General features: G+C 30.5%; 18 protein-coding genes, 2 long non-coding RNA genes and 1 pseudogene across 38 annotated transcripts; 11 read left to right on the forward strand and 10 right to left on the reverse strand.

The window, feature by feature from the left end:
- Window positions 1–13,055: 13,055 nt before the first annotated feature.
- On the reverse strand, window positions 13,056–13,950 carry LOC114401769 (protein ENHANCED DISEASE RESISTANCE 2-like). Its single transcript, XM_028364352.1, has 3 exons — window positions 13,864–13,950; window positions 13,610–13,711; window positions 13,056–13,455 (listed from the first exon to the last, which is right to left on the reverse strand). Exons 1-3 carry the CDS (start codon window positions 13,894–13,896, stop codon window positions 13,363–13,365), a joined length of 228 nt encoding a protein of 75 aa, XP_028220153.1. The 5' UTR covers window positions 13,897–13,950; the 3' UTR covers window positions 13,056–13,362.
- A 3,691-nt stretch (window positions 13,951–17,641) lies between these two features.
- LOC114403346 (dolichyl-diphosphooligosaccharide--protein glycosyltransferase subunit 1B-like) lies at window positions 17,642–24,207 on the reverse strand. 3 transcript variants are annotated; one of them, XM_028366253.1, is made up of 9 exons: window positions 24,060–24,207; window positions 23,475–23,519; window positions 22,243–22,874; window positions 21,445–21,592; window positions 20,577–20,756; window positions 20,401–20,469; window positions 19,307–19,396; window positions 18,039–18,187; window positions 17,642–17,934 (listed from the first exon to the last, which is right to left on the reverse strand). In XM_028366253.1, exons 1-8 carry the CDS (start codon window positions 24,162–24,164, stop codon window positions 18,065–18,067), a joined length of 1,392 nt encoding a protein of 463 aa, XP_028222054.1. In that variant the 5' UTR covers window positions 24,165–24,207; the 3' UTR covers window positions 17,642–17,934; window positions 18,039–18,064. The 3 variants fall into 3 exon arrangements, with proteins under 3 accessions (XP_028222054.1, XP_028222056.1, XP_028222055.1); XM_028366255.1 differs by having other exon boundaries at window positions 17,642–17,954; XM_028366254.1 differs by having other exon boundaries at window positions 18,018–18,187.
- A 5,792-nt stretch (window positions 24,208–29,999) lies between these two features.
- Window positions 30,000–33,767, forward strand: LOC114401514 (BTB/POZ domain-containing protein At5g03250-like). Its single transcript, XM_028364034.1, has 4 exons — window positions 30,000–30,083; window positions 30,924–30,993; window positions 31,186–32,400; window positions 32,887–33,767. The coding sequence occupies exons 1-4, from the start codon at window positions 30,025–30,027 to the stop codon at window positions 33,394–33,396; spliced, it is 1,854 nt and encodes a 617-aa protein (XP_028219835.1). The 5' UTR covers window positions 30,000–30,024; the 3' UTR covers window positions 33,397–33,767.
- Window positions 33,768–34,127: 360 nt separating this feature from the next.
- LOC114402601 lies at window positions 34,128–35,953 on the forward strand. 5 transcript variants are annotated; one of them, XM_028365245.1, is made up of 4 exons: window positions 34,128–34,282; window positions 34,716–34,993; window positions 35,229–35,355; window positions 35,433–35,953. In XM_028365245.1, exons 2-4 carry the CDS (start codon window positions 34,833–34,835, stop codon window positions 35,508–35,510), a joined length of 366 nt encoding a protein of 121 aa, XP_028221046.1. In that variant the 5' UTR covers window positions 34,128–34,282; window positions 34,716–34,832; the 3' UTR covers window positions 35,511–35,953. The 5 variants fall into 5 exon arrangements, with proteins under 5 accessions (XP_028221046.1, XP_028221045.1, XP_028221048.1 ...); XM_028365244.1 differs by having other exon boundaries at window positions 34,785–34,993; XM_028365247.1 differs by lacking the exon at window positions 34,128–34,282 and adding an exon at window positions 34,314–34,597 and having other exon boundaries at window positions 34,785–34,993.
- A 1,999-nt stretch (window positions 35,954–37,952) lies between these two features.
- Window positions 37,953–42,879, reverse strand: LOC114403048 (E3 ubiquitin-protein ligase WAV3-like). Its single transcript, XM_028365758.1, has 2 exons — window positions 42,018–42,879; window positions 37,953–40,356 (listed from the first exon to the last, which is right to left on the reverse strand). The coding sequence occupies exons 1-2, from the start codon at window positions 42,246–42,248 to the stop codon at window positions 38,392–38,394; spliced, it is 2,196 nt and encodes a 731-aa protein (XP_028221559.1). The 5' UTR covers window positions 42,249–42,879; the 3' UTR covers window positions 37,953–38,391.
- Window positions 42,880–52,935: 10,056 nt separating this feature from the next.
- On the reverse strand, window positions 52,936–58,374 carry LOC114401691 (synaptotagmin-3-like). Of its 3 annotated transcripts, none has more exons than XM_028364265.1 (12): window positions 58,040–58,372; window positions 57,753–57,851; window positions 57,585–57,635; window positions 57,373–57,496; window positions 56,520–56,638; window positions 56,319–56,420; window positions 56,144–56,218; window positions 55,654–55,730; window positions 55,028–55,277; window positions 54,034–54,405; window positions 53,601–53,729; window positions 52,936–53,313 (listed from the first exon to the last, which is right to left on the reverse strand). In XM_028364265.1, the coding sequence occupies exons 1-12, from the start codon at window positions 58,148–58,150 to the stop codon at window positions 53,185–53,187; spliced, it is 1,638 nt and encodes a 545-aa protein (XP_028220066.1). In that variant the 5' UTR covers window positions 58,151–58,372; the 3' UTR covers window positions 52,936–53,184. The 3 variants fall into 3 exon arrangements, with proteins under 3 accessions (XP_028220066.1, XP_028220068.1, XP_028220067.1); XM_028364266.1 differs by lacking the exon at window positions 52,936–53,313 and adding an exon at window positions 53,321–53,512 and having other exon boundaries at window positions 58,040–58,374; XM_028364267.1 differs by lacking the exons at window positions 56,520–56,638; window positions 57,373–57,496; window positions 57,585–57,635; window positions 57,753–57,851; window positions 58,040–58,372 and adding an exon at window positions 56,488–56,502.
- A 9,449-nt stretch (window positions 58,375–67,823) lies between these two features.
- Window positions 67,824–72,051, forward strand: LOC114402155 (annotated as a pseudogene).
- A 6,494-nt stretch (window positions 72,052–78,545) lies between these two features.
- On the forward strand, window positions 78,546–84,599 carry LOC114402244 (phenylalanine ammonia-lyase 2). The gene is made up of 2 exons (XM_028364747.1): window positions 78,546–79,264; window positions 82,706–84,599. The coding sequence occupies exons 1-2, from the start codon at window positions 78,861–78,863 to the stop codon at window positions 84,453–84,455; spliced, it is 2,154 nt and encodes a 717-aa protein (XP_028220548.1). The 5' UTR covers window positions 78,546–78,860; the 3' UTR covers window positions 84,456–84,599.
- A 12,464-nt stretch (window positions 84,600–97,063) lies between these two features.
- On the forward strand, window positions 97,064–106,937 carry LOC114402277 (probable lysine-specific demethylase ELF6). 2 transcript variants are annotated; one of them, XM_028364789.1, is made up of 8 exons: window positions 97,064–97,169; window positions 97,289–98,579; window positions 98,818–98,896; window positions 99,050–99,117; window positions 100,224–100,374; window positions 101,256–101,794; window positions 102,459–102,650; window positions 103,929–106,937. In XM_028364789.1, exons 2-8 carry the CDS (start codon window positions 97,421–97,423, stop codon window positions 106,355–106,357), a joined length of 4,617 nt encoding a protein of 1,538 aa, XP_028220590.1. In that variant the 5' UTR covers window positions 97,064–97,169; window positions 97,289–97,420; the 3' UTR covers window positions 106,358–106,937. The 2 variants fall into 2 exon arrangements, with proteins under 2 accessions (XP_028220590.1, XP_028220589.1); XM_028364788.1 differs by having other exon boundaries at window positions 97,075–98,579.
- Window positions 106,938–109,687: 2,750 nt separating this feature from the next.
- Window positions 109,688–111,493, forward strand: LOC114403558 (lysM domain receptor-like kinase 3). The gene has a single exon (XM_028366578.1). The coding sequence runs from the start codon at window positions 110,017–110,019 to the stop codon at window positions 111,283–111,285; it is 1,269 nt and encodes a 422-aa protein (XP_028222379.1). The 5' UTR covers window positions 109,688–110,016; the 3' UTR covers window positions 111,286–111,493.
- A 1,240-nt stretch (window positions 111,494–112,733) lies between these two features.
- LOC114403560 (DNL-type zinc finger protein-like) lies at window positions 112,734–115,353 on the forward strand. The gene is made up of 2 exons (XM_028366580.1): window positions 112,734–113,415; window positions 114,647–115,353. The coding sequence occupies exons 1-2, from the start codon at window positions 113,343–113,345 to the stop codon at window positions 115,141–115,143; spliced, it is 570 nt and encodes a 189-aa protein (XP_028222381.1). The 5' UTR covers window positions 112,734–113,342; the 3' UTR covers window positions 115,144–115,353.
- Window positions 115,354–117,687: 2,334 nt separating this feature from the next.
- Window positions 117,688–123,468, forward strand: LOC114403559 (ATPase ARSA1-like). The gene is made up of 12 exons (XM_028366579.1): window positions 117,688–117,944; window positions 118,639–118,850; window positions 118,941–119,003; window positions 119,157–119,267; window positions 119,895–119,969; window positions 120,067–120,135; window positions 120,220–120,285; window positions 121,260–121,334; window positions 121,414–121,512; window positions 122,374–122,508; window positions 122,712–122,879; window positions 123,083–123,468. The coding sequence occupies exons 1-11, from the start codon at window positions 117,776–117,778 to the stop codon at window positions 122,847–122,849; spliced, it is 1,212 nt and encodes a 403-aa protein (XP_028222380.1). The 5' UTR covers window positions 117,688–117,775; the 3' UTR covers window positions 122,850–122,879; window positions 123,083–123,468.
- Window positions 123,469–123,687: 219 nt separating this feature from the next.
- On the reverse strand, window positions 123,688–135,426 carry LOC114403557 (ABC transporter G family member 28-like). 3 transcript variants are annotated; one of them, XM_028366575.1, is made up of 14 exons: window positions 135,028–135,422; window positions 134,455–134,531; window positions 133,619–133,891; window positions 133,151–133,214; window positions 132,909–133,055; window positions 132,486–132,520; window positions 132,289–132,362; window positions 131,112–132,040; window positions 130,650–130,946; window positions 129,786–130,277; window positions 129,180–129,328; window positions 128,793–129,082; window positions 128,561–128,694; window positions 123,688–124,247 (listed from the first exon to the last, which is right to left on the reverse strand). In XM_028366575.1, exons 1-14 carry the CDS (start codon window positions 135,255–135,257, stop codon window positions 124,091–124,093), a joined length of 3,348 nt encoding a protein of 1,115 aa, XP_028222376.1. In that variant the 5' UTR covers window positions 135,258–135,422; the 3' UTR covers window positions 123,688–124,090. The 3 variants fall into 3 exon arrangements, with proteins under 3 accessions (XP_028222376.1, XP_028222378.1, XP_028222377.1); XM_028366576.1 differs by lacking the exons at window positions 123,688–124,247; window positions 128,561–128,694 and having other exon boundaries at window positions 128,958–129,082; window positions 129,184–129,328; window positions 135,028–135,426; XM_028366577.1 differs by lacking the exons at window positions 133,151–133,214; window positions 134,455–134,531; window positions 135,028–135,422 and having other exon boundaries at window positions 133,619–133,727.
- A 2,745-nt stretch (window positions 135,427–138,171) lies between these two features.
- On the forward strand, window positions 138,172–144,740 carry LOC114403868 (OTU domain-containing protein DDB_G0284757-like). Of its 3 annotated transcripts, none has more exons than XM_028367072.1 (11): window positions 138,174–138,332; window positions 139,015–139,340; window positions 139,448–139,689; window positions 140,822–140,895; window positions 141,667–141,721; window positions 141,912–141,986; window positions 142,075–142,148; window positions 142,247–142,295; window positions 143,253–143,337; window positions 143,663–143,719; window positions 144,422–144,740. In XM_028367072.1, exons 2-11 carry the CDS (start codon window positions 139,019–139,021, stop codon window positions 144,475–144,477), a joined length of 1,089 nt encoding a protein of 362 aa, XP_028222873.1. In that variant the 5' UTR covers window positions 138,174–138,332; window positions 139,015–139,018; the 3' UTR covers window positions 144,478–144,740. The 3 variants fall into 3 exon arrangements, with proteins under 3 accessions (XP_028222875.1, XP_028222873.1, XP_028222872.1); XM_028367071.1 differs by having other exon boundaries at window positions 138,175–138,332; window positions 138,941–139,340; XM_028367074.1 differs by lacking the exon at window positions 142,075–142,148 and having other exon boundaries at window positions 138,172–138,332; window positions 138,941–139,340; window positions 141,912–142,039.
- A 1,702-nt stretch (window positions 144,741–146,442) lies between these two features.
- LOC114402355 (pumilio homolog 4-like) lies at window positions 146,443–154,223 on the reverse strand. Of its 2 annotated transcripts, none has more exons than XM_028364890.1 (12): window positions 154,074–154,223; window positions 153,813–153,881; window positions 152,818–153,507; window positions 150,683–151,406; window positions 149,979–150,561; window positions 149,757–149,898; window positions 149,545–149,652; window positions 148,775–148,987; window positions 148,562–148,672; window positions 147,748–147,942; window positions 147,263–147,437; window positions 146,443–146,884 (listed from the first exon to the last, which is right to left on the reverse strand). In XM_028364890.1, exons 3-12 carry the CDS (start codon window positions 153,487–153,489, stop codon window positions 146,859–146,861), a joined length of 2,949 nt encoding a protein of 982 aa, XP_028220691.1. In that variant the 5' UTR covers window positions 153,490–153,507; window positions 153,813–153,881; window positions 154,074–154,223; the 3' UTR covers window positions 146,443–146,858. The 2 variants fall into 2 exon arrangements, with proteins under 2 accessions (XP_028220691.1, XP_028220690.1); XM_028364889.1 differs by having other exon boundaries at window positions 150,683–151,409.
- Window positions 154,224–159,939: 5,716 nt separating this feature from the next.
- LOC114402156 lies at window positions 159,940–160,901 on the forward strand. The gene is made up of 3 exons (XM_028364666.1): window positions 159,940–159,999; window positions 160,235–160,390; window positions 160,491–160,901. The coding sequence occupies exons 1-3, from the start codon at window positions 159,940–159,942 to the stop codon at window positions 160,899–160,901; spliced, it is 627 nt and encodes a 208-aa protein (XP_028220467.1).
- A 3,378-nt stretch (window positions 160,902–164,279) lies between these two features.
- On the reverse strand, window positions 164,280–171,640 carry LOC114403194 (amino acid transporter AVT1C-like). 2 transcript variants are annotated; one of them, XM_028365990.1, is made up of 13 exons: window positions 171,471–171,640; window positions 170,806–171,021; window positions 170,117–170,427; window positions 168,409–168,623; window positions 168,009–168,032; window positions 167,613–167,793; window positions 167,047–167,263; window positions 166,615–166,750; window positions 166,172–166,191; window positions 165,486–165,631; window positions 165,226–165,269; window positions 165,074–165,136; window positions 164,280–164,678 (listed from the first exon to the last, which is right to left on the reverse strand). In XM_028365990.1, exons 2-13 carry the CDS (start codon window positions 170,982–170,984, stop codon window positions 164,580–164,582), a joined length of 1,635 nt encoding a protein of 544 aa, XP_028221791.1. In that variant the 5' UTR covers window positions 170,985–171,021; window positions 171,471–171,640; the 3' UTR covers window positions 164,280–164,579. The 2 variants fall into 2 exon arrangements, with proteins under 2 accessions (XP_028221791.1, XP_028221790.1); XM_028365989.1 differs by having other exon boundaries at window positions 170,806–171,034.
- Window positions 171,641–175,693: 4,053 nt separating this feature from the next.
- LOC114402075 lies at window positions 175,694–177,666 on the reverse strand. Its single transcript, XR_003664387.1, has 2 exons — window positions 177,411–177,666; window positions 175,694–176,053 (listed from the first exon to the last, which is right to left on the reverse strand). It is a non-coding gene; the product is annotated as an uncharacterized LOC114402075 (long non-coding RNA).
- Window positions 177,667–187,617: 9,951 nt separating this feature from the next.
- On the reverse strand, window positions 187,618–192,164 carry LOC114401785 (probable protein S-acyltransferase 15). 2 transcript variants are annotated; one of them, XM_028364374.1, is made up of 7 exons: window positions 191,812–192,164; window positions 191,096–191,188; window positions 190,880–190,981; window positions 190,731–190,802; window positions 188,531–188,629; window positions 188,350–188,445; window positions 187,618–188,257 (listed from the first exon to the last, which is right to left on the reverse strand). In XM_028364374.1, exons 1-7 carry the CDS (start codon window positions 192,058–192,060, stop codon window positions 188,162–188,164), a joined length of 807 nt encoding a protein of 268 aa, XP_028220175.1. In that variant the 5' UTR covers window positions 192,061–192,164; the 3' UTR covers window positions 187,618–188,161. The 2 variants fall into 2 exon arrangements, with proteins under 2 accessions (XP_028220175.1, XP_028220176.1); XM_028364375.1 differs by lacking the exon at window positions 190,880–190,981.
- A 7,638-nt stretch (window positions 192,165–199,802) lies between these two features.
- On the reverse strand, window positions 199,803–201,958 carry LOC114401474. Its single transcript, XR_003664282.1, has 2 exons — window positions 200,948–201,958; window positions 199,803–200,041 (listed from the first exon to the last, which is right to left on the reverse strand). It is a non-coding gene; the product is annotated as an uncharacterized LOC114401474 (long non-coding RNA).
- Window positions 201,959–237,680: 35,722 nt separating this feature from the next.
- LOC114403693 (ras-related protein RABF1-like) lies at window positions 237,681–244,068 on the forward strand. Of its 3 annotated transcripts, XM_028366806.1 has the most exons (10): window positions 237,681–237,972; window positions 238,234–238,310; window positions 241,010–241,093; window positions 241,236–241,330; window positions 241,442–241,547; window positions 241,951–242,040; window positions 242,130–242,216; window positions 242,779–242,928; window positions 242,987–243,086; window positions 243,612–244,068. In XM_028366806.1, exons 1-8 carry the CDS (start codon window positions 237,948–237,950, stop codon window positions 242,830–242,832), a joined length of 618 nt encoding a protein of 205 aa, XP_028222607.1. In that variant the 5' UTR covers window positions 237,681–237,947; the 3' UTR covers window positions 242,833–242,928; window positions 242,987–243,086; window positions 243,612–244,068. The 3 variants fall into 3 exon arrangements, with proteins under 3 accessions (XP_028222607.1, XP_028222606.1, XP_028222608.1); XM_028366805.1 differs by lacking the exon at window positions 242,987–243,086; XM_028366807.1 differs by lacking the exons at window positions 242,779–242,928; window positions 242,987–243,086 and having other exon boundaries at window positions 237,683–237,972.
- Window positions 244,069–248,063: the final 3,995 nt, after the last annotated feature.

The raw sequence follows: 248,063 nt of genomic DNA on the forward strand, positions 1-248,063 counted from the left end.
TTGAGTAGAAAGTATAAATGTAAAAGTTTGAGGTAGAAAATAAATTTAATGACATAACTATATTTACTTAATTCTAAAAATACAAAGAAAACTTAACTAACTAAAAAAAAAAAAAGACAAAGCCATGCATAAACTAAAGAAACAAATATCCAATTAAATATAAAATAAATACACAAATATATCGTCAGCTACAGGAAGAGTCGGAAAGTGAAGTTGCACCGACGCTTTTGTCACTCAGTTGCAAGAAGTCACTAATTAAAGTCACTTGCATAACTAAATGCGAATGTAACGGATTTAAATGAACGACGTGATTGAACGTCCAGTCGCATGATCTGTCAGTCCTCAAAATCAAGGTTAAATGGGTTTATACATATATATTTGATTTTTTTTACAAAATACCTACAATTTTTTTATGAAAAATAATTATATTTAAATTGAGCAAGATGATTATCAGCATTAACGTTCTCATTTTTAGTATTAAAATACAATTAATATCACTAATTAAATCAGAAAAATCTCACAACAATCAATTAAATTGATGATAGTATACATATAAATGGAAATAATATAGTAATCAAGTTGCTTCCTTGATAAAAAAGAAAAATCCTTAAATAAATTCTGTGTGTCGGTACAAGGAGCAAAACGCTCTTGTACTTTTTCCAATTGAGGATGGCACATGGGTATGTATCCTTATTTTGTGAGCATGCATGATGTATAAACAAAGATTTGCCAAATTAGTATCCCTAAACAGAAAATTTAAGTATTTATATGACCACGTTAATTTTATTGATCATGATAATTATAACAAATAAACAGTAAAAGAATATTAATAATTATTAGTTAGACAATTTATATATTTAATATCTCTAATTACTCCATTAAACACAGACTCATTTCATGTAAGTTAAAAGGGTTATTGACAAGCATGTTGTTGGGGTTGGTTCAGTAGTAAAAGTTTGAATAATTTGTATAAAATCTTATATTCAAAATTTGTTGTCATCCTAGAAAAGTTTATTGAAATCAATTGTCAACCTAAATTCTTCAAGGTTACATGTACACGATCACAATCTTGATTCTATAATTAAATTATAGAATGTGTAATATTAGCCTTGTTATTTTCTTAAAAATCAACTATATATAACTATTATTTCAAAAAAGTCACTACAAATATAAACAAGCGAGTCCTATCAAACTTATTAATGAAGTTACAAGTTATTGAGTTAACGATGCTAGTATTATATCATCAGTTAACGATGCTAGTATTATATCATCAGTTAACATTATTATTTGACACTAAAATAAAAAATAATAATACTATAGAAATATCATGGTTAACGTTATTATTTGACACTAAAATAAAAAATAATAATACTATAGAAATATCATGTGCAATTTTCAAAAAAATTAACACTAGATAAGTAGAGGAGAAAGATACTCACTTTTATACATGGAAAAAAAATAAGAAATTTTTATAGGATTACACAATATAGGAGTATCGAGTTTATCAAGTTAAAAACTTTTAGAGATACACGTTTGATTTACTCTAATTATTATAAAGATTAATAAATATATTGTACGAGATAATTTGTTATTAGCATATTATAGTATATAAATTATTTACTCTTTAAAATACTTACCTTAAAAATCAAGTAAATTTTTTTAATTAATTGATAATGTATATTTTTTTACAATAAAAGAACATTCATACTAAAGTCTATGATACCATTCATATTTTAGGAGATTGAATGACAAAGCTAGCGAATGAACAAGTAACAAAAGAAGCGATATAACCTTTGTACCTTGCCATGTTAGCGTGGGTCCCGCGTTGCATGTTGGATGGTTCGGTCCACACGTTGATCAACGTGGCGAATATGGAATACCCCAATTACCGTGGATTCCACCCACTGAATTCCAGCTACTTCAGCAACAGCACGCCACGTGGGGACTTCCCTCACGTGACCTTGCCATCGCCATTTTTGCCCATTGCTTCTCGCCCCTGTATCGAATCGGGTGCTGCCACGTGTTATTTCTGACTTTTTTTTTTACGTCAAAGCAAGTACCATGTACCTATCTATCTCTTTGTTATTCATTATTTTTACATTTTTATTTCGGAAGGATGATGAGTGAGTATTAAGATATTTTCCGTTGTTACAGTTTTGAAAGGGTGTATTTGGGTGCAACATGTGGTGGTGGGTCCATTGCTAGAGCCGTACCTAAACATGGTCCGGGACAAAATGTGATCTCTCATGAACTTTTGTGGGCCATGTCTGCCCCCACAAACCAGTCCTTAATTTAGGATTAGGACAACCATTATTACTTTAATAATTATGTTTAATGTTAGCAAACACATAACGTATGAAATGAAACATTGATTTATTATCTAATAAATATGATTGAGTTGATAATACATATTAAATTTGTAAGAAAAGAATTGAATATAATTTTCATGTAATATATCTTTGATCTTTCATCATAGGCTGAATATTTTAAATATAATTAAGCTACAAACAAAGTCTTAAAAAAAATTGAATTACAAACAAATGATTAGAGTCACATGTAGGGATGGAAATGAGCCAAGTCAAGCCAAACTTTATTAGGTTTGAGCTCGGCTTGAGTTGAATACGTAAGGCTTGAGCTTGGCTCATTACCTGTCATAAACTTTTTTTTTTTTAATATTCGGCTCAACTTACGTCTGGCTTGGCCCATGAGCCTATTTAAAAGCTTGCTTAAAGACGTCTTTGATTAATTAATTATTTTAATACCTAGTGAAATACTAACTAAAAAAAGAAACTTATAAAATTTCGTATAAGTAATGTACAAATCCAAAAATAATTGATAAACAAAATCATATTGAATTCAAGTCGTTAAAGCACAAAGTATATCAAAAGAAAAGAAAAAGAGCATAATATTAAAAAATGTATGGATTAGAGATGATTTATACTAATATAGCCAAACAAAAATTATTATTAGTTAAATTAGCAATTTTTAATCCAATTTTTTGAATATATAATTATATTAAATATTTTTAAAAAAAAATATATCTACAATAATTTCATTTTAGTCTACTCAAGCCATATCTTATATACTATTGATCGAGGCCGTACCCGAATCAAATAAACATTAAAAACGCATTATCTATGAAGTGATCCTAGGTCGTCTCCCAACAAGCAATGGTCAACCAAACGTTCATAACAGATAGTAATAAAATTGTAAATTAAACAGCAAGCAAATTTGAATTAGAAAATAACAAAATTAAAACATGTTTCCCCTTGATTTACAAGCAAGTCTCTTATCCTAGGTTACGAGAATTTATCCTTAATCAGTTCAACCACTTAATCCAACCCTAAATTAAATTACTAAGCAAAAATTAACATAAGACTACCATTACGTGATTAAACAACGCATACACCAATTAATCATGAACGAAACTGATCATTAAGCATGAACGTAAATTAAGTGCAGAGACAACTAATCAAGCACTAAACATGCATGGATTAATAGCAACAAATACAAAGTAATCGGTGAAGAGAAAAAACTGATCAGTATTCAATAGTAGTAACAAAAACTCAAAGACAGCTGTGCTTGATCCTCAAGAGAAAACAATGCTGGAGACTTAGCCTTCCATTAATCAATAGAAATGAAACTGTAGATTAAAGCCGAAACGAAATTGCAGAAAACAAATTTTATTCTACGTGAATAGTGTGCATGAACAGTAATAAAAATGAAATTCTAAAATCCTAGAATTATTCTCCTCTCCGAAAAAAAACTCCCTAAACTAAAATCTTGGTGTTGTTATATAGGTCCTCAGCCCCAAAGCTCACAAATTTATTTTAAGTCCAAGCCCATAAACGAAATAAAATAAAATTTGGACAAGATAAGATAAGATTGGATAAAATAAAATCTGGACGAAATAAAATTTAGATGGAATAAAATCTAGATAAAATAAAATCTAGATAGTTAAACAAGCCGGCTTGTCAAACTTAACACGTTTTTTTTTATAGTTTGAACTTAGCCTTTTTATCTAAAAAAAACTTTTTAAAAAGCTTGAGTTTGACCTTTATAGTAAACAAGTCGAGCCGAACCAAACTTTATATAGGACGAGCCAAAGGTCCTCGACAAGCCGCTCCGTTCATTTCCACCCCTAATCACATATATGATTTAAAAGATGAAAACTTATAAGAATATATACTTAAAATTTTAATGAAAAGTCAAAGGTTTATATAAAAAAATTGAACTATTATCAAGAAGTGATAATAAGGATTACATTAGTTTTTTATTTGAAAAATCTTGATCAATGTTTTAATTTTCTCCATCAAATATTGTTGCATTTTTAATCAGTGGACTCCGACAATGAGTTCACCTCTTGAAGTGATAAGGAAATGAATGCATTACATGCGATTTTATTCTGAAACATATTTATTTTGAAATGACAGAAAAAATTGCTTCATTTGGTCAAAAATTAATACTGGTATAGTTAAATAAGGATTTCGGAAGCTGCTTGATTGCAAGAAAAAAGCAAAAAATGATAAGAATGTCTGATTCATTAAGGGTTGGGCAGGTCACGAGCAGAATGCAGTGAGCTGTAAACTTAAATAAACACGACGATGGTGAAACAACGAGGTGAAAGAGCATGATTCAGAGTGTGTGTTGACTATTGATAATTAATTATTAATTTAATGTTAAATGATTGGACTTGAGCCACGTTTTCTGCAGTATGTGTACAAAGTATTTCAGAATCAGTGGTTTGGATCCCAAAACACATTCTTAGTTAGTTCCATCTTGATTAATTTATTCTTAGCCCTTTTGATCTGAATAAATTTTCTAACCGAGTGGACAATGATTAGTTGTCACCTCGTGTTCCCTATCCAAAGTTATATCTTTACTGTACATAGGTTTTTTTAACCTTAATATAGTATTTTTTTTATATAACATAATTATTCAACGTTAACCCAAAAAATAATTAATTATAGTGAAATTAAAGTAGTTTTTTTTTTCATATAAACTTTAGGTGCAATAATTTAAAAGAAAAAAATTAATGGAAGATAGCAAGAAAAAATAAATGTACTTGATTTGATTAAAGAAATCAGAAGGGAAGGGAAGATTTGAACTATTTAGTTTATAAGAAGTAACACGACAACACTCATATACAATTTTTTACTTTAAAATAAATATTGGAAATATCTTTGTTAATGGATCATGTGTAAATTACATATGTAGGATAGAGGCATTACATGTATAGGTAAAATATCTTATTTTATATATATATATATATATATATATATATATATATATATATATATATATATATATATATATATATATAAAATTTATTGAGTCCTTTCCTAGCCAATATGAGACTAACCACTATCATTGTTCATCAATGAGACATATATTAGTTAGTCAACCTTATCATTCAGAAGACTATCAATATAGGAATCTCTCCTTTGTATATATTTCTTACTTAGGACTAACCAGTTAGGTTCTAGTACCACATGCTGAGAATAAAAGAGAAGTAAGAAAATTGGGAGCATTTCATCGACGAGACATAAGTTATGGGCAACACATTTAACTCACTTTCTTAGATGAATTATGATAAAGTTATCAAAAATTGAACTTTTAGTAGGATATCTTACCTTGTCAGCCATTTTTTTTAATTTCTAAATTAGATAAGAAAATAATAACAAAAATAGTGTGAAAAAAATTGAATTATTTTTCATTTTGGCCTAAAGTGGTAATGTGTTTAAGACCCAATATTTTAAGTTAGTAGAAGATTTTCTTTAATATATTTTTTTATAATTTATATTTCCTTTTTTAATTGTTTCCTTTTTCTTTTTATTTTTTGTATGGTCAACTTACCAAACACTCTTTAACAGAGTTGTATTTTTCAACCTATACATCGAAATAATGGACCAACCAACCTTCTAAGGATAATTTTTCCAATATGATAAAGATTAAAAAAAAAATAGACTTCCACAAATCTATAACACTAGGAGTGCAATGTTCAGAGATGTAGTGGACGTGGTGAGTGAGAAGCAGTACTATCAGAACAAGACCGGTCATTGACTTAATTAAGGTGATAGATTAAAAGAATATTAGTTTGATTAATGGGTCATTGGTTCAACAACATAAACCAATAAATATATGAATTTTATACTGAAATTTTGTATATATTATATTTGTCACAAAATCAACATAAGTGAATCACTTGGTTTAATGGCATTATTTTTTAGGGATAATTATATTTTTTATTCCTAAATTATTTGCATTTTTTATTTTTAGTTTCTAAAGTAAACAACTGTATTAACGTTATTAAAATTTAATGATTATAATGAATAACTATTAAATACTATCAGATTTTAAGAATCAAGAAAAGAGTAAACTATCCCTGAAAGCATTGGTCCTCAAACCAATATTTTATCTTATTTTAAACTCTTATAAATAGTAACGTTAGGTAAACATTTGTTATATATCATTATTGTGATAAAATCACTAATGACTTGTGAGGTGTGTTTTTATTTTTTTACATATTATCACTGTAGTTATTGTTATTATTATCAATGTATTAAAACTATTAATATATATTATTAAAAAAGACATTGGAGTAAATTTCATCTATTTTATGTTACCTTTTTAGTCAGTAATAACAAGTAATTTATTGAATGTATTTTTTTTTATTAAATTTGATTATTTGAGAAGTAAGACTGTAGGAGCAATTGATTTACCTATTAATAAAGATACCTTATATATTGTTTACACTGTTGAAGTGTGTCATGAAGCGTGACTCTAGTACTTATTGCTGAGTCGTTACTGGTTGGCAAAGCCTTTTAGCAAATATGGGTTGTAAGTCACGTGCGTGCATGATCTGGTGCTTGCCATCCACAGAATAAGAAATGCCACACTGGTGGTCCCCACATAATCATAAAGTGTTTCACTTTAAACAGTACACCCTGCTCCGCACCGCAGGGTTGTATTCCCTGCAAGGCACGTGCCACGTCACCGGAAATTAAATTTTGGAAGGCAAAAAATATCCATCGATAGTGAAAGCACGTCGAAAGGAACAAAGTGCACCGCTTCAAATATTATTATTATGATTATTATTGTTAGACCATAACAATAAAATTATTAAAAAGCATATAAAATGGGAAGTAGAAGAAAAATGAAAAATAAAATTGACCGGGAATAAATCTGGCGCGTCGGTGCCGACAGTTAAGGCGCCGACAGGTTAACCGGGAAAAAGAGGTTGATTACCGGTTAAGGAAGGGAAGCGCAGCTGAATCCCATGCATTTCCCGTCGGTGCGTACTATTTTGACTTTCCTCCACATCCTTCTTTCCAAACGTTTTTCGTTTTACTATGTTACTGCACATTTTTTTAATAATAATAATATATCCTTCTTCTGTAGCCTTTAATCATCCTTTGAGAAGATGAGATTTGCACATATTTAATTTTTTCCTACGATAACGTCTTGAGGCTAATTAAAAAACTATATGTATCCTTTGATATGTTTTAAGTTAAGGTTCATACATATGAAGTCTCTTCATGCCACAATGTTTGAAAATGAGAGACTATATATCATTTAGTTTTTACTTGGTTGATCTTTTTAAGGTTCATTAACTCGAATGTAAGCGACCCAACCCTAAATATAATGTTATTATATTACCTATATTAGATCTAAAAGGCCAAACAGATTGCACACTTTTATATTCTTAATAGACAACCTCAAACCCTAAGAAATCTATTATGGAATTAATAATGATAGTAGTAATAATAATATGTTAACGAGAAAGTTCACTTCGCATCTTGCTATTCAGTACGGGGTGAGGTAAAATTACGTGAATCTTATGTGCTAACTTGAATAAAAAACTTGTATATATTATACCACGAAATCCATTGTTGTGTTTAATATTTCTTTAAGCTATACGTAAACTTAGAATTTGTTTTAATAAACTTGCAGTACACAATCCTTTAAACTTAATTAAATAAATTTACTTAACGTGTATAGTTATTTTTCTCTAATAAAAGTATTAAATAAAAAAGATAGGTATACAAAATATTACAAAAATACCAAAAATAAATTTACTCCAATCTTTGCTAAAATAACTCACACCAATATACCTTGTGACTGATTAGAAGAAGTGGAGAACAAAGATATTTATTATAAGACCACCAATAATAACTAATATTTAAAAATCAAACAATGTCTATATTCTTCCTTCTATAATACCCAAAGCAGAAGACAGTATTGCAACGGTCAGATTTTGTCATTATATTATATAACGTATAACTATTTTTTTTCTCTTCCTGAGACGAGTATACAAGGTCCCTCTTTTTAGCATTTTTTTAATCTTTTATTATTGTTATTAAAGCTCTGCAGACACAAATTTTCTTTGTTCTTAAGACACATGAGGTGTGCTGGACCGCAAAAGAAAAATAAATGAATCACGTGATGATGTCACGTGGGTATAAATTTATATTTGTGAAAAAGTTATATTAATTAGAAAATACCTAAGCATTTCAATCACCGAATTAAACGCCGAGAATAGGGAAATGAAAGCGACGGTTACATGTGAGCTGAGGACTAAGAAGGTCTTTTCCACAATTCTTTTAGTTTTAAACCAAAGTTTCAACTTTAAATTAAGTGTGTCCTTCAATAGACAAGGAAGATTTATGAGCTATAGCAAGATATAACATCTTTGAATGCGGACATGTGCCACGTGGGTGCCACAATTAGATGACACAACGTGGGGACAAAGTTGCTGATTTTAAATTTGTATGTGTAGGGAAATTATGTTGTTGCCCTTGTATATAAATTATAATGATTTTGTAGGTGTATTACAGAAGGGCATTTTGGAGAAGGAAAATTGAAGGCTTTAGGGGTGCTTCCCATTCAAGGGAGCACATCAACACAACGTGGAAAAAAAAAACAGTGTTATAGAGTGTGGCAACCCACTCCTTATAAAGGCATTGGGGGACACAACTCCAAGGGTCTCAAAACAGTGTATTTATCAATCACAATCCCATTATAAAAAAGTTATATATAAAACAGGGAGAGAAGGATAAACGTATACACAAGTTTTGGTTGGACCTTTTTAATGATTAAGTATTAACTATTTTTTAAAAAGTATTAATTTCATTTTGAGTTGTGACTTGTTTTCATTTTTTATTTTATTTTTGTTTTACTTGTTTTTATCCGGTGACTAGTTTTTGGTGAGAGGGTTGCATAGTAATGTTTGTGGGCCAACCCAAGTTCTACTACGAGAGGCAGCTTTGTCCCAAAGCCCAAACAATGTTTGGAGTTGATGTAGAAAATTAATTAAGAAGCAACTAGGCCCACCACCATAACCACAAAAATAACAAAAAGGCACCAAAGAAGCAAAGCAATAAAAATGATGCATAAATCAACATCAATGGAACTATTTCACTGGTATGACCGACAATTTTTTTATTTTTAAAAGAAAAATTGTTTCGCAAATTGTTCTAGAGTCATGCGTTTCTAGTTTCAACTATAGTGATATACCCAGACAATGTTTAATGTCTCCATACTCTTAAAAGAAAAAATGTACAGTAATATAGTAGTCTCATAAAAGGAGTCTCATTTGGATTAAATTCAAGCTTCATTTGGATTCTGACATTCTATTGTTCCGCTAAAAGGAGTCTCATAAAAGCCATTAATATGAAATTATATTCATAAGTACCCTCCTACATATTTTGTGGAAGAAAAACAAGATGAAAACAATGTTTTACACTGGTAGCACCATTCTTTATCGCAAAATTTCACATGCAGCTTTAAGCAGTTTGATAATGGCAATGTTACGAAGATAACATTTACCCTGCACCGAAAGAACTAAATATATTGTTTCCTTTTCCTATGTCATTTCCCACTTATTTGAATAATTATAATTCGTCAAAAAATGTGGCAACCTATTTGCCGTTTAAAAGAATTTGTTGTAGTTAAGTTATTATTATTCGATTAAAGAGACATGAAAAAAGAGGATCAACAATTTCAATCCCCACTTATAAATGAAAGCAGGGAAGGTGAATGTGCAAAAAAATGCATACTATGAGGAGCAATTATGCAAACAGTATCCTGCACTATCAGATACTACTTGGGAAACTTTGGCATCTATTTGCCAGTCATCATCCATGCTCGTGTTAGTAATAATTGCACAGAAAAAGTACAGTGGTAGTGACTGGTGAGGCCACTGTACCATGTTATTTGTCTTGATTCTTGAGAGCAGTGGTGATCAAAAGCCAGGCCTAGTAGTATAGGTTTGCCCAAACCCAAAACTCATCTCAATTTCATTTTCTTACACACAAAATTTAAATTTTTGGGCAATACATTTATTTAACAGTAACTTTGTGAGCTGTGGAATGATTTTTTTCGTATTCATGGTAAAAAACAATTTCAGTTATTCTTAAATTGTAATTAGCATAGCGTATAAATAATTAAAGTATCTTGTCTTATTTTGTTTTATAATTTTTTTGGTCCCTTGTTGTTTTAATTTTTTATGAACTCAATACATTTTTTTAAACTGACTACTTTATAACAACCAGGCCAGGTCAAGACCAAGAGCATGCTTGTGAATCCCTTTCAAATGGTTGGCACACATTCCAAAATCCCTTTTTGTGAGAAGTAACATTATCTTACTTTTAAGTGAACATACGTTTCACGGATAGTGAACGGGAAACAAACACGCTACTGATAGATAGTCTAATACCCAAGTCCAGCCCATGTTTTGAAAATCAGCTTAAATTTTTTGCAGTGACTAATTAAACTTAGGGCCTACCTTTGAAACCCATGCACTTAAATATCAAAACATAAGTTCAGTCAATTCTCTCCTGATGCTATTTACATTATCTTTTTTATTCTTTGCACTGCTTGCCTATTTTTTTTTTATATTTTTTATTTATAAAAATACTCTTTTATAGAAACTAGTTTTCACAAGATCTGGGAAAAGAAAAAAAAATCAAAATGGCTCGAGACAACTTTGAACAGAACGAAAAGGAGAGAAAAAAGAGATGAAAGGGAATGGTGCATGAGGAGAGGGTGGGAGGAGGACAGGTAAAGGTGAGATGGGGGGTGGGGAAGGGGAGGGTGAAGGTGGGGTAGTTTGGATATTTTTAAAAAGTAAAAAAAATTGGTATTATTATTGGCACATATTGGGAGAAAACCCAACTGTGAGATGGGTGTTAATATTGGCACCTCCCGTATCTCAAAGGACACCCCAACTTAACAAAAATAAAACCTGAAATTACTAATCTACCCAAACCCCCATCCCTCCTCCCACCTTTCTGATTTTAAAAAATCCCCCCTTTAATCAATCATACACAACCTTTCCCCAATTCTCTTTAGCCCACCCCTTTCCTTTCCCTCATCAAGACACTAGGCACTAGGCATTCCCTCACTAGAGATGGTAGGTACCTACCCACCCGAGACATGATGTGACATCGAAAACAATCCCTACAACACATTAGTTTTCTCATTTGGTATGTTGGATGAAATTATATTTCCGTTGTGATTGCACAACAAAAATACCTTTCCATTAGAACATGATGCATCACGAAAACATATTTTTGTTATACATAAGATTTTGTATTGACAAGAGCAATAGGCAGCTACAATGACCTGTCCACAACCTCCTAGCATCAACCAAGATGGATCGACTAGATCATGGTAAGCTTATGTCAACCAAAGCGATCAACTAGTTGTAATGACTAGACCATCACCTATTTGACTCAACCATGACAAAAATTATAAACAAAGTCTCATGATTGTCATTAGTTTGTTTCACTATTTGTATTTTGTATAATTTTATGTTATGTTAAACTTATTTTGTACATAGATTGATTTGCATCTCTCTACCGGTGTAACATGTTGTGACATTCATAGTGGTGATGGCCACTTGTATACTTTTCTTTTTCGTGGATAAGTAAGTCAAAACAAAACATGATTGATGCATGGAGTATCGTTTCGATTGGTCGTGTTCCTATTTCGGATTTAGCCTTATCAAGAAAGCATCGCCTCGGTGTGGAAAGTGGCCTCACGTATTTCTTTTGTGGACTCTTGGTATGAATCGTGAAGTTGAAGATATGCATGGATAGGCATTGTCGTTGGAACAAGTTTCACATTGATTCTCACTGTCAGTGCAATTCAAACTATTTTTGCCGCACAACTAAAGAAGGAACAAGAGCAAACACAAAGCCAAGATATTGAAACGGCTTTACCTTCAACCTCTCCTCCTCCATCATCAGGCTAGGCAGCATGGGCAATCCCGAGTTCTTGTTTAGTATGGAGTTTTAGTGTATATAACTTCATATGGCCTTGCCCATTGGTGCTTATTGCATTGCCTTGCAACTCTTTTTTTTTTTTTTTTATCAGTAACAATCAAAATATAGGAATAAAAAATTGGTACTATGACACTTATAATAATTTAACATCATGTCCAACCAATTGAGTTGGATTAAACCTTTTGAATAAAAATTTATCGCTTGACTAATTTATACAATATTTTTTTCTTCAATATTAGAACTCTAATTTCTTTTCAATGTATTATATATATATATATATATATATATATATATATATATAATATTTTAATATAGTAATTTTTTATATTACTAATACTAAAAATATTTATTATTCTCTTTAGTTTTGATTTTAATTTAAAAATATCCATGCTACATCATTTTAGGGTTTTGTGTGGCGCCAGAAAAGTTGTTACCTAATTAACAATATTTGACTAATTTGCACATAATAAATAACAGATACATAAATTCCAAAAAAAAATAAAATTAACAATAAGTTAATTAGAGATGTCTGACAATAGATGTTGATAATGTAATTCAATTTTTTTTTTTTTGAACCGGTGATAAAAAAGTTGTCCCTTTAATTTGGTGTATATTATTTAGATCCATATATAGATAAACGTGTTAATTGTGTTTATGTGATATCATTTTTTTTTACATTTTTTTATAGCAATACATTAAAAACGTAATATATATAGTTGATGAAGCAAGAACTAAAAGACACGAGCTGAAGGCAGAGGTAGGGCAAGACTCTAATTTAAATTGGGGTCATGTATTTTTTTTTGTTTTTTTAACTTCTGATTTGCATATTATATTAATTCGTGGCACGAACCGGGCCAAGGAATCAGTTTTGTGCAACATATGTTTACTTTAGAGAGGAAAAAAAGGAGCAACTGCTTTGCAAATTGACCAACCCCAGTAGAAAAATCATAGGAAAACTCCTACTTCCAACATGAAGAATGCAGGGCAGCAACTTTTACAACATCCTTAACTTTTGCTGGTGTAGTAGGACTATCAGCTTCTGCTCCTCAAAGACTTAACAGGTAAAAAAAAAAATTTATGAATTCACCAGAAATGCTTTGGAGGCATCCATATGATTTAGTCTACATGTTCCAAGGAGAACTTCTGGGAGCTCATCTTGTGTGTTACCCTGCACACACATTCTCACATATGTCATTCTAGTAACACAAACCAAAATTGTTAGCAATTTTATGTCAATGACCTTGGTCTTGGTTTAGTAGGTTAAATACACATTTTATTTTTATTTATACTCTCACAAAACCATATTGATCATTTAATTTTACCTGTACCAAAAATGCCATTTCTACCACCAAATTGTTCAGGTATCCAAGAACTAGGCTAGCCACCCCTCTTGCCACGGTTGAAGATCCAACGTCGATATCAATCTAATAATGCAAACATAATTTAAATGTTAGCTTATAAAACAAGAGAAATGAGCTGAAAATAATAAGGAAAATTTTGTGTGAATCAGTAATATGAAAAGAAATTACACAAGCAAAACTTACAACAAAATCACTAGTGAATTTGGCCATGTTACCTCTAGATAGTTCTTCCCACGGATATAAAGCATTTCTAGCGCTTGCCCCACTAAACATGCTTTCTTTCCAACACTTTGCTTGACTATCCATGACCCCTGAGGGAAACAAGTCGCGTGGCGAGGTCCCAGGGTCAGTGTGGGTTCTGATGTCATGTTATATTTCATCTTAAATCAATTGACATTAAGTGAAGTTGTCCAACAGATATATAAGCTGCACTCCAAGAATTGAGACAACCGATGTGAGACTTGGGTCCTTGGAGTGCATATATCTGTTGGGCAACTTCACTTAATGCCAATTGATTTTAAGATGAAATCTAACATGGTATCAGAGCGGACTCTGACCCTGGACCTCGCCTTCGCTTCCGCTGCGACGAGCACCAACCATTTGTGGTTCACATACTAAGTCCAATAAGTGCTGGGCGTGAAGGGGGTGTATTGAGAAATACCAAAGTCTCAAATCGGCTGCCTCAATCCTTGGAGTGTAGCTTATATACCTGTTGGGCAACTTCACTTAATGCTAATTGATTTTAAGATGAAATTTATCAATACCCATTTTCAGAAATCGTTAGAAACCATTCAAAAAAGGAAAAAAAAAAATAAGAGGCTCTGCAGAATGCAAATGAAGAGAGTCCCGGAACCTTGATGGTGATCCTCTGACCCCGAAAAAGGGAATCAGAGAATCGAAAGTTCAACAATAACTACTTTCTGTTGTACTTCACATGCGACAACGTGAACTTACCATGTTGCCCTTCGCATTTTGCCTCCAAAACTAAATATATGCCACTTTTTTTTCTTCTTTCATTTAGGCAAAATAGATTTCCTGTTTTAAAATACTATTGTTTTTATCATATCCTTTCTTCGTTTTATGGATCAACTATTGTTCCGTTATATATTAATATGAGCTATTTATGACTATTATAGTATTATAGGAGTTCGATTTTGTTAGCTTATGCTGTATGGAAATTTTGTTATTTGAGGAGTCTGGTTTTTAATATGATATTATGAAAAAATTTAAACGACAAGATTTTGACATAATTTCTTTTAAGTTTAATAATTATGCATTAATTAATTAATATTGATATAATTTTTAAAGTTTTTTTTACCATAATATTAGTATGAAATAATTTGTTGAGTTTGTTAAAAACTTTGAACGTAGAAGATAAATATTTTTTCTCTCAATACAATTTATTTCATTTTCATTCTCAAGATTTAATTCCTGTATTGAAAACAAAAATCATTACTATGTAAATAATTATTGGTATATGATTTTTAAAGTTTTTGTTATTATTGTAAAAAAAAAATTATCATGATAATTTATGGATTATATGATACAATAAAATTAATAAAATTATTTTACATTGGTAGTAGTTAATAAATAGCTCTATTTCTCTTAATAGATAGTATTATTCTAAATTTAAGTTATATAAAAATAAGCCTTTATTTTGTGTAATACATAAACTAAAATACTAGTTATTATAAAAATCAATAAATTTACTATACCTAAAAATTTATATTCAATGGAAACCTTTATTATGCAGATTGATTTTTATACTGTATTGAATTTTATAATAACTAATATTTTAAACTGTATTCATATCAAAATTGAAGTTTCAGCTCAATAATATTATTGATATTTAATGGAAACATTTATTAAGCAGATTGTTATCGTAGGACTCTAATTTTGATTATAAAGTAATACTAAAACTTCTTATAAAATTATATCTAAGTTTTTTCCATAAATTTTCTACTTTAAAAATATTAGTAATATATGTAATATATGGGTTAGAGTTAGCGCAAATGTACATAAAAAAGATTATGACTATTACAAGAGAATATTTATCAATGTTTACTAGTGAAGCTGACTTTAGATGTGTAGTGCTTGGACCAACAAAAAATGAATTTAATAAAAAAGATTAGTTTCTCATAATATAATGAATCAAGATTTAAATTTTCATTGAAAAATGTATTTATATTTAGTGTCATATCATGTTTCTGTCTCAAACATGTTAACCTTTAAAGAATGATTCATCTGAAGAAAAAATAATTGTATTGTGCTTTGATTAATACTAAATTAATTCTTATCTAAACTGAATTAGAAATATAATGGTTCTTAAAATATTCAACTATTTTACACTTTTGCTTTTTTTTATGAATATGTAAAATATTCAATATAGTTATGAACATATCAATATAATATGACATGATAGATAATTATGTTTCTTAAACATATAATTATAGATTTAAATCCTGACTCATGTATAAAAAATATATACAATAAGATGTCAACATCTTAATGGAATTTTAGTACTCAAAGGATTTGTCCTTAATTTTTGATCAAGAGATATCTTGTTCATCTAGAACATTCAAACATAGTTTGATAGAATAATAACATAATTGTTGCAAAAGTATCCATGTCAATTATTTTTACTCTAAAATTTCACTGTTGTTTTGTTAATGGACTCTTATTGTAAATGGCTAAAAAAACGTGAGAAAATTGAAAAAGAAAACATTATTTTGATGGACAGAGGAGGGCAGGAAGGTAAATGAAATGTTATGGGTGGTGCTAGTTCGAATAAATGCTTAAATACGAAGAAGATAACAGCTTCGTTGTCGAGCCAATGATTTGGTAGTTAGGATGAAATACAAAATCAACAAACATGACTTGCGGGGAATGATTGTCTTGCATTAATCGTGGGACGAGAAAATAGGGTTTCTTCAAAGTCAGTTCGTCTCTAGGTTATATATATAAGCAAGTGTATATTTGCTTTTAAAATCAAACATTTATAGCACAGACATGAATTTAATAAATGAAAATCATAGTTTTTTTTCACCAAGAAAATCATAAAGTTAAAAACTTAAAATTCACTTTTATTACTTATTAAAAAATATATCATTAGGAATTTAGGATTAATGTTGTCTACAAGATGTAATCACAAACACATAATAGCATCAGATTAAAAAACCAATTTTAATCTATATATGGATCTAAAGATGGAAAAAAAAACTATGATTTTTCATCACAAGACAATATAACGCAAACACATATATAAATTAGGAGATAAATATTAAATGAGAAATAAAATCTACCAAAACCAATCATAGAGAGTGTTAAAGAAAATGTCTCTAATACTTCTCTTAGCAAAACCTCTGTTAATAAATTCTGTTTATTGGTTCGGGTGAAGGAATGCTTAAGAAGTGATGGAGTACTATTAGTGTTTGTTTAATTATGCAGCAAACACACCAGTACTTAAGTTATGAATTTCATGGAAAGATTAGGGGAGAGGACTCACTGGGGTAGTTTAGGAAAAAATATAAAAAACAATTGGAAAGAGGAGTGCGTAAGTAATAATGAGAGTGGAAATAGTAAATGCCAAAAAAGAAATACAAAATTTGAGAAGCATTTCTAAAAAACTTAACACATCTTAACTAAGCCATTTCCGACACTATAGCACATGGTGCATATGAGGGGAGAAAAGGAAGCACACGTATTAACGTGTTAATTCCAACTAGGATGCCAAGTAGTTCGGGCAAAGTTCCAGTCTGAGTGGTGTTTCTCACTTTAATTTCACATTCGACAAGGACACTATTATTTATTTATTTATAGGAATATTTTACTAAGTATATCATAAATTTACAAATTACAATAATGTAGCAATACATTTTAACTTTTAGGTTCCTCTCACAAAACGCTATTCATTTAAGTGCGGATTACCTTTTTAACGAAATGTTTGAATACGTTTTTTTTTTTTTTTTTTAAATTTCATTTAAAGTTTGTATATTGATTGCTAAGTATCACATAAATATTTCTAATAGCTAGTAAGATCTTACAAGTTTGTTCCCATTACGTGCCTTTAGGATGTTGGTCTTTAACTAACATATCCTATGTTTCTTAAATAGAAGGAATGGTTCAAAGTTAGTTTGGATGAATGGCACAAGATCAAATTGCCTGGGAAAAATTGTACAAACAAGTATATCTATAACTGCAATTAGTCCTCTTAACTCCACACAAAATTGCCACAATGCAATATGACCTTCCAAAATAAGGAACCCTTGGATCTGCTCAGTCACTGCCTGTTAAACAAGTCAAAACACTTTAAATAGAAGAGAATGTTTCAATCATAAAAAATGGTTGAAAGAGGGGATTTAACACATACCTTTTAAAAAAAAACGCATACCTTTCAAGAAACTAGCTAGGTGTTCATCACTTGCGTATGGAAAGATCAATGTGAAGATATGCCACGGAAGCCACAAAAAACAAGAAAAATGCAGATACCAGCATCAATGGCTCAGCAAGCATGAATATGGGGTTAAACCTGTAGTATACCTATCAAAAATTGAAACACATGGTAAGACATAGTGAACAGAAGATTATTTATAGAAAGAAAACAAAAGAAAATCACAGACCTAGACTACACATGAAGTCATGAAACTTCAAAGTAAATTTTAGGTGTAGTCTCCAACCAAGGTTTGTCAAGTTGCGCAGAAATTTATTGGAAAATAAGTCTCCATGATTTCATAACATATTATGAAATATGTTATGAATTTCATTATTATAGTTGCAGTTGCAGATAGCATAGCCATGGCTTAAGTGTTTTACATTACCTTTTCAGCTTCTATGAAGGTTTAAACAAAATGAGAGAGAGTTTTATCCAAACCTTGTTCCGGATGTCAGAACTAGAAATACATAGTTCAAACTTCATCTAACATGTATCATAATCAGACATGTGACAATTGGAATTGCTGTAGGTTTAAAGACATGCTAATAAACAATGAAGACTAAGGATAAAGACAAGCAAAAAGGGAGCATGAGACAGGAGGTCTAGGAAGTACAAGAGTATATGAAATAGTGATTGAGAGCATGGAAAAATTGTTACTTGTTTGGTTGTCTTAGAAAAGATGGCAGAGAAAACTTTATTTAAAATTATTTGAGAAATCCATGAAAAACATTTTTTCTTGGTTTTTACAACCAAAAAAAATAATGAGCAGAGAAAAGAGCACCTAAGAAGAATTTTACCAGACATCATTTGTAATCTTTAAGCCCAAAATCATGAGCAACCCAAGGCATAACATTGCCAAAAAGGATAAATAAACAGCTTCATGTCAAACACAACTTTCATATGCTATTAGACCTCCATTCATTAGCATATACCTGACATTGTTTAAAGGTCTCATTTATAGGACTGTCATTACTAGGAATTAATTCTTCCAAATAAAGGATAAAGGATATTCTAAATGCCCCTAGTATAATTTCTTTGGTCATTAACATGGTGTTGATAATTTTTGTTGCATCATCACATTAAATTAAATGCAGCATTAATCCTTGATTAAGGGGTTGCAACAAACAAATTTCTTGCTCTTAGAAGTTAGAACATGTGAAATGCCCACATTCCAAATCAATTTTAGAAATTTTTATTTATTTGTTCACATTGGGCTTAGGAAATACCTGGAAAGGAGTATTATGCTCAGGAACTGCATTTCTTTTTTCTAGAACCACCACAGTTCTGCCGACAACATCAAGGTATGAATACTTGATCTGCAAAGTTCAAATTTAAAACCATTTTAGCTGCAGGGAATCAAATGCTTTATGCTAAAAGTACAACAAGTGAAATTCTTCAAGAGCAGAATCAAACTCTAACTAGAGAAGAAAAATGAAACATCTTGGAGAAATTGAAGTTAAATTGTATATAATTAGACAATAATTTCTTTTCAATAAATGATTATAAATTGAACTATTTCTTTAACATATTGATACCCCCTCCCCCTTTATCCTTTTCTCAATAAGTTCTAGGTAATGTTTCTCAGTTATTCTGATATTTAAAGAAAATTTCAATTGAACTTAAAAGAGAAGACTCTGAATAATTTATAATATGCATGATGTATGTTATAATACAAATCACTGTACTACTAAAGTTGAGTACCAGATTAGTAAAAATGAGTACAAGCTCCACTCAATAAGACTTCAAAATTAATAGGAGTCCCAAGTCCTAAAATCTTAACCCTCCCTCTCAAGCTTAAAGCTTGCAACAAATAAACACATTTATAGATTACCAGATAAGATTGCATTAAAATAGAGATTGCTTAAAGCCAGGTCCCACTTTGGCATGTAGTATGAGATTTTCACAATATATATATATATATATATATATATATATATATAGGTCCACGGAAGGCCAAATCACCATGTAATTATTCAAGACCATACAGTAAACCAACATATATATAATATAAAGCAGAGGCCAATATCCATATATTCATACATTATATCCTCAAATCATCATGTGATTGAAATGCCCTATTCGGAAGAGGGTTTTTTATTTTTCCGTCTGTCTTCCAATTCTGTGAGTCAAACTTTTCACTATGCAAATGGTTATGTATACATACATGGAGAATTTGAGCATATTATAGTCAGTGATCCCTTGTAATAAGATAGAGAAATGCAGCAGATGAGTTACAAAAGTTTAATGCAGATGAAGCTTTGACTGCAGTTGAAACTAAACCAGTGTTGCACAAACAGCATTATCTTTAAGAGCACATTACCTCTAGATGTTGCTTCACTTCAAAAGGAATCTCAACAGTGGGATCTTTGGATCCCTCTGGCAGCACAACCTGAAATTTAATGGTTCAACAAGAAGGGTAAATTAAACCTCCACTATTGCATACAGAAGCAGTTGAAACAATGGAGCACAATTTTCAGTTAATAATAACAAACCCACTTTTACAATCAACTTGTCAACCACTGTCTCAACAAGAGGGCAACCAAAAGTAAAATTGAGGTATCTTCTGCCATCTGGAGACTCAAAAAGAAAGTCTTGCAATGGTAGCCCATAACCAATGACAAAGGTTGATTTCCAGCCTCCAAATAGAGGATACCGAGGTTCAATTTCAAGTTCTGACTGCAATCAATAAACATGTAAATAAGTCTGAACCAGAAAACATGACATTTTAAAACAAAAACTATCTTTGTCATTCAACACTAAACTCCTTTGTGATCTCACAAACAAAATAACTGGTATAACTTTTGTTCTTCATTAACATAGAAGCATACCATGTAGAAACTATAATTAATCATCACTTCCATTCATAGTTTCATACTTTTGTTTCTATCTACTCATTATGATGTCAATGCTACCAAGTACTTGTAAGGACTTAAGCACAAGAGGAAAGCCCAACCAAAAAGACTGGTACATTAGGTGGGAGAGCCTCATGGCTTAAGTACCACATTGAGCTTACTCAATGTGGGAATCCTAACAGTGCTCCAGTAAAACATAACCATAGGCCAAATAATGAAGACAATGATGCTCCTTATGTTGACAAGAATGACATTACTTTAAAGCATGAAAAGCACAACGCCTCATTTATGATGAACACAACCATGTGATCACCTATTGAAACAGCTGTAGACTTGCTTTCTAGTTCTTCCTTCAACCCAAGTGTTAAGTCTCCCAAAAGAACGGGAGAAAAAGAAAAGAACTGGTGCATATGATATTAAAGAAAGAAAAATATACAAGTGAAAAATGACAATGTCAAGTGGGAGGTTGTAGAAAAGGAATGTATTTATTAAGACCCAATAACATGTATTACCTTCCAAGAATCTGTACGTAGATGTGACGACGAAATATTTCCTATTCCATCCCTGTAGTATACTGAGTGAACCCTAGGGGGTAGTTTCGCTAAAAGATGTTTAAATGAAGAGACACCAGTACCACCTGGTTTAGTTTGATATTCAACCCTGCCAATGGAAAACTCCAGTTATACATACAAAATAAAAATAATATATGAAGGGGGAAATGTCAGAATAAATTCAGAAGAATTTAAATATTACACATAAACCAAAGGATACTATTAGTTAATGTTTCATCAATTAAATCCAGCTGATCAATTGGTAAAGTATATGTTAAAACTGAGGCCATTTCAATCTCTTGGAAATCCTAATACAGGAGTAATGACTACAGTATGGGTTTGTGCAATCTAGAGAAACATAGAATAAGTAATATAGGGTGCCTATGAAGCAAGTGTCAATCTATCTTCTCTTGGCTGGGTGTGATAAAAATCTTAAAACGATCATTTTTCTGCAGTTAACTACTTCAATAAAAATGATTCATTGATGCTGCCATCAAATGTCGCAATAAAAACATGAAGGAAAAAGACAAATTACAATACACATACGAATAATAAGCATACAATAACTAAATAAAAATATTAGAAAAAAGGTCATGCCAAACTTCTAAAATAATAACTATTTCAACATGTTGGAGCATTTTGACATGTAAGTGATTTTTCTATTCCTTTTAAACTTTAATAGTTACATATGATATTTCCCAAAGAACTAAATGAGGATCTGAAGCATCAAGTAAAATAAAAAGGAGATAACAAATATACCTTGAAAAAACACCTTTATGTCGAGCACCAGCATGGACCAAGCTATATCGCTCAGTGACTTGAACGCTTCCCCAGTGAGATATTTCAATTTCCCGTTCTAGCTCCTCAACAACAGCAAAGGCATTGTTATTTTCAAAATGAATAAGTACAGGAGAATATGAATACGGGGGATGATTTTCATATGGCCCGTATTTCAACTCTGTACCAGCACGTTTAGTGGGGTCCATCACTGTGAATGATTCTACCCGAGTGCTTGGAGTCTTAATAAAAGTTGTCTGTTGCTTGACATGATAGGGAGACAATAATATTGCACTATCACGGAAATAAACCAACTGTGACTCTGATTGACTTATTTCTACTGGGAAAGGTTCCAGAGAATGTGTCAATATGTAAAGCACCTCTAGTGTTGTGGTTTCACCTTTACTTAATGGAGTTAACAAAGTTATAGAGAAAAACTTAGTTCCATTTGGTCCATCAGGTAGCTCGGCAGATTTGACATCTAGAGGAACATAAGTTTTCTTCTTCCTCTTCCCAGAAGTTGCAGCAGCTCTGACTATTGCTAGATGTTCTACTTCAGTGGGTGAAAAGGCAATATGTACTTCTGAAGTAGGAGATGTCCCCAAATTTTCAACCTGAAAGGACAGCTCTTTGAAATATAAGATCTGCAAATTTCGTAAATGATGCTATAATAGCACAATCCATTGGAAAGAAATAAAAACAAATAATTTCAAGACAAATTTGGCACTAACAAACTGATTTGTTGTCTAAGAATTGAAAACAAATCATGAACTTCAATAGACTCATGGAATGGTCAGCAGCAGAGCTGAGGGGGAAAGTGGGGATGCCATAACCCCCCCAAGTTTTTATTATTTTCATGCATTCACTCAGATATTCATTATTTAGTTGGTGGCTATCATAAAAAGAATAGATTTCCACATAGCTATTTAATTTAAGGTCCTTCCCCTTTCATTTTATGCATACCAAATGTGAATTAAGTGTTTGCAGAAGGTACCTCTAATCAAATTGGGCAAAAGTAAAACTGAGCAGCCCAGTAACTTAATCAAATACCACTGAGCATAACCACTCCATCTAGACATACTGCACTTAAGTTAGATCCTTACTCACAGGCTCACAGCTGAATATGGAACACAATTTACAGATATGCAAAGTAGCAACCATGACAAACACAAGACAGAGTTATTATCAAAAGTGTAATAGTATGGAGAGGTTACCTTCAACGTCAAGTACACCTTAATAATGTGAGAAGTCAAGTCAATCTGCAAGGATCATTAGCATATTAGTCATGCAATGTATAAAAAAGAGCATTTGAAAGATAGAAAAATATGATGAAAGATATACAATATTTCCTCAACACCAAAAAAAAAAATCACATGGACATATCAACAATTGTTGTGGGGGAAAAAAAAAACTCATCCTAACTTAATTTACCAAAAATCGTATTCAGAAAGAGCACAAATTAGTCCACTTGTACCCTCCAACAAATCATACAACTTTTTTTTTTAACTAAAAACAAACAAACAAACAAAATAGAATAATGAGTCTTCAAATTCCCAAAACTCTAAAAAAATACAAGAGTGGCACCGAAAGAAAAAGCAGACACATAAAGGGAAGGACAAAGAACCCAGGTGACACAGTTGACACAAGAATTGCCCATTTACACGAATCTATGATATACCCATGTGGCGAGTTCAAATTTTTTAGGCAGTGATCAGCACCCCCAAAACAATTCCCTCCATTTTGGCACAGATCTTGAGCGAAAACAAACGAGAATCTTAGTGCAAAAAGAGAAAACCTACCCTGCGTTCAGCATTGGCGATCTGAAGGTGTTGGGAAGGAGAGGAGTTGACAATTGAGAGAAGGGAGAGAAAGAGGAAAAGGGTTAGCAGAGGTTGAGGAACCATTGCAGTTGACAGAAGCAGGGGAGACTCAGACACTCTAGTCTACACTTTCGGTTTTATTAATAACTCTCAATACACGACGCTCGAATCTCATTTTGGGTCAAAAAAACACAGTTAAGGCCCTTACTACTTTCACCCCCATCCCCACTTTTTTATTTTAATTACTCGTTATACTCTTTTTTTCTTAAAGGGATACACCACTTTGGAACCTCCTTTTTCTCTTCAAGAAATGTCTTTCTGAAATATTATATGCATATTCCATATATGTAGTTCTAGAAATACATAATATGCATATGTTATTCTAAAAAAACATTCTGGTAGTAAAAAAACATACCCTAACCAACTCACTCAAGAGACTCCACAACCTGCAATCGTTGACATAGTAAAACTAGATTAGGAAAGGAATGCTTAATTGAATGCACTTGAAGGAGAGAAGTCATTGTCAAAAGTTTTGCTTGCATTTGAAGTGTATAATAGTCTTAATAGATGAAATTAATGATGAATGGACCTTGAACATAACATGTAGGAAAATGCACAATGTTACATATAATATACACAATATTATATAATGAAGATGAGGTTCAAAATTAGATTTTAAAGAACAATAAAGATAAGATGAAAATGAGATTCTATATAGGATTTAAAGGATAACAATGATAAAATAAAAATAAAACTACCAAACATGGAGTGTAAGATAAGGGTTTAAAAGGGTAAATTTGATGCAAAGAATATAACATGTGGTAACCTTGTGTGTTTTCTCTCATGTGACACTGTATTTCAAGGTATTTCATTGCAAATTTCATCTACTACATACCTTAATTGCAAAGTAAAGCTTTTAACAATGGCTTTTCTCCTTTAAGTGCATTCTAATAATCATTCATTTTCTAATCTAGGTTTACAACATAAAAAATTACAGACACTCTTAAGTAATTTGGTTAAGGTATATTTTATTATTATCAAAAATATCTTTTTGGAGTAACATATACTTATTATGGAAATGTATTTTCGGGACTATGTATCGTAGTTCTGGAAATATATTTCCATAATAGATATATATTAATCAAAAAATACATTTCCAAAAGAAAAACAAGGAGGTTCCAAGGAGTGTGTAACCCTTTAAAGAAAAAATGTATAATGGATAATTAAAATATAAAAAGGAGCAATGGGGGTATACTTAGAGAAAATGGAGGTGAAAATAATAAATACATCCTTCTTTAAGATTTAGGTCGATCCAACCCAACGAGTGAAATCATTTCACTTTATCATTTCTAAATGGCTTAAATAGGGGGCTCGCGATTCTTTTATTTTTTTTTCTTTGTAAGATATTAATTTTTTTTAATTTTTTTAAAATTTGTATTTTTTTTATTTTTAATTCCTGTAATCGCAAACTTACGTGAACTATAAATGAAAAAATTAAAATCTTAAAAAAACTAAAATTGAAAAAACATAACTAGTAGAACTAATAATAAACAAAAAGATAAAACCATTTAAATTAATAGCCACTTAAAATCTTAGACTCATGATAATCAACCATTTAAATTATTTTCATAAATAAATAAGCTTAATTTCATTGTGATCCTATTTTTCTATTTTAATAACTTATTTTTTAAATCATCTTACATACATTTTTGCACTAAAATAATGATTTAATTAAGGAAAGCAAAACAGACCCCACACATTTTCTAGGTTAATTCTGGAAAAACATATCACTAGAAAGCACCACTAATTAAAATGACAACGTAATTGAGCATGAACTCACTTTGATAATTAAAAACCACAGGAGAAATTTTTATTAAGGAAAGCAAACACATGAAGCACAATAAAACACTGATTAAAATGATATCATAAACAACAACAAAAGATTGAGAATAAACTCACTTTGATAATCTTTCACCACGAGAATGAGGCCTTCCAGGTTTTATATTTCCGTGAGCAGGGCAATTTTTTTAAAATAATATTTTTAAGTCTTAAATTTTACATAAATATTTATAATTATGATTTTATAAAATATATGCAATAAAATTTGTTGACATCGAAAATAATAATAAATTAGTATAGATGTTAACAATAAATTTTAACAAGAACATCCTATTAATTATCAATTGTGTTATAAAATTTATTGAACTAAAATGATTTTGTTTTTCTTTGGGATTGTTAGAAAGTAAGAAAAAAAATAATGTTGTGTTGTGGCATACCCATTGCTGAAAGAACAAATTTTAATGAACTTCTTGGTGTACTGAAAAATAGAAGCATATTGAAGCCTAAAAAACAATGACAAGGATAACAAAGATGAAGAAAAAAAGTTATAAGAAGAATAATGATAAAACAAAATAATATATTTTTTAGTATGTATCAAACTTTAAGTTGTCAAATCTCTTATATAATCTTGGCAGATTTGTCTCATTTGCAAATGTAATAATAAATAGTATTTAATCATTAAATAATTACAATGAAATTAATATAGAAGAGAAACAAATAAAGTCATTTGATTACAAATGCAATTATTTATATATTTTAAAATAACAACAAATAATTATAAAAGAAAAAAAATTAGAAAAGGAAATAGCTTAAATATCTAAACAGAGGATGTGCAATTATCTTCCTAATAGAGATTATAAAAAAGAAATAAAATATTTATTTAAAATAATAAATATCAATATCTTCACGAGATAAGTATTATAAATAAAATAAAATATTTTATCAAAAGATATAAATAAGAATAAATATATCTTAGCAGCTAAAATTTCAAATATAAACAATCACCTTTTTTTATAGATATAAAAATTCATCTTAATTAATTATTTTAATTTTAAAATATAATATACATTAAGAAATGAAGTTGCAAAAAATTTAGGACAGCACCTGTCCGTGAGCCCCTTATGCAGTTCGATTAAGGTTTTAAAAATTATTTTAACAACGTTGCCTACGAACAAAACCTACACTTGCAGCCAAAATTTGTTGAGGTTGTCCTTCAATGCCTTGAAACAAAACTTCAATAATAATAATAGAAATAAATTTCTATGCGATGTGAAACCCTGAAACATAGGTTTTCAGTTTTTGATTTCTCCTCGAAATGGGAAGCACATCATGGACTGCACCTTTTCCCATCTTCTCTATCGCTTTGCTCTCAACGCTCCTCTGTTGTAAAGAGTATTAAACAACCTGTTTAATTTCTTTTGTTCTTTGTCTTATTTATCTTATCTGTAATAAATTAAGTTATACATTAATTGTTTTCGGTTTTACTGTATTTTAAAGCTTAATTACCTTAGGTCATGTTATATTGCAATTAATGACAAATTATATATTGAAACTAACTTTTTTTATAGACTTATTTTAAATTTCTATATAGAAAAAAAAAACTATGTAATAAGAGGAGAGACCAAAAGGAAAAAAATGTTAAATTATTTTATAATTATCTTAACTTAGTTAGTTTAGACATTCAATTTATTTAAATGTAAATTAAAATAATAAAATTATCGCTTGTTTTTTATTCTTAATATTATTAATGAATGTTCATTTTATTTTTTTAGCCACGTTGATTTTTATCTTTAAATTTATAAAAAAATGTTAAAATGACTATTATTAAAAAAATTTAAAGAAAAAAGTGCTTCTGTTTTATATTTGGTAAACAGTGTTATTTGGCACGAAGGGACAATAACTAATCATACCATGTGAGTCCATGTAAAATTCTATCTTTACATTATCCTCCATTTTTATTTTTTTACCTTTGATCCAATAATATTTATTTGTACTGTGCATATGAAAACATGTACGTACCAAAAACTATTTCTCTTTATTCAGTCCCCTTATGATTAGGTTGTAGATTTTGTACGCAGTTTTGGAAATTAGTAAAAAATTACACACATAGGTAGTGTGAAAAACAATTTTAGTAGTATTAACAGTAGGTCCCATGAGAGTTGTTTGGACTTTTTATCTTTATGACGGTCTTGACGCTCCTCTGTAGATGTGAATGCGAGATGGATAATTTGGATTGATCATAGACTTAGAAACTTGCCCCGACTTCTACCGTCATCCAAGTCATGGAGTTATTTTCTAGGGACTGGACGCATGATAACTACTTTTTATTTATTATTATAAAAACCATACTTCTAATATATGTGTATATATATATATATATATATATATATATATTACATTTAGTTATTCTAATAAATACATTGTATTTGATAATTATAACATTTAATTGCATTGTATAGGTTAATATATACGATAAAATGTGTTTTATGGTAATATTTGTTTTTTATCCTGCATTTCTTTTGTTGATTTTTGTTCTCTGATTTTTATTTTTTTTAAATTTTGGCAAAATATTATTTTTGGTTTTCTTAGTTGTCTTTAATTTCGATTTTAGTCTCCCTTTAAATTCATTCATGAATTTAGTCCCCTAATTATATCAAATCCTGTAAATGTGATTTTCCAAATCCAAATTTAAACGGTCACAATACAAAGAAACGTTGAGAGTCATATATCACGTTTTGATTGAACATGAAAAGGTGCGTTTAAGGACCCACTCTTTTTGTTCATCGTCCAATCAAAACTTAACACGCTATAATCATTTCTTTGTGACAGTCAATGTTCGGGACCACATTTATAAGAATTGACATAACTAAGAGGATAAATTTAAAGGAAGATTAAAATCAAAATTAAAAATAAGAGATAAAAAATATAATTTTGCCTTAAATTTTTATTATCACTTATTAATGACCTAACATATATTAAATCTCATGTCATTTTAAAATGATCATTGACGCGACATGTTTCTATGTGGTGATATGCATCATTTTTAAAATTTATGAGGATTAAAATCAATAAAAAAAATTGAAAGACAAAAGATATTACTATATTTAAGTAAATAAAAATATATTTAAGTTTTAATTATATATTAGGTTTAGCAAGTATGATACTTAAGAGCGTTGTTATTCAGTACAAATAACATACGCACAAAACGCATGAATTGTATATGTAATATGTGGTTTAATACCAAATTTAAAAAAATAATAATAATAAAAAGCTAATAAAAATGTAAAGTAGATAGACTTTAACGGAAATCAAGGTTCAAACCTATTCGTACGTAATAGTATTTTCCAATATTTAATACCGCCAACATGTATGTAGTCAATTTATCTTATAGATCAATCTATCTATATATAGATGAATAGTAAATAATTGTTTTTTTTATAGAATAATTAATTAAGTTTGTGTATCAATTTTAATTCATTTTCGTTAGTTAATGTCATACCAGAGCAGCTTCAGCGTTTTGTTGTAGATGATAACCTTCAATTAATTAAGTTTATGCATCAATTGTAATTCATTTTCGTGAGTTATATGATAACAAGTACTTGCAAAATAGAAATATTTTTATATGTGAACATAATTTAATCATAATGAGCGTTTAGAAACGAATCAAAATTAAAAAATTAAACTCATTATGTTATGTGATTCCGTGAATACATACATGATGATTATTTTTTTAAGAAACATATATGAAATTTTAGTACATAGATATTGTTTTCAACCCATATATAGTGTGTTATTTTATTTACTATCGATCGAAAAGTAAATTATTGTAACAGTTTCATAGATAATCACTCTGCACACTACACATTGCCATAACAGCTGGAACCTATTCTTCTTCCTAGATTTCTCACCTTTGGACCTGGAATCACTCTACATACTACACATTGGCATAACGGAGTGTCTCAGTGAGAGAAAAACGTGGAAAAAATCTCTAGACCCAAAACAGAAACAAAGAAAGAAAAAAAAAGAAGAAGAATAGCAATCCAAGTAGCTTTTAATTTTCTTTGTCACTTTGAAGGAACATTTTGATGTCAATTAAGTGCCACACATGGCTAGCATGAAGCTGGGATCCAAATCTGAAATGTTTTACCTCTATGGCCAAAGTTGGTCAGTTGTTTTTCACTGCTTTCTTATTGTTCAATTATATCTTTATGATCTAATCAGTAATCTTGGTCCTTTCACGTTGTGTCACTGTTATAACATGTTCTCTTCATCCTTTACAAGCTTTGAAATATTAGTTAACGTTAATCGGAGACATGTTTCTCTCTTGTCTATTTGGTGGCTGATGAATGCATGCATGGTAGTGAATGTGTTTTCACTGTTACAAAGTAGATCAGTTGTATAACCAACAAGATAAAACTCTTTTCAAGTTAGATCCTGCCCTTAAATACGTAACAGTAAGTAATTGTTTGTTGTTATTGAAACGAAGTGGTGTCACACGATCAATATTTTGAAATGGTTTTATGTTGGAAGCTGGGATTGTTAGGTAATTTCCATGTGATTTAGAATCAGGAGGTATTTGTTTGTCATTACTTTTAACAATGGATTTTTTATTTTTTATTTATTAATGGAAGGGACATAAGCCTAATGAAAAGAAGAGATCACGTTGGAAAATTAAACATAAATAAAGGGTATTATTGTTTTTAACGACATATTTCTCTTATTCAGAATGATACATTAATCCAATACACATTGCAAATTATCTACACTTCAAGATGGATGACAATGAGTTATAATGTGAATTGGAGAGTTTTCTTAGTATTGGTTATATGGTTAGCATCAACTAGTTCCTTGGTCTAGTGATTGATAAATTTGAAGCCGAATTCTGAACCCAGTTGCATCAACAGTATCTATCTATTCTATACATAATTCACTATCTTTTTTTATCAGTGATATCTTGTGATGGTTTATTATTAACCTATTTGGCTGTCAAATGCTCATCTCTAGGTTGTGCTCAACTGGACTTCCAAGTGATGTCATTATTGAAATTGGTGACACATCTTTCCATCTCCACAAGGTGTGCTTTCGTAGTTTCTGTTATTGATGTCTAATAATAACATCTCTAGATACCATGCTTTTTTAAGATACCATTTAATGCATAACAAATCAAAAGGAGTAGCTCAGTGTTATGCTTCGTCCTCCATATATTTGCTTGTTATCATTACCTGCCACATTGCATGATTTAACCCCTTTCTTGCTGTGTTACCAGTTTCCACTGATATCAAGAAGCAAAGTGCTAGAAAGTATGATGAAAGAAACATCAAGTGAACATGAGAAGTCTGTTTTGGAACTTCATGACCTACCAGGAGGAGCCAAGGCCTTTTTTCTTGTTGCTAAGTTCTGTTATGGTATTAAAATGGAGTTGACTGCGTCAAATGTAGTTGGTCTCAGATGTGCAGCTGAGCACCTGCAAATGACTGAGAACTATGGAGAAGGGAACCTGATCATGCAAACAGAACATTTCCTTAATCATGTGTTTAGTTACTGGACAGACACTCTTAAGGCTCTTAAAACATGTGAAGAGGTTTTGCCTTTTGCTGAAGAGCTTCACATCACTTCACGAAGCATACATTCTTTGGTGTTGAAAGTTGCAGATCAAAGTTTGGTTAGTTTTCCTGTCTCCTCATCTCAAAGTGTTTCTCAGAGTTCAGAGGATGCAGAAGTGTGGAATGGAATAAGCCTAACACCAAAGACCTCAGGTGAAGATTGGTGGTTTGAGGATGTTTCTTCTCTCAGTTTGCCATTGTATAAAAGGTTCGTGCAAGGTGCTAGTGCAAGACAAATGAAGCCTAAGAGAATTGCTGAATCCCTTGTTTACTATGCAAAAAAGCATATCCCCTTATTGGGAAGTCAAGCAACTTCTCAGAATGGAAACTCGTCTTCTTTTAAGTCAACTATTTCCACCCCTTCTGAAGCAGATCAAAGGAATCTTATTGAGGAAATAGTGGAGTTGCTGCCAAATGAAAAGGGCATAGCACCAACCAAGTTTTTGCTGGGGTGTCTGAGGGCAGCAATGGCCTTATATGCTAGTTCATCTTGCTGTGCAAACTTGGAGAAAAGAATTGGTGCTCAATTAGATGAAGCAGACCTGGAAGATCTTTTGATTCCAAATATTGGATACTCAATGGAGACTCTTCATGATATTGACTGTGTTCACAGGATGCTTGATCATTTCATGATTGTAGAGCATGATGTTATTGATTCTACATCAAACGATATAGAGGAAGAAGGACGCATAATTGGAGGTTCTCAACCTCAGAGTCCAATGGCAAAAGTGGCTAACCTGATAGATTCCTATTTAGCTGAAGTGGCACCTGATGTAAATGTGAAGTTACCAAAATTTCAATCACTTGCTGCTGTAATTCCTGATTATGCTAGGACCCTGGACGATGGCGTATACCGTGCCATTGATATATATCTCAAGGTACAAAAATAAATCTATATCTTTCTTTCCATGTCTTGTAAATGATAATATGATCTTGGCTCATGATGTTCCTAATGGTTGGTGATAAGATCCCTGGAAATGGAGCTTGTTGCATGATAACAAAACTTCACCACTCACAGTAACTGTGTTACATAATTGGTATATAATTGTGATACTAGTTTTTCTTGTTAATAACTTCAAAGAGTAAATAGTCAGTACACATTGACAGGTGTTACATTATCATGAAATTATAATTGATATATATGGTAAACTTGTTAACTTCTACAATAATTACCTTAAAACTTATATTTATCACAAATTTTGATTGGTTGATAGTGCAATTTTTATTACACTCACGGTGCATAAAATTAAACTCTTCACTGATAATTTTACATGAACAAGAATACTAGAGGCTTTAGAAGTTTATCCTGAAAATAGTATAATGTCATATGTTGTCGAAAGATACTAATGGATTCTCAATTTCAGAGTCATCAATGGCTGACAGACTCAGAGAAGGAACAAATCTGCAGGCTCATGAATTGCCAGAAGCTGTCATTGGAAGCCAGCACACATGCAGCTCAAAATGAGAGGTTACCACTTCGTGTTGTGGTCCAAGTGTTGTTCTTTGAACAACTGAAGCTTCGCACGTCTGTTGCCGGCTGGTTCTTTGCTTCTGACAGTGTTGAGAACTCACAAAACCTGAGTGCAAATCTTGCTCTAATAAGAAACGATGGCAACACACCACCCAACCCAGTTTTGGCCTTTGATAACATGAAAGAGAGAGTGGCTGAACTTGAGAAGGAGTGCTTGAGCATGAAGCAAGATTTGGAAAAAATGATCAAGTCTAAGGGAAGTTGGAACATGCTCCTTAAGAAATTGGGTTGCAAGCTTGTGCCTAAACCCTCTAATCTCAAGGTCTCCAAGCCATGCAGGAAGTCCAAAATATCACCAGCATCCACAACTCCAATGGAAGAAAAGGCCATGGAAGTGAACTAAAAGACTTGAAGTTGAACATTCTGCTAATCTTTTCTTTATCTTTTTAAAGTTTTAAGATCTCCTAGTTGCCTCTTTTCTCTAAGTAATAATGTAACTAGTAATGAACAATTGCTTGCTTAGACATTAGAATTTTGGAACAGTTTCTTTCTCCTTTGGCAAGGCCATTCTAGTCAGCATAAATGGCTATTGCCATTCTAGCCACTCAATCATTTTGTGATTTCACCACAAGCATAGCAAGTGCGGTAGCCATGGAGGGAGAAAAAGGGAAAGTAACTTAAAAAAAAGAAAAGAGTAATAAGTCTAGACCATTGATTTTAATTTGTTAGGACCTTACAACTTGCAAAGCCCTCATGTAATTCATTGTTCTTAAACGTTTTTTCAGCCTTTATTTAGCGATTCTTTAAAAAAAATGATCATTTTGTTTAGTATCGATTATTTTTCTTTGATTCACATTTTTTAACATGAAAGATGTTGTTACAAATATCATTCATCCTTGCATTTGTTAGGAAAATCAGTTTATAATTTTTTATTAAGTTTTATAAAAGAAAATAATTTTTATAATATACTACTATATTTCAACATAAATAATATAAATATAGATATAATATCATGTTATATAAGATACTATTATTTAAGTCAAAATAATAATTAAAAAACTATATATTAAATTTTAAACAAGATTAAAACGAGTCAAAATATAATCCGAATCCATCTGTAAAATAAATCAAGTGTTTAGTAATTTGTAAATCTGAAACCTGTCAGAAGCTAGGAGTGGAGCAGTACTCGAACAAAACATTGTTCCTTCCTCCCCACCTACCTATCAAAATTACAAGAGAGAGAAAATAATTGGTGTTAGAGAAGTAGTTGAGTTGTAATTGGTGAAGAGGTAAGTTTTATTGTTATGAGTATGTATGCTCTATGTTGTTCATGTTACATTCAACTTCGTATATTGTTTTGCCTCCCACAACTAAAATCATTCCCTACAAAATCCAAATCAATCCAACCAATGGGTTTTGGGCACCAAACCATCAATTCATTCCCTCCCACACTAAATCAAATACTAGAATTATCTAACAATATATATATATATATATATCATTCCCAAAACTAAATGGCCCAATCTTGAGAGCCCAAATGTTAGATAACAACAACCCGAGATTGTTGGAGTGAAAGAAGCATGCAGTTTGTAATCGCATCGTAGGTTTGTCTCTCTGTGTGATTGGTTTGGTATGTTAACTTATTACGAGGCGGTGTGTACCTTGAACGTTACATGTTTGATAGAATGCCAACTTTTTTCTTTTTTCTTTTTTTATCTGCAGTTTGATAGAATGCCAATACCAGTGGCATGACATTAATGAATTGGTAATTGGTTGGGTTTGATCCATCAGGTCACTGAGCTGAGGTTTGAAGCTAACGTTCCAATTCTGTGGTCAATTATGACTACAGTCCAGAGTAAGGGGGCAGCAATGGGAACTGCCACAACTGAGAAAGCATTCAAAAGATGGGGCAGGAGAAACCCATTTGTGAGATATGGCCTTCCTATGATCTCCCTCACAGTCCTTGGCTCAATAGGCCTTTCCCAACTCTTGCAAGGCAGGTTAGTTACTGCCCTATAACTTTTATGTTCAAGAAAATAGTCCAGTGTTTGGGTTCAGTATTTTATACTGACATTCAATTATAAATAGTCATGTATGATAAATTTATTAACTTTTACAATAATTAATTTATTGTAACCTGATTGAACAGAAACTAAACTCTGTATTCTTTTTCCAATGTTTATTCTGTTTTATTCCATCCTCATTCTAAAATATAATGCAACTGTGTCTGCTCAGCAAGGATATTGCAAAGGTGAAAGATGATCGGGAGTGGGAAATAATTGAAACAAGAAAAGCGTTATCTAGGACAGGACCAGTGAATGCATACAATCCAAAAAAGATTTCCTTGGAGGATGAGCTAATGGTCTGTTTTCCCTTTCATTCACAATATAATGTGGTCTGGATTATCCATGGTTTAATTTCTATTTGTTGTTTGCATAGGCTTTGCAACAAAAGGTGGACATTAACAACTATGAGTACAAGAAAATTCCTAAACCAAAAGAGGGCAATCGAGACTAGACTAGAGTTGTGGACTTGAAACAAGTTTTGTCGGAATTTCTCATGTACCATGCTCAAAATCAACTTTTAAGGAGTCAAGAGTCAGTTACCATCTTGAAAGTGAAGTTGTTATTTCCCTGCATCTTTAGTGTTTTGAATTCTTGATTATGACATTATGGAAAAGGAAGTTGAGATAATTTTGAAATTTTGCGTATCAAGGATTTTTAAGTACGGTGCAGGGAACAGCAAAAAGTATTTGCTTGGTTCTGCTTAAATAAGGGTGAAAAAGTGTAAATGTTTCCTGTCATGTTTTAGTTTGTCTTTTTTTACCTATCTTGCAGCGATGCACATTGGATGTTTTAACGATAATGCTAATGGAGTCACTTTGCCGTCAAAACACTCAACACATGTAAAATTGCTCGTAGCATTATTGGAAACGGTAATAGAAATAGCTATTTTGTTTACATGTGTAGGCCCAAAAAATCTGTACCGAAAGTATACATCTCCTAAAATTACTGTGTAAGGACATGCTTACTTGTTTGTAAGCTAAGTACGAAGGTGGAGTATTGGACATTATCATCCTAATGTTGGACACCATATCTCTTCAATGGCCTAGAAATAGAATCCAAGAAATAGCTCTACTGGCAAACATGAAAATGTTGACTTTCTTTAGCCAACACGGCCAATAAAGTCTCAATTAGAGTAGCCAATTACCTCTAACTTCTGTGTTCATTTATATATAAGCATTTAGTTTTTGGTCATTTGAAGGTTCTTCATTACTTTTATTGTAGCTCTTCAATAATTCATACTTGAATTGCTCTAATATCTGCCTAGCATCAACAGAAAATTGAATGTCAAGTCTTGTGTAAACTTGAGCATACATTAGCCTTCCCAAACCAAAAACATATTGAATGTTATGCATTTGTTCCCGCTCAAAGCTCATTCTTGGGACATTAGTTCAAATGAAATTGATCACCCTTCCTACAATAGGTGCTACTCTTGGGGAATAATATTTCATGTGCAATATTAGAATTGAATTGGGTTGAAACCAAAATATTAGGATACTCCATCCAGCAGGCCCAAGAGACTAGTTCTGAATTTCTTATAGCCCAAAATTCTGCAAAATCTAGTAGTAGTGATTTGAAAAAAAAAATGCATGAAGCTAGCAACTAACTTAAGAAGCGAGATCCCTTACTGCAGAATACCTTGGTATGTGTCAAGTTCAAACCCTATACTTGAGATTAAAAAAAAGGTTTTAGTGGGGTCGTTAATACCCTAATACCTATATATGGACCTAATAAACTTGGGTTGTAAATATTTGGTTTGAAACTAAAGTTAGTCAGTCATGACTTAAAACAAGTGAGCATTTGTTTACAGTGCTTTAAGAGGAGAACAGGATCAGAATTCAGAAATGAGTAAAATAGAATGATGGACCACACTACTACTAATTATAAACATGTTCATGTACAGCAGGGAGGAGTTCACTAGATTTGTCGTTTCAGACCTGGTTACACGTGACTTGTATCAGTGCAATACATGTGACTTACATAATTTCCCTATTATAAGCAAACAACGACCTAGAGTGCTGCGCAACAAAAAAACAAAATTCTGTAGGACCACTCCAGACTTCATAGCACTGCTTCTAAGTTCTAAAAAAGTGAGTAATGTAAACGGGGTTACTCTACTTCATACATATTCTTCACACTGCGAGTATGTGCGTGTTACGTCAATCAACCTCCTATATTCCTTCTACGTTTAGTGAGATTTTCCAATTACAAAGCTTCCAATGGATTTTCAAACACACCCTTGTAACATTGCATACAATATCAGTTTAGGTTTTTTTGCTGTTGAATAAATATTAGTTTACGTTTATTCTAATAGTGTGAACTCGGGTAAATGGTGGCTCTACCCACTCCAAAAATAGTCTTTTAAGGTCCTTACAAATAAATTAAGAAATCATTAATTGATGTATACCTATAAAACATTCTCATTTAATTCTCTCGTTTCATTTAGTTAGTTGAGATAATTTTAAATACGGCTGAAAAAAAAATTGACCACGTCTCGAAATTTTAAAACAAAGACAGTATAATTATGAAATGGAAGGAGAAAATAACTTTAGTGGGTTAGGCTTGCATACATTTTTAGGAATGAAAGTATCGTAAAAGGGAGAAGCATAAACCTGCGAAAAAAAACTCAATAAGTGGATCTTGGAAAGTTGGAAGCATTGAGTTTTTAAACAAAATTTAACTAGCTGCATATATAATCCTGCAAAGTTTATAATACATCCAGCCATTGCTCTACTACCATTGCTCTGGCATGTCATAGTTTGGTAGAAACTAGAAAGCCTTGATATTCACAAGCATTTTACTGTGCCACAATGTGCCATATTCCATATTTCCCTATGCATTTGCATGCCTAGAGATGGAGATATGCAAAAGACAAATTACTGAAAAGAACAAGTTCTGAAATAATTGAAAACATATATATATTACTGATGAGATAATCCCAACCAATCATTTGCGCAGCTACAAACTTTATACCCAGGTGTCCCAGAAAAAAAACAAAGGCATTCTTCTGTATGTACACCACCCCCCCAAAAAAACGGCATAATTAGAGGAAAGAAAAGTGAAGCCAAAAGAAAAACCTTAAACCCCACAAAATAGAAGAAACATAATGTGGTAAATTCCTATCTACTGCCCTCCATTGGTTTTAAGTAACCCTCCACCCTTTCCTCGACTTCTTATTCATTTTTACACATTAAACATCAAAATCAAAGCTCAAAGAAATCTTCTGTTTATGACTCCCGTTTACTACCACCCTCCCCCACATATTTTATAAGCCAAAAAGGCAAATCAGTGGAAGGGCTTAATTTTTAGATGGTTTTCACAAAATCTCTGTTGGATCACCTTGGGCATGGTTGTGGTCTGTATGACACCAGTGGCTGGAGAAGCCTCTGCCCTGATGGACTACCTAGTAACATGGCCTGAGATCGAGTAAGCATCTCAGCCATCGATGGTGTTTGATATGCCTGAACAAGACTTGACCTATCAGTGGAATCACCTCTTGCTGTTGCTCTTTGCCATGAGTGTGAACTCAATCCAGAAAGAATATATGCTCTCCCAGATGCTTCATACACATGCCTACTTGCCATCCGCTCTTGCATTTCCTTGAGTTCAGCATCCAATGCAACACAAAGGCGGTCATGAGATTTGGCCGAAACAGTCTCTGAAAGCATCTTTCTACAGTTCTCAAGGATAAGTACTGCTCCACTTAGGTCTCCCTGTTCAGCTGCACTGCACGCCTGGGCCATTGCCTCAGCCGCTTGGAGCCTGCTGCGCTGTCTGTCCACTTCAAGTGACATTACAACCTGCCCCACATTTTCAGTCCGCTCAATCTTAACTTCCTCACTTTCCAATGTTGTTGTTTCCTGAGTAAAGGGATCCTTGTACACACATTTGACCTTTATCAATGATGTTTCATTACCGGATGTAGCTGGGACATTAACTGAAACTAGAAAATCCCTCTCTTCATCAGCATACAGGTCTCCAACATCAATCAATCCTTTGCATCCATCGGCCATCAAATGGCTAGGGTAACTTCCTGCTTTGAGTGAGACAAGATTGAGATTTGGGTGTGTGCACTCAATTCCCACTTGCAGCTCCTGAACAACAACACTCAGAAGTCCTCCAATGCATTGTGCAAACGCATCCTGTAATACAGCTTCAGTCTCAATGAAAGAAAATGTGCCACCAGAAGTCTCTGAAATTGAGTGCATTAGTGAAGCATCATGATCGGCACCGAATCCAAAAGCATGCACAGGAATTTGAAATCCTGAATTATCACCACCACTGATAGAAGTGGGCAGAAGAAACTGGTAATTTGGTTGGGGTTGGCTGGTTCCAGAGCCATTGACAGTGTAATTATCTTGACCATCGGACAACAGTATAATACTGGCAACTGGATTCTTTTCCTTTCGATCTTCCATTATCTTGGCACATTTTCTCAGCCCTTCCGCGATATTGGTACCACCATTTGCAACCAAAGAATTAACAGCTTGTAATGCCTTCTGCCGCCCAGAATCAGTCATTCTGCACAAGGGAAAGAGGCGGCGAGCTGTGGAAGAAAAAGCAATAACAGAGAGCCGGTCATTAGAACCTAGGTTCTGTATGACAAATCCCATAGCTCTTTTTAGTAGTGCAAGCTTAGTTCCAGCCATGCTACCACTGACATCAAGCACTGTGACCAAGTCGACAGGGGCACGTGGAGTCTGAGAAATCTGCGCCAAGTTAGTCTGGTTTCTACTAAGGTTTTGTCTTTTTGCTGCAGCTGCTGTGGCGGCAGCAGTAGCTTTGAGATGAACCAAAACCGTGAAGTTAGAATAAGTCTTGGATCCTGGAGCAGCAGATACTTCCGGGAACGTTTTAATCTCCATTGCTCCAGCAGCATCAGTATCTTCAGTACTCTTATTACAAGTGCTTCTCTCAGAAAATGCATGTTGATGATTTAAGGATTCATCATCGTCAAATATGCCTGGCTCAGAAGCCTGATAAAGTGGCACAACATGCCTCCTATTCAAATCTCGGTGAGGATGAGGTAGAGGTAGAGGCACACGGTGGACCACTGCCATCAAAGCATCATTTTGGGGCCAATTTACTGGACTAGGTGAAACTCTTCCCTGGATAGGATCCAAACTGGGACCTGACAAGGGTATTTCTTTCCACTTTGCTCTGCACACTGGACATATTTGGTTTCCATGTTTCACATTTGAAGCAATGCACTGGAAATGGAATGAATGTGAACATTCTGCAGTGAATATAGCATGGCCAGATCCTTGCTTCATTTTGGTTAAGCATATTGAGCAGGTTTGCTGAATGTTTGAAAATAAAAGCTTGTAAGAACATATATAATATTATGTAAATTATTTCACAGATGTTCAACGCTTCATGCAAATAAAGAAAATTCATGAACAGTAACACAAGGTAAATAAACAGTAGTCGTATCAAATATTACTTCTAGTTCCAATAAAGAAAAAAGTCAAACAAATATATAAAAAAAGCAGGAATATTTGAATTCCAGCACTTATATTTGATTATTTGCTGTCAAATAAGTCATACAAGTACTTACTCTTCTCATAACTGTCATGTTACGTAGCACCACTATAAAGCAACAATCAGATTTGATATACAAAAGAAAATAAATCAAATTCAACTGCAATTTCATTTTCCAACTAAGTATTATTTTTTGAATATTATCAAGAAGTTAATTAATAATACTGTTGAACCAATCTATCATGAAAACACAGAGGGGTAATGCAATGATACATTGACTTAAAACATCCCTTTCCCATTCTCATGTTTCTTTTTCAATTCTAGCATTTTTCCAAAACAAGGCTTAACTATCATTCATAAGATCTCCAATAAGCAATAGGCTTTTCAAATACCGAGATTAGAGGGATGGTGAAAAATCTAATCACCTTGTCTAGTCAGGCAAATCTGAATAACACTGAAAGGGACTAAGGCATCCTTTACACTGGCCAAAAAAGTACTATTCCAATTACATAAAATTGAATATTCAGCAAATCAGTTCTACCACAGTCATCAAAAACTGCTATTATGACTTTAGACTAAATGGACAAGCCAACTCTTTATCATATCATGATTGTTTTTAGAAAATAAAAATATTTAAAAAAAAATGCTTGGCCAATAGAAAGAAAAAGAAGGAAAAATCTTATCCACAAGAAGGAGCATTGAAGTGGGCAGGAAACAGTAATATCAGCTCAAGGCATATCAAAAGCACAATTGTTGTCACAAACTTCAAATTCACATATGTCACTCGCATACACTATTGGAACAAGTCAAGAAAGCACAGCTCCATACCCATGTCGCAGCACAATAGAAAAAAGACTAAAGAAACCAAATCAATACAAGGAACCTAACTACCAAAATGGCATTTTGGTCCCTTAAAAAACATACCACCCTTGCAACTTAGTCTCTGATAAAAACACCATGTACAATTCAATAAACCAATCAAAACCCATTTCGCATTATTCCCCGACGAATTCAAATAACTTCACAACTAAATCACACACCAACCATAAATCAGGGACTGGATTACAAACGAACTATATTCTCAAGCACAAAAAAAAAGGCTAGTTCATTCACAATTAAACTCTCGTAAATGAAAAAAATATAATAATAATATCATAAAACAGTACATTAAAATAACAAAATCCGCCATAAACAAATCATTCCTCCCTCACAAAAAAAAAAAAAAAAAATCCTAACAACCGTAAAATAATTTCATTTCTTTTTATGTTAACAAAGTTTAACCCGGAACCATTTTCTAAGCACGGTAAAAAAAATTCCTATTTTGCAAATACAACTTTCAGATTCAGTCTTTCTAGACTCTAGTCCATTTAATTTCTACAATCAACCAAGCAAAATATAACATATCAAAACATTTTAAAAAAAACACATACACACACGGAGAGAGAGAGGAACAAGTTGAAAATGAATGAGAGACACAAACCTTGGATGATTTGCTGCTACTTTTGGAGAGTTTCAAACCGTGAAAAGAGGAAACCGGTGTGGTTGGGCGGGAAGAGCTGGTGCTCCAGTTGGCCGGAGAGAGGAGAGTGGCGTCGGAGAGGCGCTCGGAAACCACCGTGTGCGGCGGCGAATCGTCGTCTAAGGTTCTGGGAACGAACATGCAGAGGTTGAGACCGAGCGCCACCTTGGCTTTCTTCCACTTGCTTCCCATATTTTGGTGTCTCTTAACTCTAACGGCGAAAATGCTGCAAGCAACCCAGAAAAGGGAAAAAGCTCCACCCCCAGATCTCAAATGGCGAAAAGCTTCGAGCTTTGGCTTAGAGATAGAGAGAAAAGAAATGGGGTTTTATGAAAAGCAGAAAACGCAGCACGAAAACCGAGGTCGGTGAATAAATATATAATGCGTTGAGAAGAGGAGGGAAATGAAAGGCACTAGTAACATGGTTTGAGAGAGAAGAGAAGAGAAGAGGGAAATGTTTGGTTTGGTCTGGTCGTTGTTATTGAGGTTGTTGTCGGTTTGACGTTGTTTTTGTTGGCGGCCATGGACTGTGTGGTGGTGATGAATGAGTGAGACTGAGGAGCATTTTGACCTGTGCAGTGTGTGTATGTTTTTGAGGCTCCTTTATCCAAAAGATTAAAGACAGGGTAAAAGCCATGAAATGAAATCATTTTCAAACAAACTTATTATTAAAAAAAAAAAAGCACGTTTTGGTTGAATGGGGAAAAGTTGGTGCCACTGCTTCTTGCTTTGCTTTATTATCAATCATATCATGATGGGTTTTCTTTCCTTTATTGTTTATTGCCCCTTCCTTTCCACTCTCATTTCTGATTCCGCTGCTGCTAACACACACCATCTTTACCCTAACCACGTCTACATGGGGCATTCTCGCATGATATTAATAGAAATGTTGGCTAGTTTTTATAGCATTCTAGATTAAATGTTTGGAGTATTAGACAAAACAGCATTACGACATATAATTAATAGGAGATAATGATGCATATTTAATAAGAAAGTGTGGAAAATTGTTTTCTTATCAAAAGTACTTAATCTTTTCTGTTATTAAAATGTTAGAATTAAATAAAGTGCGTACATTTTATGACAGACTCGTTATGATTGACTTTTGGTTCGAATATCGATTCCGTCAGGTTAATAAATTGCTGGTTCAATTAATACAATCATTATTCCTAAAAACATAATACTTCATGTGTGACGATATAATTGCTGAATAAGAGAAAAAAAAATTAAAAAATAATTATCATTTTATTTTTTTAATATAATATTAATTTTTTATTTATATTTTTTATAATATTAATGCTAAACAATAAAATTTATAATTAAATTAATTATAATATAAAATTATTTTTTCATTTATCTATTATTTTTTGTCTTCATAAAATAACCTACTACTAATATGGAACAAAGGTGTAAATCATTATTCAAAAATAAAAAACAAGTTAAATCAATTACTAATATGGAACAAAGGTGTAAATCATTATTCAAAAATAAAAAACAAGTTAAATCAATTACTAATATATTAATATTATCTTAAATTATTGCTTATGATTTAAAACATATGATATTTTAAAGGAATTTTTTTTTTCAAATTATATGTCATTTTATAAAATTAATGTCTATTATATATTTTTTAAAACTATCCTTAGTTAATGTTTAATAAGAATATTACATAAAAAGAATAAAAGAGTCATTAATTATAGAAATAAAAGATATATTAAAAAAATATTTAATGTTTTCTTATAATTAAACAAATTAATTACATAGTTATGAAAAATTTTAAATGTTATATAATCTGAAACGGATGGAGTCATTATTAATATAAGTATTTAGGTTTAAATTCTATTACAAGACTAATTGCTTCTATGGTTTAAATTAACTATTATTGAGTTCAATTTTTATGATTTTGAATAATCGATCTGTCTCTTGTAAAAAAAATACTTGTGCAACATTTATATAACAAAATTGTGTGAAGTGAGAAATTTAAGTTATATTTGCCTCTATTTAAAAACACAGTAAGATTATTCTATATTTGAATTTAAATTAACAAAAGAATATTTTTCTTATTTTATATATTTATTTATTTATCTCAAATTTATTTTTCCCCTGTTTTTTTCTTTCTTGCCATCACACCCTTCATGTCTTTGAGAAGCAACAAGAAATAATTTATCCATTATTAAGACTTGTTGTTTTTATAGTAGATATGGTTTGAGGATGCTACTCCAAACACACTAAAATAATCTCTTATTTTACGTCAAATTAAATTATTTTCTCTTTTTTTATCATTTAAAATGATATTCTCTACTTATAAATCGTAATATATATTTGGAAATAATTTGACAGCGCAAATGTTCACCTCAAGAGAAAAATGCATAAACAAAGACAGATAGCTCCAGACAAGACATGATTTTTTTAAGAATTAATATCTTATAGCATGTTTGGATCTGTTTCTCATCTCATCTACGTTGCTCTTCAAACATGTATCAAATTAATATAAGAAAATGACGCAAAGGTAACTTTAAATTGCTTCTATTTGATCCATGTGTAGAGACAAATGATGTGTTATCAAACACACATTAACTCTTTCTATTGCTAATTGAGTTTAAATTTTTAAAAGATGGCATCCTCTTGTATTTCTTTATATCTTTATGTTTAATTGTGAAAATATATAATTTATTTTTAAAAACAATTTCAATTTAACTTACTCAAAATATTTTTATTAGCTTAAAAATATGACCTTATATACTATATTTAATTAAATCCCACAGTTTGTAATTATATTATAAAATTTTCTGCAATATACAAAAATTACATAATAAATTAAAATATAACTCAAAAATCTAAATAAACATGTCATTCATAAAACAAAAAATATGGCAGGAATGTTAATAATAAAATAATAAAACTTTTAAAACTAACAAATAGTTATTTACGTACATGAAATATTTGATGGAAAAAAAAAAGAGACATTGAAATTGATTGTGTTTAATTTAACGAATTACAGAGCAGTTGTCCCAACAAAACATTAAAACTAGCTATTGACGTGAAGCACACATATTCCTACAGAAATATAAATGAGTAGGGTTTTTTTAATGAGTAAAACACGAAGTAATTTTTTTAGGCACATAATTTAATGCATGCCTAATACAGTGGTATACACTCAATCAAACGCCATAAGTCTCCCTAATTGCATCTCTCAAATCTAATCTTATACAGTGACATTAGTCATAAGGCTAGCCATAATCAAACCTAATTGATGAAAACAACCATTCAATTATTGCAATCTCAGTCAAATCCCCCTTTAAGCCCCTTTACTTTTTTATTTTTTTTTAAAGGGTAAGTGGGTAACTATCCATTAGCAGTAGTAATTCATAATTTTCTTTTGATAAATACTTAAAAATTGATTAAAGAATTTAAAGTAAAAATATTTTTATTAAAAAATAAAATTACGATATTTATTATTTTATTTATATTTTTATTATTTACACAATAAATACTTTTCATTTTTAATTCCTTAATACTATCTTTTTCTTTTTCCTAATCTCTCTCTCTTCCCCCTCACCAATAATGAAGTGCCTAAATAAAATAAATTATATGATCAAGTTGGTTAGTGGAGGAAGTGGCAACATGCCATAACATAATATGAATGTCAAAAGTATATATTTGCCTTGATTGGGTGTGTCTATAATATATATGACTTGGTTCCATGAACTGGCATGACCCTCCTATTTGGTCAACCTCCTAAATCATATTTACCATTGATTGATTCAACTTGATATTAAAAAGCAAAAAAAGTAGTACTAATTTCATTAACCAAAATAATTATAATAAGAAAAGGTAAAATAAAAGGATGAAAGAAACAAAAAAAAAAGGGGGGAGTAAAAGAAATTTAAAAAAATCGAACGCATGTGATGAGATCTATTGGCAGGCACTAATGTCAACAGGGTTGACATGGGTACCACAAAACGACTGCTTTGATGATGTGCACGTGTGACATAGTTATCATCACCTCATGTGAGAGGGTAAAAAAATAAAAGCATGGGAATTCATATTTTCAATGATAAAGAAAATGCCACCTTGAGACTCATGGTAAATATGATTTAGGAGGTTGACCAAAAACTATGATGGTAATCGAACCAAATGTTTGGCGTGCAAATTCCATAATTACCCAATACATATGGAGCACAGTTTTGAGTTTTATATTATCTAAAGTACCCTAATTATGTTTCGTGTTAGCAAGAAACTAATTGACATGTAAAAATGGTTTTATCAAAAAACACGTTAGGGAAAGGTCCACTTCTTTTCCTTGAAATGTGTTTGGCCATTTTGGGATTCTTTGTTGCTACAGTATTAGCCTGTTACGTTTTAAATGATATACTATTAAATTTTCTGGATTTAGTCTAAATTACTGATATACCAAATTAGTCTTCAAAATTTTGAGTACCGGTCAAAATAATTTTTAAAATTATAAAAATGTCATGATTGTCTCTGGAACTATCAAGTATAAATTATTTTAATATGTATGTGTTGTTATAATTTAAAAATTAAAATGATCCTTTAGTAATTTTAAATAATATTTATAGTATTAAAAACTAAATTAATAAACTTCCGTAATTATAGGAACTAAATTTCTGTAGTATTCAATAAAAATAATACTTCCTGCAGACCTAAAACCATTTATAGTTTATCATATATATGTGTGTAACCGACAAACTTAAAATATAAGAATGTAAAACTAAAGTAAAACTGAATATTATATTTTATATCAGCCATATAAAATGATGTGCAATACTTACTCTAATCGGGTTTTGAAGGATCTTTATGGATTCCATTGGTTTTATCTTAATTCTTAACATTATAAAGACGAATTATAAGGTGTAGTATTTTTCCATTGACAAAAAAAAAGTTGTAGTATTTTTCTTCCCCTCATTTTTGCTGCCGCCGTAGTACTAGTCTTTCACAATTGGTGAGTTTGGTATATTAATTGGTTCTAGTTGGGTACAAGTATTTATTTTTATATTAAAAACCGTCAACTAAAATATAACCGACACCCAGTCAATGAGAAATTTAAAAGAAATATTTTTTTTTCATGTCAATGACGTTTTATGTACATGTGGATATGTATTTACTAGAACGGTTAATCTACATGTAATTTAATTATATTAAGGTTTTATACAGTGATTTAACAAGTGTTACTACTTAAATTAAATTTATCATTTCTAGTGAGTTTCATTTTAAAGAGTAAAGAAAGAAATTGTAGTTATTAATTAAAAATTATGTTTAAAATTAAACAATTATATATTTTTTTCATATTCAGCCAATGATATATTTTTTACTTTATTTTTAATTTAGAGTAATCAAATGCACGTAATTTAATTATCTTAATCATATATATGAATTTTTAAACTCATTTAGTGGTATGGTATATTACTTACTATATATTATATTATACAAATATTTTTATTTTTAAGAGCATCAAAGTTGTTTGTAAAAAAAAAAGAGCATCAAAGTTAAGACTCTAATGAAAATTCATATAATTGATTTAGTCATCAATGATATTGAATATTGCAATTCAGTCTTTAAGCTGCACATCTTATAGGAAGTTAAGTTAAGAATATTACAGTAACAAATAAGAATCGATTTGCAAAATTTAATTTAAATTTATCCGTGTAATGTATTAGTCTCTTAGTTATTAGTAATGCATTGTTATGCATATTTTTCACAAATAAGATCACTAAATGTTTATTCTAAGATATTAAATATTCCTATTTTTGTAATATTATTTTTCAACCTTATAATAACAATTTCGAAGTAAACTTATTATTTAGAAAAAGATATACTTTTCGATTCTTTTTTAACGCATCATTGAGTCATATGCGATAGGGATGTTGAAAGTTGAATCAATCGGTTTGTATACCGTGAAACCGAAAAAAAAATATAAAATCACTTAAATAAAAAATTGTAAAAACAAAAAATAAAAAACCGTATATTTTTTTATTTGATTCGATTTTTTAATTTTGTTATAAAAAATTGACCAAATTCATATTATAATTAAATTAATTTTTAGTAAAGTAATTAATAATAAGTATTAAATAATTTCTTATTTTTTCATAATTAAGATGTATATTTTATTTTTATATGTTAAAAATAATATATTATTATTAAAAAATAATATTATATATCAAGTGATGCATAAATTATCATTGTATAACAAAAAAAATGATAAGATTATTTTATATTAATGTTAAATAACAGTAAAATAATAATTTCAATTATGTTAAACAAAATTTAATAATGAAGTCATGTATAAAGTTCTCCTTGAACATTGTAAAGCATTTGTCGTGCTCCATATTTTTCTAAAATTATGAAAATCAAGATAATCTCGGTCAATGTACCACACCGGCCTCAAAATTGGCAATGAATGGTCAAAATCTAGAACCTTGGAATTTCAGCATAAAAAAATTGGATTTATTAGAAGAATTTTATGCATATTTGCCATGTTTAAAGAGCAATATAAAAATCTGTGTGTTTTTCTAGAAAAAAAAAACACTTATGAAAAAATCAAGATGTTATGGTTTGATATCTTCATCGCTGATCTTCCCAGACCATTTGACTTGACTCCTTCATTTTGTATTAACAAAATGCAAGCTGTAAGTGTACCTTATTTTTTGTGTGACACATCATAAGATCAACCTCTACTAATATTAGTGGATTTGATACAATCAGAAAATAGGAGAAAAGTCAAAATACCTATAATTCAGAAAGAAAATAGGTGAATTAAAATTTATAGGAGAAAAGTAAACTGAGGTTAATGCAACATGTAATCTAAAAGAGTTGACTTTAATTAAGACAAAGGGTTTACAACTTTCAAATGTTAAATATCACCGTTGCAATGAGTTCATGTTGATCCATGACGAAACCTAATTTAAAATGAGTGGAAAGTTGGGGAGAATATATGCTTTTGTGGATTGTTGCAATATTGGATTTGTGTCCACCATTAGAAAATAGATGTGTTTGAAATTTGGTGCATGCATATGATGTCTACATGGCATATTTATGAAATAGTGGATTTGTTTGAAATACTACTAATCGGAATGCTTTTGAAAAAATATGGAACAATTTCGTTTCCCATTTGACATATATGTAATTGGTCTATTGGTGGAATCAAAAAAGGATTTTAATTCCACTACTTTGTAGTGTATTGGTCTTCCAACGAATTGAAGAATCTCTAAGGCCACGATAATCAACTTTTCATGCGGCAAGCTAAGCAAAAAATTAAAGAGAGCATCAATCCATATATGAAATGGAAATAGGAAGAGCAAAATGATACTACAAAGCTAGCTTTGAGTAGTGTTGCCTATTCGCTCTTACTTTACTCTCTCAAAAGACCATCTTTTATAGTTAAAAGAAAAAAAAAACCTAATCTTTCTAGTATGCAAAAAGTTATTCCTCTCCCTCACAATAGACCATCAATAAGGAACAAAGATAATGACTACATTTCAATTCACTCTCCCTCCTTTTGAGGGCACACATGCCTCACACACCTTGAGAGGGAGACCGTATGCTTGTGTGGATGAGAGATAGAAAGAGAAAATGAGTTTGTGCCATCAGAGCTTCTTCCTAGCAATGAGTGGAGAACCATTAAGAGAGAATCCTCATGAAACCCTTTGCGAGGAGGGGATAGGATTCCCTTTACTACCTCTAAATTTGCCAGACTTTATGGGTAAGTCAACGAGAAAACTAAACCTTTTTTTAGTGTATTAGACAACCTCTCCTCTCATGGTGCTTCCCACTTTTGTGTTTATTCATGACACTAGTAGGATACTATACTTACATCTTAATTTCTAATTCATCACTCAAACAAATTTAGAAGCAATTAATTAATTTTATTTGAAAACTATCGAAGTTACATTGATCTGAATAAAACTAAACCAAAATCATGTAAGTCTTAAGTTCAAATTTTATAGAAAAAAATGTAATTAAGAGTAGTTAGTTAAATTTTTTAATAGAAATTGATTATCGATAAATTTGTTATGTATTTTATAATAAAAAAAAAACTGAAATTAAAACTAACAAAGCATAACATTCCTAGCCTTAAAATATTTTTTTGAAAGAAGGAGTTCCCATCTGCTCATGGCTTATCCTCAATGAAAGCATGTTTAAGATAACTTAGTTTATTAATTATGTGTACAAAGAACAACAATTTTCTTGCCTCTGATTCGAGATGGTAGTGATAATGAAAGAACATCTGCACATATAAAGCTCAAGCACTACACGTTCTTTTTCATTTTTTCCATAAAGTTGATATATTGTTACAAAATTCTTATTATTGCTATTGTTGTTACTTGTATGCAAATCTTCGAAGATATTAACAGTAATAGATATTAAAAGGACTTGCAACCACGCAGATCCACCAAAGAGAACAACCAACCAACAGTGGTTTAATTTTTGTTAATTATGATGTTACATGTATTGATAATCAACAAGGTCAAACCTAATCCATACATTCTATGGGTCCACATGTTCAAAATCATTGTCTGAGTTGTGCAAATGCAAGTCATTTTCTCATCTTCCTTTTATTTTAATTGATATACTTTAGTGTGTGCTGGCTAGCTTGCTTGTTTCTCTCTCCATAGCTGTACCTGAAACACATCAAATACCTGACAAACATGCAAAGAAGGTTCATGTAAATCTTTGGCAGAGAAGTCTCATTGGGTTCTTTTGATTCTCATGTTGGCATTACCCTAGAATGAATTAATTTTCATGCACTATTCATGCATTTCTTTTGTTCTCTACTCTGCCATATAGATAACATCTTGAGGAGCTTTTTAATTGATTGATATCATCTAACCCCCAATAATCCCTCAGAAAAATTGGGGAAGAAAATTAACATGGGTCGGTGTAACTGGTTGGACAACCAAAAAACCTTTTCAATCATAGCCTTTGACAAAGAAAAGGGAGGAAATAGGATACACAGTTTTCTATACTCTATTGCTTATAAAATCCCCCCCCCCCCCCCCCCCAAAAAAAAAAAAAAGAAAAAGTCTATTGCATATAGAACTTTTCAGAAAATTTGTAAATTAAAAATAAACACAGCATAAAGTCTTTTCAATTTATAAGAGGATTCCAGAAATCCTTTTTTGGGGTCAACAATTTATTTCTGTTTTTTTTTTTTTTTGCAAAGAAAGAGAAAGAAAAACTAATAAAGAAAAGAAGAAAAATTAGTGTATTCTTTTGGTCCTTAGAGAAAAGAAGCTCCAGTCCCCATTAAGTGGTGACATGTAGGCCATTGTTGAGTCCAGTTATGCAGTGATACATCTCAAGGCCCAACTTTGATCTTCATTTTTGTCTAGCCCAAAAGTGAGAAGAAGTGACCCTATTGGTGGAATTTTTTGGAAAATTTCAACAAACTCTATAAAGTCTTGGTTTTGACTCTATAATCTTAGCCCATGTGTTTTCTCTGGCTAAACTAATTGGTCTTCCCATACCAAAAGTGTTTTTCCAAGGTTAAGCTCAGATTGGACTGGACTAATGGATAGCCGTTAGTTTGCTTGAAATACATATTAAGTATATTTAGTTTAGAAAAGAAAGTAAAGGAATGAGAGTGAGAGGAAAGAAAAGAAGAGAAAGGAAGAAGAGTAAAATGTGACATGATTTTTAAGTTATATGGTATAGAAAAAAAATGAAATGAAAGATAGCTTTTTTCTTCTCTTGTTTGGTTGTGTAGAAAATAGAAGGAAAGAAAAAGTATATATATAATGATAGAAAAAGTATCCCTAATAATAAAATATACATAAATAAATAAGGATAAATTAATATTTTCAATACACAAACCTTTCTTTCCTCTCTCCAAAATGGAGATATTAAAAATCAATGAATGTGCATTGAGAAGCATGATACCTTTACCTTTCTCAAAGTTTAAACTTTAAAGAAACTAGGTATATATTGCTAAAAAAAATTATCTAGGTACAAGAAAAGAGAAGTATTAGGTTTATTTTCATAATTTTTTTAATTACAAATATATCATTTTTTTTACTTAATTTTTTGTTTTTAAAAGTTTATATTAACATTTGCCCTAAAAAAAGTTTTATATAAACAGTAAAAATGCTTTTTTGCAGTAAAAAAAAAGTAAAAATGCTTTTTTAATTTTCAATTTTATACAAATTTAAAACAAAATAAAAATATTTTCTCAAACCAAATGAATTATCAATGGAATGGTAAAATTTCTAAAATTCTTTTGAAAAACTGTCTAACAAACATCCTAAAGTATTAAGTAAATTTTATCAAACAAATTTATCATATTAAAAATACGAATGATATTTTTATTTTGTTTTTAGGAAGGAACGAAACAAAAGACAAAACAAGCAAACAAACTTAAAAGAAAAAGTGCTGCATATAAATCCCGTCACGAGAAGTCCACCGAGATTGCTTAGACAGATGCGCGTGAGACAGTGGGAGGCCAATCTAGCCATGCTTCCGCAACCAACCAAATTTGGTTCACGGACATATGCGTGTAATACTATGTTTTGATGTTTATGATTTATTTTTTTATATATAAAAATTTAAGGGAGGAGATGGTGTCCAAAACCCCAATTCGACAAAAGAAAAAAAAAATCGTTTTTCAGTTCAAAGAACGCTTCCAGAATTACTTATATTTATTTCATTTTAAAAGAACATGTGATACTTTTATGATGATTCGTACATGAGAATATTTTTTGTTAATTCATTAATTATATGTTATTAAAATAAAATATTACATATTACATTTAAATAAGATTTTTTAAAATTTAGTTTGTAAAAAGTAATTTTTTTTCCATAAATCAAAACCTAAATAAAATACTCTTTAAATGAATTTTAAATAACATTCTTATTTCTTAAAAGAATATTATACTTAATAGACATGCTCTGGTTCAATTTCATAACAAATATTTAATGCTGTTACTTTACATGTATTAGCGTGGTAGACTTTTATAAAAAATTGAATTGTATATACACATCTGTGCCCAAAATGTTGCTCGAAAAGAAAAAATTTCTTATGGATGTCTCAATGGTGTGGTTTGCCTCTTCTATTTAACAGTATTGAATTTAAACCCGGCTACTGGAAAAAGACCTTATAACACACTAGTTTGGTTTCTTAAACCACCTTCCATCTTATCTCAACATGCATCACCCCATTCCTTGAATTTATTAGATGGTACTTATCATTAATGTGACCATTGTGCACCACATCTCTTAGGTTAATCTCCACATGCCCCAATGATTTCTGCATATCATAGAAAATCTAATGAATATTAATATCATATTGGAATTATGAAAACAAGCTATTAAACGATAATTAATAGATTGATGATTACATGGGTTGAGCTAAGTAATTGAATTTATCACAAATTAAAAATAGTATTTCTAAAACTTTGGTTTTTATCATGTTGAATGATGTTGTGTGATCATGTAGCCGGCTTCTCCTGTTGGAATAAGGTTTGTTGTAAAATTTGAACAAATTTATTTAGAGGAAAAAGTTACTTGTAATGAATGAGAAAAATAAAACGGCACCTTTGGCAGAAAACTAAAGTTCTTCCTCTTGCTCATAACCTCAATATGTATCTTCTCATGTTGAGGAGGCTCCTCCAGCATGAATTGGAATTCTTCATTCCAACGCGGGTGACGAGTTTTCTTCATCATCTGCATAAATTTGAATTCTGGAATAAATTCTTTCAACTAGACATAAAAACTTGCCTGAATCAATTGTGCATACAAATGGTAACATGAAACATATTTTTTAACGTCTTCAGTTTTCACTGTAAAGCTACACATTCACCAATTCACCAGCATATCCAACACTAGCTAATGGTAATACATCATATGCACATCTAGGCCTAAATGCAATTGTGATAACCAGGCATCCGAGTCACATCTATGTAACATAATTTGCAAGTGATAGACAGCTAAAAAATGTTGTAAATATATCCTGAAGGGGAATGTTTACCTTTGTCCTTTTCTTTTCACCTCTAAAGGTCAGAACTGCAAATGGGTTGTTGTGATGGTCCCCCTCAACCTCTTCAGCCTCTTGGATCACAATTGAAAGCAAACCAGCTCCTTCTTGGACCTCATCATCAGATACGATATCAATTCCACTTTCCTTCCTGCTATATCCTTCTGAAGGTCCACCAAACTTGCTACTATCTTCTTTGAAAGGAACAAAAGTCAAGTCCACCACAATTTTACCTCTAGGCTTCTTACTTGGAGTTTCATTGAGATTTGTGTCCTTGAGTAAATCAAGTGTAAATTCTTTATTCTCATACGCCTTTAACACTTTAAGAGGGACTAACTGCATTCCCAGCTTGTCATGTCCGCCAACCTGTTAAGTTACAATTAAAAATAACAGCTAAAAATGGCAAACTCACACCAATATCTTTTGACCAAGTAAAGTGGTTGATTTCTTCCTGATGTAATTGCATACCATAGATGAATCAAGTGGACAGAGATGAAAAATAAGATTGAAGAAAGATAGACTGTTACTGTATCAGTATCATCAAAGCCAACAAACTTTATAAATAGTCAATTAAACGCGGCTTGCACATAAATTGAAAATGCAGTTGTTCCTTGAAAGTTGAAAGTAACTGAGGCTTTCTAGTAATAAAACAAATTCACATCCCGCAAAAATAGAAAAAGTAATCATTTGAAAAGATTTTATGGTTACTGTCACTCTCAGAGATAAGTGCTGCCAATTAGTTATAATTGTTTGTGTGCACATAATTAACTTCAAAATCATTTTTCTATTTTCTTGATGAAACTTTAAAAGAAATGGGCATTTAGACTACATAGGTTGACCGTAAAATTTTCAAAGGAAAAATGATGAACTTCCTTTCAAACATGACTACCTTAAGAGCTTAGTCAATGATAACTATTATAGCTAGGATTTTTATGTTAAGTTTTTCTGTCAAAATTGAACAAGTAACTAGAAAAAAGATGAGGAAAACCTTGTCCCAGTCATAAACTTGTAATTGGAGAACTTGAGATTGAGGATCCTTTACAACAAGCTTGAACTTCTCATTCCACTCAGGATTCAAATTCTTTCTCTTGACAGTGGTTTTTTTTGCTGGAAGTTTGTCTCCTGTCAAGCTTAGTTTAACATAAGGATCAGAAGTTCCCAGCAAATCCATCTTTAAAAGCTTTTGTGCACGAACCACATTCACATGTAATATCCCCACAGGCTTCTTTATTGCCACCCTATAAAAGATGTGAACAAAGCATCAGGAATCATTCTTCATAGAGCAAACATTGTTATTGAAAACTTAAACTTTGCCGATTCACAGTAAATTTTTAACAATAGTCAAGTCATGTTTTAAATAATAACATAGTTCTAGTAAGATATGGGTTGCAGCTTTGTGCAATTCCTTCAACTGTAGACCACTGAAAAATAACATGGCATTATTTTTATAAGCATTTTAAAACATGTTATTATACTTCAGCTTTAGAAAAGGAGCAGGAAGCATTTTTCATTTATATATATTTTTTAAAAAGGCAGGATAAAATTTTATAAGCTTATAGATCAGAAAAATGAATATTGGGTACATAGAACTCTTGTCATTTCATACAAACTTACGATGATTCATCAAGAATAGGAATTTCCAGGGTTTGAGGCCAGAGATAGAGGTTTGCAACTTGTTTTTTTATTGTTTCCTGTAAGCAACTATATTTGTTAGTCCTTCAATGCTAATTAAATAATGAAATGCCTTGGAAGTTGAAACTTGAAAGTGCAGGGAAGAAAAATATGATGGCAAGAAAGTAACCAAAAAAAAATCTTTATGAATTTGTGTAAGGGATGTAAATAATCCAACAGTCCATTAACTAACTGAAGATTAAATTAAATGTCCATCGGAGCAATGGATTATGCACAAACTAAAGTGACCAGTTCCAAGAATTACCCTCTATAGTGATTAACCCAATACCATAATGTGAAAGGAAAAATACAAGTAGGATATTTTGATTTACAAGTTTACTACCACAAAAATTCTAATCCAAAATAGAATTTTTTTAAAAAAAATCAAGAAGTATAAACAAAATAGAAACCAACAACAAAAAAAAGGCAGCACCTGTACAAATCTATAGAGACCAGGTATTGACATGATGTCCCCTCCTAATACGTTCATCCCAAAATCCACATGAGGCTGGCACAGTTAATTATGACATAAGAAAGGATTTCTTCTGACTTATAATATTCTAAAAGGAAATAAATGAAATTGAGCTTGAGTCCATTATTTCCTTTACCTTCTCCATCAAAGATACCACAATATTTGCAAAACATGGAAATGTTGGCACCAAAGGTCTTAAAGTAACTCGTGGTGCTGCAAATATTTGTAAGTCTACCAACTGCAAAGGATCGAAATGAATCCCAGAAGAAAAGCTTCATCTTGAAAGATCTTAAATGAACATTTACCATTTAGGATTGTGCCTCAAGGCTTATCTGACCTGAACGGTGATCTTCAAAGAGGCCACATACACCGACAACACTATTTCTGGATTGCCAGCCCATTTGATAACTTGTTCCATGACCAATTCCTTTCCATTTGTTTCTAAAACTTTAATACCTGCAGAATTACCAGGTAGACAGTAAAAAAAAATCAGATATAATATTAACCTCAATACCTCATAACCTATCAGATTATAAAGACTCCAATGTTGGGCAAACTTTATAATAAAAATAGACCTTTGATGAGGATGGATGAAAAAACACGTCTGTAAAATGCTGTATAGCTCACCAGGAATTATTCAAGAAAACTTTATTTTCTGAAGTGCATTTGTACTTCAACGTTCAAACTTCCAAATGATTCATCCTTAATCATTCATTTTATGCAAAAGACTTGTGGCAGATGCCAGTGAAATTACAATGGAGATATCAAATATTTATGGTCTGGCTTATTGGAGCCAAGAGTATAATTCCCTTTGCCTTTCCTAGTACTATCACCCAAGAATTTCACTAAATTCATGTTCATTGTAGAACCCCAAATGCAAAAGACAACTATAGTTATCTATACATCTCCAGGACTCCCAAGTCTCAACACAACCTTCTCTGCTTCTCGTTCATGTCCAAAAATAGGCAAACCATGACATTAATGTCAAACTGTAAAGTTTGGATACCCATTTGTTTAAATGGATTCACTAAAACTGTCCTGGGTGAAAACCATCTTAACTAATCATATTCTAATCTAAAATTTCAATTAGAATAGTGAAATTTCATAAAAGACAAACATTTGGTATTACTGGGCAGAAACCTGGATAAAATATTTGCACAAAAAATAAGATGATCTGGGAAAATACTTACCACAGACAGTAGGAGGAAGAGTACCAAGGCTTAACTTATCAAACTCAATCGCTTTGATCTGATACTTGCCAATGTATTCGGAAAATATTGGTTGAGCCCTGCTTCTAATAATCTTACAAATTGCCTGTACATCAAATCGAAACACCAGTGACAATCATCCAACAAGAGCACAAAACAAAAACACCCATATGGATTAACTGAAATTACAATACCGTATCTAAGAAAGGCCACGTATCCAATAAAAACTTGTTCAACCAATCAACCTGAAAAACATGCAAAATCAATATCACAGTAACATCATCATCATCCTCATCATCATCTTAAACCTTAAACATCAAAACAAAACGTTTACAAATTGTATCACAATTCACAAAACTAACTCGTTCATAATCAGGCGTCTTCACCCAGAGAGGAATCTCGGGCAGAAGTTCCTGCAAAGCATTTGGGCCTAATTCACTTATAGGCCTAACAACAGGGTCCTGCGACAACATTGAAGAGAAAGAACAAAAAATCAAATTTTGACGATCGCCCAGAATTCAAAATGAAAAAGGAGTGTTAGCCCCCAACACCAGCAGTCCCCAGAAAGTGATCAGAGGACATGCATGTGGCAGTGCTGAGATTTGGAATAAAACAGAACGAACATCCAAATGAGTGTTGTTATGTTAACCTTGACATGTTTGGTTTCTGAGTAGACAAAGAGAAAGAACCCCACAAAGAGGCCAAGAGGTATTCCAACGGCGAAACCAAGAATCCCCAAGAAACTGCTCACCAACCCCATTTGTTCGTTCTGGTTAGAGAAAGAAGAAGAAGAAGAAGTGAATAATGATGAAAAAAGAGCAGAGAAAAGGGGAAATATTTTACATCCCAAGAAAATGGTTGGTCAGTTTCGGAAGATGGCGAGAAAAACTAAAAGGGTTGCGTTGTGTGTGAGAGTTACGAATGAAAGAGCCAAAAACAGAGACACCACAGCACCCTCTGTTTTCACTTCAACAATGAACACACACACACACACAAAAAAAAAAAAACAAAAAACAAAAAAACTTTTTTGCCTCACTCTCCTATTTCCAAATGTTGTACCATTTATTGCCAGTTGCCATTCTACAATTTTTCTTATTTCAAACTATATTAATATGAATTATTGTTATTGTTATTATAAAATATGTTTTAAGTCTCTTGATTTTTGGTCAAAATTGATTTTATCTTTCTATAAAACACATAATAACTAAAATTATATCATAAAATATAGATATTAAAATCAACTTTGACTGAAATTAAGGAAGTTAACACATAATAATAATAATATTGAAAAAGGTACACTCCATGTCTCTCCATTTACAATTATGATGAAAGTGTTTTTTTTTTAAGGAAATGAAGGTTAAATATAGAGAAAATGAGAATCTGTAATCATTTAAACTTTATATGAAGTTATAGAAGTGATTCCATTATATATATACAGTTAAAATATAATAGTAGTGTAGTTTATACTTTTACTTATCATTTATTTTTTATCTTTTTCATCGAAAATGATTGTAAAAACTTGTATTTGTTTTACTTCTTTCTATCCAAAACTTATCATTTATTTATTAAAATTTGATTTTTTTTTAAATCATGTAAGTTTATGAAGTCCTTTTAAATTTTATACATTCCTTTTAAAACTTATAAAGTCACTAAAATCAAAACCACAAAATCCTAATTATAAAAGTTTTTCAAAGAAAAATCTTTAAAATTATTACATTTCTACAAAGTATTTTAAAACCTATTAAAAAATACCAAAAAAAGTATTTTAAAATTAGAATTCAATACACCCCTAAATAATCTAAAAAAATGTAGAGAGGAAAACTGTGATATTTATTACCATAACAGAAAAAAAAGGTTATGCACACTATCATCCAAAATAAAATAAAAATATTTCAATAAATAATTTTTTGTATCAATTAAATTTTAATTACTTAAAATTTTAATATTAAAAACGTCTGTTAACAACTCATCATCTACTGGAGATAATTGTTTTTTTAGCTCTAGTAAAATTCCTTTAAAAAAAAGCTCTAGTAAAATTGAAAAGCATTAATATTCTTTAAACCTACGAAAAAGCAAGATACTTTTTTTCCCCTCATAAATCGATTTAAATACTTGTTGTCATTATTTGATTTATATCAATAAAAAATAAATAATGGAAATACAGATAGATGGATAATGATTTTTTTTTTCATTATAAAAAGAAGTTTCATCGATTATATTAAGCTAATTATTCTGAAAGTGGTTGCTCATTGATTTTGCTCCATTTGTTTCCAAGTTTGTAGTTTGCACCACGTTAACGTGTATACCCCTTGATGCTACCAAATATATTTGAAAAAAGAAGGAAAGAAAGTTATACATTGGATGCGTCGTGTGGTCCAACATGGCTTTTAATTTCTGCCGTTTTCCTTAGTAATTGAAGATCTAACATCTTTTTTTACTGCTTGAAGATCTAACTATAACAAGAAGATTTTAATATTTTTTTATAATACAAACACTTTAATTTTTATGCACTAAGAATGCAAAAATAATTATTTATAAAAAAATAAGTGTCAATTTTTATATTACTAAAACTATAGTTATAATTAATTTTTAAAATCTAACTCTTTATTGAAGTTACCATTTTACTTTCAAAGTAGCTAGATTCAATTACAAAAATGAGCTGCGTACCAAATAAAAATCACATATACCTGGAAGTTTATAATGAGCTGCAACTCCTCGTTTGTTTGGGCCTTTTGGCATTTAGTTTGAATAAAAATAAAATAGAAAAAATATTCTTACTATATTTTATTATTTTTATAACCAAGAGCATTTTATAAAAAAAAATTAAATTAAATAACTCTTTTTTTAAAAAAAATTATATGTATTCTAATATTTTTATGAGAATATATATCTTAATATAACTAACATTCTAACTCCTAAAATGTACTTTATATAGAATACGGATATAGATAATTCAATTTTAAAATAAATTTACTTTATTGAATTCTTTCAATAAAATAAAACAATGTAAAATGATATTTTATTTTATTTAAGTTTAAAATAATAAGATTTGCTATATATTATAATACATTCAAAATTAATTTAAATTTTAAGATTGTAATATATTTATAATAGTAAATAATATAATTTAATTTAAAATTTAAAATAATAGTAATTAATTAATTTAATTTAATTCAAATTTTAAATTAGTGACATACTTATAATAAAAATAATGATGATGATTTAAATTTGAATAAACATAAAATCTTGAGAAAAAAAATCAATCTCCCTCTTATGAATCTAATATTTACAAAAGAAAATTATATTTTATGGGTGATATAAGATGTCACTCCATATTTATTTCCTTCAAATAATAAAATTAATGTAAATTTTATATTTATTTTATTTTAAATATAATTTTAAATCAATTATAGTCCATAACAACCCTATAATTGAAATATTTAGATTTTACATTTATTTTATCTTTTTGAATTTTATATAATAGGTTAAGAATGTGTAAATCAATATAGTATATTTTTTGTTGATCAAAAGTAAAAATGTGAAAAATATTCAATTACATAATATAATAATTATTGTTAAAAAAAATTTACGTTAACACAACTAATAAAAAGTTGTTTATGGCGTTTTTTTTAATTTGAACAAGTGAAATTCAAGTTAATCCACACTATATTTTATTATTATGAAATATACACAATTTAATTAATTTTTCAATAAAATAATTTAAATCATTAATTTATTCTATACTTTTACTAAATATTATATATTATGACTAAAAAGTTTTAAATTCATGTGTGTATATGAAATAATTTAAATATTTATTCACATACGTACTAATAGGAGTATAAGCGATACTAATATGAGTATAAGCGATCCAGGTTACATTGAGTTTTGCCTATTTATTAATCCAATCAAATTTAAATTAATTAGATTGGATTAAATTTATCATTTTTATTTTTCCAACTCAATCCAACTATAATTGGATTGAGTTGATTATTGGACTCAGTCATTAAAAAGATGTCACTTCTTTTAAGTCTTGAGAAAAAATAAAAAATAAAAATAATCAAACTCAAAAATTGTAAGGATGTTTTTTTTACAAAATAATAAGGGTGTTTTAAAAATTGGTATTCATAAAATATTGTACTATTTATATGATAAATAGAATATATATATATATATATATATATATATATATATATATTCACAATATCATTTATTCATTAAATAATATTATTACCTTAAAATAAATAGAAAAAAAGATAAATTATAAAAAATATATTATCTTAAGATAAACAATGTATTATCTTGAGAATGAGATACATTTAAATTTTGTGTTTCTATATTAATAATTTAATTATATATGGATTCCGTTAGATTTTGGTCGGATAAAAATTCTAAACCTGTCATTAGATCTATTTTTAACAGGCTTATTGAACTAAAAATAATCCAATCTAATAATCAAATTTAACCTACACAAATCTAATTGAGTTTGATTGAATTGGACCGAATCACAAATTAGTTTCGATCTCATTACATCCTATATATTAAATTACATTTATTAAAATTGAAACTAAATAAAATATATTAAAAATTTAAATAATATAAAAGTTGCTCATATAAATTATAAAATGTGAATTTAATATGATTTAAGATACGAAAACTAACCTAGTTGCATTTAAAAATCACTATGCAACGAGAAGGGAAAAATATAAAAAAAAATGAGTTAATTGACGAAATGAAGAGAATAAGAATCTCAATTAAAGTAATTATTTAAATTTATTTATGATTCAAATTATTTTGAATACTCATTTTAATTATGTTTGATGATTTAATACTGATTGCCTAACACTAACTAATAACCCATTCTCATGGCTCTCTCATCCGAATGGAGCGTGGATTACAGAAGCTTGACGCAGTTTGTAACTGGGCCAATATGGACATCTCAATTAATGAATATATTAAATAAGCATTATCCTTGAAAAAGGAAAAAAGAAAATACTCACAGTACATAAGTTTCACTTTCTCTAATCGTTTGCCGTAATAATTTAATGGATTATCCTTATTTTATTTAATTTTATTTCAGGAACATCAATTAGAGATGCAGATGCTTCCGTTAAGATAAAAATATAGATGACATGGTGGATTATGGAACTTCTAACATCATCTGACTTTTTGGTATAACGTGATAAACTTTTATTTGAGATTAAACTTAAATAATCTTTGTGTTAGTTAATTCACATATTTAGTATTCTTATTGAACAAATAATATAAGCACAATTTTATTTTTTATTTTACCAACGATATCATATACCGTATGAATTAACATTAATGACTGGTTGTTAGTTAGATGTTTAAAAGTCTGATGTTGGCGTCAGCCATTGTAGAGAAAAAACAAACAGAAAGTGATATAGGTGAGTTAAGCCTAGATAAAGAGTGGGGAAGGGCCAGTAATTATTAATTAATAACTACGAATATATGGCTAAAATAACTTCGCTTAGTGTCCTTCAAACATTGATTAAAAAACTAAAACAAAAAAATATTTATTGTAAAAATCACATTGAAAGCGTAAAAAAAAAATCATATGTAATACAATTTTACATATTCTAATAAAAAATATTTTTTTAATTTCTTAATCAATATCTTATACTAATTAACATTTGCTTTTATTAATAAACCATATGTAACAACTACAATTTTTCACAAAAGATTGTTAAAGCCACTGATAACTTTCAAGGAGGCTAGGCCTATTTATAAGTTTTACCATCCACTTTTCATTATTCAAACAAAAAGTGAAAGCTTACGTTCGTGCATGAAATTTATAGCCTTCCATATACGTGGAGCTAGCTTCTCTGCATTGATTCATCCCAAAATTCACAACAAGAAAAATAGGATGCAACAACGACTTTTGGTGATTATCTCCTTGCTATTAGTTTATTGATTTAGTTCTTGTTCCTTATCATCTCCAGCATCACGGTTACATGTCTCACACGTTTTCTGAGTTTTTTTTTTTTCAATAGGCAAAAAAGATATATATAAGTCTCTCTTAAAGTTTTGCGATGATGATATTTTGTGTGTTTGGATTGAATGTGGGTTGAACTTACCATGATTTTTTTGAAACAGCAAATAATTTCTTTTGTGATGAATTTATCATGATTTTGTACTACCAAACCAAACACACTAATTGTCAAGGATTAAAATGTGTAATTAAGTCAATAAAAGTAAAGAAGTAAGAGATAAAGAGGTAATGTTTCTTGTTTGTATTTTCAAGTATATACAAGAGCTTTTAGCCTTGTAGGTGGTTTCCAAAAGCTGTAGACCTTAATTTGTACAAATTATGACAACTTATGGCATAATTCTTTAGCTGCGTTTTGTTAACAAATTGGCTACAATCAAGCAATTTCATTTCCTTATGGTGACATCAAACAAATCGTGGCGGGAACGCACGTGTGATCTTGACCAAAAAGTAAGAATATGGTTTTATTCTTCCTTTTTTGGTGCATCATGGAAATCCTAAGAATCAAACAAAGCCATAGAATTCTACAATTAGTTGTAAAGAGTGAGTTACCAACTAAGAATAGTACTTATTAATTCAAAATAAAAATATTTTATTAAAAAAATTGTAGTTGGCATTTTGTTTTGAAAGAATATGCCCCGAAACAGCTGTTTGATACGGAAGTTATAGATTTGATTGACATGCTAGGGAATTTGGGATATATATTATTTATAGTAGAATATAACCAATTAAAGGTAGGCCCCAGGAGTTTTTGAGAAAGAAATTTCTTGAAATGTACAATTTGCATTTCTTTCCATGGCAAATACTTGTTTTTGAGCTCCGTTAATGATGAATTGGTAGCGTACATGAACAAGCATCTATTGGCTTAGTGGTCTTCATTAACAAAGACACAAAATACATAAAAAGGAAAAACAAACAATATGCTTATTTTTTCGTAAAATAAAATACTTGAGGTGATTTCCTTAATATATAGTTAAGATCTTATATGGGATGTGTTAAAATTCTCGATGCCCTTGTTTGTTTCCTTTTGTATTAGAGAATAAATTTTACACGCATGTTATTCTTGTGCATTAAAGAACATGAATGAAAAATGAAGAAAATAATAAAACGACAGTGATAAGTTGAGAGAAAATATGTTAATGATGACATAATTAAAGAAAAAGAAAAAAAATAAGTGGACAGAGAACATCATTAGAATGATTTGTTATGTGTTTTTCAATTAAAACAATAATAAAATGACAGGTATGTGTTAAAATTGTTAAATAATCTTTATAAATGTATTAAAATATGCTATTATCTTCTTTAATTTACTTTCGTGCCACATAGATAACATAAAAGATATATGACATAATATCTAATAAATCATTTTTTAATTAAAACCTAAAAACATTCAAGATTAAAATATTTAAAACCAATTTTAGATGAATCTCCAACACATTTCTTTCACATTTATGAGTAGAAATTTTAAATGTGAAGTTTACAAAATTGAACATTTGTGGATGATCCAAATAATGATATCATAACAAATGATTTAATAGATCATAGAATAATTATATTTCAAGTAAAAGAAACTTTCAAATTTCCATAAGGTGAATGTTCTAGTTGTTTGTTTGTTGGTAGGCTTAATGGTTGTCTAGCAAGTGACAAATAGCCACCTACAAACACTTCGATACCCATACAATGAAGACTAAATATTTTGAGTGTGAAATTTGGATTAAAAATCTACATGTGGCATGATAATGACCAAATATAAGTGATTTGATAGGTTCAATTATAATTATTATGATATAATTTTATACCATATAAAATTTGAGATTAAACCTAATTTAAATCTAAAAATTAGTTCATATATTAAGAATTATCTTATAATTATATACATTATTTTTATCATATTATTAATAATTACGAGATTTCCATCATGTATATTCATTTTTTTTCAAAGATCAAATTGAACTGGTATTTGAATTTCTTTGATGAGATAGACTTAACGAGAGTTTAATTTCTAAATTATTTGTAATAATTTATCATGTACGCCAAATATTGTATAAACATTATGTCACGTGTCCTCATTTTAGGAAAGTATATATGAGTGCCATAAGCTAAAGGTACCATTTAGAAAAAACAAGCTTAAACTCTTTATATATTATATTGACTAGATTAATGTTTAGTAAATTGGTGTTGGTGTATAATCTGACTTATCATCTTTGGTAGATTTTTTTTTTCTAATCACAAGACTTAAACTCAAAGTTTTATTTAAAAAATCAAATCCAAAATTATTCAAAATAACGACTTATTGATTTATTACTTATAATTGCTTTAATCACTTGAGGTTGGCCAACTACTCACCTTCTCAAAGTGAATGATGACATTATGTTATATAACCTGGTCTTAACTTTTAATAAAATCCAAGTGTACTGTGTATCTTTCGTGGTATTTGATTTATTTTCTACTTTTATTAACTATAATATCATTTTTTTCATAACTTCTTCCACAAAATCCTAGAAAAGGAAAAATAACATAAAATGATATTTTGTTTATCATTATTAATCGAGATATATTTCTAAAAACAATAACAAAAAATAATCAAAATGCATACTTGTCTATAGTTAAATGCCTAACATGGCTTGAACATGCTTTCTAAGGGTTGATGATTGGTAAATGTAATGCATAGATCGTGTTTTTATATTAGAATGCGTGAAAGTTTTGTATAGTGATTTATAATTTTAGTCAGATGAGGAGGCAATTGAATTTTCTTCTCTTAAGTCTTGACATCTTTAAAGCATCAAGGCATGTTACGTTTGACTTGTTTGAGATTTGATTAGAAGTTGACATTGTTGCAATTTGCAAACCATGGTTAATGAACTGATACAGAACCAAATGGATCATCTTTATTCTCAAAAACACGTTTAGCCATTTTAGGTGATAAAATAAACCAATATTGCGCGTTTTCTTCTCCAGAGCAAATGGATTTAATTTGTCCCTTTTATATTGCAAGTTTTTGGGACCAACATTAAAAAAAAACGAAAAAAAATCAACTGAAAAATTAAAATAGAAAGGTATAGGTTATACTTTTTTCCCCTGATAAAAAAGAATAATATTTTTTGGTGTGTTTGGTAAAATACGAAAAAGATGTTCCACTCCAGCTCGTATCTGGCATATATATTACATGTTGTTGGACCAAATCCGAAACAAGGATGCTGATGTTTGGGCCGAAAGTTCAATCACTTCATTAAAAAAAAAGGGTGTTGCTAGGTGCACCCATAAGTATTGTAGGTGCACCCAGCTTTTTTTATTAATGTTCAAAATGTCCTGACTTGTAAGTACAAAATATAGCATAATGATGTAATTCATCCGTATGATTTATATGGATGAACTACATTCATAACCTTCAATTTGTACTTACGGATGTAGTTCATTTATATAAAACATACGGATGTAGTTCATCTGTATAAAACATATGGATGAACTTGATCCATATGTTTTATATAGATGAAGTTCATCTATATAAACCATACGGATTAAGTTCATTCGTATTAATTTTTTGATTTTTTTTAATTCCTTAAAATTTTATTTTTTTAATTATTAATATGTTAAATTACTCATTTGTGTATTATAATTTTTTTACTATTATAAAATTTAATATATATATATATATATATATATATATATATATATATATGTGTGTGTGTGTGTGTGTGTGTATATATATATATATATTAAATTTTGTAATAGTAAATATTTTTTATTTATAAAAAATGTACGAATTAAATAATTTGCATGATTTATATCAAAATTAATTATCACAAAATTTATTATTTAAATTTACATGTGCATTAAATATACATTAGAAATTTTAGTGTTATGGATAGTAACATTATTTATTTTATAACGTAATTGGCTCATTAATTTTGATATAAAGCATACAAATTATTTAATTCGTATATTTTTTTTAAAATAAAAAATATTTACTATTACAAAATTTAATAATAATAAAAAAAATTAATGCACAAATGAGTAATTTAACATATTAATAATTTTTTAAAAAATAAAACTTTAAGGAATTAAAAAAAACCAAAAAACCAATATAATATATTTAAATTTACATACACATTAAATATACATTAGAAATTTAGAGTTATGAATAGTAACATTATTTATTTTGTAATGTAATTGGTTCATTAACTCAGTTGGTTAGAGTGTTGTGCTAATAACCTAAAAGTCACAAGTTTGAGTCTTGCTTGGGCCACTATTTTTGAATTAATTCGCAACAATATTTTTCAAAAAAAAAAGTAAGACACTTACGGAAGAGGCGTAAGATCGGAACTTTTACGGAAGAAGTTCTTCCGTAGGATCTTACGGAAGAGGCTTCTTCGGTAAGATCTTACCGAAAAAGCATGAAGGGTAAAATTGGAAGAAAGGGGAAATGCTGGATGCACCAGCAATGCTGCTGGGTGCACCTAGCAACACCCTAAATGAGGTGGGCCACGCTAAACTGGGCTGGCTTGCCAATATCTTAACATTTAATGCATATCAGTATTAGTATAAATTATTAATGAGTGTTTTTTTTCCTTGAAAAGAGTAGTTGGTTTAAGTAATATTTTAGAATCAAGAAGATGAATTTTATTTTTCCAAAAGAGGTCCTAAACAAAAAAAAAAGATTTAAAATTTTTTCAATTTTTGAACGCATATTCTTAAAATTACTAGACTTAAAACACCCTGCACATGTTTAAAAATACTAGAAAATAGATTATATTCTCATAATATAAATAACTTTGAATTATTATTTAATAACAAATAAAATTATTATATATAATAAATTCATTAACTTTTACAATAAAATTAAAATATCATTTTAGTCTTTTATACTTTTTATTATATTCCATTTAATACCTTATTTTTTTAAAAGTTTAATGTAGTCTTTTATGTTCTCAAAGTGAGTTAAAATGATCCTTTTAAAATATTTATCCTTTTTTTAAAAAAAAATTGTGACATAATTTTTAATTATTTTTTACTAATTCAAGATATAAAATTTATCTTATTAAATTCAGTGACATGAAAACTATGAATTCCAAACATTGTTCAAAATAAAATGGGTCATAAATACGATAGAATTGCATGAAAAAGAGTTTCACGAGCAACCAAAAAGAATGATATTAGATTTTTAATTTTTTTATTATTTATTAGATTCACTTTTATGTGATTTTCATCTTTTTTTTAGGACACTTTTGGTTTGAACATGACATATAGTTTTTCGTTTGTGTGAGCCTAATAGGACAACTTTTGCACCTTAAATTAGGCATTTCAAAATAAATAAAAAAATCATCATTAATTCAAAAGGATCACTTTTATTCACTCTAAAATAACATAAAATTCTGTATTAAATTTTTTAAAAGATAAAAGATTAAATTGAATATAATATAATAAAATATAAAACACTAAAATTATATTTTAATTTTACAATAATTATTTTAAAAATCTTACCAATAATATTCATACGTGGTTCACAATGTAAGAATTTTTACGAATAACCATTAAACTAAAAAAAAAATAGGAAACTTATTGAAAACTTCATATTATCATATAGCTTTGCATTTGTATGTTTTATTCCTCAGCCCTTGAAATGTTTTTTTAAGGTAGAAACGTTAGAAATAGACTGCCACCTTAAACTCTCAAGTGATTTAATTCGATTAACAACTCCTATTAATTAATACTACTTGCAACCTCTAGGGAATTCGTAACCTGATAAATATAATGTGGACTTTTATCTACATATATGTTTCTATGTACATTTTAATGCTAACTAAGGACTTCACTTGTCCCATTAACTCCTCCCCAAACCAATCAATTTAAAGGCTCATTGAATGTTTGAAAACAAACTTGCAAATACAAGTAGTTGGAAATCGAAATCACAATTTCATCAAGAGAAACAATCAACACCCCACACCAAATTAATAAACATAAATTCTTTCAACTCTCTTTGTTTGATTAACTTCTGTTGGGAAAACTCGGACTTTTTTACTTCGTGAAATTAAGATAAACACTTAGTAATTAAAGGTAATAATGAGAGTACATGATTATAATTCTTCAATATGAAGATTCTTCTACTTTACAAAAGAATAGTAGGGTTAGAAGGATGTATTTACAAAATTGACTCACTCTACGGTTTCCGACTTAATTGGGGAATAATAGAAAACCGACAAGATGTACTTTCTTTTCCTCGAGGACATCTCGAATCCAATGATACCTTATGTCAATATGGAGGGGAGTAAACACCGAATAGATTTACATTGGTGGACTAAGAGATATCACATAAGAGAACTTGACACCACACTTTAATCCAAAACCTTAAGACTCAGGTTTATGGGTCTTCCTCACTTATATGGTGCTCCACTTTTCTACTTTTGTCCAATGTGAAATTTCACCTCACACTTGAAACCCAACAATCCCCCTCTCAAGTGTGAGTCTCTTCCACATGGTAGTCTCCCCCTCGACTGGAAGTCATCCACGAGTATAGCCATTAGAGCCCACATGCTCGAGCTACTTGTGGTACTTGCACCGTCACTTCATCTGCGAGACACGCTGCCTAGACTCACCGCCAGAAAGACTTTCGATACAAGGGATCCCCAAGGCTAAGATACAAGGACAACTCGGATGGATGACATCTTTACCACGAGAGAGAATATTTCTTTAAAGTCAATTTTGTAAACACATTCGTGGATCATAGCAACGACCTTCTGATCTAGTAACTCCCACTGAGCGTCACTCTTACCTTCTACCTTGTCTTTGTAGATGATGGGCTCATGCAAATCCTTGCAGTATAGATGATCTTCCATAATTGTTGGAATCCCTCCTTAATTGGAGAGGTTCTAGAAAATTCTAAAGCTTTCTAGAAAAGTGTAGAATTTTCTAGAACGTCCTGGAGAACTCTAGAGTAGTGTAGAACTCTCTAGAAGCTTGTGGAAGAATGTGGAAACCTCTAGAATATTCTAGAGATGTGTGGAACCTTATGAAAAAGTATGGAAAGATATGAAATGGGGTAGAAGAGTGTAGAGACTTCTAGAGTGTGTGGAGCATTCTAGAGAATTAATCTCCACCCTAAGATACAAGTAATCTCCACCATTCATTGTGGAGGTGGAGTAGTATAAATAAGGGTAGGAGCCTTCATTCCTAACTGATCCCAAAATAAGAGTGAATTCACTTCTTGGAGTGAGAAAGCTAGAAAGTTAGAGAGTCTATTTGAGAGAGAAGATAAATAGCTTTGGAAGTCTTTATCCTCAAGCTTGAGTGAGTCAATTTTGTAAACACATCCTTGTAACCCTACCATTCTTTTGTATAGTGGAAGAATCTCCATATTGAAGAATTATAATTGTGTGCTCCCATTATTACCTTTAATTATTAAGTGTCTATTTTAACTTCACGAAACGGAAAAGTCTGAGTTTTCCCAACAGCTTCAACTCCTATTTGCCAATGGTTATGTTTTACCCCAACAAGGAAGGGTTTCGAGAACCCTCTCATATCTGTGCTCAATTGAAGCAATCACTGTTTGAGACACTAACCATTTGCTACCCTGTAGCAGGCAGAAGAGAAGACCACACCTTCATCACTTGTAATGATGAGGGTGCACTTTACTTGGAAGCCAAGGTGAACCTTAACTTGATTGAGTTCCTCACACCACCAAAGCTAGAATTTCTAAACAAATTGTTCCCATGTGAGCCTAATAAGATGCATTCACATAGAGAAACCTTGCCCCAAGTACTTGTACAAGTGAACATGTTTAATTGTGGTGGAATAGCTATAGGCACATGCAATCTCCATACTCTTCTTGATGCTATATGCCGCGGCTCTAGGGAGGAAGTAGCATTTCCTGATTTAAGTTCTGCTTCCTCTTTTTTTCCACCATTGAATCATTTGAGTTTGCATGACCATGTTGATCAAAATAATGAGGATTCAAGTGCACAAAAAATGTGCACCACTAGAAGGTTTGTGTTTGGTGTTGAATCGATCAACACTCTAAGAGCTGAAGCAAAAGATGGTGATTATGATGAAAGTTCAAAGCCTCTCTTACTAGATATGAAGCACTGGCTGCATTCATTTGGAAACACATGACACTTGCATGCAAGATGGAGTCAGATAGCACAAGACCAGCAGTTGCTATCCATATTGTGGACATGAGAAAGAGGATTGGTGAACCTTTCTCTAGATACACCATTGGCAACATTTTGTGGCCAATGATGGTGTTTTGTGAAAAAGTCAATGCAGACACTAGTGTTAGATATTTGGTTAGCATTGCCAGAGAGAAATTTGGAAAGCTTTCAAGGGAATTGTTTTTAATAGTGAAAAGTGATCCTAATATCCTAGGGAGCACTCAGTGTATGGATCTGCCTCAAGGTATAGAAACAAGAAGTCCAATTCCAATGACAAGTTGGTGTGGTTTGAATTTCAGTGGGCTAGATTTTGGTTTTGGGAAGCCTCTGTGGGTTGGTGTTAGAGGAGGGGATCAGGAAACTCTCCCTAATGTAGCTGTTATCATGGAAACAGATGAAGGCATGGAAGCTTGGTTGACAATGGAAATGTAGCATATTGCTAACTTGGAAAGAGACAATGAGTTTCTCATATTAGCTTTGCCTAATCCTAGTGTTTCAAACGTCTAGTTTTGACATCTGCAAATGAATTAACTTTTCAAATAGAAACATTTGAAATACGTGTCTGCACAAAAGAATGATAAAATGTTTGTTGATCTCCACAATGGTTGAAGTAATCACTTATAAAGCCACTGTTAAAGACAAAGACATCTTGGGGATAAAATGAAAAACAAGTGGATGTCATTTTTGTCTGGCCCAAACTAATTAATAGGTATTGAATTAGAGGGAAAATACTAGCTTGTTAGACAGAAAAGCTAGGTAACAGCTTTTATAGCAAACCAACTAGGTGCACAGTGCACTGCAGAGCTAATAAATTTAATGGAATCCTGAAATAAACTAGTTCCACATATAATCAGTGTCAGGAAGCTGAGCAAAGATTCAAAGATAATTTTTGCTTTCTACTTAGCTATTAGTTTCTTCAAGTAGTCAGCTGTAATTTTTAAATTTCTATTTTGTATTTTCACAGCCATCTATAACCATACTGCAGTCATGTACCTATACCTACTAATACTGATCAATTATTAGTTCAGTTCATTATTTTTCTATCGTACATGAGTGATAGAAAAAATAAGTATTGTGTCAGTAATACTAATTATGTTTGAATTAACAATACTGATTACCTTTTACATTACTAGTATCATCCAAGTTTTATAGTGTTGATCTTACAAACAAATATCAATTGAACTTGGACTAGAGTACTCTATATGACATGAAAATGCACATAATAGAAACTGCATGGAATTGCAGCTAGAGTCACTACTACTGCGTGCAGTTGTCGGTCCACATCACATAATTGAAGATAGAAGTGGCTAGCATGACAGTATGGTAGTGAATACTTTGTAAAAAGGGGAGGTAAGGCAATATATTTGATGATAAACAAAGTTAGATTTGAGTTTCTTTTTCAGTAAGAATTTTATTTAAAACATCATCATATATATACAAAAGAGATGTATATGGTGTTTCTTATATGTTGGTGAGTGCAACAAAAAGGAATATAAATTAATTCAAGGTTATTCAAAACTTAATCTATAACATTCAGCTTAAATTACAATAAAATGAGAGAAATCTAAATATATGAGACGGTATAATTAAAAATAACTTAAAAAAATTAATTGATATTATCTATATCAACAAGATATATTTATTTTTCGATAACCAATCACATAAAAATTCTATAGTTAAACGTACTTAACTTGAAATAATTATGAGATATAAATGATTTTCTAGAAAGTTTTTCATAAAATCAATTCCAAAAATTCAAGATCAATTAAATTGAAAATATGTGGTGTAGCATATGTGTCGACAACAGGAGTGGTGACATTCACTGTGGCGAGAGTAATGAAAAAGGCCTGGTCAAATGTGGCTAGAGTACGTGTTTTTAAAATAAAAAAATCATAAAAATATTTTTATATGGAGTTAAAATCATTTCAAGTAAATTTTAGTCAAACACATTTTGATTAGGTAAATTTTTTTCTTTTCTAATTTTCGAATAATATATCTATTAGTCTATTGCTATTAAATATTATTAATATTATATGTGATATAAATAATGGTTTTATTTTATTTGATTTTTTTTGTTTGATTTAATTAGATATCAAACATGTAATTTTAAGTATTTTACTTTTAGTATATGACGAATATAATATTTTGAAAAATAAATAAAGAAAATTACTGTTTCTTTTATTCTAAAATAAGTGTTATTTTAGATTTTGTTACACAATTAAAAATAAATTGATAAATAGATGAAAAGAAATAATAATTTTATAAAATTAATCACATTAAATAGGTAAAAGAGAGCACTATTAATATTATATTTAAAAACTAAATTAGCACTTATAAAAAATAATAAATATTAAATTAAAAAAAATTAAAATAACACTTATTATAAATTTTTTTTTCAAACGCAAAAACGTAGGGAGCAGTATTTTAGTCATAAAGGGGGTCACTCCACAACTTCCTAGCTACCAACTACAACAAAAACAACTTTTATTAAAATGGGGGTTGGTGGGGTTTTCCGGTACCGTTGTAATCACTGTATAGTGGATCAGGTTTGAAAATAATACGTACGGTAATTATTCTTCAATTTATGATAATCTGGTTTATTGTCATTCGACCGCTATGATTGATTCTGCATGAAAATCTAGTTGTCGGAAATTAATGTAGGCGATAACCAATTATTTCTTGCTTAACCATATCTTAGTGTTATTAAGTATCAATTTTCAAACAAAATTTATGAACAACAATGAAAATTAAAGACTTCAAGAATTGTGCTCATCTTCATTAAAAGAAAATAGTGTCATGCTTTGTTTTTTTTTTTTCTTCCTAAAAATAAATACGAGTAGATAATACTAGTAGAGGTCTCTGTTCTAGCTCTGTTTACAAAAAAATATGGAACCACAACTACAATTATTTTGATAATAGTAGATCAAACATAAGGATTAAGGGTTAGGTGGCATTGCAATTATTGAAGTTATATAAGTTGCCCGTGTATCAAAAATCAATTGATAGTGATTTAGCTGAAATTAATTTTTTTAAAAAAAATAGGTGTTAAAGGAGGCTGACGCCAGAGCAAACCCAAAATAAATTCCATTATTCATGTGGGGCCATATATATAGGACTACTAAATGATCAAAATTGCAGTTAGAAGGGTTAGTCCGGGACTAGGGAGCAGAGTTTATGTTTTAACTAATTAAGAAACCTGGGAATAATTTGCCGCTGAAATTGTTATGCTATTGTGTGGTTTATCTTTTTCGTACTAAATTTACATTTTTCTTTTGTAAGGAAAATTTATTAGAAACAAGCACATGGAATGTTCTGACTTCAAACACAAGTACACAAAAAACATGGCAAAGTGATTAAGAGCTTGAATTGCGGCAATAGAAAGCCTAATGCAGCTTCAGCACAGAAGTAACAAAAAGATTTGCTTTTGCAAAGAAGGCTAGCCTCTTTTGAACTAAACCAATTTGTAAAGTATACCTTTATCATATTCACTACATAAACATAACACCACATAGGCTACGAGAGAATGCCAAAGATAAGACGCGCCTTATATATATTACTTCTCTCTCAACACATTTGTATGTTGAATAAAATAAGCAAAACCATCATTGTGAATTGAAGAACCATGTTAAAAAAACTGTACTCCTTATGTCCCAGAATAATTGTTTTGGGTAACACAGTTACACAGACCCCAAGAAAAATAACAAATAAATAAAAAATAATAATTTTATAAAATTAATTTTATATTATCATTAATTTAGTTATTTATAAATTTTGTTCTCAATCATTAATATTATAAGAAATATAAATGAAAAAAATAATTAATGTTACATTGGAAAGTTAAAATGATCTCCTGAATTTCTGTATAAGCAAAAAAAAAATCTTATTTATTGAACTTAAATATAATTAAATCTAAAAATCTTGTCTTATTTAATACTATTATTTTTAAAACGTTATTCATTTAATTAATTCTATTTTTTATTTTTAATGATTTTAGTTATTTATAATAACAAGTTACAATGAAGAACATTTTAAAAATAATTTTATTTTTTTATTTGAGATTAATAAAATTAAATGACTTTCTTAATTAATATGAAATTAATTATTTTTATTTATATACTAGTCCAGAAAAAGTATTTATTTTGAGATATTTTTTTACATAATAATTATAATGGAATGGAGGAATTAGAGTGTATTCTAGTTAAATTCTTCAATTAATGCAAAAACATCTTTTTCATATATAATGATTGATGCAATCTGAGGGAACAGAGTGACCTTGTTTAGGATTTATTTTTAAAATTTGTATTATTATTCCATTATATTTTTTCAAATTAAAAGATTAAGAATATTATATATATATATATATATATATATATTATTTGAGATAACAACTCACTGTTAAACGATAATAGAAAATTAATTGATTAACTACATAAAATTAAACCAACTTCTGTAATCCTTTTATACTCAAAAAGATATTTGTTAATATTCATACCAGTATTATTTAACATTTGAAATCTGTTGAACGTAAAATTAAATTATGTTAATTAGGAAAACTTTCTAAGTCAAGTTAGCCTTTTTCATATTGTCAGAAGCCTAAAGAAAAAGAAGTTAACGCGGTTGATATAGTTAGAGGGGAAAATGAAGTTGGAAGTTGGGGGAAAAGCTAATATATAGATGAAACAACCGTCCATGACATTATATCCCTCTGCTATCTCGTCAAACCAACATGGACTACCAACGTCTACTCCTCAAACCTCAACAACACTCAATTTTAACTTAGGTTTATTAAATGCTTCATTTAATCTTTCTCTTAACTAAACCCAATGCTTTACTACAAAATACTACTACGTACTAACAAGAAAAACAAATGCAAGCTATTGAAACTTTAACATATACACATCTGGTCATCCCAATAAAAACTATAGTAAAAACAAAAAGGAATGGATTATCTATCTTTGTATTAGTGAATTTTCATGTCTTTAATTACATTGTCAATTTTGCAATTTTTTTGGAAGAAGTAGTAGTTGCTAATCATTTTCGCTATCATCAGTTCGTCACAACAAATACTAAACAATTAATTATATATTGTAAATTTTATCACGCATTTATTTTAATAGAGAATATTTTTATTAACTATATTTTAAATACATAATGGATTGCACGCACTTTAATTAATTAACAAGGTTTTGCTTGTCAAATAAGTTTTCCCTAGAAAAAACTAAGAAACTCCAGAAAAACACCAAGACACTTAAGAGAGCGAGAAAAGTTAATTAAAATGGCAGGTGAAGAAATTGGAAATGGATTCGGTGATTTTGAGGAGAGAAAAATAATTCACCATGACTTTGTCTTTGTCTTTTTCATTAAGTTATACTGACTGACACTTTTTTTTATTCGTAAAAATTGACTTATTTAAATTGTTCTCCACTAATTATTATTGTTGTTATTATTATATTACATCTTATATTATAACCACTCTTAGTTATGTAGTGCCAATTAACGGTTGAAAAAACCATCTATCTATTATGCTTATTTAGTTTATTGGCTATCAAACTTTTGATGGTGAATTATTTATTTATTGTGTGCAAGACACATGCATGTAATTCAGATATATATGATATTAGTGATAATTATGTTATAGTTTTTGAAATACTGTCGAACTTGCAAACTATTGATAATTATAAAAGATAAATGAAGTAGTAATAATTATAGATTGATATCTTTAGTTTTAATTAACGAATGCCAAAATTAATAAAAATACGCATTAATACCATTAAAACTCATTATGCATCTCTCTATACTTAATAATAAATATTCATTTAATTCTTAAAAATGGGCATTTAAAACCTACTTTCTATTAAATATCACACTAATTAATTATTAAATAAAAATAATAATTAAAAAGAAATTGTCTAAAATATCATATTTTAAGTAAAAAAAAAGTGTGCCAAAGTTTTCTTAATTTATATTAAAAAAGATTGGCAGCATTTGGTGAATATGCACTTGAAAAATTGAACTATATAAATAAGAAGTAAGAGAAGTAAATGCGTGTTTGATTCTATTTTTATGTCATTGTAGAACCAACATCATGTCACAACCCAACTTTTTTGTAACTTCATATTTCTTCACCTTCTATGCAGGAAACAATATAAGCTAAATTGCAGTCATACAACCATACATCACATTGAAAAATTCACTATTCATATTTGATTGATGTGATTAAGTGCAAAAGTTATTAATAAATAATGTGACTGCGAAAATTTGATATATATGGTTTTAATCCTATTTCAATAAAAAAAACGTTAAAAAATGATTAAAAATATATTATTCTAAACAAATCTTATATATATATATATATATATATATATATATATATATATAATACTATAAATTTTTATATACACTGACAATAATAAATCTCTCAAGTCTCACAAGATATTTTTTTCTGCGTTAATGATAACTCCACAGGTGTTCCACGAGAAGTTATAAACTATGTATTCTTCATAACTTGTGCATAAATGAATAAATTTAACATGATTTTATTACTATATGTGCATATTGAACGTGTGTCCAATCAAACACACTCAATATAATTAACACTAGTAGATGTTGTGCACTAAGCAGAATGTGATGGATGGAGGGCATTTTGGTACTTGAACATGATATGTCCTAATAAAATGCCTCTACAGAAACATCCTTTGAAAGCGTGCGTGTCTTGTGTCCACCAACCCCTCTCTTTCTTTCTTCTCCTCGTGCCCTTGCCCTACCCTTCTTCACCTCACTTACCTGTCCTTTTCCTAAATATTGACGAGTAAACTAAAACCACCACGCTCAATAACTTGGACACAGCACGGCCTCCACCACACTTCACCCACATCCACGTGCCACTATCTCAGCCCTCCATTCCCATCACAATCCAACGCCCACCTTACGTTCTCAACTAACCCATCGGCTTACCCACCTACACTCAATGTCACCTACCCTTCTATATATACCCCCCATTTTTTCTCTCTTTCCTCAGGAAAATTTTTCTTTCCCCACACCCCCACAAAAAGAAAATTTTCCATATACCATTCTTATGCAATCCCACCCTCCAATCCCACATTTGTGCATTTGTTCCATTCCAATTTCTAACTTCCCATGTACAATATCCACCTAGCATAGCTATAACATACACATCATTTATCACCCAACAACATCATTCACATATCTATACACAAGATCGAGAGAGAGAGAGAGAAGCAAAAAAAACAACAACCTTAATTTGAATTTTCCTATATCCTATAATATTTTTCTCTCCGACCAGGCCTTTTTTGAGGATGGAATATTCAAAGGAAATTCATAGCAATGGCAATGCAAATGGTTCATTGAATCTTTGCAATGGTAGCACGGACCCACTTAACTGGGGCATGGCTGCGGAAGCTTTGAAAGGTAGCCACCTTGATGAGGTGAAGCGAATGGTGGAGGACTACCGTAACCCCGTGGTGAAGTTGGGTGGCAAGAGCCTCACCGTGTCTCAGGTGGCGGCGGTTGCCACCCGGCACCACGGCGGAGTTACGGTGGAGCTGGCCAAGGAGACCCGCCACGGTGTCAAGGCCAGCAGTGACTGGGTCATGGATAGCATGGTTAAGGGCACTGATAGTTACGGAGTCACCACAGGGTTCGGTGCAACCTCACATAGAAGAACCAAACAAGGTGCTGCCCTCCAAAACGAACTCATCAGGTGATATATAATTATTTCATTTTTATTAAACTTTAATTGTCATGCATCTTAGTTACTATAATTTTTATAGTATCAACTAATCGTGTTACTCATAGTCTTGTTGGAACACCAAGATTATTTGTTAGCAATCATATATTTCATGGTATTCCTCCTTGTTTCTATTCTATATTTTACCTGAAATAAAATAAGTTTATTTTTGTAAAAAGAAAAATTAATCAAAGATCATCGTTAGTATAATTTATAAAATAATTCTTATAAATATCAATATATTTATTATACATATAATAATATATTTATTATACATATAATATCAATATATTTATTCTTATAATCTGTATTTATTTCGTTAATTGATTGATTAATTGGATATAAGTTATGTTGGTGGATCTGGTGTTTTATATCTACATATAACTGAATATTTTTAATTTTTAGGGGTACTTGGGGGTAGGTGGGTTACCAGTGATAAGCTGCATGCAATTAGGTAGAGAGTCGTGTCATGATGGATATAAGTTATGTGGATTGATTAATTCGTGTCCTTTTGTAGATTTGACACAGGTGAGTCTTCTTTTCTACTTTCGTTTAGGTTCGTGTATGGTTCTACTTTCGTTTAGGTTCATCTATTTATTTATCCTTTAGATATTTTTTTGTTCGTGTGATCTAATATTTTTTGGGGTTAGTGTTTATAATATATATATATATATATATATATATATATATAATGTTTTAGATAATATTTTTAAATAACATTTTGAATAGTAAAAATATATTTTAAACAATAAAAGTTATTATCTAAAACATTTAAAGATGATAAATTAGAAAAACATATTTTACTAATATTAAAATGATTTTTTTTATAGAAACGAAAAGGAAAAACATTAAATTACATGATGAAAAATATATTTAAACCTTTATTTATTATTAGATTCCAAAATGAGGTGAAAAAATAAATAAAATTGAAATAAAAAGAAAAAAATAACTAAATAATTATAACTTTTAATCAAGAAATACTTCTATGTGGTAAAGTCTGGATATAATAAGTTACTAACTGCCGCTTATGGAAGCGGTTATTGATGTTTTGTTTTGTAACCTCTTGTTTTAACGTATAAAATAATTGTTAGGCATGGAAAAATAGGGGGAAAGGGTAAAAAAAATCTCCTATGATATTTTTTTTATTATTATTATAGAAAACTCCTTTTTTTAGAAGAATTATAGAAAACTCCTATTATGCTATGAAATACTTAAACGATTGAAAAAACCTATGGAAAAAAAAATAAACATAAAAACTGTTGAAAGTTTTACATGTGTTGGTCACAAAAAGTCAACAAATGCTTAGCTTATGATTTTGTAGATTTTTCTTTATGCAAACATATATTTTAAATTTATCTGAATAAATTTATAAACAAGGATATCCCTCGCTCTATAATTGAAGCTAGCTAATTTTTGTAGCTTTTCTCTTACTTTTAAATAAATGAAGTGTGTATTTGTTTTATTTGGTGTGCAGATACGAACTTATTTTGGAAGCAGTTTTTCTAAATGATAAAATATTTAAGATACTTATCTCTATCCATAAAAGTATTTTAAATTTATTTGAATTAGTGTGGGACAATACGTTACCCAAAAGTTAAGATTTAGTACTTGAGGGTGGGGGATTTTTTCTAAAAAAAAAACAAAAATATTTAGTGCTTTTAATTGAATAATAATAATTATTTTATTCCTAAAATAATCAAAATAAAAAATGACCTTATTATAATTTTAATAGAAAAAAGTATGGGAAATACTTTATTCAAAAAAGTAGTATAGACTTTTACTTTATTTCTTATTTTCAAGAATTTGTATAAGAAATAATGGAAGTAAATTTTTACAATATTTAAAAATAAAAAGATATTTATATTTCTTAGAAAAAAATACCAATTGAAAAATAAAAATAAGAACAGTACCCGTTCTCTACGAATTATTGGTCACCCTTGCAAGTTGCATTTCTTTTGGTGTTTCTTATTGTGCAACAATGACTCGAGCATCCAGTGAGTGGTCCACTCCATTCCATTCCACGGTGTGTTTAATTAAAGATTATTTTGTAAGTTGGCGAGTGATATAAAGGAAAACCTTTTCCCTTTAAATAAAAATCTATAAAAAAGTATTATGCTTACAGCAATATTTATCTTAAACGAACATGCTGTTAAGTGAAGAAGGAAGTCATTACTTATCTAAATGTTAAATATTATTTATTATTATTATTATCATCATCTTCTAAATGTATGAAAAAAAAGACATAATGATCTAATATGAAAAAGAAAATAAGACAATTTTAAGAGGACACTTGTCCAATAACTGGAACATAAACAAAATTTTCCAGTCACACAACGAAGAGATGACTTGTCATTTCTGAATTTTGCTTTTGTTGTTTTGTCTTTGAGTTGATATCGTGCCGTTAAAGTCAAATCGTGGTCACGAAATTTGTAATTGAGGAAAATACTATATAAAAAATTACTAAAGAAATAAAAAAAAGTCATGTGACAGTAGAAGTGTTACTGTATTAGATTGCATGTGAAGTTGTGTGAAAAGTATGTGATGTTGTGACAGCGTAAATAAATATAAAGATATATCTATAAACTTACAGGTATAAAAATGTTGTATTCATGAGTGGCCAAAAATTCGACGCTGATACTGTTCGAACGACAGACCATTAATTAGTAACCGATATTGCGGTTCTTCCATTAGGCCAGTCTACATGGAAGCACCAGAACCACTGATGCCACTACCTCACTTCCATATTTAATGTTATATTACTATTTTTTCATTCATTCTTTATTTATTCATTAATGCTATATTGCTTTGAGAAAAGGAAATGAAGGATATACGACTTTAATGCATGTTTAAACTAATATATATATATATATAAACTGTTTTATTTTAAATAAAACAAAATACTGATTTGTTAAAAAGATGATCAGATCAAATATGCATAATAAAAGATAAAAAAGATATAGATAATTATCGCCATTGTACCATGTACAAAATTATATATTTTTCATTTAAAACCAATTTCCTATATACAAAAAAGAAAAGCGAATGCTGAATGTGAATGTGCCTAATTAAGGAGTGGAGGAAATTAATAGAAATAAAAAAAAAATTATGACTGAATTGTTATATTAAATGGTTATGACTGATTATTGTTATATTATTGATTGTTAATTAGAGATTGGTTGGTGGCTTTACATGATTGGGATGGGATATTATTTTAATGTACTTGTACTTCTATTCAACACAGTTGTTTGACTTAGTATGAATTATATACTTGGAAGACCACCCTTATTGATTATTCGATTCAGTCAGTATGTTTCTTAGTTGTTTGTAATTTTATTATTATTCATTATATACAATTCTTGTTATTTTAATTTAGTGTTGACACTCACAATTTAGAAACTACTTTGTGTTTAACAGATTTTTGAATGCTGGCATTTTTGGTAATGGCACAGAATCTTGTCACACCTTACCTCACTCAGCTACAAGGGCAGCCATGTTGGTTAGGATTAATACCTTGCTTCAAGGATATTCAGGCATTAGATTTGAAATCATGGAGGCCATTTCTAAGTTTTTGAACCATAACATAACCCCATGTCTTCCTCTTCGTGGCACAATCACTGCATCAGGTGACTTGGTTCCTTTATCATATGTTGCTGGCCTCTTAATTGGAAGGCCAAACTCCAAGTCTATTGGACCTAATGGACAAGTTCTTAATGCTAAAGAGGCCTTTCAACTAGCAGGAATTGATGGTGGTTTCTTTGAGTTGCAACCTAAAGAGGGTTTGGCACTAGTAAATGGCACTGCAGTAGGATCTGGCTTGGCTTCCGTGGTCCTTTTTGAGGCAAACTTACTTGTCATTCTTTCTGAAGTCTTGTCTGCAATTTTTGCTGAAGTTATGCAAGGAAAACCAGAGTTCACCGACCACTTGACTCATAAATTGAAGCACCACCCTGGCCAAATTGAGGCTGCAGCTATCATGGAACATATATTAGATGGAAGCTCATATTGTAAGGCAGCACGGAAGTTACATGAGATTGATCCACTTCAAAAGCCTAAACAAGATAGGTATGCTCTTAGAACATCACCTCAATGGCTTGGACCACAAATTGAAGTAATTAGGCATGCAACAAAGATGATTGAAAGGGAGATAAACTCTGTAAATGATAACCCCTTGATTGATGTTTCAAGGAATAAGGCACTACATGGGGGGAATTTCCAAGGTACCCCAATTGGTGTTTCAATGGATAACACCCGTTTAGCCATTGCATCAATTGGGAAACTTATGTTTGCCCAATTCTCTGAACTTGTAAATGACTTCTACAACAATGGTTTGCCTTCAAATCTAACAGCTAGTCGCAATCCGAGCTTAGATTATGGATTCAAAGGTGCTGAAATTGCAATGGCATCCTATTGTTCAGAACTTCAATACCTTGCCAATCCTGTCACCAATCATGTCCAAAGCGCTGAGCAACATAACCAAGATGTGAACTCTTTAGGCTTAATTTCTTCAAGAAAGACAGCTGAAGCAATAGATATATTAAAGCTTATGTCATCCACTTTCTTAGTTGCTTTGTGCCAAGCCATTGATTTGAGGCATTTGGAGGAAAACTTGAAGAACACTGTTAGGAATACCGTTAGTCAAGTGGCCAAAAGAGTTCTCACAGTTGGCATCAATGGTGAGTTACATCCTTCTAGGTTCTGTGAGAAAGACTTGCTTAAAATTGTTGATCGTGAGTATGTCTATGCTTACATTGATGACCCCTGTAGTGCAACATACCCTCTGATGCAAAAATTGAGATTAGTCCTAGTTGATCATGCATTGCAAAATGGTGACAAAGAGGTGAATTCAAGTACCTCAATTTTCCAAAAGATTGGTGCCTTTGAGGAAGAGCTCAATGCCCTTTTGCCAAAAGAGGTGGAAAGTGCTAGGATTGAAGTTGAGAATGGAAATCCTGCCATTCCTAACCGAATTAAGGAATGCAGATCTTACCCATTATATAAGTTTGTTAGAGAAAATTTGGGTACAACTTTGCTAACAGGAGAGAAAGTCAAGTCACCTGGTGAGGAATTTGATAAGGTATTTACTGCATTGTGTGAAGGGAAGTTAATTGATCCTTTGTTGGACTGTCTAAAAGAGTGGAAGGGTGCTCCTCTACCAATATGCTGAGAGGCTGCTACCTTTTTTCGTAAGAAAACCAAAATTTACTTTTCATTTTCCTATGATGTATGTTTTTATAAAGCTATTGGTCATGTATTTGAAACTGTTATAGGAATTTGTATTTCAATTTAATATATGTTCTTTATCTGTAAACAACAAGAGATGCATGACCATGAAATCATAAACAAAACTAAAAATATACAAAGTTTAAAGTCAAAACATAAGACAAAAAATACTTCCTTCATAGGAATGATGTTTCTTTCAATGAGGCTGAGGTGATGGCAGATCAAATGATGGACAAATCACACAATTTAAATATGATCCTGGTGTTGGTCAAAAAAGAAAGGTGGAGAGTTTTTCCCCTTGAGTTTAAGGTGGATAATGGAACCTATGTTATGTCTGAAAAAAAATATATAGAGACTCAAAGGAAAAAAAGGGCCGTGATTACTACAAAACAGACCGTGACTAGCTGAGGAATTGTAGGCAGTTTAAGTGGAAAATTTGTAACCTTTGGTGCTTCTGTGTGGGAGGAACATGAGCTAGTCTTTACTGGTGTGTGATGAGTTTTTTGCTTAAGGAAGTGGTGGCATTTGGGGTACTGATAATGTACTTTGTTTTAGATTTTGCTCTGGTTTTATTGGAGTTAGGGAAGGTGAAGTAATGAGGATAAACACAGTCAGGTACAGAGATTTATGGTTGTGATATTTTGTCGAGTGGCAGATGTTAGAAATAGTGTAATTTTTATTAAATAAATATAGTTGTTAATTATTTAAAAATAATATTTTTAATGATTTTAAAGATATGAATTTTAATTATATGATATTATTAAAGATTTGAATTGATTAACTTTTTTCATCATAAATGAATACTCTTATTTACTATAATTAAAATTGTTGCCATTGTTGTTTAAAGAAGAATGAATATTATTTTGGAGTAGTTACATTCTTTTATATTTTATTAATTTTCTTTATTTTTAATAGAAATAGTAAATGAAAAGAAATTGATTAATAATTATCTTTTAATATATACATATATATATATATATATAATTTTTTTAAAAAAATAGTGATTTTTCATTAATGTTAGATTACATTTTGATTTGATGACTCAAAAATATTAAAATAAAAATTACATAATTGAATTAGATTAACATTATTATATATATATATATATATATATATATATATATATATATATATATTGGTTACAAGTGATCCATGTCAATCACTTTATATTTTTTAATAAATTACTCATTTAGTTTTTATAGTTACATTTTAATTATCTTTTAATCTTTATAGTTTAAAAGTGATCTTTTTAGTCTTTATCATTTGTATTTTAATTCTCTTTTAGTCTCTATAATTTGAAAGTAATCTTTTTAGTTTATATAATTTATATTTTAATTACTTTTTAGTCCTTACTAAAAAAATATAAAAACAATGAATTATAAATTAGTTATAAATTATCAACTATTTTTTTATTATAAATTATCTTACAATAAATTAGTTACAAATTACTTGTTAATATTTTTATAGTTAATTATAATTGATAATACTGCTCATATTTTGATGGTAAGAACTAAAAGAAAATTAAAATATAACATATAGAGACTAAAAAGAATACTTTCAAACTATAGGAACTAGAAGAGAATTAAAATACAAATTATAAGGACTAAAAAAAATCACTTTCAAACTATAGGGACTAAAAGAGAATTAAAACGCAAACTATAAGGACTAAAAAAATTACTTTTAAATTATAGGGACTAAAAATGTACGAATCATAAAACTATATGGATCAAATGAGTAATTAAACCTTATTTTTTTACGATTGTTTTTTAGTATCATGTACCAAAATAGTTTGTAATATAATATTTAAGTTGAATTTTATTAATATTAAATAAAACTTGTTAACATGTAGTTTATATGTAAAAAATTAAATGAAAAGCTACTATAAAGTATAATAAATAACAATATATGTAAGTTAATTATTCATATGTGAATAAGGTATTTACTGCATTTTGTGAAGGGAATTGAAGTTTATTGATCCTATGTTGGACTGTCTAAAGGAGTTGAATGGTGTTCCTCTGCCAATATGGTAAAATGGTGCTACCTTTTTTCTTAAGAAAAAGAAAACTTACTTTTCAGTTTTCTGTGATGTGTGTTTTTGTAAAGCTATTGGACATGTATTTGAAACTGTTATAGGAATTTGTATTTCAATTTAATGTACGTTCTTTATCTGTAAACAACTAGTAAGATTTATTAATCGATCTTGATTAACCAGAGATGAGTGACTACAAAATCATAAAAAAAACTAAAAATACAAAGTCAAAGTACTGACAAAAACTACTTCCTTCATAGGAATGATGTTTCTTTCAATGAGGCAAGCAGCTTTGTGGCTCTGTGGGGGGAGTTATATAATTGTGGTCTTTCATTTTCCATGTAACTGTTTCAGAACTGAGTCGCACACCGTGCTAAGTTTAATTAGTGCTTATTAATAATAATGCTTCTTTTGCTGATAAAAATAAAATAAAATAACCCTAGCCAAATCAAATATTATTCTCCTTAATACTCTATTCTCAAATCAAAAGCATGATTGATTTACCAACTTAATGTGAAGAATGTTTTATTGCATGGAAAACTCAAAGAGACTTTATATATGCATCAACCCATGAGTTTTACTAATCCGAATCATCCTAATCATGTATGCTTATTGAAGAAATCTCTATATGACCTCAAACAGGCCCTTTGGGCTTGGTACAAGAGGTTCACTGATTTATGTTTTTAATCATGAGTTTTCTCAAAGTATTTCTAATCATTTTCTCTTCATTTATCGACAAGGTACACCTATAACTTACATTCTTTTGTATGTGGATGATATTATCTTCACAACTTCCTCTTATGTTATTCACAAGTCTATCATATCCCTTCTTAGCTTGGAATTTGCTATGTAGGACCTAGGATCGTTGAGTTATTTCTTGGGTATAGTTGTGACTCGTCATGCAAGTGGTCTATTCTTATCTCAACGGAAGTATGCATCAGAGATCATTGAATGGGCTGACATGGCATCTTGTAAGTTATCTTCTACTCCGGTTGACACGAAACCAAAGTTCAATGCTAATTCCAGCACATCATATGTCGATCCATTTCATTATCGAAGCCTTGTCGGGCCTTTTCAATATCTCTCACCTTCACCAGACCCGAAATTGCTTATGTTGTACAATAGATGTGTTTATTCATGTATGACCCGAGTTTGTGGATATAAGACCTTGTGATTGATCAGAGTCTTGCACATTATATCGATTGACATGTGAGGACAGTGCCTGTATTCTATCTTTCAAATTGGGTGACCGTGAACGATAATATTTGGGGCAAATTTGACAATGATACAAGTGAGATTCTTCTTAAAGCATGAAGGTTGATGTTGGCCACAATTGTTTTTCACGTTTCAATTGCTAGTTGCCAACTAGTAAAAATTAGAAATTAAAGCTTAAAATAATTACAATCAAGTTCTAGCCAGAATTTCATTTTCAGAGATGTACTTTTCAGCCTGAGAATATATTGGAACAGTACAAGCATGCATGAGTCTGTTGTTTCCAACCAGTTTTTCCACTTACAGCATCTGGGAGACTGGGACTTCCTTTTTGGTAGAACCGAATTTCTGGGCAAAGTCTCTTCGCATGTCCTCGGCCCACCTATTTGGATCTCCTTCGGCCCATCCTAATTTCTATTCACACCTCCTCTGCTTTTAAAAAAATATTTTTAAAAATATATTTTCTCTGAAAACATGATTCTGTTACATAAAATATATAATGGAAATGTATTTCTGTTAAGTAAGAGGGGATGAAAAAATACACAATGGAAATACATTTTTATTGTGCATCTCTTCTTATACAATGAAAATATGATTTCATATTTTTTATAAAATAAAATTTTTAAAGCTTGTAGAGGTATGAATAGAAAAAGTGGGGTAAGAATAGCAATTCCCTAGTATACCCATCAAAAGGGGAGTAGGAAACTTAATTTCATACTTGTGCTTGTTTTCCTGATCAACACGTACGTTCATTCAAAAGTGTTACTTCTCACAAAATGGTGCCTAGAAACATGAGTCAACCACATGAAACGGGTTCACAAACATGCCATTAATTAGCCAGCGATGTTGGACTGTAAATCTGTAATATTAAACAATGGTTTGGCAAAAGATATTCCACATAGTGATCTATTAGCACTTCATTTTGACCTTGAGGTTGTGTTTGGTACATAGGAGAAAACTAAAGTAGATGGAAATAAGAATAAGGGGATAGAAATATGTAAGAAATAAAGTGATGATTAAAAGTATTTGGCTAAAAAGAGATAGAGAAGAGATGAAAAACAATGCAAGTAGGTTCTATTATTTTAAAATTTATTTTCTTCAGAACAAACAAGCATCGTTTATTTTCATATTCATAAAATTAACTCCATTCACTATATCAAATACAACTTAACTAATGTTATGAGTTAAGCTTAAACCCACATCCTAAAAATCTAAGATGGTATGAGAGTATATCCAATATTATTCAAAAAATGGTCACCTATCATTCTTATGTGAAGGGATGTATTGGAAAAAATTCAAGTTCCATATTGGCTAAAGAAAATCCATATAAAAGTACATAAATAAGGGATAACTCTCACTCTTTGAGTTAATTTTTAAAGTTGAGTTAAACCTAAACTTACATTTTAAAAATCTAAGATCATCTCACCATCATGTTTACATGTTCGCACTTTTTGTTGTTTATCATTCAATGTAGGTTTTTGATGCTGATAGTATACATTTGGATTAAAATTTGAATTAAAAGTTTATTGTAAACTTAAAGTTTGATAAAATTGAGTTTATTATAACATGATTTCTATTTAGATATTTTTTATTTAAAAATATGTTGATAAAATAAAATTTGTTTGGATAATATAATCAAAAGTAGTTTTACTTTTTTGTTTTGTAAATATACAAATCAAAAAGTACTTTATTACTTTAAAAGCATGAATTTTGCTGCTTTTGATTTAAATTTGGGCTTTCCGTGAACCTAAGTTGCAGAATTAATTTTCAAAGTATCCAACCATAATATCAAACTTAGCTTGGGATTCCAAAAGTATGTTTGAGGTACCCAAGTATCCAAACACACCCTAAATTACAAGATATAGAGAGCAATGAGCTATTGTGTTTTATTAGACGTATGTAGTCAATTTCTCTACTAAGGCTCTTCACGTGGCCTTGTCAAAATCAATTAATAAAACAAGACTAAAAGTTATTTTACACGGAACTAAACAAAAAAATTGAGATTAATTTCCCCCCCAAAAAACACAGGGATATACAAATTATTGAAATTAAATCAACGATTAAGTTAAGCATTAATTTCCAAGCATAAAACCCATGAAGGATAGAAATTATCCCAGATTTTTGGAAGAGTTTATTTAGACTTATAAAAGTAAGTCGCAACCTTTCTATAAATTCTCTTTTACTTATGAATAAATTTTTATTTGATAAAAAAATATTATATAAATAACTATTTATATAAACTCACTCTAAATATATTATGAGCTTAAATACTTTTTTCACGCTTATAATTTAATATTTTTTCATTTTCGTCCTTGTAATTCTTTTTTTCGTTTTAGTTTTTATAAAATGTTTTATTTTTCATCTTTAAAATATTTTAGATGATATTTTAAACAATAAAAAAATACTTTAAACAATAAAAAAGTGTTATCTAAAATATTTTAAAGATAAAAAATAAAATAAATATATTTTATTATAATTAAAACGAAAAAAATACAAAGAACCAAAATGAAAAAAAAAACAAAATTTCATGAGAAAAAAAAACTAAGCCAATATTATAATATATACTACTATAATATACTAATAGACCAAAACTATAAAGTAGGATATGCCAAATCTACCTAATACTTGAATATTTCTCTTTCAATTATGTTTGATGCATGCACAATGTGGAATCACGGCACAACATGTACAAATTAAACCTACCAGGAAAGCCACGTCTTCCAACAGCTATCATATTAATTTCTCTATATGACTCAGGTCTCAGAATGGAAAATTGATACTAGAAACAGTTGAAGAGCCTCTGATCCTGGACAAGATCACCAGCAATATTCTGAAGAATGTGAAGGAAAATGTTCTCATTGCAAGGGATATGGAGTTTAGAATAATTGGTGAATCCAAACACATTCTCTGCATGGTCCAACAAGGCTTGGAAGAGTGGATGGTTGAGTATACCTACTTTGATGACAAATCTCTTGCAATCCTCACCAACATAGACAACTAGGTGACCTTTTGGGACATCTTTGGGCACGTATGAGTGTGAGTTCTCATGCGGGGAACAATAATATCTAAGCAATATGGGAAAAATAACCCCTTACCTTTCTAATGAATTTAGAAAATTCCCTTAACCAGCATTTGAGAAGTCTGACCTTCATCTCCATCTTATATTGAATTTGAATTGACTGAGAGAGACACAAAACTAGAAGCAGAAGTGTGGTTTGTATATGTAGATGTTGCAAGAGGGAGAAGAGAGAGAGTTATTATTCTACGCTTAATATTTTAATGGCCCAAAAGAATCACAATAGGTATGGTTTTTGGATCGTGGCTCAAATATTTTAATTTAGTACGAGTGGAGTTTTGCATGCATTAATTGTACGAAATAGGACCTTTTGTTGTTTATGGTATGGTTCATAAGTGGTTAATGTAGGGAAGTACCCCACGTAGCGTTGCTGGGAGGGTGGGAGTGACAGGAAAAAGGCACGCATATTTGAAGGATAAAAGTGTTGGTTAATTGGAAGAAGCACAGTGGTGAGAATAATTAATAACAAAGTATCAAGTTGTGATTCCCTTTCGGACAGATATGGGAAGGGAATAAAGTGTAACAGTTTCCTTTTCCCTTGACAAACTAATTATTGGATGCACAATTACAAAATTCTCTCCTTTTCAGAAATTTTCATAACAGCCAATGATATAATGTGAAGTTGTTTTAACTTAATTAGGCTCGAGTTTCCTAGCTTCATGATGAGATACATAAAATAGTTAGAAGAGTAGTTTTACCTTTATAGCTCAAAATAATCTTATATATGGAAATATAAGATTCACCTAATATTTGAAAAGAGGGCTAGCTCAATGATAAAGAGAAAAAGAAAAAAAGAAAAAGGAAATTACCACTTTGTATCTTTCTACTAACATTTATAATAAAATTAATAAATTAATATTTTCTAATAAAAAAATTAATCTTATTTAAATAAAATTATCTCCCATGCAGATCTAACTACATATGTCCTAACAACAACAAAAATCATAAGAGAGTCTTTAGGATCATATCATAATGCATTCATTTCAAATTATTTGTAACTTTCAAATTTTAGTTAATTATTAGAGTGTTTTAATTTTAAAAATTATTTTCTAATAATAATGAAAAGTATACTAATGTTTTTTAATATATATTGAATAGAGATACTTTATAATGAAGAGGACAGTCTATAATTAGCCAACTTGTTAGATATGGTACGTATTTGTTATATATCTTGAAGACTGATCATAAATTTGTTTGAGGAAGATATTTCACACATGCAGACATCATGGATTCATGAATGCAATGATCTTTTGGATTGGTGGACACACGAATCCAAATAAAACAGCCGACAGATATATGTTTCGTAATTATCATGAAACAAAGAGATCCTCAATGGGACACACACTATTCTCTAAGAGCCAACGGATTTGGGGTATATATTGATCGGTTTTATGCTAATTATTTTTGGCTAATTAACTAGCTACGTACGTTCCAATTCGACACCCAAAGTACCGATCGAGCATATATATTGTTGGAGGTTGGGAAGTCTCTATCACATGCTAATATAAGATATCTGGCAGTTTTGGAAGGGTCTTGCAGCAGGTCATGACCAGATAATATTCTTTTGCATTATCTTTTAGCAGTTTCAGAATATATTACTCAAGATTTTCCTACAATTTTGTTTGAATTTAATAAATAAATAAAATTAACGCTAATGAATGGAATTTTTTGCTTTTTATAGCCTTTTAGTATTTTAGTAAGTATTGTTTTTGTTTACTCACACTTAGAGATTAATTGAGTAGTTGATGATACTATTTGCAATTTGGATCTATGTAATAATCTTTAAGGTAAGCATTTGCTAGCATTTTCAGCATGTTATTGAAGGCCTGTCCAATAATATTAAGAGCGTCTTTTCATTCTATTACTTTTTGTAAGAAAAAAAATATTGATATTCGTTTGAGATTTTTTTCTCACTTGTATTAATTTTCTATATAAAATGATTTTACTAAAAGATGATATAGTCAAATTGTAATAGGAAGGCTTTTTCCTATTGTTTTAAATAAATATTCGAACTGTGCTTTTTGTAAGACATTAATATCTATCGTCAATGGTGTTAGCAAATAAACAAAAGTATCATAATTAAAGCGTTAATACGTCATTTGTCATCACATGTATCTAAAACAAAACATGACGAGAATATTGATCTGAGTAGATATGTTCGAACTCAGAACAACCAGCAATCCGATATCTTATACAAATTTCTGTTTACCTTAGTTTCGACTATTTAACATTTTCTTAAAAACGGAAATAAATGACAGTACATGTGTAAACAAAAAATTCAACAATAGTTTTTACCATTTCTTGTACTAGTCATTGGATAATACTGCGATTTCACACTTCAGTATCATTTCACACTCTCTGAATCCGAAGAGTGAAATTACGATATTATTAATTATGGGGTGTTTTCTTCTTTTATAGTAGTAATGTTCATAGATTTTTCTTTTTTAAGAATTGATGTTATAAAATTTCTATTTGAAATATAACGGGCAGTGTTTACTGCATCAATCTTAAAAACTTAGTAAAAGTTGTTTCATTAAGTATAGTTCATGTGAGCTCTTATAAAGATCTATTTTTTTCTTTTTACTATTATATGTCGTTAAAGAGATTAAGAGCTAAAATATTATGCTCAATACCAACTTTTTTTTTATAAAAAAATGATTTTCAAATTCTCCACATAATCACTTCTAATGGATGTAATTTTAAATTTTCCATTTTGAATCATTTTATCAGGTTTACGAAATGCATTAAACTAATGTATCAATTTTATGAGGAATGAATAATGTTCAGGATACATAAAAAAAAAGGTCATGGTATATCTATAGATGACATATTTTCCTTTTGGTGAAAGAATTTGTATTCGTCACCAGTTATGTGTTTTGAGCATCCATTTACCCGTCTTTATTTTATTTTTTTTACTTTGAGACCCACTTGCATCACAAATTTAATTTACTTTAGGTAATTTTTTTTTAAAAAAGATGTTCTAATTTTATATAAATTTTAATGTTCTGATAATAGGTAAGTTTTAATTAAAAATTCTAAAAATAAAAATAAATTATAAATGTGCATATAATATAATATTTGTATATAAGTGTCAAATATATAATGGTAAATACATATAAATATCAATTATAATCAACTAATAAAACGTACCTAAGTATTACAACATTGTTTAAATTAAATAATGATTCGTGCAAAATAAAAATTAAGGCGTAAAAGTAGTGTGAATGTTTTAAAAATAATTGAGATATATTTTTCTCTCTTTTATCTGGCCATCATATTATATATATATATATATATATATATATATATATATATCTTTTGAGGTACAGAAGATTTTTTTTTATTGAGGTATCCTATATTAAAGAAGATTTTATTCGAATTATGTATGAACATTAGGAATAAATAAGTTATTTTTCTGAATTGTGTAGGGTTATTATGGAGAAATAATTGATTAAGTTGAAAAAATTTACATAATTAATTCACATGTTTGGTGATGATTTCTCATATTTTTGTTGTAAGTAAAACCCTAATTTTAGTGCTTATGATACTTACCTCATTTTGTCTAATCTTCTTAGTTAACTCAATTTACATTAACTTTACAAGAAAAAAAGTATCGTGTAAGTATTTATTTCAATCATACATGATATTAATTTAAAAACAATCAAGGTTGATTTATTTTCTTTATAATTATTATAATAAGTGGTATTAATTTTAATATCTTTTCGTTAGATAAAATTTAAAGTGAAGAAGATGGATCCTCAATTTAAGATAGAGAAAACCTCCTAATTCAAAAAATATTTATTGAAGAAACTTGAATTTATCTCATTCAAAAAGACAAATAAAAAGTCTAATTTATAATCTGTTCAATGAAAAATTATCTTACCCTACTTGAGAATTATTTACTATTTTTTATTTTAAATTGAGTGAGTCATTGATTTTTTTGAGGAAAGTTTTTCTTGTAGGGAAGAAGTTTTTTGAAAACATTTTATACATTAAAAACTGAGAAATATTATGCTGACAATAACTTTTATTAAGTTAAATGAAACTATGTTGATATTCACAAAAATAATCTCAAAAAATTATTTTTTTTTTCAGAAAATGATAAATTGGTTTAAATATTTTTAGGAATTGAATTGAGTTTTTACTACCACAACGATCTGAATAATAATAATAATTTATTCTAAAAATAATAATATTATTATTATTATTTTGGAAAATGAGACTTTTACTTATTTTACCCTATCAATTAGACATTTTTTCTTCTTTCTTTAAATTTTTTGTTGACACATAATGTTTGAACTAGTCCTAGAAAAATTATCTGGAATATATTTGATAAAGTATTTCAGTTAATTTTTAATTTTTTTACTACTTAAAAAATTTATTTAATTGTTCAGTAAATAATTTTTTAATAACTTTTAGCACTTTTTAAAATGGTACTTCAAGTAGTATTTTTTTAAATGGTAACTTCTAATTTTTAGTATTTTATTTTTTTTATCCTCAATATATTTATCTAATTTTCTTATTAATTTTTTAAATAAATCATGATTTTATTATTTTTGTCATTTTCTACTTTTTTAACTACTTCAATGACTAGTTTACGAAATATTTATAATTCAATAAATTAGTTTTTCAACTAGTTTTATCAAACATAACCCTTATTGAATTATAATTATTTGGTAAAATTATCTATTAAAATAACTAAAAAATATAAAATTACATAAAGGATAAAAATAATAAAATTTTGTCCTAAATAGAAAAGATTAAAAACAAAATTTAATAAATGTTCATGGATAAAAAGGGAATAAATATAAAAAACTAGAAGATAAAATTTTAAAAAAGCTACTTCAAGTAGCGTATCAAAAAACACTAGAAATTATTAAAAAAAATTATTTATTTAAACAAATTTTCTAACTAGTACAAAAAGTTATAAGTTAGTTGAAATATCTGGTCAAACACACTTATAGTGTATGTGGCTGTTCTCTAAAAGACAAGCTTAGTAAAACTAGTTGTTCAAGTAGATGATAAGTGTAAAATGACAAAAAATAATAAAATCATAATTTATTTTAAAAGAGTAATCAAGAAGTTTGATAAATAAATTAAGGATAAAAATAAAAGAAAATTAAAAAGCTAAAGATTATGCTCTACAAGATATTTCATGTAGGTTGTAGTTTTTTTTTAACTAAATGAAAAACTTGTTTGCCTATTCAATAAACATGTTTTTTTAGTAGCTTCTAATTTTTTTTAAACGTTTCTTGAAATATCATTTTTAAAATGGTAGCTTATAACTTATAATTTATTATTTTTTCTTCCTTTTTATCTTTAATATATTTTATCAAATTTCTTGATTATTTTATTTAAATAAATCATAATTTTATTATTTTTTTCATTTTATATATTTTTAGCTACTCCAATAATTAGTTTCATTAAATACTTATAATTTAATTACTAGTTTTCCTCTTGGAGCTAACTTTTCAGCTTCTAGTTAACTCTTTAGCTATTTTTGTCAAAACAGTCATAAACTATTTTTTTTTAAAAAATGTTACTTTAAAAACTACTAAATAATTATTAAAAAAAACTTATTTACCAAATGATTAAACAAATTTTTTAAATAATAAAAAATTAAAAATTAACTGAAATGTCATTTTAAATATAATTTAAGATTAATTTTCTTCTAAGTGAAAACACTTAAAAGTGAATTAGCCCTTCTCCACCAAGTTTTCTCCAACACACAGGTTAAACTATTTGTCTAAAAATTTCGAACTCACTATGACTTAGACTTCACTTGTTGGTCTTTATTTTTTCTTTTCTTTCAAAAATACATTTTTTATACACTATTCTTACAACTAATAACAATCTTCTTTACCAAAATACCCTGTTTTATTTTTTTCTTCTATAAATTAAATTTAAGTTTTTTTAATCTGTAAAAGAAAATAGTTTTTTTATAAAATATGTCAATAACTAAAGATAATCTTATATTATAATTTAATCTGTTCATTACAAATTTAAAAATATACTATTTATATATCCAAAACAATTGTTTTATAAAAAAATATTTATCTCATAAATGTATAAACTAAAATAATGAATAATTAGTAATTATTAATTAGTAATTAGTAATTAATAATAAATGATTAATAATATTAATATGATTGCTGAGTACCTGCGGTGCAAATTAGCTGAGTGAGCTACGAAAGGACTAACATGAGCGAATAGACAATGTCACTCACAAGTCACAACATAAACCAAAACCACTGTTCTCTTTCTCTCCCCAAAAATTATACGGTGGGTTTGAACTTTGAACTGTGAAGGGCGAAATCATGCACAGTGCCTTGCAGTTACAGGTTCTCCAATTCACTTCTTCCTTCAATTTTCACTTTGCATTTCGCTATTTTGCTCAATTCATGACCATAAGTTTTTCCAATTGCTTCAATTTTATACCAAATCTCTTACCCATTTTTAGGGTTTTTGAGAATCTCAATGGACACTACCGCTGCACGTGATTGAGCAGAAGAATTAGCCTCCTGCTCCAACTTGCATTGCCGTTTGAAATCTTCAATCTTCCTTTTTCCTTTTTATTTTTTACTTTCATGTAATGGGTAGTGTTGAAATCCCCAATTGGCTGAAAGGGTTGCCCCTGGCTCCGGAATTTCGCCCTACAGACACTGAATTTGCTGACCCAATTGCTTATATTTCGAAGATTGAGAAGGAAGCTGCCAACTTTGGGATTTGTAAGATTATACCACCGTTGCCCAAACCTTCAAAAAAATATGTTTTTTCCAATCTGAATAGGTCACTCTTGAAGTGCCCTGATTTGGGTCCAGATAATAGTTCATTAGGTGTTTGTAATTCATTGAAAACCGGTTATGGGGATGGTAGTAGTGACGGGGTGTCGCGAGCCGTGTTTACTACAAGGCATCAAGAACTGGGGCGGAGTCAGAATGTGAAAAAAGCCAAAGGGACAGTTCAGAATCCACTGTCAGGTGTTCATAAGCAAGTATGGCAAAGTGGGGAGGTTTATACTCTGGAACAGTTTGAGTCTAAATCGAAGTCTTTTGCGAAAAGTGTGCTAGGTTCAGTGAAGGATGTTTCTCCTCTGGTTATAGAGTCTCTGTTTTGGAAGGCAACTTTAGAGAAGCCTATATATGTGGAGTATGCCAATGACGTTCCTGGGTCTGCTTTTGAAGAGTCCAAGGGCCAATTTCATTATAGTCATAGAAGGCAAAGGAAAAAGACTTATTATAAGAGTAGGTTAGATAGCTCTGATTGTAAACAAACTGAAATGGGTTGCGTAAGAGATACCCAAACTGATGAGACTAAGGTTGCTTCTGTCCAAAGTCATGCAGGCACTTGTTTACAGATGAACAAATCAGCTACTATTGTGTCAACATTTTCATCAAATGATGATTCACAATCTTCTAAGGAAAAGAGTTCAGATGCCAGCAATGAAGTGCAAGGCACTGCTGGTTGGAAGCTTTCAAACAGTCCTTGGAACTTGCAAGTTATTGCACGCTCATCTGGCTCACTGACACGTTTTATGCCGGATGATATTCCTGGCGTCACGTCACCTATGGTATACATTGGTATGCTTTTCAGTTGGTTTGCTTGGCATGTAGAGGATCACGAGCTTCACAGCATGAATTTTCTTCACACTGGCTCATCAAAGACCTGGTATGCTGTTCCTGGTGATTATGCCTTTGCTTTTGAGGAAGTCATTCGCACTGAGGGTTATAGTGGTAACATTGATCACTTAGGTATGTGAATGCTTTGACTATTACCTGATTATGTTTGATCTATATATTTGGCATGGCATATTAAGAAAAGTGTGTAGTGATTCATAGTGTCAAATTTTCTTATATTTGCTAGTCAATGGGTCATCTTATTGACTCATTTCTTTTTCCTTTTAGTTGATCCATTTTATTCTTAAGGTGGTTGACTGCTATAACTTCCACAGTGCATTTGTAACTCAAGTACAGTTTCTTTTCTTGCCAGCTGCTTTGAAACTTTTAGGTGAGAAAACAACTCTTTTATCACCTGAGGTAATTGTTGCATCTGGGATTCCTTGTTTCAGGTCAGTTGATTAACATATTTTGATATTCTTTTATGTTATGAATATCTCATGATGTTAAATTATTTGCTTAAGGTTGTTGCTGGCATTTCTGCCGAATCTCCTATTCTCTTTCTTGAACTTCAAACTTATGTATGCGCTGTCTTTCCTTTCTAGGTTAACTCAGCACCCTGGTGAATTTGTTGTAACTTTTCCAAGAGCTTATCATGTAGGATTCAGCCATGGTAATTGTTTTGAAGTTTATGTACATTCCTAATATTAGCGGAAAACTGGTGTTGTAGGTGTTTAGTCTATGATTGATGGATTGATTGTACACGTCTTTCTGCAATTTGTGCTATAGAGATCTGTTTGACATGTGATACATGAAGAATTTACATGCATATTGAAGACTACAATTAAAAATGCCAGTGTTTCATAAAATGTTTTATCGGTTGAATTTTAGAATCTCAATATATACCCTGGTGCTTGATAAGTAGAATAATGAATATGATGAGCAATGAATTATGATTGGTTGGTGATTATAAAATTAATTAGTTAAAGCTGGTGTGTGCCCAATATTTTTTGATGAGCAATGAATTCTGATATTTTTCACTACAGGGACAAGTGAAACATATCAGACATCTTCTACATATGCTTTTATGGTTAACTATGAACTATGATACTGGTACAATACAGGGATATTACATTTCTTTAAAATTAGGATACAATATGACAAGATATGGGATGGCAGATAAAACATTAAAATCTTCTCAAAAGCCACCCCATATTATGTGACTAAAGATAAAACATGGTACTCTGTTGCTTCTTTTGGATATCCCACTTTTTTTTGGCTAAATAGTGCTACCTTCTTATAACTATCTACTGCTAATATATATAATTAATATAGTATTTTAAAGAATCTAATTTGATGAGATAAACTTAAGAAACTGTGTAGGATATCTGGAGAGAAAGATAGAAGAGGATACTGAAAAAAGTGCAGTTTTTGTGCTCAAAGTTGGGCATTCGGAGGGTTTATGGCTTATTCACTGTAACAAAATTGTTTGCTTGTTCTGTTTCTCGTTAGTCTTTACTCTTTATAATTCTCCACTGGATTTATTTTCTCCACTTCTTTTCTTGGCTTGGAACTTATTACGAGGAACCATTGGAACCACATAGTGGTTAATTTTAAATTTTAATCATGGCTTCGATAGTAAAAGAAAAACCTCTTATCTGCCCATGGGATCTTAGAAACACTCTACTTTTTTTATCCACCCTATACTGTCTTGGTAGGTCTCTTTCTCTTAAATTGCCAACTTAATCTTTATTTTATATATCATTTGGGGAAATCAAGGTTTTAACTGTGGGGAAGCTGCTAACTTTGGAACCCCACAATGGCTTAGAGTAGCTAAGGAAGCTGCAGTGCGCAGAGCTGCAATGAACTATCTTCCCATGCTTTCCCATCAGCAACTGCTTTACTTACTGAGCATGTCTTTTATTTCAAGGTAAGCTAAGCTTCCATCACTGCTTATATACATAGATACTATACTTCTGTATGGAGACTATATTGTCATTTCAATCAATAATTACCTCTTGTTTCCTTTCAATTATATCTCACTTACCCATAAAAGCTGGTGATGATTAGTTTTAACTTATAACTATTTGTGATTGCCATCGGTGTTTTTTAATTAATTATTGCACTACTAGTTTAATGACATGAATGGATGGTAATATTATAAGTCCTTTGCTGTTACCATAACCGTATCCAAATTTCAAAATAGAGATGTTTGAGGCTTTATCAGCTTATGGGCCTGTTTGTCACAGCTTTTCTTGTAAAAGAATAACTTTTTTTTTAATTATAATTTTAGTTTTTCATTCATTTGTTTCAATTTATTAAAATAATCAAAAGTTGAAAAGAGTCTAAAATTTGATTAAAATCAAAGGCTCTTTTGAACAGCTTCTCATAATAAAATCAGTTTTTTTAAGTGATTTTTATGATTGTAAACAAACACAAATTAGCTTTTTTTGTGGAACTCTAAAAAATAGTCACTAGATTATTTTATATCAGAATCATTTTTTTAATAATCTGTAACAGACTGGCCCTATGTTTAACGTTAATATAAAACACAATTTTGAGAGATATTTTAGATTAAAAGTGTAATATATATTTGGTTCAGTTTGATCTTGAAGTGGAATCTTTCTGTTGTCTTTTAGGTTGTATATAGATGTAGATATAGATCCATCTCCATTTCTTGTTTTTCTATCACATAGATTGTTCTAACATTCATAGGCATTATTGCAATTTGCAACATGCATTTTGATTTTATCTAGGTTTCAAATGTGTTACATATTTTTTATTCCTCCTGATGATATGTTCATTTGATAGAGTGCCAAGAACACTATTACCTGGCGTGCATAGTTCTCGTCTAAGAGACCGTCAGAAAGAAGAGAGGGAGTTTTTAGTAAAACAGGCTTTTATAGAAGACATGCTGCAGGAAAACAAGCTGCTATCCATTCTTCTTGGAAAGGAAGCAACTAAAAAAGCTGTTTTATGGAATGCTGATTTGCTGCCTGATTCCAGCAAAGATTTTCAGTTGCCTGATTTAACTTCTACTACTGGAACCTCTATGGCAGATATGTCAAATATTATTTCTGCAGAAAAGAGTAGTCATTATCTTCTTGATGAAATGAGTTTGTATATGGAGAATTTGACCAATTTAGATCTTGGTGGTGATGATCTTCCATGTCACTTCCAAACTGATTCAGGAGCATTGGCTTGTGTTGGTTGTGGAATCCTTGGTTTTCCATTTATGACTGTGATACAACCAACCAAGAAATTGATAATGGAACTTCTTCCTGATAATCATCATCTAGTTCAAGTTTCCTCTCTGGACTCTACTGCTTGCGTTAATAGTTCCATCTCAAGTAATGCCTTCATACTTTTTCATATTGTCTATATTTATATTTATTCTTTATCACATTTTCATTTGTAGGTTTTTATGCCTTTTTTGTGTTTAGTGGTAAAATTGAACTTGCCAACTACTATGGATGTGGGTAGGTAGAAAAGTTATAACTTCTAGAGTTATTATGATGCTGCTGCTGGTATCTAAATTCAGATCTTGTAAATTCCTGGATCTGAACAGAATATTAATACTATTGAGGAAATCAATTGTGTCGTGGATCTCTTACAGCTTGCTAGACACCTTATTTCTATCATTCCTGCACTTTTTCTTTAGTGGTATTTGATGTGGCTATAATTTTGATATATTGAATTGGTTCTTCTATGTAATAAGGAACCAAAATACCAAATTACTTTAACCAAAATATTTTTTTATCCTCTTGCATTTGCTGGAAATTCGGCATACTCCTTATCTCATGATTAGGTGAAAATTAATGGAAAATGATTATATCAACTATGTACCATTTTGGTTTGCATTTTCCTTTTTTATTTATGATATTACGGAAGCTGACATGATGACCAAAACATATTTGATAAAAATGTAGGTTGAACTTTTTGAGGTAGTCCTTTACTTTGCCAATCAGATGACACTTAATGTTGAAATGAGTTACTATGTGATCTGTTCTTCAGGGGATCTTTCTGTTTCTGAACTCTCATCAGTAAAGGAGTTGCCAGATCAATCATTAAACAAGTGCAATAAATGTTGGAACACCTCCAGTAAGTTTTTGAGGCCTCGGATTTTCTGCCTGGAGCATGCTGTTCAAATATCTGAGATGTTGCAGAGCAAAGGTGGAGCCAATGTGCTTATAATATGCCATTCAGGTTAGTTTGCAGATTGAAAATATGTTTGCATTATCATTCTGTAAAAGTTGGGTAAAATCAAATATCTAATTTTGCAAGAGATGTATGACTTTCTGTTTTCTGCCGCTTTCAACTTCAATTTAGTAAGGAAAACTTGTGGCTCTTGGATATAACAATCTGACCTAAGTTTCAGCTATATAGGGTTTGTTGAAGTATCTTGGAATATCTTACATCTTGGATGATATTTTAGAAGTGGTTTCCATATTTCATGATTTGCTTTCTAATTTAATTAGGATATAATTCTGGTATTATAACATAAATGAAGGCTAATGTTTTTTTTTATTGTATCACATCTTAGCACATCAAATTAATATAGATTAGTTGGTCCCAATTTTCTCATTTTCTTCTTTCCCTAGCTAAACCCTAAACATGAGTAAACCCTCGAATTATTCCTCAAAATTATATGACTTAGGCATTTTAGTCCCTGAGGTTTTACAACCCTCTGTTAATCTCTGAATTTACAAAAATGATACCATTCTCCATAACCTGTCTCATCACTTTATTGCTGTCGAGTTCCTAAAATCTGGAACTCTTTTCTTTGGTATATTCTGTTTTTCAATTGCCGGCTTTCACCATTTTGTTGGCCATAACAAATTTTGGTCTCCCTATCCCTCTTTGATTTGTGTTTAATTTCTCATTGCTCCACCCACCCCACTGCTCTGGTATAGCATTTTTGGGGGCGACTGGACCGCTGCCGCTATCCACTATTGACTGCTATAAGAAAGACATTGAAGGAAGTTGTTAAGAGAATTCTCATGGTGAATAATAATATCTTTGAAGATTTAGTCTTTAATTGAGCTGAATGTTCTGTGATCCATGTAGCTTACCTCACATAGTGGGATTAGACTTTTGTTGTTGATGTTGTTTCCTTGTTTTATTAGGATTAGGATTACAAGTATAAATGATCTTATTTATTATAAATAACAGTTTGTTATATTTTCTGATAAAAAAATATAAATAAGAAATAATGCTGTTATTTTGTATCACATTGAATCAATGTCAAGTTCAGATTATTCATTCTCAAGTGTCTCCTCTCCATTCCCTGCATAAACAATATACTTTCTGCAGGGTCTAATAGAGATGGAATCCATGTGGACAAGTCAGCTGTTGATCAATATATAGTTTGTGTTGCAATCCATGTTTATATCAATTTGCTATCAGTTATAGGAATGCAAGCATAAATCTGTATTTCAATTATTTAATATATTTATTTTCTTATACTTTTCTGCATTTTTGTAGACTATCAGAAAATAAAGGCACATGCCAGGGCAGTTGCAGAAGAGATACATAGTGCTTTTGATTATAATGAGGTTCCATTAGATACTGCATCCCCAGAAAATTTGACTCTTATAGATCTGGCAATTGATGGTGAAGAACATGATGAATGTGAAGACTGGACATCTAAACTAGGCATTAACCTACGAAATTGTGTCCATGCAAGAAATAACTCTCCATCTAAACAAGTTCCTTGGATACTAGGGACACTGTTATATGATCAATGTCTTGCTTCAAAATCTTTAGCTTTAAATTGGCAGTCACGGAGATCTCGATCAAAAAGGTCAAGTTGTTTAGCTCAGACTAAACCATGTGACAACATTGAGAGAAAGGAGGATCAGTTGTATGGAAGAATAGATGATTTCCCTGCTGAAAAGAAGCTACTTCAATATTCAAGAAGGAAGTTCAAGTCAAAGCAAAGGTGCTTCCCTGTTGCAAGCATGGTCTGTGAATTCCAAGAGAAGTCCAAAAATTTGTCAGCTACTTTGAGTGGGGATCATAATAATTGTGTTTCTAAAACTGAGCTTGAAACTGAGAATTTCAGGATTGATTGTTCATTGTTGTGTGTCTCTGCTTCTGCTGAAATGTCTCCAATGCATCCTGAAATCCAGATTGCTGAAGTGCCTGCTAGCACGAGATTAAATGATGCTAAGTCACAACCTTCCAATTCCATTCCTGATCGTACTTTAATGATTGAAGAAGTTGGAGCAGAGATTGAGAAGCAAAACATGCAGGAATCAGATGTAGACAGAAATAATGATTTAACACTCCGTCATTCTAAGATGCATTGCAATTCCAGTGTCTCAGAAATATGTGGCAAGGAGGGCCAAGATTGTCTGGACAAAAAATGTTCTAGCTCACTTACAAACACAACAGATAGACATATTGAAATGATTAGAAATTCTGAAATTACAGAAGCAGTTATCATTGATAGCAAGTGTGATAGCTTAACTTTGAATGGTGAAGGGCATCAAGAATATCAGTCTACCTGCAAAAGCAACAATGTGGAAGCGGCTTTATCACCTGCTTCATTGGTAAATCATTCTACACTGGCATCTGTGGTTGGAAGTTTCGAAAGTCCAAATAATAATTATACTGCAGAAAAAATTAGCAGTCTTATTTTCCTAGAAAAGGCAACTGAGGAAGAAATTGATTCTTTAAGTGAAAGGGACAAGGAACCTCTAATTGATGACAGACAAATTAGTGAACATACTCCAAAAGAAGTTTGTGAAGTTCGAAGAGAGCTTTATGCTTCTGCAGACTTGCATAGTACCGTAGTCTTGGATAGTGAGATGCAACATGAAACTCAGGGTGGAAAAGATAGCAGAAAGGAAATAAATCAGTCCACTCATGTTTCAGCAATTACAAGAGGGGAATATGCTGAAGGGTTGAATGATGAAGTGATTCCAAAGTCTGTGGAGCAGTGTCAGTTTGAAAATATGAATAAAATTACCATGGAACCTGTTTCTAGCTATGTTGCAAAAGGTGAAAATAAATGTGTAACTTCATCAGAATTAGGAGGTTCTGAAGTATTAGTGGAAACTTATCCTAAAGAAGACTCTTGTATTCAATTGATTTCAGATAAAGAAAAAGAAACGGAAATCCAGTCAGTGAGTAGAATTGATGAGGAATTTTGCTCTGGCACTGATACATCAATAGATGACTCTTCATCAATCCAGGAATGTTCTAAAATTGAGCAAGAGAGCTGTGTTACAGAAAACATAAATGGAATCAAAACCAATTTGTCACAAGATAATAGGGAGCTGGAAAGCTGCGAGTTCAGTACAGCAGTTCCCAGATCAAATGCTGGGAAGAATAGAAAGAGAAAAGTGAAACATACAACGAAGAACAAATCCAATTGTGACAACTTTATTAGAAGTCCGTGTGAGGGGCTGAGGCCAAGAGCTGGGAAGATTGCGGCTGACAAAAGTGGGGTGGAAATCAACCAAGTTGACAAGGAAAATCAGGTGGCTAAAAGGGCAAGGAGATCTTCTGAAGCTTTGGTTCCTCGCAAAAATAAAAAGGATGATGTTAAAAAGCCCCATAAGTGTGACCTTGATGGTTGCCGAATGAGTTTCAAGACTAAAGCTGAGTTACAATTGCATAAACGAAACCTTTGCCCACATGAGGGGTGTGGTAAGAAGTTCAGCTCCCACAAATATGCTTTACTTCACCAGCGTGTTCATAATGATGATAGGCCCCTTAAGTGCCCATGGAAAGGTTGTTCCATGTCATTCAAGTGGGCTTGGGCAAGGACAGAGCATATGCGCGTACATACTGGGGAGAAGCCTTATCACTGCAAGGTCGAGGGATGTGGCCTTTCTTTCAGGTTTGTATCAGATTTTAGCAGGCACAGACGGAAAACAGGGCACCATGTGAAACCTCCTGCTTGAGATGATATAATATTCATTTAACTTTTTATTCTTGCAACATGTGCATATTTGCAGTTAGATTGGTAAAAGTGAGGCATAGAGTCATGTCTGACCATAAGCATTCTGGTTAGTTGTAAAGTTAGGATAGAGTGGTTGTTTTGTAGGTTCTCAATATCCAATTCATTCGAAGGCAGTTAGAGTTGGTAACTTCAGAGAGTTTTGATCTTTTTCTCTTACTAGAATTCAGATCTAGCAACAGCCTCTAAAGTGGGGAAAACTCTCCTTAAGGAAGCTGCATCATGTTGGTTGGTCATGCCTATGATAGCTTTTGTTGATTGCCTGTACTTATGGTTCTTTTGAAGCAGTTGATAGGACCTTGATCTTTCAGGATATATAATTGTTCATTATGGCTGTATATCACTTTGGATTAACATTTTTTGTTGTTAAGGGGGACAAGGAAGTTGAGAGTAAAAACAAGGTATGTGCTCTCAATAATTCTATGTACTTTACCCTCTTGACTAGTAAATTCAGTGGTTAAACATTCGGTTGACTCTGCATATTTTAACTGGTTGTCTACCCTTTTCCGGTGTTTTTTTTTCAAGGTAGTTTGATTTGATTTGTTTTCCAATTTTATCCTATGCAATTTTCACCAAAATGTGTCAATTAATAAAATCCACTCCTATCGGTATATATGTAAATTGCTTAGCTAGATATTTTTTCTTGGGTCAGAATTTTTAACTAAATAAGTTAGCATATTGTTTGATTCTTGGATAGATGAGTTTTTATCATTTTATCCCATTCAACCTTTAATGGTTACTTTGGCAAAAATTCTGATTAATTTTTCTGGCTGCGTATATTTATGAATATGCAAATTAGGACTTGTGTTATTGTATCATTAAATTGTTAATAAAAATGATCAATTTATTCCTACTTTTAATTCGTGTACTGCAATCTTTTTTCATTTAAATTGTGAATATATTCATGTCAAATTTTTACTTACAAAGTTGACGGAAGATAAATAATTATGTAGACAGATGGTTAGACAACCAACGAGTAACATGTATTGGCACGGTCCAAATAGGTTGGTGGGCATAAACAAAGAGAAAGGCTTATGAGTTGTTATTTATTTTTACATTTTGGAGTTGCCTCTCTCATCTGCTAAATGCTAAACCAATGGGGTTGTCATTGTTTGGATTTATGAAAATTAGATCAAATATATTTTAAAATTATTTGTATTGGATTTCGAAATCATATCACTTTTTTTTTCTCTAAAATCATCTTGGTTTCGGTCGAACTAGTTTTTGGAAATACCAGTTTTTTGTTAAAAATCGGTCTTCAAGTGTTCAAAAGTGATTAAGCCTTTGTTTGGTTTCACGTCAGGATAGTGATTACACGCATACAAGATGAATCAGAAGCCGAAAACATAGGCTTAACCGTTAACTTTGGTTTTGACACGATTTTGATGCGTGTTTGGTTCTACGTGACATGGAATCCAACACACACTTAAAGTTAAACTAGTTTTAAATCAAAGCTACATTTAAACCTAAAATTTTCAGAATTTAGTTTCAAGACAAATGTTAAATTGGCTCAAAGCCGTTTTTCGATTTTATTATTTTAATTTTTTAAATATGCTTGGTTGGGATTAAAATTTGGTTTAAATTAACTAGATTTTTTGCAGTCCTCTAATCTAGTATTATTTTTCATATAAATAAAATTTGGAATTGTACCTAAGACATTTTCTTAATCCCATGTTTGGATAGAACATTTTAGCAATTCAACAAAATTTGAATTATTTTCAATTGAAATTATTTTATTTTTTAAATATTTTGTTGAGATAAATTAATTCAAATTTCTTGTATTTTCATTTCTTTGTTTGGATAGAATAATTTAATTTCTACCTAATACAAAATTTTTATTTTTAAATATTTATTTGAAAATTTAAAGTTATTAAATGATCATGATTACTTAAAAAGGCGTGTATTTTATTCTTCTTTTTAATCTTGATTATTAAAATAAAATCTAATGATATATATTTATAATCCCATTTTTTTATAATATTGGTGTGTATATATATATATATATATATATAACATAAGGAAAAACAAAAGCTTAAATCTTCATTCCACAAGTCAAATATGGAGAAAGAATTTAACTATGACAATATTAGTAAAGATGGCTTTGATGATAAAATAGTTTTTACCTCTATCATAATACTATCTTGATCCTAAATTTGAATTTAGGTAATATAACAGGATTTTATTATCAAGACTGCTGTTTTAAAAGTAATTGTGTACTAAGCACCAATTACTTTTTAGTTGTGTTTTGGAATATCTGAGTAACAGAATTTGCCTGGCTAGGATTACATGCACTTGTCCCTCTAACTACGTATCTAGTATGGAGTACATGCACCAACATCAAAGTTCCAACTAAATGAAAGAAAGACTCAGCAAAAAGCTACTGACTTGTACGTCGTTTGGAACCACAAAGCAAAATTCAAAGCTAAAAACATAAGTTCACTCACTGCATCTCTGTACATTGGATGAATTATGCATTGGAACTTCTAACTTCTTAATTCAAAAACATGGCTTCCCAGACCTACACATTCAAAACAGATAGAAAAAGGAAATTTAAACTAACAAATTTCCACACCATTAAACAACCTTAGCAGGACATAGCATGAGTTGGAGATACAGCAAACCACGAACTCCGAATCTAGTATCTGTTTCCTTTTGGCCTCTTAAGCTAATACATCAAACAAGATTTAGCAGCAGAATAACCAAAAAAATCTGAAACAACGCTCTAATGCCACATTTGCTGACATAAGAAATGTAATTATCAGAACCAAAGCACAACAGTGTCGATGTCTATCTAGTTTCTGAGTAGTTCAGGGGACAAAAAATAGAAAACAAATTGCATTTGATGATTTACACACACACAATTTGCTTTCAACAACCCTTCTTGAAAACTGTCAAAATTGTCATCCATACAAGAACCGATCAACCTCACTACAAAAAGTCCTCATAAACAATTTGCTGTCAATAACCCTTCTTGAATTCTTTGGTAAACTGTAAAAATTGTAGCAAGACCTAAAATAAAAACAAAACAGACGACATACACTGACATGTATACACTTTCAGTTTTGATCACTTATCCAATAATGGCAGTACATTTTGATATGGCAAATTGTATTTTTGTTCTTGTCACTATTGTCAAAATTCGGTTTTGATCCCTTACACTATTTATTTATCTTTGACTTGGTTTTTTAAAATGTCAAAGTGTTACTAATTAATTTAGAGAAACTTTTACAACTTCGAAAGTAAGAAATTCCACGTTTAACTAAATTTTTCAGTGTCTAGTGTGTGGGAGCAAATGCCCCTGAAGGCTGCAGTAGTCACTTAAACAAACCCAAGCACGCAACTGTTTTATTTTGGTTCCTAAGTGGAAAATGTTGAAATTGAAGGTGAGAACTAGTAAGAGGTATATGAGTAGCAGCCACACGTGAGAGACACATTTGAATTCATAGCTGCTATATTCTATTTCCCTGACCAAACAGCACGCAAAGGAAATAAATACGCCGCCCAAGAATACAACATCGAATGAAGCAGACAGGAGTGTTTGAATGAAATTGTTCTTCGGATGCTCAGAATAGCAAGAGAGAGCCAGAATCTCTCGCTGCTTCGATGTGCAAATCCAAAAAGAGCACAAGCGTGATCCAACCCAGAACCCGAACAAACACAAAAAGGACAAATTCCCCTCGTCCTCACCGAACACGAACCCCAACATCGTCTTCCTCGAACTACGAAACCTCCACGAGCGATGTTCCAATCACAGAATCAAGAAGCTACGTATTCGAAAACAACAACAACTCCAACACCAACTACGACTTCGAGTGGTCCAAAACCTCTTCAATTTCAAGCCGCGCTTCTCTATCAAGTCTCAGAGACACGCTCCCTGAAAACCCTAACATCTACCACTTCTCCGAGATCGCCGCCGCAACCGCCAATTTCTCTTCCCCGCGCCTCTCTTCTTCCTCCTGGCGCTGCGTAATTCGCCAACGCGACGTCGTCGTTTCGCGCCGCAACTTCCGCCAACAAATTGATCTTCCGGAGCTCAGTCGCCGCCTCGCGCTCATCTGCCGGAGCCACCACAGCAGCCTCGTGAAACTCCTCGGCGCGTCGGTCTCCGGCGCCGTCATCTTCCTCGTCTACGAGTTCGTCCCCGGCGCCAGCCTCGCCGACTGCCTCCGCAACCGCCGGAACCCTAGCTTCACCGATCTCAAGACGTGGATCTCTCGGATGCAGATCGCATCCGACGTGGCGCACGGTCTCGATTACATCCACAATTTCTCCGGCTCCGGTTCGGATTCCGAAGCCGGATTCGTTCACAATCATATCAAGATTTCGAGCATTGTAATCACGGAGGAGAATCTGCGCGCGAAAATCTGCCACTTCGGCGCGTCAGACCTCTGCGGCGAGGCCGTCGCCGGCGAAGGCGAGCCTTCCGGCGGCCGGATGGTGAGGATCGAGGGGAGGAGGGGCTACATGGCGCCGGAGTTTCAGATCAGCGGCCTCGCGACGAAGAAGACCGACGTGTACGCCTTCGGAGTGGTTGTTTTGGAGCTGCTGAGCGGGGAAGAGGCGTTGAAGTTCGAATTCAACGACGACGGAGGTTATCGGAGGATTAGCGTGGTGGAGACGGCGAAGATTGCGGCGGAGGTGAACGGCGGCGTGAGGAAGTGGGCGGATAAGAGGCTGAGGGATTCGTTTCCCGTGAAAGTTGCGGAGAGAATGCTTCGGGTCGGGTTGGAGTGTGTTTGCGATGACCCGAATGAGAGACCCGACATGGGTCGGGTCTCGAATGAGGTGTCGAAGCTGTATTTGGAATCGAAGGAGTGGGATGAAAAAATGGGAACCGATATTGACTTGTCGGTGTCGTTGGCCCCACGGTGACGTTTTTTTGGGTTTGAGAGATTTTTATTTCCATTCTTTTTAACACTATGAATTTTGATTGTAAATAAAGAAAGAGAAAAACTGATTGTGTAATTTCATACTTGTATATGATACGATTACGGATTGTGTAAAATGTTGTTGATAGGTTTGAAGCACTCAAATCAACCAATTCTGGCTTGAATGGAATGAAAGGATACTGCGTTGTGTAGAATTTCGAGTTGGATATGTTTGGAACAAAATAAACATATTTAATTACACAAATTTAGTTGAGCAAGCATCAAGTATATTTGACTGCAACATAGGGCGGTTCACAATTTTTTATGAGCATGTAAGGATGTCGTCATCATGTTTCAGTCAATATGAGTTATCAGTTGTCGTTGGGATTTTCATATCTTTCCAATCAAGATCAGTTATCATTAGTAATTTGATTGTTGTTTTCAGCTGACATTGGTTTGTTCTAGGATAACAAGTCATCCTTTCCTTATCATTTTGAGTAGTGCTAGAAGCAATCATCTCATCTATAATGAAATGTCAATATATTAATAGAGTAAATACAATTATTAACATTCTAACATTAAGAATTTCTCTTTTATGTGATTGTACTTGATCTTGCTTATATTTTTAAGCACTTGCGATTCTTCTTCTTTTTTTTTTTTTTATCAGTACGTGAAATTCTACTACATTCACAAATACAAAAAATATTTTTTTTTAAAAATTATTTACAAAATCGGTAAACATTTTTATATAATTATATTATTAAATAAGAATTGATTTTAATAGTGTTAAAACTCTATTTACATTTCTTCCCCAAAGATCAGAGTCAAAGCCACATACTATGGGCTGAAGCAAAAACTCTAGAGGGCAATTGCTTTATGCACCCCATTTTTCTTTGGTGCACCACCAAAATTTGTAATGTCCTTCTTTCCTTGCTCACTCTCTATTTCTCTCCATTTTCCTCTTCACCGCATTGCACCTTCTCACTACTGTCACTAACCCTTTCCCTCATGCCTTTGCATCATCGACAAAGCCTCCTCCCTTCGGATTCAAGATTCAAAGTTATGGTTTTGTAATTTTGGATTGAGTAATCCAAAACTGGATCACTCAATCTAGAATTATGAAATCATAACTATGAATCCCAAATCCAAAGGGTGAGGAGGGTGTGTTAGGGAAGCATAGGTGAGAGGGAAGGGATTAGTGGCTGTAGCAAGAAGGCGGGATGAGATCAAGAGGAAGATGGAGAGAAGAGAGTGAGCAAGGGAAGAGAGAAAAATGGTAAAATGGGTTTATATTAATTTTTTGGTGTGCATAAAGCAATTTGTGTTCTAGAGAACGAAAACACAAAACCCAAAATTAGTATCATAGAAAGGGAACTACTATTGGCCCCTACCTTTTATTGCTACTCCGTACAAATATGAGAAAACCCCCTTACCCCTCAGTGCAAACCTTCCTCTTTTCCTTTTCCCCTTCCCCTATGCCACCAACCCTCCTCCCCCTTCCTCTTTGCCGCACCCCCAATCCTTCTCCCCTTTCCCTGCACTTCACCTCGAACCCTCCTTCCCCTTCCCCGTTGCGACCCCCTCTACCACAGTCTAGCCACCACCACGTCATCGCAAAGCCACCTTTGCAACTTCGTTTGTGCCACTGCCACCTTTGCAACTCCGCCTGCGCCACCACAAAGCCACCTCTATAACTATGTCCGCCCCACACTCCACTGTTGTTGAAACAATACAAAGGAATCATACTTCTATTGTTATTTTTTTAACCCCTTTAATATAATGAAAATACGATTACATTGTACAACTATTCAACATAATCGTGTTTTTGTTATGTATTTTTTATTCAAACTCCCATCACATAAAGGAAACACAATTTCATTATATAGGTGTACAATGGAATCATGTTTCCGTGAAAAGGATATTTTCAAAACAAAAAAAAAAAAGGCATCAACCCCTTGGTAGGCACCAATAGCAATGACAATGAGAAAAATAGTAACTCCCTCCTAGAAAAGAAGAAAAGCCCAAAAACTCATAAAGGAGAAGGTCTGAGGCTTGGGAGCTATGGCGGCAAGGATGTTGCAGAAGCGACTCATTTCAATCTTCTCAAGACAAACTCATCACCCCATTACTCAAGGCATGTCCTTACCTTCATTATTTGCCGATTTCTCCGCAAAAGTTTGTTGTGTTTTGTTTAAGTTTTAGTTCCTCTCAATACTAGCTTCTTCACCAAACTACCCCTTTTTTTATTCATGAATTAAACCCTTTATCCAATCTTATCATTTTGCCTCAAATTTTAATTGAATGCAAATGGTAACAGTTACTAACTGTTTTCTAGTTTCTACTTTACGGAATTGCCTCGGATTTTATAGCGTGTTTACCTTTTTCTCTCTTTGTTAATTTCTTTTGGCAATTATTTTATTGGTAGAGGTTCTCATAACTGGTTCTGAAAAGTGCTGGGCTTGTCAAACTTTGATTGTTATAGTTTTCTTTGTCATGATTTAGCACTTTTGAGTGCATTAAAATTGTCTTTTTCATTTTTTTTTTGTTTAACATGAATCTTATTAAAAACCTGTTTGCATAAATTAAGCAATTAGGATGTTCAGGAAGATATCTCAATAGCAATAAAAGACATGTAAAGCAGCACAAAGTTGAAGATGTCAATATGGTGTCAAAAGCGAAAAAAATGCTATTGATGAAGGATAGTTTTTCTTTCCTTTCAAAAAGCATATTTTGTAATATCTGGCTGAACTGGTTGTTGTACTAGTTCTCCAGCGAGCTACTCTCTACGAATTATAAGTCCTTTTGAACAAAAGCCATTCCATAGGGTGGGCAACACTCTTTAACATAAAGAGTCAATGTTGAGAATTGAAACATCACATGTTGGATAACAAATAGCTAGCTGTTGTGCATGCTTGCTCTGTTATAATACCTGTAAATTAATACACAATCCTTGAATTAACTTTCTGGTTCATTGATGGATTTGGTTCAAAACTCTGGACTAAGGCAATGAAAATTTATGCTGAAGAACTTCTAGATTTTATAAACAGATTTTCTCACTCGCATCTCCTATATTGTGAAGCAGGCAGTGTTTTCAGAATAACAGGAAAGATTAGATATTGTTAAGTGTTAACTTGAGTTGAACTTGCTCTAAGCAATCTGATGTCTTCCACTTTATCCATTTTCTGGGAAAATATGTTTGTGCTTAATATTTGTGAGTTAAAGCCATTTTTTATCATTCAGTCAGCTAATAACTTAAGTTTATGCAACAAAAAAATGAAGAGATTTCTTGTTCTCTCTTTCTCTCTGTGCATTCCCTTGTGTGTGAAACTTTCTCTTATTAATATATAAATTTTGTTTATTGGCAGAATCTTCTTGGTATTCTCCTACCAGTGCAATATTAAACAGATATGGATTCCATCAAAGGAGGGTCACGACACATACAAATCCAATCAAACCTGTTTGTGAAGATGTAGAGAATAATGAAGCAGACACCTTAAAATCAAGTCCAAACCCAGATGAAGTTGCTACATCTATTAGTGTTAATGAGACCTCTTCTATAAAGTTTTCTGCCAAGTCCAGTTTGAAGACATCCTCAAGGCATGATCTTGCTATGGTTTTCACCTGCAAGGTCTGTGAAACAAGATCCATTAAGACGGTTTGTCGCGAATCATATGAGAAAGGTGTGGTGGTGGCAAGATGTGGGGGGTGTAATAACCTTCACCTGATTGCAGATCACCTTGGGTGGTTTGGTGAACCAGGAAGCATTGAGGACTTCCTGGCTTCTCGTGGAGAAGAAGTGAAAAGAGGTTCAGTTGACACACTGAACCTTACATTGGAAGATTTAGCAGGAAGGAAACCTTGAAAGGTACAATTTGACCCAGTATATGTTCTGCATTAGGGTGTCTCTGAGAGTTTGGAAGTGCAAGGGAGGTAACAATTAACAATAGTTGGTTTTGTAAACTCGGCTGTTCTGTCTATGATTATGCTAATAATAATAAAAAGCCACATATTCAATGCACTGTTTTCTTTATCCATTATTTTTGGTGCCTGCCAAAGGAATGTTTTTAGACCATGATACACCTTCATGTGCAAGACTTATTAGCCGAGAAAGGAATTTATGAAAACAACATATTATTTGAGTAGAACTGAGATCTCAGTAGGAATTAGTTATTTCCTTTGATGCTTAAATGCTTAAAACTAGTACTTCGTTTCAAAAGTTATATCCTCGTCTCTAAAAGTTGAATTTATATACTCCATGCCGATTTCATCTAGCTTTTGGTAGTTGGTTTCGAGAAAAAAACTTGCGAGGCCAAAACTCAGAGATCTATGGAAACCGAGACACATGAAAGAAAATGTTCAAGTAACGGAAGCATGATTTTGGATTAGATTCATGGTGGGAAAAGCCACAAATAGTTGCTTCTACTTTTTTACAGTATCACAATGATTTTGTGGAGTAAAACTGATTCTTGTGTGTCATCCAAACACACTAGGATACTAAATCAAATAATTGACATTTTACCAACAACTTTCACCATAGACAGTGAATGGTTAAGTATATATGCAAAAGACTTTATTAAGAGAAATAAATCTTATTTCAGTAATATCTACCAGGGTTTTAAATATCATGGTGTAGCATTGCGGAGGGACCCCAGCCCGCGCTATAGGGCTGCCATAGCGAAGCAGTTTAGTGTAGCTGTCACAGAGACACTAGGGCTTTTTGCCAGGACTATTTTTTGGATTTTAATTTCCAAAAATAAAATCTATAAATGTAATAGTGAAAGTCATAAAGATGAATTGGATTTTGAAGATGATGATGGTTGATGATTGATAATTCCTATTCAGGAAACTTGTATTTAACATTTGCTTGTATGTTTTGTTCAAGATACCTATGAGTTGTTTTTTGTTGTTAATTATGAATTTCATTATTTTTGAGAATTTATATGTATATAGTATACATTATAAAAACTATTTAAAAAAAAAAGAAATCAAAATAGCATGTATCTTGCTATCCATTATCTAGCTATAGCATTTTTGGAGTCAACCATTACGCGCCGCTATCCGGAATTTAAAACATTAATATCTACATGGTGTAACCTTACTACATAGAAGGCGTAGCAATCCACACGATATTAACTCGTCCAACGACGAGTTTGTGAATGTTGATCTCCACGCACACTTGAGCAAATTTACCATGATCAGCAAGTTAGGTGCTTGTATCCACCTTAATGTGTTCACCAATAACAAATGTTAGTCCCAATTGAAAACTTTTATTGTAGAACACCATATTTAATCTTGAAAAATGAACCCAAATCAAAGTACTGCCAGTCATATATGCTTTTGTAATGAATTTCGGTGTCCACATTTTCACTAACACATAGTGATTAAAAAAAAAAATCATTCAAGGGCTACCACTCATCACTTTCCATCTATATTTCAAAGAATTGAAGTTAAACATGGAGTATCCATCACCAATGTCACGGAGTTAAAATATTGTAGAAGTTTTCACAATGATTTTAACTTCGATTAGTGCCTTTGACCAAGACTCAAATAGCTCTTTGAAATACGGATCATTCACATTAAAGGCTTAGAAGTAAAGAGATCTTTCTTCTCTTCAAGAGCCAACAATCATATGCCAATAACATTGTTTTAAAAAAAAAATACTCCACTTGCTCCTTGGTCACCGGAAAAACCCACTTATGGATTCAAGTATTTATTAATAGTGTGTTTAGAATGATGATGAGATGAGTCAAAATTAATTTCAATTTCACAATAAATGAATACAAAGTAATACATTATTACTTTTAAAAAAATTACATTTATTTTACTTAATTTTAAGATAGTTACTATGATTTGAAAGGTATCCAAACACAAAGTCTTTAAGAGATTTCTATCAATCATATCAAAAATATAAATTTTCATTAACATAAAAATAATATTTACTAAAATGCATTTTACATTAAAAATATGGATTTTATGAAAGTATAATAGGAAAAAACAGTATAAGTACATATTAAAAGTGCAATTTAGTTTAACTCAATTTTAGTAATAAAAATTGAAAATCAAAACAAACTGAATAAAAATGTGATTTTTTCAATTTTTTTTCTTTGAATAGTTTTTCATTTCATTTCATTTTTAACCCATTTTTGTCAAAAAAATAAAAAATGTATGCTTATACTTTTTTTTATTGGCTTAAATAAATAACATTCCGATTCTTGTTGTCAATGAACTGTGATCGTTATTATGTAATCTTTTTAAGACAATTATTATTTGATAGTAGCAAGGATTAAAATAAAAACATTTAAATAATTAAAATAAAAACAAAAAATTTAAACTACTAAATTTTTTTTAAAAAAAGATTTTTTAAACCTTGTTTATTTATTATGATTTATTGTTTATGGGGGAAAAGAAAAACCTTGCAGCGGTGAAGAGTGAAAGAGACAGAGATAGAGTAAACCAAAACGAAAGGCAAAGTGAGTAGCAGGAGGAGTACGGAAATGGCATGTGGCTCTGTTCTTTCATCTTTTCTTCACATAACGAACTCCATGGCCATCAAGGGTGTCCTCTCCTTCGCACCAAATCCTCCTCTGCTTCTTCGTCTCCCCAAAGCTGTCACCTTTCTTTCCTTTTCTGCTTCCACTAAATCCCCCACTAAGTCTTTTCAAGGTTTCAAACTTTTCTATTTTGTTTTGAGATTTTTTTTGTATTTTCTCTTTTGGGTTTTTGTAATTCCAGTTATCTGTTCTGTTTCATCTGTTCATATTGGTGGAATTGCCACTTGCTGTTGTTGTTGTGTTACATTGAATGAGCCTAACCCAGTAATGTTATTTTTTTTTTGTGTGTGTGTGCCATTTTCGTAAATTGATATTTTATCCCTTTTGTTGGTCTAGTTAATGAGTGTGGATATTGGTGTGTTTGAGTGAAGAAGAGAAGGTAACAAGTTAATGGAAATTGATGAAGAGATATATAATGGGAAAATAAATGTTTTAGTGATGTTTCTGATCATCTTTTTGTGCAGGATTCTCATTTCTCTTTATTTTTAATTAAATGGTTAAGTTCAGTATCATTTTACAATTACATGACTAGTTTATAGTCCACCATAAAAGGGGTCTAACTGTGTACTATTACAGTATGAATGATGATACTGTTTAGCTGTCCCATTGCTTCTTTGGAAATACAAATCATAGTTTTGTATTAAATTTGAGATTGCATGATGCTTAGTGCTAGGCTGCTAGCCTTAAAGTAAGATCCTCAAAAAGAGATGCTTTTCTTAGGCAATTTGTGCTTTTGACTTTTGAGACATCTATTGAGTATTTAATAACACATTTTTTTATGGTTATTGCCTTTTTTTAATTGTCAGTGAGATCAATTGCTGGTACTACAGAAGCTGCATCGGGGTTTGATGAGATGGTTTCTGGGACTAAGAGGAAGTATTACATGCTAGGTGGGAAAGGGGGAGTAGGGAAGACAAGCTGTGCTGCTTCACTTGCTGTTAAATTTGCCAATAATGGACACCCTACTCTCGTGGTTTCCACCGATCCAGCGCATTCTTTGAGTGATTCTTTTGCTCAGGTTAACTACATGTGTAGCCTTATAGTTCTGATGATGCTTGCATGTTGGATTATGCTCTGTGTAACACAAGCTTTGCAAATTGTACTATAGGATTTGACAGGGGGTGCATTGGTGCCAGTAGAAGGACCTGATTATCCTCTTTTTGCTCTTGAAGTAAGTTGGCATTTCTGTATAATAAATTGGCTGATATTTAGCATCCTGTTTACTTGATGACATGATTGGCATTTTTTGAGATTATGTGTGTACCATTTAATATAATACCTCTCTCCACTTATTTAAGTTTGTAGTTCCTTACTTCATTTACAGATAAACCCTGAGAAGTCTAGGGAAGAGTTTCGAAATGCCGCCCAGAAAAATGGTGGAACTGGAGTCAAAGACTTCATGGATGGCATGGGTCTTGGAATGATTGCAGACCAGGTAAAGATTTATTGAGATGTCATCAATCATCATCGTTTCTTGTTATGTATATCTTCCAAGAGGATATTTTATGCTGTGAATTTTGACAAGGTGATGAATTTCCTTTAAAGCAAGTTTTCTATCAGAACTACAATTCTATATGCTATCAACCTGCCATGATATTCGCACCAACACATCTTCTTTGATAGCCAGATTAACCTAGAAGAACTGATTAAGTTGGACTTTAAGCACTAAAGCATGAAAGGAAAAGAGAAAAAGTTTGTTACACACAGAGGGTTAGGATCTGATAGCATTGTAAATCAAAATCAATCTGAATATCATTGATAACTTTTGTTAGATTGATTATGTAACAAACTCCGCTGCTGGATTGAAAGAATGCATCATGCTCATGAAGTTTCACGTCAACCAAGTTTTTTTCTACTCCACAAATTCATGTTGAAACTAATATATAATATTCTGTTCAAATAAATTAAATTTTTTACCACTCAATTGCATGCTTTTAGGCTTTTAGCTGTTTAAACTTTATGAAATTTTGTTATGTAAGATTTAGGGTTTAGTGTAATTAGTTCTGCTTTGTTGTAAGCTTGCTTCTCTAAGATGAGTTGTTACATGTTTTGGTTGCAATAGTTGGGAGAACTAAAACTGGGAGAATTACTGGATTCTCCTCCTCCTGGACTGGATGAAGCTATTGCGATCTCCAAGGCAGGCATTTTATGTACTGTGATTAATTATTTCATTGCTAATTATTCATGTAATAATCCATTTTTTGCTTTCCTAACAATTAAAAGCCTCTTGTCAGGTTATGCAATTTCTTGAATCACAGGAATATAGCATGTTTACTCGAATAGTATTTGATACAGCACCTACGGTGAGCAAAAAGCTGATAGTTATATATTTCACATCACCTTTGTTTTATAACATTATCATAGGATTTACACATGTTCCCAAACAGGGTCACACATTACGATTATTGTCCTTACCCGATTTCTTGGATGCATCCATTGGAAAGATACTGAAGGTAAGACTTCTAATTTTAATAGTAAGATCCCCCCACCCACACACACAAAAAAAATTCTTGAAACCCTAGTGTAATATAGCAGAGTAATGGAGCAGATAGGTCCTGGACTGCTATGGGATTCAAATAGCAGAGTGGTTTTGAAGAGTAGCCATTGCAGCCACAATAGTGGCTTTTCGAGCACTATAGCCTTCTAAAACCCATTTTTTACCCGTGAAATATTGTTTTTTGGATTTTTTGTGGGGTAAAATATTCCATGAAAAAGTCACCTCTGTTTTGACCTTTGTTCCTTCACACTTCATAGGACAATTTTGTTTCCTGGGATCCATTCTTTCTTCTTCCTATAGACTTTCCAATTCACTTTCTGCTAACTCTTATCTAATTTGTTTTTTTTTTCCTATAAAATTTCACCATCATCTTTCATTTTTGGACTTCATTACATTGTTCTTATTGTTCCTAGATTGGTGGTTATTGCATGTAAACTGTGACTTACTAATTATAATGAATTTCTTTTACTGTGGGTATTTTGTTGAGTATTTTAGTATAAACTATTTATTTTGTGTTGTAACACTTAAAATAGTGATGATCCCACTTCCTGCTATCTCGCTATAGCGATTTCAGAGTTGGCTGCTATCTGAGATTGATAACTAGTGATGAAACTTGTCTATTGAGTATTGGCAATTCTATCTTCCCTCTGCCAATGCCATATGCAAACATTATGTAAAAATGCCTGATTCATGGTGAGATTTTATTAAAAGTTCAGTGACAGTTTACCAAAGTGCTTATTCATACAGTGTCTCACATGTACTTAATCATATTTAATCTTCCTTCCGCTAGTGAACAGTCAGGAAAGCATAAGAGCACTTCCAGACTATCTCTTCCCCCCATTCCCCACTCCCAAATACTTTTTTTCCAAGTTCCAAGCTCGGAATGATCCTTATAAGTTATAGTCACTGATACCAATTATTCTGCTGCAGCTAAGACAAAAAATAGCTTCTGCTACATCAGCAATTAAATCCGTGTTTGGGCAAGAAGAAACCCGACAGAATGCTGTAAGATTTATGCCTGGAGTTAGTATTGCGTTTAGTTTCATCTTAATTGTTCACCATTTATTATATCTTTATTGTGTAGGCTGACAAATTGGAGAAACTCAGAGAGAGGATGATAAAAGTGCGCGAACTCTTTCGTGATACTGATTCGACCGAATTTGTCATTGTTACAATCCCCACGGTATGACTTATAACTGGTGCATATAATGATATAATGGTGAATTGACTTATAATTTAGTATCACCAACCCTACCGAGAAGAATTGAAGGATTTTGGCTTTAAGGTTTAAAAGCAATCAAGTATGGTGGAGGACTTGGAATGAGCTAAAATTGTTTGGTAGCTACTAGCTAGTAAGAAAAGGGAATGGTCATTTCATAGGGAATGCCATTTCCCTCCAATTTGAGGGAACTATCCTTCTATTCCATGAATGGTTTATTTAATTCCCATCAACATGTCTTTCGATGAAATTGTGTCCCACCCAGATTGTTCATTGCCTTTGCCTCCCACCATGTGTGATGTCCACTGACACTGCAGGGGGGTGGGGTTAAGTTATTTAAAGAATTGAAATTCTGAAGTGGAAGATTTGTATGCTGGAGAAAAGCTCCGGAGTTTGAAGTACAAAAAGAATAAGACTTTGAGGGGAATCAAAATTTTATAAATAACAAAGGTGATAAAGGAAATCATGCTAAATTATAGGGGGTTGGTCTTTTCCTTTTGACAAGTAAAGAAGCAAGAAGAGTGAAAAAAAGAAAGAAAGAAGTGTACTGAGCTGGGCATCTATAGCTACTCTTTTGCTCAGTGATTTCCTGTGTTAATGGAAGTGAAGCTAATCTTATTGCCTGATCTACTTTTGCTTTAAGAATCAACTACCACTTTTAATTAAAAAAGAAAAGAATACACTAAATCAGTTTGACTTTTGACAACAAAATATCATCATTTGATTAATGTAGCTAACCTCATCTAATGGGAAAAGGCTTTTGTTGTTGATGTAGTTTAAATACGTATTTGTTAATCATTTATATTTGTGTCTTTACTCCCTCAGGTGATGGCAATTAGTGAGTCATCTAGATTGAGTGCTTCCCTGAAGAAGGAAAATGTTCCTGTGAAGAGACTTATTGTCAACCAGATCCTTCCACCATCTACATCTGATTGCAAGTTTTGTGCTATGAAAAGAAAGGTACTTTAATTGGTTTCTCTTTTATTTTTGCATGGATTGTATCTGAGTGGTTAACTATAATGTAATTCATTTTGAACTGATAGCTGAGCATACCAAACAAGAACTTGAAGGACAAGGGGGAGAAAAACTCATGTCTTGCATGTGCTGTTCATTTTTATTTAAAGAGCTAAAACTTACAACAATACTATGAACAAACTTTTCAGGATCAAATGCGTGCTCTTGATATAGTTCAGAACGATCCAGAACTCTCCAGCTTATTGATGATCCAGGCACCACTCATAGATGTTGAGATAAGAGGTGTTCCAGCTCTCAAATTTCTGGGTGACATTATTTGGAAATGATTTACACACAGTTACTCAAGCAATGATTAGGTAATATGTTCTTTTAAGTGTATCATTGACAGTGCAAATTTAAGTATGATTGCTCTTTTAAACTTTACTATATTACTGTTTTTAAGTTTTTAAGTCTTTGGATGGTAAGTTAAAATTATAGTCATAGTATTTTTAGAGTCCGATCATATATGTTTTATAGTTATGCTGAAATTAGAATTTCTTCTTTTCTTTAATATTGTTAGGTTAAATTTAGTAATTTGCTGAAGTTGGTAGTTGAAACCATAGACACATGGCATGACATCAAGGCTCATCAGATTTTATATGATGAATTTGTGGAGCACTTGAGATGTTCAGATTCCGGTACTGACAGTTCTTAAAGAGATACTGGCTTCCAATATTCACACGCTAGAGTTTCAAAACACCAGACAACTTTTTTGATTTTTCACATTATAAATATTGTTATTGTAAATTTATTTCTCCAGTACTTGTATCTGACTATTTTTTTAGTTCTAATCCCCTTATTTTGACCTTTTTTGTTGAGGGCTATAATGGTCTTTATGTTTTGAAGTGTTGACTGAGATATTGTCGATGCACACATGAAACATACAAGAAAAGTTACATTTCAAATGTTGATTATCAATTTATCATCAACAAATATATTTGAGTAGAAGTCGAGTTTGAATGATCTAAATAACTCAATATTGAGGAGAAACGTTCGGAAGACCAAAACAATAACGCTGAAGAACTAATAAAAGGCACGTAAGCTAATTGTGACCAAAATCAGATAATATAAAAGGATACGAATGGCTCAAACGCCATCCAAACCTAATAAAAGGCGCGTAAGCTATATTAATATTAATCAGCAAAAAAAAAAAACTATATTTAAATATTAAAATAATACAATCATTCCGATGTCTCATGCTGCAGTACTTTTAGACTTCTTTCTTGGTTCTACACTTCTACTCGTCAACTAAGTACTAAAATTAATAGCAATGAAAATTAAACTTACTAGAGTTAAAAAAAAAAAAAAAAACACAACCACTAAATATGGCCATGCAACAATGACATGACTAATTGATCACATGCATAAAAGCCAATAACCAATATCAGCCCCAAAAAAAATTATCAGACATTTATCAAATCATGAGAATCCTAATGTAATTTCTATTCAGTTTTGGTCATGCTGGCCTCTCCAATTTGTACAACTCAGATTTGTTAGACGTAAAATTTGGTAGCCTGAAGTTTGGCCTTTACTTCTTTCGGAAGGTGACCATACAGAAAAATGCTATAGCCCGGGCAATTACACCCATAAGAATGAGTATGGATATGCACAAACTCCAATCATGAAGATTGTAGCCACTTTTCAAAAGTGAACCACAACGAGTTATGAGCCACACTCCCTGATACCTGCAGTATAAAAGAAATGAACAGCATGTTCAATATCCATGTCCAAATGCATAACAATTAACCAATACCTATCTATCATTATTTTCTTCTTGTTTTTCTTTTATATTTTGTATGCTTTACATAAATGTTGATCATTTTGTACAGATGTATGAATACTTCATAACCTTATTTGATGCAAACCGTAGTCCGTGCTGGTCAACAATTATTTATTTGCTGAAATTAGGGCCATAAAACTACACCTGCCTAGTACCCTTCTACTGGAAATTCGGAAGGAGTGCTATACTAAAATTAGTGAATAGGAATTGTGCATTTACGTTATATTTTCTAATCAGTAAAATTCATCCCACAATAAATCAAGTTTATATCAAGGTATGATGGTTCAAAATTTTCAGAGAATTTGCCATTTGCAAGTGAAATGAGTCCTTTCATAACTCTAATATCAACCTTCTGCGACATGACATATATAATGAAGTCCACTACCACTAGTTACTACTCTGCTGAAATTTCTAGAGGGAATTGTTAAGGATTGAACTCTTGACAAAATACCCCATCAAATGGCTACTTAAGCCGAAAGCTACAGCCGTAAGGGAAAATGGTAAGATGCGATCTGAATAGCCAAATTATCAACACTCCAAAAGAGGGAGTGAAAACCTTGTATCATAGCCAAACCCTTGATTAGCATCACCTGGATTGGAAGAAGTTGCGATATGTGATGGAGTTTTAAACTTGTAGGATTAGGAAACTCATAAAAGGTAGCTTAATTCTAATCAAGACCAATTCTGATCTCAAGTAAAACAAAACTAAAAGCCAGATCCATAACAACAACAACAACAACAACAACAACGCCTTATCCCACTAGGTGGGGTCGGCTACATGGATCAACTTCTGCCATAATGTTCTATCAAGTATCATACTTCTATCCAAACCATTAATTTCGAGATCCTTTTTTATAACCTCTCTTATAGTCTTTTTGGGTCTTCCTCTGCCTCGAATTGTTTGTCTTCTCTCCATCTGGTCTACTCTCCTCACTACAGAGTCTGCCGGTCTTCTCTCTACATGCCCAAACCACCTAAGTCTATTTTCCATCATCTTCTCTACAATAGGCGCTACTCCCACCCTCTCTCTAATAGCTTCGTTTCTAATTTTATCCTGTCGAGTCTTACCACACATCCACCGCAACATCCTCATCTCCGCTACACCTACTTTATTCTCATGTTGGCTCTTGACCGCCCAACATTCTGTTCCGTACAAAATCGCCGGTCTTACCGCAGTCCGATAAAACTTTCCCTTTAGCTTGATCGGTACCTTTGCATCACATAACACCCCCGATGCTTTTCTCCATTTCATCCATCCTGCTTGAATGCGATGATTCACATCCCCTTCAATTTCCCCATCATCCTGTATTACAGACCCAAGATATTTAAACCGTGTGACTTGAGGGATAATATGGTCTCCTATTTTCACCTCTGAGTTAGAAACCCTCCTTCTTTTGTTGAACTTACATTCCATATACTCCGATTTGCTTCTGCTTAGGCGAAAGCCATGTGTTTCTAGAGCTCGTCTCCAAGTTTCCAACCTCTCATTCAACTCCTCCCTCGACTTTCCAAGGAGGACTATGTCATCTGCAAAAAGCATGCATCTCGGCGCTATCTCTTGGATTTGTTCCGTGAGGACATCCAGAATTAAGGTAAAAAGGTAGGGGCTAAGGGTTGACCCTTGATGTAAACCAATTGTGATGGGAAAATCGTCTGACTCTCCACCCTGTGTCCTAACACTAGTCGATACCCTATCATACATATCTTGGATAGCTCGAATATATGCAACCCTAACCCCTTTCTTCTCTAGAGCTTTCCACAAAATCTCTCTAGGCACTCTATCATACGCTTTCTCCAAGTCAATAAAAATCAAGTGCAAGTCTTGTTGGGCCATGCGATATTGCTCCATCACCCGCCGTAATAAATAAATCGCTTCCATGGTCGACCTTCCCGGCATGAAACCAAATTGATTCTCAGTAACTTGAGTCTCCTTTCTTAATCTCCGTTCGATCACTCTTTCCCATAATTTCATGGTATGACTCATGAGCTTGATTCCCCTATAATTTGCACAATTTTGTATATCCCCCTTGTTCTTATAGATTGGCACTAACGTGCTTCTCCTCCATTCCTCCGGCATGCGTTTTGACCTCATAATTTCGTTAAAGAGTTCGGTGAGCCACTCAAGACCTCTATCTCCAAGAGTTTTCCACACTTCAATAGGTATGTTGTCTGGCCCCACCGCCTTACCATTACTCATTCTTTTCAACGCTTCCTTTACTTCCTGTTTCTGAATCCGACGATAGTACTTATAGTTCCGGTCCTCTTCTCTTGTGTCTAGACTGCTAGAGTCATATCCATATCCATCATTAAATAAGTTGTGGAAATACGCCTTCCACCTTTCCTTGATATCTTTTTCATGCACTAAGACTTTGCCTTCTTCATCTTTAACACACTTTACTTGATCCAAATCTCTAGTCTTCCTCTCTCTACCCTTAGCAAGCCTATATATAGATCTTTCTCCGTCCCTGGTTCCTAGAGCTTGGTATAGTCCGTCAAAAGCTTGGGCTCTTGCCTCACTCACCGCCTTTTTGGTTTCATTTCTAGCTATCTTATACTTATCCCAAGTTTCAGAATTTCTACACCTAGACCACTCCTTGAAACACTCCTTTTTTACTCTAACTTTGCTCTGAACATTTTCATTCCACCACCACGATTCTTTACCCCTAGGTCCAAAACCTCTAGATTCACCCAACGTCTCTTTAGCCACTTTAATAATCTCTTGGGACATCTTGTTCAACATATCATTTGCACTTCCTTGTGATTGTCCACACCAACCCTCCCATATCTTTTGTTGAAAGATTCCTTGTTTCTCACCCTTCAAGTGCCACCATTTGATCCTTGGTGCTACCAGAGGACTTCTTCTTTTTGCCCTATCTCTAATTCTTACATCCATAACCAAAACTCTATGTTGGGTAGTCAAGCTCTCTCCCGGGATAACTTTACAGTTCAAGCAATACTTCCTATCAGACTTCCTGATAAGGAAGAAATCTATCTGAGAACATGTCCCTCCACTTTTGTAAGTGATAAGATGTTCCTCTCTTTTCTTAAACCATGTATTGGCTATAGAAAGATCCAAAGCCTCCGAAAACTCCAAGATGGATTTACCCTCCCCATTCATCTCCCCTAGGCCAAAACCCCCATGCACCCCCTCAAAACCTCTAGCCACGCTACCTACATGTCCATTGAGATCCCCTCCTAGGAAAACTTTCTCTCCTTGGGGTATATCCTGAAGTACCCCTTCTAGATCCTCCCAAAATTTTACCTTAAAGTGTTCTGCTAACCCAACCTGAGGTGCGTACCCACTAATAACATTAAAGGTGTCCTGTCCCACTACCAATTTTAAGACTATGATACGATCTCCTACTCTTCTTACATCCACGACATCCTTCTTCCACTCCTTGTCCACAATAATCCCTACCCCATTTCTTGATCTGATTTTTCCCGTATACCACAGCTTAAATCCCGAGTTGTCTAATTCTTTCGCTTTTTCACCTGTCCACTTAGTTTCTTGTAGGCACATAAAATTGATCTTCCTCCTCACCATAACATCCACTATTTCCATAGATTTTCCAGTAAGTGTGCCTATATTCCATGTACCAAAGCGAATCCTCCTGTCATGAACTAGCTTCTTTACCCACACCCGTTCACGAAAATGTGGGAACCCTTGCTTACTTTTCACTACATCCGGGCGGCGATGCAGTGACCCTTGCTCTTTTGACACTGTACTCGAGCCATACAGCGCGTTGCTTCCGGGCAACGACCTAACATTCACATTATTACGTAATTGATCCATGTCATAGAGATTCGACAAAGTTTAACGTTGGCTGTCGAAAGCCTAACACAACCCTCTCCTTTTATCCGGGCTTGGGACCGGCTAAGAATAGCAAAGCTACCCTAGGCAGGATTCAGATCCATAACAACAAAAGGACCATAAATAAATTGTCTGATAAGTAGTGATTAAAGGTTGGGTACACTTAGGATTCTAAATGCTTAGTTCCACTTTGAAGACTGACATGAGCTATAGGGAAAGGAGTAATTTATCTAGCGCTAATACCTCTTGCAAACACAACCCAAAATAAAAAGCAAAAACCTTTTTCTTGCTATATGCAATTATGCATTAATAACAGCATCAAATTCCAATACAACCAAACATATCAAAGTAGTTTTTTCTTCAAGCTATTTAGTAATTTAATATATCAATCATCCCAAACAGTTTACCTTTCAGCATTTGCAACAACTAATGCTTGTAAAGCCCACTTAGAGTAGCATAAATTAGCTATATTCTTCAACACTTTACTATCTTTTGGTTGTGTTGCAATGAGAGTCAAAACAACTGGCAGAAGTACTGACCACTACAAAAAAACAAAATAGAGGAGAAATATAAACCCAATGATGAGTAAATTTGAATTGTGGGTTGGTAAAAGTTTTATCGTCAGCTTCTTATACTAACCAGCTGGGCTGCGCCAGGTTCAAAAAATATGGACAATGCATAGGCTATGCCAGTGACACAGTATACAAGACAAAGCAGCACAACATAATTATCTGCAAAAGTTGATATCGGATTGGTGAAGAAATAGAACATAGAAAGATACACCACAGGCTTGATCAGTGTATTGAAAAGATCAATTGTGTCTTTGGAGAGGAAATAAGCCAAGCTGCTCATGCCAGAATCACTCTCCCTCCAGTAGTGTAATTTATCCAGAGAAAATGATCTCAAGGCCGCTATTTTGCACAGAAGAGCTGAAATTAACAATAATAGATAAGAATAAAGCATTGCTCACATGAATGCTAGGTAGTAGATACGTTGTTTAATGATATTTATATTTATATGACTTACATACAGCAATCACCGTATAGGTGTACCCAGCTGCACCAAATGTTTGGTCACCTGATTTGGTAAGTGATCCTAAGCAGGCTCCAGCAAGTAACAAAATAAGATAATCAATGGCTTGGATCCTAGCTTCTCGTAGTCGCTGCTTCCCAACCCTGGAATAACATTATCATGGAGTAGGTACAACAACTAACAAAAGAAAATGCAGACGACAGATTGAACAGACATGTGCTTTATTAAAGTTTGTAAGCTACTCTTTCTCCTATAAAAAATCACAGCACTAAATGGAGCATGAGAAGAGAAAAAATGATGACATTTTAGCAAATATTCTGTAGCACAATTAGCAGGGGTAAGTTCCACTTTGGTGAAGCAACAAGTGTAAGGGAATTGACAATCATATGATCAGGCAAAAAGGTTTTATTTGTATTTTTGCTTCTTCATATTTCCCTTATAACACATGGAACCTTGGACTATGGTTAAGTCATTAAAGAAATGTAATTATTGAATCTCCAGCATTAACAAAATCCAGTTTGTGTCATGCTTTCAAAACAGTGAGAACATAAACATGCAATGAGGAAAAATGAGACTTCCAAAGGTCATTAGATGGTTTACCGTATAAGAAAGTACTTATATTGCTTGAAAACACCAGGAGTTTTCCGGTTAGATAAATCCTTGGATTTAAAAAAATTGAGTCTTATCTTCTCCCTCTTCAGTTCCACATTGTTTCTCATATCTTGCCATAATTCTCCGGCAAAGGTTTTACCGACATGACCAGATCCATTGGGATCTATTTCATTAGCTGAATTTACACTCTGGGACATATCAAATTGAACTGCATTCTGCCTCATATCAAGAGGAATTGGATATCCATTATGAAGCATCCATCTAACTGGCAGCTCTTTATAACTGAGTCCTGAGCTTCCACCAGGTGTTGTTATGCCCTCCAAAATGTCAATGAAGTAATCAGGAGGATTAATCCGCTCCGGAATATTGATCCCCAGACCTGAAAAGTATTCTTCAACTTTCTTGGCAGATCCATGATAGACAGTAAGACCACCTTTTCCCAGAAGTATCAGGTCATCAAACATCTTGAACAAAGCATAGCTGAAGCAGAAAGTTACAATCATTAATAAATCAAAGGAAAACTAATTTTACTGTTAAAAAATCCCAATTAAAAGTGTTATAATTCAAGTTATGATTACAAATCTGTCTATATCTAAAGAAAAAAATGTATATAGGAGATTGGAATATAAAACATCCAAGTTCTGATAGAGGTAGCCATATAATACGTAAATCAGTATCCAGTACGGGTACAATATGGATACATCAATTTTGAAGTATTTGTGCATTAAAGCCCATGAAACATATTATGAACAAAATAAAATTCTAGTACAGTAAATGGTGGCTGGAAAGAAAAAACAAAGACCAATGAGGCAAGCAATATTCCAATGATGCAGACATGGGATTAAAGTTTACCTGGGTTGGTGAACCACCATGCAAATGTTCACTCCCTCAAGAGCTTCGCGTCTTAGTGCTCTTAGAAGGAGCTGAGATGATGCACTGTCCAAGCCAGATGTGGGTTCATCCAAGATCAAGAGCGAAGGTTCCATAACCATTTCCAATCCAACATTTACACGCTTCCTTTGGCCTCCAGAGATCCCTCTTTTTTCCACAGTTCCAACCAAGGCATTGCGCACAGATTGAAGCCCCAAGAATTCTATAACTCTTTCAACAACCAGAACTTTTTCTGGTTTTGACAAGTCAGCAGATAGCCTTTGACAAAAGTTCATTTGAATTAGCACATACAAACACACAAAAACTGTCATAAACAATATCTTATGTACAAGTATTAGAAGACAACCAAGGTTAATAAGACAAAATAAAACTGATAATATTTTAGAATATATTGCAATTAAAATGTCCAACAATTTGATATACCTGCACTGTGCACTGAACCAGAGATTCTCTTCCACTGTTAGGTTTCCATGAACTACATCATCTTGTGGCACAAAGCCAGTAATTTTCTTAAAGGAGTGGATTGATTCATTCCTTCCATTTATAAAAATTGAACCAGTGACTGAGCATCCCAATGCCTTTCCGGCTAGAGCTGAAAGAAATGTTGTCTTGCCAGCCCCTGATGGACCCATGACAGCAGTGATGCGGCCAGGTTTAATTTTCCCAGTAACATATCTCAATATGTGTTTGTTTTGAGCTTTCAATGTAAGAGTCAGATCCTTGAAAGAAATCTCCATTAAAGGCCTTTTCCTTTTTTCAGTGTTTGTAGCCATTTTAATTACCCCCGAGAAGGTAAGCTTCTTGTTTTCTTGTTGCTCAGCCTTCTCTTTTTCAAGTTGAGAATATGCATACTTAAAAATTTGGCTATGAGTATGTGGTTGTTTTCCCTTTGGCGCATTTGCTCTAACACCTGTATCTCTGGTTTCTATTTCTGTATGAAGGTGGTCATTAATATCTGGATCATTTTCAATTTCATGTATTATCTGCATAAGACCATTAGGTTCTTTTCCCTTTTCCTTTGGCGCCAGAGATGAACTTGCAACCATGCTTGAAGTTGTAGGTCCTGAATGTGACAACAATTCAATATCTGCTTCAGAAGTTGCTTGATTCAAAATTTTAACTTTTTCCAGATTTGCCACATCCTTCTTGAAGGTGCGTGATAGCTGAGCTTGCAGCCCCATTGCACCCTTCTTAGTGGCATCTTTTGCAAATTGCCATCTTTGGCGTGCATTTGCAGTCTTCCTTGCACTTCTAGCTGCTGCTTCTCTAGATTTGGCCACTCTTCTTTCCCTAGTAGTTAGAACTTGGTCAGAACAATTGTAAATAATGAGTAGCAAAGTACTCAAAGCAGCCTGCATAAGCAGTTAAAGAGTGTTAACTTCTACCAACATGGTATCTGTGTGTGTGAAAATATGTCAATTATGTTTCTCTATGTGACATGGTACAAAGAATTGACCATGATTCATAAACAGACGCTGATATTAATACCCAAAATAACTGATAAATTCCCATAACAATGAAATTCCAATCAGTGCAACTATATCCCATTGTTTCAATTCCATGCCCTAACAAACATTCAGGTTCAGAAATAACCACTCACAATGAGCATAATTCCATATGCATGCATATTTTGGGTTGCTGTGTTTGAATTACATGAACTCAACTTGAAGCATCCTACAAGATAATCAGTAAATGGTCATTTGTACTCTGCATATATACAGCCAGAAATTGATTAGTAAATATGAGACCTAAACAGAGATCTACTGCTGCATGAATTCACAATTCATGATATCTTACTTTTCTCAGATGTGGAGCCCATCCTGCAGTAATGCCTGAAATTTCAAGAGAAAATGTTAAGAAACTTCCTAATAATGAAACAATCTAACAAGTATACTAAGAAAGTAACTAAATTGATCATCTTTTGGCTGACTAGGTAAAAGTCTCACTGCAACTATGTAAGGCCATTTCCTCTAAAAGCTTTAAACTTCATATTACTTTCTGAATATTTTAAATCTTATTATTAATGCTCCTATTCAAATGAAGAAAGTATTGAATGCATTACATGTTGCCAAGACATAAAATACATCTATTTTTTTATTCAATACTTTGTTTATTAAGTATGAGGGGACTATTTTTAGGAGGATATAGCAAAACTCTTACTTCTAGGATCCAAATTTGGTAGTTTATAATGAGTAATCAAGTTTTGGAGCAAAATAATACCCACTACTGCAAGGAATTCTTTTTGTTGTTGTTGGGCAGTATGATCCAGCTGAGCAAAATATCTCACTACTGCTACTAACATCAGCCCAAACATTTGCTCCACCACAGGTATGGTTTGGCTGCATTGGAGGCAGCTGATAAAGATATCTACAGACATATATTTGTCCATTAATTTCATAACAGCATGCAGGCAACAACTCAAGGGAAAATTAACAAATCATTGGACCAGAATTAGAACTCACGGTTCACAAATGCCAGTTGTTTTATTCAGTGTAGCAAGAGGGCAATAAGAACCTAAAGGGCATGCTTCAAGAACAATATTTCAAATGCCCAAAAAAGACAGAATAGAAGCATCAGAGACAGTTATTAGAATACATGTAGGCAATCACTAGTGTTATTACAGTTGATGTTATTATGTTTCGCTAATATAGACTTTTTATCACAGAAACTGCACATGATACGCATACATAGTTGCAAACACTCACTCACCCACACACACACACTAGCACAAGATATACTTCCAGAGATATGAATTACACAAACAATTGTAAACCCTTGAATATCTATACAGAACTTCATTTACAATTAAAAAATATCAAACAACTTGAAGATACTTAAAAATTGAATAAAAATATATTATCCTATAGAAGCTATTTGCAGTAATCTGTAATGAAGAAAGAATTTTGAAGATTCCCATTCATTATACTTACGTATCATGCATGTAATCCCATGAGGACAAAAGAAGCCTTCACAACATGCTTGACAATTCGAAGTTCTTGCAGGTATCTCCTTTGAATTTTTAAGGTCAACCTTCTGGCTTGAGGGAACACTACAGGCCCATCCTGGCTCACAACCAGAGACCCATGACGTTAAATTGCAGTTCTTGTTAGGCTTTAAATAATTGGCACTTACAGATTTTCCCAACAAACTATTTAAGAAAAACCTCACTTCTGCTGCTGTACACAAACGTTTTGCAATATCTCCTGTTAAATCATCAGAATCCAAAGGATAAGAAGAGTTGTCTCATTAGACAAACAGATTTCCGGTATATAACAGAAATTCAAATGTAGCTGTTTCCCTCATCCATTCACCTTAGTTGTAGCAAGAAACACTTTTTTTCTTTTTTCCCTAGTCCTCGTTTTTATTTTTGAAATGAAAAATAGTGGTCTAAATAGGAGAATACAAACAAGCCACTAATATAAAAGATGGTGTGAAGAATAATGAAGGACCTTCTGTTAAATGTGAACAATATAGTTCCAGCATAAACATATTCATGAATTCAATGTTTGTCTTGTACTAACATCCCTACTCCAGTTCAAAATAAAGTGTACTATTTACCCCTTTCAAATTACATCCATTTTAGTTATAATGCATCCATAATTTTCATCCGCAAAGGCCAATTAGCATGTAGTATGTTTCAAAAATTTCTGTTTCCTTAGATCTATCAACATGCTCATTCAGATTTTCTAGCTAAATCATGAACGTGTGATGGGTTGGCTGCTCAGAAAATGAAAGAAGTGATAAAAAAAAGGGAGTATCTTCTTACCTCTAGTCTTCTTAATGCAAGACGCCAAGAAGCCCAAATCAGATGAAAAATTAAATGCTTGATTCCAATCAGCATCCCTGCAATTTGAATGTGAAATAAGTACTATCTTCCATTGATATCCATTATCACGAAATTCATCTCTCTCTATTCTTTTCCAACCCTCGTTATAAATAAAATTATAAATAAACATTAAACAGTTCAAGCAGAATAACTTCTATAATTCACTTCAACACCAACTGCATTTCTCACTAACAACATGTCCATCAACATCAAATATAAACTCGATGAAATGAGTTTTCAGTTTTGAGCTTTCCTCTAGTAAACCAATTTATATGCATACATTTAAAAACATTGATTCTAAACCAACATGACAATGGCCATCCTGCATCCAAATGCCAACAATCACTATAACTGAACTTATTGATCTACCTGTTCATCTTTAAATTAAACTGTCTAATGTCTATGCATTCCCACACCCCAGCTCAGAAGGTTACCAAAATGACCAAACTGATGCAAAAAAAAAAAAAAAAAAAGTATATAATAAAATAATAAATTGTTAAAAAAGAAACTCACGGATCTTTGATACAAAAAGTGGACTCTTTGCTTATTTCCTGACTGAGTATTGATGTCAAATTGGAGATTTGACTATAGACAAGCTGAGTAACGAGGGGAAGAACAGCAGGGCTATCGATTTGGTCATAGTCATTCACTTCTTGGCACGGCAACTGCATCATCCCAAGGAACAAGCTCAACACCACAATGGGCACCCTCAAATGCATTGACTTAATGCTCCACCTACACATGTTGTGATGTTTAAGTTGGAGTAACCACAAACGTTGAAAATGAATGCAACACAGGTTTTTGAGACTCTAAAACAAAAGGGTTTTGAGCTTCTGCTTCAGAGAATGGCATGATGGGAACATAGCACTAGAAAAGAGAAAAATGAGAAGTGAAGTAGAAGTGTGGGGCCCGCCAAAAGGGGCAGTCGTGACACCACGTTCGAACGAGTTACGTGTAAACTGTTGAGTGCATCGACAAGACAACTACTAGTACTATTTTGTTGTACAAAAATAGAAGGACATTCCGTTAATTTAGCCACAAGTCTTGGTTAACAAACATGTTAAAATTTCAAACTACAAAGGAATCTAGTATTACTTCTCATGACTCGTGATGATACATATTTAGACACGCGTTAACTTTTTTAATGCTTAAATAATTTTACTTTCAAGAAAAGGTAAATTAGTTAAACCTATTCATATGAATTTTCTCTTTTGAAGTGACTAATTTCACTCTCCTTGAATGTATCTTTTGTATCTTCTTATGTTTTTTATATCAACTAAATGATTTAATTAGTTGTAATAGAATATCAAAAATAATATATACATATATATATATATATATATATATTATTTTATTTTCAAAATTTAAATGTATTCTTATATATATTTGATATATGATCTTATGTTTTCGATATCAACTAATAATTTAAGTTAACTTCTTATCTGTTTTAAAATCTTTAATTCTAACTTCTAAGTTCCAACTCTGTCGAAAAAAAAATTATAAGTTCAAACTTTAATTTGATTTTAAAAAATTATCAATAATTAATAATTATAATATACCATAATATAAATTATTTATTATAAGTATAAAATATAACTTATATGTTAAAAATATTTATTTATTATAAATTTAGTTGTAGAAAATAAACATTTATTCTCTTCAATGCATAGACTAAAATATTAGTAGTATAATTATTTTTCATTTTTAAAACTCAAACTTAAGATATTAGTCAAAGAAAATTAAACATATACTGCTTAATCACTAATTAATATCTTATGAAAAACAATTAATTAAATTATTTGACAAATATTAGATATTAATAAAATTAATAAATATTCCACATTAATATAATAGATAAAAAATAACTTTTGTAAGGTGATAATTTCTTTTAATAGTCAATTATGTTTTTAATCATTAAATTTTTTCAAATTTTTATTTTTAACCCTTAAAAAAATTGATCGACTTTAGTCCTTAATATTTACTTTGGTTTTCTTTTTTTTTTACCCTTTCTATTTAAAATTTCCGTTATGTGTATAGATGATAGTTAACTTTTAATTAATTTTCTTAGTAAATGTAGAATCAATGAAAACGGAAGGAATAAGATATGATGTGACACACAGAACACAGATGGGGAATGAATGAATGGAATGTGTGCGGAATTTCAAAAAAAGACTGACAGCTGTAAAGGGCGGCGCCGTTTATCCCCGTGGGATCGGCCCACTGCTATTGGTCGACATAGGATAATTTTTAGTTTCTTACTATTACTAATTTACTATCAAATTATAAATCCAAACTCAGAAAATAAAAACAAATATAAATCCAAATTCCATTGCCGTCCTCATATATATAACTAAAACAATGATTAATCGTTTTCACTTTTCACTTTCAGTCACATGTATTATTAAACTAATTAGTAGTATTTTGATGATTCATTAATATTTATTTTATAAAAATAATATATTAATAAAATAAAATAATTTTACATTATCATCAAATAATAAATTAATATTTATAATAATTTTTTAAATTTATAATAATATTATTAAAAATCATACTCACAATAATTTGTGATTAAATAATAATATAAAAAAATTATGCTATCAATATATGATCATTAATTTTTTTATTTTATATAAATAAAACTTATGATAAATAAATATTTTTCAAATATAATTATTTTATACTTTTAATAAAACATTTAAATTGTGATATTAAACTAATTTTAATTGTTGATATTTTTTAAAGTATTAAAATTTCATTTAAAAATAAAAGAAGATAAATTGAAAAGAATAATCAATTTAAAAATCAAGTACGTGGATAAAAGTAAAGTAAAATGGTAGTTTTATATAGTTGACAGAGAATTTTTTTTTCTTGTTGCAAGTACAACAAGAAAATGCTTTAGACAAATAATTTCTAGTGATTTTGAATCACCAAGAAATATAATAAAATCAACATCCCATTATTATTTAATAAACCAAAATAATATTCAAAATAATAAATAAACAAAATGAGACTTTTAAAACATAAATAAAAAATAGAAAACATAATTGAAGAAAATAATATTTTAGCCTTAATTAGACTTCTCTTACAAAAAAAAAAGCATTCTCGATAGTTTTTCTATTCTCTTGGTGGCTTGACACACTACCTATATGGTTAGTTAAAAACTCATTGTGTTTTAATTTTTTTTTGAAAATTACAACTAAAAATCACCATAAATGAGCCTAAAAATTTCTCTTTCAATATTCTCAAATTGCTTTTCCTTTTTTTTTTTCTCTATTTACGACTTTACTAATTGTTTATCCCTTTCAATCTTTATTATTTTTCATTTTTATCTATAAATTAAATTTTAAAATATTTTAAAGAAAATATCAATAATTAAAAATAACTTTATATTACAATTTAAATTTTCTATTATAAAACTAGAACTAAAATTTATATATTTAAATATATTTATTCATTACAAATTTTAATAGTAATATGATTTATATATTTAAAAACCATTTATTGGTTTTAAGTTTTAATTATATAATAATAAATATTTATCATGCCTATCTAATTAATTGATGGTAAAAACTAATAGTTATATTAAAATTAACTTAATTTTAATATAAATAATAGAGATATTACTTGCCACCCTTGCAGGGTAAAAGTAACGGAGTTTTTGTTGCTTGGTTACTCTGATATTCTGCATTTTCTCGTTTAGTTTTCTTCAGCATTCAACAAACTTCTTCACCCTCTCTATCTTCCAATCCTTTTTTTCATTCCCTACTATTCCCTATCATCTTTCTTTGTGTTCTCATCTTTTTCCTTTTCCCAAGGTTCGTTGTTTCTTCTTCTTCTTCTTCTTCTTGCTGTTTTTTCCTTCTAATTCTCACTTCTCTTTCTTCAATTTTTCCCCTTTTGGGTGATCGGGGATTTTTGTGCCTGGATATGGGTTTAGGGTTTTTTCTTTAATGATCATTGGTGTGCATGTTTCAAGTTTGATGTATTGGCAGTGGAAATCAAGGGTTCTTTTTGTGTTATTGGATGCAAAAGTTTCAACTTTTAGCCTTTGTGATTTTATGTTAAGCAATCATTGTAATGGGCCTAATGGTGGATGATATCCCAATTTTTTTTTGTCTTGTGGGTTCATGGGTTCGATTGAGTATTTTCTTGAGTATGTGGACAACTGGGTTGATACGAAGCCTATGATCTAATAAGATATTTTTGTGGTGAATTTGATGAATGATGGCTTTATACTTTTCAATATTTCCATGATGAATAGTGTTTCATTAGTTAGACAAAAAGAGCATCATTTAATCATATTAATTTTTTAACTCCTTGTATAAAATTCATTGTTTTTAACAAACTATGTTATGCAACACACAACAAACTATGAAAGCATTTCATCCTATATAGTTTGACTATCAATTTTGTCCATTTTCAGCAATTGTACTCTTTAGGGGCATACACGTAAAGCAGTTGGTTTCTGGAGTAGTTAGAGTTACATGTGTTTTGCAGGCACATGGCAACACATGAAATGGATCCCGATGTTGTTCGCTGGGGTCTTCATCTCCTAGATGTCTGCACACTTTCTCACCATGGTTCCCCTAGTATTGTAACTCAATATGATCCTGATTTAAGTCGAGTTGAATATGTTACCGAAGGCTTTTGTCAGCATGAGTACGTGGATAATGATGAGGCTGTTGCACGAGCATATCAAGAAGAATTATCGCAACTTGATTCCATGGGAGCTTCTGGGATATCCAATTTTGAGAATGAAGGAATGCAAGGATCTGTCTATACACAAGATTGGCCTCAATCCTCAAATGGAAATTATAACTTTGGTACGTAGTTGCAGTTCTGTATTAGTTTTTTGTTTTGTTTTGTTTATTTTACTTTTTATGTAATGGATTTTTTAAACTAGTCATGATAAATTTTCAACAACATGTAGGCAATGAGTCTTGCCAGAACTCTGTAGATGAGTCCTATAATATGAAAGAAGTGGAGAATTATGGTCCAACTCCAAGTGAAAGAGAAAATGGCATGCATGAAAATGATGTTTATGGTTCGTCTTCTGGATCAGTAGAGGTACCTGTTATTAGTGATGACTTCTGGGATTCATTGGAAATATCGGATGAATCTTCTCTTGACGGTGAAGTTGGCAAAAGATTAAACCAGATGGTTCCCATTCCTGTAAGTGTACCTTTAGTGCAGCCACTTGATTTTGTTTTAAAGTCATCATGTTTCACCTTTACTATAATTTTTTATTGTATTAGTTGCCATTTGATTTGTGTATTCTTTTGGATGATTTCTGGTAAATTTCATGGATAGAATTTTTGTATGTGTAAAATTTAAATGATGATCTTTTAACTCATTAAGACTTGTAGAGAAAAAAAATTCTTGATAGAAATATAGGAACCAGATTGGTGCTAATTAATGCTCAGATCACGAGAAACAAAGTTCAATGTAGAGTAATTCTGTGCCACACTATACAGTGTAATATAAAACTTGATGCTAGAGCTTTATAATTGCAATTTATATAAACAAGACCAGAGTAATCAATCATGTGCTATCACGCCACAATAGTGGGGTGGCAGACCAGAGTGCCCCCTCCCTCCTGAGGCACTTGTTGCATAGCTCCTGGATGTTGTGGCCGTCGTTGCAGAAAATCACTGCAATTTGCAGCTTTGCAGCTGCTCCTCTGTTTGCACCATCACTGGACAGGCTATGCGACCTGTGCCATCATCGGACAGCCTTTTGTTCTGCGACTTTTCTAGAACTTCCAGTGAGGCAAATTGGTTGGGTGAAGAGGAGAGGGACTGCTGATGGGGGAAAGAGGCTAGGTTTTTCTTTCTTGGGTGAGGGGGTGACTACTGATGGAAGATACTAGAAAGAGGCTAAGTTTTTTTAGTTTATTGGGTGAGAAGGGGTGTTGGGCATGCACCTCAAATTGGGTCACTTTCCACCCCAGACAGTCCTACAATTGGGCCTGCACTTCATATATTATACTATTATAATGTTATAATACCATAAGGTACTCTAATATTTAAAAAATATTAATACATAATTATATATAGCATTTAATGATATATAAATATATAAAAATAAAAATGTACTAATTAAATAAAATTACTATAATAGTTAAGAATAGTGGCTATCCCACTACCCACTATCTCACTTTTTTGTGGGTGGCAGCTCTGTGCCGCTATCCGCTATTGACTTCTGTGTACAAGACTGAAGTTTGATAGGTTATCAATATTACAGTTTAAATATGGATTTCTAATTTAAGTAACAATTCATGCACTTCTCTTGTTCATGTTTGCAGCATGTTCCTAAAACCAATGAAAAAATACCATCTGATGATGAAGAAATATCAGATCATCAAAGGCTTCTAGACAGGTCTTCATTTATTTCATGTTTTATATTTGTTGGATTGAGTAGTTTTCCAGATAGAAGCAGTATAATTCTGCACTACTGGAAGAGAATAAAAAACTGTCTTAATTTCTCCCCCTAAACAGTCAATATTTTGCTGGGGGAACAAAAAAGTATTTCTTTAATAAGTAAAAGTGAGGTAAGGATAATTCATCCCCAAGAGTTGAAAATAAAAAGTAACGGAGAAGCAGAAAACTAGGAATATAGCAATGTTTCTGAATCCCTCTGCATAGATGGTTGCTCCCTTAAAACATCGGGCGGAGCTTCTCTTGAGAAGAGTAGACTGAACACTGAACAGCCATCAAATCACCCCATGTGTCTGAGTAGTGTCACACCTGGTTTCTGAATAACTTGGTGCCTTTATGATGAAGCTTCTGAATAACTTGGTTTTAGCTTCCAAAGCAATATTTTTGGAGACAAAATTTTCCAGACCTAAACCCCTATTTGCATTTGATGGTCTGCAACACAAATCTCAACCAACAAGATCTCTTTTCAGATCCCCTACCGCTGACCATGGGAATTCCTTCATTCTATTTTCTATCCTTTGATCCAATTTTTTGCAATAAGAAAGAGTTAGAGGGGGGAATATTGAACAAGCAAGATTGAATTAGTCAAATACAAGAAAAAATGTCTCTTTTTTATTTTTCCTTGCATTTAAATTATAACACAATGTATGTCTTATCTTTGTCTTTTTGTTATTGAGCATTCATCTAAATTTAAGAATATTGTCTTTCTTAGATTGCAGTTATATGATCTGATTGAATGCAAGGTTCAAGGAGATGGTAACTGCCAGGTTAGTTATTTTCAAAGTGTAGTGTAGTAGTTGTTGGATTTTGTAGAAAATTTATTTATGATTCAGTGGAAATTTGACGAATTTGCAGTTATATAACTAAATATTGTCAGTGAATCACCAAAAATTTGATGATCATTAAATAGTACTCTTCAACAGAAAACTGTGCCTTATTGGTGTCATATTATTTCAGTTCCGTTCATTATCAGATCAACTCTATCGTTCTCCGGACCACCACAAATTTGTGCGGCAGCAAATTGTTCAACAGGTTCGTTGGTGTACATCATATTTCCTGTTGAGTGGACTGCCTTATGTTCATTGGTAATGATACATTGCTTTTTGCTGTCTTTTGTCAGCTCAAATCTTACCCCGATCTATATGCTGGTTATGTTCCCATGGCTTATATTGACTATTTGAAAAACATGAGCAAGTATGTGCACATCTCTCATTATGCTATGTTATTTCTGATCTTGTGGTGTTATTGTAGTCCTTTGTGTTCACTGATAGCTTTTTGTGTGGATGTACCAGGAGTGGCGAATGGGGTGATCATGTCACGTTGCAGGCTGCTGCAGATTGGGTATGAGGAAATAAATGGGTTTCATTCTATATTTTGCCTTGTATATAATACTTTTCTTTTTTTATTGGCTATGTTTCCTAGTGCCTTTGCAAATGTAATTGAGATTTCAAAGTGGAAAATATTTATCTATTGATTCCCATGGATGCTTATTCTCTTGATTTGCATCTGAAGAATGTTTTCGATCTTTTAGAGACTGTTTTAAGTTACTTAAATTATTTATCTGGATCTTAAATTGATCACGTAATAGTTAAAAGAAATTCCAGTGGGTTTTTAGGCATTTTTTTCTTTGAAAGTGCAAATGTTTTGTAAGATCTCCTGTTACTCAATCACTAATTTATCCAATATTTATATTAGATTTATAGTAAAAACAAACTTACCCCAATGCCCGAAGGCTCCTCGCTATTCAATGGTATGGGGGTGTCATTGTATGCAGCCTTGCCTTTACCCAAATGTATATGCAAAGAGGCTGTTTCCGGATTCAAACTTTACCGTTGTGTCAGGGCTCGCCCTCAAATGATTAGAATTATAATCTTTATATTGAATAAAAATTGGTTTTGGGCTTTAAAAAACTGCCATAGGCTGCTAACATCAAATAGGTTAGGAGCTAGGAGAGCTTTGCCCCCTTAAATGAGTCCCACCCAGCTTCACTGAAATGAGTCGAGGTACAAGGTGGCTTATGGATACCAAAGGTCTTGGACTAAAAAAAAAGAGGTTAGGGGTGGTGATATGACATTTACTAACAAAATTTGTTAATGTAAAATTTTCAATTGTTGTTTGGAGTTATATTACCTCCCTTCCGTAGCAATTATGGATAAATTGAGTATCCCAAGGATAGAATTTTAACAGTGTATCTTACGTTTGAAGTGGTGAATAAAATCTGATAACATTGCATTTTTGTTGATGTAAAATCCTCATTTATTTTTGTGACTGATATGGTCATTTCTCATGTTCTTTCAGTATGGTGTCAAAATTTTTGTTATTACGTCTTTTAAGGACACATGTTACATCGAGATTCTTCCACAGATACAGAAGTCTGGAAGAGGTAAGACTGTATTAGTACTTGTTAAGTTGCTTATATATGTGTGCATGTGTGCGCATGTGAATCATGTTTTGGATTTTTAAATGAATAATTTGGCAACTAATTCTTGGAGAACTAATGTCGTGATTCATATAACTTTGGAAAAACTATTTGGTGGTTACTTATAATTTTATCATTTAGAAAGATCAAAATACAAAATAATTGTATACCAGAAGATATTGGTGTGGCTCATGTGAAGTTTGGTGTGATAGTTTCGGAAAACCTAGTTTTGTATTTTAAGTTCTGTTTCAGTAACATGCTAAGTTTGTGGCTCATGTGATCTCTGCAGTGATATTTCTGAGCTTTTGGGCAGAAGTTCATTACAACTCAATTTATCCGGAAGGAGGTAACATCTTTATCTTTTATAAGCTCTTAAACTGTTGACGGTTACTATTAATGTAATTCCCACATCCAGTTTTGATAATGCTCCATTAAATCTCTTCTACTATGTCCTCTGAAAGGTTCAAAGTATTCCTCACATTACCATTTACTATTTATTATGCCATGAATCCTGTTTACCAAACTGGTAGACATGTAACTAAAGATCTCTCTAGCTAACAATTGGAATACAAAATTTTTCCTCTCTTGTGGATACACTACTGGATTTTCAACAGTGAAGCATGTGATATGAGTTCACTGAGTTGCAGTTGGCTAACGAACCATATATGTTCATGCATTTGAATTCATTCATTTACTGGTCATTGTTACAGCTTTATGTAATATTGCAATACCTGTGGAATTTTGTGTTAGACTCACTAGGGGACTCTAAAATATCTCCTCAATATTTTATTACTGAGTTGGCTTCTTTGAACCATCCTTGATCCTTGGAAAGATAAAAGGAAGGCCAGAATCATATTAAGAAAAAAGGGTGAGAGAAAATAACTTTTAATTATTTTTAATTGAAGAAATATTTTAAAGGCTGTTTCCTCATTTGTTTTCAAATCACCATGGAATATAAAACGCTAGTTTTGCCTTTTGAATGTTGTTGGTTGAAATTTAAGTTCCAATGTATCTTCATTTGATTGTTTCACATGTCATTCATATTCAGAACTGCCGTCATCTCATACAAAGAAAAAGAAGAAATGGTGGAATTTCGGTGGCTAGGTTCAGTGTCAGTCATATGGGATGGAACTAATCACTCATCAGTCCCTGATTATGATCGATCCATCGGCTTTGTGATTATTGAGCCTTTAATGTTTGAGTGTTGCTAACACTAACTCTGCCTCCATTATTTTGTATATATTAACATTTTCTTTTTCTGTATAGTATTCTTTTGTATATATTATTTTATTTATCCTATTTTTTACCTGCCTAATTTTCGGTGTTTCTTTTTCCTCTTGTTGAAAAGGGGGTCTAGGCAGATTTAAGAATGAATGGCAAATGTTTATTATCTTTTTCTATATCTTCCTACTGATTTTTTTAACATTTTTTCTTAATTGTTTATAGAAAGAAAATATTAAATGTCTTTGAACTTTTTAAGGCATTAAATATTTTTTTAAGCTTTCAAGATTCCTCTATTGGCACTTACCATATGTCTGAGCTGGTAAGAACGCCATGGTAAAAAAAAATATTGGTTAAAACAAAACCGGTATGTAAAATAAATAAATAAAAAAAAGTCTGTATAACAGTGACTAAAACCACCATTCTATTGTAGCCAGGTCTCAATCAAATGTAATTTGATATTATTTGATTTTTTTTTAATGTTCAGCATATGACCATAACCTAGAAAGTTTACTCCTAAATGAAAATGAGAAGCTAAAAAAATATTTCAGCCCAATTAGAACATAATTGACTTAAATATGCGATATTATTTTTTTTTCCGTTTGGCATGTAATCATTTAATGGAAAAAAATAATAGTATGGACTAACATAAAGTATTTTTTTTAGAAGAACATAAGGTATTTTAAAAATTAGGAACCACTAAAAAATATTAATGAGGAATTCAAACCAAAAAATATATTATAATCATTTTATGTAATTTAATATTGTTTGTTAATTTATTACTTAGTATTATATTACATTATGATAGATCATAGAAGGTTTATGTTAGTATGTCGTTTAATAATCTTTGATAGTGTTATTTGGAGGAGTGAGAGCTGTTAGGATGTAGGTTGGCTTCTAGGCTTAGTGGTCCCGATAGTTAACTCATAAATTTGTTTGTCAGTTAAGTTAGAAATATAGGTGGTCTTGCACAATCAACAATACAAAAGGAACATTAAAAAGGTTAAGTAAAATGACTAGTAGTTTTGTTGAGAACTTTTGCGAACTAAACTTAAGAAATAATAAGATAGAGTCGTAAGACAATCATCTCAAAATACACCTTCAACCTCTAAGTAAAAAGAAAAAAAAAAGACAAAGCACTTCTATTAGGTTGCAAATAACTAAAATTGAAAATGCTTTATAAATTGGTCAATACCCGTCACTAAAAAATGTTAAGTATGATTTTTTATGTATAATAGTCGCACTGGCTAGAACTAAATTCATCTAATATAATAAGTAGTTCAATATCCCAAGGGAGAAAAAAGGCAAAAAAGCAAGGAATCATATATTTTAAAAAAATATTTTTATTTACTTTCTATTTTTAATTACAAAACATCACAAATTTTTCTATAATATTTTTAAAAACAAAATAAAATCACATTTATAATTTTTTTTAAAAGGAGATATCTTCTCAAACCAAGTAGTTTTAGTATCTATTTATGATGCAGAGAATAAAACTCTTAAAGCATTAGAAAATATTTTTTTTTTTAATACCGTTTTATTGAACTTGAAATTATTTACAAGCTAAATCCAAATAGTAGCTAGTAGTCTTGCCGAATGAACTTTTAGATATTTCTTGAATGGGTAATCCTAATGGGTAAAATTGTTTTAGCATGGGTGATATATTACGTTTTTTCTCAAGTTGCATGCATGTTAAATCTGAACATGAATAAACACTCATGCAAACACAATACTTATCTTTGGGGGTAATAATTTAACTTAGATTTCTCTTCTAAGCGTGAAACAACTCAATTTCTAGCATAAGAAAAGTGCACCTAGGTTATGTCATGGAAATCAAAGACAAAGATCAACGCAAGAAATTTGCAGCATATTATTTACATAGATGAAATAGAAGTTTAGAGCCTGATCTAATAATGACTCTGGTTACTGCAATAAGTCATTTACCATTATTTTCTTTACAGACAATGGACCTCATATACATGCACAAAAAATACACATTGCCGTCTATTGTTGACATCCTAAGTTAACTCTCCGTATGGAGATTTCTGTCAAGTTGTAGTAACGAAATCAAGCAAAGTAAGAAAAGTAATTTATTCTAATGGCCAAGCTGACCGCATTTATCTCCAATGCTTTATATAAAGTAAAGCTTGCAGGGGAAACTTGGTGATATAAACATTCATGTTAGCTGTACAAAAGGAAAAGTTGGGACAGTAGGAGGACTTCTTGTCTCCAAGACCTTCATTGGATGCCTGAGGATGTATGAATTAGACCAACAACCCTATGCGCTTTTCTGCAAATGAGGGGTTTATGAGAAATCAAGGTACTCCATAAACAATTTATAAAGGGTATGTTTGATCCCCTTTTCACTTTTTGGTTTTAAAAACTGTTTTCTAAAACAATTTTACACTAATCAAAATCTATTAATATTTGAAAATAATGTCAAAAGCAAGTGTTTTAAAAACCAAAAAAACAGAAACAGCTAGAAGATGTTTTCTAATAGTCTATTTCTATTTTTCTCTTGTTCATTCTTTTCTTCAATTCAACACTTTGTTTTGTTCCTTGCAATACTTTCCACCAGCTGTCTGAACAGCCTTGTTTAGTTGTATTTTGAAAACTAAACAGTTTTTGAAATAGAAATCAAACACCCCCAAGTCTTTGCATTTCTCACCTCCAGTGGTTATGAGCTTCTCCACACGAGAAACTATATGTTTGCCATAAGTATACCGCTTCAGTGCATTTAAGTGAACCTTGATGCGAGAAAGGATCAGCTCAAGACTTCGATCATCACAAGTCTCAAGAACCTTTTGCACAACATAATTTCCAAAAGGGTCCTTCATCATAGCCTGCAAATTGATGTTATGCCATCATTCACTAAGAGCCTCTGATTTGATAAATATACACAACAACTTGATACTTGAACTTCTATAAAAAAATAAATGGAATCCTTGAATAGTTTTCTCTTCCTAAAAGCTTCTTTTGTAGCATTGCAAACAAAACATTAGAAAGGAAAGTGAACACACATGAACAGATTTTTGAATGATTGCACAGTAATAAAAGTTACAAATTAACCTCCCTCGGCTAATACTAAATTATATAACATGACCAGCCTTGGAAAAGCTGAAGCTTTGAACAAGAGATGAAAAGGAGCCATACCTGTAAGGGTTCATTCTCATCAGAAGTACCAAGCATTTCATTCACCAAAATCTGACGTTCTTCAGGACTACCAAAAGCCAAACACTTCTCGATAACATTTGAAGCAAACTTTTGCTGGCTCATCTTAACAATCTGCCCGGCAAGCTTGCTGATAATAGCAGTCCGTTCATGTGGTTTACCATGCTCCACAATATGCTACCAAAGAAAAGTATGGTATAGAAGTAACAAAGGAATTAGTAAACAACAATTAACATAAAATAGATATTATGATACAGCCCGCATAATCAAAACAGCATAAATAATAAACAACTGACATTTATTTATTTTTTTAAAAGAGGAAAAAAAGGTTTATGTATCACAAGTGAAAACAAACAAAACATAAAGCAAGCCATCTCCATATTCAATATATTAATTGGTGCTAAAACTTTAGCACAAGAGGATGAAGCCCAACACCTTTAATCCAATTATCAACAGTGGATGAAATAGTAATATTTGTTCTATATCACTTGATAATGAAACCTACATATATTAACTACAGAAAATATAAAACTGGAATAACAGTTGCCAGTGACAGAACAAATGTCTATTTATTAGCTTACTCAACATTTACTTAGACCAAGACAGAAGTAGAAAATGATGTTTGTCAAAATACAAACACAAGCTCGGTACTTTTCTAAAATGGGAAACACAACCAAAGTCACAAAACTATAATGCATATTACAACAGAAGTGCCAAAGCATAAAATGTGCATCTCTAATGTCGATGTGCATTTCCTATCCCATATGAAAATGTTCACATACTGAAAGATACACACCTGAATAACATAATTTCCATATTGATCCTGTGCTAAAGTGCCGACAGATTGCATGATTTCATCCATGATAATTTGTTGTGTATTTAGATCATCACAATGCTCTAGAACCCTCTGTTAGCATCCATGTAAATTGTTAATCGTTAAATAAAATGCTAAAAGAAAAAAAGTGTAACACAGCCTCAAAAGAAGATGCACCATGTCGAATAGTCTAACCTGGATAACTCTGCACCCATAAGGATGAGTAGAAAGTAAAACAACTTGCCCATAAAAGGATGAAACAATAAACTGAATTTTATCTTGAGGTACACACTCTATACACTTCTGAATAACATGGTTTCCATTTTGATCACGTACACATTTCATTATTGCACCATTGAGCTCAGACACCAGTTGACCCTGCTGATCCGCATCAACCACCTCCAAGGCCTGTCAATAAAGTTAGCTAAGATTTGATATAATGCATTAATTTCAGCTTATCTAAAAGCAAATAATGGAGAGAATAAATACGCAGGAGGGAGCCCAGTTCCTTAAAGCTTGACCTTGTAACAATACATGTTTATCAATGTCACCATAAACCAAATAAGAACTAAATTAACATTGTTTTTTAATTCTTATATAGACCTAATTACCTAAAGATGATAAAACCTTATAAGTTTGATGAGATACCACTGAATAATATGAAATAACAAACTGACAAATTTCAGCACCGCAGAAATTGTAAGGTAATACACAAGAACATCTCAAGTGCTTCATTATTTACTTGATATTAAAATAAACATTCATTAGTTTGAAAAAGAACTGAGCCAAAATTACAGATTTGCATAACAGAAGTCACCTGTCCCTATAAACACAGGACTAAAGTTTGACAAGGGAAAAAGGGGATCATCTTATGGAAAAATTGAGGAAATGGGATTCTAAGAGTCAGGCATAAATTAATGTTCATATATGGTGAATAATAGGATAACATAAAGCTTGAAAGGCACCTTTTGAATCACTCTGCAACCATACATTTGCAGACTAAGAGGTAAAACATGACCTGTAAGTTGGCTGGCTAATTCCTTTCTTTGACTTTCTGTACCATGCTCAAAAAACTGCAATAGAGCATGTCAAGCATGAATTTCTTAAATCAATAACCCAATAAAAAAGAGCATATTTATGACAGTACTCAGTATTCAGTTGTACAAGCTAATTATACTTTTTGTATAACATAATTTCCAAAAACATCAGTCATCAAGGCACGAGCATGAGGAATGATCTCAGGAAATATCTTGGTCTTCTCTTCTACTGATGCTGTTTCTAATTTCTGCTGAATAAAGCGGCTACCATACTGATCAGTACTGCATTATGGCACAGATTATCAATTCAGATCTCCAGAACCATATCACTAGAAAAAACATTGGAGGTGCAAGATTGATACCTGAATTGAACCACATGATCAATGATATCTGGAAGTTCAAAAGGCCTGGTTTTCTTGTTCTTGAACTCATCTAGTAAGGATGAAGCAAATCTTCCCTCTATATTATTGCCAATATCAGCATGCCATGAGCCACCAGAACCTCCCACTGAACTTCTCATCATAGAATTTAAGCGTGATATACGTTCATTCTCAAAGAGTGGATTTCCAGATCCAAGAGAAGGAAGTGTGGAATTTGCAATCTGCTTTCCAGAATATGGCATGCCAAGACCATATGGCTGACTCCCATAGAAGCCATTAGTAAGCCCAGATTTGCTCAGAAGTGGGAGCTCATACTGTTGCTTTTGTTGAGTAAGAAGTGTCTCAAGATATGCTTTCCTAAGTCCCTCCAAATCTCCATGTGAAGCATCAGGGAAATTTCTCATTTGAAGAGGATAGCCAGAACTACTCATCCCTTGCATCGAGTAATCAGAACTTTGCTGCAAGCATTGGATCAAGTGTGGGTTCAGAGTTGAGGAATGAAGTTCAGGACCAACATGATTTCCTTGTGCATCTAAACTTTGTCCATCTCTGCGAAGCCTCAAAGCTGGAATCCAAAAACTGAATTGTTAGACTAATCTAATAAGGCCAAACTCCACTGAGCATAAACAAATTGATTTAATATTCACACAAACATGCAGAGGAGTCAGAGAGAGAGAGAGAGAGACCTGTCTCAAGATTATTATTGTAAACAGAATTCAATTTTGAGTTTACAAGATATGCACTAGGAACATGGCCAGTGAAGTCTGCATTTGGAAAACTTGATGCATTTCCAGTAGAATGCAATTTTGAGCGAAGATTAGCAGAAGAAGCAGTTTTTTTCAGTAGATTGACATGCTCATTTGAACTAAAGGTGTTAAGGTTTGTTGCAATATCATTACGTCTGGGCAAATTAACATTGCTTTGTGTGCTTAATAGAACATCAGCATGATTGTCAACTTCCATTTGCAGCTTAGATTTCAAAAGACTATCTTGCTCTGCATGTCTAGCACCTGACAAATTTAACCCAGCTAAAGAAGACACCACATCAGTAAGATCAGTCATATTGGAAGAGTGGCCATGCTGGGTGCCCAAGCCCATACCGATATTCTCAACAGAGAAAACTTTATTACCCATTTGGGAAGCTGCAGATGCAACAGGTCTCCCAATAACCTGTGCTTCAGGGGTTTTCACCCTTGACGGAGAAGTACCTACAGCGGGTGCAAAACTATGAGAAAGATTTAGACTGTGGTTCTGAAGTCCAACCAAACCAGGGGTAGAAGCTGAAGAACGCAAGCCCTCAAAGGATTCACGATCAACAATGCCAGTTGAACCCATAATATCACCAAATGCATTGTGACTCGCTGGACGTGACATGGTGCTAGACAATGGAGCAGGTTGCTCAAGTCCTTCCTGCTAAATGCTAACTTCAGTTATAACTATAACAGAGGGCCAATGGTAAAACAGGATAAAAAAATAGTAGGGCATGCTCTATCAGTTTATTTGCTCAAATTATAAATGTGAAAAGTATTTTTCATTTTACTGGATAGTTATGGTTAACAATAGAAATTGAATGATAAGGATGAAATTATGATCACAAAAGAAGTTAACAACACTAAGTCAACCCCAAATCAATATAAAAGGACATTTTAGAATAAGGATGGATGTGTTAAGACCAAACACATACTTAACCTGGAAAGCCAGGAAAATATTAATATAGATAATTATGGACACTCTGCCACAGGAAACACCAAAATTCTAGATGCCCACCAAGTACGTCAAACTTATTATCTAACATTTGACCAATATTTAATCAGATGTTTACAAAAAACCATTTAGAGTTACAAAGTATTTTAGGCATGTAGAACTGAGACTTTAAATCTCATTTAAAGATGAGTTTAATCCTTATACATTGACAGTGTAAAACTGTTTTACACTATCATCCAATCACAAATCACCGTTTGAATTACTTTAAGATGATTATTTAAAAAGTCAACAAACTTATCATACATAGTGGGTTGCGATTGGATGAATGTGTAAAAAATTTTACACTGTCAGTGCATAACCCCTTTTCTCTTTAAAGATATTGTCTGCATAAGTCATAACAATCAAATTTCTTGCATGTAAAAAAAATCAATTTTCTTGTGATTGCCACATTTATATTTATTTAAATGGGTGCAGCTTTTAAAAGTCATGGATGACAAGTGCCCCATCTATGCGATGATAGAACACTCCGTATCATAGTTTATGCTAGGTCAATTTGGAGTAGCTCAACGCAATTTGAAATAGTTACTATGATATGCACCATTGTTTTTTATATCCTTTTGTCTATTAGTATACTGCATATATGAATATGATAAATGGAAACAAACTAGGGCCTCCAGATTCAACAACACAGACATCTCCGGTATGTTCTGGAATGTTGAACAGAATTTAGCCAAAACTGTCAGATCAAAGCACCTATATTTAATGACATACGCCCAAGCTTCTTTAACCATCATAACATGCCAACAACTAGTAACTAGTAAACGTTAGACAATTCCATAGAATGATAAAACCGATAACGAAATCAATTTTTACCATCTAACTCTGTCAAGATGACGTTGTAACAAAAAATGACACCTCACAGTTAATAGCACACAGAAAATATTTCATCTAGAATTAAAAATTACTATACATGCAACAACAGCAATAATAGCCTTATCCCACCAAGAGAAGTAGGCTACGTGGATCGTACAATGCCATTGAGCTCGGTTAAAAACCAAATTCTCAACAATATTATTCACCATGTGATCTTTTTAATAATTTTCTCCAAATTAATTACCTGAAGAATGTCATTGAAACCAGTTCTCCTCCCACCAAGACCAGCTCCTGACATTCTTGTCAAACCATCCATATGTCTGTCAAGCATCTGACTTGAACCCTGCCTAGAGACATTCCATCCACTGGATTTCCTCAGTTCCATCAAATCATTCTCTGCCTGTTGCACAGAAAATCCTGGCTGCATTGAAAATAGAGATGAACTATCACCATTTGTGGCCACGTTCTTCCTCCAGTCCCCAAATCCCTCAATTGAAGAAGACCCACCACCATGAAACCTTTGTGCAACACGCCAGTCTTCTTTCGACAACAACGGTGGAGGCAACCTAGGATTTATACTCTCATGTGAGTAATAATAGGAAAGATACGCAGGATGCGATCGGATGTCATCTTCAGTCAAAAGTCCATTGTTATTACTCCTATCATTGATCGATCCAAAATCAGAGTTCCTTAGGCTCCCAAAAGCACTAAACGATCCCTCCACTGTCGGAGGCGCACTTCCACTCCTACTAATATTGAAATCCCTCTCTCGATTGATAAACTGCTGATTACGCTGCTCTTGCAGTATCTTCTCCAGCTCACTCTGCAAGGTGTCTTCAATAGTCCCATTTGCCAAAGGCTGCATACCCTCATCTAATGTTTGCAAATCTATCTTACTCCCACCGCCCATCTGCATATCCAAACTAGAAGTCACCTGCAAATGCCAGCAAAAAAATGTTTCATCAAAGTTGAACCAAAAAACAAACATCAAAAGAAGAAGAAAAAAAGACATCCACTTCCTTGATGCTAAATCATGGGAAACAAAACAAAACAAAACACAAAAATAAAACAGCAGTCACGGTTCCTTCTCTTTCACTATATCCTCTAAAAGGTAAACTCAAACCCAAAACATCATCAAACACAACCCCTACTATATTTTCTCTCTTCCTTTTTACACACAATTAAGACATAACACAAATCAATGAAGAAATTTCATTTACAAGGGAAAACCAATCATACCTAAGACTCCACAAGCTCAAAGGCAACCTTCACACATCAACACAAACGAAACCCGCAATCCGATCCTCTCTGCAAGCAAAATTGAGAAACCCATTATCGAGAAAAGACACGACAACCACTTCCGACAATTCACGTGCAAATCAACACGTCAATTTTCCACATTTCGACAAAAAAATCACTACGAGAAAAAAAAAGATTTTCTTTGAAGGCAAAAAAAAAAAAGAAAGCTGCAGAGATTAATGAAAAGGAAATAAAAGTTACCACGTTCTGAATGGAGTTGTGAGGATGATGAAGCTGAAAAAGAAAAATGCTTTGTTTTCTGCTCCAATCCGAAAAACAAGAATTTTAAAAAGGGATTATTTACTGAGAGATGGGGTGGGCCTTGGGCCGTTTTGATCACATTGGCTTTTTCTTTATTTTCCGTTATACATATATATTGTTAATTTGTTAGTGATCGTAAATTTGTTTGCTTTATTTTTATTATTTTTGCCCTTTGAATTTCACGAAAAAATAATAAAAGGATATTTTAGTATTTTAGGATTATTTTTTTTAAGTAAAGACAGTGGCCAGTGCAATTTGATGAGAATGGGATGCAATTTGATTTTAAGGTTATAGTCTATTGCAAGTTTTAGAGGGAACTCAATGGATATTAATAAGCAATTGACCTAATAATAAAACGCCACTACCATTAATTGTACCCCAAGACTTTTGAGGGAGAAAAAGCTTTATCAGCTATGATAATTCTATCCAATTTAGCATGGATGCGTCAACTCCTTAATATAGTGTTTTAAGAGGAGCCGTTATTACTATTATTTTTTGATAGAAAAAAAAGATTATGTGTTGTAAAACTTAGGGGAAGGTAAGCGTAAGCCCGTCCTCCACTCTTGCTTCAACTTAATATATTAGTCTGTCCTCGTTTTGTGGATTCTATGGGTCAAATGGATTGATGCGTGGGATCTAATATTTTTTTAAAGAAAAAATTATAATTTTAAAATAAATATATTTTTTTAAAAAAATAGTCAATTACACTCAATTATATGTATATATATATATAACATCTTAATAAATCTCTAATAAATACTTAATTACAAAAATTTTAATACGACCAGATAAATTTTGGATTGGACTTTTAAGATTAATTACAAAAGTCTTAATTCTGCAAGTTTGTGGATCAACTCCCAGATCTCGCGGTCTAAACCCGCACCGCCCACGAATTATGCAGAGTGGGTCTAAAATCCTTTATAGTCATGAATTTTTTTTAAAAATTGGTTTATGACTCACTTGAACCGCGGATCCGGAGGTGAGTCCATGGACCTAAACCCATTTATCCACCCCCAATAAAACTGTTTATATGATTATATTAACTTTGTTAAATTTGTTAGTTTTTTTTTTAAATTAACTTAAAATTTATATTACCATATATTTGTGATGATCAAATGATAATGTAAAACTATTTTTTAAAACTATAAATACATAACCACAAATTCATTTTTTGATATACTTATTTTGACACTTTTTATTATAAATTAAAATTTACTAAAAATCAGAAAATAACATGTGAGATTCACTAGATAAATAGTAAACTTGTAATGTTTTCTTATTCTTAATAAATTTTACCTAATAACAAAAAATATGTTTAAAATAATATGGTAAAAACTTTGTTATTCTTTGGAGGCATGTTATTGATTGAAATTTATTTATTTTTGTCATGTTTCTTATTTAATAAATCTTATTCATGATTTGTAATTTATGCATATAGTTAATAACATAAATAATAATAATTTACTACATCAGATTCTTTTCATAAGACCCCATAACATTAATTAGTTCACAATGATTAAAAAATAATTTATTTAGTTAATGGTATTAAATTTATCCAAAAAAACAATTACCCCCGTACATTCATAAGACGTACTACTCATAAGGACTAGATGGTGTAATACATAATAGTGCTAATAAACTAATAAATATAAATTACTATATATATATATATATATATAGTAATATAAATAATAATACAAATAAAGTAAATATTAAGTGCTAATGAATTATAAATTAAATCTCATTAAATACTAATAAATTAATAAATATGTTATAATGTTAAATAATGGTGCATATAAATTAATAAATATATACTAATATATTACAATTAATATGAATAATAATATTCTTCCACAAAAATATAAATATATTACAAGAAGATTAACTATAAATATTTTTAGAGAAACATAACAAAATGTATTACATGGGTAATACATGTAGGTAACGACGCCAAATATCATTACATGAAACACTAAAGCTATAATGCAAAAAGATTTATTTTTAATCCCTTTAAAACACTTGAATTAGTTTAATTAATAAAAAAAATATAATTTTTTCATGAATACAAACATGTCATATAAACATCACCTGACACTAAAGTCATAAAACAAAAAGATACATGTGTCTCAAGACACTACATCATCAAACATCATAAACAAATCTTAAAACTAAACTTAAGGGTTCCATTCAGGAAATAAATACAACATAGATCTATGAAGATATATAAACCTTAGGTTAGTCCCCACTAAGACAAAACATAAATAAATGATGAATGATTGAATCTCACCCTTAAGTCCATCACCAAATCCACATCAACCACAAGTCACATGCTCCTCTGATGATACATCATAATCTATTACCCATCAAATGACATGATGATCACAGTTCAGTAGAAAACACAAGGGTAAATTCGTTTAAAAAGAAAACAACATATAAAAGAAATATAAGATCAAGATGTTAAAAAGAGATATAGAAATCCTCCATTTTTTTCAATAGTGATGTACTAATACATTTCCTCAACTAATACATCATTCCTAAGTCGCAATTATCAATGTACATGTCTAACTATCATGTTATGTCATCCTGACTCTTTAGTCTCGAAAGATTTCACCTTTTGAGTGATTAACTCAAATATATCCTAACTAATACATCATTCTCAAGTTACAATTATTATCGCACTCTATGATCTAACCATTTAGGGAGACTTAACTTAATCCTACAAAAAAAGTGTGGTTTGTCGAAAATGGATGAGTGTGAGTAATGACTTACCTCGGTAAGGCTTACAAAGATCTTAACCTATCTAGGGATTTGTCCACCCATCTGTTCTATAGGCTCATATGGTGTTAGCTTCCACGACAACCTCCAACTCTAGGTTGAGGGCCTTCTTAGCATCCCTAACTTATGTGTCTACTCACATACAATGTCATTTATCAATGCATATATGTTATGATCATTCAAATCAATATCATACGTTATCACAAATTCATTCACCAATATCAACATCATAAGAGGTTATAATATCATAGATTCACCATTCATACGTTCATCACACTCATGGACCCACATATAGTTTAATAAGCATAATAAGACATTCCAACACCTTGAGTTCTTGCAAAAAACTCATATGAATCTGAATCTTATAATCTCAATATAAAGTCAACTCTAATAATAAAATAAGATCATCTCAATCACCTTTCATATCATCAGAAATTCATTAAGATCTCAAAATAGTTAATTTATGCAAGGAAAACAAACATTAATCACATCCACATCAAAACTAGTCATTGAACTCAAAACTGATCAATGGACTCAAAACTGATAACTGGATTCAAACTAGTCATTGGACTCAACTGATCCACTACTACAGAAAAAGCCATCAACATCGATTATGGATGACTTTTAATATCGGTTTAGAACTGATGTTGAATCGACCGTCGTTGAAAGTGGGTAACTTTCAATGATAAGTGTCTTTACAACATTAGTTTTGCTCAAAATGAATGTTGTAAAGACACTTATTACGAGGTTTTTGATTAAATTTTGGCAGTCCAACATTGAGGCAAGAATAACACCAGCACTAAAAATAATAACAATAAAATATTATTCAGTCAGTATTGAAACTGAAAGTATCCACAAAAGAAGAGAGTAAAGGGAAGTATTGTTATAACCTGTACTAGAGTTAAACAGCCACTAGTAGTGCTTTGAGATTCAAGAGAAGAATTGCCAAGTTCTCTATATAAAAATGCCAATGCTCCTGCACCCCCAGCAAACTTCCCAGCCTTGTCAAAGTCTTCAAACAATGAAAGGTACATAACAGGGACTTTGTTCCCTGTTGTTGTAGAAAATATTGTACTGCCTAATAGGTATAAAAGGTAAGCACGAGTACATCGTTCAATTTCCTCTTGTGATGCATCTTCAGGACACTTAGAGAAGAACTCCTTCAGCCAAGTAACCTTCACCATTCGACAGGTCCTTTGGTACTCTCCATAATAATTTTTCATAAATTGAACTTGGTGCACTTATTGGACCTATCACAGGTAAGCAATCGTAGGTGACCAAAACCAGCCTTCTCAACCAACTTAATCTGTTTAGGTGTAAGCTTCCACTGATCAAGCATTGAAGTGTGTTCATGGCATCTAAGTACACCACGCTCCTATGGATTTGGTATGAATAATATCATCATATCCAATAATATGAATATTAAGAAATTATCATATGATTTAACAAAAAATATAAATAAAATAATATCCACCTACAAGTCCAACCCAAACTGCTGAAGATACATGATTATCTTGATCATAAAGAACATAATTATCAATTGGTCCAGGATCTTCATTGAGCTCCATTTAGGAAAGAAATGAGAATTGCCAAAAATACAATAATCATAAAAAAGAAATGACTATGAATCAGCCCAATTTCTGATGCAATAACATATTATTAAACTTATTACCATTCTTCATTAAGCAAAGATCAAATAGCATGGGACAAGAGCATATCAAAATTACAACTAATTATTTCAGATTTGGCCTTCAGATTAAGTGTCAGTTTGATATCTATTTTGCCAACTGGAAATTGCATCACTCATATACAGTTGATCCATGTTTAAGTGAGGATGAAAGCATGGTTAAAGTTGCTTGACTTGCTTCTACAAAACTAATGGGCCAAAGACCTTTCTTCCAACTTATCCCACTATTTTGCACCACCACCTAGATGAAAAAGAAAATTTTCACATTTAGGTTATAAATCTTGGACTATTGTCACTATAAGTTTAAGTAACAAAAAACATAGTATTGCTTGCAAAACATATATTTAGAAATCCACTAGAAATAAGCACCACAAAATTTTCGCAGCATTTAAACTGAAGTATCCATATAGGGGTTTATTTTATTTCTGTAGCTTTCTCTTTTGATTTTAAACTTTATGGTCTGATAAATCAAGGCAAAGGAATTTAAATTCTTTTGGCATTATAAACCACACAGACCCATGATCCATTTTTCCGTTGTCACTGCAAATTTCACTACAATAGAACATTCTAGTCTTATAATTGTCCAATAGAATTTGACCATATGCCTAGTTACCTAAGAAGCATTGATTTTGAGAAAATCTATACATACATTCTTATGTGTCAAATATACTAGCAGGATCCTTTTCTCGATCAGCTGTTAACTATAATGTTGAAGCATAGACAACAGTTTCACATATAATCATGGTTGCAGCTGTTCTAGTGACACTTCTGTTTCTCATGCCTCTTTTCTACTATACACCAAATGTTGTCTTAGCAGCCATTATCATCATTGTTGTGATTGGTCTAATAGATTATTAATCTTCATATAAATTTGACTATTTACAAGTAATAAATAACTCTGAACAATTTTGAAATTTGTCTAAAATATCAATTAAGAAAAATATATACTTATACAATTTTTCATAAATAAATAAATATGAAATTAAAAAAAGAGTAAGAAATGAAGCTTCATACTATAAAATTTGTTTAATTTCAATATATTGCTATGTCTGCACAATATGCATATCTAGTGTTAATCATCTCCAGCTAATTTCATTAGATGCTAATACTCTTACATACATTCAGTACTAATGTTAATTAATCTGTCATCATCCATTACCACACCATTTACCAATTTATCAACTCATATATATACCAAACTCTACCCCGTAGTACTTTATTGCTCCCTCAATTAATCACCTGTACACGATGTCTAAATTCAAGACTACCCAAAAACTGAAAGTGAAGATAACTAAACACGTACACAAGAGAGAAAGAAGACTCTCACGCACACAACAACACACCATGAAGCTCGTTTGGTCTCCAGAATTAGCCTTGAAATCCTACATGGACACAATTAGATCAGTAAGAACCTTTAAATTCTTCAAGAACCACATCAATCACGTAATAATTTTCTTTCTTTAGCTTCTTCATTTTCTTTTCTCTTTCTTTATCCCTTTCTTCCCTCTTGATATACATATAGGCAATTTGTTTGGGAAAAAAAGATTATGTTGTAATTAAATACATACCAAATGGATGGATATCTCTGGGTTGAATTTGGATATGATGAATAGATCTTCACCTTTGATTGTTTTTGCAGTGTGAGAAATTCAAGGAAGCAGGAGTACCTAAGTTGCTATCAGCAATGGCTATAGGATGGAACACAAAATTCATATTGGAATCATGGTCTTGCGGTGGCTCTGTAGCGGAGAGTGTAGGCCTAGCAATTGTAGCTTGTAACATGTGGGCAAGACACGTGTGCCTAGTCCCTGATCAACCGTCGACGGTGCAGTACATAACGGCCTTAGCCAAGATGAGGGTGTCGCCACGAGTGGACACTCCTTCTTTTAACCCAGTTCATCTACCTCTTCTTCCTCTTCGCCTTCTCCCTCCTCTCCACCGCCGCCGTCGTCTTCACCGTCGCCTCCCTCTGGCACCTCGCCTCTGTCATCTCTGTCCTCGAGCCCTTCTACGGCCTCGCCGCCATGAAGAAGTCCTACCACCTCCTCAAGGGCAAGCTCCGGTACACTGTGGTCCTCGTCTCCGCCTATTTGGTCGCCTGCGAGGTTATCTCCAGTGTTTTCAGCGTGGTTGTGATGCATGGTGGGGAAGACTATGGAGTTTTCACCAGAATTATGGTGGGAGGGTTCCTTGTGGAGCTTTTGATGAGCGCGTTGAGGACCATGGGCCTGCATGAACCGCAGATTCCACCATGCGACCACCTTTACTCGAGAAGACATCATCGTCAACTCAAGGGGTTAATATGAGGAGAAAAAGTTTAGGCTTAAGAAAAAAGCATAAAATTGGTTTTGCTAATAATGGTTGTTAACGCGAATTGAATGACATCCAATATAATGAAATTTGATGTTATCGAGCATTAAACAACATTGGTTTTATGAAAACCTTTGGTACCAAAGTTTATTTATTTATAAACATGTTATCACATATAATTTAATATCAGTTTTATATATAATTAATGTTAAATTAACGATGTTAAAGGTATATTTTTTAATAATGATCACTGGACTCAAAATTGATCATCGAGCTTAAAACTAGTCACTAGATGGTTCAAAACTGATCATTAGACTCAAAATTATCACTTAACATTGGACACAAAAAGTTGGATGTTGGACACTAGACGTGAAAATAGTTATTGGACACGAATTTTATAAAATTTCAAATTTTGTATAAAAATGTCTCTCGTGGCTTCTAAATCATGCTAAAAGAAACTCAAACTCTTCTTCATCAATTTCAAATACATAAACAAAATCAAAACACTTCACAAATATAAACTTTTAATCAATATTCATCAAATAAACAACAATTCAAATTTTAAAACTCAAATGCTCAAACTTCTATTTTTAACAACATGATTCATCTTTGAACAACCTTGAAACTAATCTATAACAACCTAAGCATAGAAAATGATAAATCTTCCGTTACCTATCAAACCCAAAGAACTTGTTTTGCCATGGAAAAAAAAAAGCAAGGAGGGAACTTTGGGTCCAAGGAGGAAGCTTTTTTCAACTCCACTTTCAAACTACAAGGGCATTATCCATACCCAAAACCAACCCAAAGTCATATTAAAATCCATAAACTAAGCCTTTTCCATGGAACCCCTATAGTACCTTAGTGAAAAACAAAAATGGGATATAAAGAGGGAGAAGAGGTGTTTGCCACACAAAGGAACAACCAATGAACACTAAAGAGAGGGGAAAAAGATCTCCTTTGAGCAAGAAAATCAAGTTCTCAAATCTTTAGGGAATATGTTTTTCTAGAGAAAAAGAAAATAGTAGAATGAGAGTTTTTGTTTGTGTTTCAAATTTTTGAGAATTGAATGAAAATTTATAACTCTTGTAATTCTTTATTTTCACACTTAAACCTCATTGTACACATTTACTCCTCTAAACATAAACTAAGGTTCATCCTCCTAAGCCTAAAATACTAAAAACTCACTAACTACATATACACAAAATCAAATCACAAAATCTTTTAATTAATTCATTCAGGTGCTTAAACTAAATTTAATTTCTTGTATAATTTAATTAAATCACCTGAACAATCAATTTTAAAAAAACACAACGTTACAATATTTTATTTCAACACTAAAGTATGAAGAAAAAAAAACCAAATTAACACAACACAATTTTTAAAAGAAGAAATATTTAAAATATAATGATTAAGTTATAATTAAAATATATAATCTTAAAAAACATAACTATTATTTTGGAAGGAATGGAGTAAAATTTTGTGGAGCTCATATCTTTTTAAATAAACACTCTCATGATTTAGTAATTTTTAATGAATTTTAATCAATATAACAAAAAGTGTGTTAAAAAATAGTGTTTGAGAGTGTGTACTTTTAGCACTTCTCAACCTATAATTAAAACTAGAGAGAACAAAATTGCACAAATATGATACTTGATGAAAAATTCCTATTAAATCGTTATAAAGTTAATTTTAGTTAAACATATTTTTTTAGTAATTTTTAATATGATTTTTTTAATCCAATGTAAAATTTATAGTTTTTTAATTAAACTTGATTTTAGCTATAAAACTAAATTTAATTTAAAAGAACTAAACAAAAATTTTAAAAACCGATTATCACAATTCAAAACTATCTAAATATGCAATCAATTCCTTTTGGATGACCTGAAAAATGTTGACGAAGTATTTATTAGGTGCAGATGTGTTTAATGACTTCATGACTTGACAAGTAGTTTAGGCGGATTAATTCCTTTTTTTTCCTACTGATATATATATATATATATATATATATATATATATATATAAATTCAAAGATAATGGTTAATTATGTTTAAGTAAATAGATGATTAGTTTAATTTGATAATTGGTCAAACTCTGATAATTGGTCTGTGTGTTTTGTTTTAACTTTGTAACGTGTGCCTCCAAGATATTAATAGAAGTAGTTAATCCTCCATAAAATGTCACTGCACTCACAAGTTTGTTGAGTAATCTCCCTTTGTAAGGAGAAGTATATCTTATTCTCTATAGTCCTTACTGGCTTAATGAAAATCACTCCGTTAAAACTGAGGAGTATGCACCATACAAATTGATTAAATGTTGATTCTATGATATAATAGATTATTGATCAGTGACTTTACGATTTTTTTTTTTTTAATTTCAACACTGACGAAAACATTAGACAAATGTTAATGAACACGATTTTTCAACTATGATTAAGTTTGATAACACTAATCGAAAAAAATAATTGAAAGCTGAAAAATTAATTAATAATTAAAAAATAATTAAAACTTAAAAAATTATCCTTTAATTTTAAATCATAAATGTTTTATGAGATTATTTGTTAAAGTAACTAGAAAATTAAAAAAAATATAAATAGACATATTTATGTAATGTTTTTACCTTAAATTGAAAATATTAAAAAGAAAATATAATAAATATTTATGGACAAAAATAAAATAAATATAAAAAGTTAGAAATTAGTATTTTAAAAAATATTATTTTAAGTTGGTCTAAAAAACACTAAAAGTTATTAAAAAAAGTTAAAAATTATCTAAAATATCTTGTCAAATGCACTTCATGTATGATTCGTGATAGAAAAAATAAAATTCATTTTCATTTTGAAGCCAGCAATAGTATTTCTTCAGTGAATCAGTGCAAAACAGCCAAAGTCATGAAATAAATAAGTCAGAGCTAAAAAAATAACAAACTCGTATGTAGGCTTCGAAGACCAGTTAGAGATTATCATGGTGGTTGATGTTAATTTAACTATGATTCTTAAAAGAATAATAAAACCAAAAGTCTTGGAAAATTTATGATTAAAAACTAAGAGGAATGAGCGCAGGTTAGTGAAAATAATGTGTTATAACTTGAAATTTTATGATTAGAAAGTTTATTCAACATGGCAACCATGCCTTTATTCTCCATAAATTATGAAGAACGAACAAGGTAACAAAGTAAGGTTAGGCAACTAAGTATGAGCTGCATCCATTAAGCCTAACAAACATTGCTGTCTTGAATGAAAAATTGAAGACACTACCTATTCATTGTGCTATAATTTATGTTGGAGCCCTTTTGGTGACTAAGTACTCTATATTGCATTTGCTGCATTAAATGGTTATAAATATCCTTTATCATCAACAAAAGATTGCACTAGACACTTTGAACATAGAAATAAAAAATCTCTTCAACAAGTTCATTTGATCGCTTCTTACAAACTCTTAAGTGTTTTGTCTGCCACACTCTATGATTACCAATATTTCAAACATGAGCAAAACTTTTTATGGTAAGGAAACAGGGGATCAGAAAAACCACAAATAAACAGATTGGAAAAGTCATGGCAAGCAAAAAATTGACTCAAAATTGTGGATGTGCAATCAAACTAGATAGAATATCTGGACAGACTAAATAGCGGCAGACATATCACATATCTAATCTTCCAGGATTTGAGTCTCAAAACTTCATCCCCTCAAACTCTTCACAATCTCGGCAAGGGCGGAGTATGATCCAAAAGCAGAACATACAACACCTACTGTGATAATTGTAATGCAAAGTGCTGCCTGTAGACATATGAAACAAAAGTAGATTCAAGGTAGAGTTGATCATCACTATGCAAGTAATGCTTGAAATAAATTAGTGGTGCATCAAAAATATTTGTTGATTTTTCAAGTGTATTCTTTTCTCTACTTAATTCTTAAATATTTTACACATTTATCGTAAACAAGAGATAAATACAACAACAAAGCCTTATCCCACTAAGTAAGGAAATGAGAGATAAATAATAAAAAATATCCTATTAGGAAGTTAAAATATAAATGAGGATATTTAGTACATTTCTTAATTTGTGTACCATCTTCCAAAGTTAAGAGATGAAAAAATAGAGTAGTTATCAACTCAACCTTACAAATTTATGATTTATATTGAGCTGTATAATTTAATAGTAAAATCATCATACCTGTGTTCGTGTCACTTTGCCCCGCAAGATTCTTAGGAAACAAGCACAGGGTAGTATCAAAGTCTGTCATCAAGGTTGGTTTTAATTAGTAAAATGCTAAGGTCAGTAACTCTAGGAGCAAGAACAGATAAGATAAGCTGAAAGGAACTTACAACAAGCATTGTGAGTAATGATCCAATCAATGACATCACCAGACCTGTAAAAGAGGAAAATTATATTTGCTGTTAATATACAGTGTCACAGTACAAAGATTTTCTGAAATGAGAAAGTAATGCAATTAATTGTTCCCTCAGTTGGTCTATATATAAATAGATTCCAGGTTATGTAAAGAAATAATGTTGAAGAGACAATTCCTTTGAAAGTAAAATTGATCAACAACCAAGACATGGGAATAGGAAGTAGAAAGACTTACCAAAAAAGGGAACTGAGAGACCAATAACCAGGGTAGAAAGTACCAACCCTGTTCTGATGAAGATGGAATATAGATAAGACTTGGCATGGTTTGATGGTATCAACTCCTCCAGACTCATTGCCACTGGGGATATAGTCAACGCATACGTGAAGCTAATTAAGTAAAAAACATCTTTCTTTGCTCACAGTGTAAGAGTACTTTAGAAATGCAAGAGAAATGACATGACATAAAAAACCTGTTCAAAGATACATGTGTGATTAAAATTTATATAACATATTCTTTCCTGTCAAATGCTATCTATCATCTTCATGTACATGAAAAAGAATACAAGGAGAAAGTCTATGTCCTTCATCATGTTTTATAAAAAAAAAATAACAATTTAAGTAAAACATGATGCTAATTAGAAATGTTCTCAATTGTGCAGGCAGCATTCCTTGCACTGATGATACAAAATGCTTGAATTACTTGGCAATATTTTGTTTGCAACAGAATTTCTCATTCGTATTTTTCTCAAATATCACTTAAAAGAAGAAGAAATTTCAAATTATAAATGCTGCCACAAATAAAGAAGTTGATAAATGCAGGATGGAAACAAAGCCATTCCTTATGTTGAATGACATTTTCCATAGTATATATAATGACATGCATGCTCATATGTATTTATGTAAGGCACGTATAAAGGATATTTGGTAAATGGATTAACCACCTGCAAAAAAAAGTAACAGATAAAAATCTTGGTTATTTATATGGTTAATAAAACATTAATAATATGCTGATACTGAATTAAGCCATAGTATGAGAATAATAAATGAAACAAAAATAGAGAAGCTCTTTCCCCAACTCCTTCATTGACCTCAAAAAGAGGCATATGAAAATTGAAAACTGGCAACTTAAAGTGCCACCGGGTAACACTAGAACAATTAAATTTAATATCCTGAATAATATGATCAGCTTCCCTTAGGCACTTGGTCAATGGTTATAGAGGAACTAATGCTATGTTAAGAATCAATTATCCCAAAATCACAAACATTCTTTTAAATGGAGAAAAGCAAAAGAAAAATAAAATACACATCTAATCAAAGATGTTTCCACTAAAAAAGATCTGAAATAGAATGTAGAATAAGTATACCGTAGTCCAGACAGCAATCTTGGTTGCTACCAATTCTTTAGGCATGTTAAGAGTGAACTGAGACAGAATAGCTTCTCCAAACATTGTGTATCCCAATACAGCAGCTCCAGCATACAACAAGGTACAAATTCCAAAACTGTGAGAAAAAGAACAATCACAGGTTTTATTAGACTCAAGAGATAGAACTTTCACTAAAGAAAATAATGATTTTATGCAACATGTACATCATATATTCCACATCTTGAGGCATTCATGCCTAACTGCTAGATGATCTGCCTTGCTTATACTTCTCTTCTAGTTGACCTAAAACAGATAATTATATCTTTTGATTATATTTGTAAATTGCAATTTGTACAGGACTTGAGGAGATTTAATATTTAGTGAAAGGACTAGTGGCAGCTGAGTTATAGATTATAGCTAAAAGTCATTTACCATGCTAAGAGGACTACAGGGAATTGGTTTGGATTTGCCATGGATGTATAAATGTTTGGGAACACAGCATGTCCAGAGTAGCAGTAACCATAAAGACCAACAGCAACAGGAAGAGTTGCAAGATTGAGTGTGGTCCCTTTGCTATGAAAGCCTACGTCCTCTATGCCAACCCATAATAGGCAGAGAACCACTAAAATTGATGCAACAACTCCACCAGCTATAACAAACATGGTAAAAGGTTATAATAAGCTTTTTCAAATAATGATGATAGTGTAATATGCCATTGCTGACTGCCAAAACATACAAATTCATGGGCAATTAGTAACCAATTATGAATGACAACAGCTAGAGGAATGAAATTTGAGAAGCTACAAATATTAAATATAGTTGGTAACTTGATACATTATGATCAATCTCATGTATTATAATTTCCTTTAACAACAACAACAAAGCTTATCCCACTACAGAAAAGGACACCATGAAGTATGATAAAACCTTATTTGACCAAGCTTTAACTTTAATTAATGGATAACTAATCATTACTTGCACCAAAAATAAGCTCTTACCAGATATGTAACTTAGAATACTTAGGTCACGGAGCCAAACAGTAGGAAGAACAGCCAAGGTAGTAATCACAGCAAACAATGTATGTGAATTCAGTTCAATTCCACCCAAATTTAAGTGTGCACTTGGAAATAAGGAAGACAAATTGTCGCCCTCCAAAATTATATATTCAATGCAACAAGCCTGCATGAATAAATATTCAATAGGCAAAGTGGTTGCTAGAAATTTAAAAACGTTATAATAGGTGGCCAATAAGATGCAACTGTGGAATCCAAATAGGTAGCCACTTAGAATTTCATTTTCATCATTATAATTATTTGGTTTTAACAAATTACTATAGGTGAGACTACAAACGGAATACTCGCTGCTGACTGCTGAGTGAAGGCATCTGTACTTACATATAATTCCACGTATAATACTATCTGCATCCAAAGAAGAAAAAAGGAGAAAGCATAAAAGAGATATTAGAGACTAGTTATTTTTAATTAACATACCATTTGTCCCCATAGAAAACACATAAACGACATGATAGAGCCATGGGAACATACCAATTTTAAAAATTACAAGACCTAACACATCTATAATACAACTTATGAAATTAACCTAAAACATAAATCTTAAATCAAAATAGAGAACCAATGTTTGAAAAGTGGGCATGAGTCATCATAGACATAATAAATGCTATACTTTATCTGATTATTGTGATATTTTAATACATGTGTTTGACATGAATACATGTGAGAAACGGATAGGACATGGACACTTCAAATAAGAGTAGAGATCAGCATGATGACTTACTGAAATGGCAATACGTCCAGTAGTACCAAAAGCAGCTTGGCCAATATCAGGGTATGTCTCAAGCTCAGGTTCACTGTCCAAGCAGGAACGCAAAAGCAGCCCAGTATAAAATGAAATAATTGCAAAAATGACCAATATAGAAAGCCCAAGCCATCCACCTACTTTGGCAGCATAAGGTGTAGAAAGGATTCCAACACCACAAAGAACATTTATGCCTACAAAATCCAAAATATGAATAAGGGAACAGCATCACCAGCAATTCAAATAGTTTTAAATCAATATCATCAACAAAAAGCCTTATCCCACTATGTAATGTCAGTTACATGGATCACACAATGTCATTCGGTTCGGTTAAAGATCAAATTCTCTGAGATATTATTCACCATAAGATGCCTCTTAATAATTTCCTCTATTATCCTTTGTCTGCCTCTATCCTTTTTTAGAGGGCTAAAAATCATGCAATTTACGTTGTTTTTCAATGCAGAACCAATGACCTTCTTTAGTACACATGTCAAAATTAGCTTAACCAATTTTTTTCTTTTTTACAATGATGACAAAGAGGATCGAATTTAAGTCATTGTACATTTACCCCAACTCCTACCACTGGACCGACCCTAATGAGTTAAATACAATCTAAATTATATAAGATCATGGTCAACTTGGATATGAAAAATGAAATTATGAACCATTTTGAACAAGTGATGCTGACAAAGTGGTTTGAACCATCACTCTTTTAATTTATGTAGGCCTGATAAGCTCGGAAAAGCTACATCATTGGCTAATATGGTCCCCACAGTCAGAGGAATGATTGAATGTGTGTGTTGGACATCTTAATTGTTGCTTGCAGAAAACACATATGTTCCGAACGGCTGCTCATTCTCACTAATAATAAGGATGAAAAATAGATACCCAACCCTTTATCTTCAAATAAAACACATTTCAAGTACTTTTTATTAAATAATTCATAAAATGAAGGAAAAAAATTTAACCAACTTGTATGATTAATACAAACACTAAAGCTTAACTCTATGATTTACTTTATTATAATTTAAATATTATCGGGACATATTTGGGTTTAAAGTGGTTTAAGTGAGTGTCTATATCTCAAACCTATTCGCACCTCACAATTTACAAGTTGTGTAAGATCTGATCCTAACTCAAACCTAATCAATCAAGTGGGACAGGGAGGGTACCCGCCATGTTTTTTTTATATATTTATTTATTTTGTCATGTAACTCTTATGGACGCTGTTTTTTGGAGTGTTATCCTGCTTGTTTAGCTTCTTTTTAATGCAATCCGTGCATTGTCTCAATTTTCAAGCACAAAGAAACATCCCTTCTTTACAACTCTGATCATGATTATGTATGGATACAAAAGAAAGACAAAATACATGAATAAATTTACATCCCCTATTTTTTCTCGCCAAATTTTGCTTGCGTCTAGAAACTTCCTTCAAATATATAATAGGTGTAAATTTGCTTTAATATATATATATATATATATATATATATATATATATATATATATATATAGTACATCATTTAATTTGTATCATTTCTTTCTTTTACCTTAACCAATGATTTAATATTTTTTCCTTCTTTTGTCCTTTGTTCACTTCAAAGATAGGGTTGAACATTTTTTTTCTTATAATAGAATTCTGACCATAGATCAAATCAAGAGTTTAGAAAGCCAGGGTTAAACAATTTACCATTAAGCACAGCTTGTCCAAAAGAGCAGTGGCCAGAGGGAACTTCATGATGAATAACCTTGGAATCCTTCTTAATCAAAGAAGACCTTCTAGAAGGAAGAGGAGGAAGCAAGGTGTGAGAGCTACGTCTCTGATGCTGCTCATCTTCTGTGTCTTGTATCAGAGGCTTTGCCACTGAAGGAAGTGCTTCAGGAGTGTGCCTCCTTGTCAATGATGTAGAAAGAAAAGAACTGCTTAGTCTTGACAGAGAAGGTGTGCCCAAATATCCAATGTTTGGTGATGGCACACTACTATATAGATCAATAGATTGCCTGAAACATCATCAATCACAACAACAGCATGAGTATACAATTCATGCACTACACAACAATTGGTTGGTGATTTTTTTCCAAATTTTTAACATAGCTTCTTGACCATGCCAATTGTCAATCACAAGTGGTATATTCTGGTTTCTTCTAAAGGATCATAACATTTTTTTTACCTTCACCCAAAAAGTAAAATCACTTTTCCAATGATCATAATAAAAAGGGATGAAAAGAAAAAGACAATTAACCATATTTGTACAGAAATTAGAAGATGCCCTTTTGACACTTCTAGAAACATTGAAGGAAAAAAAAAAAGGACATATGAAAACACAATCATAAGAAATTCACAAATACAGTGGAATTGAAACAAGAGAAGGGGTTGACCTGTAACTCTGAGGCCATGAAATGTTGTAAGAACTGGGCTTTCGCTGTGGAGGGTTTTCATTTGAGTAATTGGAAGAATCAGAATCGTTTCCATCAACTCCACCTTTATTCAAATCCTTCTCCTCATCTTCTTCATCACTCTCAATGATGAAACTGTTTTCTGAAACAGAGTTATTCATCTTCCTTCAAAAATCTGCTATCTCTTCAGCAATTCACCTTCACAAAATGACTGACGCATAAAAAGCAGAAAGGAAGAAAATCAATATAATAAATTTTAAGGTAATTTTGCAACTCCAAATCCGGGTCTAAATTAATGAGTATCCTAATCTTAACTTTTCACTTTGAACCAAAATGGAAACTGCACGTGGGGTGAGATTTGAAACCTTTTCTATTACATATTCTTACTCAGAGATGCTAATTAACCTCTCAACATATATTCATGAATATGGCAGATTTTGGTTATGCATGCATTTTCATCATTTTGTTTATACAAAACTTAAAAACACACACACACCAGGAAAGAAAACCAAAAGGGTGTGCTTAAGTAGCAACTTTAAGCGGCTTTTGTTTTTTTCCTTGTTCGTTTCCAAAGAAAATAAACTGAAAAGTGAAAACCAAGGGAGAGGAGAACACAGAGAAAAGAAACCGGTGGCTAAGACAAGTACCTTTGCTTTATGTTCTCATACACACTCTCTGTGCATATGCAGTTAGTGATGGTTCTTACTCTCGGTTCTTATTATAGATACAGCTTTTGATGGTGTTTTTGTGTATGTGAAAAAACGTGAACATTCACGATGACAAAACAGAAGGAAGGAGGAGGCTTTATCAGATTATTGTTATGTGTATATCTGTACCTTGTCTTAGACGGTGCAGGCACCTAACAAAATCCTAGCCGTGCATTATTATTGTGTAATAATAGATTGCCAATTGCCATGTTCATGCTGGCATGGGCCCCCATTTTTGTTTGTAGTTACTTATAGATCATCATGACAACAACTTAACAAGTTACCAGTATTGGTACTTATTGACATACCACCTGCTTCAAGTAACACCACTTTATTTTGGGTATCTGTAATGTAAGGAACCAATTTTATAAAATAATAATTTTGACATGCATTTCATACTTTAGAGGAACTCAAATCCTGCCTATAACTCGTTTTATTTTCATTTTATAAGAAATTCCCATTCTCGTCTTTAAAATTGTAACTCATTGTTACATTAAATGTTAAAATTAAGGAATTTTAAATGGGACATGCAAATGTACACATACTTATTTTTTAGAATAAGTTGTAGAATGAGTATGTTAGCCACTTACATGTGAGTATATTTTAAGATTAATTATAATTATAGTTTACTAACATGCTCCTTTTAAAGAATAAGTGGGTGTATGTTGACAAATCTTACAAGTATTAGCTAATATACATTCACTTGTTTCTTAAAAGGAATACATCAGTAGGAGCAGGCACCAGGCGTATCTTAAAATTAGTTGTGGTTATAATTTGTTAACATGTTGCTTCTAAAAAATTGAGCATAGGTTATTAAACCCCAAATTAAATAATTTTATGTAATTTTCAATTATATCATCTATGTTTTTAATTTCATTATTTATTATCATCTTGGTTTTTAAGTATATATTGATATTATTACTTAATCGCACAATTTTTTAAAAAAGATTTGGACTAATAAAAGTAATGAATTACATTTTTAATAACTTATTTAGAATTTTCTTTATTTCAACCACTAATGTGACAATACCATATACTTTCATGGATTAAAATAGTGATTTATTCATTTTCTTATTCATATATTTTTCATCATATTATTCATTGCATTTACCAATTTTACTTTTCTTCACTTTTTATTTATCTATTTGTTTAAATATATAAACCACATTAATGAATAATGAGGGGTATGTTTACCATTTTTTTTTTAAATGTAAAGGGAAGCCTGCTTTTACGGGCACAAAGTCCAATAAAAGTGTAAAATACTGCTTTTCTGTTGTTTTTTTATTTGCCAAAACTTTCCTCCCATTTATTTATGTTTTTAAAAGTGTAAAACAATCAATGCGTTTTGTCTTACTAATTATGTCTTTATCTATATTTAAGTCTTTTTTTATATATCCTATTTTTTAAATAAATTTATATAACTGTTATAACCTGAAAATATATACTGTACAAGAAAGAACGAAAATATATAGTGCTTAATTGGCTTCATAAAATAAAAACAGTGCTTAATTGAGGATTCGGATGAAATTAGTTTTTAAAAAATTAACTCTTTTAAAACTAAAATCATCAAAATCAACTGTATATACTAAAATCCAAAACAAGCATATGCTTACTCATTGTACTCAATTTCTCTCTTTATTATATTTTGTTGCAAAAAAGATACTTAAGAATATTCCTATTGTTTATGAGGGCAACTCGACAATGTTTTTCTTCAGGAATAAATTGTGAGACATATAAAAACACCAACAACTAATTATGCCTTTTAATACTAATTTTATAAATTCTACAATTATTACGAATTATCTTCAATATATATTTAAATCAAATGTAACAAGTTTACTCCATAACTTATTAAAGATGACACAAACATGTGATTGAGTACTGTTGTTTGATCCCAAAGAAACAACAAACCAGGACAACGAACATGTAGTTTTTCTGAGAACAACATTCCAAACTCTCTCAACCAATACTTACCCTTGTCTTGTCCAAACAAGATATTCACGTTCATGGCAAAACCAATGCTGAAATCTATCAGCATCACAATATTGCAAGTTTATGATTAATAGTTACTATGTCATAAGCTCAATTGTGGATAGGATTGTGAAGAATCAACTGCGTGACTTGGGGACCAAATGTGAAAACATATCCCACTAGGTGGATCGACTACATGGACTAAATGTAAAAACAATGAACAATAAGTTAAAACGAACAAATATTTCTTTCTCAATAAAATTCTGTTCAAGAAATTTTCTAATTTGTTATTGGTACAATTTTTACTTCAAAACCAATTTTATATATTTTACAAGTATTAATGTCTTAAATATATCGATTGAATATTCAACAAATAAAAAATTATTGAAAATTACAGTAGAGATGTATTGAAAATCACAATGAAAGTGTTTTTGTAAGATATTTCCTAAACCTTTTTTATTTCTTAATTAGTCTTATAGTTCCTGTCAAAATTCAGTCTTAGTTAACATTTTCTATTTTTTTAATTAAAACTAATTGATTTGACTGAAATATTGCTAGCATCGCTTATCGTCCATTCTTTGCAATAACTTGAATGAATTAAATTTTAATATATTGTGAATGTAATTTTTTTATATTATTAACTAATTAAAAATACTTTATATATTACTTATTCAATAGTTTTTAATTATATTGCACGATAACTAAAATTATATAAAAGTATATTATAATCGTATTTCAATTATAGTATATAATGTATATTATCTGGGTTCATCATTTATCAAACTGGTTTCAGACATCTGCCAGTTAATTTCGTTAATCATATTTTGATGTTTTCAATCAATTATTTGAATAAGCTGTCGATTTTCCGCTTCCTCTGAAACACACGTTAAATGTATCCTATCCGTACCTTTTTCAAGTAATGAATGCAGTAGTTGTTTGAAAGGGCACTTTTGTTTTGGATCAGATACTTTGGTTGGTTGTCATATTTTAAATACATTTGGATCGGATTCGTATGTACTGGTATTAGCATTAACTATTTTTTTATATTTTATTCTAGTCAAATAAAATTATTATAAATTATAAAATTATCGTTTATATAATATTTAAACTTGAAATATCTAATTAAAAGAGAATAATCTCATGCTCACCCTTAATTTTATTAACTCCTATTTTTTGTATAAACGGATTCTTTTTCTCTCTTTATACATGTGACAATTTGCAGTACTGTTTACAGTATAGTTATCTTGAATTATTTTGTTGAAAATGTTATGATACTTATACATTTCTTTTATTTTGGACATTCATTAGTTGATTTTAACCAAAAAAAATATCAAAGATAATTATTACTAACAAAAATATAAGTTATGTTTATGTGTTCACATTTTTATTGTGATGTCATATTTTTAATGTGCTAAATTTGATACATTAGTTTCATAATATTTACATTTCTATTATTCCGAAGTATTATTTTTATATTTTACCCTTCAACTACTAGAGTGAAACTGCACGGGACCACCAAATGATGAGTAACTACACTCAATTTTTATCCCATTTTCTACGTAGTAATTACATACTATCTCTTCTTTTCTAAACAAAAACTGCATTATCTCTTTCTTCCTTCAATTTTAGGTTTTTTATCCATTGCCTTGCTCGTTCTCCCTACATGCAAATGCAAACATTTTTCTTGCACTAAATTTGATATATCATAACATTTTATAACATTTATACTAATTTAATTTAATATTTTTTAAAATACAGGTATTGAGAAAATAAATAAATTATTAAATCGAGAATAACAAATAACAAAAAAATAATAGAGATATCATGTATTAAGTGAAAAATGAATTAATAGATCAAAATTAATATACATGTCAATCAAACTATTACAATATATTAAACATATAAAATTCATCATGTCTACCGGGAAAGGAAATATGCAGTTGAAATTGTTGGCTCATCATGTTTGTTCTCTCAAACACCTATGGCTTCAAGTGAACTGCAACTTAGCATGTCAACATACGTTCTTAACATTGATCATCCAAACACCGGCCATCTACAATTTAACTTCACAAACCATTGGACCGATTCTAAGTCTCATGCCAGCAGCATCAGACCCTTGGAGTTAAATCAACCAAATTCACTTATGCTCCTCAAAATTTGATTAGTATAGTTATTAAAAAGTGAGGAAGAAATGAAAAACACCTTGATACAACATGTATTGATAAACTTGAGAATTCAAATAACTCTACAAATTTAATTAAACATATAAAAGAAATTAATATATAACCATCTGAGATGCAAACATAAAAGAAATAAATATTTGAATTTTCCTTTCTTCGAAGGAATCACACTTCCGATTCTTCCTTTGTTTGTCCTTCCTCTCTCTCCTCTGCCAACAAACATTAGCCACATGCTCTCCCTATTTCATGTCAAATTGGAGACAAGATATCACATTATCACCCTTTTCTGATGCAACAGAATGACAAAAGGTGAGCTTGAATTAACCCCATTGATGCGAATGTATTGGAGCAAGTTGCAATAATGGTCATTTCCTGCATGACACGCAATGTACATTTTTTTAATAAAAAAGAAAGAAAGAAAAAAAAACAGTAAAAATAGAAAGAATGAGGAATTTATATTTGTAAAAAGAACAAATCCAAAGAGATGATATTTTCTACATTATGAAATGTACAATTTTTTTTAAAATAAATAAAGAAAGAAAGAAACAGTAAAAATAGAAAGAATGAGGAATTTATATATGTAAAAAGAACAAATCTAAAGAGATGATATTTTCTACATCAAAAAAAAGAGAAAAGCAAAGAAGTACACACAATTAAGTAGAAGTTAACATCAAAGGCACACACAATTTATAGAAGTCGAAGAACAGATGAACCTAAGATGTCAATTGCCAAGTATGTAAAAAGCTTTGAAACATTAACATGTATAGTGTCGAAAATAATTCAAGTCCCACATCGGTTAAAAGTAATTCCACATTAGAATATAAAATTGAGGGACAACTCTCACCCCTTGAGCTAACTTTTGGGGTTGATGATTCTTTTGAGAGACATAAAGTCTATCTTGTAGGTAATGGAAAAACTCAACTAGACCCATTCGCACAGTTCTGAGTTTGACTTTGTCTAAGGCATAACCCATTCATCAACTTGACGTCAAAAATGTCTTCTTACATGGTGAACTTAATGAGGTTGTCTTCTTACATGTATCAGCCTATGAGTTTTAGGGACCCACAAAAACTTAATCATGTTTGTCTCTTAAAGAAGTCTCTATACGAGCTTAAACAGGTATTGCGGGCTTGGTATAAGAGATTTGTTGATTTTGTTCATACACTCGGATTCTCTCATAGCACTTCGGATCATTCTCTTTTCATGTATCAACAAGGTATTTTTATAGCTTATATTTTGTTATGTGTGAAACTTTGATTATTTCCAACATACAGTTCATGGAGAGAATTTTTCTTTTATAAATAGAAGAAGACTATGAAACATAGAAAACAAAAATAAGTAAAAAAGAAGATAGTAAACATGCGAAAATAAATAATGAAAAAATGAAGAATGGACTAAAGGCAAATATCCTATCAATCTTTATTTCCCCAATTGACACCTTTCCATATTACTCTCCCCCAAGAACACGCTGACCGATAGAAAATCAATACTTACAAATGCCTAGACCCACAAATGCAACGAATGCCTAGACCCACAAATGCAACGGTCCTATCCTGTAACACATAATTGCTGCTCTTCTCGATCCATTTGCAACATATAGCCATCCAAATTAACTAAGGCAAGGATTTATTTGGATTTTCTTTTACAGATAATCTTCCTAATCACACAATAAATAGAAAAAAAATAAAGGGATATAATAACACAATAATAATAAAAAAAAGAGCATTACCTCATGCTGCAGCCTGCCGCACTAATCAAAAGTAGAACACAAAACAATAGGAGCAAACATCTGCGAAGGAAAATCTCCTAAACCTGAAACCCATATAACAAAAGGTCCAAATTGTAGCAAGAATAGAGAATGCAGCAAGACTAAAATAATATGAAAAAAAAAGATATTAATGGATTCAAATTAGAAAGAAGAAAACTTTAAGTAAGGTGAATTGAATGGGTGTCGTGAGATAAAGGAAAATTTGAGGAGGAGTAGTTTATGCGGTTAGGTTTGGAGAGATGATGTATTTGGGTCTTCTCTAGTAAGGAAAAAGAGAGTGAAAAGTTATGGGAAAATAAAGGTTAATAAATCAAAAAATTACTTATTGTATCATATTCATTTTTTGTGTTTACATTCTTTTTCCCATGTTATCCTCTAACTAAGAATATGGGTTTATTTATGAAAATAATTATAAATAGATATATATGTCTTGTAAAAAGAGAGACAAGGAAACGGTATTTTTTTTTTATCTATTGTTATAGATGCAAGAAAATAATTATAATTATTTTTTTTTATCTATTGGTCGATATGAGATAAGAAAATATAACTTAGTTGGTTGAACATATTGGTCCGTTATCAATAAAGTGTATATCTATCAATTATGTTAAGTAAAAAAGATATTGCGTGAAACATGAACAAGTTTACCACTAACGGCAATTAATAAAGTCAAACGAAATTACGTGAAACATGGATAAGTTTACCTCCAAGCTAAGACATATTAATATAGCAGCATAATTTTAAAAAGTTTTAAATTCAATCAATAAAAATCACCACTAATATATTTTTTAAATTATAAAATCAACTAATGTTAGTATCATACATAACAATTTTTTGACAGAAGTGTCATATATAATAATTAATCATTTATTTAAAATAATATAAAACCCAAAACAGTCATGTACATATTTTATCATACATAATAAAGTGTATAGTTGTCAATTATGTTAAGTAAAAAAGATATTGCGTGAAACATAGACAAGTTTACCATTGACGACAGTTAATAAAGTCAAAAGAAATTGCGTGAAACATGGATAAGTTTACCACCAAGGGCATATTAGTATAGGAGCATAATTTTAAAATGTTTTAAATTCAATCAATAAAATTCACCTTTAATATATTTTTTAAATTATAAAAAACAACAAATGTCAGTATCATGCATAAATTTTTTTTTGACATAAGTGTCATAGAAAATAATTAATCATTTATTTATAATGATATAGAACTCAAAACAGTCATGTACATATTTCCATATATATATATATATATATATATATGGAAATCATCCACATTGTTGATAAGATATGCTTGTCATACTTCTGAATTATTTGTATATATTGATCACTCACAAATTTATGGATCTTTATTTTTATTGTGCCAATAATATTAATATGGTAGCTGGATCAATGTCACAACAGTCTATCTTTGTCTCGTATTACGTGTATTTCGGATATGTTAAGCCCAAACACATACATTCTATACTATAATGTGTCAAATATGGAATTAATTTTTCAAATCTCCAATTATTTAAATCATTAGCATCAATTATTTATAAACAGATCTTTGTTTCTAATACATAATATGGTAGCTACACTGGACTCTGGAAGATTCAGTGCCACGTAATGTTACATTGAACATGGACATCATCATGTTCGCAAAAAACTCAGGCTGCTAAAAAATATATCCTTTATGGTTTCTAGCGAATTCTTTTTTTTTTTTTTTTGTTTAAGAGCTAGTGAATTCTTTTGTTTATATATAGGCAAATGAAAACATTTTTTTTTTACTTAATTCCCACGTCATCTTTTTAGATAAATTCCCACGCCTATTATTATACGGGACTAATTGAGATATTTTAATTTATCTCAAAATGTTTATCATTTTTACAAACCAATAAATATCATTTTTGATAATATCATTATTAATATATCATTGGTTACATGTCTTTGAACTATTTTGATAAATTTTAATTAGGTTCCTGAATTATTTTTTCAAATAAGCCTTTGAACTTATATTTATTTTTTAATTAGATCCCTAATAAGATCTAACTAAAAAAAAATATAAGTTCAGAAATCTAATTAAAAATAATAATTCAGAGACCTATTTAAAAATAACATATTGTTCAGGAACTTAATTAAAAATTGTAAGTCTATGCAGGCTATAATATTGTTAAAAATATTTTTTAAAAACAAATGACAAAATCTAAACCATCAAATTAATCTAATAGTCTAAAAATGGAAAAAGTCGCTATAACTTCCCCTTCTAAAGTCACTGAATTTGTTTCCTAATAATGAAAAGAATAATCGATGGTGACAATAATATGAAACTTGGAGATGAGAGTATGAAATTATTTACTTCCTTTGTGGCATAATAAGTATTATTTTAGGTACTTACACATAATAATAATTTTATAAAATTAATTTTATCATCGTTAATTCATTTATGATTTTTGTTGACCATCAATAATACTATATAAATGAAAAAATCAATATTACATTAAAAAACTTAAATAACATTTATTTTAATAATTTTTTTCTTATATTTTTTATTCATAGAAATCAACACATAGATATCAAGAGATATATAATCATTTATACATTTTATTCAACTAACTAAATTATATTTTTATTTTATTTTTTTCCTATGATACTTGTTATATATGGGATGAAAGGAATATAATATTTCCTTAAGCACTCATAAGCATTCAATAATGCCATCTAAATTAGATGTAACATGATCAAGCATCCAATTTTGACCACGAAAGAAAAGACATAAGGATATATACGTGGCCAAGCTTGATTTAAAAAAGAAAATAATAATAATAACTGTGATGAAACACATATATGTATCCCCACCAGCTTTGCACTCACACAACTCTGTTTGGCTTGACAAGATTTGTCTTTGGCCTTAAAAGCAATTAGTCTCAGAACCATAATAAGATATTATCTCCAACTCGACCAAAATTCGATCACATTATTTTTATTCATTTTCTAGATTTCGCACATACTTATCCACATGTCAGAATCCACCAATTAATAGAACCCTTCGTCAATAATCAATGACTACTTGCAACACCAACTATACATATGCCAGATTTCTTCTATGTAAAATAGCATTATCAATTTTACCAGAGACAAAAAAAAAATATACCATCAATCAAATTTCCATGCATTAATTCGTCGAAATCGAAACCTTCTTTTCCCTGTAGGTCCCGTTGTCCTAGCCTGCTCTCTCTCTCTCTCTCTCTCTGGTATACATATACCTTGATGACAAAGAAAAATGTTAGCATATGCTTTTTCTGCATCCATCATATTAATATTTCATAAATATATTTTTAGTTTTTTTTCCTTTAATTAAAATTTTATTTTTTTAATCTCTTAAATTCATAAAATACTATTTTAAATATCTTCTAAAATAAATTTAAGAAACTAAATCGAGCATATTGTTTTTGCTATTTTTAGTCTCCCAAAGTAAAGTTAGGAAATTAAAAATAACATTTTTATAAATTTGAAAGACTAAAAATAAATAAATTTTTTATGAGGGATCAAAACAAAAATACTTCAAATTTTTAAGAAACTAAAAAACATATTATTAAGTCTTTTGTATGAAACAAAAGTCTTCATCTCCATGATATATTGATATTCTTGGCACAAAATTAAGTTAATTAGTCAACAGTTCCTTACTGATCATATATAATTGTTTCTCTTATAAAAATTATTTATGGTCTAAAAAATGAGAAAAGTGTCTCGATTCAAAATAAGAAAAGTCTCCAACTTAAGAATATACTTATAAAAAAGGATTTTGCTTCTAGCGCGCACTGCTTAAAAAATCAAAAGAGAAAATTAACAACTAATTTTTTAACATAGATTAATTAATAGTAATACAAGTGAATATTTTATATTAATAACATGATTAAAAAATTAATTTTTTTTATTGAAAATCATATGAAAGTGCATTTAAAAATTATGAAGAAACATAATTTTACAAATCTCAATAAAATATTTTTCCTTCTTACTTAATTAATGCTCTAACGCAGTACTGTTTAATATTTGCGTATGAAAAAAATTTATATTAACTTCATTCCAAAGTAATGAATGGGATCTCGAATTTTAAATGTATTAGGTGTTAAAGCTCTCATCCATGTATTTAATGTAACTATAAGCCTTTTATCACGGCTTAAGCATTTTGTGGCCAGAAGGTATTTGCAATTTGGTGGGTGAATCGGATTCTCTGTGATCTTAACTTCATAAAAAATGAAGTGAAGGCAACTCATCCTTACTACCCGATAGTCTCCAAGATCAAGGCTTTATGGCAGCAGGATTGGATTCTTTAGTTTAAGCATACCTTGAGGGAGGGGAACCAAATTGCAGATTTTCTTGCTAAGGATCGATGATGCTCAAGGGGTTGATCATTTGATTACTTTTTATCTTTGCCCTAATAGTCTTAAGCCTAACCTTTTACCGAATGCTTTGGGAGTTTTGTTCCTAAGGCCTTAGTTTCCTTTTCTGTTCTTGTCTTTTCTTTCCCTCAGCATTAAAAATAAATGTAACTACAAGTCTTACAACTCAATATTATAATTAAGTTGAAACAATTTTATATTAATTAATTTGCATGCTGAGAGTTATTAATATATATGAAACTCGATCTATGTTATTTCAGTGGACAATTTTTTTATAAATATTTTAAGGATTAATTTAATAATTCATTTTTCCTCTACACTTCATTTTAGCTAAGTGTTATGATGATATCTCTAGGCAAAACATGTGACCTGATGAAACCTGACAACTCATAGGTGATAGCTAGCTGCACCCACACATTATCAGATTGTCTGATGTCCACCAACTTGTTGCCTTAAGTTCTAGAGGAAAAACATAATGGCGGGTATTATTTTAATTAAAGAGTAACGTTATAACTTACTATTGTTTTACAAAAAATTAATATTATATATATATATATATAATATTTTTTAAATGTAAAAAACATAGTTCATTTCTTTAGGTATGTCTCGGATTTGAATTTGTAAATAAAAAACATAATTAACAGAAAAAATCTCGTTAAGTTAAATTAATTATCCATAAAATTAATGAATATTTCATGATAATATCATAATGACTAATAATAAAAAACTAAAATATATTTTTTATCCTTCTAAAATTAAAAAGTTTATTTGAATTTTGTTTTGTAAAATTTTTTATATATATTTTTTCTGGTAAAATTAAAATATGTCAAATTTTATCTCAACAACTAATTGGATATATAATGTTTGTATAACATTTAACAAAATGGTGTCTTAGCTTAATGGTAATTAGGGGTGGGAATAAGTTAAGCCGGCCTACGACTTAGTGTACATAAAGTCTGATCTGACCTAACCTATTTAATTAAAAGGCTAGACTCACACTTTTTAAAAGTCTTTGATGAGTTATTGTGATAAACGTGTTTGTACGAATCATGATACATGTAATTATGATGTAATCTTCAGATTAATAACATATCTGATCAAACGAGTAACTCCAACAGGACACGGATCAGATTTCCAATTCAACCTGTCGATCAAATTCAGATTATAATAACATTATTTTATATTATTAATGAATGATCATTAAATTCTTCACAATAATTAGCTTAAAAGAGAGATTAAAGTTGATTTTAATTTGTTAACAATGTATAACACTCTCTCTCTATATATATATATGTCATGTATAGTATATTGAAAACATTTTAATAATAAAACTTTGTTCAATAACTTGATAGATAAAAAAATAAAGTTAGATTTGATGAAATTATATTAAATTAAATATTAAATACTTCCTCTATTTCTATTATAAGTCTCAATTACTTAATTCATTAGAATTAAGAAAAAAGATTAATTTAATTAATAATAATAATTTTTTTTATAAATTTATAACTTTTTTCAAAATTATTTATGTCATTATTATTCTTATCTCTTTTAATTGTTAGCCAATATATTTTATCTCTTCTTTTAATTAAGAATATTTCTCAGTTAAAAATAATTAATGAAAGAAATATATCATATATTAAATTTTATAAAAAGAATAAATACTATTGTAAACTTTTATTTTATAAAAAAGCATCATTTTAAACTTAAATTTTACAAATAATAATGGAGGAGAGAGTATAGATTTCCTAAAAAATCTTATATTTTTTTTTGTCACCACCGTGAACTTTAAGGTAAGGTAGCGGATAGGATACGAGGAGGAGTTGTTACTCGATCGACAGATATACTCATCATTGTCTTCCCTAGTTAGTACTTAGTAGAAAAAGAGTGAGCAAATTCTTCTAATGGGTCTCTCTCTGTGCCTGTCATTGCCGGTGTTAGAAGAACTGACCTCAGAGATTCTTCTTAGGGTTCCGGTGAGGTCCTTTCTGCGATTCAGATGCGTATGGAATGCCCTAGTCTCCTCCTATCCTCAATTCTTCGCACCTCAACCTCCGATCCAAACATGCGATTGGTCTCTTCCCTATACTGCGAGTCCTGCCAAATCCTATCTTACTCTGTGCAATCAGTGTTCCAAAACCCATCTCAGCCCCAAACATATATCGTTGCTTCACAATGAAGGCCGTTTCCACGTTCTAGGTTCCTGCAATGGCTTAATGTGTTTGTATGGTATTTATAGCCTTGATGTCACATTGTGCAACCCTTCCATCAGATGTCAGATTGATCAGTTCCAGACGATTAGCAATTAGGGTTAGGTCTTCTGCCACTGCAAGCAGTAGTAATATTACTTATCATGGCTTTGGCTACTATCACGTCAATGACATGTACAAATTGTTACTAGTTGTTGAAGTGGAACATCGTCCTCGTCAAACGACTGGGGAACATCTTGACTACTAAAAAAATCGCTTTTTACGAACCTTTGGTGGTGCAAATGCAAATTAATTGTTGGGCAGTGATTAAAAATTTCCCGCGTCATCCCGCTACTTTGCAAGGCAAATTTGTGAGTGTGGAGCTCTTAACTGGATAGCAGCTACTAATGGACCAAGAGGTGCAAGTGATGATGTTCAATGGGTGATTCTATCCCTTGATTTGGCCACGTTGGAATATGCTTAAGTGTTCCTCATGGAGACTGTGATGGTCGCAAGATTTGTGGCCGTTCTGTGTTAGGTTTCTCAAGAGACTGTCTTTGACTCTAAGGAAGCTAATTTTGTTGTGTGGCTCATGAAGGAGTAGGGGGTTCAAAGTTCTTGGACTAAATTGATGATCTTCCCTCCCGTTATTCGAGATTCATTGGGGATTATCAATCACATCGAGCAATTGTTTGACCCCTTTTGCATTTCAGAAAATGGCCTTGTTTAATTTGCTGGAATTAGCTACGTCTCAAAGAGTAGTTCCGTATAACTCAAATGATGGTACTTTGGATTTTTCTATTAGGGACGATCCTTGGTTCCATGTGCATATTTATCATAAAAGTTTGGCTCTTACGATCGATGACAAGATTCACAAAGGGTAAAATAAAATTACCAGCCCAAAGTCTGTAGTGGAAGCAGTGCCATTCCCAGCTTCCTGTGGAGAAGAATCACCTCCTCAAATTATTGTTACCAGTTACTAGGCTTTGGTGAGGTGGAAATGTATCCGAGTCATTACATATATGGAACACTTATTTGTTGATGTTATTTAGACTGTTTAATCCTAGAGTATGCTCTTAGTACAACAAATTCTTGTTACTCTGTTTTGGTGCCAAATCTTTGAGAAAGTTGGTGTTACATTTTAAGATTTAATGTTCACAGCCATGAAGCACTGGACTATGATTTAACAAAAACTAGACGAAGCATCCTGTCGTTGGAGGCTATAAATAGCAACAGATTTTACCTCCTTATATGCTTGCTATCCGTCAGTCAAATAATAGAATTAGAAACAATAAATTAGATCGGAATGAGAAGTTGCGGAAAATAAGTGAGTAATAATAAAAGTCAAACACTTAAATTGGTAAAGATATTTCAATTATTTTAGAAAATACTAGAAATTACTAAAAAAGACTTTATTTACTAAAAAAGCAAACAAATTTTTCAGTTAATAAAAAAAACTAGAAGCTAACCGAAATATCTTGTCCAACATAGCCTAAATAACATTTTTTTAAATACTAGCTTCTAGTTTTTTATGTTTTCTTTCATTTTTATCTTCAATACATTTATTCAATTTTTTTATTATATTTTTCAAATAAATTATAATTTTATTATTTTTCTATCATTTTATATTTTTTAATTACTTCAACAGTTAATTTTATCGAACACTCATAATTTAATAAGTTAATTCTCTAATTTTCAGCTAACTTTTTTTAACCTTCAACTAGTTTTTTAACTAATTTTACGGAATATAGCCTATGAATTTTACTAGAGTGACAATTTATACAAAATGTTTATTTACTGCAGTAATAGTGCAGAATTTATGTAGGCTAAGGTAAGTTAGATTTCCTAGGATAGGGCTCAACGCCTCTCGAGCAATAATAACTATCTTTGTGCAGGCAATTGCTTTCTGCGATTCTTGAATTGCTTCCGGAAGCAATAGGGGAAGTGGGGAAAAAAACACACCCTTTGTGTGTTGGTAAAATAACTACATCGCAAACCCAAAATGAGATCCTTTAAAGGTGTACTATGTTAAGACTCTTATTCCTTAAATATGCTTTTGACTTTGGGCAATTCCAGTGTTTGGACCAAAATGATTCATATACAATTGGGCCTAAACCCAATAGGCGCAATCCATAACACATTATATTATTTCAAATGCGTAAATGTTTTAAGATAAGTTGTAATACTCTAAATTTAGTGTAATATTATCTTCACCCGATGAGAAGAAAATGTACCAAATTACTAACTATTAAATCATGAGTAAGGTTTAGTAACGTGAGAACCCATGTTGTGAGAGCATGTATGTCTGTATAATATGGGAAGTCAAAGTTTGATATATTGTAAGATGATGGCATAGACCACTGTAAGGGTCTAGACTCTAGAGGGTAAAGGTCCTCAGTGTCTACTTTGCTTGGTATAACTAGAATTGGTGTAGTATATATCTCCCTTGGCCTTGAGGTCCATTCTTTGAGGATGAAATTTAGCTGTATTAAGGTAATACTCCCAGGGTGTCATACATCCTTAGCATAATTTGGATTTAATTTGACGATTTTTTTTTAATAAAAATGAAAGTAATATAGGACATATAATAATACTGATATTAGAATTAGAATAAAAACAAAACAAAACATTTTCAGATTTCAAATTAAATTTAAAGTGAAATATTTAAGATATATGTTGTGAATTAGAAATTTATTCCTTCTACACATTTTCTTATTACACTATTTAATTTATTATTTTAACATTATACTTCACAAAATTGACAATGATAAATCTTAGATTAATTTTATTTTTCTACTTTTTTTAATAATTTTATATTAGACAACTTATTTTAATTACACTAATTAACTTAATAAAAACATAATGCCTATTTAAGAGTATTTTTTATTTTATTTTAAATTTGATTAAAAATATTTTAATATATAAGATTAATAGTAGAATACATAATATAAAAAATGTAATAAAAATAATTCATCATTAAATAAAAATTACAAGAGTTAAAATTAATTAAAAAACTCAATTATAACACCTCAAAATATATTTTTATCCATAAATAAAATTAAAATTTATATAAAAATGTCATATAAATATGTTTATTTATGTAATTTAACATTTTTTAGCTAATTCGATGTCAAACATTTATGATTTAACAAGCTAGTTGAAAAACTTTCAACTATCAACTTTCAGCTAATTTTGCTGAATTGCTGAATATAATCATCCTACCTATCAATGTCAATGAAAATAATATGAGAACAGAAAACTATTCTTTGTTTTTTCACATATATACTTTACTAGCTTTGTTATCAGCAAAGGAGACTTTATTAAATCTCTAAAATCATAGGGAAAGTCTTCATATTCAGCTTAACCAAAAGAAAGTTGATGTAATTTGGTTTAAAAAAAAATGTAAAAAGCTCATGACCGCATTCATCTAATGATTTTAAAGCCAACTACACGAAAGTGAATATCTATAAAATAGATAAATATCCAAAATACATGGGACACACTCGAATTCCTTTGCTTCACGTGGGAGGGAGGGATTAATTTGTCCTTTTACTATTAGAACAAAGATGGAACTAATTTTGAGAGCATATTTAGAAGTCATTATACAATAAGATGAACAGAAAATACATAGAAGTCATATAATCATCAATCATCAATTTTACACACAGGAAATTGAAGATCATTTCTCAATAACGAAATGAACATAAAAGATGCCACAACCAATATGGCTAAACCTACAAACAAAATCTAAAACTCTCCTTTAACACTATGAAAAGGCCTTTGCGACATACCTGCAATTACTCTAGATATGTGCTAAGACTGAATTCTACTGTCAGGAATAAAATTGGAGTAAAATTGTGTTACCTGATTTACAAGCTCTAAATAAAGTTTCCATTTTCAACAATCTACGATGAAGCCAAGCTGTTGAAAGACAGACATTGAAACATTTTTGGTAAAGATATCTATCAACGCGTTGCATAAGCTTTACTTTCTCAAAGCTTGTTGATCAATTGTCTTTTCTCTTTAAACTCTTTTCTGAATATCAAATTCAGATGAATGAGTTCTTAATTCCTCATTTCAAGATCCATATGCATGACCTGCTTTGGTTCATGACTTGGCCAGACCAGAAAGTTTTAAGAATTATCACGTAACGTGGGGAAGCTAACCCCATCCTTCAGATGGCTTACTGCCGTGGGACATAACCATTTCAGCATGTTTGGACCTAAAACCTGATAAATAAACAGATGAATGTTAGGTAAGAAACACCATAAGTACATATGTGCAAATTAATGCCAGTAAAGACCACAGAATAGGGAGAGACCAAAGTAATGTTCTTGTATGCGCCAATGTTGAATGGATGCCGGTAGCTCTGCCCAGACTTCATAGCCAACCATTTTGCACGATTTCCTTCATAATACTGGGAAAAAAGGCACAAAATGACATCTCCAAGAAATAAATAAAGACATGGTATTTTAGTGGAATACATTCAACTGAAAACCCACCTCTATGGTTGTCATGTTATGAAGGATAAGGTAGACATGCCATCCAAAAAGAGTCAAAAGGGTTATGGTCAAGCCCACCACCATTGTTCCATACAAGACCTAAACACCATTCATAAGTCTTATTGTTAGTTTATGATTTAAGACAATTAAGGATTAATAAAAGAACAAGTTACCCAAGGTTTAAGTATGTTTTCTCAACAGAAAACCATGTAAAGTCTCATTCTCTGTCTCTATGTTGCTAATTATAAGTTTATAATTATAACTTAAATAGGGAAAATAAAACCAGGTTGCTTCATCATTTACTTGTGACGAAAATAAGTGTGGTTAGAGAAAGGAGTCTATTGAGAAACCGTTTATTTAATGTGTTTCACTGTCTATCACAGTAGAGAACATATTTGTCATAAATTAAAAGTACTACAAAGAAGTATGTGCAGTGACTCTTCTGTCCTACACAAGTTTGCCGTTTGGATCCATGGGACTGCTGTCCACAAACCAGCGCACACCTTCTAGGATATTGCAACACTAGTGGCAGATTGAGCCATCTCAATACCAGAAAATACTTAAGGTGACCCAAATCCTTAGTCTGAAAATAATCAAAGATGTTTCAATTGATAGATTCCAGCCTCATCTCATCACAGCATGGAATGACAATGGCATCAACTCAAACAATTAAATAGATATCCTGAACTTGGGAATTGGGATGAGTATCGATAGAATACGGAATGGTTTGTCTCACTACAAAAAACATAGCGACACAAGCAGCAAACTAATCTAGATTTCCCATGAGCAACAAATCCAAGTGGTTTCTCCCGATAAACTTCTGCAACCAGACAGGCAATTGATCCTTCAGGTCCTGCACCCACTTCAGGATTTCTGTCGCACAGTCTCTGTACCAGCACCATCAGTCTCCAAGGTCTTGCGATTTTCCCTGTGTTGCATCCATCTATCTCTGCAACTCCACTACCTACTGTTACACCTGCTCTTGATGGGTTTCAAGATCTCTATCAGTCACAACTATTGTATCTTATGGTCTCCCACAACCCTTTTCTTGATTGGATCTTGTGTCACTCACTAGATCTAAGAACTCGAATGCCAATTGTTACACTGGCACTGCAAAATTAACGAAAAAAATGGATCTTACTTTATTGAAGAACTGAATTCCAGACTAGACTCAGTGTAAACTGGGCACAGTGCAAATGAAATTCATACAGAAATTCAAGAGACTCAAGACTCTTCTATCTCATCAACAATCTCAGCTAGCCCCCTTTTCCCTAACTGTTAGAATACAAATGTAACTAAATGATTAACAACTTCTCTAACTAATTATTGGGCCAGTTTGGGATCTCTCAGTTGTGGCCCATCCCATTTGCTTCTAATGTAGACCTACTTAATCATTGACTTCATTGGCATGGATCACAAATTTCAGCATCAAAAACTCAATAAATGGAATCAAAAGGGTTAAGAAATATCAAAACAAAAGAGATAAGAATAAAAAGGTTCCAATCCAAGAACCAAGAGAGAACTCTCACTTACCACAAAGGCTAATCTCAAATTTCATCCAAATCTATCTTTACAAAATGTTTAGAGCATCATATTTATATTCCTAACTAAAAAGGTCCATTTAGCACAAGAGCCCAACAAGCTAAACACCTGCTAACTAATAAAACTAAGAAGTCAATTACAAAGTCCCAATAAAAGGCCCAATTAAACCAACAAAAAATTACAGACATAATAGGCCCTTTGTAGCTTCCTAGTCCTCTATCAATTGCTGTTGTTGTAGCTACTACAAAACCCATTATGCAACATACAACATATATATATATCAAATATTTTGAAGTAAAAATGTAATTTAAGCAAACTAATGAAGGAAATGCATAAGGGTTCTCTCTCAACTTAAGAAAATGCCTCGACTTATAATTGGAGGACAATGTCATTTAGGATTATTTGCAATTGAACAAACTAGAAGGAGACATGTAATAACATGAATAGAATACAAGTAACTATGAAAAATTCAAGCAGCTGAAATTAACTTAATGATTCAAAAGGCATAAAATGCTTTGAAAGAGTTTGAAGTATGAACTGATAATAGCCTTTAGAAAGGAGAAATACATATGGCCTACAATTTCCTTATATGTCTAACAGGAGCACAAATCTATTGCATATATATCAGAACATTTATAAATTATAGCATGCAACTTACATAAAAGATCTTAAGAGAACTTCCTTTAATGGGATCCCAGTCCTTCTGAAATACACAGCTCATAAATATGATCTGCACATTGTAAAAGCTTATGTCAAATAGGAATCCTGTTCACTACAGAACCAGTAGATGCCAGATTGGAAATATACCGTAGAATAAATACTTGCCATGGTGGCATAGAATACAAAAACAAAGAAAGCCTTATAATTCCAATAACCAACACAGTTATTTATCCACAAGCAGTGATGATCCTACATCATATTTAGCCATCAAATAAAATGGTCAAAATAAATCCTTACTTCAGGAACTCAAATGTGAAATTCAAGCTCAAAGTAAAATCAATTGCCGAGACGCAACCGACCTACCATTTTCAGAATACACCTTCTGCAAACTCGACAATGATGGGTCCTGGGAGGCTTGTATGCAAAGCACTTGTCACATTTCTTCTGTTCTGCATTCTGCAACAAGTCAATCAAGGAACTCAGCAGCAAATCAAACAAAATAGATTACATGAAAGAAAACATAACAATATCAACACCTTAATCTGTCATAACTCATAAACACATCAGCAACTTCAGATAATGTAGAAGCAAAACACTTAAATCCTTGGCCATAAAAAATCACAATGCGGGGAGAGCAAAATGCCAGAGAATCTAATCATACAAATCTCAGAATTTGAGTTTGCACCTAACTCGACCCAAAAACTAGCTCATAAAGTGAGAGTTGCCTCCTACACTTATATACACCATGTTAGCCATATCACTAGTCGTCAATGTAGGATCTCCAACAAGAAATATATGTATGTATGTGTGTGTGTGTGTGTGTGTTGTATAAAGTGCAAACAGCTATAATTTAAGCACCATAAATTATTCAATAACCATGCATAACAGCTAAAATGAAACACCTGCAGCATTGATCCATTGACAATACAGAGAATCTCAGTTCAATTTCCTACTTTGATTCACATAAGGGACACAAGAAGCCACACACTTAAGAACCCAGATCACTTTCCAAAACAGAAAGTGTAAACACTGTGATTGATTAAACACAGACCCATGATAGAGATGTGAAAAAAGATTACATCTTTGGAGAATTCAACATCTGGGGCGTAGGAAGAAGGGACGTGGCCGGGGTCAGTGAGAACGCAAGAGAAAAAAGAGAAGAGGGATAGAGAGGCAAAGAGAGAGAAAAGGAACGCATTCAAAGTGCCAGGGGAACTCTGCAAACCGAGCCAATCTTGGAGGAAGACGAAGATTGAAGAGTAATACACAAAAAGCATTAACAAAAACACTGCCAACACAGGCACTGATAGAAACCTTTTGCCCTTCATCGATATGGATGGAGAATAACAAACCCCTTCTTCTCTCTGTTCTTGCTCCTCGATTTCTTAATTACTACTACTACAGGAGTTTTCTCAAAACAACAACAATAAATTCCTTGGACACAATCTCAACCAAATTCTACATTAATGCATAACATAGTACTAATCGGTGTAAATGTAATTTTTAAGATAAATTATGTTTTGCTATAATTTCGTTTTTTTTATTTTTTCTTTTTATTTTTTATCTTGAATTTTTTAATTCATCCTTAAAATCCCTTTATTTTTATTTGTTTAGTTACGGTTTTACAATTATTAATCACATTTTAAATATAATTAGAACATATATTTCAATCCACTATATAGAAACAATTTTTATATAAAAAATACAAAGAAATAAATTGAGAAAGTGTAGTTCACCAAAAACAAAAATCTGAGAAAGTATAAAATTATAATGAAATAAATATGATTTTTTTTCTAATTTATATGCATTAGATATCTTAAAAAATAAATTCTGACTTTGATTCTTTTAAGATTTTAAAATATTGACTTGATTATTGTATAATAAATTAAATAAGGAGGAAAATTTGTTATTATTTTTTTAATGAATAAATAAGTTTTAAAAGAATTTAGAGTGAACTAGTAAGTAATGTTGGCCCGTGGGATCTTAGAGTCGTGTTGGTATCTGCATTTGTATTAAAAAATAGATGTTAAAGATATCTTATTTTAATGTTAAAACTTATACTGCATTTAATATCGACTAATTTATGAAATGAAAAAGGTATCATATATATATTTGAGCTAAATGAGCATAGATTTATTCAATTATCAGGGAAGCTGTTGGAACAGATATACAGTCTCCAGTCATCGGGAAATGATTTATTTTAAAATGCAAAATGCTTTTGATTGTAACAGTAGCTCGATTCTTTTTTTTTTTTTTTGAGGAAAAATACACATTAAAGAATTAATTTTTAAACTTATTTAGTGTGAGTGAGCATTTTTGTTTTTTTTTTGTTTTTTTATCAAACTTCACCTATTCCTATACCAAGATTAAAAAAAAACATAGAAAAAAAGTTAAAAAAATAAAAAATAAAATAAAAGGAGCGACAAGCTGCAGGTTAACATTTATAAAATTTATTTTTTAAAATTTCAAAGAAATAAATGATAAAAGTAAAAAATAACTTTAAAAAATTTCTCTTAAAATAAATTGATTTCTCATCTTTAACTTTAATTATTATAGTTTATGTTTTACCAACTTTCATATTTGTGTGCTCTACAAATTGAGCCAAACGAACCCATTACCAGCATTAGGCTTCGGCAGCCCAAGATGTCAAACAAAGAAGGGCTTGATATTCTCACACTGGTTTACTAAGTCCACCTTTAGTCTTTTGATGATTTTTTTACCAAAATACCCCTGAAAAATAGGTTTCCATTGGTAGAGATATACAACGGTAACATATTTTTGTTATACATAATTAATTTATACCCCTTAATATATAACAAAAACATATTTCTTCTGTGTATTTTGTTTTAATACACAACGACCATAGTGCAATTGTAAGGACATTATAGCTCACGGTTTATCAGAAAATTAAAGGCTATGAGCTTCTCCGCAATTGGCACTCACCTTTTTCCTTTGAAAGAGAAAATTATTGTCTATCCTTCTTAGTTATTTGTGTCTATATCATGCTGTAACCTCAAAGTGATGAATTGTTGATAATTTATAAGCGATCAAATGTTAAAGTTGGGCAAGAAGCATTTGGCTTCAAAGAAAATGTCACAACTGGAGTAAGAAAAGGATTATTGGAAATGAAAATCAAAGCTTCCAAAGAAAAAGAATCCTTAATTTTGTGCATATATATATATATATACATATATATATATATATATCTTAGGTAAAGGTGAATTATGAGTGACTTTTATTAGTTTTTAATGGTAAGTTGACGAAAATCAATGGAGGGTTGGTGCTTTTGACTTTGAGTACCCTTGGTTGGTAACTATGGAGTGGAGAGAGCTACTTTATGGTTGGTAAACTAGGAGAAGCATTAGGCCCTAGCTAGCACTCATATATGAATATTTGCCAGTTACATTAGTTCTTGATTTTCACTGTCTTGTTGCAGATATAGATTGGTAATATTAATCTCATATGCACTTTTAAACATCGTGAATGTGTCACATTCTCTACTTGTAGAGGAACATTGTAAGCTGATAGATTCGCCTTTCTAGTCTTTAATTTCTGTTTACAGCATAAGGAAATGTGTGGAAGCCCATAGGCTTGTAGAGTTGGAAAAACATGATGACTAGGGGATTTGGGTGGATGATACAACCTTGAGAAACTCTTCTAGCTAGCTGCAACTACATGTAAATTGACTAATTTCTGTTCAAACTTTCGGTTAACTTTGATGGAATCAAACATTTAATCTTTAAAAAATAAAACCAAAATAATGTAATACCACATTACAAAATACAGGTTTAAGAAATTTCAAAATATATTTACTAGCTTGTTGCAGGGTTTGAAGGACTACAACCTAGTGATCATCTAACTGTCTAGCATCTTCTTTCATTAAACACTTCACCTTCAAATTTTTTAATTAATTGAGATCTTTGAAGTAACAAGTGCTGCTTTGTAGCTAATTAACTTTATCTTGTTGCTTTCTCATGAAATTTTTCTGTCAATAGAGATGACAAGTAGGTTTGAAACTACTCAAACTCCTCATGCAGCAGTATCCAACAATAGGATAAAGACGTTAACCAATCGGCTTAGGTTAATTTCAGCATTAAGATTGAGAATTTGTAGTGGGATTTATCTTTCAACACTTCAGCATCATATCATCCTTTCGATGATAAATATGCTATATATTGCTCTTTCTAATACTAGCATGTTCGCTAAATATATATTGATATGACAGTTTTGCTTAAACAACACTATGCTCTAGTTTAAAAAGCTTAGCTACTAGCCAAACATGATCCCAAGGTTTCATTTAACCCTTTACTGCACAAGAAACAAATCATGTACGTTTTGTTTACCATGCTTCATACAAAGCTGTCTTTTTAACAATGTCCTTTGTGGCTCCAAATAACTTGTACAAGATCATCATATCCACATACCAATGGTCAATTTTGATATCATATAGTTTCCTTTAACCCATTACATTGAAGACACGCACTCAGATTAGGATCATTCTTCAATGTGGGGATATCAGTTCTTCTCTTTGTGGACCTTTACAGTACATAAATATTTGGCTGTTGTTGATAATAGTGAAAATGAGTTAGGTGTAGGACACACAAAAAATTGGTACAGAATCCGAGCACTGCCAACTAGTAAAAGGAGTGGTGAAATTGGGCTTGGCAAAACAATGCAAAGTGAAGGAGGTACAACAGCAGTTGGCACAAGTCTATGAAAAATCTAGGGACCAGAATCACTGCCTATTTAGGGGGACCATATGCGAGATGAACTTTCATTTTCCGTTAATTTTTGCAAATAAAAGATTACCAAAATGAACAGGATGAAAAAGCCAACTGCAAAAGTGGTATCCATTAAGGTAAGATGTATCACAATCAAGTGAGACATGTATAACATCAAGGCATGAAAAGTTGTTTCCTCAGTGAGAAGATGACAATTAACTATGTTTACAGTGTCTGCTGTATTTCTTTTATTTGGTTTTCCATAAGTATTATCTTTCAATTCAGTGTCACTCACTCCTTTAAGACATGACAAAATACTAAATACGGATATCACTCCTAACAAGAATTTGAATCTTGATTTGTCACAATGTGTTGTAAAATTTTCTTTAACCTCATTTTACTTGAAAATTTTCCTTAAGATTATGACTTAACCTCATTTTTCTTGAAAATTTTCCTTAAGATTATTACTTAGCTTTAATATTTGGATCTCAGATGATTTGTGTTTACATCAAAATAACCAAAATGATCAATGTAATTTGACAATAAGAAATTAATTAATAGTACATTTAATTATTAATTAAAGACTAATTCGATGTTAATTATATACTTTTAAACAAATAAATTAGTGTTCCACAAATCTACAATATTGACCAACTTGGATTATTTTAACTTTAACTATATTAATGAATAGTGTATAGTATTGTGTTCCCTTCATGTTGTGTTGTTATGTTCAAGGAATTTGGTTATATATATATATATAGAATAGAAAATTTTAAAGCATTTCAATATTTGAAGTACTATGTTTTTTTTTTTTGAAGTATTATGTTATGTGTGGCACGATGTCAACATGAGAATAAATATTGATATAATGCATGATGAGTGGACATTAAAAAATAGAAATGAAAATATTTGCAAAAACAAAATTACAGAGGCATGTAAAGTTCTTGTGATACAGGTCGATCGAGCTTATTGTGTGTACTTCGGAGGACCAGCAGCAACCCAAAATGCTTTCGTCAAATAAAGAGGTTAGTTTCTGAAATTATTATTGAATTGCACTTTTATGCGCAATTTAAATCATGGAAAGGTAGAACATAGTTTTGAAGTGACCACCAACCCCCCTTATTATCAAGAACATTTCAAAAGTAACGAAAACACATTATCCCGTTCTCTTGTCGTTTTTTTCAATTTTTATTCACTTTTGATTGCTATCCTCCTTTTCCCTTCAACTTCCAAAAATATCCTACGACTAAATATTCTGCCATTACCACCTTCAGCTAATTAACAAAAATAAAAATTCTACCATTACCATATTCAAGGACATATTACAATTTGCACCCTTAGTAATACTCAATTCGATTTCTGAAAAAAATTGTTGCAAACCTAGGGAATAAAATACTGATCATAACATATATAGTCTACTGCTTTTATAAAGTTCTACTAGCAAAACTATGTTAATGAATTACCAAATTGCATCGGTAAAGTAATTGAAGTGTTCAATAGATATTCTTGTTAATCTATCAAAGTCAAGTGTTTATTATTGGATAAGATACCCAAATTACGTCAAAGCTGAAGAGTCTATTACTTGCTCTCCCTAAATAATAATGATAATAATAATAATAATAATATATTTTTTAATATTTTATAAAAAATATAATTTTTGTTTCAAATGTGTAACTTCTTTAATAGTTTGATTACCTTCTATTTATAAGATTAAGCAGTAAGTTTTATCTTCATCCTTTTTAGCTCATCATTGTTAACCTCTGGGTCGCTTTTATTTTCTTTAAAGTTAAACTCAAAGAAATTAAATAAGATTATTTAAAGAACTACAAAAAAATGTAAAAAATTACAAAAGATAATGTCATATATTACTCTCTTCATAAAAAAAAGGATAATAGTGAAATTTAATTAGCCCCAAATTAATGATTCCATTCTTGAACCAATGGTTCTTTCATCAGACTATAAGCTTTTTTGTGGACCTTCAAAAGTGAGAATGATTCGTATACCTTCTTTTTTAGTTGTCAATATCATAAAACAGCTCTGTTACTAATTACACTTGACATGGCTTGTGATATGCACTCATGATTGGGGATATTCTTTCAGACACTTACTTAACACACAACAATGGGTCTCCCCCATTGTCAGGGTGACTACATTTTCTGCACATGACAAAAACAAAATGGGTGACCCTAGAATATTAGTAATGGAAATAATTTCTTGTACCAAATTTAGTCACTACTTTATTAGTTTTAGTAGTGATTAATGATTTTTATAGACTATCTTTTTATAAACCAAGATTGTGAAGAATTATGATTGCATTATTGCGTTTTGATTATAGTTAGGATTAAAGAGATATAAAGTCATATTATGAAGTACCACAACCATAGGAAATTTCTGTTAGCTATAGGAAAGAATGTCTTGTTCTAAGAATAAAAATATTGTTTTGGATGTTAGATTCTAACATACTTTGGTGGAACCTGATTACAACTTTGTTTCTTAAGGTGGTGGAAAGACATTGCTCATTAGAGGTATAGAGTGGAGAATTCAAGGATAATTGGTTTTTAAGTTTTGTGCAATGAATAATAGGGGATGGGGGTTAATTATACTTCTTTCTGGTAATCAGATGGTTTGTTAATAGATAGGTTTAGTAAATTATTCTCGGTGGTGGCAGACAGTAAAAGCGACTTACTTAGTGATGTAGATGGATGGGAGGAGGGAAAGTGGCATGGAGATGGAAGTGAAAATTAAAAAGAGATAACTTATATAATGGGAGGAGGACATGCTTTGCAAAATCTACTAAGTGAAAAGCAAATAAAAAGAGGGGAGAGAATGATAGATGGGTTTAAACGGTGCAAATAAGTGGTGTTCACTCAGTAAAATCCACATATATACAAGATGTTGATGACTCCTTTTACAGCTCACGACGATACATTTTTTTTAAAGGGTTGCCAATATCAAATACTTTGTGCAAAGGATATCACTTGAAAGAACAATCAACGATGCATTAATTCTTTGAACATATATGACTTATTCTCTAAGGCTTTGGAATTTGGATGTACGATCTAAGGTGGTGGGATATTTCCTTGACTTTACATTGTGACTGCAAAACTAACTTCTTTCAGTTTGCCCTATTTCTTTATAACTCAGTGGATAAAGCACTAAGATTAATGGTTTGATATGTCGTCATATGAGTAATCATTTGTACAATTCGATGTTATATTGATATTAATTATTTATTTTGAAATATACACTATAAAATATATTTTAATTTTAGTTTTATATTTCTTTAATAGTATGATTTAACTATTTATAATGTTAATATTGTTATATGGATTGATTGATCCCAGTCATATATTAATTATGGAATTTTAATTAGGATTTGCTAACTTGTATCCTCAAGACGGCAGTTAAGAAATTAATAAATGGAAAAAAATATTATTAAATTGTATTGGAAATCATGTAGAAATTTTACTTTTTATTCCTTTTTAAGAACACTAGTTAATATTTTTTTAATCAAGTTAAATTTGAGTCAAAATCAATAATTTTATGAATCTTTCTTATATAAAAAAAATTACACTAAAGTTGGTCATCTTGGATGAACACTAACAATTTCGGTGATGCGTTTTTTTTTTCCTCCAAATCTACGCGTAAGGAGGACAAAAGTACCGCCGTACCAAACTAGTTGTGATTCCAACTTACTATCATCGAAAAACATCTTTGGTCACAAGGTATAGTATAGAATCATTATAAGGAAATAGTGGTACCAAAAATCATTATGATCGTTTAATATTTTAGGAAAATATTTTAAATTAAACGTCATTATAAGATAATAAAAACCTATCTCCATTAATTTTAGGATTTATTTTCAAAATGTGTATACACAAAAGGATTAGCAAATAAAAGTACTAATGCTCCAACCAGTCCTTAAATTAAAAGATAAAAGTAAGAAATAAAAATAATTTCACACACTCAATTTTTTATGTTAAAAAACAATATATAATAAAATTGATTATTTTAATGGGTGACAACCAAAAACTAATAGTTCTTTGGAAACTTTCGTTGCACCCTTCGTTTTACATGGTGGGACATGAAGTGGCACTAAGGCTGTGTACATAGCATGTCTCATCAACCAGACATCAGTCCTTAATTGTTTATGTCATTACATTACCACCTTCCTTCAATTCTCATTGTATAAACATATTGGTTTAGAAATTAAGTTATAGTTACCTTTCCTAACTTATGTTTAGATTAATAATAACCAAAAAAGAAAAAAAAATGCAGTACAGTTAGTGCTCCACAAAGCAGGTCTATGCAAAAGTATACACATTGAGTTCTGCAGCTGCAGTTATATATGGAGAACCAATCCCTACAACCACAGATCTCAATAGATTTCAGGCACAGCCATAATTATATATCCTTATAATGGATATAAGTAACACGTACTTGGACTTTCAATTGAACAAAGATTAAAGTGAAGTCTACTCACCAGCACGTACTGCACGTAAAAGCATTAAATAGTTTATATATTCCCTGCAAACTCTGTATATGTGGCTGTTCAAAGTGTAATGTATCATCCAGCTGGAATTTGGTACTGAAAGCCAGAAGAGGTAGAACAAGATACAATTGATACAAGAGAATTATAAGATTAAATAAAATGAAAGAAGAGATTGTGGATTTTACTTTCTCTCAAAACCAACGAATAATAAACATTTACCTTTTAAAAAAAAAAAAAAAACTACACCTTCAAAGCAAGAAAATTAAGATGAATGGGAAGCATCTTCTATTTAGAAGGGGTAATTTTGCTCTCAATTAGATATGAACATTAATTATAATCCCTATAGTTATTTTTCTGAATATTTAATATAAATTGCATATTTAGGATTTTAATTCAAAATCATTGATTAAATTCAAACAATTCTAGGTTATTCTTGCATTTGTTGGTAGATGTAATAAGGCATTCTAGTTGTTAATTAATGTAGATAAATTAATGGATGAAGATGGCTGAATCATTATTTTCCATTTTAACAAAAGATGTGAAACTAATTTGCACATGTATCTGTGTCAGAGAAAGGTTGTTTATCCGATGATGAACTTGCAGGGAGTATGGTCATCAAGTTAAAGAAACCGAAATGCAAGATAGATACTAACCAAAATTGTGAATAATGTTTTCGAATCTTATATACAAAATTAACAAATCTGCAGCTCAGAAAATTATTAGGTACATAATTTTGTTTTCTATAATGATAGAAAGCATGTACAAATTGCATTAACATTTTGCTTTCATATCTTATTAAAACCCTAAGAATTGAACCAGGACACCATCAGATCAACGAAATTTAAGAACACTTTATTTCAACACACACACACATGTATAGTAATATAATTCACTTTCTTATACCAGCTTCCTGGGAAAACTGACAGATAACTTTCAAGTTTCAACAAAAAAAAAATTATGAACTCAAATATATATCAATAAGGATATTAATTAGAATCTTACCTTGCAGACATGAAAGTCTATCAAGAACTACAGACCATTTTTTTTCTGTGGATGAAGATCTCTCTATATTGGAAAGAAGCCCGTGAATCGTCTATTGCTGATGCAGCATCATCAAGATTCTCAGCACCTAAACACTCCCCCAAGGAGGTGGAATCTGTGTGTGAATCTTGATGCTGCTGCACCTGCAAACAACGACTATATACAAATCCTAGTAGCTGCTGCAATTTCCTTTCTTAGCTTGAGCTATGATCGAATTGATTCAGTGAAAAGAACAAGATTACCATGAACCCTCAACCATGGTGCCTTGCTATATATACGACAGATATATATAACAGAATATAAGTGAACAACTTAGGGAACCCTAACAGAATATACGGTTCCTACAGGCTGCAGATTCAATATATACACACACGCACGCACAAAGAGAGAGAGAGAGATTTAAAAAGGATTTGAAGAGTAGCAAAGCAGTACTAGTAAACTATAAAAAGAGGGAAAATATATAATCTAGGGAAGGGGAAGCAAGCAATTAAAATACACAAACAGATTAAATTAAAGCTGAACAACCTTTAATTGGTGGAGATTAATCATGGGTTTTGTGTGTTTCTATTTTTTGGTGGTGATTTGGTGTATACATGGTTACATGTTCATATTGTATATGCGTGTGTATATAATACAAATAACACTATCTAATTATATGTGGTCTTGGATTAGAACAAGAGTGGATGGATGGATTTGTATTTTGTGTTTCTGAATAATGGATGTGTAATTTGGTGGCACTAATGATAGCTTTTTGAGTAAGGGTTGGGTTGGGACACAACCTTGGGTTCCATTTAATAAACTGATCCAACAACAACGAAAAAAAAAGACAGGGAAGAAAGAAAGAAAAAAGAAGAGGAAGAGAGACACCACACCATCATGGTGTGGCTGAAGAAAAGATTATAAAAAAAGCAGCCATGTAGGTCAAGATCCAGTTGCAGTTGGATCTGCTGTATATATAAACGTAGAGAGAGAAGGTTGAGAAGGTTTTTTTTTAGGTTGTCACAGACACAAAACACACGCGATGTTATATGCTGTGTACCAACGACTTTACTATCTGTCAAGAGAAGAAAGATGACAGTTTTCCTTTTTCTTTTTTAAATTATTAATTGTTGTTAGCAAACTCTCAATCATTATATTTTTAGTACATTGTTTGTATGATAATTTTCTAGAGTTTAAATTTTATACGATTAATTAGAAGTTACCTTAAAGTAATTACTTCAATGGTCAAGTATTTTAAAAATTATTTTTTATATACTATCAGGATAAAAAGGTTTACATTATTAATTAATTATAAAACTCATCAATTTCCTCGTACATAAAAAATTATAATTAGAAGAGAGTACACTGAATTGGATTTATTTTTTTATAACATTTTATATGATATGGGTTTTTTCTCAATCTCTAGCAATCACATTACTTATTTTATTGCATGTATTCTGTACTTTTTATTCTTTTCTTGTTATCTCTTTCATAATTGAAAACAAAAATGTAAGAATTTATTATGTAAAAATGATTGAGTTTAATTCTGATATATTATTAAAATAATTTTTTATATTGTTAAGTAATTAAAATTATAAATATAATTTTTAAAATGATTATTATAAAAGTTAAAAAAAAGTAATCATATAAATGACAATATTTAAATTAAATTCAAAAACATTTTCTCTTATATTTTTATTAGTTAAGGTAGATTCAGTTATTCAAACTCTTCAGTACTCAGATTCTTCAAGGTGGAACGAAACTCATTATCAATAAAAGTCATCAACTTTGAAAGATGCATGATTTATATTTTTTTATTATTATATATTATTGGTATGAAATATTTATTAATTTTATTCATCAAAAAATTCAATTGTTATAATTTATTAATTAATGATATTATTATTTTTTTAATTTTCCTTCTCTTACCTATAAATAATAAGTCTGTAAAAATTAAAAAAAATTTGATAAATTATAAATATATATATATATATATATATATATATAATCTACTTGTATAATATTTTATACATAAAGAAAGATTTTTTTATAAAAAAAATAAGATAAGATGAAAATTATGATAAAAGAAATAAAATAATATAAAATATTATAAGAATAATAAAATGTTAATGTAAAAAATCAGTTCTTAATTATTTTTATTTTATTAATGAAAATAAAAAATAATATTAAAAAAATATAATACTCAATTATTTATCCTGACCAATTAACTGAATTTAGTTAATTTAGCTTCTTACGAATGAGAAATCTTGCTGTTGCTCCTGCTCTCCTTTTCAAACATCTCTGCCCCACGTGAAGAAGGTACGGAAAATCATTTAAAAAAAATGGGCACGACAACAACTAACGGAAAACAAAAGGAGCCAAATGTTACACATACACAAATTATTAAAAATAAAAGTAAAAGTACCCATGTGAAATATGGGTTTTATATTTATCAGTACATTATTTTTTAAAGTTAGAGTAATAGAAAAACCTTTTTTTTTTTTTTTATCCAATAACATGTTGCACCTGCACCATAGAACAATTCTTTTATATTTGTATCTAATAACATGTTACCTATAATTAGAACAATATTAGACTTCTTAAATAATAATTATAATATTTTATTTTTTGCAATAATTTAATAAATATATAATTAAATGATAATTCAAAGGAATTTACATTAAATATGCATTAGAGTTAAATTATATTATACTATACTTTCAATTTATATAAAACATTATTATTACTAAAAAAATATCATTTTTTGAAATAATGTGTATTTTTATATTTATTATTTTCTTAATTTAAGTAATTTTACGCTATTAATAAAGCATATTAACATGTGTTTTTTTAATAAAATGGGTGTGTAGGATAAAAGGTAAAAACTAATCTTAGTTATAAATCATAAGTGTCCATGATTTATTTTATTTAAATATAATCATAACTATTTATGTAATTATACGTCTAAGATTAACTTCTCACACATTCACCTTATAAACTTTCTAGATATATCATAAAACTCAACATCATTTTTTTACATGAACTTATTTCATTCCGTTCAAAATCGTAGAATAAATACAGGCTGAAATATAATCCAAAGTGTGATGGCTAACAAAACATTGTGACGTCCTAACAATATGAGTGCCATAATTAACTTGCTTTCAAATAAAATTAACCGAATAGTTTTGATAATAAAACTTAATAGCATCATACAATTCAATAACTTTATATAATAAGTGATTTCAATCAATTCAACTATTGAAATCAGAAAATCGCAAAACGAAAAAAAAGTTGTCTCATATATAGCGAAATTTAATTAAAAACAGTTGTCTTGACAATCACTACAGATTTTTCTTAGTGTTGTTTATGCATAGTAAAACCATTGCATAAAGAACAGGTAACACCTCATACTGCTACTGCTCAAAACAGTTGTCAAAAGAAAAGACTTTTTTTCAGACCACATTTTTTAGATGTTGCCCTAGAATAAAAACATGTTGTAATATAACTGATATTAAAGTTAAATATTATAGTAATCAAACTTATGTAATACTAATAACTGGAAACTATATAATGGATAGAATTTAATTCATTTAAAGTGGCAAGATACATAAAATGAGAAGGTGACAACTTATTCACCACAATTTAAAATAAGTTATGTTAATTATGTACTTTAAATTAATGATGAACAAAATCTCACTTTCTCGTTTTATTTTATTTTATAACTTTAGAAGAAACAAATATCTAATCCAGAGATGTGCGGAAATTTATGTTCATGATATATCAAAACAAAACTCATTATTAATAGACCTCTTTGTGAGCATCTCTTAGAAAATTATAAAACTAAGCAAAATGAAAAACAAAAACAAAGTAAAATAAAATAAAGATTTATTACTTCCATGCATATTAATATATTGCTTACTTATAATAATGTATGTTTTTTTACAATAACCATAGGGGTAACAAAATTAGAATTTAAGATCATGTCTACATAGGCCGAATCTACATTGCAGTGAAGGTGTGCAAGTATATCTCCTCATTTTTTTAAAAATCATATGTAAAAAAAATTAACAGAAAATTACAAATAAAATCTTATATTTTTTTTATTTTATCTAACGCTCTCCTCTAATTTTATGTATTTATACCCACTAACTTCAACTTTTATAACTTGTCCCACTGACTTTGACTTTAGGGTCTTAGCTAGATACGTCAGTGCTTGTGTAAACTATCCAAATCTCCCATTATTAGATCAATTTTAAAAGGTTAATAATGTATAATCTTAAATAACATGATAAACGCGTCACTTAACTTTTACTTCAATTCTAACATGTTGAAATCATTTATTAAAAACAAAACAATGAATTATAAGGGAAAAAGAAAAGATAAAAAATATTAAAACATTTTATTTATTTTCAATATCTCCCTGAACCTGATGCAAAGTTATCTCCAGGAAGTGGTTTTTGGCTAAAACAAGGCCATTGTTTTTTTGTCTGATTGGTGTTCAAACCTCGCTTTATATGTAATATTGCTTGTGCCCTTAGAGAATTTTTCAGTTTATGATTTTTCTGTTATCTTTATATAGTTATGTTATTTCAAGTGCAGTTTATGTTGGATCATTTGAAATTCATTCTATGACCAGAACAATGTAGTGTAAGGTTTGTACACGGGTTGAGTACCCTTGTACTTACTACCAATAAAATAACTTTTTGTACACAGGAACTTGACTTTCATAAACGGAGTGGAATCTGAATGGAGAGCAGATTAATTTTTAAAGAAAAATTTTTCTGCTGGTTAGCTAGCCATAATTTGTTATTTGTTTTCAAGTATGAATGCTCGGGCCTCAAGAACATTATATTAATTTTTAAGGGAGATTTTAATTTTATGTCTTCTCTTGGTGTATTGGACCAGGAATCAACCAGTGTTTATATCCTATTTGTGGCCACTTAATATGGTTCTCTGCCACCAATAATAATTTTCCCTGTTTCTATGCATTTCTTGTTAGGAAAGTTAGTGTGTTCACATAGGAAGATTACAAATTTAATAATGCCGACAAACATTAGATGAATTGCAGCATTTCTTTCAAGATAATTGTTTTTTTATTCACTATTGTTAGTTGCACATCACATACGAACGTGATGAGGTTTACCTTGGAGAGGTTTTATTTTGGCAATGAGAATTGACTCAAAGTAGACTCATACATCTCAAATTTGATTTTTGTTGGTTGTCTTTTATTATTCGTAAGTAATATTGTAAGCTTTTTGTTAATACTTTATTATAACATGATCAAACATTAAAATAAAGCAATATTCCCCCTGCTTAAACTTTTTATTCCAGCAACAAAAAAAATAACGAAAGAGACCCTATAATATCATTTTTAACTTATTATCACTGTGATATATAATCATTATAAATTGTACACTACTGTTACCGTTTTGTCATTTCTATTGATATTGTCCTATATAAATATAAAATTAAATAGGTGTAGATTAACAAATCTATATCGCTCCCCTCCCCAAATCATTGTTTCCTCTCGTCAGCATTACAATTGCTACCATCTTATACGCAATAACATGGCCACACATGCTAACATTGTTGGGTACATGACATGTCCCACATGGTGATTGCATCAATAAAAGTCCATGCCATCACTTAAATTAATATAACTGCAATGCCTTACTTTTAGAATGAAGATATCCAAACAGAGGGGGGGAAATCTGAAAAGTAAAAGTATGTATATATATTTTGACTAAAAACCGTAAGTATATTTTTGTGTACCAACATATCCTTTATGCTTATATATATATATATATATATATATATATATATATATATATATATATATATATATATATATATATATATATATATATATATATATATATATAATGGAAATTTATAAGTTTTATATGTTAATATAGATATTATTATGAGTTTATATGATGATTAAAGTATCAATGATATAACTTAATTTCCTACATTAATAGAATTATCGGTTGATTACACAAAGATATACATCATCAATTTCTTATATATTAGTTAACATAATTGTATTAGTGATTATATTTAGCTTTTGGTATAGACAATTGATGTTTACCATAAATATAGATAGTATAGTTAGTTATTATAAACTCATAATATTTATACAAACAGATTAATTCTTCATTAAAATGGTTATATATAGAACTTACAGAGAAACAAACTTAATTTTTTTCTAAGGATGTATGAACTTATTCTTTGTTATAGAACTTTTTTTTATTGACAATAAAGAAAAAAAAGGTTGAAGTATAACCAAATCAAATCGTATATATATACAATTCTACGTACCAAACTATTATGACGTTTTTATTACTTTTGATTATTTGGATTAATTGTTATTTTTCACTAAATATTTTTAGTAAAAAAACTAAAAAAAATTAAGTATTTACCAACTAATTAGATACCAATATATATTTAAGGTAGGAAAAAAAAATAGGTACGCAAGGGAAATAATATGTGTTCATGTTAAACTAACTAAACTTTTATGGTCGTTTGTACTAACTCTACTAAATTGGATTCCAACTGCCTTAGTTACTAAGATCTCTTTTATGGCTCTTAACTGCTGTGAGCTTCAGATAATAATGATTAAATATCAGTCTCGTGCAGCCAACTCACTTTAGTATCAAATTATAACCTAATATGCCAAAGTAAAGAAACGGGAAATTGCCTCACTGATGGCGAACAACCTAGTACTACTTTATTTAATCCTTAGGTGGCTCTCATATTGATATCTAACTTTAGTACTACAAATTAAAATAATATATTAAATTCTCATCATTTAGAAAGCTACTTTTGTACAGTAATCTGATGCGTATTGAGATGTAAAACTATATGTTAGCTTCACACAATGACACAAGCTTTTAAGAGATTCAAAAATTTATATGGTATAGTTTTTGTGATTAAATATTAACAATTAATTTGATTTTGTCACTTTTTTAAATAAAAAGTAAATTTGAAGATAAAGTAATTTAATTTGTATAAAACACTCATATAAGGTGATACTAACTAATATTTAAGATTAATTGTCAAATATTTATTAATTTTTAGTTTCAATTTAAGTCTTGTCAAGAATTCAAATTTTACAGTGTCGTTATTAACAAATGAAACACTATCAACATAATCCACATACTAGTATTTCTTTTAGGATCAGGTCGGCTAGACTAATTTGCAAGATTCAGACAGAGTGTAAAGATTAGTTAATTCAAATTTGTCTGCAAGTGCAAGGAATTCAGCATTAAGTCATTAGCGCTATTGCACTTTAATTTATTTGGGGAGTTGTTAATATAATTTTGTTCCTTTGTGAATTCTTAAATACCTTATTGTTCAACGGATCAAAACACATCAGACCAAGAAGGATAGTGATAAATAAAAATACTTTTTTTAATCATCGTATTTAGGATATTTTAATTTTCGGTAAGACTATGAGATATTACTAGGTTAATTATAACGTGTCACTTTTATTGAATTGTATCATATGGCAACGATGTGAAAGGAATTAAGGTTTGATTGCAGATCAGCTATAGCAGGCTACTCGATCGCATCCTATAAAACAATTAAGGATTGCATTCATAAAATAATCTCCCTTCTATGTCTAGGCATGACCCATGTTGTTTCAAGACTTCACACTAGGTTAATTATAACATGTCACTTTTATTAATTTGGTCTAGTTTAAAATTAATTTTGATGACTTTGAATTTTAAAATTTAAATTTCACACATTTTAAAAATGAGTTTGAGTTATGTACTTTCAGACCTTAGTTAATGCGATTTGCTCTTTTGGTTAATATTACGAGAGAGTCTTATTCCTACCAATAAATTAAAGTTACATTTTCATGCAACAGCGGACAAATAAAACTACTAAACTATATATATCATAATATATTTGTGGGAAAGTACACAACAAAATAAAAATTTGTGGGAAACGTACTTCTATTCCTAATAGATGGACGATGCCTTTCATATCTCATTATGATTTGAAAGCACAGATAACTGAAACATAGATATGTAATAACAAACCAGAAAATTAAACGTTGACAGGATGATCTACTTTTATATTTATATTGAAACAAAAGCAACAGGTAAATCCAAAGTAGATTAGGTTCAATCTTCAACTTCACATGGCACGCATAACGATGAATACAATAATTAATTAAGCTAATATTGTATTATATATGCATGATTTAATTTATTTCATGGTCTATTATGAAATCATGTTATGGATCTTTATTCAACTTAATCAGGAAGCATTGATTAATGAGCGAATCCTAAATGATGATCTCAAACTAATTAAGTATTTAAGTAAATACAAACAATACATATTTGAACATGCTTCAACCTTATTTTGATCAAATGCTTGAGGATAATTAATCCAACACTTTAGGATGACATAATGCTTTTTCCGTGGTTTTGGGCTTTCGGCTTTGAAACAGTGGGCGGTTTCAGACATTAAAAATTGTGCTGAGTTTTTGTTTTACTCGTTAATGTATTCACACACACAATACATTCATATAATAATAATTGAAAGATGCTCTATTCTCTTTCGATGACTCTCTAATGATGGTCTAGAATTTAATTGACCACTTTCTTAAATCAATTTTGTCCTTTGCGATCATAGTCAACAACAGAACCTTTTTAATTAAAAAACAAAAAATCATTTTTAATAGATTGATAATATGAAATTTTTATACTTAGCATATACCATTCCATCATTGTCACACGTCACTAAAAACTCAACTTTTTTAATAATTATAACAAAATATTTTTTTTTAAAAGATGTAATAATACATTAAGCGGTAATATATAAAAAAATTATTTTATTTTTAATACATTTTAATATAAAGATTTTTATATGTCAACTAATACGAGAAACACTTTAAACATATTATTTAATATGTGAAAAGTCTTAGTGTATTTTTTTAATTATCACTTATTTTCATAAGTTTATGTAAAATTTGGGTATTTTAGAGTCCTACATAATAATATTTATGCTCACTATATACAGTTTAACACTTTTTTTATAAGGAAAAAATTGTGTCATGTTTTTTTTTTTTTTTTGCATATGGTTTGGTCTTTTGGGATTATGCATAACCATATGTTGCATTTCATGGTGTTCCCTTTGACTTTAATGATATTTTGAACTTTACAAAAGTCAAATCACGGACATGGTTTTAAGTAAAGTTAGTAGTGTTCAATGCTTTTTTTTACACTAGTGTATTGAACATGTAGCTTATCTTTATTTGTCCATTTGATTTGGCCTTATAAGATTGATGTAATGAGTTAAAGTACCCTTTGTACTTTCCTTTAAGTAAAATTTTGCTCATAAAAACATATGTTAAGCTTCAGATCATGATAAAGACCTACTTCATTGTGCATCTAAGCACCAATAAGGTCTAATTAAAAAGGTGGATACTAATGTTGGGTCAAGAGCTATATGAGACCTCCTCAATGCCCAAAATTTCAAGGAAGATTTGGAGAGACTAGGGGGTGGGTGTGAGGAAGATTCGGAGAGAGTAGGGGGTGGGAGGAAAGAAGGAAGTTTTTTAAAAGTGAGGGAAAGGTGAGTGAACATAAGGGTAGTTTAGGAATATAGAAAAAATTTGGGGTGTGAAGAGAGAAAAAAGGAAATGTTAACATAGCCCTTTTCTTAATTTGTTGGCAGAAAGTCCAACCCAAAAACAAAATTGAGTTGCAAATAGTCTTTTTTTGTCAAAATAAAAACTGGAAATGGTATTGAATCCACTATTTCAAGTCGTTAGAAATTTGAAATCAAGTTGTACGTCTAACCCATTATTGTGCTGATTATTTATTCCATGGAGTTTATACATGTTTTAAAAAGGGCTTGGGTTAATGTACTCTTGGGCTAATTAGTTACCAAGTCCAAGAAGTTCAAGCAAGAAACTTGCTCAAATTTGGGTCTTACGACCACGGTGAATCTAAACTAAGTTTGTAAGGGTTTCATCAGGAGAATCAGGAAGGTTCATACTTAATTTCATATAATAAAAAATAAATACTATCTCTGATATTTTTTTTATAAGAAATATATTATAAACTTATTTCTTATAAAGAAAAGATCGAATGTAGTAACAGCTATACTAAAACTTCAACAAGCAATAGCCTGGACCCGAAATAAAAATTGAATGACCAATAGAAAATGTATACTGGTTGGTGAGTTCTAAGATCCGACGTAGAATGCATGCGATACGATAGAGAACACGTGGCATTCAAACAAGCAAGACATGTAAGGCAGTACAATATAATATAGATAAGGGACCGGCCATATCTAATAATTTCACACAGGTAAGCTACTACAACAACACCTGGCCCAATAAGAAAGTTCCATGTGCCAAGATCAGGTTGTTGAAAGTCAAATAGTCTAAGATTTCGTTCACTTTTGTTTCCCTACTCAGTAATTAATTTTATTGATCTTCCTTTCCTATGTTTATTTGCTTTACTACATGTGTGTTTAATTGGGTTGTAGTTGGAAAAGCTCTATAATAACTATAGTCTGAGTCTCCTGTAACTTTTATCCAAATTATGGTTTAATTTAAAAGTTCTCAACCAAAATTCATATATGCCAAACTTTAATTGGAATTCAATTTTGTGTAATAAACTAGTGTTGACGGTATGAATCTCTCTCTGATATATGCTTCATAACTGGATGTAAATTAAAATTCCGTCAAAAAGCATTCATGACAGCTTCAACTACTTTCACAGTTATAAGTACTAGTAAATTATCTATGTAAAGCATAATTATCTAATGAATATTCCTGATGCTTTTTTATAAGAAATTATCCAGAAAAACTGTTAGCCGGGTGATTTAATTTCTACATAAATTGAGCAAAATGCTTCTCATGAAGTATATATATAGATTCATCAGTAACCTTGTTTATTCTTTCATGCATGAATTGAATAATATATATTGAGTTTTAAAGCTTCGTTTTCATTAGAAAATATTAAAAATAAAGATTATTAATTGTCTGTAATAACGGGGCAAATCACGAATAAAATTATTAGAAATATAAAAAAAAATGTAAGAAGAAGAATATTCAGGATCGTCAAAGGAAATTAAAGAAGATAGTTATGAAAGGCACGAGAGCAATCTTGAAAAAGTAAACAAAGTCACAGTTTTGTCTCAACAAGTACTATGGCCAGCAAACAACGCCTCGCTAGCAATGAGTTGGTCATATCTGCATCTACTTCTAATCCTCATGAGCCTATTTAAGACCTCCCTCCTTCACCTTTAACCTTCATCCAAGCATATATTTACACTCTCAAAAGCCTACAAATTCTAAGCACAACAATAATTCAAAACACTCCCAAAATGTCGTCCACCAATATTATTTTTCTCTCCAAGTTTCTGCTCCTTCTTATCCTTCTTTTGAACCCTCATGAAGCCAACAACACAAGAGGGTGTTCTACATTCGTTTGTGTGGCTGGTGCAAGACCCTTGGAACATAATGTTCCTAAGTACATTAACTTGAAGCCTCATGGGAAAAGCAATGGAAAGAGAGGTTTCGCCCAAGGAGGGGGCGTGGAAGCTTGTTTGCCAAAAGGGTTTCGACGGTCTTCTGCTCCAAGCAGATATATTAATTATCAGCCTCTTGGATCGACATGTTCTTCAAGCAAGGTAGTGAATAATGGTCCTCGAGCCTGATCAGTAGTACTGAATTAACATGTCATTGATCAGTGAATGAAGCCTTGGTGAAATTATCAAGTCATACTTAGCATATACATGCATGTGTGTATAATAGTCATATATAAAGGATATTTCAAGAGAGTGAAATAATGTAACCTACCTAAATGAAAATCAAGCAATTATGAGTTATGATACTTTCTTCTTTGCCCAACTCCTCTAGACCTCATGCTATTTGTTCTTTTCTTTGCATGGACACACTGTCATGTCATGTTCTATTTGTAATCCTCAAACATCCAAAGCTTATATATATATATATATATATAAAAGAGTCTTCCAATATCAATAAGTTGATTATACTCCGCTATTTTTCGAAGAAAAGATTTTTAAAGAGAGTGTTCAGTTTCTTTAAATAACTAAAAAATATCATATATAAATCTAATTGAGATTCAGTAATGGAACTAAATAGATAGGAATTACAAAATTGATTTAATAGTTAAAAATAAGAATTTAATTAGTATTAAAGAAAGAGTTAAAAGTGGTCGTAGGTTCAAATTTTTCTACTAATATTCTAACAAAAAATAATAACTAACCTTGATGGATAATAATTTTAAAAAAAAAATTAAAGAACTAGACAAGGAAAAAAAAAGATTAATCGTAAGATATCTAACGATATACTAATATAAAAGATTTTACTTTTTAAAAAAAAATATTATAAAAATCAACAACAAATGATGGAATATAATTATTTACATATATTTCAATTAAACCCTAATGTTATTTATAGTTTCATATAATAAATTAAGCATTATTAACGAAGCATGTGGGTCAAGTGAGCCTTTTAGCTTCCAAAAAATAACCCCGATCGGCAAAACCAGTAACCGTCTCGGGTTATTGATTTGTTGAATTTTAGGAAAACCTACAACGTGCAGCATGCGTTTGAATCTAAAGACACAATTAATTGATTTCATTCCCATAATTCATGGAGTTCTTTAAAATTGAGTAAATTTATAAAAAAAAATTATAAAATTCTTTTAAATTTTATGAATATATATGTTATAAATCTTTTAAAATTCAAACTAAAAAATGTTAATCATAAATTTTTTTCTAAAAAAATCTTAAAAATCATTACATTCTTACCCTTTCTTATAAAATTCTGAAATATTTCTATGGTAAAATAATTTTTCAAAATCCTAATCCAACACCCCTAGTATTTTTGTAAAATAAAATAATTAAATAACTGAGTATGAAAAATGCTTTAGTTGCAACTTGCAAGTGATGATTAAGAAAATATAACTTAATTGGTGGATCATAGTGTAAATTGTTTAGTATTTATTTTTTATTCTTATGAATAAAAAAAACTTTCAAGTGATTCCGTTAACAAAAAAAAATCACTAATTATAATAATTTTGAACTGACGGATAAAAAGTGGACTTATTATTTGTAATTCATGGAGATAGAATTATTTTTATATGACAGTGAGAAAAATAAATATTAACTATTATTAAATCTTTTGAAAAATTATTAAGATTTAAACACACAAGTTTATAATTTAAATTTTGATTATTTATGTATGATTATAGAAACTAGATTTATTTATTTCAATCTCATATAAAAAATTCTTGCGACTAAAATTCGTTGCTCTTACTTTCATAAAAATATTTTTCTCACCATACACATATATATACCCATTTTTTTGTTTCATGGAGAGAAAACAAAAATATGATTATACTACATTATGGTATTTGAAAATGTACTACATAATAATCTAAATAAAACTGAAAAAGTAAAGTCGAGAATCAAAGCTCCAAGTGAATGGAAAAAAAAAAATTAACTAGATTATGTCAGTTTTCAGATATAAAACTGGAAACAATTCAATATATAAAGCGAACTAAAAACTTTTATATATATATATATATATATATATATATATATATATATATATATATATTATAAAATTTTAATTTAATTTATATGTTTAAAAATATTTTTTTATTATAAAATTTAATTATAATATATTTATATATTTAAAGTGTTTATTTATCATGTACACTCACTGCTAAAATACTAGTATTTTACCTAATTAAGAAGATAATTACTTAAAATTATATTAATAATTTAGATTAGCATTTTGAAGTTGTTTTATTTTATTTTTTCAATTTATATTTAGTCTAATTTATACTTTTGTTTGATGTATTCTATAAAAATATATTTCTATATTTTAGTGAATTTATATATTTAAAGTTCTAAAAAAATTGAAAAACAGATTCAACACAAACTGAGTCAAGGTGCATGGTTGCATGCTTCAACTTTTTTAAAAAAAAATATTACCTTATAGATCTATTTTGTTTTTTTAAGTAAACCTAAATGTTTAAGTTTTTTTGAAGTACCAAAATATTTTTTTGATGTTTTTGTTTTTAATGACTGTCTAATTATTATAAAATTGTTAAACGCATTTCCTAATTAATTCTTTAATTTATAAGAAACACAAATAAAAGGTCACTGAAATTGGATTAGATTAAATAAAAGCTATATTTTAAACTATAAAATGATGAAATTAATTCTAAAAAGTATATTAAATTAAATTTGTTAACCTTTTTTTTTCTCAAAACAGACTCCACTCCACAAAAACTCTTGTTAATAAAACCTTGCAGCTTTGGGGGTATTTAATAGACTATCAGTATTTATTTTTTGCACAAAACTTAGTTGAGATGTAATTATTTACACTATTCCAATTTTAGTTATCAATGATTATATAATTGAGAACATCGTAGACAGGTTATGTGGGGTCAACAGTATTTTAGACTTACAAATAGTGTGCAAACAGTTGCAAAAACCTCCAAGTAAAACATTAATAAAACACAGATTTAAATTAATCTTATACTTTTTAGTAATTTACTTTCCAATATTCATTTATATCGTTTTATTTACAGACTTTCAGTTAACTTTTCATACTTGTGTTTATATTACATATACCATTCTTTCCAAACTTTTCTAGACATATTCATTTTTTACACTAAGTACATTTTAGAATAGTTTGGAAATTAAACTTACAGTTGTAGAATAGAGCCTCTTCCTTAGTAAAATTACCTGCTCAACAGGAATCATTCTGTTTATAATCGGTTAACTATTCGACTTTTAATTGATTCCTCCAACTGATTATATTGCCAAAAACGATGCAAACATATTGTTAATTTTTTACAAAAACATATTTAAAATATTATTAAAATTAATAGGGAAGCAAAGGAATTAATAAAGTTTAACCTGTGCAATAATTCTAGCTAAAGAGCTATAACGAAAGTGATTTGCATGATAGCTACTGAAATAATATCGTATGTCAATTATATCCAAGCAAACAGGGAAAAGATACATATAATTGTGCAAGATATTTCACAAAAATCTACAAAAAGTGTAAGTAGTAGCTAGGTTTCCCGCTCTCAATTCCTTTATGTATGACATTAAGTACTAGCTACTATATATATAAATGCTGAATTGTTATCATTTATGTGCCATATGCTCAGAGTGAAGTATATAGCCTTTCTTTTCCCTAAAACTTGCAGTACCAAAAAAGCACACGTACACTTCTAAATCCGCATATATATTGGTAGATATATACATAAAATATATAGCTATAACTTCATATCCATCACCAAGAATTAACTAGTTTTGGAATCAAACTCCACCTCTCTAGTGTCTCACCATCTTATTGTTCCCCTTGTGGAAGCCCTTTACCATTCTTTTATTCCCTGCTTCTTCAACGTAACTATCAATCTTTTATGTGAAGCACTAGCTAGCTAGTAGAAGCAGCAGCAGCAAGAAAAAGTCATTCTCAATTCACAAGCTTGCTAGCTATAGAGTGATGAAGCAAGAAGACGACAACACGCACATTTGTGGACCCTTCAAATCCTTCAGAAGAAGATGCACCAGGCTGGAGAAGGAGCATAGGGCCAGGTTCTATATCCTTCGACGCTGTGTCACAATTCTTGTTTGCTGGGAAGATCATTGTGATGATCCTTGAATATTAATTCCTATTATTATTCTTTAGTTAAGTTATCTACATTTAGCCCAGAAAGTTTTTTAACTATATATATACTTGGTTTAATATTAAACATATATAAAGTTTTGTGTATATGTTTTGTGTATTTCTTCTACCCATGCATTATTTACACGTTAACCTGCAGTATACTCCCTTTGCACTTGCTAATATATATAGTGAGAGAAATGTAAATATGTAATGTTGCGAGAGGATGGTACCTCTTGCCACTTTGGTTAATTGTTGTATATCAGTATATGTGATATATATGTATATGATGGAAATGGAATGTTGTTGTATAATATGTGTTATTGTAACTTCCATGTTGTATAATCTGTGTTAATTAGTATGTCTTGCTGCCATGTACGTACGTCAACGTAATTCTTATAAAATTCGTCAAATCTGATTTGCGCCATTATCATATACAACTTTACGTAATTGCAATATTTCAACAAATGTTTTTGATCTTTTTAATGCCAAATAATTAATGGATCTGTTGGTGCTGATTTCTACCATGGCTCGGCATAAACTCACTATCTTCTCACTACTGCTAACTTTAAGACCAATGAGTTTTTTAATATAATTTAAAATTTTCTTTAACTTACCATCTAAGATTAATTTCTTTCAAAATATACAAATAACTTAAATAAATTTTATCTCTCCTAACATTTTCTTTTTCATATATACGAGGGAGGAAATTAAATCGGATGAACATACAGAACCAGTTATACGCTAAATGCATGTAAAATGTACGTACTTGACTGTGTTGATAGATGAATGATTATACACTTCTGTTCAAAGGAATCTCGATCAGATCTGTCCAACGTTTGATTATGAAAGACACGGCAATGGAACAAAATCCTGAAATAGCGTTTGATAGCATGTATTTGGTTTGAACTGGGAAAAAAGTATAACCAAAAATAATAAACATTTAATGGTGCATAACACCAAAAGATGGAGATTCAGCAAAAGTTTATATTCTATCCCATCATGCGCAACTTCTGGAAAATGTTTTTGCACGTGTGTCGACGATAATTTGGTCAATGTCTAAAATTTAGGTGGAGTATATTATACTAGAGGGGTGTATTTGATTTTAAAAGCTTCAAATATGGTTTAGGTAAAATATGTTTGTTTTTTTTATTCAAATCATATTTTTATACAATAATTTACAACATTTATATAATATTATTATTTTTTCCACTTATCCTTATTATATCAACTATTTCTCTTGTCTTTTTATTTTATTCTTTACTGTACAATTTTTTTGTACTAACATAATTTAAAATTTAAGAAATAAATCTAATAAAATATACTTCAGAAAATTTTAACTAATTTTACCTTATTTAATGTTAATATTTCTAAAATATTCTTCATTATTTAACTAAGGTGTTAGTTTAATATTTCTTTTTATTTTTAATATTAAAGATAAATTTAAAAAAAATAATTAAAAGTGATGTAATTAAATGTGGTTAATTATCTTTCTTAATTAACATGAATTAATTGTTTTCTTATATTTGAGAACTCAATAATATATTATTAATTTAAAAGTATTTAAATTATTATTTGACATATGAATGTATCAAAAGGATATTTATAATTCTATTACGATCCTTGCCATCAACATATAGTAATAAAATTATCAAGTCACCATAAAATTAAAACAATTTTATAGCAAAAACATAATGATCAGAAATATATAGTCTTCTTGTAGCCTTTCTTGCACATAATAAACTCAAACTTCTTGTTTTAGCCTTCATATAGCCTTCCTTGCTTTTATCCTAAAAGTTATCCGCTTGCTTCATGTGAATCTCTTCTTCCGAATCACAGTAAAGGAAAGTTATTTTCAAATATCTATTTTCTCTACCTTTAAATCAAAAGTTATAGCGAAACTCAACACAGTTTTAATGGACAACGTCTTCATCATATATGAGAAAATCTCAATAAAATCAACACTTTATCTTTGACTTAAGCCTTTCATGACCAATGTAACTTTATATATATCTCAAATATACCAAATTACTTTCTTGCTCTACTCTATAAATCCACTTGTTTTCCAAGGCTTTCTTTTTTTTTGGCTTTAGCTAGTTTCACCAAATCAAATGTATGATTATCATGCAAAGACTTCATTGAAATCCAACCTTGTCTTTGTTAAGATTCGGATAAATCTTCCCTTGTCGTGTCTTTTTTCTATGTGCTATCATTTAAAAAAAAAAACAAATCATATTTAAACAGTATTTTAAATCTAAAAACGAATAAAAATAATAAGTTTAAAAAAAAAGTAAGAATGCAAATCGTATCATTAGATTAAAAAAAAAGTAAAAATGATTTACATGATTGATATGAAGCCAGTTTTATCAAGTGAAAATCTTATCATATACTACAGAAATAGCAACGAAATGATTATTTCTCTCTCTCGGTCAATAACATGCTATAAAGGGAATGAAAATTATGTTTGCCCCAAAGAAAGAGCCCAACTGTTACGTGGAATGAAAGTGCACCGAAAAGGAAAGCCAGTCAAAATTGACTGAAGTTGAACTATTAAATATCATTACTGCCAATTAATTTCTTTCTTCTTCTTTTTTTATAGTGGACCGTTCCCATAAAAAGGAAGGAATTAATATTCTCGTTTAATTTAAGATGTGCTTTTCTTGTAAAAAAAATATGTTTATATTACAACTTTCCTCTTTAGTTTTAAAATTAATACACCTCTCTTTAATATAAACAAATTTCCTTAAAACATTGTTTTTTTTTTAATTTTCAACATCATTTGCAGATTGTTTTAACTCCGATTATCAATTGTGAACTTTAGGAAATGAAATAATTATTTTGGGTGAAGTTTTCATAGTCAGTTAAAAGGTGTTTAAAACACTGTGCAATCTTCTAAAGTCTTAAATAATAGATTCTTTACAGTTAACTACCAATAATGCTAAAAATTGTGAAGAAAATAAAATCATAAGACGGGTCTCTCACAATTATTTACCATTACTGAGATATTTTTTTACATTAAAATATAGCATGTCAAATCTCTCAAAAATAGAAAAAGGTGTAAATTTTAACATCAGAAAAAAAAATATGCATATTGTAAATATTTTCAAGAGACAGATATAACTTCAAAGAAAAAGAAACAGTACATATCTGAGAAATCTACGGAAGAATCAAAATGTAAATTATGAATTACAAAAATGACACCACTTTAAAAATGAGGATAGTTTTTTTGAGGGGAGCGTTGTTGAACTTGCGTAGTGTGATTGAGAAATACCAATTTTATTTTCCACAAATCATGTAAACAAGTAGATTTGAGGTTTCTGTCTCTGAAAATAAAACTGTCACACGCTTAAATACAAAATAAAAATAGAGCTAGCAATCCATGAATGTTTTAGCTTAGGAGTCTCCAGTCTACAATTATACTTCTAGCTACGAGAATGATTGAAAAGAGGTGAAAAAAATATGATCGTGTATTTATGAGCCTAGGAATCTGGTTGGCCAAATCATAATAGGCTCACCAATGCTGTTTCAGGCCCAAATGTTTACTCAAGCCGTTGATTTGTTAATGGGAACTGCTAGGGGGCACCCAGCAATTTCACTTATACATCAAGCATAACATGCCAAATGTCAATTTTATCCTTTCATAAGCCCAATACATATGTCATACCAATTAGCAATTCAAATTGGGTCTATGAATTGCCAATCCCTAAGAGGTCCATAGGATTTATTTTTTATTTTTTTTCAAAAATATAATTTTGGAATTAATTTAAAATTAATGGTCTAAGTAGGAATTGAAACTGTGACTTTCATGTTATTAGTACAACGCTCTAATCAATTGAACTAATAGATCAATTATATTATAAAATAATTAATGTCGTATATATAATATTAAAATTTCTAATATATATTTAATGGACATGTAAATTTATATAATAAATTTTGTGACAATTAATTTTTATCTAATAATTAATTTGTTTACTTATACAAATTGTAAATAAAAATCATAAGTTTAATAAAAATTTACATATGTAAAAAAAACCAAATTTATTTAATTATTAATTGTTGTAATAAACATCTAAATACATTATTCAATTAAATATCATATTTGTTTAATTTTCAATCACTGTAATAAACATCCAAATACATCATTCAATTAAATATCAAATTTATTTAACTATTAATTACTGTAATAAACATCTAAATACAACATCTAGTTAAATATCAAATTTTGTAAATAAAATAATGTATAAAAAAATTATAAAAATTATATAATTTTAAAAAAAATTCAAAAATACGGGTTGGCAATCTGTATGATTCATACGGATTGTCAATCCATATGTTTTGAATTTTTTTAATACGCATTTCTTCTTCTCCGACAATAAAAAACCACCGAAATTCACTGCATATCTGTAAACAACGCACGTGCACCACCGACAACAACAAACACTCACAAAAGGATGCTAACGGAAGCAAGTTACAATAAGGAAGTGTGATTTTATAGAGAAAAAAAAAAGACGCTGCAAAAATAAAAAAAAATAATATGTTATTTATAACCAAAAATGCCCATAAGGATATTTTTGGTATTTTAGAAAATTACTAGATTATCAGCAAAAAAGTTGGATGACCCAAGCATTTGCCTTTGTTAATCCATAGGATGAGCTGAAGATAGCGCAATTTTGTTAATACTCCTACAAATAATTGGAAGCAAAATTAAATAATACTACTAGTATGAGGTATCAATAATTCTCCATGAAGATAAGATGGGGTTGGAAAGAATCGATCTATAACATCAATTCATCCGAACATGCAATGTGATTGGTTTATTAATCCACATAGTCTATGGCATGCTATGTAATAAAGAAGCCTCATACGGGGGATAAATAAATATCATCATCAAACTTTGCACAAACTTTGACAAAGCCCAAATCATTGTACGTTCCCTCGTGCGCCACACCTATAAAGCACAAACTTCCCTCACAATCACACCACACCAAACCAAACCAATTGGAAACTTCACCTCTCCACACCCAATTTGCCTCTCCCTTTTTTCTTATTCTCTCTTTCTCCAAAGTTAACACAAGGCATTTAATTTGTAGCTACATCATCAACTTCAGAAAGAATAAAACCAATCATCACAAGGAATATTTATTCATTGAGAGAGATATGATGCAAGAAGACATCAGCTCATGCACTAGACATGTCTTTGAACCATTCAAATCCTTTGGAAGGAGATGCACTAGGCTTGCTAAGGAGCAAAGGGCAAGGTTCTATATCTTCCGGAGGTGCATCACAATGCTTGTCTGCTGGAGAGAATGAAAGAAGAGAACAATTAGTTCCCATAAATGTTCATTTCTTCCATGCTTTGTCATTGTGTTGTACAGTATATATAGTATGCATTAGGATAGAATTCTGGTGAGAGAATGTTTTTAAGGGAATCAAATAGTAACTCAATTGCAATCAAATCATTGTTATACTTCTACAGTAAGTAATCAGAGGTTTTGTTTTTCTTCAATTGTACATGTGTATATAGTCCTTGTTTCTAGTTCTTCCTTTTGATATATTAGAATGTGAAGGTGATTGGAAGTTTTGGTGCTTTCAACAAATGGGTTTTCACTGATGAGTGTAGGACTGTTGTTAAACCCCTACCTTGACAGATTTTGATCGGTTTAATGCCATGTATAGAAATTCACGAGCTAGTAAGAAAATGGCTTTTGATAATGATAGTTTCCTATTAAATTCACTCAACTGGTTTTGCAGAAACTCACTACTATTTTCTAACAATTCTTAACATTAGTATATTTCAATGACATGCCAATGATTCTTCACTGCTTCTCTTCAACCTACCTGGAATTCTGACCTCTTTTTTGTCATGTGGTAATTTGGATCTGTACGGTGTTTCTTCTATGTTTCTTTTCCCCATCTCTGTTTAATTATGAAAGAGAATGAAAGTGTTTTAAGGTTTTGCACGTTTGGTTTGTCAAAAAAAATACTTGCATCAAGACAAGTCAAAGAGACCCTCATCAACCCAATAAAAGTTATTAGAATAACTTTTGGAAACAAAAATCATTTTAGTTATCCTATGAATAATGGAACTAGAATCCGGAAGCATATATATGGTTAAAAATGCCTAATTTGTGAGCTTAATCATAGTGTCTGGTAAATTTGGCCAGCTTCTGAAAGAGAAGTAGAGAAACATGGCCCCCCATTACAAAACAAACTCTCTAACATAACGTGTGATACCAAAATAGCCAGTAAGAATGACCCCCACAAATTGTAAAGCAATGTTGTGTGGGATCCATGGGGCTTGTTCGAATATGAGTGGATTATCCACACCCATTGTATTTAAGAATGGTTTTTAATGTTTTATCCATCAATATCAACAAATTTCTCCAACTAATAAATATAAACATTACTAGTCCGAGAAAAGAAAAGTATTCATAATTCAGGAAATATAATTGGACTCTAGAACGGTGGATTCTAAAGAATCGGGTTGGTGAATGTCCCATCCTTGTTTGACAAGCTATGACAAGATTTGAAGTTTTTCAATTTTCTTTGAAACTCAAAAGCCCATAGGTGAGTGAGGTTAGCTTGTCTCATTTTAATCAATGAATTATAGAATGAATTATGTTTTGACCCCACCAAAATTGAGCCATCAACAAATCACATTCTCTACACTAATTAAAGTGGCAAGCATTTCGAGGCATCTGGTATTGTAAGTTCGGAATTTCGGATTGCTTTAATGTCGCTTTTCCCTTTTATTTTATTTTTATAACGGCATTACCTTCCAACAAAACAATTCCTTGTATCTTTTCTTCAATTTTTTTTAACATTAAAATTATCCTCATATCAATTTTCATGTTAATTGAAACAATTTTTGTAATATGTCAGATTTTTTATTCCTCAATAGTTGTCACACTATCACACTTTATGTGATGACACTTTACTCAATATTTTTGTTGGTTAAAATTCTCCACCTATCAAAACTCACTTCTAAAATCAATGATTGAATCAACACAAGACTTTTTAGAATATTTTATCCTTACTCACATTTTTTTAAAAACTTTTCATAAGATCACTTATCTCATAGTTACTCTAAGTTGAGTGTGCTTAACTATGGAGTTCTTAAGTGATGAGTAATCGAAAAATAGATGCATCTTGTTAGTATCAATAGTTCCAATTAATTCCTTTAAGTCATTCTTAATTGTACATTCTTACACTTACACAGCCTTTAGATCTCTCTCATTCTAGTGTGATTCGATCGAAATGTTATAATTTTTACCAAATTTTTTTTTTGAAGTGGATTCTTTCATCTACCCTTATATTATAAATTTATATTTTTATTCTATAAAATAAGATAATTATTACCAATAAAAGTTAATTTAGTTGATAAGAAATAGACTCATATCATAAAATAACGTGAATTCGATTTTCGTTACTAATGTAAGAATCTTATTGATAAGTAATTTATAAATATTTTTGTAAATTCTCTTGGAGTCTCCAAGTCTATCTTAATCCTAGTCACATAAACTTTAAAGTAAAAATAAAATAAGATATTTTTCACAAACTTATATGTCTTTCTTTATCTTGTAATATATTTTATGAATTTATACATCATATTAAATTAATATTTTCAATTCATTATTTAATCAAGTAGAACTTAGTTTTTACTTATTTAATTAATATTTAAATTTCTTTAACTAACATTAAATAATGTTTCTAAATTATAATTAACCCTTTTCACTAGACACAATTAATTAATGGGTGTTTGGTTTGATTATTTTTTATTTTCATTTTCACTAGAAATAGAAAATGGTGATGAAAATATATTTGGTTGAATTTCTGCCATTTTCAGTGAAAATATTTTTTCAAATGAACTAAAAACTGGAAACAATAAAATCTCATTTTTAATGTTTTCAGATGAAATCAGGAAACTCATTTTAGGTAAAATGAAAAAACGGTGACAAAGAACGTAATTTTAAACAAATCTAAAAATATATTTTCGTTTAAAAACGTATTTTTAGTGTTTTTATTTCTTGAAAGCAGAAAACAAAAAGTCAAATTAAACATATTTTCAAAATTCTAATCTTTTAAAAATAAAAATAATTTTCAAGAAATGAAAACAGAAAATAAAAATGGAAACTAAACAAATCTTTAAAACACACCATTAATTTCCTTGTTACAAATTCTGAACTTTAGATGCAGAAATTTTTTCGAAAAAAACATCATTTTTCTGGGAAACAAAAATAAAGAAAAGATTCCAGCAATCATTAGAGTTTCGAACCCGTATATATGCTTAAGAAAATCGTGTATGATGGATAAAACATTTCCGTTAGTTTTTAAATTTTTTTATTGGTTAGTAAGTGTTTTTTTTTATAAGTTTCTTAATAATGTTTTTAAAAATATTATCTTCTGATTTTTTTATCTTTCTTTCCATTTTTATTTCAATATATTTATTGAATTTTTTTTATTTTTTTAATAAATCATGATTTTATTATTTTTATGTCATTTTATATTTTTTTATCAACTTCAATAGATAGTTTTATCAAATATTTATACTTATAATTCAATAAGTTAATTTTTTAACTTTTAACTAATTTTTTAGTTAATTTTAATGAAGACGACCTAATTGGTCATTTGAAAACTTGATCTTTCTGATTGACTTGGTCTATTTTTCAATTATGAAGATTGCTGATGGTTTAAGTTCTCTGGTTAGTGATGATTTGTTATAATTTTAATTAAATGCGAAGAACTTTCCTTACCTTAAATATTAATTAAGATTTCATAAGTTTGAAATTAAGAAAATTCTTTTGATAAGCGAAGGTAAAAAGGTTTAAACTTATAGCATTGTATCAATTATCTAAATTAAATTCCTTACCACTAACTAAACTTTAGTATTCCTATATTGTTAAAAATGGTAATGAAGATAGGTTATTATAAGGGAATCAATTAAGGTGTTAGTGACATGCATGATCTAGATCCCAAAGAAAAAGCAAAAGCTAAATTAAATAATTAACTCCATATCATATCAGTAGGATGTATAGATGAGAGTTGACTGTATTGGTCTTAAGTTTAAATTTTGGGTATATAAATTTGTTAAATATTTAAAGAGATGATTTTGTTATTCATAATAACTAATCGATTTAAATAAGATTACTTTTTAGTAGAATATATTTGTGGTTTAGGAAAAAAAAATCAGTGTTTAAAGTTTAAGTTTTGCTTATAAAAAAGAAAGGTTGTGTAAGTTTGATTTATTTATTTTAAAACATCAAATTTAAAGTTTGACGTTTGCTTGATTTAAACAATAATAAATTAAAATTTATTATTTGATTGTTTTATTTTGTAAGAAAATATTTGAGTAGTTATTTATTTATTTAGTTTTTAACATATGTTTTCATGTTAAAATGTGAATTAAAATAATTATAAAATATAACTTATATTTATAAAAATTACTTCTGAAAAGATGAAGTGTTTGACGGTAGAAAATGATGAACTTTTTAAAGATGAATTATGGGCATTCAAAGTATAATTAAAATTAAATCAAATACGTGGTTATTAATTTCTTTAAATGTAAGTTGAATCCAACATGAACATGTCATCAAGATATTTTATTTGACATTTTGTTCAATCACCACAACTAAGATAGTGTGTGTGTGACAAATATAAGTTGTCGTGATCACTAGGATTCCTTTCTTTAATTAAAAGCTTTTCAAATGAGGAAAAAGGCATCTTGGATGCATTTCTTCTCTTTCTATTTTCTGCCAACCCCCTATGCACTTATTCTAGTTGATATTTTCGTTAATGAAAAACATTCAGACACGTTACTAAGTCTTTTTTGTGTTTCTACAAGTTTTTGGGATTATTCAAACATAATTTTGTAGACAACAATTTCCCCTAAATTTTGCACAGGCAAAATGCATAAGCCACAGAACTTAAAGTTTAATTGATTAATCATATTGCTATACTTGTTGACACACTCACATTGAATATCATATCAGTCGGTGGTTCTGGAAACCATTAGTTAAATCATTCATTGATTTATCAATTCTCATATTCAAATCACAGGACTTTGTGATAGAAATCTGTTCAATGCACCTCAAAATGAAAATTCATATATGAAGCAGTAATATTTCATATAGCTAGGTACAGAAAATTTATTTTTAATTAATGCATGCTTAAGGAAATCGTGAGTTTCACTCCACAACTTCGTAAAAGTTGTTTGTCAAAAAAAAACTTCGTAAAAGTTATTTTAATTATATTTTTCAACACAATAACTCAATTGATATTTTAAGAACATAGATAGCTAAATAAACACTACATTTTTTTATACAAATAGCTATATGAGCATTAATTAATTGTGTAAAATATGTTTGGGTCCTCTAAAAATTTGAAAAGTATTAATTTCACTCTCATACAATTTTTCATAGTAATTTGATCCATTTAAAAATAAAACATATTTATATTGGCCTTCGTTGATAACTTTAATAGACGTTTTCTTGACATGATTTAGGGATTTAATTTTTTTTTTCTACTTTCTCAAGTACACTCAGAAATACGGAATCTTGTTACTTCATCATCTCCACTAATCTCATAAAAAAAGTATAAGAAAATCATCTACTAAATGACAAAAAATTAATTCATTTTTAATCAAACTACACAGGTAAATTTATTATCTACGTCATTGCTTTCTAATGGAATTACCCTTAAAGGACTAATAAAAATATGTTTTATTTTCTGAGACCAAATTAATATAAAAAATTTATGAAAAAAAATTAATATTTTTTAAATTTTACAACAAACCTAAACATATTTCACCATTAATTTTTAATTTTGATCAATACTAGTATTTTCTAAAGCTATAATTTTAATGTTTTTCAAATGAAAATTATTCTTCTTTACATTTTTGGTCAATACGAGGTGCAGAATTTGTTTCAGAACGTAAGCTACGCATGAAAGTTAAGTTGTGGCCCATGCAAATGCAACGACTTGCATTTTACTATTGTCAGCAACAGGCACATAATCGCATGGGCCATGCATCATCTCAGAATTGACAATTAAATAATCTTGAAGTTGAAGAAGCAAGAGCACAAATATATTATAAAAAAAAAAAGAAAAAAAGTAAAGATTTCAGTTCAGAACTCGATCAGAAGCTGTGTCCCGATTTTCGGTGACCTTGCGAAATTCGTGGCGAGCCGTGAATCACAAAATTAACTGCAAACCATGTCATAAATCATTATCAATGCGGATATTTTAAATTTATAATAAATAATTTATATTATGATATAGTATTTATTTTTAACTATTGATGTTTTTTTAAAATGTTAAAATTTAATTTTAAATTAAATATATTAAAAATAGAAAATTAAGAATTTTTTTTATAAATACTCTCATCAAGTAAAAATAGTTAAATATACTATCGTTTAGGATAACTATTCTAATTTATATAGAGAAAGATATTAATAAACTATATTCTTAAATATTTTCCTAAACTATTCTTTTATTTTTTTGGTGAATCAAATTAAAGGAAAAAAATAGTTTAGTAAATTTATTGAAGTTTAAAGTAATTTTTTAACATTAAATATAATATTATAAAAATATCATTTTTAAATAAAAAAATGTTTATATATTTTTATTTAACAAAAAAATTGAATATAAACATTATAAGTATATGTAAATAATACAATGTATCAATATTTTATATTAATTTTTTTATTTTGACGAATTTTTGGAACATATATATAATTTTTTTAGAGTTAGTTTATTATATATGACAAAGTTACATGTTTGATCAATGGCTTAATTTAAAGTATATCGATTTATAACTCATAATATAAGTTATGATTTTATCTTAGAAAATTTGGAAAATTACTATTAAATTATATACGTTGATTTTATGAAATTTGTACCATTCTAAAAAAATTAAGGGTGCATCATATTGAAAAGTATAAAACGTAAGCATTTTTCAATTAGAAAAATGATATGCATATGTTCAATATTTATTTAGGACGTGTGTAAATGAAGGGTTTGGAGAAAACAAGTGTAAGTATTTTTTTATTTTACTTTTAGTTAATTTGAATTTTTCCAGAATGAAATACTAAATGATACCTGTAGCTTTTTAATAATTAATTTTTTGTTTTTAAAGTATTTTTAATTTAAATTTAATATATTTTTAGTTTATAAATTTTAATTTATTATTTATTTTCATCGATATTTTATTAATAAGTTTAATTATTTTAGTAACTCTATAAAATATTATCTTCATTAAATAACATGGTTATATATTATTAAAAAATAGCATTTTTTTTTGCATACGTACACCGAAATAAATTCAATTTAATCTCCGTTTTAATATTTTCTTGAAATTCTTTTTTCCTAACATAACGAGGGAGGAAAAAAAGAAACTAAAATCGCTAAAACTAAAGTGTAGTTGATTATACACTCGTTTTCTTTTCTTTTCTTTTCTCTTTTTTAAACTTTCCGTCATTCATTCATTTCAAACGACAAGAGTTTCACTTTCATTACCTTATCTCTTTTGTCATTGAAATAAATTTAGACATTAATTAAATTCCAACGCTTCACTCCAAATAATTTAGAATGGTCCCACAACACATGAGGCAATTATGTGAACCTTGTGATCAACAAGAAAAATAGGTGAAGTAAATAAGCCACTTCACGTGATCTCAATTGCCTACTCTTATTGTGAGTTAAATCCAGACTTAAGACTGTAAGACCTCATGAATCTATTTAAATCGAATTTCATCTGATATTTTTAAATCCTATTTATAATTTCAAGATTAACTACATATTTTATCATAATCTAAGTTGCTAACCGCATCTACAATATATATATATATATATATATATATATAGATAATTAAATGAGTCTTTATCTTAATTTTGTGAGTCTTATAATTTTATGTAAATTTAAGTATTTTATATAAAAATTTACTCTAATGTTGAAATTGTTAAAAATAAATTTTTAACTTAATTTTATAAATTTCATAATGTTTAAAAAATTTATTATTTATGATATAAATTTGTTAAACAAAGCCATATTACCATCGATCTTAGTTGGAAAAAAATTAGGCAATGTTACTTAAAATTAAACAATCCATATAATTAGTAGTACATTCAAGATTTTCTAACTATTTAATAGTATAATTATAATTATACTTTGTGATTTATAAAATTGAATGCTCTTGTTTTAGAGTGCTCAAATCTTATAGGATATATGTAAGATAAATACACTAATTAATTATATTATTTCACGTGAGATAAATTTGATATATATATATATATATATATATATATATATAGGAGTAAAAAACAGGTTAATAGAAAAAAAAGGTAAATTTCTATATTTGGTAGTAATCAATAAAATTAAAATTTGAATTAATGAAGAGTAAAAGAACTTTCTTGATTACGCCTCAAATCTGTTTTTTTTTTGTAATTTCTTACGGATATATTTTTTTATCTCTATCTTATTCGAAACATAATCAAGTATTAAATATTAACGTATCTTTTAATAGAGATTCAAACTTTGGTATATCCAAATCTTTGAATAATATAAAGAATTACTTGGTTAAGGAGATCATTTTTAATTAATTTTCTCCCTTAAACTTTTAATTACTCCAAGAAATTTTAATTAGTATAAAATTCTTTCACAAAAACTCTATATAAAAGGAAACGATGAGATTTTTGCCAAAAATTCATTTTCTTTTATTCTTTAACTAAGAATTTAGCCAAAAAGAAATCTATTACCCGAATTTGTAATAAAATCGAACGGAAAAATTGTGTACTACTATTAGGTAATGCAAGAAATGCCGTTATAAAAAAATTATAAAAAAAGAACTCAATCCCGGGCCAAAAACTGACAAGATTATCCTTAAGAAAAAAAAATGATTTCTCTTGCATCAAAATGATTTCTCTTAACCATGATTTTCGGTTTTTAATTATGGGAATTTTGATCAACATTCCATAAAGTTATTGAAAATGTTTGTCCGAATAAAACCGTCCAAGTGTTAGGTAAAATGAGTAATTCAAGAAGAAAAAAAAGAAAAAAAGGAAAGGCCACTCAACATTGATTAATCACACGTTGGTTCATTGAACCATTAACGTGCATGTATTTCCAGCAAAGTGGGAGTAGCAATTAATAAGAAAAAAGAATCAAAGACAGCCTATACAAAAACAACATCCAAAACAATTCATGCCAAACAGCTTGCTGGCAGCTATTTAACTGTAGGTTCTTGGTTTTTGGCCATGCGCAGCTATTAATGTATAGAGGTCAATAGTATACTCTAGCATTAACAATCATGGAAAAGAGAATAAACGAATCTAGTATATAGAAAGAAGAAAAACTGTTAACCAGTGTGTTATTAGGGTATTAGTTAAAAAATTAAAAGAAAAATACTTAGATTAGAATACGTAAAATTATGTTATTTATAATTTCTTTATGTTTTATTATGATTCTTATGATAAATATTTTTTTTAATAAGATCCTAAAACGAAAAAAAAAAAGAGAAAGATAGAGAGAATAAGCGAGCCTTTAAATTTTGAAGATTCAGCGAATCCAAATTTAATTAAATGGATTTTTTTTTAATTGTCAGATTTATGAAAAAAATTATATGTATTTGAAGTATAAAGTTTAAGTTCACAACGATTACTTGTTTGTAATTTTTTTTTTGTCGAATTTAACTTTATTTCGCTTAATCTATTAGTTATGTAATTATTGGGGAGTATGGATAAAATAAATAATCCCACAATTATTTTGTTAAAATCAATATTTTTTTTCATTCCTTGATTTCTATGTAAATATGGTAAAAGACAGATAAAAAAGAAAAAAAAATTGAATGTGAGTTAATACTTAACGGTTATGCTATTAGTCTAATTGAAATTATACTTAGATTATTTAAATAACTAAGATCTCTAAGTCTTATGAACAAAGAAATTATGATTGAGAAGGAATATTTCGTTAAAAATGGGTCATGTAGCTAGGTCGCTCAATGAAAACTAATCATAAACAAAATTAATAAATATTTTATATAAATCACTCAGTTATAAAAGAAAATGATTAATGGTATATATGTTAAATGAAGTCGAATATGCTCTTCATATCATATCCTATATCATTTTAACTGTTTTAATTTAGTATTTTTTTTTTCTAAATCCTAAATTAAAATGATTCAGATTGAATGAGAAATATCAAGGAATGTTAGATTTGTGAAAATGATTTTTAAAATATTCATTCCCCACCTAGAAATTTAACATGTCCCACCTAAGATTTTTATGAAACTCAAAAGAATCCCTCTACCTAACACCCTTAAACGATAATTTGAAATAAATTAAGGCAATGTTGCACAATATATTATTAAACTAATAACTATCTTAAAATCTAGAAGAAAAATATTAGATGAGATTGTTGGACTAAAATGCCTTTTTCCCTGAACAATGTATTATTAATAATTTATTAACTCATCTGAAAGAAAAAAAATTCCTACTATCAAGACATAGTCGGTTCAAAGTGAAAATTAAAGCAATATATTTAAGAGTATAAATAAGTCAAGTCTAACACTTAAAATTTCATATTTTCTTAATAAAAAATTTGAATAAAATAAATTTAAAGTTTAAACTTGACTCAGATATAATTTTTGAAGCTTCGACTTGGGTCATTAGCTTATTTATGACCTGATTTCTTTTTCTTTATTGAATTCCTAAATAAATTTTATTAATTTAGTATATTTAACAAATTTCTTAATAATATAAAATAATTTAAAATTATAATAAAATATAAATTTATATTTACCAAGATGACTTAATATGTTAGACATAAAATATTTGATTATTAAAATAGTACATTTCTTTGAAAAAAATAGACAAAATTGTAAATTTGATCTTCCTATTTGTCCCATAATTCAATTTTGATCTCTTTATAATTTAATTCACTAATTTATTCCCTTGTTTTTTGGAATCCCGTTCCTAACCTCAAAATTGGACGTTAATTGTTAATTGTCCATGTTAATCGTCACATGTCACGTTTTTATTGGACGTTGATCGTCACATGTTGCGATTTTATTGGAGGTTGACGTTAATTAGATGTACAAAATTAACATCCAATAAATGCACGACATGTGACAGTTAATATTCAATAAAAATGCAAACGGTCAACATTAGCAATTTTTCGGTTAGAAACTAAAATAACCAGATTGTAGTAGTAGGAAATGAATTCGCTCTAAAAATCAGTTACTCTATTATATGTATATTTATTTCCTATTATAAATTAGAGATAGTATTCAGCTTATTAATTAGATATATTTAAGATTCCTAATTTAGGTTGTAAAAATCAAGAATTAAGATCAATTGTCATTAAAGTAGTTATAAATGAAATGTATTATTTATAGAGATGAATGGAGAGAAAAGAGGCCGAAAAGCCAAATTTCTTACACGCAGAAAGAAAACTGAATAATTAAATTTGTGAATTAAATTATAGGAAGACCAAAATTATAAATTTAGAACAAATAGGGGATCAAATTTATAATTTTGTCAAATATATATATATATATATATATATATATATATATATATATATATATATATATATATATATATATATATATAATCATCCATTTAAGATACCATGCACTCTTAAAAATTGATATTATCTAATTGTGTGTGTGATTGTATAATGATAATAAACAAAGTTGCAACTTTTTAAATACTTTCTCCGTATCTAATTATAAGATATTTTTAATTAATTTATGTCCTTTAAGAAAAATACTTAATTTAGTTAATCACATTGTACTATCATTTCAAAATTATATTTTTTTCTTATCTCTATCCACTCAATTATTTTTCATTAATGTTTAGAGAGAGGATAATTAAGTAATGATATATAGAAAAAGAATAATTAATGCATATAGAAATTAAAAAATAATCTTATAAAAAGGAACAAATTAATTTATAGAAATAAATTTTATAATTAAGGACGGATGTAGTAATACGATAGATAAAATTAAAACTATTTAAGTGATACATGTATATATAAAACATTCTTGAGCTATTAATATGAAAAGTTTGAATTTAATTCGTTTAAATAATCAAATTAAGCTATAAATTTGAATTTATTTAACTAAACAAATGAATTTTTATTTTTGGTGCATGAGACAAATGAACTTAAGCCAACAAATATAGTGACTCGAACTTAAATAATTTACAATTAACATTGTTCACTTGTGCTTCTAAATCTCTCTTATTATATCATCTAATCCCAATTTTAACTCACATTCATTCAAATCACTACAGTTTGACCATGGAGTTGACAAGATAGAGACGTATCAAACTTTGGCAAAGACTAAGATGCACACGAGGTGTGAGTCAATTCAATGCCTACCATATGTCTAGCATCATTTGCTTAATTGCTTAAAAATATTAATGCATTATAACCCATAAAACCATGTACTTCTCTATCTCAACTGCAGGTGGGATTGTCTCCCAAGAGGTTGGTTGGCCTAATCATCCCTTTTAGGTTTAGCACAGAAATGTTTTGCATGATGCCTCACTTCTTTACTCCGAGCTTCTAGAGATTAATGGGGCCACCACTTTTATACACATCTTATACGCATGGTTTCCTATGATAAAAAATTATTGTTTTGGCTTTATTACAATTTTTTCCACCTTCCCAGCTAGGCTTAGTTTTCCAAGATGAAGATTACAAAATATACATTTCATGTCACACAGTCATTTGTCAAGTAACCATTAATAAAACTAAGATCACCACATAGTTACTTATGATAGTTAAATTTAATTAATTGGGATAATATGCATTAAATTAATTGCGACTCATCTAATACACTCATCTAATACATTCCTCTTAAGTTTATGCAATAGTTTCTCTTAATTCTAACCCTCAAATTGGAGATGTTTAATTAATTAACCATTGGATACTTTTCTCGGAAGGCAATATCTACCGTACTACTATAAATGCGAACAATAATTTAATTGGTGATGCACGTATTCTGTCTTAAAAGTTAAAACTAGGATTTTTTTTAGGCAGATGAATATCAATCAATATAAGCTTACAATGCAGAAAAGTACCAAAGGAAAAACATCCAACATTTAAAAATAAGTAAAATTTGGTTCTCTCTATTTGTGCAGTTGTGCTGAAAAAGTAAAAGAATGCACTTGAGATCACCACGAATATGTAATCATGCAAGTCATGAGTCAAAGAAACAAAAATTAGTATAATTATTCAACAAAAGTTATTTATTAAAGATTAAATTGTAGTTTTGGTAAATTTATTGAAGTTAAGGTACTATTTATGTATGTAGGTTGTTGACATAAGAGTTAAATAAAGTAAAAAAAAATTGATAAAAGTTGAACTGATCACTTTACTTAAAGATAAAAAAAAATTATTTAAACATTTACTTTATTTAATTAATGTTTCAAACACTATTTTACATGTATCATTATTTGAGAGTTATTAATTTCTTTTTTCAAATTATAAAAATTTATAAATTAAAATAAAAATATTTAATATTAAATTTTACATGTAGTTATTTTAAGTATAAATTTTTATTTTAATACAAATTAATAAATTATTAAGTATAAAATTTGTTCTAATTTTACTATCATTTTAAAAATAAATTACATAAACTAATGATTATTTTATGCAATTTATACAAATTACGTAAATTTAAAACAATATTTAAATAATCTAAAAAAATTAAAAATTTATTAATTTTTATAATAAAAATAGTTTTTTATTACTTATATAATGAAATAAATTTACATAATTCTTATAAATTATATAAAATAATTTACATATTAATTTATATAATTGGTATTAAAAAAAATTTACTAAATATTTTTTTATAGTTAAAACAAAAATATTAAAATGCGAGTTTCCTAAAAAATTAAATATTAAAATTTTATTAACTTATATAACTAAAATAAAAATAATTTAGATATTAAATCAATTTACGTAATTTGTATAATTTATATATTAATTGATGTAATTATATTAATTTTTAAAATTAGACTAAAATAATTTGTATGTTAAAATTAATTTACAAAATAATTAAATAATTTATATATTAATTTATGAAATTTAATTATAAATTGGTAAAATTAAAATATGAAAACTATTTAAAATAAAAATATATAAAATAATATAAAATAAAATTAAAAGATTTATATATTAAATATATTTTTTAATTTATAAATTTTAATAAGTTGGAAAAAATTAATAGCTATTAATTAATGATACATAAAAAATAATGTATATAAAGTTAAAGAACAAAACAAATGTTTTAATGATTTATTATTTTATTTATGTATAAAAGATTATGAGTTCAACTTCTAGTAATATTATTTTTTTATTTTATTTATCCTCTTATCACATAAATTTCATGTTGATAATCTACATAACCATTATGCCGACACTAATACATTATATCAAAGTTAATATTTGACTTTAAATGATCAACTGATAAAAAAATCAAAATTATTTATTCTAAAAAATAGAAAAATTAATTATCATTTAAAAATAAGAGATCAAAATCACAAATTTAATATTATAAGAAACCAAAATTACAATTTAACTTTTATTAAACTTATAGATATTACTCAAGTGTGTAATATGGCCATTTGCAATGACAAGATATCTCACTCAAGTACACCATATGGTATATGAAAACATCTCAAACAAATTGTGAGGAAGCATGGAGATAATTACTTACTAGTACATTCACAATGTTGTCTTGTGGGACTCAAATATCTTAGGAAATACAACATATTCTTGGCTTGTGAGAAAAATCTTGAGCTGGCTACCCAAAGACCTCAATGTCACGACGATAGATGTTTTAAAAGGCAACTTCTTGACTCATGATACAGTAAATATTCTTGAAGAACAAAACAAATGTGCACCAGAATCCATCTCCAAAGCCTATCGTTCAAAGAGCATGATGATGAAAACCAGCCATGTAAATATGTAATGTAAGGAGTATTGAGGTCCAATAATCACTTGGAGATATTACAACTCAAATGTCATCCATCTTAGCAAAGGTTATTAGCTCAACAATCGAATGCTGAAATGTAATAATATAATAATGAATAAAAGAGATAGTAGTAACTAAGACTCCTAATAGTAAAACACAAAATCTCTTTGTTCGCATCCACATTACCGGAGAGGGTAGGACTTAGGAGACAGAAAAGTTAAAGCATCCCCCCCTGCAAAACGGCATCACTCGTGCACCAATTGGGCTGGGCCTGGACCCAGTATTTCGTCACCTAGTCCAATCCAATGTAGGATGGGGTGGTGCAACAGCACCACTTGTGCAAGGTAGTGTAAACTTTCAAGTTTCAACTTTCATCACTGAATTATTCTATGAGAATAGATCAATCAGATTTAAAATGAAAAGATTGGTGTTGATTTTCTTTTCTTTTCTTTTTTATAATTTTTTATTTTAGTAAGGTGTTGATTTTCTTTTCTAGTGCTGCACATCATTTTCTTTACTTTTAAAACAGGCGAATCTTTTATCTCTTAAACTTTTCTATTTTTGCTCCTTTTATTCAAGTCTTTAGACAAATAAATCCTATCATACAACTTTCCCCCCATAAACTTCGTTACAAAAATTCAAGAAATAAACTACAAATTTGTAATCAATTTTTTAAAAATTGTAAGCTTATAAAATAGTCACAAACTATATTATAAATTTAAATAAATTTCATAATAATTATTTTTCTAAACATTATAATTAAAGACTTTTGATTGTCGGATGAGATCTCATTATATTTTTACAAGCATCGATCATTTAGATGACTATAAGATTAATTTTTTATTCAAAACTTAATTACACTTAAATCACTTATTTTCAAGAATGTATTTTAGGATATTGAATCAGGTTCTTTCTTATAAACTTAGTGTATATGATTAATTGAGATACACCAGGTTTTGTAAAAACTAGTATTTAAAAAGCCACATAAATTTGTTTTCATACTTAAAAGTTAAAAATGATATATAGATTTTTTTTTCTTTTCATTTTAGGCTTTAATCTTACGAAGTGGAAATCCTCGTTCTCACGGAAAGCATGATATAGGAGCAACATTTGTGCTAAGTGCAAACCACGCCAGAATTTCATTATTTCCATTAACACCCGATTCTGCTTAAATTGGCACACCACCAATTTTCGTGGGAACCCGAACCAATAAAACAAAAAAAGAGTCCAATTTTGTGAAAATTATTACCATTCATTCTTATTCATCAACGTCCCCCCTTCTGTGCCCACTTCCAAATCTTCTCCTCTCGCTATGGGTTGTGGCTCCTCCCTTCCAGGTAATCATATTCTACCCATCTTGTGTTTTGTTCTTCATGTATTTATGGCTAAAGTTTTAGGCTTTTTTTGAAATCTTATGTTATGTTGTTGATTTAGCCCTGTTGGTCAAAAGGGGTTGAAAAAATTGTATTTCTTTTTACTGATTATGGTTTTGATATGTGATTTTGGGGTTGTGGTTTAATGGGGTTCGGTTGTTAGAAGCAATCATTGAGTTTTGGCTCTGATGGGGTTTTGGGGGGAAATTGTTTTTTGGTTTGCAGATAGGGATTCAAGGCAGTTGGGTCGACCCAATTCCGAGAATGGTGGAGGGCAGGACGCCAAGAATCTAAGGGTCAAGGTATTTGTGTGCTGAGTTCTTGGATTGCTCATATTTTACTAAATTCTTTGACTTTTTAAGAGAATTAAGGGGGAAAAAATGGCTTTTTCCCATTATGGTGTCATACATTTACATGTTTTTTGTACAAAAATTTATTTGTTGTTGATTGAGGAAGTGAATATTAGGATACGGAAGTTGGGGAGATTTCTGTTTTTGGTTGTTGCAAATGTCAAATGATGAAATTGCTAATTTTGTTTCACTTTAGTTTTACATAATTTTGAGACGTTGGACTCTTTGGTGAGTGAGCTTGTATTTGTTGAATAATTAGTAGTCTAGCTTTTGTTTGGATTGGATTTTTTTTTAATGTAATAGGACAAAGTTTATTAAAATAAACACGGAGTTAAATACACTGTCTAATTCTGTTTATTTTTGTTATGTTGGAATCAAATGGGCGATTTAGTACAGTTACTTTAGTTTCAATAAACTAAGTTGTATGATCTGCTATTTGCCCGAGAGTATTAAAAAGAATCACCTCGTGTGTGATAGAAATCAGCCATCATACATTTTTTTTTTAAAACCTGCAACTACTCATAGAAGGAGTACACCCAAAACCATGTGTAGAAGGTTGTTAAAATCGTGAGAAAGCTTGTATAATTGCACAATCTTGCATTTTTCAGGTGAATCCCATGCCGAATCTCTAGGAAGATATCAGAACTTGTTCAAGATCGCACCAAATCGCAATCTTCTACGTGAAAAATGTGTGTTCCAATTCATGTTGATCTTCAGGGGTGGGTTTCAGGGTCAGACTTTTGGGTTGGGTTCCAGTTCAAAATAAAAACCCATATTTTCTGACCCGAACCAGTTTGCAAAAGTGAGAAAAATGCGCACTTCTGATTTTGATCATTCCTGTGCAGCTCTGCTTCATCTCTAGGGTTTGCCTTCCCTACTAGTCTTCCCGAGTTCTTCATTTTTGGTTTTTTCCCACCGTCTTCCCCGGTTCTTCATCTGAAACTGAGACCTCAAGTGCCCTATTCTTCATCTCCAGTTACATTTTTCATTCTTCTTGGCTTGACCTGGTCTGGTTCTTCATCTCGCCCATTTTTTGTTTTTTGCTCTCCTGTTCTTGCATTCCGTTCTTCTCTAGCCCTTTTCTTTCATTTTGTTTTTCGGTCTCCACTTTTTTAATTTTAATAATTCTTGTTCTGCCTCTATTTGTTTTGTTTTTTTATCAGCAAATGTTAGTTTGCGCTTCAGGGTTTGTGTTTTGACATATTTTATTACTTTTTATGTTCAAAGGGAAGAGTCAAATTCCGGTAATGGAGGGTTTATAGCAAACTTACCCACACTACTCAACTAACTAAGCTAGATTCCCTTGGTTATTACTTATTTGTAATTTTTTCGTCTGCCTGAAATCACAAATTTTTGTCATTCATGTTCTGTCCGTCTATCACAATTTAAATGTAAAAAAGTTTGGGTATTCTCACAAACTAGTTAGGAATGAATTACAAGATGTTTTACTTACCTAAGTCATTTTTATAACATGTATACATTTATATAATTATACGTCTATTCATGTTATGATCCTTTGATTTATGATCTTTCATACATCTCCCAATTCATGTAAGATCTTGATTTGCTCGATGCATGCATATGTGGTCTCAATACTGATTATTTCACCCATAACCAGTCTTTTGTAAAACCTAGTCATGAAAATGTATACAATGTGGAGACATTATACGGAATCTGATTTCACTTTGGAGCCAACTTTACATATATTACCAGAAATACTCTTCCACTAAAAAGGAATTCCGAATAATATCTCCATAAAAAAGAATCTGAAATATTTCCTCTAATATTTTAACATTCAGATCAAATCACTTTACCCCCCTTTTTTTTAAAGAAAAGCCACAGAATGCTGAAAAGAACACTATAATGTTGTTAATTATCTAAAAGACCAAAAGTTTGAGAACCATATATTTATCTTGATCATACAAGTCTTGTTTTGATTGTGAATTGTTATTTGTTAGCTGTCGCAAGTTTTGATGCTTTAATTAGTGGCAAACATTGAAATAACTTACCGTGCAGAAATTTTATCTGCCAAACGAATGGATTGAATTTGTTGATAAGATCTTTGTCTTTAATTAATGGAATGAATGAATGGGAAATTTATGGCAATGGATTAAAATTTAGTGTTTCGTTTAACCTTTATGTCCTTATTTACTACACTGCAATTTGATCCACAGTTCCACATCCAAAGAAAGAGTGGATGGGAAATATGGTCATAAGTGAAAATTTAATATTTCTGGTGTTGTAACCTTTGTGTCAAGCTATCTGGGCCCCTGCAAGTACTGGATTATGTGCAACCATGCAGTCACGTACCAGATGCAAGCAAATAGTAGTCATATATCCTTCCTATTCTGTCTACTTGCAAATTTATTATCTGTCCTCTGTTAGACTATGAGTTTCTGGAGGTGAATGAATTAAGTGTTTGGAGGCCAATCAATATAATTATTTATGGAAAACCAGTAAAAATGAATGTTGATATAGTTCACAGGAATTTCATTATGTGATAATGCTTTTGACTTTAACAAGTACTTGAAGGATGAAGGGATTTAGTTGAAATTAATCACAACAAATTCTGCTTGTCTGTATACTGCCATTATTTTCTTGTTTAACCTTGAAAAGAAACCATAACTAACCTTGAATGTCACTTAAAACAGCTTGTTCTCTTAGGTGATTCTGGTGTTGGCAAAAGCTGTATTGTTCTACGATTTGTTCGTGGTCAGTTTGATCCAACATCTAAGGTAAATATATGTTGCTTCGGTACTTTTATTTTATTTTTTAATATAATTTTTCTTAATATGGTTTATGATATAAATTTTTTGTCTTTTTATGTTAATTATTCCATGGAAATTTTCTTATATGTTTTAGACTCTGTAATGTAAGGTAACTGTTGGAGCTTCTTTTTTGTCACAAACAATAGCTCTGCAAGACTCTACAACAGTCAAGTTTGAAATATGGGATACTGCTGGTCAAGAGAGGTGACTCTCATTTATCTTTCCAGATTAATCATAATCTATTGTACAAACCATTCTTTTTTCAACAAAAAATGCTTTTTGAAATAAAATTTGTTTGCTAATTCTCTATTTCAGGTACGCTGCGTTAGCACCACTCTATTACCGTGGTGCAGCAGTTGCAGTTATTGTTTATGATATAACAAGCCCAGAATCTTTCAGCAAAGCACAGTACTGGGTTAAGGTAGATTTTCAGTTACTGTATGGTTCTATATTGTCATTTCTTGTTTTGTTAGTTATTTGAAATTTTGAATGATATGAATAACAAAAAATTCCCCTATTATATAGTCTGGAACTGCACAATGATGTATAGAATACAGTCCTTTAAACAGTGGAGGCACGTCTTTTGCTCTTTCAAAGGCTTATTGACACTTGACAGACAAATCACTTGAAAATTTGGAGTAGAAAATCATAGCACATAGTTGTCTTTGACATACCCATAATTGGCATCTCTTTGCTGTACAGCCATTATGCTGTTGTGTGTGTGTATGACATGTTATAAAAACCATTAGATAGGAGCTATTTTATTAGGAGCTACATTTTCTGTCTATTTCGTTTTAGCAACTGAAATATTATTAATTTTTTAGGAGCTACAAAAACATGGAAGCCCTGATATAGTGATGGCACTGGTCGGTAATAAAGCTGATCTTCTCGAGAAGCGGGAAGTTGCTGTCCAGGTAGTGCAACACTCTGTAATATAGTTGTCATATAAACAAAATAATTGTTTGTTTTTCTCATATATATATGCTTTACTGTTTCCATGAAGGATGGCACTGACTATGCAGAGAAGAATGATATGTTTTTCATAGAGACATCTGCAAAGACAGCAGATAATATAAATGAACTGTTTGAGGTATGTTTGATGTTTTCTTCCTTCCAGTTATTGATTATAAAATTAATCATGACATTTTGTATTTGGCAAGAATGAAAATGTGTGAACAGTAGAAAATAGTTAGCTGTTGTGATTTTTATGGCAAATAGGGTTGGACATGGTCACATCTTACCTTGGGTAACCCTACATTTATTTTGACCTATATTAAATATACATGATCACAGTTTTATCTTCTGTACATACAAGAAGTATCGTAAAATGATTTGGGAACCAACGTCTCTTCTGATTGAATATATGGTTCCAAAATGATATGTTCCTGTTTTGATACTGGTCATATGGTTCGAACTCTAGTCAGTTTAACTTAAGTTACACTCAGGTTACGAGGAGCTTAAGTCAAAAGCATGCTCAAGTGTTGGGAACTGATGAAATACTGTTTGATATTGACTCGTAGATCTTTAGGATTTTCCAGAGGCTATGCTAGTAGTAAATTTTTGGTGTTAACTCTGATCTTTGGTCTCTTAGGACATTGTTGACTATGCTAGTAGTAAATTTTTGGTGTTAACTCTGATCTTTGGTCTCTTAGGACATTGTTGACTATGCTACTAGCAAACTTCCCCATGATGTTCTTGCTGCCTGAAGATAGTTGTAGCAAACTCATATAGACCTATTGGAGGGGCTAAAGATGATCTTGGAATAGGAACAAAAATCCAAGATTGCATCTTTTCTAACAAAGGTAATAATCTTGGTCTTGGAATACATAAGGGAGTTAACTGACAAAAAATATATTTTAGGTAAGAGAAACCGAAATGGCCAGGGCTACATTTTAAGGTTATGCAAGATTGCTACTTCTAGAGAAGTTCATCAAGCATGCTGGAAAGCAGCAGCTGCTAGGTACCCCATCCTACTTATGAAAAGGACCAAGCCTCTCAAGAATCACAACCATTGGATGCCTGCTGATTATACACTGAGGATAATAAATATAGATAAAAAAAAGTGTTGTTTGCAACCTAGCATGATTTTTTGGTATGAAAATAACGACACTTAATTAATAAAAAAATATTATTGATGTTATTCTGAAGTACTTTCTGTTTCTGACCTATAATAAATCAAATGTGTTTCCATGATCATGATTGCATGTTTGTATAAACAACCTCTCGTCATCGTCTTCCTCTTCTCTCTCTCTCTCTCTCTCTCTCTCTTTCTCTGTGTAATACACTCAAGACATGTATGCTTACTATCTCAGATTTGCAATAGATATCATCACTGTGCTTATCAGTCTTATTGTTGTGAATTGCCTTAAGCTATGAGTAGTTCATCTATTCTCTACATCCCCCATTTTTGATATATCATTATGAATTTTATACGCCCTGTTGGACATTCCATTAGGCTTAAGCATTGAAATGTTGCTTTTCACAGGAAATTGCCAAAAGATTGCCTCGCCCATCAGTTAGTTGATGTAGCCAGATAGCAGATCAGGAAGGGATCTGCATTAGCTTTGGATCCTTCAAAACTATATAGTGTATGGATTGTGTTTTATGTAAATTGTGATTAGATATTTATGTGGTCTTTTTTTATCAACCTGTAATAATAATATCATGTAGACCATGTCACATAGATGATACATATTAGGCTATGCTTTGTGAGACCCACAAATACGAGTCGTGTCTGTTATGATTTCATAACCCTTGACTTGTCTCTTATTGATTGGTATGCCTAATTAAGGCTATAATATCAATGATGCCAAGTGAGACACCCATGCATTTGAATTTGGTTGTTGTAGACCATGCTTTGTGAGACCCACTAATCAACGCTAAATTGAACATATTTGGATGTTGGTGATTGTATAAAATTTACATTGCGTCTTAGGCGGACTGATCTTGGTGTATGATCTATTTAATACCACTACTTTAGACTATAATTTTAGACTTAGGAGGCATATGGAATCGATTGTTTATATTTATGAAAGTAGTTTGTAACTTTTTATAGGTTTATTTTTAGAAGATTTTATTAAAATTAACTGCTTAAACTTATAAAATAAGTTTTATTTTGATAGGGGTTTATTGAATAAGTACTTGATTAAAACATGTTATTATATCTTTAAGCGAGTTAAAGCATGAGATTGAGGCTATGAATAAAACTAGAATATAAATTTATGATCATTTATAGTGAGAGAAAGAATGTTATTTGCACAATATCTGTTTAAACTCCTTACAATATCTAATGCCAAACATTAAGCTTGATCCACGGAAAGGGTCTATTGCTTCGTACATTTAATATTTTTCTTGTCCACCCAATAAATGTTTGTAAATTTTGGAAGCATCCTTGTTAATAAACATATAAACTTGTAACTTTTGTATTATTAATACGACATTCTAACCAATTAAATTAATAGGTCAATTATATTATAAAATAATTAATGTTAGTTATATATAATACTAAATTTTTAATGTATATTTAATGTATATATAACTTTACATAATAAATTTTATAATAATTAATTTTTTGCCATATATAAATTTTTATTAAAATTATGATATTTATTTAAAATTGATATATATATATATATATATATATATAATACATTATTAAATTAAAATTGATTGTAATAAGGTCAAAATCAGAAATGTACTTAATACAATGATTATAAAAAAGTATAATTAAATTTATTAAAAAATATTAAAAATATTTATTTATTTATTTATTAAATTTAGGAATATAGAATTATAATCCGTATAAATTATATAGATTGTCATTTGAATGATTATTAGTAAAGATATTTTTGAAATTTATAAAAATTTGTTAGATACACAAGATGTACGAAATAATTATCACGGAAAGAATGCACTTAACTTAATTGCACATTGGTATAACTTAAGTTATGCTACCAATTATGTTTGTATTTACAATATTATATTATATTATATACTATATAACCAAATAAATGTTTTTTTAAAATATTATTTAGTAAAATGTGAATTGCATTTCCTTTATGCCACCAACTTGGGGTAGGCAAGGATGACTGACTAACGACTAATGAGTAAAGGCATGTCAAAAGTCAAATGGAAAATGACGTATACAATAGGCCGTTGCTATTTCATTTTTTAATTGACTTTTGTTTTAATAAAATAAATAAAAGCCAAGGCTATTTCATTTTTTTAATTCACTTTTATTTTAATAATAAAAAGAAAGGGCCAATGCTGCAAAGCTGTAGGCTGCAAGCTGCAAGCTCCTCGTTTATGTTACAAAATTCTGGTTTATTTTAGTGGCTGGCCACGAGTCTTGATATAATACGCGGTTGACAGCATCGTGACATGTCGGCGAAGCTTATTAGAAATTTTCAAAATGCTTTTGCCGTTTGATAAGAAATTTCAAAAATCATGATTGAGTTATAGGTTCGTCAAAATATTTAGAACTTAATACAATTATAATCTGTGTTTTAGAATTGACAAATCACCTTAAAGCCTTCAATTGTCAAAAGATGGATGAAGGTTAATGGTAGAGAGTTGATTCAGTTTTCAAAGTAATAATTATTTTTACTTATAGAAATTTCTCTTTTGAAGAAGAAATAGTTAATAACTTTACACTCACCAAAAAATAACTTTACAACTTGGCAGAATAATATGATAATTAATATGTAGAAGCATTAAAAAAAAGTTTAATTACCATTTAATTTTTATAGTTTTCAAACATTTAATAAATTGATTTTTAATTACAGAATTTTTACATCTTAATTTCCAAAAGATTCCTGTTATTAATTTTTTTTAACTCCGTGAGTTAAAAAATTTAGCACAATTATGAGAATTAAAAATATAAACTTTAAAAACTAAAAAATTTACTTATTAATTATAAGGACTAAAATAGATAAATTTAAAAATTATAACAATACTAATTAAACCTAAAAAAAATAACTTGTCACTTTTAGTAATTAAACTAGACAAATGTTAAACAGTATTTTAAAGATAATGTCTAAAGAATAAAAAATGGAAATTTTAAAAATATTATTAATGTATCTCATTATAATTATCTTAATGCAATTTTCAATAAGAAAAACTTTCTATTATTACGGACACTAGCAAGACACATTAAATTATGTATTAAATTGGTGGAATTTCAAAGTTTAGGTTAGAAAAATTAAAAAAAAAACGACAGTAGAAAAATTTGTTCACAGTTGTGAATTGAAATCAATAAGGATAAATATTCTTAAAATAATATCTATATATTGGTGAAGTTTTAAAGTGACTGAGTTTAGCTATGAATTACTAAAATTTAATGTAATAATCTTTATTGAAACCGATTGAATCAAGAACCAGCCTTAAAAACATTAAAACTTGATTAGACATTGTGTGTTTGAGGTGAGTATTTATGGAATTAATTTTGATTAGAAATGATTTTTAAGTAAAGTGATTTAGGTTTAATAGCGTGTTTGATTTTTTATTGATTCAATAAAATCATGGTGTTTTACAATATTTTTTATGACTGAAATATGTTTTTGGTACGTTTGTATTTTTTTAATTTTGGTTCTTGTAATTTTTTATTTATTTTTTAATCTTTGTAAGTTTGTATTTTTTAATTTTAATTTTTATAAGATATTTTGTTTATTTTTAATTCATGTTTTTGTGTTTTTTTTTTAAATTTTAATCCTTATAATCACGAATTTATGGAAATTATAAATGAAAAAATAAAAAAATAAAAAATTACAAGAATTAAAAATAAACAAAAAAATTTCAAAAATAAACATTAGAAAAACATAAACTTATATAGACTGAAATTAAAAAAACAACTTATAAAGATCAATAATAAAAAAGTGCTAAGCAACAAAAATATATTTAAGTGTTTTCCTATCACGCTAAAATGTAGCTTTAAGTCTCATAATTTTGTTAACGTGATCTACTATGTTTTCAAACATACTATAAGTCTTTTTTATTATAAGAATAAGTTAACAATAAATTTCAATATCTTTTTTATTCAACTTAAAAGTTACTTAAAATTATTTTAATTTAAAATAAATTTGTGAGATCAAATGTAGATATTTATCTAAAGTCATGTTTAATGATATTTTAAACATAATTTTGGATGACTCAATGTAAAACAAAACAAGATTTACTTAAATAGAATAAGAATATTTTTTTGTCAAAATTGCAACGTCCAATTGTGACACATAGCAATCAATATTACTTGTTAATGACGGTTAACGTCCAATTGTGGCATGGGAAATCAACATGGCACGATTTTTATAAAATAAGAGGACCAAATTTGTGAATTAAATTACTGAGAGATTAAATCCAAGACTGAAAATAATTTGGGAGACCAAAAATGCAATGTTACCTTTTTTTTTTAGAGGATAAAAATAAATTGAACAAATGAAAACCTTGTTTTTTTTTTAAGAGAGAATAAGAATAAGTTGAACAAATAGGATAAAAATAAGTTGAATAGATGAAAACCTTTTTTTTTCTAAGAGAGGATAAGAATAAGTTGAACAGATGAAGATCAATAATTTTGTGGTATGATCAAGTTTTTTTTTGTTACGTGTTCGAGGGTTCCACAGCTTAAAAAAATATTTAGGCTTAGTTTTTTTTTTTTTGTTTTATTCTCACATGTTAGTTTATATGCAATTTTGGTTCTATTTTTTTAATTGTTTGCACTTAATCCTCGCAATTTATTATTTTATTTATCATCTTTAATTAAATGTTTTATACGTTTTTATTTGCTAATTTATACTAATTAATAATACACCTTACTTTTGTTATATTACTGTTAATTGTTAGATGGAATTTTGAGGTGAGAGAATTAATTTAAATAATTGGGAAATTATGGGAGGTAAATACAAATAATTAAAGTTTAAATGTTTTATACATTTTTTTTCTTCAC

This window comes from Glycine soja, chromosome 20, assembly GCF_004193775.1.
Source record: "Glycine soja cultivar W05 chromosome 20, ASM419377v2, whole genome shotgun sequence".
NCBI classification, from domain to species: domain Eukaryota; kingdom Viridiplantae; phylum Streptophyta; class Magnoliopsida; order Fabales; family Fabaceae; genus Glycine; species Glycine soja.

Bases quoted from the DNA above. Each gene is read 5' to 3' on its own strand.
- LOC114401769 (XM_028364352.1), bottom strand. From the start codon at position 13,896: ATGCTTTATATCCGTGGGAAGAACTATCTAGAG. The intron at 13,712-13,863 runs GTAACATGGCCA...TTGCATTATTAG, and splicing joins GTGGGAAGAACTATCTAGAG to ATTGATATCGACGTTGGATC. The intron at 13,456-13,609 runs GTAAAATTAAAT...ATGTGTGTGCAG, and splicing joins AAATGGCATTTTTGGTACAG to GGTAACACACAAGATGAGCT.
- LOC114403346 (XM_028366253.1), bottom strand. From the start codon at position 24,164: ATGGTTCCTCAACCTCTGCTAACCCTTTTCCTCTTTCTCTCCCTTCTC. The intron at 20,757-21,444 runs GTAATACATGTT...TATTGATTGCAG, and splicing joins TACGTACAGATTCTTGGAAG to TCAGAACTTGAAATTGAACC. The intron at 18,188-19,306 runs GTATTTCCTAAG...AATTTTTGATAG, and splicing joins AGCATAATACTCCTTTCCAG to GTATACTACAGGTTTAACCC.
- LOC114401514 (XM_028364034.1), top strand. From the start codon at position 30,025: ATGGCTAGCATGAAGCTGGGATCCAAATCTGAAATGTTTTACCTCTAT. The intron at 30,084-30,923 runs GTCAGTTGTTTT...GCTCATCTCTAG, and splicing joins TACCTCTATGGCCAAAGTTG to GTTGTGCTCAACTGGACTTC. The intron at 30,994-31,185 runs GTGTGCTTTCGT...CTGTGTTACCAG, and splicing joins CATCTTTCCATCTCCACAAG to TTTCCACTGATATCAAGAAG.
- LOC114402601 (XM_028365245.1), top strand. From the start codon at position 34,833: ATGACTACAGTCCAGAGTAAGGGGGCAGCAATGGGAACTGCCACAACT. The intron at 34,994-35,228 runs GTTAGTTACTGC...GTGTCTGCTCAG, and splicing joins TCCCAACTCTTGCAAGGCAG to CAAGGATATTGCAAAGGTGA. The intron at 35,356-35,432 runs GTCTGTTTTCCC...TTGTTTGCATAG, and splicing joins CCTTGGAGGATGAGCTAATG to GCTTTGCAACAAAAGGTGGA.
- LOC114403048 (XM_028365758.1), bottom strand. From the start codon at position 42,248: ATGGGAAGCAAGTGGAAGAAAGCCAAGGTGGCGCTCGGTCTCAACCTC. The intron at 40,357-42,017 runs GTTTGTGTCTCT...TCAAACATTCAG, and splicing joins GTAGCAGCAAATCATCCAAG to CAAACCTGCTCAATATGCTT.
- LOC114401691 (XM_028364265.1), bottom strand. From the start codon at position 58,150: ATGGGGTTGGTGAGCAGTTTCTTGGGGATTCTTGGTTTCGCCGTTGGA. The intron at 56,639-57,372 runs GTAAGTATTTTC...GTAATTCTGCAG, and splicing joins TCTTCCTCCTACTGTCTGTG to GTATTAAAGTTTTAGAAACA. The intron at 56,421-56,519 runs GTCAGATAAGCC...GATCCTTTGCAG, and splicing joins CTTTGAAGATCACCGTTCAG to TTGGTAGACTTACAAATATT.
- LOC114402244 (XM_028364747.1), top strand. From the start codon at position 78,861: ATGGAATATTCAAAGGAAATTCATAGCAATGGCAATGCAAATGGTTCA. The intron at 79,265-82,705 runs GTGATATATAAT...TGTGTTTAACAG, and splicing joins CTCCAAAACGAACTCATCAG to ATTTTTGAATGCTGGCATTT.
- LOC114402277 (XM_028364789.1), top strand. From the start codon at position 97,421: ATGGGTAGTGTTGAAATCCCCAATTGGCTGAAAGGGTTGCCCCTGGCT. The intron at 98,580-98,817 runs GTATGTGAATGC...TTTTCTTGCCAG, and splicing joins TGGTAACATTGATCACTTAG to CTGCTTTGAAACTTTTAGGT. The intron at 100,375-101,255 runs GTAAGCTAAGCT...TTCATTTGATAG, and splicing joins AGCATGTCTTTTATTTCAAG to AGTGCCAAGAACACTATTAC.
- LOC114403558 (XM_028366578.1), top strand. From the start codon at position 110,017: ATGTGCAAATCCAAAAAGAGCACAAGCGTGATCCAACCCAGAACCCGA.
- LOC114403560 (XM_028366580.1), top strand. From the start codon at position 113,343: ATGGCGGCAAGGATGTTGCAGAAGCGACTCATTTCAATCTTCTCAAGA. The intron at 113,416-114,646 runs GCATGTCCTTAC...GTTTATTGGCAG, and splicing joins TCATCACCCCATTACTCAAG to AATCTTCTTGGTATTCTCCT.
- LOC114403559 (XM_028366579.1), top strand. From the start codon at position 117,776: ATGGCATGTGGCTCTGTTCTTTCATCTTTTCTTCACATAACGAACTCC. The intron at 119,970-120,066 runs GCAGGCATTTTA...GCCTCTTGTCAG, and splicing joins AAGCTATTGCGATCTCCAAG to GTTATGCAATTTCTTGAATC. The intron at 120,136-120,219 runs GTGAGCAAAAAG...GTTCCCAAACAG, and splicing joins TATTTGATACAGCACCTACG to GGTCACACATTACGATTATT.
- LOC114403557 (XM_028366575.1), bottom strand. From the start codon at position 135,257: ATGTGTAGGTGGAGCATTAAGTCAATGCATTTGAGGGTGCCCATTGTG. The intron at 132,363-132,485 runs GTAAGATATCAT...ATTATCTTGTAG, and splicing joins GGGCTCCACATCTGAGAAAA to GATGCTTCAAGTTGAGTTCA. The intron at 128,695-128,792 runs GTTAGTATAAGA...GTTTTTTTGTAG, and splicing joins AACCTGGCGCAGCCCAGCTG to TGGTCAGTACTTCTGCCAGT.
- LOC114403868 (XM_028367072.1), top strand. From the start codon at position 139,019: ATGGCAACACATGAAATGGATCCCGATGTTGTTCGCTGGGGTCTTCAT. The intron at 139,341-139,447 runs GTACGTAGTTGC...AACAACATGTAG, and splicing joins AAATGGAAATTATAACTTTG to GCAATGAGTCTTGCCAGAAC. The intron at 140,896-141,666 runs GTCTTCATTTAT...TGTCTTTCTTAG, and splicing joins CATCAAAGGCTTCTAGACAG to ATTGCAGTTATATGATCTGA.
- LOC114402355 (XM_028364889.1), bottom strand. From the start codon at position 153,489: ATGCAGATGGGCGGTGGGAGTAAGATAGATTTGCAAACATTAGATGAG. The intron at 151,410-152,817 runs GTAATTAATTTG...GTTAGCATTTAG, and splicing joins GTTTCAATGACATTCTTCAG to CAGGAAGGACTTGAGCAACC. The intron at 149,653-149,756 runs GTATAATTAGCT...GCTCTATTGCAG, and splicing joins GAAATTATGTTATACAAAAA to TTTTTTGAGCATGGTACAGA.
- LOC114402156 (XM_028364666.1), top strand. From the start codon at position 159,940: ATGAAGCTCGTTTGGTCTCCAGAATTAGCCTTGAAATCCTACATGGAC. The intron at 160,000-160,234 runs GTAAGAACCTTT...TTGTTTTTGCAG, and splicing joins ACATGGACACAATTAGATCA to TGTGAGAAATTCAAGGAAGC. The intron at 160,391-160,490 runs GTGTGCCTAGTC...CTTTTAACCCAG, and splicing joins GTAACATGTGGGCAAGACAC to TTCATCTACCTCTTCTTCCT.
- LOC114403194 (XM_028365990.1), bottom strand. From the start codon at position 170,984: ATGAATAACTCTGTTTCAGAAAACAGTTTCATCATTGAGAGTGATGAA. The intron at 167,794-168,008 runs GTAAGTACAGAT...TTATTCATGCAG, and splicing joins TATTATACGTGGAATTATAT to GCTTGTTGCATTGAATATAT. The intron at 165,137-165,225 runs GTAAGTTCCTTT...CCTTGATGACAG, and splicing joins CATTACTCACAATGCTTGTT to ACTTTGATACTACCCTGTGC.
- LOC114401785 (XM_028364374.1), bottom strand. From the start codon at position 192,060: ATGAAGGGCAAAAGGTTTCTATCAGTGCCTGTGTTGGCAGTGTTTTTG. The intron at 191,189-191,811 runs GTAATCTTTTTT...GACTTGTTGCAG, and splicing joins ATGTTGAATTCTCCAAAGAT to AATGCAGAACAGAAGAAATG. The intron at 188,446-188,530 runs GTGGGTTTTCAG...CTTTTTTCCCAG, and splicing joins ATAACATGACAACCATAGAG to TATTATGAAGGAAATCGTGC.
- LOC114403693 (XM_028366806.1), top strand. From the start codon at position 237,948: ATGGGTTGTGGCTCCTCCCTTCCAG. The intron at 238,311-241,009 runs GTATTTGTGTGC...CACTTAAAACAG, and splicing joins CCAAGAATCTAAGGGTCAAG to CTTGTTCTCTTAGGTGATTC. The intron at 242,041-242,129 runs GTAGTGCAACAC...GTTTCCATGAAG, and splicing joins AGCGGGAAGTTGCTGTCCAG to GATGGCACTGACTATGCAGA.